The 214,771-nt window shown below is 32.3% G+C and overlaps 7 protein-coding genes across 9 annotated transcripts; all 7 read right to left on the bottom strand.

The window, feature by feature from the left end:
* Positions 1–30,408: 30,408 nt before the first annotated feature.
* LOC134724511 (uncharacterized) lies at positions 30,409–49,057 on the bottom strand. Its single transcript, XM_063587574.1, has 9 exons — positions 48,659–49,057; positions 44,957–45,352; positions 42,899–43,228; positions 39,210–39,488; positions 38,733–38,792; positions 35,797–35,875; positions 34,338–34,805; positions 33,492–33,671; positions 30,409–31,861 (listed from the first exon to the last, which is right to left on the bottom strand). Exons 1-9 carry the CDS (start codon positions 48,789–48,791, stop codon positions 31,447–31,449), a joined length of 2,340 nt encoding a protein of 779 aa, XP_063443644.1. The 5' UTR covers positions 48,792–49,057; the 3' UTR covers positions 30,409–31,446.
* A 1,618-nt stretch (positions 49,058–50,675) lies between these two features.
* Positions 50,676–113,044, bottom strand: LOC134724512 (uncharacterized). 2 transcript variants are annotated; one of them, XM_063587575.1, is made up of 11 exons: positions 112,907–113,044; positions 71,364–71,594; positions 65,780–65,922; positions 61,223–61,400; positions 60,245–60,370; positions 59,503–59,709; positions 55,239–55,364; positions 54,563–54,688; positions 53,532–53,606; positions 52,261–52,342; positions 50,676–51,712 (listed from the first exon to the last, which is right to left on the bottom strand). In XM_063587575.1, the coding sequence occupies exons 1-11, from the start codon at positions 112,968–112,970 to the stop codon at positions 51,058–51,060; spliced, it is 2,013 nt and encodes a 670-aa protein (XP_063443645.1). In that variant the 5' UTR covers positions 112,971–113,044; the 3' UTR covers positions 50,676–51,057. The 2 variants fall into 2 exon arrangements, with proteins under 2 accessions (XP_063443645.1, XP_063443647.1); XM_063587577.1 differs by lacking the exon at positions 112,907–113,044 and adding an exon at positions 72,644–72,810.
* LOC134724508 (uncharacterized) lies at positions 80,398–104,936 on the bottom strand. Of its 2 annotated transcripts, XM_063587560.1 has the most exons (7): positions 104,815–104,936; positions 104,074–104,274; positions 96,394–96,519; positions 96,025–96,093; positions 85,555–85,617; positions 81,597–81,672; positions 80,399–81,138 (listed from the first exon to the last, which is right to left on the bottom strand). In XM_063587560.1, exons 1-7 carry the CDS (start codon positions 104,870–104,872, stop codon positions 80,868–80,870), a joined length of 864 nt encoding a protein of 287 aa, XP_063443630.1. In that variant the 5' UTR covers positions 104,873–104,936; the 3' UTR covers positions 80,399–80,867. The 2 variants fall into 2 exon arrangements, with proteins under 2 accessions (XP_063443631.1, XP_063443630.1); XM_063587561.1 differs by lacking the exon at positions 96,025–96,093 and having other exon boundaries at positions 80,398–81,138.
* A 6,000-nt stretch (positions 113,045–119,044) lies between the features above and the next one.
* LOC134726114 (uncharacterized) lies at positions 119,045–141,054 on the bottom strand. Its single transcript, XM_063590512.1, has 10 exons — positions 140,922–141,054; positions 135,881–136,042; positions 134,004–134,082; positions 130,129–130,289; positions 128,227–128,403; positions 125,996–126,114; positions 124,973–125,144; positions 123,745–123,912; positions 119,964–120,039; positions 119,045–119,603 (listed from the first exon to the last, which is right to left on the bottom strand). Exons 3-10 carry the CDS (start codon positions 134,012–134,014, stop codon positions 119,045–119,047), a joined length of 1,443 nt encoding a protein of 480 aa, XP_063446582.1. The 5' UTR covers positions 134,015–134,082; positions 135,881–136,042; positions 140,922–141,054.
* Positions 141,055–151,204: 10,150 nt separating this feature from the next.
* On the bottom strand, positions 151,205–160,708 carry LOC134726772 (uncharacterized). Its single transcript, XM_063591186.1, has 5 exons — positions 160,565–160,708; positions 159,338–159,451; positions 157,682–157,714; positions 156,561–156,645; positions 151,205–152,274 (listed from the first exon to the last, which is right to left on the bottom strand). Exons 1-5 carry the CDS (start codon positions 160,668–160,670, stop codon positions 151,920–151,922), a joined length of 693 nt encoding a protein of 230 aa, XP_063447256.1. The 5' UTR covers positions 160,671–160,708; the 3' UTR covers positions 151,205–151,919.
* A 2,173-nt stretch (positions 160,709–162,881) lies between these two features.
* Positions 162,882–172,371, bottom strand: LOC134726113 (uncharacterized). Its single transcript, XM_063590511.1, has 5 exons — positions 172,201–172,371; positions 167,830–168,042; positions 165,146–165,276; positions 163,845–164,013; positions 162,882–163,033 (listed from the first exon to the last, which is right to left on the bottom strand). The coding sequence occupies exons 1-5, from the start codon at positions 172,268–172,270 to the stop codon at positions 162,882–162,884; spliced, it is 735 nt and encodes a 244-aa protein (XP_063446581.1). The 5' UTR covers positions 172,271–172,371.
* Positions 172,372–190,227: 17,856 nt separating this feature from the next.
* LOC134724507 (uncharacterized) lies at positions 190,228–212,739 on the bottom strand. Its single transcript, XM_063587559.1, has 5 exons — positions 212,603–212,739; positions 202,385–202,622; positions 199,828–199,964; positions 194,006–194,123; positions 190,228–190,491 (listed from the first exon to the last, which is right to left on the bottom strand). The coding sequence occupies exons 1-5, from the start codon at positions 212,640–212,642 to the stop codon at positions 190,350–190,352; spliced, it is 675 nt and encodes a 224-aa protein (XP_063443629.1). The 5' UTR covers positions 212,643–212,739; the 3' UTR covers positions 190,228–190,349.
* Positions 212,740–214,771: the final 2,032 nt, after the last annotated feature.

Below are 214,771 nucleotides of genomic sequence, written 5' to 3'. Positions count from 1 at the left end.
AATTATTAAAACATCAGGAAATAATGTATAAGACAGAAGATATTGTCTGAAAACAAAAGTAACAGACAATTTCGTCGTTTGTTTATGTTTTACATATTTGTTTTTCGTTCATTTTTTTTTTACATAAATAAGGCCGTTAGTTTTCTCGCTTGAATTGTTTTACATAGTCTTATCGGGGCCTTTTATAGCTGACTATATGCGGTTTGGGCTTTGCTCATTGTTGAAGGCCGTACGGTGACCTATAATTGTTAATGTTTGTGTCATTTTGGTCTTTTGTGGATAGTTGTCTCATTGGCAATCATACCACATCTTCGTTTTTGGAAAGTTTGCTATAGCTTGCTATTGCCTACTTTCCATAGCCATCGGCCTCAAACTTATGGTGACAGATTATCGCCATTTATCCGAGATAATTTAGTACTAGTACTAGTGTTTGAATTCTGATTCTTGGAAGGTTCTTTTAAATTTTGAGTAACTTCTCATTTGACTGAAAAGATTACAGCTTTAATAAAAAAAAAAATGAATGTTCACTGATGATTCAGATGAATTTAACTTCATTTTGAAAATGAGTATCTCAAACACTACTTCGTGGATCTGCCATACGCTGAAGAGAAAATCACAAGAAATCTACGCCGGATTGCGTCAGTTTCATTCATGAAAATTTCATGAATGAACATTTCCCGCTCTACTTTTACCTGTTTACTATGTACATACGTAAACGTGGTAAAAGCCCGAGAGTATCGAAAAAATCGGGAATGAGGTGCAAGCCGTCGGATAACTGACAAGTGATAATGATTTTTTATAACAAAACACAAGTGATAGAATATAAAATACTCGATAATTATATGTCTAATGTCTAATGTCTCAGTAATGGACGAGTACATGTAAATACGGCACTGGATTTCATAAATAATAATAATAATTTTAAAATGCATTGTTTTTGTCTAAACATCGACCGAAACTTCAAAGGTTTTGATGCCAAAAATCAGTTGAAAACTTTTTTTAAATACATTCCAATGTGGATATAAGGGCCTTCACTCGTTCAGCATGCTCAAGTGGATTAAACTGACAGCAGAAAAAACATTGACCAACGTCAATTCTTCTTCAGTCTTCTTCTAATAATTTACATCATACCACCACCTCTGATGTATTATCGCAAATTCGTATAATATAGCATACATATTTAAAGCAACCAGGTCAGCATCTACTTCTTGAATACCATAGCTCAGGGTATTATGACAAGTGCTGTAGAAATGATTAAGGTTCTTGAAATTATGATGATGTGTACCCTTTGGCTTAAATGGCTGCATTTCACCCCAAAATTTATATAGATTACAGACAAACATGTGCATAGCATGCCCTTTTTTAATAGAAATTCAATTGCTTTGTCATCCAAACACAGAGGCAATGATTACCATAATATATCAAACGAATGGCTTACAACAACAAAATTATGAATCTAGCGTATATATAAACCTTTTATTCATGTGGTCATACTGCTGTTGTTATGCTCCCACCGTATTGACTTTTATCCTTGTTCTTCTGTAAGTATGTACATTCTTCCCTTACTTATAAGTACCTCCGTATAGATCCCAAAATTCGTTTCTGTTTTCTTACTTTAGTTTGCCTGAACCAAATTGTATGAAACTGATACGCAATGCTTATAACCACAATTCACATGTCAAGTTTGAATTTTTGTTGCGTAACACTAAACTTGTACCATTCTCGCGTTTAATGCGACTTTACAAAAAGAAAAGTTGCTGGAAACTTAAGCTTCAGATAAATGTTCTCTAATTAGTATAGTTTGTCTTAACCAAATGTTATGAAACTTATACACAATTCTCATTACCACAAACACTGATCAAGTTTGAATTTGTGGATTTAGTTTTACTGCTCTAGGGTTGTGCTTTGTTACAAATGAAACCAGATGCTCTGCAAGGCACAGCTTTATACGACCGCAGAAGTCGAACCATGAACAGTTGGGACAAGTATGGACACAACATTCAAGCTTGATACAGCTCTGAATTTGGATTGCGATCAAATTGTTGACATCACATTTTTGTTTCTGACACAAAACAAATGTCAAGATCTTACAATTCTATTGCACAATACTGTATAATTAGAATGAATACACAGTGTTTATTAACCCATAATTCAGATCAAGTGAAAATTTTGGTAGTGTCACATTTACAGTTCATGAGTTTATAACGTTAATGCTAGCGAGGGCATCATTTGAGTCCCATGGACATGTTCCCTATTTTTGATAAAAGCCTTTAATATAAATTCACTTTCTTTACAGTTGTATTGATTTAAGTTACTGTAACTGTCTTATTTAGAAGTAAGGATGCAGTATTTTTTGCAAAGAACCAATGCTATCCAAAAGAGTTCAAAGAATGAAAATGTATTAATAACTATAGGCCACTCTAAAGGTCGTCAATAATGAGAAATGTTAACGTTCGTACCATATACATGTAGACAGCTTTAACAGGCCCCGATATGAAACATATGGAACAATTCAAACAAACAAAAACTTACATGTTAATTTACTAAAAACAAATATGAAGGACTTAAACCAATAGAAAAATACTAATTCACAGGCCCTTGAAGTTGACATGGCATGGGTACTTAAAGAAATTAACAGAGCTTTCTGCATGTATATTTCATTATTTTAGATCTACAGTCATGACAGTTTAAGGTTGCAATCATGAGAAAATATCCAAACTTTTTATGATAAACATGAAAAAGAGATTTTTGATAATTACTGACGAGACAATGGTTTAGTTTAATACATCAAAGCTGTGTTGGAATACATATTTGAAATAATACACGTCTATAACCTTTTTGGAATAATACACAGCTAAAGTTGCAAACTTTCCAGAGGTGCTATCCAGCACTTTGATTATAATTTCGGTCAATATTATACTTACCAACAAATACTATCTTTAAAGTACCTGGATTACTACACACGTCACATATATCACTGAATTTGCCCTTTTTGTTTTCACGCACGAAATCAGCTGCATAAAAAAAACCATTTTAAATGCAAGAATTATATTGAGTCACATTTTATTGATATCTACATAAAAATGCTTTTATATTTTTTTATTATTTTATTTATTATGTCTGTTTAGTTCACGCATCATTGTAAATATAACGGAATTTGATGAGAGGTTTAGCGCTATAAAACCAGGTTTAATCCACCATTTTCTACATTTGAAAATGCCTGTACCAAGTCAGGAATATGACAGTTCTTGTCCAATCGTTTTTTTTATGTGTTTTGTCATTTGATTTTGTCATGTAATCTTTCCGAATAGATTTTCCTCGGAGTCCAGTATTTTGTGATTTTACTCTTTTTGTTCGCAAGAGATCAACAAGTTATTTTGTTTTATTTATTAGAAACAAAAGTGGTTGTCTCAGCCTTATAATTTCTTATTATAACTAATAGGTTGATAAACATTAAACACATGTCTAAATAGATGTATGCGTTTTCAACAAACTATCAATGAGTCCTGTATAACTTTTTTTAATTGATAGGAATCAACGAAACAAGGTCCGCAATATAAATAAAGAGTAAATATATATAGGTACTCAGGTATCCCTTTCAGGTGAATTATTACTGTTTCGTATATTTTGTGACCTATATAATAACTCATAAAAAAAAATCCCTTATTTAAACCCCCATCTTTTGTATATATGCATTCGAATATCGCTGACTATATGTGTTAATAAAATTCATATAGACAATGATATAAACTTACTTCCATCATTCAAAGTAAATGTTACCGGATTCTTACTCCCGTCATAGAATATTGGTGAACAAAAGAAAATATCAGTACCACCAATTCTGAAGAAGCAATGCAAAATAAATATTTATAGTGTCGGTGATTTATTAAAAAAAATATTAATTGTTGAAAGTCAAAACCGCAGTTTGTACATGCACGAATAAGACAAACGGAGCAAGCAATCCTAGATCAGGGATGGGGTTGATTCCTTTAAAATGTAATCGATTAAATTACAATTACTTTGCTAATAAAATGTAATCGATTACGATATGATTACACCCTATTTCATATGTAATCGATTACATTAGATTACTTTTCTTTAAAGTAATCATGATAACTTATCATTACATTGTATATTGCAATATCAAAGGTTTTTTAAAACTTTTTATCCTCACAAAAAAGCTAATGTTGATGATTTTTTTAAAAGCCTTAATTTATTCATCTTATTTAATTGAATTAATAGACAAGTACAGTACTAGTGTAACATGTGTAATTTGATAAAATAGACAAGTGTCCTTTCTCTATGTAAATGATATAACTTATTTTTTTTCTACAAATTTTAACCAACTGCCTAATTAACAAAAAACTTTAACAAATAAGTGAAAATTAATTAATTAATAGTTATTATTGTCTGTTGGGACATAATTGACACATTCATTAATGTTTTTACAGGTGTCAATCACTACCTTTTTTTTTTTATCAAACAATAGGTAAGCTTGGGTATTGAAATTTTATTTTCTTTTAAAATAAAAATATCACTAAAGTTAAAAGTGGTTGATTGTTATCATTTTTTGAAAGTTTTTAATACTTCATCTAATTAATAATTAATAGAATTATTCGTCAGGTGAAAACACAAAACCTCTCTGTAACTTAGGAAAGTATATACATTTCTTTTTTAAGAAACAGTTTATTGCAATAAAAGATATTTTGTATTGATGAAACTTCTGACGTCACCTATTGTTTACTATGTATAGTGTTTGTAATATCAAGCCATATTTATACACTGTACATGTACTTGTTTATACTGATGAGCCGTAAGGCTCAAAGTTGATAAAGCATAAGAATTAGAAAGCACATATTATACATGAATCTTTGGAAAACAAAATTATTCAATTTGTCAATAAATGAAAACTGGTTTTAACTTCCATTTTGAATTAGGTGGGCTCATATATTTATGTCGACCATTAAATTCAAATTGGAACTAAATGTTTTCTACATTTGAATTTCATTAAATTTATATGAAAATATTTGGTACAGAGGTTTTCATCAAGGAAAAAAATGTTTTAAGGCATATTCTTGTTTCATAAAAGCTCAATCTCGCAAAGAAATATTGTAGAGGCAATTTCCTTTAGTAAACTGTTAACAAATAAAAACACTTGGTTTGAAAAATTTGTTATATAGATGATACAGATTATCACATAGTCATTAAACAAGGTCTCATCATTGTGTGAATAATTTGTGATTTTTCATTCAAGCTTTACATTTTCTTATTTTCATCTTGTCTATCAAAACTATTTTCATGTATATACAAGATTTGTAATTACCCTATGTCTGTCCTAGATCAATACAGAATCATATTTTTTTGGAACAGAACGTACTAAACAATAAATAATAACACATACTTATAATATGCGTCATTAAATGCTCATTTCAAAATTGATTAAAAGAAACAAAAGCTCTTCTTATGTAAATCAGCTGAAATATTTTGGTTTTTCTTTTGACAAAAAGACAAATTTATTCACGCGATATTTCAAGCTGTCGCCTGTGTTACGTAGTACAGTTGATTTCTTTTGATTGTAGCTGGACAATTTTATCAACTTTCCGTTTTTGCTTTTTAAGAAATCATTATTTTTTCAACCTACCTGAAGATAATAAATCTATCAGTTATTTGATAACACTCGAATTCAACTCCATTTGGGAAAGCTCCTGATTTTCCAGAAGCATCAACAGTCCAATTAAGGAATTGCATGCCCTCGTCAAGCACGTCAATGTCATAAAGGTCAAAAGTTTTACTTCTCCATGGACATGGAAACCTACACGGAAATTCTGTTTTTCCTAAAAAAAAGAGATAATATTTTTTTTCAGTGTTTGGAAATAAAACATAACAGTTATATAAGGTAACAATTTAATTTAGTTTATTTTACCCTAACAATGGAAATGTCGTATTATTTGCTAATCTATTTTTTTAATATAAGTTTTCTCTCAAGGGTTGTATGAAGTAATGGGTGGTTTTGTTGGTAAATTGTAGGGATCATCTAAATAGACAAAACATTATAATATGCAATCATTTGAACAGACTAAAGAAAGGCAGTAAAAAGTAAAGTAGCAGAAATACAGAACTCTAAAGGAAATTCTAAACCGAAAATCCCTTGTATAAAATTAAAAGCTCAAATACATTGAACGAAATGTTTATATTCCTGACTAGGTACAGGAATTTCCTTATGCTGAAAATGATAGATTAAACCTGGGTTTATAGTTTATAGCTTAACATCTCACTTGTATGACAGTCGCATAGACATTCATTATACTGCCTACAATGTGTGAGCAAAACTGACATGGTAGGGAAAATTAAAAATGGGATACTGCAGTCACAACTTTATTTGGCCTTTTTAACATTTTTTATTCGAGCGTCACTGATGAGTCTTCAGTAGACGAGACGGGCGCCTGGCGTAAATATTGAATTTCAACCCTGTTATCTATAATGAGTTTATTTGCAAAAAAGTCCTAATCATAATAAGATAAAACTATTTAAGTAACGAAAAAATTAGAATGAAGACACTCAATAGTCAAAGTTCACAAGCAAAAATCAAAGAGTGTATTAAAATATTTACCATATTACATTATAACATAATTGTGGGATGTGTAAGAACAGAACAACGCCAAAAGTATATAATAAAAAAAGATGGACTAAAGGTTACAGTTTAGAAATATCCATGGATTAATAACCTTGCTTCGTCAGCTTTCTCATCAGACACTGAGTGTCTGAGTAGCAGCTTTACACTTCAAAGTATCTATCAAAACATTGAAAGACAATTTTTGTTTTACCAAAACGGCATAAGGGATGCAAGGAAAATTTACACTGATGTATAATTAGTTATCAAATCAAAGGTACCAGATTTTTAATTTAGTACGACAGACGCGCGTTTCGCCTACATAAGACTCATCAGTGACGCTCATATCAAAATATTTATAAAGCCAAACAAGTCAGAAGTTGAAGACCATTGAGGATCCAAAAGTCCAAAAAGTTGTGCCAAATACGGCTAAGGTAATCTATGCCTAGGATAAGAAAATCCTTAGTTTTTCGGTCAATTCAAAGTTTTGTAGACAGGAAAGGAGTTGGTTCAGTAAGACCCCTTTTTGGCCCCAAAATGTAGCAGTTTTAGAAAATTGTGAAATTGTAATCTTTAAGCTATTTATTTAAAAGTAGAATGGTGCTGCTCAATAAATATAGGCAGTTTTTGACAATACAATGCACATATATCGGCTACTAGCACCATAAAGTCATGCTAAATTACCGAAATCTTCACAATTTTAGCATTTTAGTTAAATTTTAGACGGTTTTCGTCTTAAACGAAAGTGGCCGCATTCGTGTTCATTCATAATATTGAAATGTAAGTTGTATTTGATAATAATACAAAACATATATAAAGGTTGAGGATGAACACGGATGCGGCTACTGTCATTTTTGTCAAAAACCATCTGAAAAGTAACGTTTTTTGGCATATTTGATAGCTTTTTCATATTTTAAAAGTGCCAGTCTGCCTAAGAATCAGGCAGTTTTGAAAACATGACAAAAAAAACTCCACCCAATTTGACATTGATTTCAGTTCATAAAATGTAGTTATGCACAAAAATAGCATTTATTTCCATTATCTGTTCTGGTATTAGAAGATACAATTTGGTTGAAATGTACTAGAAATTAACTAATAAGGGGAGATAACTCTGTAATTTGCTATAATTTGCTATCATTCTAACCAATTTTCTAACCAAGATATTTGATATTACCAGACACACACAAACGAAAGACCAATTATTTTTAACTCTGGACGATGGTTAGTATTAAATAGCATGATTAGCTCGGTGGTTTTTTTCTGATCATGTTTTGATTTTCCCCTAAAATGCCTGATTCTTACAAAGACTGGCACTTAAGCAACAATCAGAGCGTTTTTAATGACACAGTTAAAATCTTTCACAAAAACTAATCAAATCAATTGAAATAGACATTTAAGTGTTTGAAAAGTGTCCAAAATCTTCCGTTAGATGAACTTGAAATATGAGGCCAAAATCGGCCCTAACCGGCCCTACTCCTTTATAAAATGACCACATTAATGATATTCATGTCAACACCGAAGTGTTGACTACTGGGCTGAAGATACCCTCGGGTATGAAACGTCCATCAGCAGTGGCATCGACCCAGTGGTGTAAATAGTTATTAAAGGTAAAAGGATTATAATTCAGTACGCCAGACGCGCGTTTCGTCTACATAAGACTCATGAGTGACGCTCATATCAAAATATTTATAAAGCCAAACAAGTAAGAAGTTGAAGAGCATTGAGGATCAAAAAGTCCAAAAAGTTGTGCCAAATACGGCTAAGGTAACTTAAACGTTAAAAATTGAATAAATTCTGAAAACTTTAAACATATAATTGAAAAATCGTTTCGTTTATAAAATATCTGGTCACATATTGGAACTTTAAAACAAGTAAGAAGTTGAAGAGCATTGAGGATGAAAAAGTCCAAAAAGTTGTGCCAAATACGGCTTAGGTAACGTAAACGTTAAAAATTGAATAAATTTTGAAAACTTTAAACATATAATTGAAAAATAGTTTCGTTTATAAAATATCTGGTCACATATTGGAACTTTAAAACAAGTAAGAAGTTGAAGAGCATTGAGGATCAAAGAGTCCAAAAAGTTGTGCCAAATACGGCTAGGGTAACATAAACGTTAAAAATTGAATAAATTCTGAAAACTTTAAACATATAATTGATAATGGATAAGGAAAATGGTAAAGTTGTTACCAAACCATGAAGTACTTGGACTTTGCCGCCAATGATCTTTGAAAGCAGCAAAACTAAATTAAGAAATTTCAGATAAAAAGCACTAAGCTCTATAAACCTACAAATATTGTGAGATGCATATATACCAAATGAATCGCATAAACGGTATCGATTTGACAGCATCGGCGTTGTACGCATTTATACGTTCTTTAAAGGTTGAATACCAGCTTCTCAGTTATGGGAAATTTTTAATTTCATAATTACAATCGCCTTGTTTGTCATAGATTCGTGTACTTACTAAATGACCGCTTTTGTCAAACTCGAGGTACATAACTAACATTGGACAGAGGAAGCCGTGTCTAGAGGATATACCAAATGAACCAATTTATTTGGTCATTTTTATAATTTTCCTGTTTACAAAACCTTTTTCTCGAAAAACTCAGTATTTTCTTATCCCAGACATTGCTAACCTCAATGCTCTTCAACTTTGTACATGTTTGGCTATTTAACTATTTTCATCTGAGCGTCACTGATAAGTTTTATGTATAGACGACACGGACGTTTAATCGAAAAAAATCTCCTTTCTTTTACCTGTTAAATGTGTTTCCTAAATTCAGACTAGCGTTTATTGAAACGGCTTACACTTCAAAAGATCCGCATCCTTATCATTTACTGGTCATGGTTTATTGGTTATGGATGGTACCAGGCTTATAATTTGATACGCTAGCCGTGCGTTTGGTCTTCTTAAATGTCATCTGTGACACACAGATAAAAATAATTAGAGAGCCAAACAATTATAAAGTTGAAGAACATTGAGGACCCAAAAATTCCAAAATGTTGTACCAAATTATGCCAAGGTAATCAATACCTGGGATAAGAAAATCCTCAGTTTTGAGAATAATTCATACTTTTGAAAACCATAGTTAATATATAAAGATATAACAGATATTTTACTTACCGAATACTGTGTAAAAACAGGCGACAATAAAGAGTAATAAAATATTTCTTTCCATTGCTATGCTATAGGATGGCCCGATAAATGCGAGTAAGACCTACAGTAATAGTAACTTTTTTGTTTTGTTTTATACACCTTTCTATCTTGACCCAGTTGTCATACCGGCTGTTGGTCATGTAGTACTTAAAACATTACAAATTTTATGTTGTAAAGAAAAAAGAAAAAAAAAAACATTTATCGGATGTAAATTTGTTCTGTCTATTTTTTAGAAAGGTCAACGAGTAATTGAGTACTCGAGTATCGCTCGCTAGTACCGATTATCGAATACGAAAACGATACTCAACTAATCGGTTCGCTGTAAGAACAATGTTGTCTCCTTTACATACAATTGATCTTCTTTAGAACCTTTTTCGGAAATTAAAAAGCCATCACTGATCAATAATACTAGTAACATTTAGGAATGGCAGTGGTAGATGCTAATTTGTCTTTGAAAATGCGTTAAATATACCAAGACTAACACTTTAAAATAAACATGTCTTGGGCTTTCCGTCACGCCGGTACCGTTAGAGCAAACATATAATTTCCCCAGTAATAGTTGACAAAAAAATGTTTCAAAATAAAGAGAACTCGCCACATCTTCTGGTGACCCTAAGTGAATAATCCTTACACCTTTGTTTTATATTAAAATGATTTGTGAACAATTTGCTTTGATAAATATTTGTTTTTGATACATTAATATAAAACTATAACTGTCTTTTGTTTCGGTAAAAATGTGGTTTAATTGTCGTTTGACGTTGTGATCAGTTGTGCAAAATTCAATACAACCGCACGTTCACCTCAACAATAAACTCATAATAGATACCAGGACTAAATTTAGTATACGCCAGACGCGCGTTTCGTCTTCAAAAGACTCATCAGTGACGCTCGAATTCAAAAAAGTTAAAAGGCGAAATAAAGTACGAAGTTGAAGAGCATTGAGGACCAAAATTCCTAACAGTTTGGCCAAATACAGCAAAGGTAATCTATGCCTGAGTAAGAAAAGCCTTGGTATTTCAAAAAATTTAAAAATTGCAAACAGTAAATTTAAACAAAAGACTGAAACTGTAAATTATACATGTTATAGCTTGTGACTTTTCGTCTTGATTACATGAATTTAATATGCAAGAACATTATTTTTTATATTGAATGGTAAATATTAAAAAATTTACATCAATGGCTGCACTTTACCAATGGTAAAGTACAGACAACGACAAGCGTTTGGAAACATTGCCGATCTATTCGAATATTAACTCGCTCTTGTGGATTCACTGCTCAACCTATCTAAGAACGTCAAATGTGTTAGTTTTATATCTTACATTTGTTTTATATTCTTTAATATGATTATATTTTTCTAATTATGAAAATGTCTGTACTACGCACAACGTCAGGGTTATGACAGTTGTTGTCCCTTCGTTTGATGTGTTTGATCTATCGAGTTTTCCAGTTTTTCGGTTTATAATGTTCCTTGGAGTTCAAATTGTTTTGTGATTTTACTTTTAACAAATCAAAGCCGCCACCATTTTGTCTATCAATATTGCAATGGCATAGGCTAATTCACAACAAAGATGTTTTTATATTCTACATAGCTAATGAAGCAGTTTTTGTTTGATCTATCCTTATTCCATTTCATCATTGTAAAGGCCCAGATATCTGTATTTGCTTTAAATTAACTGGCATTACGTAAAGGAATAAAAAGCCATCCTTCAGATTTATATTTTACTGAATGACGTTTTCAAACAGAAATATAGCCTGTTTCACAAATTTCAATGGTATTCGCTATTTTACGAAGCAGAGCACGACAATGTGTCAACCTAAACAATTCTGATACATGACTTGGACGAAATAAATGTTTCGTTTAGTCACTTACATCTGAACTAAACAAGATTTTTTTATAGATCTCCAAACACTGATGTTAAATCTGTAGAAGAGGATATATTTATGCATTCAAATATTTGTAAGACATTATAACCAAATGGCATTGAGATATATGCATAAGAAACATGTAGTTAAAGCGTGTTTATTTTTTTCATGATATAATTGGAAGTTTACATCAGTTTTTTGCAGTTTAACAATGGTTGACACAAATGTGTATTTTAACAAAAGTGCAAACATAGAATCAATTTACTTCGAATAAAATTATGTCGCTAGAAAGTAATGGTTTAATAATCAACCAATTAGAAAAAAAACAACATTTGTAACTTCCTTGTCAAAAACAGTAAAATTTGTACATAAGTTGTATGTAAAACAATTAACAAAAATCAATTAAAGAAATGTGTTGCAGTGATAACAGTAGAATCAAAATTCGATTAAATCAAGTTGAACAACATGAACAATAATTTACATACTGTCAACACTTTCTATCGTTTGTTGTCCACATAATTATAGAATAGCCTTTCAATACCGTCATTTTCATGACAATTGTCTGAATTGTATAAAGCTCAAGATTACCTAATTGCGTTACATAAGTGCGTCAATGTTTGTGATATCCTGTGTTCGTTGCCGTTGAGGAATCATGGTCGTTCTTGATCTGCGGACTGTATGTTTTGTCGACCATTATAATGTTTGTTTTTGTTTTTTTTGTGATGAGGGTCCTCGTGTGTGTGTGTGTGTGTGCTATATTTCTGTAAAGTAGTGTTTTCATTTAAACGATATATTCTAACATTGTCATAAAAGCGGGTTGCATGGCTAGCTATACAAGCAGATTCAACTCCCCATTTTTTCTTGCAATGTACCAAGTCAGGAATATCGCAGTTGCTATCAAATAAATTCGTTTCTATGTATGGTTCTCTGTATGGTGTCATTTATTTTTGTTAAACTTCAGTGTTGCTATTGTTCCTTTGATTTCCTCTCATCAGTGATGTTTACTTCAGCTTTAGTTTGTTACCTGGATTTGTTTTCTCTCAATCGGTATGACTTTTGAACAGGATATACTACTGATGAGTACTGTTGAATGTTCATGTCTTTGTTTTTTATTTTGCAATTGAATTGTCAGCATTAAAACAAACATCACAATTTTTACAACAGCTTAATGATTTATGAATTACATATGTAAAGTAGAGGCTCTAGAGAGCCTGTGTCGCTCACCTTGGTAACAAAGGGAGCAGACAGTTCATGACAAAATTGTGTTTAGGTGATTGTGATGTGTTTGTACATCTTACTTTACTGAAAATTCTTGCTGCTTACAATTATCTCTAAATATAATGAACTTGTCCGTGTATACGTAGTTTCAGTGGAAAATGTTAGTAAGAATTTACAAATTTTATGAAAATTATTAAAAATTGATTATAAAGGACAATAACTTCTTAGGGGGTCAATTGAACATTTTGGTCATTTTGACTTATTTTTGAGTCTTAAATTGCTGTACATTATTGCTGTTTACAGTTTATCTCTATCTATAATAATATTCAAGATAATAACCCAAAACAGCAAAATTTCCTTAAAATTACCAATTTAGGGGCAGCAACCCAACAATGGGTTGTCTGATTCATCTGAAAATTTCAGGGCAGATAGATCTTGACCTTATAAACAATTTTACCCCATGTCAGATTTGCTCTTAATGCTTTGGTTTTTGAGTTATAAGCCAAAAACTGCATTTTACCCCTATGTTCTATTTTTAGCCATGGCGGCCATCTTCGATTTTTGGCCGAGTCAAAAAACACAAACTTTAAACTAGATACATCAATGATGATTGTGGCCAAGTTTGGTTTAATTTTGCCCAGTAGTTTCAGAGGAGAAGATTTTTGTAAAAGTTAACGCCGGACGACAAACGACGACGGACGACGACGGACGACGGACGCCAAGTGATGAGACAAGCTCACTTGGCCCTTCGGGCCCGGTGAGATAAAAACAAGATAAATGTAGTATTTTAACATGTTTAAAAGGATAACAAAATGGATCCTGGGCAAACAGACTCAGAGGGCAAATATGTTTCTGGCAAACTTTATTCAATACCTTTAGGTAGTATGTAGTAATTGTAATATTTGCATATTTGGATTCGAGCGTCACTAATGAGTCTTGTAGACGAAACGCGCGTCTGGCGTATATACAAAATTTAGTCCTGGTATCTCTGATGAGTTTATTTACAACCATTGGGACGATGCCACTGCTGTTGGAGATTTATTTCCTCGAGGGTATCACAACCCCAGTAGTCAGCTCTTTTTGTGCTGACATGAATTATCATTGGTATGGTTATATTTATAAATTAACTGTTTACAAAGTTTTATTCTTTTTTAATACTAAGACTTTTCTACCTCAGGCATAGATTACCTTAGCTGTATTTGGCAAAACTTTTAGGAATTTTGGTCCTCAATGCTCTTCAACTTCGTACTTTATTTGGCCTTCTTAACTTTTATGGATTCGAGCGTCACTGATGAGTCTTTTGTAGACGAAACGCGTGTCTGGCGTATATACAAAATTTAGTCCTGGTATCGCTGATGAGTTTACTTATTAATATAAAAATAAAACAGCAATGAAATATGATTTTTAAGAATTTCTTTTTTTACAAACTTTTTATTTTGCTTTTGAAGGCTTTTGTGTAAACTTAAGTCAAGAGCATTTTATATCAAGATGTTCCTATCTATCAACTCAAAACCAGAATAAAGTTTTATTTGAAGTGAGTTCATTATTGACACTAGATGATCTCAACTCAACCGATGAAAAACATTCAATCTACATTGCAGTTTTAATATATCATTCTCAATTTATATATGAAAATGTGTGTAACAAATATTCTCACAAAGATGTAATGTTCAAGGTGTTTAAATTTACATATGAGTCGATGCCCTTTCTCTGTTTCCAGCTCATATCATTACGAACATTCATTCAGTGCGTTCTTAAAAGTAAAACATGTCCAATAATCAGGCCTATATTTTTTAAAAATCTATTTACACAGCGGATTCGAGTTCTTAAATGAAAATTAAAAAAAGATGTTACGCCTTCAGGCAAACAAAAGCAATGAAAAGTACTTTCCAGTGGAATTTGATTAGATTTAGGCTTGATAATTTAATGAAATTATATCTCTATCTTTATCGTACACAAATTTGGATACTTTCCAAACTATTGGCGTACAACAATCAATACAAATGTATGTTTACAAATATTAAACTATCATGACTATGACTATATTATACTGAATATAATTAAAAAGTTTATCAATGTTCATTTGTGTTTAAATGTAAGTTACTGGCGTTTGAGATATAATTTAACACTTACCTTAAAATAATTACAGTATGTAGCAAGCATATACGATCAACATTAATATTGTAATGTATACGCTAGTAAATAAAGTATGATAAAAAGGTGCACTTGAATGAAATCCAATTAGTTAATGAGAAACTTGCAAATGAAATAAAACAAACATTTTTATTTTGATAGATTTAATGTTATTCCAATAACTCTATGCCCATTTCTTGCCATATAACCCATACATCTATCTAATTCTGTAAGGTCTTCCGTAACGTTGCATCCATGTTTTTTTACTGTTATTTTCTGTTTGATATAATTTTCTAGCTCGTCCCTTGCATGCCTTTGGAAGATAAGCTTTATTTACGCACACAGCGCATGCTGTACAGTTCTGACAGCATTCACAGTCACGTGGTAAATTACAGTCTACTGAAGCATCAATAGGTGCTAAAACAAATTAGTAGGTATTAAGATATAAAAAAGATGGCAGAGATACAATAAAACAGATTAACTGTCATTTATCTAGGCAAATATTACCATCATGAAAAAGACAAAATCAATCTGTAAATGAAGAAAATAAAATTGAGAATTGAAATGGGGAATGTTGAAGAGACAAAAACCGACCTAAGAGCAGACAACAGTTTATAATACACAAGATGAAAAACGGAAGACTGAGGAACACGAATTTTACAATTTTTTTACATGCGCTCCTACAGGTTAACATACTACATGTACTATGCTCTATTAGTTATTACTGTCGTGTTGTTCATAACACTACAAATGTCCCAAAGTCTAAAAATGCCAATAAATGTATCAATTTGCATGAACAGTAACTTGTTATTCTCCAAAAGTATGACTAGTGTTTTATTTTTTTTTAATTTCTGAGTAATACATTTTATATTTAAATTGTTTGAAATTAACTTGACAAATTCTCTACATTCTGAATACGGTCTTAATATTTCTTAACAAATTCTCGACATTTCAATAATTTCTTGAAATATTTTTTTTTATTTTCTCAGTATGCATATGGCTTGATGTGTTCTGAACATTTTAAATCATATCTTAAATTTAATTGATAAGTCTGAGCTTTACAACTTCTGACCAACATACATGATATATCGTTACCTTTCTTATCCTAGGCAAAGATTACCTTAGGCGTATTTGGCATAACTTTTTTGAATTTTGGATCCTCAATGCTCTTTAAATTTGTACTTGTTTGGCTTTACAAAGATTTTGATATGAGCGTCACTGATGAGTCCTATGAAGACGAAAAGCGCGTCTGGTGTATTAAATTATAATCTGGGTAGATTTGATCACTATTATTTCCCTTTATCATATTTATATAATAAACTGTTATTTCAATTTACACTTATCAAAACAAAAACAAAAGTTGGGCATGTAAATATTTTCATACTTAACAATATCGGTATATAAATATTTTTGTACGACAATATAAACAAATACAAATGTGCGTATGATGATAAAAACCAATTTCTATTTGAGTTGATAAATAATTACGAAAGCTGAATTATAAATCTTAAAAATAATTGCTATAGGATTGAAACAAATCATATTGAAGACATACTTTATGTTCATGAGTGCCAATAGAACAACTATCCGTCCTTGTTACAATTTTTAGAAGTAAACCATTATAGGTCAAATAAGGTCTTTAACGCGGAGTTTTGACTCACACCGAAAAGCAAGCTATAAAAGGTTCGAAAAATGACTGTTATGAAACCAATTAAACGAAACAAAAACAACAGTCTAATCTATATAAAAACGAGAAACACTTATGAAATACATCACCAAACGACAAATACTGAACATCAGATTCCTGAGTTAGGACAGGTGCAAACACTTGCAGACATAATAAACCATGTTCATATAGTAAATAAAACAATATTGTACCAAAATGTGGATTTTTAAATTAAGCAATGTATCATTGTATCCTAATTCTTCTAAGTTTAGTAAAGCGATACTAGATATGAGTACAAAACAGCAAAAGAAGGTGTTTAACTGTCAGAAATATTTTAATATACAATTCAGGCGAATTTTATACTGTTGAGATAGTGTCAAAACACCCTAAGTCCGTCTAGAATGTGTCGAGTTGTATTTAGAAATCGGCAAGACAGTCAAGAATGTGTCTAGTCATATCCAGACATTTTTGAGAATGTCAGGAATGTGTCAAGACTGATCGAAACTAATTTAAGACGGTCTCGAATAGTTAGAGACTAATCAAGACTATTATCAGACGATAACGAAATTGTCGAGAGGTTTAAAGACAAAGTGTAACTGTCAGGAAATAGATCATGAAAAACCAAGAACTTCGTTTAGACTTATTCAGACTTTTTCAAGATGTTTTTTCTCTCTCAATATTTCAAACAAAGAGAGAATGTCGATTGAAAATTCATGCAAATTCATGAATATTTTTCAGACTATTTGACTTTTGTAGTGTAAGAAGTTGGAAGACAATGAACACTCGGTGAATATAATACACTTTCTTTTTTGTATGAATAAGCTGAATCACAAAAAAGACAAAGGAGTAGGTCCAGTAAGACCCCTTTTTGGCCCCAAAATATTGCAGATTTACAAAATTGTTATATTGTAAACTTTTAGTTATTTATTGGACAGTAGAATGCTTTTGCTACATAAATATGGGCTGTTTTTGACAAAACAATGCACATGTATTGAGTACTAGCACCATATAAAGTCATGCTAAATTACTGAAATCTTCACAATTCTAGAATTTTAGTTAAATTTTAGACAGTTTACGTGTAAAACGAAAGTGGTCGCATTCGTGTTCATCCTCAATATTGAAATGTAAGTTGTATTTTATAATAATACATAACATATATAAAGGTTGAGGATGAACACGAATGTGGCCACTTTCATTTTTGACAAAAACCAACTGAAAAGTGACATTTTCGGCATATTTGATAGATTTTTCATATTTGAGCTTAAATCGGATCGTTATTAATGACTAAATCAGTTTAAATCTTTCAAATAAACTGATCCATTCAAAAAAATAGACACTTAAGTGTTTAAAAAGTGGTCAAATCTTTCGTCAGATGAACCTGAAATTTGAGGCCAAATCGGTCCTTACCGGACCTACTTCTTTGGCATATAAGTGTTTGTATTGCGTTTATAGAAAATAAGAGAAAACATCCAGAGGGTATCATATTTCAATTTAGTTTCTTGAATGACTTAAAAATCCTATAATTGTTTTCTTTTTTCTGATTTTATTTTGTCGAATGTTTAGACAGTGTATGCAATATAACAGAAATGTAAAGAAAGTACAATGTACACGTAGAAACTTGTTTATAGTTAAAAAAAAAAGTGGCCAAATAAGAATATGCTTAACCACTAAATACAACTTTTGCAGACGACTTATTTGCAACTAATAATGTGAATAGAATAAAAATGTTTGGTACTTACGAAGTGTTCCAGATTCTGGAAAGAACGTTATAAAGAAACAATACAAGGTGACTTAATTACTATCACTAAACAATCTATCTGTCGATCAGGATCACATAGGGTTGTTTCAATTCTGTATTTTTTTTTTTTTTTATTGCATTTGTTTTTATATATTTTTTTTTAGTTTGGCTCTTTACTCTGCACATCATGTCTATTATTCTCTATTTTGTAAGCCCACCACTCAAAATAGTTCCTCTTAAATTGTCGTCCGTCTAAAGAAAACAGACCAGTTAAACCTATAAGGCTGCTAATTTTCAACTTACAAGAAGGTGACACTAGTGTGGTGTCTTCCAACAGTAATATGAATTCGTTTGCAGTGTGTAAAAATAAATATATATTTTTTTATATTGAACATGCAAAATGCAGACTGAAAAGAAACTTTATATCTGATATTAGAGAACTGTTGAAAGGTACCAAAGGGACAAAAGTCGAAAAAAAAAACTGACACATGTGACAACATTAAGGCTAACACACAATTCAACAGATAAATAATAGTACACAGCACCCAACATTGAAAGCTAAAGAGAGAGCAACACGAATCCTGTCATTGAATGATCTCAGATGCTCCGGAAGAGGAAGTAATCATTTGGCACCATCGTGTTGCACATGTGTAAACACACCCGTCGATAAGTTTAATTCAGAAATTATATTCTAGGGATTTTAGTTATGTAATTGGAACATATCCGTCGTTATCACAAAACAGATATTGAATAACGGTCAACCTACTCTTGATGGTGCCCATAAATTGACCCTGATATCAGCATTTATTGGTTACTGTGTCTCCTCTTTATTTTTGAAAGACGAGTAAAATTTTTCAACTCTTTGACCGATATTTCTAATATAAAACGATTGCTCCTTTTTATTGAATATTAACTTTTGTGTTTTCATTTCAACATCTACCAATTTTATAAATCTAATACGTACCAACAAAAACTATATTGACAGGTTTTGGATTACTACAAACTTCACATATATCGGTGAATTTACCCATTTTATTCTCAACCACGAGATCATCTAAATACAAAATAAAGACGTCAATGATGCATAAACACATTGACCTAGTACTTATATCTATATGAACACTAGTTAATTTATAACCATTTTAATGGGAGCGGCACTGATGAGCCTATGCAGACGAGCATATTAATTTCTTATCCTTGTACCTTAGAAAACGATAACAAGAAGTCTTTTTATTACATTTTACCCCCCTCCCCTTGAAACCAGAAAGACTGCCTTTATGGTTTGCTTTCTATTTAGATACGGAGACATTTCTAGAAGAAGATTCCTAAATGGATTACAAATACACCAGAAACAAATAATTATTTTAAAAAACAAAATGGTTGGAATTTACTTAATTTGTGTAAATGATCACGTGTCACTTGAGTGGCAGGAACTACTGACACTTCCGGATTTCATGACATCACATTCTGTTTTTTTTGTCAGTTCTTATTAAGTAGTTTTTTTTAGATTTTAGGTCATTCGTGTGTAAAGTCTGTCCTTTACTTTTTCGTTTTTCGTTTATTTCTTTTGGTAAAATTTCGAATGATGATCATAGTTGTTGTCTTCGTCTATTTTAATTCTTTGGCTCTTTTTTACTTTATTACTTAGTTACCAGTTATTTGTTTCTTGTGAATAATGAACTGTTCGTATAGTTTGCTGCATACACTTTCAATAATCGAAATCTACAATTTTTTTATAATGTTCATGAAAAAACAAAACTTCTATTGTTGTATACATATAAGTATAACATGTATAACTTTTGTGGAAACATACCGCCATCGTTCATACTGAATATAACCGGATCTTTACTCCCATCATAGAAAACTGACGTGCAAACAAACATATCAGTGCCAGCTTGCCTGGTGTAAATGAAATAAACTTTATGCAACATATTTAGTGATACAAAAATAAAAATTAATGCAGAAAATCAATGACTCCTTTTCCACATGGGGCATGAATGATGTAACCAATACACGCACTCAAAATCGAAACAAAATCAATCACATAAAACAAATAAAAATTAAATTACGAATGTTAGACGAAAGTTTTTAATTCATTATTTTCACTTTTCGAATTTTGTGTATCATCAGTGCCTTGAAAAAAATCGAATTTAATCGATTCTTTTCGATTGGAAAAGAGAGGACAACGAGTGCTACTCGTTAAAGTTAATAAAAACGGACTGCAACATTGTTAAAAAAAATACGACGAGCGCTCATAATATCCCCTTCATCTACTAAGACTGCTCTAGATATAAAACACAACACATGGACAGTGAGTTATCACAATCTAAAATAGTTTTTTATTTTTTATTTTGAAAGTCTTTTCAATAGTTAGCAACCCAATTTTGTTAATTTTGCTTTTGAACATCTTTTTGTTTATCTTCTAGCATCACTGAAGAGACATGTATTGTCGAAATGCGCATCTGGTGCAAGAAAATTGGTACCGTTAATTTTATTCTAGCAAGTCCAAAATCATAACGTGTCTATTTGTGTATTGAAAGACACGACAGAAATGCTGAATTTCCCTCCCCCCTCGTTTCTTGCGACAAATATGAACAATTCGGTCAGACGTTAAAGTACGATATGGCCTATGTATATTATACAGTTATTGTAATACATATCTGTAATATTCTTAACATTTTTTTTCAAACTACCTAAATATAAGAAATCTATCTGTTATTTGATAACATTCGATTACATTTCCGTTTGAGAAAGCACCTGATTTTCCAGAGGCATCAACAGTCCAATTCAGTAGTGGCATACGATTATTAATGGCATAGAGGGTGAACGTTTTATTTCTCCATGGACATGGAAATCTACAAGGAAATTCAGTATTTCCTAAAAAGTAAAAAAACATTATGTTTAACACTTACAACTTTTAACCTCAAGATTTGAAATTTCTTATTATTTACTCATGTATGGCAAGAGTATATATTAATTTCAGTTTTAATATTATGAATCAATTGTTTTAGATGATAGCGTGGCATTTTTAATATCAGATGATTATCAGCCCAAGCATCAATATGAAGAAAAATAAAAGTTTGATATATTGATCCTTTAAAGTGGTTCTCAAATAGATGTTCAAAATGTGAAAAGTTTGTGGAACATCAGATGTATCAAAACGGGTACTTATGATCTGACAAACAGGCAAAATATATTTCATTATTTAAATTTTATGCAATACTTTTATTCAAGCAAAATTAACGAAACACTGTAGTACAATGATCACCAGTCATCAAGCTTTCATTTGATACAAACATTGCATAAAACTGTACATACTAGTATTTTGGAAGTTACACGTCAGACTTGCTTTGTGCTAAATACAAAATGTATGTACTACTTTCTTGTATCTGCTTTTTACCGCTGCCTAATTAGCGGTTGAATATCTATAGTTTGTAGAATCGAAAATAAAAGATAACATACGGTATTTTTTTGATCCACGATATACTGACTTTGAGTATAAGGAATGTCTTGAAATGTTAGCTGAAAACATAAAAATGAAATTGTTGAATATTATTTTTGTTTATGTTTTGCGCATGTTATCTTTAAAACTTCTTGGGAATCGTCCGTGGTGTTTTTTCAAAGATCGGAAACAAAACCTGAGATATGATCAGATTAATTCAAAAAGAAAGCCTGTTTTTAATGTTTTAACTTCCACTAGGTCGAAACGTCTGCGGTGAACTGTTTATTCTCAAGGGTATCAATATTTTAAGAGTAACAAGTACATGCACTTCAGTATACAAGTATTTTAATACCAACATTTGCTGGTATACCAATATCAAAATTATTCTAAATTAAGGAAAATGTCTCCCTTATGCATACCTTTGGTTTATTGCGCGGGTTTATTTTTGTTCCTTTTTTGGTAACATCAGCTTTTCGGAGTTTGTACAAGTTTTGGACTTTAAATAGTTTGTCCTGAATAGATAATACTATAACTAGTTGTCAATATTTCATCTGGTACAGTAAAAGAGAGGCAAAAGATACAAGAGCGACAGTCAAACTCCTAGATTGAAAATAACTGACAACGTCATGATTAAAAAATTAAAAAGACTAACAGACAAATAATAGTACAGAAGACACAACATAGAAATTAAAAGACTTAACAACAGGAACCCTATCAAAATTTAGGGAATATCGCAGGTGCTCCGGAAGGTTAAGCAGATCCTGTTCCACATGTGACACCCGTCGTGTTGCTTATGTTATTATAAGATATTATGATAAATTCGGTAGGTTACATTCGTGAAAAGAGAAGGGTATTGTAGTTACGATATCAGGAATTTATTGTAAAATTGGAATTGTTGATTTTTTTAAATTTAATTCTATAACAGATGTCTGTATTACTTACCAAATGCTCCGACCAGAACGAACAAAATTAAAATCAATACAACTGCGTTGTTATCCATTGCATTGGTATTAAAAACTCTGAAAATAAGCTGTAGTAAATAACCAATCTCTCTTTTCTTATACAACTTATTTTCAAATAAAAATCATTTAAAAGATCCAAGGACGACTTGTGCAAAATAATCGTTTGTCACGAAACAGATGGTGAATAGGTAGGCGGAAGGTTCTGAAGTACTTTAAAAGGTAAATAACTTAGATTCATTAAATTTTATTGAATGACATATTTATTAGGGTTTTGGGATTATTCTAACAATCACTTAGTTGTATTAATTTTTCAACGATTGAACGAAAATAATTGTTTTGATAAATACATATTTTCTTTCAAAAAGTACAATAATGAAACCTTTTCGACCATAAGAAATAAGAATATAAATTAATAGATAATATCAGACAAGAATCACATGGAGGTTAAAGCAACACTAAAGGCCATTAAAAAGTATAGAATCTAAACTGACTCGATTTAAGACTGGACAACATCTGAATGTATAAAAATAGAAAATATTTGCAAACAGTATTTCATTCAAAAACAAAATGCATGCATGATTGCACTGACGAAATTCTTGGCCCTTAATAGGGATTTACAGTTTTGGGCTAGTATACAGGACACCGACAATATTTTATTTACTGCGGATTCATTTGTTTTCGTCTGCACCAAATATCGTGGAGTGAGAAAAATTTATATCGTTAATACTTGATTTCATGTTTTTTTTGTAATCGATTTACCAACCTATAGGGAATTTTTATTTCGTTGCAGACTTTAATTCGTAGTTCATTATAACCCATATCATCGACGAAAATTGGTATTCAACGAATAATGAATACAAAGTAATTATACGATTTAAGTTTTTTTACTTTGGTTCTTTTCATTAAAAAAACCTCTACAAAGACGTACATGAACTTAAATGAATGTACGGAACTTGTCATTGTTGAAGGCCGTACGGTGACCTATAACTGTTAATGTTTGTGTCATTTTGGTCTTTTGTGGATAGTGGATCGTTGTCTTATTGGCAATCATACCACATCTTCTTTTTTTTTTATTGTAATATATATGGCTGCTTGAAATTAAAGAGTTATGTAAATCTCAGACCCGCTTGGAACATTTTCCCGTAAATAATCGATCGCAATTATATGATATTAGAACATGATATACAATGCCGTCATATAATAATGCAATAACAGCAAGTTTGTATGTAAATCCTTGTTGTTCAGGCATTACCTAATTTAGAAAATGGTAGATTAAACCTTGTTTTATAGCTAGGTAATCCTCTCACTTTTAATGCAGTCGCATAACATTCTAAGAATAGAAAATAAATAACAACAGCACAATAACACAGTGACAGGGCCAATAAGTGCCATGTAACTTCAAATGAATACTACCAAAAATAGACTAAACAGTAAAAATTATAATTCATAAAGAAAAGGAAAAGAATACTTTAACACGTTATCAAGAGGATAGACAACGCCAGTACCTTGCATCTTTACTTCGTGTATCATTTGTGAAGTTAATACGGAATAATTATAATCAAGGTATTGTTATCTTCTGATTAACAGTTTTAGAAAAAGGATGAGATGTTCCTTGCCATAGCCCTGGTTCATCCTGTTCTGAGTAGCAGCTGTATTAGTTTTGAATTAGTTGGGAAAGTAATATTCCATAAACGATTGACTATCCAAGTCATTAAGTAATAAAATACACCTACATGTTACCATTATTACAACCGATTTACTAACCATGTCGTGTATCAAGGATATATACCAACTGGTCACCATTAATACAACTGATTGACTATCAAGTTCATTTATCCATAAAATTCACCTTCAAGTTACCATAAGTACAACCGATTCAATATCGTAAGATGTATGATCCTAAAGAGAGTATTTAACTATTTCGTGTAATTTCATTATTTACGCAACTACATCGGTTAACTTAAGACGAATAGCCAATAATAAGACTTTCGTTTATTCATTGTCTTTTTTTTTATACGGGCTTCACCAATACGAATAGCATTCTATTTTTGATTGATCTATAAAATTCAATGTCATACTGGTGAACGTCCAGATATCTTCGTTTTATCATGTTTATGTCGAATGTGTAGGCCATGGCATTAGGAAAAAAAAAGAAGAAAAGACCAATAACAGTTTGTAACCAATCTTAGAGTATTCAATATTAAATCCTCAACCAGACTTATAGCATGTATGAATTTGTTCACACAAAGTTCAATGACATTCAAGAATTCAAAGAGAAATCTAGACAATATGGATATATCAACCTTAACAATTCGATGTCGGACGAAAGACTTAGACGCTAAAAATAAATGCACGAATATCATGTGACTTTTAATCTAAACTGCATGATTCATATTTATGAAAAATATGTTTTTGCTACAATGATTAATTTTGATACAATCAAATATTTATAGACATTGTAACCAAAGTGAATTCAGACATGTACATGAGAAACATGTAAGATAAGCGAGTTATTTTTACAAAATGTAATAGGAATTTACGTCAGCTTATGGTTGAATCAGATGTTTATGTTAACAAAAGTGCAAACATAGAATCAATTTGCTTTGAATAAATTTATGTCTTTAGAAAGTGTTGGTTTAATAATTAACCAATAAAAACAAAAACATAATTTTGTAACTTCCTTGTTAAAAACATAAAAACTATGAATAAGTTTCATGTAAAACAATTACAAAAATCAATTTTAGAAATGTATTGTAATGTTAACAGAACAACTGAATAACGATCAAATCAAATTGAACAACATGGAAAATAATTTGCATACTGTTTTAATCTGATTGCGACCTACAGACAAAACTTTCTTATAGGTTGTAGTTAAATGATATATTATAGCATTCCAAAACCGTTATCATCATTATAATTATTAAGTTAAGTTTTGTGAAAAAAATTGTATGTTGGTCAAGATTACATTTTTGTTACATAAGTGTGTCACTGCTTGTGTCATCACGTGCTCTGTGTCGTAGATGAATGATTATCATTGATGTTCTGCGTTTTGCATGTTGTGTCTACTATTATATTATTTGTTTTTGTGTTTCTCTGTGATAAGGGTCCTGTATTTCTGTCACGTAGTGTTGTCATTTTAGCGATGCTTTTTTGTAACATTGTCATATAAGTGGGTGGTGGCTAACCACAAGACCAGGTTAGACACACATGTTTTTCTTCAAATGTCATGAACCAGCAGTTATTATCAAATTGATCGTTTGAATGTATATTGGCGTTTGTTTTTGTTACACTTAAATGTTCTTATTGTTCCTTTGTTTTCCTCTTATACATCAAATGTTTCCCTTGGTTTTAGTTTTTTTAACCAGGTTTCTTTGTTTGAATTGAGTTATGCCTTTTGAATAACAGTATACTACCGTTGTCCTTATGTATCTTTTTACTAATCAAATGTATTATTAAACATATGATTTGTTTGAAACATTTCACCAGTTTTTTTGTTTCTGTTTTTTTATAAGTTATGATTTCAATTTCAAAACTTCCGAAGCGTCTTCCTTAACAATTTTTGTTTCGTTTATTTTCAATTTTGAATCTATACTTTAAGACCATCGTGTTTTGTTTGTGAAGTTGATTTGGAATATGTATCAACAAGATATTGTTATATTCGGACTAGCATTCTGAGACGAAATGTTCTTTGCCATACACTTTGTTCATCAAATTTCTTCTCAGACTCTGGTGATAATTTACAAAGTCTGAGTAGCAGCTGTAAACTCTTGGATACCAAATTAGTTGGGAGCTATATATCCCATAGTCAATTCACTATCCAAGTCATTTATCAATGAAATTCACCTACATGTTACCATTATTACAACCGATTTACAAACCACATCGTTTATCAAGGTTAGGGATAGGGCTAACCCTAACCCTTACCCTGACCCTAAACCTAACCCTAAACCCTAACCCTAACCCTAACCCTAGCCCTAACCTTACCCTAACCTAACCCTTACCTTTACCCTACCCCTAACCCTTATCCTAACCCTATATACCAACTGGCCTACATTAATACACCCGATTGACTATCAAGTTCATCTATCCATGAAATTCACCTTCAAGTTACCATTGATACAGCTGATTCACTATCGTAAGATGTATGATCATATTGCAACCCATCTTCAAATTTAATCCTATTTCAAAATTTCATCGTAACCCTAACCCTAACCCTAATCATAACCCTAGACTTAACCTTAATTGTAATGCTGAGTGTTTCTGTTTTGACTATGACTGTTCGGATATATCAATTCAGTATCGTAAGGCAAACCCTATTGCAGCCCATTTTCAATTTTAAATCCTGTTTCTTAATGTCATGATAACCCTAACCATATCCCCAACCCTAACCTTAACTCCGATTGTCATGCTGAGTGTTTCTGTTTTGACTATGACTGTTCGAATGTGTCAATTAAGTATTATACATTTTGTAATTATTCAAAAATATATCTAAACTTCATTATAAAATAATTAACCTGTTAAAGGGAGACAATACTAGCATAACTTTTTCGAATCGGCACATAATACAAAGATTGTCACTCTTGCATACAAATGGCACATCAATATAATTAATTAACTGTGCATTCGTGCTCCACCTTCAATGATGATTCTAAATTATAAATATAACCAAATGTTTTTAATCTGTAGGTTGTGAAAACTATTGAAAGAGGGACCAAAGATACCAAAGAAATATTGAAAGCTAACCTACAGTTACAAATATTTCTTTAAAATTTCCTCAGAAAAATGCTCGAGCCACTTGACTTTCATAGCTCATAATTAACGTTTATACACAATATTTTGATAAAGAAGTTAAAGATTATTATCTTACCCAAATACAGATTTAATTAAGTCCTGAATATTTCGACATTTCTTCGGGTTTTTTTTTCAAATATTAATCTATTATGATGTGGAGTTTGTGAGGTTGAAATGCCAGTTCCAATTTTTTATGTTATTTTGTTCAATATATAATGATTGATTTATAATATATATAATTAATTCAGAATCAATTATCATTCTTTGTTTTAGGTCATCGGCTCACAAAAATGCTCATGTCGGCAACAGCTTAGATACATCACAAATGGAGCTATGTGGTCAGTTCATTTGTCCAGCCATAAATGGACAGGTCATAGGTAATACGTGCAACACACTACCGGAAGGACAAATAGTAAAATTAACGAGTGTAAATAACAAAAGAGAACTGTTTCATCTTGCTGAAGTTGAAGTGTATGGTTTTAGTGACATTGTTTATTGATCAATAAAAAAATAGAAATTGTAAATGTGCTATAAACAGACAATTTACGGTTAGGGATTAGGGTTAAGGTTAGGATAAGTATATATTAGGATAAGGGTTTGAGATTCAGGTGGGTGCGGTCCTAACCTTGCCAAAAGTTAACTTGTAGCAGACTTTTTGACTGCTTTCTAATTACTTTGAAATTTTTAAACAGACAAGCACTTTTAAAGCAGACTTCGTCGTTGGTCGACCAGACCTATGGTCTGCTTTTTTTGGACTGCTGAAGAGCTATCGACAGGTCTTCTCTAGACCAGACCTATATTCAGGTCTGCTTTTGACCAGTTCTGAGAACATGTCTGCCCTAGAACAGACCTGTGCATAGGTCTGATCGTGACCAGATCTGTGCATATGTCTGCTGCTATATACGAGTATATTGTTGAAAAATATTCCATATTAAGTTGTCTCGAAAATATTTTGTTACTAATTCACATCCATGTGTAATGTTGGCTGCACCAATTACCAATAAACAAGAACAAATTAGAATCCGATTTGTGTCAAACTATTCCTTAGTAAAACATGTAAACTTTACAAATGAATACTTTTCCCTTTAATTTAGTCTCTTATACATAATATTATTGATTTGTTTTACTTATAAATAACTAGCTTTCAGTGACAGTTACTACGAGCATCTAAAATCGTATGTCCGTGCTTATTTGACAGGTTGGTAACACTTGTAATGCATGTCCGTTATGCTGTGTTAACTTGTTTTGTGTTAGTTTAAACATATTTATTTATGGAAGAATGGGGACACAAGTTTTGCAACAAATATTAATCCCTTTTCACTTTGCGAGTGCGACCCTGTAGCGGCTTTAGTCTGCTAATTTTCGAAATCTACAAGGATGTATTTTACGTACAAGAGACATGGCTCTCTCTTAACACAGGTCAGCCATTTATCGTCCCCTTCCGACGGACTGTCATTGTTTCCTCAAGAGCATACTGGCAAATGGTGTCAAGGGAGAGCCGAAAATTCAATCCCTGAAATTTTCAACTCGGAACGGGAATCAAACCAGGAACCTTTGTGTTAATAGTCCGATGCTCTAACCACTACACCACGGCTCTTATTGATAAGAATGTTTTAGCCTGAAAAAAAAGTCTTTTGTATTTTGCGTTATATATGGTCTTACTATTTTTAGTATATACAAGTTTTGATAGGTATTTAGCACATTTTAAGTATGACGATAAAAGAGGGACGAAAGACACCAAAGGGACAGTCAAACTCGTAAATTTAAAACAAACTGACAACGCCATGGCTAAAAATGAAAAAGACAAACAGAAAAACAATAGTACACATGACACAACATAGAAAACTAAAGAATGAACAACACGAACCCCACCAAAAACTAGGGGTGATCTCAGGTGCTCCGGAAGGGTAAGCAGATCCTGCTCCACATGCGGCACCCGTCGTGTTGCTTATGTGATTACAAATCCGGTAAATAGTCTAATTCGGTAGGTCAAATTCATGAAAGGGAAGGGGATTGTAGTTACGACGTAAGGAACATATCCGATATCATTTGATAAATGTTCACTGCTGTACTATGAAAAACAAATATATTTTGAAAAAAAAAGTTGATTGTACTTCTTGAAACAAAATTATTATAACTAAATGTACATGTTTTGTACTTCAACGCCATTTTGTCCTAGGTAAAAGTTGTCTTTTTGAAAATAATACATCTTTTTTTATCTATATTATATCAAATATTTTGTTCAATAAAATTGAGAAAGCAAATCGGGAATGTGTCAAAGCGACAACAACCCGACCATAGAGCAGACAACAGCCGAAGACCACCAATGGGTCTTCAATGTAGCGAGAAACTCTCGCACCCATAGGCGTCCTTCAGCTGGGCCCTTAAAAAATATGTCTACTGGTACAGTGATGTTTATTAACTCGTTTTTTTTCATACGTTTTTATCGAGTTAATCCACTTTTAAAACTCTACCGTATTGTCTAATCATATGACTCAACTTATAACTGTACCGTATGCTCTAAGCATTGAACTCAAATCAAAACTGTACCGATTGCTCGAAGCATTGGACTCAAACCAAAACTGTACCGTATGCTCGAATCATTGGACTCAAACCAAAACTGTACCGTATGCTCGAATCATTGGACTCAAACCAAAACTGTACTGTATGCTCGAAGCATTCAACACAAATTAAAACTGTTCCATACTATTCTCTAATCATTGGGCTCTGTAAAATATGCTCGAAGCATTGGACTCAAGTTAAAATCTGGAAAGGAGAACTATCCTAAAACGTAACGGTTATATTATATTGTTAACAGAAAACATAAGATGTTTTAGTCATTTTATTCCTTGGTACATTTGTATCTTCATTACCCAAAATGCATACAACATTCATTTCCATATCCATCACACATTCTCACCAATAACAGTTACAACAATTGTATATAGCAACCTCTGTGTATAATGTCTTTGATCAATATGTAAATGATATACTAGTAAAGATATATTGTACAATGAAATGAAAACACTTGATTGATACCCTGATTCGTAAATATAATACTGTTTCTTGAATAGAAAAAATATATCACATAATTGTATAACCTCTCCGTGTACAAATATATCAACTGACCAAAAAAATCGGTCTAAATAATAAATCAGGCTTTGAATATTTCTATATTCCGTTCTTTTAGTAACGTATTTATGCTCTAGATATTTGATTTCCGCTATAATTCATGATTATGTTTTAGAGACAGTCTCAAAGTGTGTATTATAACTTTAACAGAAGTACTTTCAAATATGTTTTGGAATTTGGAAGAAAATATGTTGACGTCCATTTTTCGTTGACAGATTATTGTTAGCAGAATGGTAATCTGGTTGTTAAACAATGTATCATTAGAATTTTTATTTGTTAGATACTTATTTAAATTGCAATACTTTGTTATGATTTTTGAAAGTAAAAACATTATCTATGTGTACATTACAACACAACACTAAATATTTGGAGGTAAAGTATCCCGTCTGCTATTGACATGGCTAACAAGTATATGCTCGTCTATATGTTACCATCTTGTAAAATGATTTATATTCAGATTGAAAAGATTTTCGAGTTTTAAGAAAAGTCTACATTATAAACAACAAAAAGCAATGAAAAATTTGTAAGTTTCCTCCGAAACAGACGCATCGAGGTCCGTTGTTAAATTGTAGTATTAATTGCATGAATGCATCTGTGTATGTACGACTTTCAAAACAGAAGTTCAATGCCTATGCACACTTAATATAGTGAAACCGTGGTTTATTTCAACTAAAGACGCCTCTTCCAACACTCTTAAATATCACTAGGATAAAATACTCTTCAATATTTCTATCTATACGCTAGAAAAATCTTTTTCTTTCTGCTTATCCGTGATTAGATAACCGTCCATGTTTGGAGGTTTGATAGAAGGGAATTTCTTTGGCGACGACAGTATGGTCTCGGTTTGAGTCCCAGTCTCGTTCTGGTTTTCGGTTTTGTCATAAAGATTTGTGTAACTTGACTGAATGTTTTCTCTCTCAACATTTTTTGAATTGTCTTCAGAATGGAGTGCATCGTTTCTTGATGCTCTTTCTTCGGTCAATGTTTCATCACTGTCCATTAAATTGTCTTCTGTATCTGATATAAATGGCGGATCTGGCAGTTTATCATCATCGCCATATTGTTCCGCCTGTTTTGTGCCTTTTCCGAAGGTTTTGCAAGTAGTTGTTCTTGTGTCTGGTTGATCAATGTCGATCGTGAAGAGATTTCTGGAATACAATCAAATTATCTATGATATAAATATCAGCAATAACTTATGAAGTATTAGTATTTCAACTTAAAATTGATTGCTAACTTACTTCCTCCGCTTTCTTTTACGAATTTTAAAAACAATGTTTGTTCGGGAGCATATTGTGGTTCAGCTGTATGATTTGCAGAAAATGTTATTACAAACAACGAAAAATTAATATACAATTATTATTCAGGACTAAGCTCTTTTGAATTGAATCGCGTGTTCAAGTAATTTTACAGCTAAATGCTTGAGAAACGTTTACAACGTAGTTTTCACAGTTACGAGTCTTTGCAAATTGGAAAAATAATCACACATAATTTGATATTTATCGCCGGTAACAAACATTAAATGCATGTTGGACCTATATCACAAAGTACTTTAGAGCTGACAAAAAAAGCAAAAAAAGTATTTTTTGCAATAAAATCATATACTAAATCATTGAATAATCTACCTATAAATGTAGCAAATAATCTTTTTGATTCTTTAGTAAAACCAATTATGACCTATAATTCAGAAGTAACATATTTGGATACATATATTTCTTTTCATCGAGCCAAAAGCAGAGCCTTAACTTCAGGAAAAGAAATTAATCAACTTGATTTTATAAACAAAACCCCCATAGAAAATATGCATCTTAAATTTTGTAAATCTACTCTAGGGATAAGAAAAATGCATCCAATTTAGGAGCAAGAGTTGAATTAGGAAGATTGCCTATAGAATGTTTTATTAAAACACAAACCCTTTTATATTTAGCTAGACTATATAATAATAATATTAATCTATTGTTAAAGGAAACTTTATCTCTAGCACAGTCTCTAGATTTGACAGGAACTTAAAACTTAAAAAAGATTACAAACTAGAATATTATCTAAATACATCTAATTTTCAGATAAGGAGATTAATCACTAAATTTAGAATAAGTGATCACTCCCTCTTGATTGAAAAGGGGAGATATTTTAAAATCCCAAGAGAGGAACGTCTTTGTCATAAATGTAAAATACTAGAGGATGAGAAACATTTTTTACTATATTGTGAGTATAATAAAACTAAAATAATAACTTTAATAATTTAAATGAAGAAGAAAAAATGCATTACTTACTAAATCCATCATCGTCTTTACAAACAAATAAGTTAGGTTCCTTCTTGAAAAAGTCATTAGAACTGAGGGCAGGGGACTCTTAACAACTTGTTTGTTGTTATAAATTTTAATGCTGTTCATATTTTGTATGTTTAATATGTATGTATAAATATGTTTATTGTGTTTATTGTATTAATATATGTTGGTCACAAACTGTAAAGTTTATATGACAATAAAATATTTGATTTGATTTGATTTATATATAACATTATTTTGCTATACGGATACGCTCCATGATCCTGTATATAAGATCGACACGCTGAGAAAGATTTTGTTTTTATAAAATGGTAGTTCACTACCTTATCTTCCGAATGAAGACATGTCACCAATACGGATATATAATTCTGATTGCAAGATATATGTTCTCAATACTACTTGCTTGGCAGAGAAAAAGACTATTTTTTCAAACGTTTGGTTAGACTGGTCATTTAATCGAAACCACATAAGTTATAAGAGAATACTTGCTTACAATTTATTTTCTCCAATGAAGCTATGTGGTCTACTCCTGACTCCGGCATCAGCAAATTCTATATGATCTATATTTAGCTGACTTTTAGAACGTGCTGCAGGAATCGGTACATGTTGAGGACTGATATCACTTTGTCTCTTATTGACAGAGGCATATATTCTAGACAGGTCTGTCGATTTTCTGAAAATAAAAATAAAAATGATAAACAACCTTGAATTAGTTATTTATGCATGTATCTTTACAAATTTCAAGAACAGAATGTAAATGAAATCAACATTCCAAAACTAAATCGTATGAATTAGTTAACAGTGCAAAGTTGGCCATGCAGGGAAATCATACTCTAAGACCAATAACCTCAAGATTGCAAATAATCTTATACAGTCATGGGATTTCAAAATCTTCTATATTTTGCTTGAATACATATCTTTTCTATGCAATACGTAACATTCTTTTCGTTCACTTTTGCATCGTTTAAATATATTAATGCATTTCAACCAATCTTTCAAATCTGATTGTCACTTTGTGACCTTACAAAGAAGCGCATTTGTTCTACACAGTCATGCGACAAGACAATATATTGTCGTTAATGTAAGCATGCGTCGAACAAAATTGATAAAAACAAATGTTTCCTTTTAATGTGTGTGGCATAGAAAAAAAGTTAAATTGCTTTCGTGGTTTCAATTAATTTTTAAATCTTGTACATGTTGTAAGTTGAATTATTTCTTGGAATTTAAGATATATATTCTAGATAGAATGTACATGTACACAATGTATAAAAATTAGGAAATCTTAAATTTTCAATACAACGTTATTAAGTTGGAAATTATAAATCTGACAGTCACTCACGTTAATTTGTTTTGGTCTACCAGTTTTGCATTTGTGTACAATTTTGAATCATCAGTTGATTTCACTGTGTCGTCGTCAAGGTGATCATCGGAAGTTGGTACTGTTCCATTTCTCTGCTGACTTGATTTCTCGTCCAATTGCAAAACTACGTCATCGTAATGATTCTTTCTCGGATGTGCCTTAGGTCTGGTATCTATAGTATCGTTTTCATCAATAACTGTAGAATAATCTGGAGACAGGTCTATATTGTGATCAGTGTGGATAGAACTTCGATCAGATTCCGCCCAACTCTCACCGCTACCAACTTTTGAATCACTTCCTCTTCGTCTTAAGAACTGTGGACATGGGACTCTTGGGAACGACTGTGGGCATTTGATTTTTGGGAACGACCGTGGACATTTGATTCTAGAAAATACTTGCTGACATTTGAGTTTGGATAAAACTTGTTTTAAGTCTGACGATTCTTTGCTGAAACAAAATTATTAAAATAAATGATAATGTTATATTGCGTTAGACTTACTATAACCCGATATATATGTCCTAAGCATTATTTGGGACAACATTTTGAAATTAATAATGTTCTATGCTCTTGGACTTTGTAATTGATTTGCCGTAAAACTGTTTGATTTTGAGTCAAGAACCTAATATAAGAATAAGAGGATGTGCTTTACAACGAGGTAACTCTCCACAAGATACAAATTAACAACTGTGAATGTTCAGTCCCTTCAACAACGGTAAAAGGAAAAACCGCATAATCATCTTTTTAAGACACCGAAATGACAATTACAAAATAATTCAAACAAGAAAAATAACGGTCATATAAATCTTAAGTAGACGAAACGCCCATTTGAAATAATAAACTTTATATGAATGATATATTAAATAACTTTTAATAAATGAAATTGAATAAAAAAAAATGTTATTAATCGGTAAAAGAGCTTTCGAACTTCATTCACGGTCATCGACTTTAAAAATGTATATCAACGAATGATTGTGAACTTTAACTTTACTATTAGGAATTTTTGGTCCTCAATGGTCTTCAACTTTGTATCTCTATTTGGCCTTTTAAACATTTTTTTATTCGAGCGTCACTGATGAGTCTTTTTGAGACGAAACGCGCGTCCGGCGTAAATATAAAATTTTGATCCTATAAATTTTGGTATCTATAATGAGTTCATTTACCACGCAAATCATTTGGTTTAATTCTGTTTGTTATATCTAATTTTTTTTTTGTAACTAGAAATATAACAACTTGCCAATATTGTTTTTGGTCATTCTTTTCGTGAAAGTAGAGAATAGTGAATAATTATAACGTCCCAAATGAAGGTTTAAAACATCTCTTAATCATTTCAATAATACATGTTAACTGAAAAGAATTGTAAATAGCTTACCTTCTGAAAATTAACTCTCATGAAGACCTTCTAAACATTTGTTCTAATGACGACCTTTTTGTACTTACTTTTTAATGCGGTAGTAAATAAAGCTGAGAACAACCACGGTTATCACTACCAGTAAAGACAGTATAACCACAACTATCACTGGAAAAGATAACATAATAATTAACGAATGTTAGATAGCTATTTGTCCAGTGACGGGTATATATATATATCATGTATACATATCAAAGACAAAAACATGAAGATAAAACCGTAAGATGGTTGTGCAAGATGCGACAATATGAACAAAATTGTAGATGTGAATACCACTAGAAAATAAGGGTGTAGTTTGAACAGTGGCAAATATTATGCAAACATCGGAACTAGTTAACTAAGGTATCTTAAATAACAAAGCGTATGACAAATTCCCTACACAATGCATCTGATTAAATGTCATCTTACCACCTGACGTGGATGTAACTCTCCTCCACAGATAAACTTACACCAAGCATTATCAGTGGTTGAACAGACGGGAGATGAGATGTCTAGGGTAAACCATAGTTATATTACCTAGTCAACCCCTAATATTTAGAAGTATTGGAACTAATATAACAACTGTTGACTTTATTTTAATTGTATATAGATATAGGAAGATGTGATATGAGTGCCAATGAGACAATTCTCCATCCAAGCAACACTTTATAAAAGTAAACCATTATATGTCAAGGTACGGTCTTCAACACAGAGCATTGGCTCACACCGAATCTATAAAGGCCCCAAAAAGTACTAGTGTAAAACCATTCAAACGGGAAAACCAACGGTCTAAAATATACAAAAACGAGAAACACTTATGAACCACATAAACAGACGACTTAAGATTTCTGACTTAGGACAGGTGCAAACAATATGTTCGCCACTTTTATCTTTGGATAACAATCGTGGTACTTGATTTTCTTAGCGAGGGGATGGGGCAGATATTTTTTATGTATTCACTTCAATTTTACATCTTCTTGAGAACACTAGTGTCCTAGGGTCAGAACCTTATCAATAAGTTATTTCTATTGTACGCTATTTTATTCACCCTTTTAAAACACCCGTCAACTTAGTATAATTTCATGTATATTGCCCAATATCAGGGACCTCAATAGTGGTCACAATCAAGTTGAAAGTACTTTCCTTTTGAGAGGGAGTAAGCGTTGATGAGTAATCTCTGTTTTTAGCATTTACACAACGCTCATGAAACTCGAAAGTACGTCGAGAAATTTGTTCAGCGTTGTGGTTATTCAGAATTAAACACAGACGGATATCATGTGAATCAATGCCATGGCATGCGCAGATTATTCCTTAAAATAAACCAGAGGGATAATATTAAAATAAAAACTATGTTATATACAGCGGGTGCATAGTCCAGAGGAAATGAGAGTGGTCCCAAATTTTGAAAAAGGAGGAAAAAGGGGGGAGGGGGGTCATTCATGATAAAAAAAAAACTGACTGCGATATTTTACGAATTTAGATATTATTTTTGTGCAGTATGTATTTCTAAAGGTATTTGACATTGTTTGATTTCTCATTTGATTTATAGATATTTCAAGTATCTTATTTCTGTTATTTTCAATTAATCAGATAATTGTAAAAATGTGAATAGAAATCTAAAACCTAAGCCTCTGTCTACACCTTCATGGCTTAAAGTTACAAGTCTTTAAATCATCGTTCACGTGACTAAGTAAAATTGTAAAGAAAAAAAGATACATTATCGTATGTATTATATATAGAAAGAGCTCATATTTTGATCCTCAAATACAGTATCTTGATATAATCTTTATTCACATTAGGGTCTACTGAAATGAGTCTCTCTATAGAGCGAATAATATCACATATACATATACTTTAATAGGTGTATAAAAAGGTATGCATTTCATTCAAAGCAAATCATAATAAAATAAGGAGCATAAAATAATTGTCATGGCTTAGTGAAACGAAAACTCAAGTAGTCTTTTTTCAATACGACGATTGCGATCCATCCCTTCCCCTCCTATAAACAGTTGATATACACTCTAGTATATATAAAAACCTACGTGCAAACTGCAGTAGGACCGTAACAAATACAAAAGGACATTATCTTAGTTACTTCGAAACATTAATACCATGAGCTATTATAATATATATGAGAAAACATAGACATCAATTATTCAAACGTTTATTGAAGAATGTAACATAAACTAAAGGTGTCAATAAAAAAAAAGGCTGTGCTGGGTCACACAGTGGGTATTGTTAGGGCATAGCGTATATAAAATAAAGATATTTGGTATCATATGATTTCCAATTGGACAAATATTCAACGGAGTCAAAATAACGTTTATGTTGCCACGAATCTGCTATCAATAATTAGACAAAGACACAATGACAAAATTTAAAACAAGTTAGACAGGAAAGAAAACAATACATTTTGGCCTCGTTTTACATGTATTGTAAAATGAATAAGTTAACGAATATTATATCCATGATATATATATGACAGAGAGTAACCAACAACAAATAGTTATTTACAGGCTCCTGAATTTCAGGCACATGTTAAAATTGCTTCATTTAGCACAAAAGCTCAGTATGGTTGTTTTTGTTTGGGTGTAGGTTTAAGTTGTGTTGTAAGTTTGTTTCATTGTCAATGGTGTTAACTTGCATTTTGATTTTAGTACTATGTTTATAACCATTATAAAAAGACTATGGGGTTTTTTTTGGAAAAAAAAATTTTTGGAGAGAAAAAATAATTTGTTTTTGATTCTGATTAAAAAAAAATGTTTGTTTTTTCCCTCAGCTGCCACTATATGTAATGCTAAAATTAAAAGAAAAAAATATTTTTCGTCTTGTCGCGAAAAAAAAATAGATTGTTTTTCGCCGCAGGCGAAAAAACAAATTTGTCCAGAAAAAAAAAAAATAGCCGCCCCCCCCCCCCCCCCCCCCCCCCCGAAAATCAAATGGTTGCTGCCTAATAAGGTAAGTTTCAACATAGATAAGGTGTTACCTGTACTTCCACTTTTAGTGTTAGGATCTCCCCGTGACGGCATTTTATTCGGGTCTTCAACTGAAAAGAAATAATCGATTAGTTAATAGTTTTGGTGCAATTTCACACGTACATGCCAGTTTGTGCTACATGTATGTCTATTATATAAAACAACCGACGGATATTTGGAAATCGCTTGAATTGTAAGGAGGCCGAATCGCAATAAAAGAAGAAACAAAAGTGTCTGCTAAAATTGCTGGGTTTTCACCATATATGAACAGTACTGTAATAAAAGCTATAAAAGTATTAAACCGGAAAGTAAATCGCAGCCTGACAAAAAAACTCTCTAATCTGTTTGATTTCATTAAAAATATTATTGCAAAAACTAGAAGAAAACAATTGAGAAAAAAAGTGTTAAGAAACTATGAGGATTGAGAATTTCGTGTCGTTATATTTATTGGCATAACTATGGTACTAATCTTATTGGTTTGTACTTACCTATAGTTACGTTGACCATTTGCTCCTCACTATACATAGCCCCTTTAATATAGTGGTAGGCCTTGCATCTATAAATACCAGTTTTATTTGTTAACATTTCCCTGATGATGAACGTATCTCCAGATGACAAAACGGTCTCCAAATCTGGTTCTTTATACCAGTTATAAAAGGGTGCAGGGTTACCATCGGCGACACATGTTAAGTTGATCTGGTTCATTGGGTCTCTTATATGAGTCTCAACATCCGGGTCTTTTGATATCACAACGTTTCTAACTTTATCTGAAATCACATATAAGTAAAGAATCCATTTTTCTAATCTGATCTGAACTGCCGTGTTCTTGTACTTTTCATACAGCAACATCATATACAGGACTGGGAGACGTGTATTACCTAGATCACAAACAGTACTGGGAGACGTGTATTTCCTAGATCACAAACAGTACTGGGAGACGTGTATTTCCTAGATCATAAACAGTACTGGGAGACGTGTATTTTCTAGATCACAAACAGTACTGGGAGACGTGTATTTCCTAGATCACAAACAGAACTGGGAGACGTGTATTTCCTAGATCACAAACAGTACTGGGAGACGTGTATTTCCTAGATCACAAACAGAACTGGGAGACGTGTATTTCCTAGATCATAAACAGTACTGGGAGACGTGTATTTCCTAAATCATAAACAGGACTGGGAGACGTGTATTTCCTAGATCACAAACAGGATAGGGAGATGCTTTTTCCTAGATCATAAACAGTACTGGGAGACGTGTATTTCCTAGATCACAAACAGTACTGGTAGACGTGTATTTCCTAGATCATAAACAGTATTTGGAGACCAGTATTACCTTGATCAAAAACAGTACTGGGAGACGTGTATTTCCTAGATCATTAACAGTACTGGGAGACGTGTATTTCATAGATCATAAACAGTACTGGGAGACGTGTATTTCCTAGATCATAAACAGTACTGGGAGACGTGTATTTCCTAGATCATAAACAGGACTAAGAGACGCGTATTTCCCAGATCATTAACAGGACTGGGAAACGTGTATTTCCAAGATCATAAAAAGTACTGGGAGACGCGTATTTCCTAGATCATAAACAGTACTTGGAGACGTGTATTTCCCAGATCATAAACAGGACTAAGAGATATGTATTTCCCAGATCATAAACAATGCTGGGAGACGTGTATTTCCTAGATCATAAAAGTACTGGGAGACGAGTATTTCCTAGATCATAAACAGGACTGGGAGACGTGTATTTCCTAGATCATAAACAGTACTAGGAGACGCGTATTTCCTAGATCCTAAACAGTACTGGGAGACGTGTATTTCCTAGATCATAAACAGTACTGGGAGACATGTATTTCCTAGATCATAAACAGTACTCGGAGACGTGTATTTCCTAGATCATAAAAAGGACTAAGAGACGTGTATTTCCCAAATCATAAATAATACTGGCAGACGTGTATTTCCTAGATCATAAACAGTACTGGGAGACGAGTATTTCCTAGATCATAAACAGGACTGGGAGACGTGTATTTCCTAGATCATACACAGTACTGGGAGACGTGTATTTCCTAGATCATAAACGGTACTGGGAGGCGTGTATTCCCTAGATTATGAACAGTACTGTGAGACGTGTATTTCCTAGAACATAAACAGTACTGGGAGACGTGTATTTCCTAGATCATAAACAGGACTTGGAGACGTGTATTTCCTAGATTATAACTAGGACTAGGAGACGTGTATTTCCTAGATCATAAACAGGACTGGGAGACGTGTATTTCCTAGATCACAAACAGGATAGGGAGACGCTTTTTACTAGATCATAAACAGGACTAGGAGACGTGTATTTCCTAGATCATAAACAGTACTGGGAGACGTGTATTTCCTAGATCATAAACGGTACTGGGAGACGTGTATTTCCTAGATTATAAACAGTACTGGGAGACGTGTATTTCCTAGATCATAAACAGTACTGGAAACGTGTATTTCCTAGATCATAAACAGGACTGGGAGACCGTCGTGTATTTCCTAAATCATAAACCGGATAGGGAGACGTGTATTTCCTAGATCATCAACAGGACTGGGAGACGTGTATTTCCTAGATCATAAACAGGATAGGGAGACGTGTATTTCCTAGATCATAACCAGGATAGGGAGACGTGTATTTCCTAGATCATAAACAGGACTGGGAGACCGTCGTGTATTTCCTAGATCATAAACAGGATAGGGAGACGTGAATTTCCTAGATCATAAACAGGACTGGGAGACGTGTATTTCCTAGATCATAAACAGGACTTGGAGACGTGTATTTCCTAGATCATAAACAGGACTGGGAGACGTGTATTTCCTAGATCACAAACAGGATAGGGAGATGCTTTTTCCTAGATCATAAACAGGACTGGGAGACGTGTATTTCCTAGATCATAAACAGTACTGGGAGACGTGTATTTCCTAGATCATAAACGGTACTGGGAGACGTGTATTTCCTAGATTATAAACAGTACTGGGAGACGTGTATTTCCTAGATCATAAACAGTACTGGGAGACGTGTATTTCCTAGATCATAAACAGGACTCGGAGACCGTCGTGTATTTCCTAGATCATAAACAGCATAGGGAGACGTGTATTTCCTAGATTATAAACAGGAGTGGGAGACGTGTATTTCCTAGATCATAAACAGGATAGGGAGACGTGTATTTCCTAGATCATACACAGGAGTGGGAGACGTGTATTTCCTAGATCATAAACAGGATAGGGAGACGTGTATTTCCTAGATCATAACCAGGATAGGGAGACGTGTATTTCCTAGATCATAAACAGGATAGGGAGACGTGTATTTCCTAGATCATAAACAGGACAGGGAGACGTGTATTTCCTAGATCATAAACGGTACAGGGAGACGTGTATTTCCTAGATCATAAACGGTACTGGGAGACGTGTATTTCCTAGATTATAAACAGTACTGGGAGACGTGTATTTCCTAGATCATAAACAGGACAGGGAGACGTGTATTTCCCAGAGCAAATAGTACACAATTTCAACAAACAACTGTTACAGAAAACTACAACAGTATATCAAATATGTAAATTAAATCAAGAAAAAAGCTTGAAACAATAACGAACTATAAACAGACTGACAAAAAAGTGCTTTCGATGCTGATCACTTCTTTGTGATATCTCATCCGATGATGCGTTTGCCATAGATATGGCACAATTCATGTTTTGCCATGAGAAACCCAAATAAAAGATATAAAAATGTGAGATGCATAATTTTATTTTTTGTTTTAATAAAATCGGTAGAAGTTTGGAGGAATTCTGTTAGAAGTAGCAAACGTATCATGGGAATAGTTGTTTCCTATTGCTGTTCTTTCATTGGACTTTTACCTTATATTTGCATTTGTATTACTTGGGTCTCAAATTGAAAGATAAGAAATCTAAAATCTACTTAAATTTTGGTGAATGACCTGTTAAGAGCTTTAAAAAAAAAAAAGGTTATATGGGTCAAATATGTAACCTTGTAACGTAGAAAAAACTACCAAGGAGTCCGACCATTTGACAAAAATTTCAAAACCTCACCTAAGTTCATCATTAACACTTACGGGAACGTTTGAACAAGAATTTGAGGGAACTCAAGACTTACATAACAACGGTTAATTCACCCTTTGATTTAATCTAATACTCACAATGTATGTTTAATGGTGGCGTTTTTCTCATCATAGTCTCTATCTGGTATGACTCTTCTACACAGCTTATTGTTGCACCGTTATCATCCTCTATTAACTGTATAGTTAAGTTACTGGTACCATGGTAACTGCAACTGTCTTGTATCTCCGTGGATATAGTCACGGTGTCACTGTAAACAACGGGATTGTGTTCACCAGCGAGATGTTTTTTCCAGGTAAATTTTCCGGCTGGGTTACCTACATTACCCTCACAGATGAACGAAACATAGTCATCGTGGGCTATACCATTGGACGGATACATTGTCACACTGTCTGGCTTTGATGAAGGACCTACAAGTGTAGAAAGTAATGCAGTAGTCGTTTCAAACAACATTAGTAGTAAACAATGTAGTATATTATAGTACAATCTTATTATTACTGTAAACAAAAGCAACGACAAATAAAACAACCGAACGAAAATTCCAAAGAGATAAAAAAAAAAAAAAACCCGAAAGAACATAATGTATATATAAAAAAAGAAAAGAAAGACAAGGAATCTTTGCATGAGGGAGATATATAAATCCTTGATATGAAATTATTTCCATAACATTTTATAAGGGACATTTCATCAATCAAAGAGTATCCATATTTTCATGCAAGGACTAACAGTCCACCTGAAGAGATATCAAATAAGTGGTGCATGTAGTCGTAATGACATAAACCGTATCAAATTGTTCGTTTAAATTGTTTCACATTAAGTATACTTTGACCTTTCATACATGTAGCTTGTTATGCATTACGGATTTTGCTCATTGAGGAAGGCCGTACGGTGACCTATAATGGTTTCTCACCTATACGTCATTTGGTTTTGATGGACAGTTTGCAATCATCGCATTTCTTCTTTTTTCATGTACATATTTTTCACTAAATGTCAAGTGATGGACAACATTATTAAAATACCAAGAGAAGAAAGATTATGCAAAATCTGCAAACAAACTGAAGATGAAATTCATTTCTTTTTATATTGTAATAGAAACCGTAATAATAGAAAAGTTTATTTTGGTTTTTTGATAAATGAGAATATCCACTTTATAAATTTAAATGACATAGATAAAATAACATGTATACTCAACCCAATTTGATTGTCACATATTCAGGTAAATAAGCTAGGATCCTTTTTAAAACAGTTTTTTGAACTGAGGACAGGGGACTCTTAAAATATTTACTTTTATTGTGTATATTGATGATATTGTTGTTATTTTTTATTTTCATTTTATTATGTTGTTTCGCATACTATTAATATGTAGTTTTATGGCAATAAAAATTTGATTTGAATTGAATTGAATTAATAAACGGTTTGCGATTCGTAGACTTAAAGATGAAAACATTTGTCCAGTCACATTGTTGCTATAGTCTAAAAGGACAAAAATAAATACGTTGTTGGTTTTTTTTAATTTATTACATGATTGTATACTTTATACATAGTACGCAACCTTTCGAAGTGACGATCGAGTATCTGAAACAATTTAGAAATACGATCAGTGTAATTAACAGTTATCATATTAATCTGGTCGGCACGTAAAGTTAACCATCGAGAGACATAAACCACCGAGAGTCGGTTTTTAGACACTCTATATAGATTATTAACTGTACAAATATCTCATCACAAAAAATGATAAGGACATATGCAATATGTTTCTACCATACAAACAATATTTTGACACGTCAATTGAACTATCAAACGATCAAGAAAAAAATGATAGATGTTAAAGATTTTGACAATTTTAAGCATAATACAATTCCGGGGCGAAATGTGAAAGCGTGTAGTGGGAAAGTGACAAACTTGCTGATCTGACTAAAACGGAATACTAGTATGATGGTTGAATCATTATAAAATGTTTCTTATCCTTAAAATTTATAAACCGTCCTGAAATATTTGCCACAGAGCGTTAGACCAACAATCAATAACTAAATGTTTTGTAACATTTAACATTTAAAGAAAATATAATTATGTTGCGTTAATGAGGTCTCCAAGTATACATACTTCCTTTAGATATATACGTTTTAAAATATACCTACTTGTAATAGTTAACGTTGTGGGATCAGATGGCATGGTTTCTAATTGCCCATTGTTATCATAAAGTATATCACATCTATAGTCGGTGTCATCGTCACATTGTACTGGATTCGTGTAAGACATGATGGCGACGTTGAGAGAATCTGATGGGTTGGTAAGTGAAACACGACCAGTTAGATACTCTCCGTCAGTGCTTAAAGATGCCACTTTGTTGCGATGTGCTGGATAAAATGTTACTATATGGAAGTAACTGTCTGTTGTTTTATTTCTGGCTGTTAAATATATCAGATTGACAAAATCGTCGTTTTCTGTTGTAAACTGACATCTGAGTTCTACATCTGTATCACCGATAGCTGCCGTGATGTCAGAATTCATATTCACTTGTAAAGCATTTAATCCTGCAAACAATTCACATTTCAATGTTATCTCCCTCTTGTTTGAAAAGTCATATTTTGTTAGAACATTATTAGAACATTATTAGAAATTGTAGTTTATAATCAATATGTATGTACTATATATAATAAGGCAGATTGCTATAATGTATTTGATAATATAAGATGTGATACCAAGTTTTAATCCACCATTTTCTACATTTGAAAATGCCTGTACCAAGTCAGGAATATGACAGTTCTTGTCCATTCGTTTTTGATGCGTTTTGTTATTTGATTTTGCCATGTGATTATGGACTTTCCGAATATATTTTCCTCTAAGTTCAGTGTTTTTTTTATTTTACTTTTTACGTATAAGGTATAAGGGAAAGAGATCTTCACACCTCAAGCAGGATACATGTACCGATGATATTCAAATACCCGATTATCTTTAAATTAGAACCAAATTCAATCTTACAAAAATAATATTTTTATTCCAGGGCATTATCAACTTTGAACATGAGGTAAGTTTTTTCAAACAGGACTTTATGTTCAAACTAAGATTTAACGCCATGCTTTAAAGAACTCTTTTTATCAAGATAGACGCAGTGTTTTAATGTACTTTTTGTCCAAGATAGAAGCAACGCTTTATGGTACCCTTATCATCAAGATAGACGCAGTGTTTTAATGTACCCTTTGTCCAAGATAGAAGCAATGCTTTATAGTACTCTTATTGTCTAGGTTGAGTTAATTTTTTAAAAGTACTCGTGTTTTAAGATACTTTAAGTTGAAATACTCTAAAACACTAGTACTATATTTTTTTTGGTGGCTTTCGACTGTTTTGTTTTACCCTTTGGTAGGTTTGTTGTGTCTTTGACACACTCTTCATTGCCATTTAGGAGATAACTGTATTGTATTTTAATCTCCGACGGCATCAATTTGGGATTTGATGGTCGCAAATTAAGTTTACTGGCGACGCGTTAGCGGACTGACAGTAAACGGGTATTTGCGACCATCAAATCCCCAATTGATGCCGTCGGAGCTTAAAATACAATATTGTTATCTCCATTCTAATGAAACTTACAGAAAACAACGTTAAAACATGTAATTAAAATCGGTCATCTGCCGTCTGCGCTTGCGCGTACGTCCCATAGCATCAATTGTCAATTGATGCCATGTAAAAAAGTGACGTTATCCAATCAAAATAAACGTTACAAACGTTGTTGCATTAGAATCTCTATTTGATATTTTGATGTCTATCACATTTCTCTAGTTGTCAACAAGAGACGTAAGATATCAAAGTGATATTCAAACTCGCAAGTCAACGATAACCTGACAACATCAAAGATAGCCTCAGTACTGACAACATCAAAGATAGCCTCAGTACTGACAACATCAAAGATAGCCTCAGTACTGATGACAACATCAAAGATAGCCTCAGTACTGACAACATCAAAGATAGCCTCAGTACTGACAAGATCAAAGATAGCCTCAGTATTGACAACATCAAAGATAGCCTCAGTACTTTAAATAAAATCTTATTGTAAGTGATAGACACCTTGTTTCAAAAATAATTCTCTTGTCAATATCGCCACAGTGCTTTATAATCATTATTTAAGTTTATCAATGTGCACCACTTCATAATTGTGTCGTGCCTATCGATCTTTACTTGAAAAACAAATCAGGAAGAAACAACTTCGGACTTATTGATCTCATATTAAGGAAGTAAACACGAACATTTTCCGTTTTCTATAAGGATACGGATGTAGCGGAAATACAGTGAGAGTTTGAACTATGGGACATTGGCTGACGTCCTTGTTAGAGGATACATTCAAAATTCAATCCATAATTACAAATTAAAAAATTAAAATAGTTAGAGAGGGGGAAGTTGAAAATAAAAATAATTTATTGGATAAAATTGAAAATATTGTCGACCATCGTGACAAACATAAAACGTATATTTTTGGTTATGAATAAAGAGATGTTTATGTAAGTTAGACAGCAAACCATCAATATAAAAACCAAAAAAATGTGAGATCAAATAAATGCCGCCTACTTTCTCACTACGATTAATAATTATTGGTAAAAATGTCTATACCAAGTGACAGATAGCTCGCATTTCGCTTTTTGATTGTTTTTCTGTTTTTTTTGTTTGTTTGGTAAATTAAATCACACTTTCGTTGAAACCCTATAAGTGATAACTTCACGAGACTAAGTCCAATTTTATTATCGTTACTTTTTCAAGAAAACTGATTAAAGTCGAATTCAAAAAGTGTATTACAATCAATCTATATTATAGTTATACAATCACGAATGAAGCTGGGAATATAAATCTAAAATTACCGCGTTACGATATTACAAAGTTCCACTGACAAGGTTTTGGACTTGAGACGGTCAAATGAACATATACTGGGATAAAATACATGAAATTTTGTTTCAGATTTTAATCGTGCCCGTGTTAACCTCAGATGAATATAAAACAAATACACTGAACGAAACTAACTTGGCAACATAAGTATTTCATAAATAGCAAACACAATCACCGGCAGCAAAAAACAAATAACGAACACTAGTGGTGAATAAATGATAAAAAGTCGTATTGTCCATTTCTCTAATATCAGTGACTGTACATTAGAATTGCTAGCTTCTGGTAATTGCAGGATCTCGTACATGTATATCAGTTCTTTGTATCAATATTTTTTTTAATGTTAGTTGTTTTTGTGCTTCATATCGCTCTGTTGAGTTAAACATTTTGCAACTATTTTTTTTTCAGTTTGTTTGTTCTTATATGTTGTGCTTTGGGAGGATTAAGTGCTCAAAAAGCATGATTTTACGGACGCCATCACGAGTTGGTTGACCGTTATGGAATAACCGTTTCACAATGTGTTCCATTATTCGTCTGTTTGTCTTTTTCATTTTGGCCATGGCGTTGTCAGTTTGTTTTGACAGTCTCTATGGTATCTTTCGTCTTTCTTTTGAGCCCGCTAAATTCTTTATGTGGTTATCTCACGCCTACAAGCTGTCATTCAGGAGTTGCAGTTGTTTCATATTTGTTTATCGTAAATTGTATTGCTATACATTATGTTGTTAGTTTACATATTGAATTGCTTCATATTTGAATAATTTCAAAGTCTTGTATAGCTATATGGAATGTTTTCCCCTTCGTAAATGAAGACCGGACAATGACATGTAGATCCAGAATCCACGTCATTTGAACTCTGGTTGTCTCTATGGCGATCATATCGCATCTCCTTATTTCTATATGAAATGTCTGATTACAAATAAAAAAAAACCGGAGCAAAACGGAGCAAAAAAGAAGAAAAAAACAAACATTACCTTTGCAAATAATCCCAAATATCATAAATTTTCCAAACAACGAAACGGCCATTTTTTGTTGAAACTCCCGACAAGACTGTCGACTTATTGTTATGTAAATACAAAAGCTAACTGATACTTTAATAGACCACATTGGAAAATGAAACCTATACTTATTATACTAGTTTATTATTTAAACGTATATCTAACCGGTCTAGTGAGTGTGCATCTTTTAAACATTTTGTTTAAATACTTTATATTTATCCAAATCATCAAGGAGCGTGATACATCTGACCAAGGTTTTTTAAAAATGTCGGACATGCATAATATATGGCTAGAATTTTTTTTTAAAGATTTATTTACTAGGTAAATAAATCATAAATATTTTATTATATGAAGAATAAAAATATAATTATAAATAAAAAAATGGCTACCAAATAAAAAACAGATGGTACATTGACATACACTTAGTTGTTACAAAATTTAATGTATATGTAATAGGAAGTCCGGATATGAAATTCTCCTATCATTTTACATGTTTACACAATTATTTGGATTTGCCTTAGAATCAAGACAGAAGATGCATTAAAGTACTGCAGCGTAGCTAATATTACCATAAAATCCATGCAATTGTTTCTGATAAGTAAAACATATAACATGGGAACAGCCGAAAAACCGAGCAAGGAACCAGCACAAAAGTTACTTTATTTTCTTTTCATGTAGAAGGGTTGATCATTTTTCAACAAATAAATATTACGAACTCCTGTACTAAACATTAATTAACGACAAAAAAAAAAACCCATCAATTAGTGTTATAAGAATTTCAAAAATAGGATGATTTCTTCAGAATCTAACATTTTTTTCTTTTATGAAATCAAAAGGGTCAATAACTTAAAAAAGACTACAGTAAATTCAACTATTTTCGTGGGTACCAATTTTTGTGGATTGAGAACGTTTGCTTTTTTTTTGTAAATATTTGATAACATAGTGTTGCAAGAGTAAAAAAAAAGGAGAGCGAAAGATACAATAGGGACATTCTAACTCATAGATCAAAAACAAACTGACAACGCCATGATTAAAACAGAAAATTGCAAACAGACAAATTATAGCACAAAAAACATAACATAGAAAACTAAAGATTAAGCAACACGAACCCGCCAAAAACTGGAGGTAATCTCAGGTGCTCCTGAGGGGTAAGCAGATCCTGATCGACATATGGCGCATTCAACATTCAACATGTAGAATATTTGTAAAGTATAAATTGAGAATGTAAATAATGTGTCAAAGAGACAGCAACCCGACCAAAGAACAGAAAAGAGCCAAAGGTTATATATGGTGGTTTCGAAGGAAAGCACACCCCAACTTACGCAGAAACCAAATTTCAAAATTACCCATTCAAGACTTTCAAAGGCCAGATGATTCCGACTTCGGAACAAGGCATTCGGGTTAAACATGTTTCGGGAGATTTCAATCCTCCCACTAAAGGTGTCGGACCACCAAGTGAAAGTAGGCCTACACTAATGAAAAATAGTGCGTGTGATGTCATTGTTTACTTAAACTAACCAACAAATGGGCAGAAAACTTTCGGTAAAAGAGAAATATATATTGAGACCATTTGAGCCAAATTTACTTTTCTATGAGTTTGCATTCAATATTGAGGAATTAATGCACTCCATAGAATACTAATTTAAGATTTTCAGAAAACCAGGGTTTATTTTGAGTGGTACCTCTATTCGGGAGACCTCTTCTTTCTTATATGATTTTAAATGGCTGTTGAAAATTGGCACGAAGAAAGCTGATTCATGTACATTTCAGGATATCTGGTTTCTATGAAGTTAAACTTAGGTAAACTATTTAAATAAGAAAGCTGTGAAAATAGCAAAATTTGATTGAACTGATATGAAATTTTAATTGATGGTCTTATACCTTATAGCCCTAGTCAGCATTGAAAAACAAACACAGATTAATACGCACAGCAAATCCATTTAAAACGGAGTCCGATTTGTCAAGTTATACATCAAATTACATACACAAAAGAAACATCTACAAGTATATTTAGCTGAAGCTTCCAAAACCTTGCATTATAATCAACCAACTCTTGTTGTCAAATTAGTATTCTTAACAAAGTCACATGTAGTGTAATGTCTCTTAATAGTAAAAGTAGAAAAAAAACTCGACCTCATATTAAAAAAATACGATATACTGGCCCCAGCTTGTCTGGCAAAACAGCCGTTGGACGTCAGAGTGGGTCCCACGGCCCAGCTTGTCTGGAAAAAAAGCCGTTGGACGCCAGAGTAATCTCGGACTAAATTACCCCAACGCGTTCCAAAGATTCACATTTCAAATTTCATTTAAGCACCCTACGGCGTCTGTTTTATAAAGAGCCAGTCGAAATAATATTGAGAGGAATATTTGTCATTTCATTGCTCGTCTATGGTACTTTGCTTTGTTTCACATTTTTCGTAAATATCAGCTCCCAAAGAATCAGATTGGTCATACATGGGGTCAGTAAGGTGTTCACATGGTCCCGACTGGTCGTACGTTGGTTCACGAAGATTTTCACATGACCCAGATTGATCATACGTTGGTTCATGAACATGTTCACGTTGTTCATGTTGTTTTTGAGTATCTGTTGTGTCATAGTCACTTTCTGTCTGTTTTGCATGATCATAGATATCGACAGAATCAATCGATTTGTCTCCATTTGTCTTCCTTTCTGTACTTGTTTCATCGTAGACAGAACTGATCTCGGCACCAACTTGCATTAAATCGTAATGATTTAAATCGTCGCCATCTTTATTTGTCCGCTTCTCGGAAATAACCGAAATATCATACTGGTCGTTATCTTGTAAACCGGTATGGTCATAGACGGGACCAGTTACATCTGAATGATTTTGCTGATCTGTGTCACCCAAGTGATTGTACACATCTGTTTCATTTACTAGACATGCTCCATTGGCATCAGCGAGGGGTAAATCGGAATCTCTTTTAAGTGTAACTTCATCAGGTACTGTCGAATAGTATACTGCGGACATATTCTCCTCGTTTTCGTTTTCATTTGTTTTTCGCTTTCGTCTGCAAAATGACAAAAAAAAATGTTATAAGACAAACTGAAGTTGATAACCTGATGCATACTAGAAGAAACCTAACATATACTAAATGTAAATGTGTTGTATTTTATTGTTGTCATTATCAAACACTGTGCGGGACAAATTTGAAATTCCAGAATTGGCAAATCTGACTTTGTCGGTTTACACGATATCAAAAATATTTTTTGCCATAGTGATAGATTATCATAAAATTCCATAAAGACTGGTTCACAATTTCAATATGTTCATGAGAAGTAAAAGCAGTTGATAACATAAAACTCGTACCCTCTGGAAAAATGTGAAAAATTTCCTCAAAATATTTTCATAATAGCATAATTTATCATCATAAGTTATGTGCGTTTTTTTTGTAAACTTTCATGGAGTTACGTGAAGTTTCAAAACACATGAGGAGTAGATAACACAAATAAGGTACCCACTTTACCAGACCGCCATGACGTCAAGCCGCTCGCCCGCTCGCCTTACATTATGATTTCGCCAAACCCGGTCAATGTATAAAAGGCAGTAAAAACTCACCTTCTTTTAATACAGATCACTGTGATTATGATAGATACAATCAAAACTGCTACTGTTAATGGAACAGCAATGTAAAGTTCAACTAGAAAATAAAAATAATCAAATAAACAAGCACTTGTTAAATGTATAATGCCCGCAATATACTTGATATTCAAGTTATACAGTATGTAGCAAAATTATGCCAAAATTTAGTATGACGTCCGTTTTCACTGAACTAGTACACATTTTTATGTAGGGACCAGCTGAGGACCATCTCCGGTGCGGGAATTTCTCGCTGCATTGATGACCCATTGGTGGCCTTCGGCTGTTATATGGTCTACGGTCGGGTTGTTGTCTCTTTGACACATTCCCTATTCCCCATTTCCATTCTTAATTGTATTTTATCAAATGGATTATAAAAGCAAAAACGCTAAAAAGGTGAGGATCAGTAGTATAGGATTAGATTTACAAATACTAGTAAATGATTGTGTAAATGACAATAATAATTATAATATATCGTGCCTATTTCGACATTTTCAAGATACCATGTTCCGAGATGAAATAACAACACTAAAACGTCTATCACTATGAAATTAACAAATTTTAAAAGGATTGAAGAATTTTACTACTGTAACGGCTATTTCATCATAGTTGGGGGTCGCGGTTCTAAATCATTTTTTTTTTAATTTAATATAGGATTTCTCTTTATTTTTCTATAAAGGAACTTTATCTGATTCTTAATAGAAAAATGAAATAAAAAAATGGGGTCACCGTCTATTTAAGCTCACAATCTGCCTTCGAAAGAAGCATACATTTTCTTATTTATGTCCTTTTTTCTGTTCAACTAATAGGAGAAAAATCGGTAATAAAGAAATAAAAAGAACTAAATTACAGAAATCGTTAAAATTTTACAATTATTTAGATTATTAGAAAACAACAATAAAAAATATATGTCACCGATGAGTTAAAAAAGATATTTCAATTTTAATGCCACAAAATGTCATTTTTGCACCAAAGAGAGACAATTGGGAGCTTTTTTCAATACTATCTACATTTTAAAGTCAGCTGGGACCAACACGAATTGATTTTTTGGAATGATTTTTGTACCATAGGATAAAGTAAAAACTACTAAAGGTAAGAAAAAAATTATAATTAAAAATAAATGATTATTTTTTTTCTGAAAATCTTGATGAGCGACTCAGGCGCTTTATAACCTCTCGTTTCGTTTGGTAGATTTTTCAGTGCATTTTTATTATTTGTTAAAATTGTGTGTTAATATTAGGAACACGTACCTTTCGAATGGTTACTGGATGGATTATGCATGTCTACTGCTCTTGGTAGTCTGTTGCTGGACACTGTCACAAAACCTTAATTAATTATTTAAAAAATATTTGACAATTTTCAATGTGATGATTAAGGTGGATGTAAAAAGTATGAAATGATACTATTAAAATGTTAATACATTTTAAATTTTAATACAACAGGAAATAAAAATCTATATAAATGTATTGCTATTGAAGAGTTTCCGTAAAATTAGATTTGAACTGTCACACTATAAACAGGACAGTTATCTACAAGTATAGTGTTACAGACGAAATATCCACAACACTAATAATCACACACTCACACACCAACTCAAAATCAATAATAAAAAAATAAATAAAAAAAGATTGACTTTGAAAAAAATAATGTCTATAAGACCTTACTTTGACCAACATGTATAATGCTTTTCTTTTATTAATTGTTTACATGACTCTAACTATCAAGCGTGTGCTTCTTGCAGGTCTAGTTTACTACTAATACGCAAATTAGTTCTAAGACACAAGTGGAAAAGATATGACTAGACAATGGTATAAATGAAATGTTAGGCAGAGTTGAAAGACGAAGATATCAGTACTTATAGGTGACCGCACGACCATCAACAATGGAATCTCCGACACCGTATAGTCAGTTATTATAGGTCCGAAAAGAAAGAGAAAACTAATGGTCAATCTGGCTTATAACAATACAATATACGACAAAATCACATAGTACATGAATCAGCATCAACCACTGATTGTCAGGCACCTAATAATGTGACGGGGTTAGAAATGTTTGTAAATCTAGCGCTGAACTTTTAACCTCCGCTTGATTTTAAATCTACAGCGGTGGGCTTTGTATATCTTCTGTTGTTGACTTTGAAAGCAATGACTCGTAACTATCAGTATGAGACTAACTATAGAATGCAATAGTTTTGCCTTTCAAAATGAAATCGTATGCATAGATTCATTATATAAACGTCAATGATCTAATTGTAACAAAAAAAAACGTATTTGATATTTACCCGTTGTTATTTTAGCAGCATACTTTGTGTTAGAAGTTTCTTGCTGTGCATTCGAATAAGTTGTTGTTTTAGCAGCATATGTTGTGTAAGTAGTTTCTTGCTGTGCATCCGAATGAGTTGTTGTTTCTATATTATAATGTTTTTTATATAATGTTAATAAATATAATGGTCAGTATCAAACAAAAACATACGATCATGCATGGATAATAAATTGTTAGAAGTTTGACATAGAAAATAAGATCGGTTAAAGTCAAAGATATAATCTTTCAATCAGTTTAATTTAAGTCTGGAACTGGCATGTCAGTAACTTAATGTATGTATCATTGTAATTTTGCTGACTAGTTTCTTTTGTCGTTTATACTGACATCGGACCCGGACTTCTTTTTCAACTGAGTTTTACTGTGCGTTGAAGACATATCGGTGGCTTTTTTTCAGCTGTTACTTGGTCACATTTGGACGGGTTGTTAGTTGTCTCTAACATTTTCCCCATTTCCATTATTATTTGTATTTATTATCTCTGGTTCTGTTTTAATCTCTTTTACAACAAAGAATATTTTCAAAGACTGTTACTTCTCAAACCATTTCAATCATTATATCCAAATTTTGAATTAAATTGTTTTCGCCTTGTGAAGCACATGTACACAAGTGAAGCACGTTTATTGGTTTGTTTACATACCAGTTGTTGCTTTCTTGATACAAAAGGCTCTATATTTGTCTGTGCAGTTAAGAGCCAAATATGTAAAGTTCCCGTCTTTTTTAAACTCTATTGCCAAACATTTATGGTTAAATCTTGGCTTTTTCTCTGTAAAAACAAATGGAGAAAAAAATATGCAATCAAGGTTTTATCTATTACCAACGGTAAAAAAAGTATAATGAATAACTGTTTTTTAATGACCAATCAGAATTACATATGAATAAAGACATGTGTGCGGTTTGCAGTAAGAAGGCCCTAACACAATAATTTAACCAAAAACATATGAACCGTTGTGTCGATCTATGCAGTTAATCAAATCTTCTGATGTCAGCATAATAATTTTCCTTGGTTTCTTTTTCTAGAATCAACAGTTTTAAAACATGTGATGAAATTGACTCGACAACATAAATTTTATTGTTTTCTTCGTAGGGATACAACTCAGCTTTAATTGGGTCATTATTGTCTGATTTTTGTTAACAATTTCAAGTTTCATTTGCCATCACTAGGAACTGCACTCTCCATTTATAATCTAAGTACAAACAAGTCAAGAAAAGGTACACACTGTGTAATTCAATTCAATAGATTATACCACGAGCACTCAACTTGGCAATATATAGTACCTTCTCATTTATTTTATCGAATGAACTACCTATTTACAACTCGACAAATGTTGTAATCTATGTATCGGTTAGTCTATAAAAATGTATTATGAAATATAGCGTGAGGTGTCTCAATTTGGTTGTCTACTGCTTACACAGGGTATAAGGGAAGCGACCATTGAATTAATTACGAATTATCAGAATATAGTTATAGGTTGCTTATTCCCTTCAGGCATTATCATGGGTTTTCAATTCACGATGAAATGGAGCAAGCATTTTAAAAGAGAAGAACAATACAAGAAAGACATTCACAATTCAAAAATATCTTAACAATTCCAAGGCTATAAAAGCCGCTAACAGTTGTTATCCAATCGATTGATGTGTTTGAGCTTTTGATTTTGCCATTTGATTAGGGACTTTCCGTTTTGAATTTTTCTCAGAGTTCAGTATTTTTTGTGATTCTACATTTTAGATGTTTTACTAGGTCTGCACCCAACTGTGATTGACAATATTAGTTGCAAATGTTTTGGCATAGGTATGGGAGAAGTTGTATGGACGGGTATTTGAGTATGGAGGTATGATCGGCTGAATTAATGAACAATGAAATATGCTGTCCAAGTCGATAGCAACGATACCTCTGTTCGGAAATGTAAGTTTTCTAGAGGATCTATTCTACTTTTGATTATGGAGAGAATTTAATTTAAACTTAGGAAAGTAAATAGAACATCGTGCTTATGTAATTAAGACCAAATGGCTCTGTTTTTATGACAAAAGATTATTGATACATGTTTCATAGATAAAGGTGGATCGAAAGATACTAAAGGAACAGTCAAACCAATAGATCGAAAATAAACTGACAACGCCATTGCTAAAAAAGAAAAATACAAACGGACAAATAATAGTACACAAGCATGTGTAAAGACGATGACAATAACAATGCCTGCGTTTCATTGAGAAACCGAGAGTTGAACATATAAAGGCCGTGACAAAATAAATAGAAACACTGACAATCCGTATCGGTAAACTTATACGCCGCATATCTGATATAGTGTCGATTTCAGTCGTTCTTCATAACTACGCTGGAGCACTTATTTTGTAAAGAGAACTTTTTAAGAAAGGGCAACAACATTTTGTTGTATTTCTTTTAGCATGAACAAGCTATACCGGAATATTTAACGAAATCTTAAGCAACACTGCAGAAGCTACTAAAGGGCATCTCAAATTATCCCTATCGTATTCCATTCTCTCATAAATCTCTAATTAGTGAAAACATCCTTACCCCATAAACGTAGATAATGTTTGATTAGGTGTAGAATTTGATCTTTACATTTTATTCAAAATCTGAGACACCCTTTTGTGTTAGTGGCTCTTGGAACAACATATAATAAAGTCAACCCTCTTTGTGTATCAATGAAGAAGCTTATTTAGTTTGAAAGTAGAACTTTATTGTAAAATTTGGAAGACACAGCTAACATTATAATTGATTACATAAGTGTTGTATACTACTAACATTAAATTAATCTGAAAGAGTAATCTATAAGCTATTCATAATTTCCATTTTCATAAATTTCCAAGCATTATAAAGAAAGTTACAGCATTTTAATAGTGGGGCATTGGAGGTATAAAATCTTTGTATTGTGCTACCTTAATGGCATACGATACAGTTTGATCCTGTATTTACAAGTTCGTAAAAATTTGCAAATAGGCTATTTTTTACCTGATTAAATCAAATTTGTAATAAAAAATATATCTTCATGTGCCAATTTTGAGTAAAATGAGGTCGAAATTTTGTATATTTGCTCAAAATTCAGATTTGTGGCCGTAATTTTTTTTTTGGAAAGAAAGACATAACTGTTTTGTTATAAAAGATAAACACAGATTGTTTTTTGTTAAATAATTTATAATTTCTGTTTTTTATAAGTATTCTAAAAATTATGCATGTTTTATACAGAAATAACTCATATTTATCAAATGTTCATGAATTGAGGAAAATACGTAATTTTTTGCTGAATACTTATCAAAATTAAAAAAAAATCCTCTATTTACAGTTTTATAAAATTTAGGTCACATAATCTCCATGCAAAATAAAACAAATAGCTGTTTTGAAAAATAGGGGTCCATGAACTTGTTTTCAAACTAAATCAGTTTGGATGATAAAAATAAGTCGAAAAATACATCTTTTCCCGATATGTCACAGTTTGACGTCGCGAAAATAACATTTTACGTTAGCAACGTCATTACCTCCACTGTAATTGTATCGTTTGCCCTTAACTCCAAAATATACAGAAAAAACTGGCGCAAACATGTGGCGGGGTTAAACGTTATTTTAAAAAAAAATCAACCTTTTAACAATGGAGAAAAAACCCAAATACACAACAATACACACAGAAACAAAAATCAGTTTAAAAGACGTCCAAACAGATAGACAAGAAAATTAAAAAAAATGACAATTACAAATTAATTAACAAAGGACAACTAGCACTGACATGCCTGATCAAGACACCAATTAAGCTGATTGACAGTTTATGTCTTCATCATATAAATATAAAGTACACTCCTTACTTTAAGGGGTATAATATCATACCATCATAAAATATACGATAAGACAATATCCCGTATCATGCCAACAACTGGTTTTAGAATAAATGTATTTATTTCGGAGGCAACGACCCTATACGTGATGCAATGTTTAAGCCAAAATAAGTAACATTGAACGAGCTGACAATAGTATCGTAGCTATATCCCTTCATGGTAGTCTGTTGAAAGGTTTTGTTAGCTATCGACATTTTTGTGGTTTGTAAAGAATATAACCATAACAAATTGGATGTGAAATACTTGAACGTATGCGATGTTTGCATGTTGAACTATATTTACGAATGATGTCCTTGTACCGATGATGAAATTTAGTTGTTTTGACTGGTTTGTAATATAGAAAATCTGGTGTAATAATTTTTTAGTTATACCCAAAATTATCTTGCTAAAATCGTGTACGTTGTTCCATTCACGAGCGAATCTTTTGAGTTGAGATAAATAAACACCATAAGATGATGACAAGGGAACGTCATCATCTAAGATTTGATAATAACGATAGGAAATGAAAAAATGATCATATCATCTGTATTGATTAAAAACAGAACTTGTTTGAATGACAAAATCACCAACAAAGAGCAACATAAGCGTAACAGAATCGAGTTGTATGCCGTTTGCGCATTTTTTTCCCACAACATGCTATGTTATATTTGGTAATTGTAAAACAAAAAGTTATAAACCATCGGGCATACCAATAAAAACCTAAAAGCTATGTGTTTCTTTCAGAAATTTGATGGTTGTGAGATACAAATGATTCCTTTCTTTTTATATATATATTAATCCATGTTGTAAATGACCAATAAATATTGAGATAAGCTAATATTTTTCAATTCTTAGTCCCAAGAAATCATCATACATCATCTCCATACATAATTTGATAAAAATCGTTGACAAAACCTTCTAAATGAAAGTTGTTTTCCTAATAAAAATACATCCATAAATCTTGTTTGTTAAAAAATGCATAGAACTAGATACCTATAACATTGTGACTCTTTTATTCAAATTGAGCACATTTCATCACTTTTTATTATCAACTATTATTTCCTTGACTTTCTTACCTGTTTCCCAAACAATTCTTTCCTTTAAGAATGCATTGTGCCAATTGTTCTCTTCATCAACGTCTTCTTCTGAAATACATATGTGGCTTGATGGGGTGTACGTTGGTAGATAACTTTTTTCTTGTAGACACTTCAGTTGTGCATCGTACCAATTTAAAAGTATTTGATAACATCGTTTGGTTAACACATTTTTCGACCCACCTGAACCTAGAAATAAATTGATAATTTTATCGAAATGAATTTGTTCATTGCAAAAAAAAAAAACCAAACAATTGATGAAATCATTTTTAGTTATATAATCTTTTCGCTTTTCAATAAAATGTTAAACAACGTTTCCAATTGATTAATAGAAGTACACTGACGGTTCTGCTATGATATGGCATACTTTTTTCGTTTGGATATTAAAGTTTTTACGAATGTTGATTTTTATAAGTTCAAGTTGTTCATAAAAATCAGCTGTCGGTATCATTAAATTCATCCGGTATCATTAAATTCATCTTGAGATGCTTCAACATGATTTGTTGGCTTTATTTTAGATCTAACGATGTGAAATTATACTCTTATTTAAATGCTTGTTATAAAATCACAAAACATTTTTGCTGTTTAGATTGGAAATTGTCTGGGTTTTTTTTCAAATAAATTTGAAAGCATACAGTTTACATACATCATGATCAGTACAAAATGTTCACTTCCTTATACTATTGATTTAAACTATAGATTTTAATCAAAAGATTTAATATACCTGAAATATCAACCATCTGACACTTAAACTTCAATTTCTGGAAACAGTTGCCAGGCATTAGTGTTGATGGCGCTCGTCTGTTTGGGGCTGTATAAAAACATTTTTTTCCAAGATGTATATCTTCATCTAAAAGTTTACGAAACGTATCAGTTAAAATAGAATCACAATACAAAAAGTTTTAACAGCGTATCGTTTCAATTAAAATGTTTTAAAGGCAGATATCTATTGTTTTGCGAATAGAAAAAAAATTAATTTAGGCTTATGTAAAATACAGTTTGATTTTTTTTCAATAAATGTTTTCTGCTCATGCACCTTTCAAAGACCGTCTAATTTTATTTGACACCATGGCTTAACAGTTGTTAGCATTAGAGTAAATAACACACTATTTTTCAACATTCGTAATATTTAACATCACTAAACAAATTACGTTAATTAGTAATGAACCATATTTGATGGAATGCAGCCAACAACGATACTATCTTTCGGTACATTTTAAGAAACAATGAAACATTACTGTCTAAGCGACTTTACTCTTTCTCCAAAGCCAAGCAGCGTCAATCCTTCCTGTTGTGTGTGCAAGGCAATTTAATTGTTCATTCAGTTTTATTTCACGTTCTTCCATGCAGATACCCCTTTACGCCCTCATAGAAGATACAACGGGTCAAACAAAGTTTCGAAACTGTTGACTTCGATTTATCATAGTAAACGATACAATTAACGCTTATGTCAACAGTACGATTACATTTATTTTGAGAAGGGAACAAAATCAATGCAAACTGTATTTATTTTTGATTTGTCAGCAAAACTTTATTTCGATTTCACAAAAAAACAAACAAAACAGGATTCATAAAACATGTAAAACTTGAATTCAGATTGATTACGAAAAATCCTTATCTCTCTTTCTGTTAGTAGAGTGGTAAACAGTACTTTGATGAGTAACATTTTGTAAACGGTGTTACTTATAACCATTAACACTACCTTCGTTTTTATCCCCCTTGAATTCATATGCAGCCACAATCTTAATATCAGTCCCTCCACACCAATCGATTTCATCACCAGGGCAATCTTTTGAACATTCACTAGTAGACACTTCAACGACTTGTCCTAAACTCGTCCATTCGCCTAATGATTTTTTTGCACAGTAGCATTTAAAACCCTATAAAACATTTAATTTTATTTTTGTAAAGCAAGTTCAAGGATTTTACATTCAGAACTTAATAACTTTTCATCACTGCTTGATTTCGATTATCATAGTTATTTATAAGTCGATATCATATTATTTAAAATGCATTTATGCTGTACCTAGCTCCTTGATATGTCACTTCTGACTCGATTTACGATATTTAAAAATTGACACGCATAAAATAGATGGTCCAGTTTAGCTACTGTATCATTATCTGTAATAAACAAAGATATTATATGTAACGAGTACCTAAACTACACAAAAAAATATTTTATAAAATTGAGAATGGAAATGGGGAATGTGCCAAAGAGACAACAGCCCGACCACTTAAAAAACAACAATAGAAGGTCACCAACAGGTCTCCAATGTAGCGAGAAATTCCCGCACCCGGAGGCGGTTTCATCTCGGCGGCTAGTGAGTGTTCTACAACTAATCTCTCAGTACATTTAGCAAGTTCCTTAATTACTACAAAAGATCTTATCATAAACTATTGTAATAAATATACGAAAATAGTGAAATTAATTATATTTGGAGATAAAACAGTTTTTCTATTTAGTTAAATGGATGTTTCGTAAATCTGATTGAAATATATTTGCTACAACTCATTTAAAGCATTTTTTTTTCTAACGCGAAAGGTAAATATGCTAGATATATTTACTTGAGTTGAGATGAGATGATTAAAACTTTTAATTTTTGTAGATATTCCTATTGGCACTTATTGCGTCCCTTATATGATATACTTGTTTTGTACCTTAATGAATCACTGTGTATGACCAAATTCAGTACAGACCCGTCTCAATTGCATTATATTGATAAATTCAACCACACTTACCTTGATCTTGATGATATTTTTGGTTGAATAATCAAGATTTGTCTACGTATACTGCTGATAGTTATCAAAGGTACCAGGATTATAGTTTAGTACGCCAGACGCGCGTTTCGTCTACATAAGACTTATTAGTGATGCTTATATCAAATCTACTCAAAGGAACTTTTTTTAAATTAATCAAACTAAAAAGTCAAAGCTGTCCTCTCCTAGTTTGAGATATTTCGGTTTTATACGGGAAACTCCACATTAAAATTTACGACAAAAGGGACGATTTTTCTATTGTTAATGTTCCCTTCTTGATTGGTGATGTTCCTTTGTCACTATCTAAAGGTGTTTATATTTCACAACTCGTTCGCTATGCCAGTGTCTGTTTTGACGATTTTGATTTTAACGAACGCAATCTATGGTTAACTGGTAAATAATGAAGCCAGCGATTAAGTTACCACAAATTAGTTAAAACCTTTACTACATTCTTTCATAGATATGAAGATTTCATTTTGAAGCTTTGTTGAACTTGTAAAACGCTTATTTCAAACGGGATAACACATCGTCATTTTTACGAAAGTATAGAAATGATTCTAGTAAACTCCTTGAAAGAATCATATTCTTACAGCTTACACATTCAACACTTTATTTAGATCATTGAATATTGTTTTTATTGGTATAACAATTATTTGGGTATCAGAGAAATAAAAGCAAACGAAGTGTTAATTTAATATGTACATACACATTCATTGATCTACAATCTGTCGATTCCTATAACTTCGCATTGCATAAGGTCATGTTTTTCTATGACGTCTTTAAACTAAATCCATTAGATGTGTATTGAAAAGTAAAATCACAAAAATACTGAACTCAGAGGAAAATCAATTTGGAAAGTCCATAATCACATGGCAAAATCAAAAAACAAAACGCATCAAAAACGAATGGACAAGAACTGTCATATTCCTGACTTGGTACAGGCATTTTCAAATGTAGAAAATGGTGGATTAAACCTGGTTCTATAGCGCTAACCCTCTCACTTTAATAACAGTCTCATCAAATTGATTGATGATTTAGTGTTAGATGCATGTTTTTTAAAATAGTTTTTAGTGGATTTGAACTAGCAGTCAGAAGCTGCGAGTACTCTAAGATCTTTACTTAATGTCTTTTTGTTGTTTAGATATACAAGTACCTCGCCATGTTCACTGTGTGTAGTAGTTGTATTTGTATCCATCTGATGTGTTAAACCCTTTTCAACTGATTGTTATTGTTCGTTCTTATGTTGTACTGTTACACCACTTTCCAATGTTAGGGCAGGGTTGGGATCTTGCGAACACGATAAACCCCGATACAGACTGTATGTTTGTGCCTGTCCCAAGTCAGGAGCCTGTAATTCAGTGGTTGTCGCTTTTTTATGTGTTACATATTTGTTTTCGTTCATTTTTTGTACATTAATTAGGCTGTTAGTTTTTGTCATGTGAATTGTTTTACATTGTCATTTCGGGACCTTTTAATAGCTGACTATGCGGTATGGACTTTGCTTATTGCTAAAGGCCGTACGGTGATCTATGGTTGTTATTTTTGTGTCATTTAGTCTCTTGGAAGTACACCACTAATTATTTGTCCCATTGCTTTCTATGATAAATTCCTCCTTTTCAAGCAGGCACACCTCTTTTATTTTAAGTTCAAATGAAGTGGCAATCATTGCGTTTCAAAGCAACACTTTATGGTGTCTTGTACTGAAAAAATCATCATACCTTACATGGCATATAAGAAAGAACTGGTTCCCGGAACTTCAGATGTTCCAAAACAGGTACTAGTACCTCAGATCTGACAAACAGACAAAATGTACCCTCTTTTTAAAATTTGGTGCATTTTTTTTTAATATTCAAAATTAAAAGTCCAAAAGTGTTCTTCAATGATCACCAGTCCTTCAGCTTTCATTTGATACCAAAAATACCTAAATATTCTACATATTTTGAAAGTTACACTCATGCGTAGGAACTATTTTGTGTTAAATATGTACTACTTTCTGGTATGTGCTTTCTGGCCGGGCCTGAATAAGTGGTGTTATTTCTCTTGCAGATAGTAGGTAGAGATTTGTCTCATTAGCAATATTACCACTTCTTCTTTTTCTATATATTATATTAAATAGCGAAATTCATCTTTGCCTGAAAGATCCCTTTTTAATAAGTCCTTTTAATTTCTTTTAGAAAAACAATTAAGGTACGATGCAGATGGAGACCTACATATATATCGAGATCAGTTTAAAGAAAAACAGTCTTTATAAGAACAGTTCAGATGTGCTCAAAACTATTCTTGGGTAGCACCACGTCTGAAAGCGTTAGGAGAACTTTTTTCGCGGACCGTTGATACCTTAATAAATCTTGATATCGTGTGAAAAACTGTTGTAATGTTGAATAAAATCAAGGCTCAGATATACATTTATAATCACGAGTCTATTTCAGAAATTTTGTTACATGTATTTAAAACTAGAGATTGAAAAAGTACACAAAAAACTTATTTTTTTCTAAAAGCTACTTCTGAATGTACAAGATGAAGTTAAATGAAATTTTAAAATCCAAGAAATTAAATTTAAAACTTTAAGTTGAAAGATGTTCTTGTAAGGAACGAAACAAGCTAAAAATATTGACATGTTTTTGTGCTCCTGTATGAGGTATTTCAGTTATAAAATGTAGCGGGAAAGGTCTGACTCGGACTCTTACCTTACATTTGCATTGGTTTTATTTTGGTCTCAAATTGAAAGAAAATGAATCAAGAATGTGTTTAAATTTTGGAAATAGACCTTAAATGATTCATTAGAGTCTTTTATGAAAAGTAGAATTATTGTTATGGGACCAAATGATTATTGTCATGGGACCCACAAATTATATATATAGTATCGTTGGAAAAAAAACAAATCCGAACATCTGACACATTTCGCAAATCTCACCTATAAAGTACATCCTTTATTAACTATTTATTCGATTGTTATCAGGAAAAACATACATACATAAAACAGTTACTTTTGAAAAAAAGAGGGACAAGTAATACCAGAGGGACAGACAATTGATTGAAAATAAACTGACAACGGCATGGCTAAAATAAAAAGACAAACACATAAACACAATAATAGTACTAAAGACTCAACACAGAAAACTAAAGAATACGCAACACGCACCCACCAAAACCTAGGGATGAGATCAGGTGCTCCGTGTTGCTTATGTTATTACAAATCTAGTTAATAGTCTAATTCGGTGGGTCATATTCGTGAAAAGGGAAGGGTAATGTAGGTAGTCACGACATAAGGAACAACTCGTGATGGCGTCCGTAAAATAAACGAATGGATTATTTCAACTTTCCAGTTTGGAACTCTTTGTTTGATAGCTTCGATCCTTTTAGCAATCCTCTATCAAGAAAATCATGACAGAAAATACAAGCACAGGAATATTGTACCAATTTGGAAATATATACTAAATGTTGATTGACTTTCATTACAATATGATTCCTAGGTTTTGTAATGTAGGAGCAAAATATTTACCTGAAGTAAAATAACATATCCTCTCTGTCCGCCACCTGTACTTTTACAAAACCTTGAACATTTCAGTACATCATTATCTGTATCATTCAGATTTTGGTCCAGCTGCTGGATGGTTTTAGATGGTAACTTTACTTTATAACAACCTAAAACATTCCAATGGTATTTTAAACCAAAATTAAAAAACAACCTGTTTTCATTGAATGGAAGGTGTCTTTTTTTATTTTATTTTTTTTGTTATCAAAAGAAAAGCAATGTAAACATATTTGATATCATTTCAATAGTAAAGAGTGCATCCTTAAGTCGGTTAAGGGGAATCGCGGGTCTAAATCAATTTTTTTAAAATTTAATATAGGACTTGTCTATATTTTTCTAGAAATGAACTTTATCTGATACTAAATAGAAAAATGAAATACAAAAATGGGGTCACCGTTCATTAACGCTCACAATCTGCCTTCAAACGAAGCATTCATTTTTGTTAATGTCCTTTTTTCTGTTGAACTAATAGGAGAAATAGCGGTAATATCGAAATAAAAAAAGAACTAAATTACAGAAATCGCTTAAACTTTACCATTATTTAGTTTTTGTACAGCTTATTCGAAAACAACAATAAAAAATATAGGTCACGGATGAGTTAAAAAAGATACTTCAATTTTAATGCCCAAAAAAATGCATTTTGGCACCAAAGGGAGATAATTTGGAGCTATTCCAATGAATCTACATTTTAATAGTCACCTTGGGCCAACACGTATTGATTTTCTGGAATGATTTTTGTACCATTTGATAAAGTAACAACACTAAAGGTAATTGTTAAAGTTTGAAATGAAAAATAAGTGTTTTATTTTTTTCTGAAAATCTAATACCCGCGAGCCTCCTTAAGGATATTTATATACATTTTTTTTTATTCATCATCAGTTTCATTTATTTTACAGATACCTTATATCATCTTCTAATATAAAGGATTCGTTTTTGTTAACTATTTGTGACCCGAACTGCTGGTGTAGCACAATAGGATATAGTTTTATTTATTGTTTGGTAATCAAACATGTCTTAACAGAGTCCAGGTCAGGATTGAGTTTTGGGAAACGTTAAAGGATTCCATTTAGTTAAACGGTTTTTGAAATGAAAATGAAATTTATTTTTAAAATATATTTTCTGCTACATTGGGATGTCTTTAAATATCAGCTTTAAGCAATTGTCGACTTAAACACAAATGACATCTAACATGTACAAATAAATATTTATAATTTTATAAACTAGAAATATACAATACATCCGAATCTATCAAATTTAAATAATTTAACCCTGTTTCATTTTTTTGTGATTCTCCGTTTAGTTTGCTTCTAGATATAAAAAACACATACTAGTATTAAAAATTACTGAGTGAAAAACATGAGTTGGATTTTCAATGGTTTTTAGAAAACTTTTGAAAAAACACTAAGTCTTGCTTCTGAGGTCAAATTTTCTTTGAATTGGAAACGTCTCTTTATACTTTGGATGAAATTGAACTGACTTTGCTATTTCATGTATTTGTTGTATAAATCAAATAGGTGGCTTCAATACGAACGTTATAATTAGTAAAAGTAAAAACGCTGGATGACAATTTTGATAAAAAGTATTTTATATAACTAGTTCGGGCACAATAACGTCACTGTTATTGTGATAAATATCAATTTAACAACGTATTGCTAGGAATTATAATAATAATTTAGGTACAAGGATTAAGCACTATCATCATGATCATTATCATAGCTAGATTTATACATATGACTTGATTGGATTTTTTTACTATTTCTTGAAAGAAAAATGTCTATAATGACTTGTTAACCAATCAGCTCAATGTTTTGATAGTTTATTTAACTTCTGACATAATCATCTCTATTTGTGTATTTAATAGCTAGCCTAACTTTTGGCAATATTATATTTGGGTATGCCCGCGTCACACTGTCCCGATGTTTACGCCGATGGCAACACGATTATGGAAATTTTCAAAATCGGGACTGATCGGGCTATTCGTAGTGCCATCTTTAACCATCGTGGAACCATCGGCCACTTTTTAACTTCGGGGACAACTTCGGGAAGGGTTCTAAATTTTTTAACATGTTAAAAAATCCCCGAAGTTGCGTCCGATGTTGAGGGTTCGTATTGAGTTCGTATCACCATCCTCACCATCGTATTGCCACCGGGAATGCATCTTTGAACATCGTATTGCATTCGTGTTTCCATCGTTTCCATAGGACAATTTTGACATTACGATGTCTACACGAATGAATCACGGAGCTACCCGAAGGTCTTACGATGGCAGCACGACTTCGTAAAGACCTCTTAATCCCGTCGTGTTGCCATCGAATAAAAGTACGAAGGCGACAAAATGGAACTACGACGGCAATAAATCCAGCTAAATGTAAGTTAATTCTCGCGTTAAATACATTTAAAGTGCCATGCTCGATATGCACTGGTCAGTCTAATACGACAGTTAAGAAAGACGTTCACGAAACATGGAGCTCATATCATATGATTCTATGAGAACAAGAAAGGAGACAGGGTTGTTTCTATTATTTCAAATGGAACAAGAAGAGCAGCTATTACAGGCTCTGGATTTACTTTTACAAGTAAAATATTTTGTTTGTCAATTTTTCATAGCAAGTAACATAATGAAAATCATACACGCGCCTCGTACACCAACACTGCAGGTACACGTATATAGAGAGGGAAAACATCTTTTTCTTCATTATTCTGCTTTTTTATGTATCGTCTGAGTTGTTGTCACACGAATGTTTACTCCATAACCATTTTGTTTTCTATTTGTCATCTTTTGCCGCATTTGTTGCTTTCCCCACATCCTTCTTTTTGTCTATATTATTACGATATTCTCCTTGAAAGAGCTCTTTTTGAATGAAATGGATCAACGAACCCGGCCCATTTCTTCACCTTTAAGATAGATCAGTAAACACGGGCATAATTATGGGTGATTATTCAGACTAGTGTACACATTTTACAGTTCAAACAAGGCAATGCCGAGCGTGGCATCCTCTCGTATGTAACATATTGGGGACAAATATGGACACTATATTTGAATATGACACATGTAGAAAATGGTAAATTGAATATGCATATTTGATACATAAACTATTTATTTTAGAAATCAACAAAAACATTCAGCAGTAACTAGAATTACCTTTAATATTGTCTTTAGAACCAGCAGGTAAAAAATGAGCAACCTATTTTCTGTGTATTATGCTATTTCAAGGAGAATAAACAAGTCCATCTGCATGACCTTGCCCTTTGACCTTGCACGTAAAATATGTCAGATCAATACGGAGGAACAATATACCACATTTCGTAAAAATCTTTTGAAGAATATTGGTTTTAGAGTGTCCACAAGGGTGATATTGCCTTGTATTACAACTGTCACTGTGACCTTGACCTTTGAACTTTAAAGTCAATAGCGCTTAAGATATTAACACGAGTAACACCATATCAAGTTTTTAGCATTTTGGTTCTAGAGTGTCCATAACAATTTTAGACATCGTATGGTCATCGCGCCATCATCGTAATCCATCATGTAGCCTTCGTAATCTATCGTGTAGCCTTCGTAATCCATCGTGTAGCCTTCGTGATCCATCGTGTAGGCTTAGGCTGAGATATGAAGCTTAAATACCCGTTTTCGGTTAACCTTCGTATTTCACTCTTTTGCGATCGTATATAATTTCGGCACCATCGTATAGACTTCGTTATTCATCGTACTTCCTTCGGTCACTTTTTGGTAATTTAACGTGATCGGGACCAACTTCGTACGAACTTACAATTTTCGCATTCGGGTGTCAATCGTATAAAAAATCGGGACAGTGTGACGCGGGCATTATAATAACGACGAAATGAAAAATTAAATGAATCTTAGCTACTTTTTTTATTGATACAACAATGAAAACATGTTTCATATTTTGGCGTTAATATTGAGTCACTGATGAGGTCTTTGCGTCGGAACTAAACACATTTATTCTAAAAACAGTTGTTGGCATGACACGGGTTATGTTCTTCTCATATATGTTATGATGGTATGATACTAAACCCCTTACGGGAAGGATTGTGCCTGATGTTCATATGATGAAATCATAATCTTTCAGTCAGTTTAATTGAAGTCTGGAGCTGGCATGTCAGTTAACTGCTAGTAGTCTGTTGTTATTTATGTATTATTGTCATTTTGTTTATTTTCTTTGGTTACATCTTCTGACATCAGACTCGGACTTCTCTTGAACTGACTTTTAATGTGCGTATTGTTATGCTTTTACTTTTCTACACTGGTTAGAGGTATAGGGGGAGGGTTGAGATCTCACAAACATGTTTAACCCCGCCGCATTTTTGCGCCTGTCCCAAGTCAGGAGCCTCTGGCCTTTGTTAGTCTTGTATTATTTAAATTTTAGTTTCTTGTGTACAATTTGGAAATTAGTATGGCGTTCATTATCACTGAACTAGTATATATTTGTTTAGGGGCCAGCTGAAGGACGCCTCCAGGTGCGGGAATTTCTCGCTACATTGAAGACCTGTTGGTGACCTTCTGCTGTTGTGTTTTTTTATTTTGGTCGGGTTGTTGTCTCTTTGACACATTCCCCATTTCCATTCTCAATTTTATTCATCCAAAATCATGTTAAACAATTTGCTGTTTTGATATTTGAAAATAAATTGAAAATGTGTGTAAATGCTTTCTTCGATTTCTTTTAACGATTTGAGCCTTTTACTCAACCAACGCTTTTTGCAAAAAAAAATCCTTTTTCAATTGTAGACTGATTCTATACTGGACAAAATGGATTCCTGCCAAGCAAATCATGATATGAGAAAAGCGATAAAAAAGCTTTCTAGACAATTTTTGCTGAAATTACTCCGGCTTTATATTTTATGCTTATCAAAAATTAAAAGTTAAATAAAATGAAAAATAAATGAACTTAAAGGTTACGCATATAATGCAGAGTTATTTCATGAATCTGGTACATTGGTAAAAGATCGTTGTCAAATAAAAAGTATGTCCCTTTAAAAGGAGACAACTAAAAATAAATATATACCTACAGAGTCAGTTACGGGAATTGGTAAATAGATTATTGACGCAAAAATAAGACCACACTTAGCTAAGTTATTGGAACAAGCATAAAGATCGTTTTTTTCCCCATTTCACTGCATTGCACGATTTTTTTATCAATGTCTATTAAAGAGGGATAAATGGTTCTTTCAGAGAATATAGTATTTATACATCTCAGGGGTGTATTTCTTTGTTTTTAATAATCTAAAACATACAGCTACTGTTGCAGATGAGTATTATTTAGACAAAACGCGTTTTTGGTAGTTTTAAAATAAAAGCTTAATATCTTTATTGAGTTTTTTTTATTAGTGTTATCGAGTGGAGTCTTTTACCTTGCGACTAAATACGTTCAGCTTGTTTAACAAATTTATTTCAAATAACTCTTCCTTAGTGTATATATAGGAATTATGAAACGTTACAGGTAAACTCTGTTTCCTGTTTTAAAAATCGCAAGAAAAATATAAATTACGCATCCCGTAATTAATTCACTACAATGTTGGTAATCGTATTTACCTTTATATTCCATAACTGGTGAACGTACCACGTATGCGCCAATCCATACAATTTGCGTTGTGTCATCCACCATTGAGACGTTAATTTCATGTCCCTTTAAGTCTATTTTTCCACAATTTTTAGGTTGACACCTGTTAAAAAAATTTGTACCTGCTACTTGGTAGTCGGAAGAACACAGTGTTTTAGCATTCTCAAACTCAGCGGCGTCCGTTGAAAATGCAATACCGGTAGCTACAATTTTTAAATTAAAATATGAAGAATGTTGTCCACAATATCCTGAAATGACAGTTAAGTTCAAAATCATACTTTTTTTTCCTTTTTCATTAATTGAATATGCAAAGACGACATTTTAATGAATATAGGATATTGGGGTAAAAGCCCTGTTTTTTGACAGCTTTTAAAAAAGTGTTCTTATACACAATGCAGCACATGCATTTAATGTGTTTTATATTATTTATACGTATTTTCAACAACTTGATAATGGAAATTAACCTTACAAAGAATAAACTAAAGCACGTACTAATTGTTTGGCATGCAATTGTTTTCGTATATAGTTTAGAGATCAAATTAGGTTTTAATTTGTCATGTGCTTTAACCATGTCATTTTGTAAAAATTGACCAAGAAAAATACTCTAGTATGCCGTCGTTATATGTTTTAATGTGTAAATATTTACCTACCGGGTGTTTAAGAACCTTGCTGTTGTTTTCATTAACTTCCAAGCCACAGTAAAGTCTTTTGCGTACGAAACAAGACACTAGCGTTGTAAACGATAAATTAGTGTAATTTCTGATTTCGTATTACACTAACACATCATATATGTAAACAAGATGATGATTATGATCGTAAATAAAGACAACGGAAGTATACCGCTGTACAAAACTCTTAAATCCATGGACAAAAAACAAAATCGGAGTAACAAACTAAACCCGAGGGGAACGCTTTAAATATAAGAGGAGTACAACAACACAACAATGAAATGTAACACACACAGACAAAATCCAACGAAAATAACATATATAACATTAAAACCAAATACATGAATTTGGGATAGACAAGTGCCGTGACACGTCTTATCGCAATGTGAATTTACACTAAAAAACAAGAGAAAACAAACTACGCAACGTTAAAATGTAACACACATAGAAACGAACAATAATATAACAATGGCCATATTCCTGACTTGGTACAGGACATTTTTAAAGGAAAAAATGGTGGGTAACATATACCAAGCGTCGATTTCCGTCAAGAAAGAAATACTGTATAATTTATTTATACTTACATTTTATTTTAACTGAGTATAAAATAACAATAACTAATGTCTCCACACGAAGCATTGGGAATATCTCAGGCGTACATGTTCATATAAGAAAAAAAACGAGGAAGTTAACATGCGCTCACTTATAATAAATCACATCCTACTTCTGCGAAATAATTACAAGATGTGCAACATCACTCTGACAGGAAATAAGAAAGTATGTCATACATTATTTTTATAAATAACTTATTCAAATGAAAATTTAACACATATATATATATATATATATATATACATCATCAGTATATCAGTAATATTTTTTTGTACATTCGTGATTTATAAATATCTAATCTAAAAGTCCTATCATAGATTCTCATTACATTATAAGAAACCAATGTTGCAACTACTGCGGCAAGAATAGACCTTATATTGGGGTTTTCTATCATTGCTACATGTATGTCATATTTAAAGATCGTATTATCGATAAGTATAACGGTACTTATACATGTTATACATCGTTCGCTTTAAAATATTAATTTCATAAAATTTATTAAGTGCGATTTTCATTGTTTTGAGAACTTTAAATACGAATATTTTAATAAGGTTTGCTGAGAGAATGACTGATACGGTTACCTCACGCTATGACGGGTTCAAACTTCCCAAATTGTCCCCCTTTCAGCATTAAAAAGCACCTTCTTCCCTTCGAATTGTGTACATATATCCCAATTAAACGTTATGTTCGTGCATTATCAGATGATTCGGGTTTCTAAACAACGCTTTTGTAACAAATATCTGTCCAACAGATTTACGAGGAAAACAGACTGAAAACGTCACTGCATAAGTCATTTTAAGTAACACACGGATTTATGTAGCAGTATTTCTGTTTCAAATTGCATAATTTTATTCACTATGGAAAATTTCATTCCGTTCGTTACAATAACTAGTGTTTTGTCAATGACCTTAAAGATTTAAAACAAAGTAAAGTTTTTTTGTAAATTTCCCTACATATTTTATGATTTTAATTTACATCCTTCGCTCACGTAATATTCCGATCGTGGAAATGATCTAACTCTCAACAAAACAACGATTGAAAGTCGTCTGGTTTTTCAGACATTTATTTCTGTTTAGATAGGTAAATGATCAAAAAAATCTAGTCATATAGACGAAGTTCTAAGCCGCTTTGTATGATATCGGTTACTAGCGGTCAAAGATCATCGTTAAAATGAATGAAACGGAGAGCAGATTGTCCTATGTATTTGTTATTTGCTCCTTTAAATTTCAATCAAGATTGGAAAAAGCTTTTATAAATGAATATATACATGTTGAAGATGTGTACTTGCTTTTATGGAATTGTTTGAAATTTTATTTTTTAAGTACTTTTTACTTTTTCGCATGAAGTTAATTAAGTGTTGTTCTAATTTTTAACAGCCAGCACAGAGTCGATACCACTGCTGGTGGACTTCAGTCCCTGAGTGTATTATCTACTTAGTAGTCAGTATATTTTGTGACTGTTGTAAAAAAAAACCTCATTTTAATGCTTCCTCAACAAATGTACAATGCAATGTAATGTAAATTAATATGTTTTTCTGTTAACCTTTGTCAAACTTAGGTGATACCAGAAGAAAGTGATATACAAGTTAGTGACATGATTTATAAACAAAATCTGAAATAGGGTATTTATAGATTTATGAATTTGAAGCAACTAAGGTAAGGTTTCAACTCTATTATGTAAAGTTGACCGTAGACGTATCATATGTTGATAATAAAATTAACGGTACCAATTTGCTTGCACCAGATGCGCATTTCGACAATACATGTCTCTTCAGTGATGCTCGCGGCCAAAATATTTGAAATCCAAAGCTTATATAAAAGATGAAGAGCTATAATCCAAAAGGTCCAAAAAGTAAAGCCAAATCCATAAAAGGAATCAGAGCTTTGCATGAGGGAGATACATTCCTTAATTTATAATAATTTCTAGTATTTTATAACAGCAAATTTTAATAACACAAAAAATCCGTATGTTCATGCCAGTACCGAAGTACTGGCTACTGGGCTGGTGATACCCTCGTGTTTGTCATAAAGCTCGTCATCTTGTTTTGTTTAGTTTTGAGATTCATGCTTTGTTAAGTATCTGTTCTTGGCTTTGAACTAGCTGTCAGTAAATGTCAGTGCTTTCTATATATGACTATGAAACAGCGGTATACTACTGTTGCGTTTCATAATATAATACATAAAATACCTTAATTGTATTGACATGACATGACTCTAAAAAACATTGTTTGCGTTTTTATACATTAAAATGACGACCGTTATCAATGTTCAGGTGACAGATCTTTTATTGAAAATATAATTTATCAATTGAAAGGTCTGTGTTTCATTTCAGACAAACAACAAAATCATTTTGCAAATTATGATGTGTTATCGACAGTAAAGAAGGAGATTGTTATACAAAATGAACCTTTAAACATTTTCTTTGAACAGTCAATTCCGTTACAAAATATGAATGTAGTCTTAAATTTCTGTCGCCAAATGATTTGGATGATTATAGAGAATGCTTGTAAAGCCATAACAAGCAAAAGTAATACAAAAAATATCAAGAGAGAACATAATGAACGTCAAAACTCTCATTAACGTTTGTCATTCAACAGATCACATTATATTTTCATTCGTTTTGTTTTTATCATTCCTCCAAAAGTGACACTTTAAAAAAAAAACAATGAAAAAAACGAATTATCAACTTTAATTTTCAAATTTCCAACTTAATCTTGTAATTTCCAACTTAATCTTGTAATTTCCAACTTAATCTTGTAATTTCCAACTTAATCTTGTAATTTCCAACGTAATCTTGTAATTTCCAACTTTATCTTGTAATTTCCAACTGTAATCTTGAATGATCTAACATTAATTTTGGAATTATCACCTTTTATTTTCAAATTTCCAACTTAATTTTGGAATTTCCAACTTTAATCTTGGAATTTCCCAACTTTATCTTGGAATTATCAACAATAATCATGGAATTATCAACAATAATCATGGAATTATCAACAATAATCATGGAATTATCAACAATAATCATGGAATTATCAACAATAATCATGGAATTATCAACAATCTTGGAATTATCAACATTAATCTTGGAATTATAAACAATAGTCTTGGAATTATTAACACTTATCTTGGAATTATCAACATTAATCTTGGACTAAGCAACATTAATCTTGGAATTATCGACATTAAACATGAAAACTCGAACTTCAATCTTATTACTCTCATTTGTCCGACACTTATTTTGCGACTCCCATTAACCTGGCGAATCCCTACACTGAGAACATCGTGACTTTTAGTTCACTGGACTTCGCCTCGGTCAAGTAATGGCGAATTTAGTTTTGGAATAGAGAACATAACTCTGTCTACACGACCAATCTGATTTTTTTAATGTCTGTCGAGTTCATCGTTCCATCGCAATCTTGAAAAAAACCCGGACAAAACGGAACAATTTCGATGTCAGATACGGCATGAATTTTTCTTTCAATATTTGTATACAATAACACGAATTAAGAAATTGTGTTCAATTGTGTAGTTTACGTAAATTTTATTGTACGACGGAAGTGACCGAAGTTTGGACAACAATATTCGAGTCCACGATGTTTCATCGTCTGCATCATCTTTCCACAATCAATGACAAATCTCTAAAATAACAACAGGTACTTCATATATATAAGTCACAATATCATAAGACATTAGTAATGATAACGTTTAAAGTGTAAAAGTTTCGTCTAGCCATATGAGAGCACACAAACATATCACTGCAAGCAATACATTTTAGCCAGGGCAGAGCCAGAGAGGAACCCGGTGTTTTAAATCCGTAACTGCCACTGGTTGACCTTGAATACTTATATTCATCGTCACAGAATTTCCAATATCACGAAACAGTGATAATGACGTTGTTTATACTATTGAAAGTGATCACGGTTTAATATTCATAAGCCCTCAGGCAAAATCAGGTTAAATCCTAAACTTATTTACAAAAGTCTCACAGTATTTCCTAACGATGCCGAACTTTTCGTCCTCGAGGCCGACAGTATCACCAGCACAATAACAGTTAGGTAGTCAGCACTTTGGTGTTGACAGGAAGATCAATTACATGGTATTTTTTTTTATAATTTTCCTGTTACAAAACTTTGAATTTTTCAAAAAAAGAATTTTCTTCTTCTTCTTTGCTATAATGTCACAGTGCCCAAATTGCACCGATGTGCAATTAATTTTCAGATACCAACTTAAAAGCAATGCCTCGCCATGCACAGCCTTGTACATGTACAACTTCAGATGAAGATTTAGCACATAAAAAAAATGTTATGTCAGTTACAATTAAGCACATTTCATTTTTTGACCCTTCAAACTTTAATATGGACTCAATTGTAAACAGGTGTCAGGTGAGCCTGAAATTTTTTATTCAGCAGCATGCCATAACAACTACATAACTCCTTATTTCATATGATAGTCTCAGTCTGCAAAAATGTTGAAAATATGTATATGGACGTCTAAATTATTTTCTAGGTTCTCTTGCATTGTCATGCATGTGAAAGCGGTACCTTTTCGGTCACTAGTTATGTGTTGCGTCTAAAGATGAATTGTAACACATTTTAGTGACTAACCAGGTCAAACAAATACATTTAAGAAACATAAAGAAAAAGAAGATAAATTGGAGAAGCACCAACCATGCAAGACTATGTATGAATAGAAACTCAGATAAAAATAGCATGGACGATATGTTATTTGGTATCTTTCGTCCCTATTTTAGTTACACTAGTATGTCCTTATAAATAGTAAGGAAATCTATCAATAATTCGTCAGATAACGCATTCAGATGGTCTTTTTTAATAATAAAATGTGTTATAAAAAGTGTATGAAAGACACCAGAGGGACAGTCAAACTCATAAATCGAAAATAAACTGGCAACGCCATGGCATAAAATGAAAAAAAGACAAGCAGACAAACAATATCACATATGACACAACAAAGAAAATTAAAACTAAAGGTATAAATGCCATGGGAACAACACCTCATGCAAGTCACACTATGTAAACATAAACCATTGTAAGTCACACATGCCAAAGCGATCATCATCATTTACGTCATCGTCGTCATCATAGATCTTAACTAAATTACCATAATCAATATATCTCTCCTAGTGTTGACTAACACGATACCGTTGTTTAAGGGTATCATGCTTCTTCCGTGCACTATGGTTACTTTTTATATTTTTCGTGAAAACCGTAACATGTGTTTTATGTTATCAAATGCATTAAAACTATGAATTTATATTCTAATTGTACAAATAGAACCTTATCGACTTCACTGCAGTCGTTTAGGTTTAAAATATAATACTATCAAATATTATAAACGAGCATTATTGCAGAAATAACAAGCATGCAGTCAATTTAAATTCTTTTGTTGTGCATCAGGATTTTGCCATCTTATACAAATTCAATAAATTTTAACAGATTTTCTATCCAAAAATTATTTTAAAAAAATCTATAAAATTGAATAACCACTATACTATCAAAAATCATCGCTATGACATGTGCGGAGATCAATAAATCGATCAGACCGATTCACCTTTTATACATGTTAAATAAATAAATTCACGATTTTCTCGTATGACACTATGTCGAAGACCAAGACCTTTCGTCTTCGTTCGCAAAAAAGTTATATTGAAGCATTGATTGCGTTACACGAGGGGGTTATTGTTTACCCGAACGGTATCACTTGAAAGTACTGCTGTTTTCATTTATTTTAATGTGAAAAGTTCGTGTACTTTTATTTCTTTCGTTTATTGTTGTATTGATGTCCCTTGTGGTTTTTCAGGTTACCGAACTATAATTTTGTCTCGCGATTTCCTTCTGCAAATAACGCTTTCTTTCTTCTTTCAAATCAAAGCATTTTAGGTGAACAAATCTTTGTTTTTGTGCTTATATATAATTATCGCTTGAAAGTTGTTTTAGCTCTGATATCTAAACTAAAGTAAATTGTCTATTACTGATTGTAACACATATTGGAAAGAAACAAATGTAATTCGTATTTTGATGTTATATAATAAATATAAATGTCTAAAATGTGTTAAACAGACAATTTATAAACTATTGTACCTACGTTTATTTATTTTAAAGAGAGTACATAAACATGATAAATAAAAAAAAAGATTACTACGAACTAATATAAGTGAGGATAGTGGATGTGTTTTACAAATCAACATGCTATAACGTGTTTCGCTATTCTACCTCTCACATTCATCAGTGTTATGAAGAGAAGTTTTGCATAAAACATGTTATAGTCCTAAACAGTCAATAATATCAATAATATCTGATTTGAAAAAACAACAACATTGTAAATCAACAACGACACCTGGAAATTGAAATCATATCTATTGTAGTCATCTAGTTCATTAACTTTTCTTTTTGCACTTTGTACATAAAGTGAAGTCCATGTTCAATTCATTGTTAATTAAATTCTTGATTAACTATTTTGTCCAAGAAACAACGTGTAGCTTGCACTTAAACACGTTGAATAAAAAGTTGCTTCTAATGAACAATTTATCTTGATTTTGATAATGCAGTGGTGGTCCTTGTGTTGCAGTGTAATATTTAACTTTTGAAGTATTATTCATATGTTTTGATTGTGGACAAAATTATGTTATAGATAATGCATATTTTACGGTTTTTCTTGTCGTATAACAAACCGAGGGGTCTCAGGATTGATCAGATGAAAAACCGACTGTAGGGAGGTCTTTCTTTTAGCAATCCTGACACCCCGAGGTGTGTTCTACGACAACAAAAACATTAAAATATGCATTATCTGACTTATATACCGTCATAATTATTATCTTTTTATAAAGATTTCCATAATTTAGTATCCTATATTACCGACAATACTAAAGAGGGATATTCCTTTCTAATGCGTCCAGGTTTTAATACGCCCTACGGCCTATTTAGAATGTGAAATAAAACTCACTAATAAATCTAGATATAAACCTTTTAAAAAATATTATCCATACACAAAAAAAATATTACGGTAACTGCATGAAGTAAGACACAAATGTATTGTTACCCTCCGATAACTGTGTAAGACAAATACAAGACACATTGTCAGTAATTTATTGTACCAATTAGTTTATGGAAAAGGGGGAGGGGTATGTTTTTTTTCTATTTGTAATGTCACTTTTATCGCGGAAAAAAGGTTATTTTTTTAAACAATTTTAATTGAATCGAATGAAAAATTCAGAAAGATTGTCTTTTGAATAGCAATACAATTTATTAACAAATAATCAGGATATATACCCTCCGCATCCGACCCTTTTCTGAGTTACGTTAATGTTATTAAATAGAATATAAGATTAACTTATTAGTGAATCATTTGAAAGAGTAAAAGGTATACATAGATTTTAAAAAGTTAAGAACTGACACAAAGACGAATATAAATATATGTAAGTCACAGTATGATTTCCTATTCAGCGTTTTTCGTCCTGAACATGCATGAAATATTTGCCACTGGACGTTAAGCAAGAAACCAAAAATCAACCAATCTATTCAGTGTGACTCAATAAGATTTTCAAAATCTAACACACGAATATGTTAAATCTGGCTTTTTCTTTATGAAAGTCTATATTAAAATTCATCTCACATATATGACAAGGTTTCTTTATTGTAGCGATAAATTAACAAAACTTTACGCATTTTTTGTTTCTATAATTAAAATGAGTACAATAAAGATTTCTTGTACATCTATCATCGTTTGAACTTTGAAATATAAATTTCCGAATCGGCAACAAAAAACTATCAGACGAATAAAATTTTAAAGTAAATTATAGCTTGCATTTTTATCAAGAAAAATAATGACCTCACACAGGTCATTATTTTATGCATGTGAGCATATTTCATTGAAACATGGTATCGTCCAGATTGATTCTGGAAAAGAATGACTTGTCGTTCTGAAAGAAAATACCTTCATATATGTATATAAGTTAAGATTATTTAGAGCAACACCAGGGGTCGATTTGTATATCCATAAAAATATTGGACAGTTAAAGTTAGTATAATTGTTTTCTACATGTAAATCATTGTCCAATCACTGAAATAATAAACGGGTACAATACTAGAATGAAGCCACAACAATATTTTAAGTTCAATGTATCGTTAATTTCTTCAGTATATCCTCATGATTTCATGTTTTGATTTCTACAACGTATTTTTCATTTGTTTTTAATGTGGAGTTCATCATACGGGGTATTGTTTTCTTCTCTATCTGGAGTTAGATCCTGATAGACTTGGTTCTCCAATCCGATATCATGTTCATTCATTGGGGAATTATTTGTATGCATAACATCATATGTTGAATTAATGTCTTCTATGACTGGATTAAGATCCTGATAGACTTGTTGCTGTAATCCAATATCATTTTCATATAATGGCGAATTGTTTTGTTGAGTACTGTCCTGGATCTTCTTCAAAATCGACGATCGCCTGCAAACAATGTTACTAAATAATATTAAAAGTAAGCAACTGAAATATCAATATACAAATCGTAGTTTAGGGGGTTGATGCTTTATTTACTTACGTAAGTAACCAGTTTGATTGATATAATACGTCCGACTTTGTTCGTTTTTCCGAACTTTTATCTGAATATGTTTTTCGTACTCTTTGTTGGTACTTAGTATCTCAGAAACTCATTTGATATTGTTTGTACTTTACAAGTCAATATACTGTACATCTTGCTTAAATGCATCCTTTTTTATTTTTTGCCATGGCGTTGTCAGTTTGTTTTAGATTTATGAGTTTGACTGTTCCTTTGGTATCTTTTGTCCCTCTTTTTTTTAATCTACTGGCAATGATTAATGCATTTTTTACAGTGTTTGTACATGCTATTTAATTTTCAATGTAAGATAATATGCTTGTATATAGATTATTGAAATATGTCTCACTTGATGAACACAATGACGAGTGCAACAACAAATAATAATCCTGTAACTCCACCAACTGATCCAAATATGACAGCATCTGTAATAACACCTCGAAATAATTTGCATACCAATATTGTCTTATTCATAATACTAGAAACTAAATTATAAGTCAAGTAATTTAATTTATAATTGACAACACATAAAGAAGTATCAAGTGTGTCATTCCGTTTACCGAGAGAAATGATCGTGAAAGAATAAATAGCGGTGGTCAAGTATTGCGAGACGATCGTGAAAGTTCCGGTACAGGATCGTGAATGTAATTAAAATTTTACCTCAGGATCTTTGACAAAATGATGGAATTTTCAAAATGCGGATCAAATCCGAACAAAATATATGTCTGTCATAATGATTCAACTTCCCTAAACATTACTATGCATTAAGAGAAAGATAATATGCAGTACTTTATGAAACAAACACAAAACGCGCAATGCATGTTTATGGAATTAATTTTAAAAAAATAAGCTTTTGTACCTTTAATAGTCATATTTCAATTTATCTTGATATAGTTTCAATTAAATTATGGTGTGTTCGATAGAACAGTAACATGATAGTATGTTTTCTCATTACAACTATTTGTTTCAGGAAACCTTGAATTTTGTGGATTGTTCATCAAACTTGATCGTGAAAGATCAGGCAACCAATTATTTTGATCGTGAAAGATAAAATGTGACCAGACTTAATAGTCAGAAATCAATATTTGATTTACCACTTGCTATACCTTCAACTGGTTGTATCCTGAAACTATTGCGATAAGAACGAATATTAAAGCGATCTTTTTTTTTCTTTAATTTAAGCTTTACATCGGAGGTTAAAAAGATAACTAAAAAAAAGATTAAATCAGTGTGAAAATTCAGTTCTTAGATTTGGTCTAGTTGCAATTCAGGCAGACCACCACTGTTTAGCCAATAATGTGGGTATGCAACGTATAAAACAAAAAGTTAACCATCAACCAAAAGCTTTTAGCAAAACCGGCATCTTTCATGAACCATTTAAGATTGAACTATAACCAACATTTTGTGCAACAGTACTTTCTTAAGTTATATTTATCTCTATGTACAAAGTAGCAGATGTGGATCCATTTCAAATGAGATAACTACATATTACAAAAAGAAGAATACCAGAGCGCAAATGTTGAAATGTCTCGTCTAGTTTACTTATGATGGTATATTGGTTGAACGTCTGTAATATCAAGGGTTTTACTAGAAGTGTCAAATACGCTTAACATTGTCAATGCTTTATAAAAAGAGGCTTAGGTCAGATAAACCATGCCAAACATATCTCTAAAAAAACGTCCCTTACACCACAAATATAGTTATTTCGATGTTAACAGTACCCTAGAACTTACAAATGTAAAACTTATATTTGGCCACTTAATTCGGAAAATAAGGTCGAAAGTATATGAACCTTGACTGACAGCCAGACAAAGGCCGTACGGTGACCTACAATTGTTTATGTCTTTTGTGGATAGTTGTCTCATTGGCAATCATACCACATCTTCTTTTTTATGTATACATTCAATATATCAAAAGCAATTGACCTCATATAAGATACATATAAGATACATGCAGACAGACATGTACATCATACACCAAATACCGAGGCTCTACATCATACATGTATATACGCAAAAGGCAAAAAAAAAACCCGAACATATAACCAAATGATGCAAAACAATGAGGTCAATGTTATTTGAAACCTTGCAGAAGTCGAAAATGTACATCTCACAATCATAACTACACAAAGTTACCCTACAGCATAACGAATCCAAGATACGGACTTGACCAAAAAATTTAACCTTCACCCATGAAATGAGGCTCAGTCGAGGTACGGTGAATCCTGTCTGCGGACATGAAGATTATAGGATCCAATATACAAAATATGTTATCCTCTTACTCCTGAAAAGTGAGTAGTTCATTGTTATCAAAGGTACCAGGATAATAATTTGATACGTATTACAATAAAAAACACTTTATCCTGCAATCAGCCAACTATTATATTATTCACATGTTCACAAATGCACGAATAATTATTTGTGTGCAGTATTCGCCCTTGTATAAGTAAAATCTACTGTTACCCCACTTATTTCTTGAGCAAGGAATACTATAAATTGATTTTGCGTACAGTTCATTTTGGCTCTTCTTCGAGGTCCATATTTAAAAAAAATCAATATTAATTATCATATATTTGCAGAATAATTTGAACGTCTACGTAGCATCGTATCTTTCACGATCCTTTCACGATCCTCATAAAAAAGTATGTGATCTTTGACGATCCGAAATATGTATTTTGTGTAAATATTTCTTTTTTACCTAGTTTCTGATTATATCTATACAAAAAACCCTATGAGAACCATTTAATTCATTCAATTAGAAAACAGTTTTGCTAAGAAAAATAAATTATTTGATTTGAATTTATGAAAAAAATCATGTTTGTTTACTAAGGAAATGTCGAGGAGCAGTCTGACTTTTGTTGTTTTATATAAACTATGTATTTTGAAAACTGGATTTTCTCACGAACTGATCAAAATGTTAAACCATTTTTAAAAGTCAGTATTAATTTGTTGTAAATTTTTCCTTAATCAAATTATGTTATTTGATGACCTTCCATATGTCTTCTTGATAAGATTTCTTTCACGATCCGGTACCAGAGCTTTCACGATCTTCTCGTTATACTTGACTACCACTAGATATACTTTTACGATCCGGTACCAGCGCTTCCATGATCTTCTCGCAATACTTGATCACCGCTAGATATTCTTTCACGATCATTTCTCTCGATAAAAAAGTAAAATCCCGTTAATAATACAACGATGCGAGAACAAACGACATAATAAATAAAATTGTCAAAATATTGGTACAGTAGTCATCACTACATTACAATCTTAAAAAACAAACAATTTTACAAAAAAAGCATATAACACCGAATGGCACCCGTGAGTAGATTATATATTGCCTTAAAAAATAATTAAACCAATAAAACGCATATCGAAACTGATTTTCTGATGATATATGTGTCATCTCAGGAAATACTCTGAAAGTGTTCGATGTTTTCATTATAAGTTTATATGGATAAGAACAAGGAAAAAATAGTTGAAAGAAAATTTAATGAAACATCTTCACAAACCCTCCCAACCCCAAACCACTACTGCCAATTAAAAAAAGACAAGAGGGGTCAAAACTAAATGGCACTTTTTTAATGCAAGATAAAAAATTAAGACAGTAAATGAGTAATGAGTTATTTTAAAACATTTGACTGAAAATTCAAAATAGGTTTTGGCTAAAAAAGATGAGTTTCAAAAGCGCAAGTTTATGTTGTTTGGTATCATAAACCCGAACAATATCTTATTAATATGTAATAGAACCAAAACCACATGTCACATATTTCATAAACAAGTTGCGGATGAAAAAATTCCATTGAAAACAATACTTTCCTTTGTTTACTATCATTTAGCGCTTAGTTTTGATATGATGTGTTAACATGTTCTTTCAATCTTTAAAATTGTTTTAAATTTGAAAATATTCTTCTATAGAAGCACAATTAATGTAGAAATTTGCTACGAAGTGTATTGTATGCATGTAAAAACAGTGAGTATATTACTAAATTATAATACGTACTACGTAATGATTGCATTCATATTTCATGTCAAAGCACATTTTACGTATGATTGCTTGATCCTCAACGGGCGTTTTACACAACAACAAAATCAATCAAAAGACAATGTAAATGGGTCCGTCGCCTTTTGAAAATTATATATTTTCATTTAGACTTCTCTTCATTGTTTTTGTCGTTGTGCATACACTCAACGGACTCGTTGTAAAATTTTAACTAACAGCTAACTACCGTTTTACCTCTTTTATGTTTTCTGTATCAAAGCACTTTGATAACTGTACATACTGTATGCTTTTTACGTATGACATACCTGCCGGGTTACTTGGTGTCGTCTTTATGTCTTCCTGTTTTGAAAATCCTAGTACGCTAGATACTGTCACCAAAACATAGAAATAATATATAAAAAAAACAATGCAATGTAGGCGGAAGTATTTAGTTAAAAAAAAATTACCTTATTAGAATGGTAACATACAGTTTTAGAATATATAATGTTTGCCTTTGAAGAGTTTTCTAATGTTATAGGGGAATTTAACCAAACACAGGACTATACTAATCAATCAACGAGTATTTGTACCAGTAAGGGTACCACCTTAAAACCAAAAAAAAAAAAAAAAAAAAAAACTAAATCAAATAAAAAATCAAATACAACAAAATTCAACAAACAATGAAATGGATTTTTTCATAGGGGCAAATATTCATCATTTGATGGGATACCCAAGCATATCAATACATATCTTAACAAATCTAATTTGCTTTTAATTGTTCTGGATCAAATAAAAAGAATTTCGTTCAGTATTAAACAAGTTTAAAAAAAAACGCAAATATTAAACTGATTTGAAATTTGAAATTTCACCTTCTCAAGTCGACTGAAAAAAACATGGATTAGGATCAATGTTATGTTACCGGAACGGATTTCCGATTTGTTTCCATTATTAGTATTTATGTTATTCAGACACATTTCCTGTCAAACTTGTTCTGTTTTCAACACTTATATTTGCTGGTTATAGAGTAAGTTCTTTACATTTTTTTTTATCTTAAAACTATTGTTAGATAAAGTTTAAATAAGTATTTTTACTGATTATAAAGTATACGCTTTGAATTATTTCACACACAAATCACGTTGTTCAAATCACTGTATGAAAAGTGCGAATCGTCAAATGAGTTGATCACATGGGTCATGTCAGATTTTTTAATTTTCACTGTATGGAACGTGTGAATCGTAATAAAGTTTTTTTTATTTTCAAGATTTTACTAGTATAAAGTCGGCGTTATTCATCCAATATTTTTATGTTTGATATTGATTGTTTGTTATAAATGACTTATGATTGATACATGTATGTTTGCTTGTCATTTACATTGTGTTATTTTCTTTTTTGTAGTCTTTCACCCTCAGTAGAAGGAGGAATAAATAAACTCATCATAGATACCAGGACTAAATTTAGTATATACGCCAGACGCGTTTCGTCTACAAAAGACTCATTAGTGACTCTCGAATCCAAAAAAGTTAAAAAGGCCAAAAAAAGTACGAAGTTGAACATGTTGAAGATATGTCCAAATTTATAGTGTTCTTTGATTTTGGGTCATGTAACATCACAGTAAAAGATCTCATACAGCAACAGCAAAGATGAGTCAAGCTGAAGGACATGCGTTTTCAGACAAATTACAGTCATTTTGTGAAAGTAGAGATGATTACGATAAATCATTGGACAAAAACATTCAATTGGTTAAACAATTACTTTCAGACTTTGATGAATGCTTTGATCAAGTTTATGCTAGTAATAAGCCATCTCCACAAAGAAGTTCATCTGTTCAGGCTTCTTCTGATAGAAGTCTACCTGTGCAACAATCTTGTTGCATAGGTTCTCCTGTGCCACAACAACCATCTGTGAGTACAGATTCTGTAACATTAGCTAGTACAGCTACCCAACAAAGACAATCAAAAGAACTTGAAGCCAAACGTATTAGATTAAAGTGTTTAGAAACTGAGATTGAGATTCGGAAGCAAACAGCAGAGTTAGAGGCACTGTTAGAGTTGAAAAGTGCTCAAAGTGACTATCTGTTAAGTTTAGATGATCATGATCAGACTTTAGTTAAACAAATAGATTCTGATGAACGATTTTGTAGTGACACAAAGACAGATTCTAATAACAACAACCATGTAACTTTTTCATCTAGTACTCCATATGGCAAGGCTAGCCAAAAGTTCACAAGTGATAATTATGAACAACCAAGTCATATTGAACCAGTGTCAATGCTAAATGCACCTGCTTCAGCATTTAAACCAAAAACAATAGATGATTCAACCTTACAATCTGCCGCTGGACTAAGTCGTTTTTTGATTAAGAAAGATCTCATCTTAAATCGCCTATCGACACTTGACGATAATCCCATGCTATATGTTTCATGGAAAATAAGTTTTAAGGGCATCATGCTAGAATTAGACATTTCTTCTACAGAAGAATTCGATTTATTAGTACGTTGGCTGGGGCCTGAGTCATCAAAACAGGCGTCAACCATTCGTGCATGTAATGCGATAAATCCAGGTTTAGCAGTTGAGAAAATTTGGGAACGACTAGAACAAAGGTTCGGTTCGCCAGAAGTCATAGAGACATGCTTAAAAAGAAGAATTTCGTCATTCAAGGTCATCGACAAACAAGACCCAAAACGCTTATATGAGTAAGCAGACCTTGCTTCTGAAATAGCTTCAATAAAATGTCAACCTCAATATAACATTCTGTTTTCGTATTTTGACTCCTCATTTCCAAACTGCCATGGAATCTCCGTGAGAAATGGACAACAGATGCAACAAGATACAAGGAACGAGATCAATGTGTCTATCTATCCCCCGTTTACATTTTTCGAACAATTCTTACAGAGAATCGCCAAAATGAAGAATGACCCAAGTTTTCAACTCACTGGTACTCATGAGAAAACAAGTAGTGCAAGCGAACAAGATCGCACGTGTAGGAAATCGTACAGAAATGTGAACAATTCTACTCATAAAACAGAAACAATTGAGGAAAGAAAAAGAAACAATGAGTAACACAAGGCAAATTTGTGCCCGATACACAAGACAAATCATCTTCTTAATGATTGTACGGCATTCCGGAAGAAACCCTTATCGGAAAGACGAAACTTTATTCTAACAAACAGTATTTGTTTCAAATGTTGTGGTCCAACAAAGCATAGGGCTGCAAACTGTAAATGTGACAATATTAAATGTGCTATATGTAAGAGTCAATCACATCCCACAGCACTTCATGTGGAGGTCTCAGTCCAAGAAGGGGAGGGGACCAAAGACTCTGGTGATGATGTTAAGGTGACGTGTACACAGGTTTTAAGGGTATCCTGAAAATACAAGCAAATCTTGCGCCAAAATTATTCCGGTAAAAATTGTAAATCACAACATGCCTGAAAAACATCGTATTGTCTACGCAATGATTGATGATCAGAGTTCGCATACATTAGCAACATCTAATCTCTTTAACGCATTCCAGGATCATGGACCTGCTATTAATTATTCGTTGATTTCTTGTGCTGGTAAGGTTCAAGCAAGTGGTAGGGAAGGAACTGGATATTTTGATCAGTCTTTAAATGGAAGTTGTATGTTTAAATTGCCAAACATTATAGAATGTAATGACATTTCTTGCAACCGAGACGAGATTCCGTCTCCTGAAATTGCCTTTCAATATCCCCATCTCAAACCAATATCCCAATATATTCCTAAAGTGATGGAAGACATAGAAATAGAGCTATTAATTGGTCGAGACATATCTGCAGTGCATTATGTATTAGATCAGAGAACTGAGGGAGACCGGCTCCCATTTGCACAAAAGTTATCCTTAGGTTGGGTCATTGTTGGACAAGTCTGCCTTGGAAATGCACATATGCCTGAAATAACTGTATACAAAACATACATCAACAAAAGCGGTCGACCAACATTATTAGAACCTTGTCAAAGTAAAATTAAGGTTGAAACCGATTTATTCATAAAAATAGATAAGGATAACAAAATAGGACTTTCAGTGGACGATACACGTTTTCTAAGGGTTAATGGACTACGAGTTTGAAAAAGATACTGATGGGCATTGGACCGCACCTTTGCCATTTCGTAAGAATATTCAACCATTGCCAGATAATAAAGCTCTTGCGTTAAAACGCGCCAATTCTCTTAACATGAATTTGCGCCGTACTCCTACTAAGTTGGAACATGTGAAGTTGTTTATGGACAAAATATTTGAACGTGGTCATGCTGAAAAAGCACCAAGTCTATAACCGAATGATAAGCGATGGTATTTGCCCATGTTCGGGGTATACCATCCTCGAAATCCAGAATCTATCAGAGTTGTTTTTGATTCGTCCGCTCAATTTAGAGGTGTAGACCTCAATGATGTGTTAATGTCGGGTCCAGACTTGTCGAATAGTCTTCAAGGAGTTCTGCTTAGGTTTCGTCGTGAACGCGTTGCAGTAACCGCTGATGTTGAACAAATGTTTCATAACTTCCGTGTTAAGACCGATCATCGCAACTATCTTCGTTTCTTATATATGGCACCCAAATAGTGATTTAAGTAAACCTCTGGAGGAGTTTAGAATGACAGTTCATGTATTTGGCAACAACCCTTCACCAGCTGTTGCCACATATGGTTTGCGTAGATCTGTCAAATCGCATCTCTAGACGTTCAGAAATTTGTATCTAAGAACTTCTACGTCGATGATGGACTAATAATGATGGAGAGTTGTCTCATTGGCACTCACACCACATCTTCCTATATCTATATAATAAGTTGTTCAAGTGTGTGCGAAGTCGTTGATTTAGTGAAGAATACACAAAGTGAATTGATGAAAGGCGGCAGATTAAGACTACACAAAATCGCGTCGAACTCAACAGAAGTACTTAAACAATTTGCTAAAGATGATCTTGCGAAAGACTTGAAAAACATTGACATTGACGAAGAAAGTTTACCGTTGCAAAGAAGTCCAAGCATATCATGGGACATTAATTTAGATGCCTTTGTATTTAGTGTCGATACAGAACCGAAGCCATTCACGCGGCGTGGGATGCTCTCTACTATCAACAACTTATTCGACCCCATTGGTTTTACCGCACCAGTAACTCTAGAAGGAAAGTTATTGCTACGCTAGATTATGTCATGCTCTTCATCTACCGACTGGTATGATCCGCTAGAGGAAGATTTTCATAAACGCTGGAAATTATGGGTTGACTCGTTGAAGAACCTTTGTGATTTGTGTATTCCAAGACTGTATTGTATTTATTCAGTTGAGAATGCAAGTAGGTTAGAAGATCATGTTTTTGTGATGCATCAAAGGAAGCTGTAGCCGCCGTTGCGTATTTAAAGGTTTTCTCATGAGAAACTAGTGATATAGGATTCCTTATTGGAAAAAACGAAGGTTGCTCCGAAGCACGGACATACTATACCCCGTCTTGAACTATGTGCTGCTGTGCTTGGAATAGACATAGCAGATATTATTAAAGATCAATTAGACATAGACGATGAAGACTTTCATTTCTATACTGACAGCCAAATAGTACTTGGCTATATTTCAAACGATGAAAAAAGATTTTTTTGTGTATGTCGCAAACCGTGTAGGCCGAATCAGAGCTTTTAGTATGCCCAAACAATAGAATCATATCCCGACTAAAGAAAATCCAGCTGATCTTGCAACACGCCCGTTCTCTGCTAGTGATTTACCATCAAGCAAATGGATAAGAGGTCCGAGTTGCCTAACAACGAATTTAAAAACTACCGATGATCTGAATTTCCCGTTAGTGGATCCCGATATTGATAAGGAAGTAAGGACTGTTATTTCAACGGCTAAATCAACTCTACATGTATCTACATCTTGTCTGTTATGTAACAGTATTGATAAATTTTCTAAGTGGTCAAAATTAGTTTGTTTGGTTCGACTTCTGAAAGGTTGCATGTGTAGAAAAAGTGGCGACACATCAGCTGTTACAACAGAGAAAGCTGAACTTGTGGCTTTAAAACATGTGCAAAACGAAGGTTTTCACACGGAACTTGAGGCAATAGGATTTGGTCAGAATTTACCGAAGAATAGTTCGTTAATATCACTCAACCCAATCTTAGATAACAATGGTGTCTTGCGAGTTGGAGGTCGTATCAGACCTATGCTTACTAAGGGCGATAATACTGCAGACTTGCCACTAGACAAACATCCGTATATCATACCGAGAAACCACCATGTCACAATTCTTCTCATAAGACATTATCATGCGAAAGTTCAACATCAGGGCAGGACAATGACCGAAGGCGCAATTCGTTCTGCTGGTTTATGGATATAAGGCGTTAAGCGAAAAGTCAATAGTGTCATTCATAATTGTGTACTTTGCAGGAAATTACGTGTCAAGTTAGGTTGGACTCAAATGGCAGACCTGCCAGCTGACAGGTTACAAGTTGATGCACCGTTCACTTATATAGGTTCAGATGTTTTCGGTCCATGGCAAGTTATTGTCCGTCGAGCACGTGCAGCAAGTTCTTCAAACAAACGTTGGGTGCTGCGAAGGAGCTTAATATTGTATCAGAATTCGTTGAAGACACTCCGATGAAGCAGTTTTTATCAGACAATGAAATAGTTTGGATTGGTGGTGTGTGGGAGCGCATGATAGGCTCATGTAGACGTATTCTAGATTCATTGTTATTGCAAAATAAGTTCAAGGATTTAACACATGAAGTAGTTTCAACATTAATTTGCGAAGTCAGTGCCATTGTCAATTCGAGGCCATTGGTTCCAGTTTCTAGTGATCCTGAAAACCCGTCAGTTCTTTCGCCATCTCTTCTTTTAACTCAGAAGCCTGCGTCGTCAAGTGGATCTCTTGGACAAGTCGAATTCGGAACAAAGGTTGCGATGCGAAGCCAGTGGAACTTGTTCAGTATCTAGCCGATCAATTCTGGTCTCGTTGGAAAACAGAGTACATCGATAGCCTTCAGGCTCGTCCGGAATGGAAATCTGGAGGTGATAATTTCCTTGAAGGTGATGTCATTCTCATGCGGAAGACCGAGCTTTCTAGAAGTGGTGTTATTGACAAAGTATTTGAAAGTGATGATTCTAAAGTTAGAAAGGTCCAAGTGTCTATAGTCGATGATGGACAAAGGGAGTCGTATGTGAGACCAATACGCGAATTGGTTCGATTGATTGAAGCATCTTAAAACTCTTCAGTTCGACAATTGCAAGTGGTTTATATTATAGATAAATATTGAGATTTTTAAGAAATTTAGTATGATTTTTCTATGTTCATTCATTGTCATTTTTTTAATGTATGTGTATTGTGAGTAACAATGTATCACACATCTTTTCTCTAGTTTTTCAAGTTTAACATGCTATAGAAGTAATAATTTTTTATCATGTAATTAAAGATAAACGAGTTAATTTTTGAAAGCGATTTTCAGTTAGAAATATCGGAAGGAAAGTGTAATGTTACCGGAACGGATTTCCGATTTGTTTCCTTTATTAGTATTTTTTGTAATGTCAGACACATTTCCTGTCAAATTTGTTCTGCTTTCAACACTTATATTTGCTGGTTATAAGTGCCATAGAGTAAGTTCTTTACATTTATTTATCTTAAAACTATTGTTAGATAAAGTTTACATAAGTATTTTTACTGATTAAAAAGTATGCGCTTTGAATTATTTCACACACAAATCACGTTGTTCAAATCACTGTATGAAAAGTGCGAATCGTCAAATGAGTTGATTACATGGGTCATGTCAGATTTTTTAATTTTCACTGTATGGAACGTGTGAATCGTAATAAGTTTTTTTTTTCAAGATTTTATTAGTATAAAGTCGGCGTTATTCATCCAATATTTTTATGTTTGATATTGATTGTTTGTTATAAATGACTTATGATTGATACATGTATGTTTGCTTGTCATTTACATTGTGTTATTTTCTTTTTTGTAGTCTTTTACCCTCAGTAGAAGGAGGAATAAACATATCTAAATTTATAGTGTTCTTTGATTTTGGGTCATGTAACATCACAATCAACATTTGTTTAAATCCACTTGATTCAATTGTACTAATTAAAACTGTGCTACATTCATGCCATTTGTTAAACTACATGTGTACTCTGAGCTATTATGTATTGAAAGACGCTTGATATACTAGTCAACAAAAGAAATGATATAAGGCCATGCATTTTCCATATATAATACTATTGGACACACTGTACCGTGGTAAAAAAAAAATGGTCTAATTTGCTATTTCCCTATTTCAATCATGTAGGATAAAAGGCAAAAACTGGAGTTTTTTTGTTCAGGAATTGTTGTTATTTCAAAATCGGATTTCCACCCGAAAATTAAAAAAAAAGGTATGAGAACTTAAACTTAACCATGGTCTGCTTAGATTTTTTAATGTATTTGCAGATATTAAAATACTTATTCTCATTTCCGTGATTAGGTGCCGATCTATGTCGTCATTTACCACAAAAAAGATTTGAACCATGTGTTCAATTACTCGGGATGCACTGGACTCCAATCTTAACTGACTAGGACTGTCAGTTTTCCTACAAAAGGTCGTTGGTTATCTCCGGGCAATCAGGTTTCCTTCACCTATAAAAATGATCGCCACGAAAATGTGACGCTCAAACGTGGCGCTAAAACAGCAACAATAAATCAATCAATCAATCAATATTGCGTTCCTTTCTTACTGTCCAATTTGGTCAGATGCTTTTGAGCATTTGAATTTGCTTTGTAAATGAATGTTTGTAATTTAACAGATTTCTTATTTATTATATTTCAAAAGTTTCAAGATAGATTGGAGTTCAACCGCGATGCAACAAACAATGTTAAATAATTCTTATATGATTTGCATATCTATGAATACTTGAATTGGATTGGTCAATGAGAATTTTTCTCTAAGATTCTAAGTTTACACTTCGATAAACCATGTTTCCGAAACTACTTTTGTAATCTATTCATGCGCGATACACAAGCTTGCAGTGATCCCAGGATTTTCAGCAAATTGAGATTTGTTGTGACTATTCTAGTGCGTATATAACAAAAAAAGAAATATGTTTTAATGCACTAAAGCTTTGAAAATGTATAAAAATAAACTTTGAAAAAAACGCGAAATTTCATGAGGGATTAGGCGAATTTACGTAATGGCAAAAAACGACGTCATACGAATAGAAATTTTCAAGGGAAAGATTATTTCGTCACTTGAACATTTCAAATTCGGATAACATTTAATGAAAATGAAGTTTTTGAGGTAGGTGCTATTCAATTTAAGATTCCGTTGTATTTATCGGACATTTATGGTTTTTATGAGGTCAAGATGGCGGCATACTCCTTAGGTGCGACTTGCCGTTGTGCCTTTGTTGATAAATGTATATAGTATCCATAAAAAACAATGTTTATTAAATATCACAAATGTTTGGCTGAAGAGTTATAAGGCTCTTACTAACAAACTCAACATAAAAGTCCTTCGGACTTTTATTCAGGTTGTGAGTTAATCGCCCCGGTTTACACATCAATAACCTCTAGAATAATGTGTTTAATCCTATAGTAAATTCTGATGAAGATGCATGAAACATTTGCACTTTTAACATTTTTAAAACCTTTAAAATGTCGGTCAAAGTAAGCCATTAATTTCTATAATGGTTGTAGATAAAATCGTGTTTGGATTTATTTTCTAAGAACTTAACTATTTTTAAAACTAAAAATGTGTCTATGCATGTAGCTATTAGCAAATGATTAGATCTCATGCGAATAAATCTTACGATTAAAATCGAGTGAAAGTTAAACTTAAGCTTTTATGACTTCGGGGTGTTTTTACTCATTACACTCTTTTGGAATACAGTTTCGGGGTCTTAAGGAGGCTCGTGGGTACAAAAAAATAGCAAATATTTAAACATTATTTTTTTTCATAACAAATTTTATGCATTACATTATTAGTTGTAACATTATGATATGGTTAAAAAAATCAACCCTAAAAATCAAGGCGTTTTAGCCCCAAATGATTTTAAAATTTTTTTTGATATCATTGAAAAAGCTCCAAATTGTCTCCCTTTGGTGAAAAAAGGAGATTTTTTGGCATTAAAATTAAAATATCTTTTTAAACTCATCGGTGACCTATATTTTCTATTATTTTTTTCAAATAAGCTGAATATAAACTAAACAATTGTAAAATTTAAGCAATTTCTTATATTAGGTTCTTTGTCATTTCGATTTTACCTTTTTTTCTCCTATTAGTTTAACAGAAAAAAAGTACCTAAACAAAAATGCATGCTTTTTTCGATGGCAGATTGTGAGCTAAAATGAACGGTGACCCCACATTTTTATTTAATTTTTCTTTAAGGTATAGGATAAAGTTTAATAAGGGGAAAATATAGCAAAATCCTAGATTAGAAAAAAAAAAAGATTGATACCCAGGAGCCCCCTTAATGTGTTATTTTGTTTTAATGCAGCAAAACTCCTTTAGAATATTGCTATTACATGTTTTCCATATAATGACTGGTCGTTGAAATTTATTTTAAACGCACCATACATTTATTTCAGTATATTCTGTAACAACTCCCAATGACGAGGTTCATACAATATTTATTGAATCCATGCAGGTGAAATTAATTAATTGATACAACAAAGAACTATAGATATTTAAGTTTTTTCTTAAATTCCTGTCAATTAAATAATCAAAGACGGACCTGGTGTGAACTTAATCAGGACACATAAGCAAAATTGCTCTGGTTTCGAAATAATTGAAAAATATTGTCATTAAAATAACGAAAGTGACTGTATATCTACCCGTTGTTATTTCAGCAGTATCATTTGGGTAAGTAGTTCCTTGTTGTGCATTCAAATGAGTTGAAGGTTCTGTAATATAATGTTTGTTTTTTTATATAAAACGACGATATTTGATATTCAATATCCAACCAAACCTCTATGCACCAATAAATAAAATGTTTAAGGATTCGATAAGAACAGGGTTCGGTTCAAGTCTACTATGAATTATGTTTTAAATATCTCAGAACATATGCATAGGTAAAAGTATATTGTTAAAGTGTTATGACAAACATCATATTGATAATGAAATAACAATTTTGAAATCATTTAATTTGTCTTTGTTAATACCGTTGTACTAAACTGAAACAGGTTTATTATTTTTTTAATTACCTATTGTTGATTTCAAAACGCATAGTGCCTTATATTTGTCTGTGCAGTTAACAGCCAGCAATGTATAATTTTTATCCTCTCTCAACTCTACCGCTAAACATTTAGGGCTAAATCTAGGTCTATTTTCTGTAAAGACAATTGTAAAAAAATTATGGTGATACTATTTAATAAATAACAAATGTTTGAAGTAAAAACCAACAATTAACAAATAAATGGTGAAACTATAACAAATAGATACAACCTTCACTAGAATCATCCCGGTATTTTTTTTCTATTTTTAATGGCCATGCTTTCTATAGAGGCTTATATACCATTACCTTTGAACTGAAGTCAGTTGTCCCAATGGCAATCATATCACATCGAATATCATTGTTTACTCAGTGCATTTAGTGCCATTTAGCTTTCATTTGCTTTTTTACTGACCTCTAGTCACAAATCCAACGACGCAACCTTTCAAAATAAATTTGTCCTTAGGTATATTACTTTATTAGGTCGTTGGTGGTTCGACGGGTTTTATCTTGATATATACATATATGCAATAGATGGTTGAAAACTGAAATGTAAAAAACACGACCTCACAACCTTTATCTATTTGAAAATAGTTTTTAATTCCACGTCAAACCGATTACCTGGCATAATTCTTCTCTAAATACATCAGTATTTTACATTACTTGTGTTTTAAAATTATAGATTTAGGCTCAGAATTGTTTAGGCCTTTGAATATCCCATTTAGCAGTAAAGTATTATTGAAAATGTTCAGGACACCAGTGCATTGCAGTAATAATATGGCCAACCAGTTAATATATAAATAAAGAACTAGCGCTGGTGCAACACGGAGGTTAAATTTGAAGTCTTCAGTTATTAAAATGCTATAACACGTGTTTGTACATTTGGGTGCAGACTAAAAGAATTTAACGTATACACTCGTACACATTTTTTGTTTACACAAAGATCTGCGTTTTTAGTAAACTTGTGTTTATTTTATGAACTTAAAGCAGTTAAAATATTTTTAATGTCTATCCGCGTAAACACGTGTTTACTTTGTGTACGTTTTTGAGTAATTAAGGGGCGTTTACCTCAGATTTTACATATCTACCTGCACATGCACTTAGTAGAAGAGGGACGAAAGATACCAAAGGGACAGTCAAACTCATAAATCTAAAACAAACTGACAAAGCCATGACTAAAAATGAAAAAGACAAACAGAAAAACAATAGTACACATGACACAACATAGAAAACTAAAGAATAAACAACACGAACCCCACCAAAATCTAGGGGTGATCTCAGGTGCTGTGCGTTTATACTTCAGGGCAACCTTTTGTCAAATGTTTGAATAAACTGCACTTTATAATAAAGATAACTTTTAATTTTATACATTGGATATACAAAAAAAACTTCTCATGAAATGTTTATCGTGATTACAACGGAAGCAATCCAATTTCCATAACATTACAAGTCTGTTTTTTGTTTGTTAATGGTTTAACTATATGTTGCATATGATGATCACATTAATCATTGATAAATGTAATCGTTTCGGAAATTATTGGACCATCGAATACTGTAAAAGTAAATTTATAATAAACTGTATGTGTTGTCAATGATATTCATTACAGTAATGCTTCAAACAAAACACAGCGGTGTAATACTGTTGCTCTTATTCATTTATTGAGATATAATCCTTATTATACTTCACAGTTACACACACACGTGATAATTCTGTTGTATTATCTGAACTTAACTTTTCTGTTGTTTTAGTTTTAAAGAAAAGATTCGAAGAATTAAGTCATTAGGGATACACAAAACAACTTGCTTTAAAAACTAGAGGCTCTAAAGAGCCTGTGTCGCTCACCTTGTCTATGTGAATATTAAACAAAGGAAGCAGATTGAAAATTGACTACAAAGGTCAATAACTCCTACAGGGGTCAATTGACCATTTCGTTCATGTTGACTTATTTGTAGATCTTACTTTGCTGAACATTATTGCTGTTTACAGTTTACCTATATCTATAATAATATTCAATATAATAACCAAAAACAGCAAAATTTCCTTAAAATTACCAATTCAGGGGCCGCAACCCAAAAACAGGTTGTCCAATTCATCTGAAAATTTCAGGGCAGATAGATCTTGACCTGATTAACAATTTTACTTCATGTCAGATTTTCTCTAAATTATTTGGTTTTTGAGTTATAAGCCAAAAACTGCATTTTACCCCTATGTTCTATTTTTAGCCGTGGCGGCCATCTTGGTTTGATGGCCAGGTCACCGGACACAATTTTTAAACTAGATACCCCAATGATGATTGTGGCCAAGTTTCAAATAATTTGGCCCAGCAGTTTCAGGGGAGAAGATTTTTCTAAAAGATTACTAAGATTTACGAAAAATGGTTAAAAATTGAATATAAAGGGCAATAACTCCTAAAGTGGTCAACTGATCATTTTGGTCATGTTGACTTTTTTGTACATCTTACTTTGCTGAACATTATTGCTTTTTACAGTTTATCTCTATCTAAAATAATATTCAAGATAATAACCAAAAACAACAAAATTTCCTTAAAATTACCAATTCAGGGGCAGCAACCTAACAACGGAATGTCAGATTCATCTGAAAATTTCAAGGCAGATAGATCTAAACCTGATTAACAATATGACATCATGTCAGATTTGCCCTAAATGCTTTGGTTTTTGAGTTATAAGCCAAAAACTGCATTTTACCCCTATGTTCTATTTATAGCCATGGCGGCCATCTTGGTTAGTTGGCGGGGTCACCGGACACAATTTTTAAACAAGATACCCCAATGATGATTGTGGCCAAGTTTGGTTAAATTTGGCCTAGTAGTTTCAGAGGAGAAGATTTTTGTAAAAGTTAACGCCGGACGCAGGACGACGACGGACGACGACGACGACGACGGACGACGCCGGACGCCGGACGCCAAGTGATGAGAAAAGCTCACTTGGCCCTTCGGGCCAGGTGAGCTAAAAAGGAATACGTAAACCTTAGACCGCTGACTGGTCACCGAAAGATCGCTGCTGAATATTTATTTCCCTATGAATTGAAATACTTGATTGTGAAAGGAAGAAGTTAATGATAAAATAAAACTAACTTTATCAAAAATATGTAATAGTGTGTACATTCTTGGAAAAGTCAGTTGAAAGTATGTTTGACAGTTGTGAATATAATGTGTGTATACACAGCTACTATTTTAAAATACATTTTAAAGATTGACTATTTCATTTGTTACTTGGGATTGAACATAATTTTTTTCATAAATCTATTGCAAATCCCAGATTGTACAATACTTCGGTACTGGCATGAAACAACGGATTTTTTGTGTTATAATTTGAAGTGATCTTTAGCTGTATGCAACTGGGTTTTACCTCACATGGAAATTTCATCTATACAATATCTACGATGAGTACAGACACATTCAATAACGAGTTGATGATATAAAAGAAACGCAGATATAAAGATACATATAAAATAAATGCATTCAGATTATAATTTGCGATATATCAGCCCTCCTTATACCTCTAGCCAATTTAGAATAAACACGAAAACAGAAATACGCACAGTAAATTCACCTTAAATGAAAGCCTAGTCCGTGTTAGAATAGAAAACTAAAGTATTACAATGGACTACTAGCAGTTATTTTCATGACAGCTCAAGACCTGAATTAAACAGATTGAAAGATGTGAGTTCAGTTAATAAAGTCAGGGTAGCCGAACCATTCTGGATATAGTTAGGTTTTTTTTTAACAAAATTGTCCAATACAGTTAAGAATTTTCTTTTTATCCTACCGTTTTCAGCCCCTTCCCCTCCCAAACCAAAACAAATAAAAAAATAATAATTTCAAATCTGAGATAAATACTATTTCTTTCTCAATTCTACATATTCTATGCATAGATCACATATTGAAAGATAATGATTTCAATAAAAAAAATACTCGCTTGTATTGTAAGTTTTTGTTGTTTTATTTATCACATAAGGTCAAGGTCAATGTCTTTAAAAACTTCCATCATCGTTGTATTTTAACTTACAATGCTCGATACATCGGTAACAATAAAATTAAAACTACTTCCACATGCCCTTTATTATGTATGATGAATGCATATTATGACAATTACATTCTTGAGCACAAGATACACTGCACAGTTTTAAAATTCTTCTTAACCAATTTTGTGTCTTTATGTTATCATTTTGTGTGCTTAGTTGTCTGCTCTTTTTTTTTTTGTCTTTTTGACTTATTCCCCATTTCCATTCTCAATTTTAGTGTTGTGTTTTTGCATAAACGTACAAATAAAGGAGGAATGGAGGAGGGGATGGTTGTGTTGGGATGGGGAGGGTACGAGGAGCGACTTGAGTGATGATTGCAATTTGTCTTATTTGTTTTTTTCAAAGTTAAATTTTAAACCAGGCCAAACCTTTTCATTTTTTAATCGTTTACATTTTGGAAGCTAGGATTGGTTATTGTTTTAGCTGGTTGTTTAAGCAAGCAATGTTCCTTTTTTTTTATCTTGTCAAAATGTACTGTGGAGACAGTGTATATATTAAGGAAGAAATAGAGACACTAGTAGTTAGATTAGCTTACCTTGTGTATTCAATTGAAATAAACTAGTCAAACGTTTTTTTCGTTATAAAAGTCGCTTAACCTCAAACACCTTTTACTTGTTAGTTAGCATATTTTGTAGATAATCAACAATTGATCGGCATTAAATTTATGTAAGACTATTCTAATTAGATATATTTTCATCTGATTTTTGACGGACGATGTTGCTCTTTTACTTTATATAAATAACTGTAACAATTATTTGAAAACGCTTTTTGACGGCCGAATGGTAGGAAAAAAGAAGAAATAGGAGTCACAAATCCAATTGATACAATAATCTACCCAATTTTATTGAATCTGTTATGTTTGTTTAAAATAGGACAAACTTTTTACAAAAAGTCACCAGCATCGTATAAGGACCCACCAGCACAGAATCAGGATATCTCTTACTGAGAAAATGCACAATTTTAATAAATTCCGCAGGGTTTTCACAAAATAATTTTGTTGTGTGGATTTTGGTATGGAAAGCGGACTCCATGAACATATTATATATATTTTTTTCAGTTCGAGATTTTTAAATATGAGAACGTTTGTGTTACGCTTACTGAAACAGTTTAGAGATGTGACATTTCTTCACTGTTTGTCTATGAGCCTATTAGAAACAAAATCAAAACATCTGAACTGTTTCCTTTCATTTTGTATGGGAGAAAACGTCACAAATCATCAGTTTTGTCTTTGTTTACATATATATTTATTGATCACCAGCACTAGTCAGGACCAAATCACTAACGCAGAACGTTTCACGCATTAAAAAACTTACCCACCTTGAAGCGGAATGTGTTTATTTTGCATTTTTTTTTTAAAGTTTAAAGAAATGATTTTACTTTGTAGACTAGTTATCATTTGTGAAACAATTGATATTGTAAAATTGTACATTTTCTGTTCACAGACAACCAATATGTAGACTCTTGAAGCCCAAACATTGTTCTGCTTCAAATACACTACAGAAGCATCCGAAAACAAAACCAATCCAGAACGATATATTTTTGAAATTATTGCAAAACATTTGAAAAAATTTACTTGGAAACATCTGTCATTTATTTTAGTATAAACATTGAACGACGAAAATATGTGACGTATAAATTTTCTGACGTCAGACACGCGAAATTGTTTCTCTTAAAATTGTTACCCATATTTTGACTATTTTATTTACTATGTCTGTTTAGTTCACGCATCATTGTAAATATAACGGAATTTGATGAGACTGTCGTACAAAGTGAGAGGTTTAGCGCTATAAAACCAGATTTAATCCACCATATTTTACCTTTTAAAATGATTGATTTTCTCTGAGTTCAGTATTTTTGTGATTTTACTTTTTCGCCCTACCCGATTTACCCCATATAAAATATTATGATGTGGATCTTACGCAATTTGAATGGATTGATCAATAATTAGTTTACCTTCAAACTGTTTGCTTTTGCTATGCAAGTGTATTGATTAAAACAAATTTAAAGTAAATACTTTATATTAGCCTGTTCTATCCGGAGGTTATAAGTGTCATATCACCAATTAAAAGTCCCTATGTGTTCAACCAAATTTTGCATTTTCACAGCTTTCTGAATATTTTACCTTAAGTTTAATTTCATAGAAACCAGGTGTATCCTGAATCGTACATGTATTAGCTTTCTACATCTCAATTTTCAACAGATTTTTATAGTTATATAAGAAAGAAGAGGTCTTCCAAATAGAGGTACCACTAACAATAGCCCCTGGTTTTCTGGAAATCTTAAATTAGTATAGAATGGAGTGCATTAATCCTCAGTTTTGAATGCAAACTCATAAACAAGTAAATTTTAACTCCAAATGGTCTTAATATATTTCTCTTTCACAAAAGTTTCATTTCTGCCAATTTGTTGGTTAGTTTAAGTCAACAATGACATCAAATGCACTATTTTTGTCCCAGTAGGCCTACATTCACATACGTCCTGAATTGGAGGGAGTAATTGGTGGTGTGACACCTATAGTTAAGGTTTCCAAATCAGACGTTTTATTCCATTAAATAGGTCCTTGTTTTCGAAGAGAAATGCTGAAGAACATTTTACGCATGGCTACGCCATGTAAACGTATTGTTTATCTCATAAAAAGTCAGTCTCATTATGATCTACAATTCCAAACAAAAGAAGTAAGGGAATAAAGTCACAGCATGTCCATATGTCATTTTCGTGCACAAAATATTTTTAGACACTATAAAATCAAAGTCAAGTTACAGAAAAAATGGGTTCTGTCACACAATTGTGATGTTGAATATTTAAATAATAATAACTATCAAACATGTTCAAAGGGTCAACGAATACTAGGACGTAGTTTAGGTAAACATCAACAACAAATATTGTTCTCAATGACAAAATTACCATTGAACAGAGACATAAGCATAATAGGTAAAATCATTAAAAAAAGGAACTCCGAGAAAAATTTAATCGGAGAGTCTCTAATTAAACGGCAAAATCAAATGACAAAACACAACAACTGTCATATTCCTGAATTGGTACAGGCATTTTCAAAAGTAGAAAACGGTGAATTGAACCTGGTTTCATAGCGCTAAACCTCTCATTTGTATGTCAGTCTCATCAAATTTATATTTACAACGACGCGTGAACAAACAGACATGATAATAAATAAAACAGTTTCCATTCTCAATTTTATAACATAATCATTTACATTTTTTTTCCCACAACGTGCTATCGTATACATTGTATTTGGTTATAGTACAGCAAAAAGTTAAAAACCAGCAGCATATCAATATAAAACATAAAAAACTATGCGATTGTAATATATATGTTTCCATTTTTTGTCTTATATTATGTTATTACTTTTAACAAATATTAGTGATCAGTGAATATTTTTTAGATGTTTAGACCGAAAAATCATTATATCGCATCTGGATACAAAATTTGATAGAAATCAATGACAAGACCCACTGAATGAAAGTTTTCCTTAATTAAAAATACATTCATACATCTTCGGTAAAAACAAAGCAAGTGAATTAGAAACCTATTTCATTGTGCTCACATTTATTCAGATTGGGTGCTTTTCTTCACTTTTTAGTAGCATTTATTAATCCTAGACATTCTTACCTGTTTCCCAAACAATTCTTTCTTTTACGAAAGCATTGTGCCAATTGTTCATCTCGTCAACGTCTTTTTCTGCAAAACATATGTCGTTTGATGGTGTATACGTTGGAAGATAACTTTTTTCTTGTAAACACGTCTGTTGTGCATCGTACCAATTTAAACGTATGGAATAACATCGTTTGGTTAACACATTTTTCGAACCACCTTGACATAAAAATAATTTTGATAAGTTTAGTGAAATGTATTTGTTCATTGCCATAAACAAATGGCAAAAGCATTCTCAGTTATTTAATCTTTTCGCCATTCAATAAGATGTTAAACAACGCTAACAATTAATAGTAATACACTGACGGTTCTGCTAAAATATGGCATACTTTTTTCGTTTGGATATTTTTTTGTTTTACAAATTTATGTTGATTTTTATAAGTTCAAGTTGTTCATATAAATCAGCTGTCGGTATCATTAAATTCATCGCGAGAAGCTTCAACATGATGTGTTGGCTTTATCTTAGATCTAACGGTGTGAATAGTTATCAAAGGTACCAGGAATATAATTATACTTTTAATTAGATGTTTGTTATAAAAACACAACATAGTTTTGCTGTTTAGTTTGTAAGTTGTCTGAGTTTTCTTTTCAAGTGTTTTTGATAGCATACAGTTTACATACATCATGATCAGTACACAATGTTCATTTCCTTATACTATTGATTTAAACTATAGATTTTAATCAAAGGATTTAATATACCTGAAATATCAACCATCTGACACTTAAACTTCAATTTCTGGAGACAGTTCCCAGGCATTAGTGTTGATGGCGCTCGTCTGTTTGGGGCTGTATAAAAACATTTTTTTCCAAGGTGTATATCTTCATCTAAAAGTTTACGAAAAGTATCAGTTAAAATAGTATCACAATACAAAAAGTTTTAACAGCGTATAGTTTCAATTAAAATGTTTTAAAGGCAGATATCTATTGTTTTGCTAATAGAAAAAAAATAAAAATAATTTTAGGCTTATGTAAAATACAATTTGATTTTTTTTCAATAAATTTTTCTGCTCATGCACCATTCAAAGACCGTCTAATTTTATTTGACACCATGGCTTAACAGTTGTTAGCATTAGAGTAAATAACACACTATTTTTAAACATTCGTAATATTTAACATCACTAAACAAATTACGTTAATTAGTAATGAACCATATTTGATGGAATGCAACCAACAACGATACTATCTTTCGGTACATTTTAAGAAACAACGAAACATTACTGTCTATGTGACTTTACTTTTTCTCCAAAGCAAAGCAGCGTCAATCCTCCCTGTTGTGTGTGCAAGGCAATTTAATTGTTCATTCATCGTGGGATGGCAGTTTTATTTCGCGTTCTTCCATGCAGATACCCCTGTACGCCCTCATAGAAGATACAACGGGTCAAACAAAGTTTCGAAACTGTTGACTTCGATTTATCATAGTAAACGATACAATTAACGCTTATGTCAACAGTACGATTACATTTATTTTGAGAAGGGAACAGAATCAATGCAAACTGTATTTTTTTTTTTTTTTTTTTTATCAGCAAGACTTTATTTCGATTTTACAAAAAAAAAAAAAAAAACAGGATTCATAAAACATGTAAAACTTGATTTCAAATTGATTACGAAAAATCTTATCTCTCTTTCTGTTAGTAGAGTGGTAAACAGTACTTTGATGAATAACATTTTGTAAACGGGAGTACTTATAACAATTAACACTACCTTCTTTTTTATCCCCCTTGAATTCATATGCAGCAACAATCTTAATAGTAGTCCCTCCACAGCGATCGATTTCATCACCAGGGCAATCTTTTGAACATTCACTAGTAGACACTTCATCCACTTGTCCTAAACTCGTCCATTTGCCTAATGATCTTTTTGCACAGTAGCATTTAAAACCCTATAAAACATTTAATTTTATTTTTGTAAATCAAGTTCAAGGATTTTACATTCAGAACTAAATAACTTTTCATTACTGCTTGCTTTGATTTCAATTATCACATTTTTTTATACGTCGATATCATATTATTTAAAATACCTTTATGCTGTACCTAGTTCCTTGATATGTCGCTTCTTAATCGATTTACGATCTTTAAATATTGGTACGCTTAGTGACAGCATTATTTTCTGTAGGAAACAACGATAGTATATGTATCGGTTACCTAAAACTACACAAAACACATTCAAACATGGTTTCATCTCGGCGGCTAGTAAGTGTTCTAAAACTAATCTGTCAGTGCTTTTAGCAATTTCCTTAACTACTTCCAAAGAGGTTACCATAAACTTTTGTAATAAAATACATGAAAATAGTGGAATTAATTGTTTATGGAGTGAAAAAAGTTCTTTTGATAATTTCGATAAAAATACGTGCTTTTGACGGTCATTTTGATTCTGTTGACAGTTTTGACATTTTTACTGTTACACTTCACTTCCACGAAATCTTAACAAACACAAGTTTTCCTATTTCATTACATGGTTGTTATGGAAATCTGAATGAAATATATTTGCTGCAACTCATTCAAAGCATTCTTCTCTAACGCGAGAGGTAAATATGCTATATAAATTTACTGGAGGTGTGATGATATAATTTTAGCTGCTAATTTTCTTGAAAATAAAAATGTATGTTTCGTCACCAAAGTTTATCGGCAGGTTGTGAATATTCCTATGGGCACTAATTGTTTATATACCAGACTCTGTACTGTTATGAATCAATGTTTTTAAATAAACTCAGTACAGACCCGTCTAAATTGCATTTTATTGATAAATTAAACAAAACTTACCGAATCTTGATCATAATAATTATTGTTGAATAATCAAAAATTGTCTAAATATCCTGCTGAAATCTACCAAAAGGAACTTACTTTAAATTAAAGCTGTACTTTCCTAGTTTTAGGCACTTCGGTTTTACACGGAACACTCCACATTAAAATTAACGACAAAAGGAACAATTTTTCTATTGTTAATTTTCCCTAATTGGTTGGTGATATTCCTTTGGCAATATCTAATGGTGTTTATATTTCACAACTCGTTCGCTATGCCAATTTCTGCATTTACGTTTTAGATTTTGACTATGAATAACTTGTATATAATCAAGCCATAGATTAAGGTACTACAAATTACTTAAAACCTTTACTAAATTCTTCCATAGATAAAAAGATTTTATTTTGAAGTTTGGTTTGGTTTAAGGTTCCACTAAAGTCAAAATATAGGACACTTCATAAACATCTAAACTTTGCCTGTATTTTTCAACCTATAATGAATAAAGTCATAAACTATGAGAACATATGTTCATTTAAACATACTTTATATATACACATTGTGTAAATTGTAAATAAACTTGAAATTGTTATGTTGAGGCCAAACCGGTTCTTGGGGTGAACACTAAATTTTCAAAAAAATCTACAGGCCTGCAAGACGACTTAATTTGCTTAAAATTGGTATGGACGAAAACTGTTACATGTAATGCAAGGCAAGCGGAAGCTGATTTGTCACATACATATGTTTTAATGGCATATTTGTTCAATTTCTGTATTGTACCTTCGATATTCGTTCACTTAGATACATAAAATTAACTGAAACTTGAAAATCAATACATTTTACAAAAAATCAACATGCGCTTGCCCTGCATTCCATGTAATAGTATTCGTTCATACCAATTTTAAGCAAATTAAGTCGTCTTGCAGACCTCCAGATTTTTTTGAAAATTTATTGTTTACCCCCAAGAACCGGTTTGGCCACAACATAACAATTTCAAGTTTATTTACAATTTATACAGTGTGTATATGTAAAGTATGCTTAAATGAACATAATATGTTCTCATAGTTTATGACTTTATTCCTTATAGGTGGAAAAATACAGGCAAAGTTTAGATGTTTATGAAGTGTCCTATATTTTGACTTTAGTGGAACCTTAAACATATTTTAAACGAGATAACACATCGTCATTTTTACGAAAGTTTAGTAATATTCCTGGTAAACTTATCAATTCTTGAAATAAACTTATTCTTAAAGCCTACACATTCAACACTGTAATAAGATCATTGAATATTGATTTTATTGGTATAAACAATTATTTGGGTATCAGAAAATTAAAAGCATATTTAGTATTAATTTTATATATACATATACATTCATTGACCTATAATCTGTCGATTCCTATACCTTCGCATTGCATAAGATCGTGTTTTTATATAACGTTATTACACTCAATCCATTGGATGTGTATTGATTGATAATTTAGTGTTAGATGCATTATTTTTTCTAATAGTTTTTAGTGGCTCTGAACTAGCATTCAGAAACTGCGGGTACACTCAGATCTGTACTTAATGTCTTTCTGTTGTTGAGAAATACAAGTACCCGGTCATGTTCACCTCGTGTAATTGTATCTATATCTGTGTTAAACCCTTTTCAACTGATTTTTATAACTTTTCCTTATAATATACTGTTACATCAATGTCCAGGTAAGGGCAGGGTTGGGATCCCGCTAACACGATAAACCCCGCCACAGACTGTATGTTCGTGCCTGTCCAAAGTCAGGTACCTGCAATTCAGTGTTTCCTATCGTTATTATTTGTTTTTGTTCATTTTTTGGTACATGCAATAGGCCGTTAGTTTTTTCGTTTGAATTGTTTTACATTTTCATTTCGGGGCCTTTAAATTCCTGACTATGCGGTATGGGCTTTGCCCATTGTTAAAGACCGTACAGTGATCTATAGTTTTTATGTTTGTGTCATTTAGTCTTTTGTGGGTAGTAGATGAACAAAATGAAATTTTATAAACCAAGAAATCAAATTTAATTCTTTAAGTTGAAAAGCTTCTGTTAAGGAACAAAAAGCTAATAATATTGATTGGATACTGAGATTCTATTTGGAGTATTTGAGTTTTAAAATATGACGGGAAAGGTCTGAAAAGGTCTGACTAGAACTCTTATCTTACATTTGTATTGGTTTTATTTGGGTTTCCTAGGTTTTAAATTGTAGGAAAAAAATAATTACCTGAAGTAAAATAACATATCCTCTTTGTGCATAACCTTTACTTTTACAAAACCTTGAACATTTCAGTACATCATTATCTGTATCATTCTTATGTTGGTTCAGCTGGTGGACAGTTTCATTTTGTACTTTTACGTTATAACAACCTAAAACATGCCAATGATATTTCAAAACTAAAATTAGAAAACAACATGTAAAATGGCCTCGGAGTTGTTTTCGTTGAAAGGAAGATGTGAGTTTTTTTTTTATAAAAAAAAATATAAACAGAATTGATTTGATTTCAATAGTAAAGAGTGTTTCTTAAAGTCTATTTAGTGATATTAACATACAATTTCGCTTTTAAAAAAAAAATTATTAATGCCATTTGTTTTTCAAAGATACCTCAGATCATCTCATTATATAAAGCATTCGCTTTTGTTTACCTTTTCAGCTTTTGTAGCACTATAGGACTTAGTTTTATTTATTTTATGGTAAATCAAACCGGTCAGGATCGAAATTTGGGAAACACAGTACGATTCCATTTAGTAAAACGGTTTTTGAGCTGAAATTGAAATTTATATTTAAAATATATTTTTTTACATTTGGATATCTTTTAATATCAGCATAAATAATCATCGAAATCTACAAATTAATATTTAAGATTTTATAAACTAAAAATATACAATATACACTTTTCCGAATCTATCAAATTTAAATCATTTGACCCTGTTTCATCTTTCGTGATTCTCCGTTTAGTTTGCTTCAAGATATGAAAAAAACATATAAAAGATAACTGAAAGAAAAACATGAGTTGGAATTTCCATGTTTTATTTAGAAAAAAAAACTTTTGCTTAAACACTTGCTTCTTAGCTCACATTTCCATCGAATTGAAAACGTCCCTTATACAAATTTACATCGAATTGAAAACGTCCCTTATACTTTGGATGAAATTGAACTGACTTTGCTATTTCATTTATGTGTTGTATAAATTAAATTGTTGGTTCGATCGTTAATAAGAATGTTATGATTGTAGTTTTGAAAAGAAATCTGCTATACTATAAGTCAGGAATATGACAGTTCTTGGCCATTCGTTTTTGATGCGTTTCGTTATTTGATTTTGCCATGGATTATGGACTTTCCGAATTGATTTTCCTCTGAGTTCAGTATTTTTGTGATTTTACTTTCTATCTAAACCTTAAATATAGGGTCTTATTTAAATAGATAATAAGTAAAAAAAAAATGGATAACAATTTTAATAAAAGAGTGTTTGATATAACTTGGTCGGAAACAATAACTTCACTGTTATATATAGTGATGACTATCAATAGAACAACGTAATGCTAGAAATTTTGTTAATAATTTAAGGGCAAGGAGTAAGCACTATCAACATCATAGCTAGATTAATAAATATGACTGGTCTACAATTTGTTTACTATTTAAATGTCTGTAATGACTTATTAACAAAGCAGCTCAATGTTTTAATAGTTAATTCAACATCTGACATAATCATCTCCTCTCAAGTAATCAATAGCTAGCCTTACCTTTGGCAGTATTATATCTAGTAATAATAACTACGGAATGAAAAGTTGAATAAATCTTAAAATAGCTACTTTTTTATTTTGATACAACAACCAAAACATGTGTAATCTAAAGCTATGACATGGTTCATTATTGCTCTTAAATTTCTTTTAACGATTTGATCCTATTAGTAAAAACATTTTACAAAAATCTGTTATTGTCAATTGTAAACTGATTCTCTACTGGACAAAGTGAGTTTCTGTCATGCAAAGCTTGATATGTTGAAAGCGATAAAAAAAAAGCGTTTCAGACAATTTTTTGCTAAAATTACTACGTTTTTCATGCTTTTCAAAAATTAAAAATTATTAAACATGTTTAGGATGTACTTAGCTGAGTTTTTGGCAATTGTGTCAGATGGCCAGACTTCTTGGCTTCTTTTCAAACAATTCAATGTGAAATATGTTTGCCTTATTCCACCCATTTATCTTTCTATATAAGACTTATCATCTAATAAAAGGTCGTTTGTTAAAATTTAAGCAGATTCTTCATTTTATTTTGTTATTTAAAACCCAAATAATTCCAATACAAATATAACGTTAAAGTCCGAGTAAGCTTTTTCCTGCCATATTTCAAAATGAAATATCTGGAAGAGGAGCTCCTTGAACTATCAATATTTTTAGATTCTTTTCTTCCTTAACTAATGGTCTTCTGCCTTATTTCTCTTATTTTTTAGTGTAAATTCTTTTTACGATAAGACGTGTCACGGTACTTGTCTAACTCAAATACATGTAATTTGTTATTCTCGTTGGATTTGTAGTAGTTTTAAATTAAAAGCTTGGTATCTTTGTTGCTTTTTTATTGGGATTATTATGTTTAACGTTTTGCCGTGCGACTAAGTATACATTTTAAATGCATTTTTTGTTTTTTATGTCTATTATTTTTCAACTTCTCTGTAACCTTTGTACTTGCATGGTTTTATGAGAAATAAACTATCTATCTATGATGCAGATTGTTTAACAAATTTGTTTCAAATAATTCTTCTTTAGTGTATACGAAATATGAAACGTTACAGATACATTTTTGGGGAAACTGTATTTCCCATTTTTAAAAATCAAGTGTCCCGTAATTAAATCACTGCATTGTTGGTAATGATATTTACCTTTATATTCCATAACTGATGAATGGACTACGTATGCGTTAATCCATACAACTTGCGTTGTGTCATTAACCGTTGAGCGGTTGATTGTATGCCCCTTTAAGTCTATTTTTCCACAATTTTTGGGTTGACAGCTGTTAAATAAATCTTTACCGGCAACTTGGTAGTCTGAAGAGCACAGTGGTTTAGCATTTTCAAATGCAGCGACGTTCGTTGAAAATGCTAAAGCTACAATTCATAAATTAAATGATGAAGAATGTTGTGCACAATATCCTGAAAATATGGCAATACAGTTCAAAATTATATTTTTGTTTTTATTTAACTGAATATGCAAAGACGACATTTCAATCAATATAAGAAATTGGGGTGGAAGCCCTATTTTTCAACAGATATTTTTACTTACAAAGAAAGCACTGATTATATTTGTGAGCAAATACATGCAGAAAATTAAGCACCTTTTACATGTTTTATGTGTTTTAGATTATTTTTACGTATTTTCAATAATTTGATGGTGGAAATTAATCTTACATAGAAAACCAATTAAAGCACAAACTAAATGTTGGCATGAAATTGTTCTCGTATAGTTTCATGAGTTTGGAGGGACTACATTCCAAATTAGGTTTTCAGTTTGTTATGCTTTGGCCTGTCATTTTTTAGAAATCAACCAAGAAGAAGAATCTAGTATGTCGTCGTTACATGTTTTACGGTGTAAATATTTACATACCGGCTATTCAAGAACCTTGCTGTTGTTTTCATTAACTTCAAGCCACAGTAAAGTATTTTGTGTACGAAACAAGTGATTGGCGTTATAAATGATAAACCTTGTGCAATTTCTGATTTCATATTACACAAGCACATCATATATATGTAAACAAGATGCTAATTATGACCACGAAAATATTCTAGTATGCCGTCGTTATATGTTTTAATGTGTAAATATTTACCTTCCGACTGTTTAAGAACCTTGCTGTTGTTCTCATAAAGTTTCAGTCACAGTAAAGTCACGAAACAAGTGACTGGCGTTATAAATGATAAACCTGGTGTAATTTCTGATTTCGTATAACACAAACACATCGTATAAATACACAAGATGCTGATGACGATCGTAACATAAACAAAGTGTCGATTTAAGTCATGAAAAAAATACGGAATGATTTAATCATACTTACATTTTATTTTTACTGAGAATAAAATAACAATAACCAATGTCTCCGAACGAATCATTGAGGCCATCTCAGGCGGACATGTTCATATAAGAAATAAAACGAGGAAGTTAATATGCGTTCACTCATAATAAATCACACCATACTTCTGTGAAACAATTACAAGTTGTACGACATCACTCTGACAGGAAATAAGAAAGTATAAATAAATAAGTGTCTTGTTAAAGTAAAAATTTAAAACACACATATATATATACATGCATCATCAGTATATCAGTAGTATTTTTTTGTACATACGTGATTTATAACATATTTTATTTAAAAGTACTTACATATATTCTTATTACAGTATAAGAAACCATTGTGAGGTAACCGTTTCAGTCATTCTCTTTCCAAACCTTATTTAAATATTCGTATTTAAACATATTAAAGTACTTAAAACCGTGAAAATCGCACTTATTTTTTTTTATGAAATTTATATTTAAACGCGAACGATGTATAACATGCATAAGTACCGTAATACTTATCGATACTACGATCTATAAGTATAACATACATGTAACAATGATAGAAAAACCCAATATAAGGTATATTTTTGCGGCAGTAGTTGCAACATTGGTTTCTTATACTGTAATAAGAATTTATGTAAGGACTTTTAAATAAGATATGTTATAAAACACGTATGTACAAAACAATTATCCCGTTTGCAGAATTCAAAAGCACCACTATTACCTTCGAATTGCGTAAATATATCACAATTAATACTTTATGTTTGTTATGTATGATCAGACGTATCGGAATTTCTAAACAACGCTTTTGACACAAATATTCTGTCCTACATAATACGAGGAAAAACGACTAAGAACGTTACTTTACGTCATTTTAAGTTACACGGACACCAACACGGACTTATGAAGTAGTATTTTTGTTTCAAACTACATAATTATATTCACTATAGAAAATTTCATTACGTTTGTAAAAAATATAGATTTTATGATTTTCATTTACATCCTTCGTTCGGGTTATATTCCGAGTGGGGAAATTATCTGACTTTCCGCAGAACAGCTATTTAAAGTCCTATGTAATTCAGACATTTATTTCTGTTTAGATAGGTAAATGAACAAAAACATTTAGTCGTGTAGACGAAGATCTAAATCGCTTTGTATGATATCGATAACTAGCGGTCAAAGATCAGCGTTAGAATGATTGAAACAGAGAGCAGATTGTTCTATGTTTTTGTTATTTGCTCATTTAAATTTCAAACAAGATTCATAAAGCCATCATAAATGCTTCAATACATGTTGAAAATGTGCACTTGCTATTATGGAAGTGTTTGAGATTTTGTTTTTTAGGTACTTTTCCTCATGTAGTTAATAAAGTGTTGTTCTAATTTTTAATAGGCTGCTGGTGGACTTAGTGCCTTAGTGTATTATCCGATTAGTATTTAGTGTATCTTTTTAGTGACATGCTTTATAAAAAAAAATCTGAAATAGGGTGTTTATAAATTCATTAATTTTAAGCAACAACTAAGGTATGTTTTGAACTCAATCAAGTAAAGTTGACGATAGACGTTTCATATGTTGATGTCGTTTTTTTGCTCACAAAGCTCTTCAACTTGTTCTGTTTAGTTAGAGATGCATGATTTGTTATTTAGCTGTTATTGACTTTGAAATAACTGCCAGTAAAAATAGTACTTTCTATACTTCTGTTGCCTTTCATTATAAACAACCTAAAATACTTTAATTGCATGGACTTGACATGACCCTAAAATAATTGTTTTTATTATTCTTTTAAATTAAAATGATGACCGTTATTAATATTCAGATGACAGATCCTTTATTAAAAATAGTGCTACTGAAAATGAGAGATTGTCGTCTGCTATCAAAAGATAGGCGGCCTGATTTATCAATTGAAAGGTCTTTGTTTCATTTTAGGCAAACAAGAAAACCATTTTGCGAATTATGTTGCGGTATCAACGAAAAAGAAGGATATTGTTTCTTGGAATTATTAACAATAGTCTTAGTATTATCAACATTAATCTTGAAATTTATTCCAACCCTCATATTACCGACCCTCATTGACCTAGTGAATCTATAAACAGAGAACATCGTGACTTTTAGTTTTATGGACTCTCGGGTAAACAGTGTACCTCAGTTGTGTTTTACTTTACTTTTTGGTGGTGATTGCTTTCATTGTAAATATCGATGCTCATCTGCATTTTCAGCAATATAAAATAATAAATGCATGTACTGCATACATGTAGTACATAACACCAAATGAATATTTAAATTTAGACATTAGCATTCATTTATATTTGATTCCACAATTTATAGATAAATAGCAAATAATTACCATGATTACCTCTACTTTTACAAAATATTTTGATTTGTAAATGCACAGATTCAGGGACTTAATATTTATTTGCATATAATGTCCATGAATTGTTTAAAAAGCACAATCATGACAATTGGTTATTTATATTTGATTTCCAATAAATAAAGGCAACAATAGTATACCGCTGTTCAAAATGCATCAATTGATAAAGAAAAAAACAAATCCAGATAACAAACTAAAACTGAGGGAAACGTATCCCATATGTATATAAGATATGTAGAACATACCACAAATCAATATAGCATTATGAAATAACGATGCATATCGATATACAATGTCAATAATAAATTAAAAAGTAGTGTCACATAGTCTCGAAAAACTATGAACCATATTGTTGGCATATCCACATATACCCATTACTAAGAAGTGAAACCCCTCGTTAATATTAGACTACATGAAGCTATCAAGACATAACATACAAGCCTTTTTCTTTACCTTTACCCAAATAGTTATCAAAAGTACCAGGATTGTAATTTAGCACGCCAGACGCGCGTTTCGTCTACATAAGACTCATTAGCGACGTTCATATCAGAATATTTATATAATAGTTGAAGAGCATTGAGGATCCAGAATTCAAAAAAATCTGTGCCGAATACGGCTAAGTAAGGTAATCTATGCCTAGACTAAGAACATCCTTAGTTTTCGAAAAATTCAAAGTTTTGTAAACAGGATTTTTATAAAAAAGACCACATTTATTTATTGATTGTCATGTCAACACAGAAGTGTTAACTCCTGGGCTGGTGATACCCTCGGGGACGAAACGTGTACCAGTGGCATCGACCCAGTGGTGTAAAAAGATATCAAAAGTACCATGATTCTAATTCAGTACGTCTTACGTGCAAATTATTAGTAGATTAAGTATATATTGAGCAATACAAAAAATTATAAGCTAGTAAAATATCGAACTTGAATCTAAGATAGATAGGTGGAATTAATGTTATGTTAGTTCAAAACTCTAAAAGCAACACCATTGTAACAAAAGGTGTTGTATCTCGTTTGAAGTAAGGGTTTTAAAGATGCAGTTAGAGTTCAAAACCAAATATTTGTATCTATGAACAAATTGCAATAAAAATTTGATCTAATTGGTAGTCTGACTAACTATCATACCACGTACATATGAATAACATTCACTGAATCATAAGACGTCACTACATCCAAGGACAAGGCAAATGGTGATGGCGAATTAACACACAAGAAAGGGAACATCATCGTAAAAGATAGGGACATCAACAATGAGGAACTAAATATTAGCTCATCCAACAAATTTTCTTTTATTTGGCCTTTTTAACATTTTTTTTTCGAGCGTCACTGATGAAATTTGTGAAGGATAAACGCGCGTCTCGCGTAAATATACAATTGTAATCCTTGTATCTATGATGACTTTATTCCTATACAATTTATTCTGTTACACAAAAATATCGAAATCTAGAAATTTACAATGATCGCTTTTTTCATATAAAATTGAATCCAAATTCGAGGATTTTTTATATCTTTTTTAAATTTCAAATAAATCAATGATCAAAGAACTGTATAAAGTGTTATTAAAAAATCAATTACATGGAATGTGCAGTGATCTTTATGGATTTTGGCATTACACTATCATTTTTAAATATACCAGAACAATTCTGTTATTAAAGGTAAGCAATTAATGTCTAAAAGGAATACCAACAATTTTGGGAAGGGAAGGAGGGAGGTATGAAAGTTTACAAATATTGTTTTTTATAAGAAAATGCGGTATAAAGGCCTTGAAAACAACACTACGTCTAATTCATACTGTGTAAAAATAGACCATAATAGGTCACACATGCTAAAGAGATCATCATCTTCATCGTCATCATAGATCTTAACTAAATTACCATAATCAATATATCTCCCCTAGTGTTGACTTTCACGATCACGATGTGTAAATGTATCATGCTTCTTACGTGCATTAGGATATATTTTCCGTGAATACCGTAACATAAGTCTTGTGTTATCAAATGTGTGAAGACTATGAAAGTATATTCTTAATGAACAAATAGAACAAAGGGATATTTTAATAAATGATCGTGTTGTTTCATACTTTGGATAAAAATCAAATATGTTTACAGATCTATCTGATTTCAGCAGCTAATTATAATTGCAAGTTTTATACGACATTTATTTATTCTCTCCTATTACTGCCTCATTACTTCTGGTTTTTCTCTCTCATTAAAATGAGAGAGAAAACACATTTAAGGTTTAAGACAGGTTAAAGGTTTAACCATATCGAATGCACCGCAGTCGTTTTAATTTCAAATCCAACACCCGCAAATATCATAAATGAGCACTAATTGAGAGATAACAAACAAGCAGTCAATTCAAATTCTTTTGTTGTTCATTAGGAGTTTGCAATCTTATATTAATTCACCTTTTATACTAAATAAATAAAAGATTTTCCCGAATGACACTATGTTGAATGCCCAGACCTTTCTTCTTCTTTGTTCGCCAAAATCTATATCAACGCAGTGGTTGCCTTATACGAGGTGGTTATTGTTTACCCGAAAGGTACCACTTGAATATCCTCCTGTTTTCATTTATTGTAATGTGTAAGGTTCGTGTACTTTTATTTCTTTCGTTTATTGTTGTATTGATGTCACTTGTGATTTTTCAGGTTACCGAAATATAATTTTGTCTCGCGATTTCCCTCTACAAATAACGCTTTCTTATTTTATTTGAAATCAAAGCATTGTAGGTGAATACACCTTTGTTTTTGTACTTAATGTATAATTATTACTTGCAAGTAGTTTTAGCTCTGAGATCTAAACTAAAGTAAATTGTCTATAACTGATTGTAACACACATTGGTAAGAAACAAATGTAATTCGTATGTTGATGTTATATAATTAATATATAAAAACACGTATTTCAACTCCTCCTTTTCCAATCAATTTATTTCAAGAAAGGGTTTAACCTTCAGATTAATATAACACAATCACAAAAAGTTTAAAATGTATTTAACAGACATATAATAAACTCTGTTACTTACGTTTATTTATTTTCAAGAGAGTACATAAATTAAAAAAGAAGATCACTGCGAACTAATATAAGTTAGGATCGGGAAAATAGTGGATGTGTTTTACAGATCATCATGCTATTACGTGTCTCTCTATTCTGCCTCTCACATTCATGATCGTTGTGAAGCGACGTTTTGCATAATACATGTTATAGTCCTAAACAGTCAATAATATCAGATTTGAAAAAACCCTATTGTAAATCAACAACGACACCTGAAATCATATATATTGTAGTCATTTAGTTCATTAACTTTTCTTTTTGCACTTTGTACATATAGTGAAGTCCAGGTTCAATTCATTGTTAATCAAATTCTTGATTAGCTATTTTGTCTAAGGATCAACGTGCAGCTTGCACCTCAAGACGTGGTATAAAAAGCTGCTTCTAATGAACAATTAATCTTGATTTTGATAATGCAGTATTGTTCCTTATTTTGCAGCGTGGTATATAACGTTTGAAGTATTATTTATATTTTTTTGATTGTGGATGAAATTTATGTTGAGATAAGTAAGAGCAACGCCAGGGGTCGATTTTTATATCCATAAAAAATATTGCACCGTTAAAGTTAGTATAATTGTTTTCAACATGTAAGTCATAGTACAATTACTGAAATAATAAACGGGTACAATAATAGAATGAAGTAACAACAATATTATTAGTTCTAATGTATCGTAAATTTCTTCAGTATATCCTCAGGATTTCATGTGTTAATTGATTTTTATAACGTATTTTTAATGTGGAGTTCATCATACGGGGTATTGTTTTCTTCTCTGTCTGGAGTTAGATCCTGATAGACTTGGTTCTCCAATCCGATATCATTTTCTTTCAATGGTGAACTATTTTTATGCATAACATCATATGGTGAATTAATGTCTTCTCTGTCTGGAGTTAGATCCTGATAGACTTGGTTCTCCAATCCGATATCATTTTCATTCAATGGTGAACTATTTTTATGCATAACATCATATGGTGAATTAATGTCTTCTCTGTCTGGAGTTAGATCCTGATAGACTTGGTTCTCCAATCCGATATCATTTTCATTCAATGGCGAAGTATTTGTATGCATAACATCATATGGTGAATTATTGTCTTCTCTGTCTGGAGTTAGATCCTGATAGACTTGGTTCTCCAATCCGATATCATTTTCATTCATTGGCAAATTATTTGTATGCATTACATCATATGGTGAATTAATGTCTTCTCTGACTGGATTAAGATCCTGATAGACTTGTTGCTGTTGAGTACTGTCCTGGATCCTCTTAAAAAACGACGATCGCCTGCAACCAATGTTACGAAATAATTTTAAAAAGTAAGAAACTGAAATATCCATATTATATCGTAGTTTAGGAGTTGATGTTTTGTTAACTTACTTAAGTAGCCGAGTTGATGGATATGCTTCGTCCGACGCGCGTTTTTCTCTTTTTTCGAACTTTTATCTTAATATGGTTTTCGTACTCTTGTTGGTACATGTCCTTAGTACCTCAGACACTCATTTGATAATATTTGTACTTTACAAGTTAATTGCTGTATACCTTACTTGAGTGATGCGCTTTTAATTTTCACAATTTTTGTACATGCTATTTAATTTTCAATGTATGATAATATTCTTGTATATAGATTATTGAAATATGTCTTACTTGATGAACACAATGACGAGTGCAACAACAACAAACAATCCTGTAACTCCGCCAACTAATCCAAATATGACAGCATCTGTAATAACACCTCGAAATAATTTGCATACCAATATTGTTTTATTCATAATGAACCTAAATTATAAGTCAAGTAATTTATTTTAAAATAGATAACAAAAAAAGTATAAGTGTGTCAATTGGTTTACCGAGAGAAATGATCGTGAGAGAATATCTAACGGTGGTAAAGTATTGCGGACGATCGGGAAAGTTCTGGTAGCAGATCGTGAAAGTTCGGTTCCGGATCGTGAATGTAATTAATTGCAAATTTTAACCAAGAGTTTGTGATAAAATGACGGAATTTTCGAAACGCGGATCGAATCCGAAAAAAAATATGTCTGTCAAAATGATTCAATTTCCTCAACATAACTATATATTCAATATGATTAAGAAAATATGCAGTCTTTTATGAAAAAAATCCACAATACATGTCTATGGAGTTAATTTTTAAAAAATCAATTAATCATGATATATTTTAAATTAAATCTTTGGTGTGTCCGAAAGAACAGCAAAATCCAGGTATGTTATTCCATTAAAACCGTTCATTACGAAATTTTCATAAAACTTGATCAGACAACCAATTATTTTGATTGTTAAAGATAATGCGTGACCAGACTTAATAATCAGAAATCAATATTTCTTTTACCACTTGATATACCTGTAACTATTGTGAAAAGAACGAATGTTGATATTTTTTTCTTAAATTTAACAATTTCACATCGAAGGTTAAAAGATAACTTTTAAAAGTTTAAATCAGTGTAAAAAATTCAGTTCCCACATTTGGTACATTTGCGATTGAATTATAACCAACATTTTGTGCAACAGTACTTTCTTAAGTTATATGTATCTCTTTATACAACGTAGCAGATGTGGAATGATTTCAAATGAGAGAACAACATATTCATGATATTACAGACGAAAGAATACCAATTAAAGCGCAAAAGCTGAAATGTCTTGTAAAATTCACTTATGATAGTATATTGGTTGAACGTCTGTAATATCAATGGTTTTACTAGAAGTGTCAAATACGCTCTGATATTTTCATAATTTGTCCTTGTATACAAAAAATCTACTGTTAACCTACTTATATCTTGAGTAAGCGATAATATGGAATGTCCTTTTGCGTAACAGTTTATTTTGTCTCTTCTTCGAGGTCCATATTTAAACAAAAGTTTCAATATTAATAATCAAATATTTGAGGAATAATTTGAACGTCTACGTAGCATCATATCTTTCACGATCCTCGTAAAACGGTATGTGATCTTTGACGATCCGAAATATGTATTTTGTGCTAATATTTCATTTCAAAATGTTTTAGATTATGTTTGGACAATAAAAACTATGAGAACCATGTACTTCATTAAACAAATTTGCAGATAGAATAGTTTATTTGATTCGAATTTAAAAAAAATCAAGTTTGTATACAATTTTGATGCCATTGAAATGTGGAGGAGCCTTTTGTTGTTTTGTAAATTATATATATTACTAAAACTGGATTTTCTCACAAACTGATCAGAATGTTAAACCATTTTGATAGGCAGTATTAATTTGTCTGTGTAATTAATTATTTTATATTATTTAATGACCTTTAATATTCTTGATTTGATTTCTTTCACGATCCGGTACAAGAGCTTTCACAATCGTCCTGCAAATACTTGACCACCGCTAGATATTGTTTCACGATAATTTCTCTCGAAAAAAAGTAAAATCAGAAAAATACTGAACTTTGCATGAGGACATTCAGTCGGAAAGTCTCTAAACACATGGCAAAATCAAATGACAATCACATTAAACAGCTGTCATATTCCTGACTTGGTACAGGCATTTTCAAATGTAGAAAATGATGCATTCGACCTGGTTTTATAGCGCTAAACTTCTAACTTGTACAAAATTCTCATTAATTTCCGTTATATTTACAACGATGCGTGAACAAAAGGCATAATAAATAAAATAGTCAAAATATTGGTACAGCAGTCATCACTGTGTTACAATCTTAAAACAAACAATTTTATATAAAAAAAAATCACAAAACCGAATGAAGCCCGTGATTATATCACGTATTGCATTTAAAAAGAATAGAACCAATTTAACTCATATCGAAACTTATTTGCTGATAGTATATGTGTCAGTTCATTAAAAGCTCTTGATGTGTTTGTAAATTTTGTTTTCATTTTAAGTTTATATGGATTAGAACATGGAAAACTTAATTGAAAGAAAATTTAATGAAACATCTTCACAAACCCTCCCCACCCCCAAACCACCACTACCAAGAGAGGTCCAAACTTATAGTCACTTTTTAAATGCAAGATATAAAATCAAACAAGTTAATAAATAAAGAGTAAGTTTAAAACATTTGACTGAGTGCTACATTCATGCCATGAGTTATACTATGAGCTATATATATTGACAGAAGCTTGATATACTAGTCAACAAAAGAAACGATACAAGGCACTGCATTTCCAATATATAATACTATTAGATACACTGTACCGAGGTAAATAATTACTGGTCTAATATTTACAGAGTGCTATAGATATAGGAAGATGTGGTGTGAGTGCCAATGAGACAACTCTCCATCCAAATAACAATTTAAAAATTAAACCATTATAGGTTAAAGTACGGCCTTCAACACGGAGCCTTGGCTCACACCGAACAACAAGCTATAAAGGGCCCCAAAATTACTAGTGTAAAACCATTCAAACGGGAAAACCAACGGTCTAATCTATATAAACAAAACGAGAAACGAGAAACACGTATATATTACATAAACAAACGACAACTACTGTACATCAGATTCCTTTTTTGCTATGTTCTCATTTCAACCATGGATTAAAGACAGAAACTAGAATTTATGGTTGGAACTTTTGTTATTTACTAACTGGTATCTACACCCAACAATTTTAAAAAGTTGTATTAAAACTTAAACTTTAAACTTTAAAACGCCTGCTTAAAACTTTGAATGTCTTTGCAGATTGTAATATACTTAATTCTCATATCCAAAATTAGGTGCTGACTTTTGTCATCATTCACTGGAAAAAAAAAATGATTCGTGTGTTCAATAACTCGGGTTGCACTCGACTCCAATCTTAGTTGACTAGGATTGACAGTTTTCCTATAAAAGTTCGGTGGTTTTCTCCCCAACATTGAGGTTTCCTCCACCTATAAAAACTTATCTCCACGAAAGAGGTACACTTAAAAGTGGCGTTAAATCACCAACAATTAATCAATCAATCAAACAATATCGCGTTCTTTTCTAACTTTCCAATTTGGTCAGATTCTTTTAATCAATTGCATTTGCTTTGAAAATGAATGTTTTTAATTGGGTTATATAACATTTTTTTCATATTTACAAGTGATATATAATACTTTGTTTGTTTAAGTATTGGTATGGATCACACACTCGATAGAATATATCCCACAATGGTGAACTAGTGATATATTCTTGTTTGTTTTGGTATTGGTATGGATCACACACTCGATAGAATATATCCCACACTGGTGAACTAGTGATATATACTTGTTTGTTTTGGTGTTCATGCGATCGATAAAACAAATCCTACGTTGATTAATTGGTGATTTTTGCTTATTAACTTTGTTATGTAAATACGATTGATTGAATATTTCCTATGTTGATTAACTTTCACTGTAAAGGGTTGGTATGTTCACACGATCGATAGTAATACGTGTGAAAAGTTTTAAAAAAAAAAAAAAATTCAACAACACTTACTTGGCAAAACATCTATGACGGGTTCAATATTTTTCTCAACATTGACATAAAATATTTTTTCTGTCGCTAGTCCGTAGTCATCTGTACACACTGCAGTAACTGTATACTGAGGTTTGGCAGCATAGTCTATATCTTTCATTGAACCACCCTTCAGATAAAGATTAAAAGCTGAAATCATAGTAAAAGTATTATTGACGTTTCTAACGTGGCATGAAAAGCAGAATATGAAAGGCGTCATATATTAAAAATAATAACACAGATTATGAAATTCCTTTTAAACATAAAATGCCACTACCTATTATTGTGCTGTATTTAATCTCAAATGCTGTACATAGATAATATATATTCAATGACGAGATCTCGAATGTTGTACATAGCTAGACATTTAATAACGAGATCTCAAACGGTGTTCCTAGATAGATATTCAATAACGAGATATAAAATAATGTCCCTAGATAGATACTCAATGACGAGATCTCAAACGGTGTACATAGATACATATTCAAAGACGAGATCTCAAATGCTGTCCCTATATAGATATTCAATGACGAGATCTCGAATGTTGTACATAGCTAGACATCCAATAACGTGATATTAAACGGTGTACCTAGATAAATATTCAATAACGAGATCGCAAATGGTGTCCCTAGATAGATATTCAATGACGAGATCTAGAATGTTGTACATAGCTAGACATCCAATAACGTGATATTAAACGGTGTACCTAGATAAATATTCAATGACGAGATCTCGAATGATTTACCTAGCTAGACATTCAATAACGAGATCTTAAACGGTGTCCCTAGATAGATATTCAATAACGAGATCTCAAATGGTGTCCCTAGATAGATATTCAATGACGAGATCATTAATGGTGTCCCTAGATAGATATTCAATAACGAGATCTCAAACGGTGTACCTAGATAGATATTCAATGACGAGATCACAAACACTGTACCTAGATAGATATTTAAATCCTAACTGGCGCTTTCACGAATTCGTCCAGCAATTACTTTATTTATTAAATAAGTGAATCTTTAGTAATTTTCTGAGCACCCTTCTCTGTATTTCTGGTCATGTTATTCTTTTTTAAAACAATTCATTTTTGTTTTCTTCCACTATCATGATAACAATTATGATTTTCAGAAAATTGTTCTTGATCTTTATCTCCTTGTAGTATTAGGTACCACCTTAATAAACATTCTGTTTTTAAATTTAAACAACTCACGATCAGTTCCAGTTGGTTGTTTGATGATAAATATCCCATCATTCGGACTGACTGTTCCAAGGTTACACCTGTATGTCTGTTTATCTGTCACCGTTAGCGACATAATTTGGGTTTCGTCATTGTTATTTTCTTTTATGTTATGAGATATCATAGTATTCTTTATCTCTGGTGCCTATAATTGAAACGTTTCAAAGAATACTTATGACGTTTCGTTTGTAATAGTATAGTTTCTTTTTAGAAATGCTACATGCAATTTAGCATTATTTTGTAACAGCCATCGTATTTTGTTTTGTTTTCTTCTTCATTGTTAGGGCTAATGTCTCTATAAACATGATAAATCTAGCAATTTTATAAAAATACAAACACACATTTGACTGTACAGAACATTTCCAGTTAGGTGTACCCGACTTTTTTCGTTCTAAACAAAGATATTACAATTATTGGAGAACCCATAACTTTTGTAAGGGGGTTCTTTGATTGGCCTAAAGGGAGAGTCGCTCCAGTCTCGCTAAAGTGTTTCCCTTCATGTGTAAATAACCAAATTTTCCCAAGAAAGGGGAAGCCCGGGCACCTCAGCCCACCTGCTTTTGGCCCGCCTAGCCTATGACAAAAACATTGACAGTTTTTAGCGTAAAACACAAGATTGAAAGCTCAATATCGTATCATTGCAAAACGAGTATTTGATTGTACCGAGCTTCGTGGTCTAGTAGTTACATTTAAAAGATATGACCAGGTTCGGAATTCAACGCTTAAAAAGCAATGCAACGTTTCACGGTGCATGTTAATAACTTACATCATTTCCTATCTTGTGCTAAACACATAATTTTCAAATTCTGTATTAATTGAAAGGTTATTCATATGCATTGCTGAAAGTGACTGTTACATATATGTATTACAATTAAAAGACTTATCAACCTTTCCCGAGATCTACAATTTTAAACCAGAATATTTTATTTGTAAATAATTAATTTAACTTTTAATTATACCATAAAATCTTCCATTTTCTATAGCTAAGTTACCAACCGTATTTTTAACACCAATCATTACATATGTAGTGCCCTCATTCAAACACTGGTCCTTCACGCTGTATTCTAGTGTATACTCTCCAACTTTCCAGTCTGATGAGTCTGACTTAATCCGATCTAAACAAAGACATTAACGTTACATTGTCAGTGTAATGCGATTTGAGAATTCACTAATATAGGCATAGATGATCATTCATAGTCTTTCTTTTTTTTGCCTTTTTTTATTCCAGGGCATGTTTTTTTATAATAAATATCTTGAAATCTTATAAAAAAAAATGTTTATTCATAGTCTTTTTTTTCTTCCTTTTTTTATTCCAGGGCATGTTTTTTTGGTGGCCTCATGTGCAAATGCGCACGAAGAGGATTAAGTATGTTTTTTTTATAATAAATATCCTCAAATCCTTTTCCCGTATATTCACTGTTGTTCAACCGATAATCGTAACCTGAATTACGACGATCCCAATAGGTCGCAGATATAAATCTTTTCAGTCGTTTTTCTCAAATGTAGCTTGTGTTGTCTAGAGTTACTCAGATGCTTAGTATTTTGTGAAAACAACAGGCTATAAAAATTGTCTATTGTTTAAAACTGTTTTGTATGCTGTTTAAGACTGTATTGTACGTTAGCCCGCTGTCTATTGTTTAAGAGTGTTTTGTACTTTAACCAGCTGTCTATTGTTTAAGACTGTTTTGTACATTAGCCAGCTGTCTATTGTTTGAGACTGTTTTGTACGTTAGCCAGCTGTCTATTGTTTGAGACTGTATTGTACGTTAGCCAGCTGTCTATTGTTTAAGACTGTATTGTACGTTAGCCAGCTGTCTATTGTTTAAGAGTGTTTTGTACTTTAGCCAGCTGTCTATTGTTTAAGACTGTTTTGTACATTAGCCAGCTGTCTATTGTTTGAGACTGTATTGTACGTTAGCCAGCTGTCTATTGTTTGAGACTGTATTGTACGTTAGCCAGCTGTCTATTGTTTAAGACTGTTTTGTACATTAGCCAGCTGTCTATTGTTTGAGACTGTATTGTACGTAAGCCAGCTGTCTATTGTTTAAGACTGTATTGTACGTTAGCCAGCTGTCTATTGTTTAAGAGTGTTTTGTACTTTAGCCAGCTGTCTATTGTTTAAGACTGTTTTGTACATTAGCCAGCTGTCTATTGTTTGAGACTGTATTGTACGTTAGCCAGCTGTCTATTGTTTGAGACTGTATTGTACGTTAGCCAGCTGTCTATTGTTTAAGACTGTTTTGTACATTAGCCAGCTGTCTATTGTTTGAGACTGTATTGTACGTTAGCCAGCTGTCTATTGTTTAAGACTGTTTTGTACATTAGCCAGCTGTCTATTGTTTGAGACTGTATTGTACGTAAGCCAGCTGTCTATTGTTTGAGACTGTATTGTACGTTAGCCAGCTGTCTATTGTTTAAGACTGTTTTGTACATTAGCCAGCTGTCTATTGTTTGAGACTGTATTGTACGTAAGCCAGCTGTCTATTGTTTGAGACTGTATTGTACGTAAGCCAGTTGTCTTTTGTTTAAGACTGTTTTGTACGTTAGCCAGCTGTCTTTTGCTTCAGACTGTATTGTACGTTAGCCAGCTGTCTATTGTTTAAGACTGAATTGTACGTTAGCCAGCTGTCTTTTGTTAAGACTGTTTTGTACGTTAGCCAGCTGTCTAATGTTTAATACTGTATTGTACGTTAGCCGGCTGTCTATTGTTTAAGACTGTTTTGTACGTTAGCCAGCTGTCTATTGTTTAAGATTGTATTGTACGTTAGCCAGCTGTCTATTGTTTAAGACTGTATTGTACGTTAGTCAGCTGTCTAATGTTTAATACTGTATTGTACGTTAGTCAGCTGTCTATTAATGTTTAATACTGTATTGTACGTTAGCCGGCTGTCTATTGTTTAAGACTGTTTTGTACGTTAGCCAGCTGTCTATTGTTTAAGATTGTATTGTACGTTAGCCAGCTGTCTATTGTTTAAGACTGTATTGTACGTTAGTCAGCTGTCTAATGTTTAATACTGTATTGTATGCTGATCTAGATATACATTGTTTAAGACTGTATTGTATGTTGACCAGCTTTTTTTTAATGCGTATTTTATGTTGATAAATGTGTCCACAGTTTCAGACCATATCATGTGTGTCCATTCGTAAAATATAAAAGTAACCATTGGAATAATATACATTTTACTTCTGTAGTAATGGATGTGCATTAAATCGATTACACAACTTACGTCTTTGGTCACTTATAAATGTAGTGTCTGCCGCGTTTGTCATTTCAACTGTTAAAGCAGTATCATCTTTGTTGTCGTCTGTAAAACTCATCTGGTATAATGTTATCTGATATGATACAGTTTTTGTGTCCAAAAATGAAACCTTTGTACCTCCGTTCGTAAAATACGGTGCTGAATCTGAAATATGGGAGGATATGTAACAGTCTCATTTCGCTGATATTTACACAAAGTAATATGTCTTTTTCTATTGACATGTGGAAATTGTGTGGATATGTAATATGAACATGACAACGATGTTGCCATGACAGTCTTGCCAAAACGTACAATGTAGGCTAAGACATCGGACTCGGACTGCTTTTGAGCTGAATTTTAATGTGCGTATTGTTATGCGTTTACTTTTCCACATTGGCTAGAGGTATAGAGGGGAGTTGAGATCTCATAAACATGTTTAACTCGCCGCAATTTTGCGCCTGTCCCAAGTCCGGAGCCTCTGGCCTTTGTTAGTCTTGTATGATTTTTAATTTTAGTCTCTTGTGTATAATTCGGAGTGTTGTACGACGTCCATTATCACTGTACTAGTATAGATATTTTAGGGGCCAGCTGAAGGACACCTACGGGTGCGGGAATTCTCGCTACATTGAAACCCATTGGTTGTCTTTGGCATTTGTGTGCTCTATGGTCGGGTTGTTGTCGCTTTGACACATTCCCTATTTCCTTTATCAATTTTAAGTAATTCGTTCAACCTATCATGTATCAATGACAGCATTCTTCAATAAAGTTTTATCTAGTATTTTCTAATTGAATTTTTTTATTTTGCGTTCTTCGTTCTGCCTTTTGTTATTTAATCGATTGAAAGATCAAGAGATGAAGAAACATTGGTTACAGATCATGTTTAAATGATCTACATGTCCAGGAGATTTCGGGTGTCTTCCATCGCCGGGTCATATATAAACAGACTATAAGCAGAAAATTGGCGTATGCTGCTTCTCACCTATGCAGGCAGGCATTTATAACTAAAGTCAAATACCGCTTGGTTCGGTGTTAGAATAGTGTGTCTTTATAATATTACAATCATGTACCCGTCTTAATTTACGTGATAATTTTGCCCCTGAAGTACTATATCTACCATGTGGGGGGGGGGGGGGGGGGGGGTCTACCACGGTTAGTTAAAACATATTTATTTATAGTGGATTGGGAAACAAGTTTTGCAACTTATATTAATCCCTTTCCACCATGGTTCTTACGAGTTAACATATTTAAACAAACGAATCCGAAGGAGTTTGTTTAAATATGTTAATGAGTAAGACACATGGTATATAAAATTAGTAAAATAAACAAAATAATTAACAGTTTCAAGAGGCCCGTTTCAAAGACCTTGAACTAGCTTTGGAAGTTGATCACGTTACAGTTTTATCAAATGAAATGGAAGCTCGCGCAAGTCATTTTTGCGCTTCTTGTTTGGTCTTCCGTGTATTTCATGTAATAGAAGCCCAGAATTGACAGAAAATAAAGCCCCCGTGTATGCTCGTTTGCGCAGGTAATTTCATAATGTCATCAGAAAGTACACAAAAATGTCGGATTCCAGCAACAAGGGTTAAATAATTTAAAGTACTGGTGTATATATATATATATATATATTTATTCTTTTTTTTTGTCATTTAAAGTCATATAAAGTAAAGCAAAGTGCGACACGTGGATTATTTTTTTTATTATTTATAGTTTTCAAACAATTTATTGTTTAAGACTGTACATTCTTTAGTAATTTTTACCATAAAAGATTAATTTTTCAGCTAGCTTTGATGAAAACTGTCCTGTCAAAAAGCCTGAAGATTAAAAACTGGCGGGTCCTACACGATCTTGGGGGTGTTGTCGATATACCAAACAATAAATATATATACTCACTAACAGCGGTTACAAAATTGATGGCATATGATCTTCCATTTAAAAGAGACCCAGAATTAAAGGGCGTTGGACCAGATGCTGATCCGGCATCTACTCGGTAATTCTGATTTACAGCTCCTGCTCCATTGTCGTATGGTACCATGTCCGTTCCACTAGTATACCTTTAATAATAGAAACATCCTATGTGTGAAGTCAGCATGCAATATTCTTAATAGCTAAAATGATAACGTTTACTTGATTAATTTTTAAGGTTTAAGGAGCCCCTTTCTGACTTTTGACGTGATTTCAGATCAAAGATCTTTCACAATACATAAGTGTGCTACTTTTTCTCGCTGGATGTTTCTCCTTGGAAAATATTTATCATTATTTTTATGCCTCACCTACGATAGTAGAGGGGCATTATGTTTTCTGGTCTGTGCGTCCGTTTGTCCGTTCGTTCGTCCATCCGTCTGTTCGTTCGTCCGTCTGTTACACTTCAGGTTAAAGTTTTTGGTCAAGGTAGTTTTTGATGAAGTTGAAGTCCAATCAACTTGAAACTTAGTATACATGTTCCCTTCGATAAGATCATTCTAATTTTAATGCCAAATTAGAGAATTTATTCCAATTTCACGGTCCAGTAAACATAGAAAATGATAGTGCGAGTGGGGCATCCGTGTACTGTGGACACATTCTTGTTTCCGCATATTTCTTGACAAAATATTTCTTAAATATAAAAATATGAAGATGATATATGATTGCCAATGAGACAACTATTTATCCGATGTCTTTTCTATAAGCAATAAATGTCACAGTAAGGCCTTTTACAATGAACAAAACCAATATTGGGTAGTCAGAAACAACACTACTATATAAAAATAATATTTCTAGCTCCAAGCATAGACCACAGAATTGTTTAAGGCCTACCTCCCTATCATGAAGAGAAATTCACCATTCAATAATCTAGTGAGGCTTACAATCATATCAGATAATGAAGTTTACCATCCTATCAGATAATGGTGCTTACCATCCAATCAGATAATGAAGCTTACCATCCTATCAGATAATGAAGCTTACCATCCTATCAGATAATGAAGCTTACCATCCTATCAGATAATGATGCTAACCATCCTATCAGATAATGAAGCTTATCATCCTATCAGATAATGAAGCTTTAAATCCTATCAGATAACGAAGCTTACCATCATATCAGATAATGAAGCTTACCATCATATCAGATAATGAAGCTTACCATCCTATCAGATAATGAAGCTTACCATCTAATCAGATAATGAAGCGAACCATCCTATCAGATAATGAAGCTTACCATCCTATCAGATAATGAAGCTTACCATCCTATCAGATAATGAAGCTTACAATCCTATCAGATAATGAAGCTTACCATCCTATCAGATAATGATGCTAACCATCCTATCAGATAATGAAGCTTACAATCCTATTAGATAATGAAGCTTACCATCCTATCAGATAATGAAGCTTACCATCCAATCAGATAATGAAGCGAACCATCCTATCAGATAATGAAGCTTACCATCCTATCAGATAATGAAGCTTACCATCCTATCAGATAATGAAGCTAACCATCCTATCAGATAATGATGCTAACCATCCTATCAGATAATGAAGCTTACAATCCTATCAGATAACGAAGCTTACCATCATATCAGATAATGAAGCTTACCATCCTATTAGATAATGAAGCTTACCATCCTATCAGATAATGAAGCTTACCATCCAATCAGATAATGAAGCTTACCATCCTATCAGATAGTGAATTTTGTCATCCTATCAGATAGTGACGCTTGACATCCTATCAAAAAGTGACGCGTACCATCCTATCAGATAGTGACGCTTACCATCCTATCAGATAGTGACGCTTGACATCCTATCAGATAATGAAGCTTACCATCCTATCAGATAGTGACGCTTGACATCCTATCAGATAATGAAGCTTACCATCCTATCAAATAAGGAAGCTTACCATCCTATCAGATAATGAAGCTTAACATCCTAGTAGATAGTGACTCTTGACATCCTATTAGATAGTGAATAAAATTGAGAAAGGAAATGGTAAATGTGTCAAAGCGACAACCACCCGACCATAGAGCAGACAACAGCCGAATGCCACCAATGGGTCTTCAATATAGGAAAAATTATCGCACCCATAGGTGTCCTTCAGTTGGCCCCTAAAAATTATGCATACTAGCACAGTAATAATGGAAGTCATACTAAACTCCAAATTATACACAAGAAACTAAAATTAAAAAGCATACAAGACTAACAAAGGCCAAAAGCTCCTAACTTGGTACAGGCGCAAAAATGCGGCGGGGTTAACCATATTTTTAGATCTCCCCCTATCAGGTAAAGACGCTTGACATACTATCAGATAGTAAAGTTACCATCCTATTAGATAGTGAAGTTTACCATTCTATCAGATAGTGACGCTTGACATCCTATCAGACAATGACGCTTGACATCCTATCAGATAGTGACACTTGACATCCTATCAGACAATGGCACTTACCATCCTATCAGAAAGTGACACTTGACATCCTATCAGATAGTCATGCTTAAATTCCTATCAGATAGTGCAGTTTACCATCCTACCAGATAGTGACGATTGACATCCTATCAGACAATGACGCTTGACATCCTATTAGAGAATGACGCTTGACATCCTATCAGATAGTCACGCTTAAAATCCTATCAGATAGTGAAGTTTACCATCCTATCAGATAGTGACGCTTGACGTCCCTTTCAGACAATGACGCTTGACATCCTATCAAATAGTGACGCTCGACATCCTATCAGATAGTGACTCTTGACATCATATCAGACAATGACGCTTACCATCCTATAAGAAAGTGACGATTGACAACCTATCAGATAATGAAGGTTACCATCCTATCAGATAGTGACGCTTGACATCTTATCAGATAATGTCGTATACCATCCTATCAGATACTGACGCTTGACATCATATCAGACAATGACGCTCACCATCCTATCAGATAATGACGCTTGACGTCCTATCAGATAGTGACGCTTGACATCCTATCAGATATTGAAGTTTGTCATCCTATTAGATAGTGACGCTTGACATCCTATCAGACAATGACGCTTGCCATCGTATCAGATAATGTCGTTTACCATCCTATCAGATAATGAAGCTTACCATCCTATCAGATAATGAAGCTTACCATCCTATCAGATAGTGACGCTTGACATCCTATCAGATAATGTCGTTTACCATCCTATCAGATACTGACGCTTGACATCATATCAGACAATGACGCTCACCATCCTTTTAGATAATGACGCTTGACATCCTATCAGATAGTGACGCTTGACATCCTATCAGATATTGAAGTTTGTCATCCTATCAGATAGTGACGTTTGACATCCTATCAGATAGAGACGCTTGACATCATATCAGATAGTGACGCTTGACATACTATCAGATAGTGACACTTGACATCCTATCAGATAGTGACGCTTGACATCCTATCAGATATTGAAGTTTGTCATCCTATCAGATAGTGACGTCTGACATCCTATCATATAGAGACGCTTGACATCCTATCAGATAGTGACGCTTGACATCCTATCAGATAGTGACGCTTGACATCCTATCAGATAGTGACGCTTGACATCCTATCAGATAGAGACGCTTGACATCCTATCAGATAGTGACGCTTGACATCCTATCAGATAGTGAAGTTTACCGTTCCATCATTTAGTGAAGCTAAATTACCATCCTATATTATAGAAAAGCTTATTGTCCTATCATATATGAAAGCTTAACATCATATCGTAGAGTTAAGGTTCAAATCTTATCATAAAGTGAAGCTCATTATTTGTTCAATAGTGAATCTTACCATCCTAGCATGTCGTTCTCCAATATAGTTGGTTGATCTGCGGCATCTATTGGTAGAGAGTGAACTGTGAGTGCATCAGCTGAAAAAATAAAATTATCATATACATATTTTTATTTCATTTATATAATTATTGGATAAATGTATAGAATAACATATCCCACACATAGAATTCTACCAACAACAAAAAAAGATTGATTGATATATACAGTTTAATATTACTAAAGACAAAGATAAAACACGTAAGAATCGAAATAGTTACAAGAAAAGTTATACTCCCATCCCTCGTGTACGTATTTTCATATGTTTCTGTATTTGGATTTAAAAACAAAATGTTATCCCCATTAAGGTGTTTTAGCGTAAACTGTTTAAACTCAATTATTATATGATTGCTTCTAATATTCACTAGTTTGTATTTAAAGGCGTTATAACATTCACACTTTTTTCTTTATTAAAAATTTTGTTCGCACATAAAACATATTCTCCCCCTCATTTGTTTTATAAACGCTATTGTTATGTGTTTTGTCGTCTTTGAGATAAAAACAACAAACAACTAACTCATTCATACAAAATACAGGAAACTGTACAATAGCTGGCCCTCTTATGGTTGTAATTTGTGCTTTAAGGTGGTATGGGTGTCTTTCCTCATATTTTCTATCAAACTAGCACAATTTGATGCGGGAATACAGATATTTAATTTGAATTTTCATTTAAAAGAACCAATTTATAAGAATATAACTTATTTTTATTAATATTTTTGCACAGATTGATTAATTTTGGTTGTTTTAAAAAAATATTGAATTGGCATTTTAAAGACAACGCTTTTAATAATTTAAAAGTAGCTTTCATATCTGCGTCTTGAATTTTTTCGACTGTTGCAATCTTTCTCTTATGCAAAACATGTGTCGCCTGTCATTTCATATAGAAAACCTAAACCCCTACTTTCTTTTAAATAATTTTTATTATCGCTATTATCTGTATTTTTCCTTTGATGTTTTTTTGTGATAATTTTCATATCACTCGTGTAGAGTGAGAATGACAATTATCGCTAGTTTCTAAGGTCCTTAGCAACAGCGTATTAATCTAATTCATGCGCTAGAGTGTCGGCCAATCAGAAAAGATTAGCCGGAACTATAAAAAAAAAGTTATCGGATGACTGCGATGAAATGTCAAAGATGATTTCTCGTTTTAATATTTTACCGTGAATTTCGCCGTTAAATAATTTATTGGAAGTTCATAAAAGTAATCAAATCATGTTTTAAACAGATAAAAAATATCCTTTTTTACATAAGTTTACTCAGAGACGTATAATATATGTCTCTGGTTTACTTCAAATCATCGTAGGTCTGTCTGCATGTATATTTTTTCGTCTACTTTGAAAATACATCATATATTCAACTGTTGACTTCATTTTGATACGTTGAAACATCAAATTACAGCTTATCAACAGTGAGAAAGATCCTCGCAATATTTGAACACGCCGGGTAGTCAGATGAGACATCTTTTTTTCAATGAATGAACTACCTGATCGACTACATATTTATATCAAATAAGCCTACGCCAAAAAAATAGTACCACAAAAGAAAATGCATTATCATCGTATAAGATACTTTTTTTTTTACTGAAATTTGAATTAAATGATTTTCGAAAATACAAATAATAGCGATAAATAGATTATATAATTTTTTTTTTAAACTCGATGCATTTTCTCATCTCATCTCATCTCAGGGCTCCGCCCTTCGATGAGATGAGAATGAGAAAATGCATCTCGTTTAAAAAAACATAAATAATCTATAAATAATTTATTTTTAAAATATATATGAATACTTATTTAATTTTCATTCTTCATATAAACGAAGAACATTTTAATGTTCTCTCACCAGTACTGAAATTATATTGTGAAGAGTGAACCAGTATATATGTTGACCCGGCCTGACGCCATATTTGTAGGTATATTGTGCCCAGTCCAACTATTTCCACGTTGAATCCACTCAAAAGCCCACAGCAATCTAGAATGTAGGCTTTTGCTAAATATCCAGCTCCTATAAAGATAATCACAACAATTTATTAATACTGAGTTAACTAAATAAGTTATACATACCGGACTTTCCGTTACTAAAAAAAATATATTCCAAAGGGTTAAAGGGTATCACGACAAACAGTGTGCTATTGTCCTATTAAAAGTTGGTGGTGTTCAATTTTTCGAATTTTCTGTAAAATTTTTGCAAAGTTGTCGGTGCCATATAGTTTTACCCTCGTTCGAAATTCCGTGATTGCGTAATTCCGAAATTCCGAAATTCCGTAATTCCGTCATTCCGTCATTCAGCAATAAACCATTATACGGAGTTTTTTTTCTAAATGCCTTCAGATATTGGGCTAATTTTTGGTATGTTAGTTAACCATGATGAATTACAGATCACGTTTAAAGCCTCGTAATTCACACAGACATTAGATTATTATTAAAGTTGAGTATACACGTGTTTTCTATTATGTCGTGTTTATATTAGATAAACAGGTTTGTGTTATATGATATTTCGGATTGATCAATATTTATCGCATTGCGTAAATATATTGAGTATAATATTTGTTATGTAAATAGCACGGGATTTTTAAAGCGCGAATAGTTGTCTTGTTTGAGTAATTCAAGATATATTGTCATTCGAAGCTCGTATACCGTTTAGTAAGGCAGCTTCGTTTAGGTAAAGACCCCCTCCCCCTGTTTTCAAGCATAGATAGATAGATATTTGTATTATCAGTAGGACATTGTTTATTCCATGATTATTAAGATACATGTATATATGTATATATGATTTCTGATTTTGTTTTTCTATTTTGTAGGCTGTCGTGTACTACGCAGCGGTGTTGCCGATATCAAGACATCGGAACTCAATATTTTGATTTAATAAAATATAACAGTGAGCTGTACATGCTGGCGAGTTATTTCTATGAAAAAAGTGTTTGTTTTTATTTTATAAATACAAAAAAAATATATACGTTTTATGTGACGAATGAGAATATAATTCGAATTGAATTCCAAACGAATGCGAATCGAATTCGCAAATCGCGTTTACACACTCTTCTTTTTTAATTCGAATTGATTCGAATTGGCGAATTCGAATTATCTTTATTCGCATTAGAAATACGCTTTTGTGAATACGAATTTAAAAAAGTTAGATTTTTCAAATTTTTTTGGGACGGGCCATTCGTGTCGCTTTGATACATCTAATTTCTTTAGGTTTTCTTCTTCTTCTTTTTTGTCATTGTGGTTGGCTGTTCATATTTAAAAAAATCGGATGTTATCCTCTCTCCTTCGCTTTAAGTTAACTTTCACCAAATGTTATCAATTGAAAATGACGAATATTTTGTATACTAGTATCTACATAAAATTCTAAATATATATTAATTTCCGGCGCACAAGTTGGAGAATAGATGACACTGAAATTGTGCCTCACTGTATTGCAAACCCAGATGAAGTTATATTTCTAAAAAGTAAGAATTCGTAGTTGTTGATGCATGGGAGGACAAATCAGTATAAGGTGTAAAACTACGCATTGACGTTTTTAAAACAAATAATCAAAATCAAGGCCCTAATCTTACCATTTAAGAGAACAAAACACCCCATTAGTAGTTCATGCATAATCAGGACGAAAACAAACAGTTTTAACTTATCATAGAAAGGTTCTAAAAACACAGAAGCCGCCGGAAATTTGGACTGCCACTGAAAACGAGAGAAAGTTAGAAAGGGACAGAGATTTTGCTTTGCACCAAGTCACCTTTAGAGCTCTTATAGAGTTACTGCAAGAGTTTCAGAATTAACGTGTAGAGATCGTGACAGTCTGTCTACAAGGGATTTAACACCCCATTCCGACAGGAGGTGGCTTTAATAGTAATCCTACACTGACACACTAAGTCCGAGTGGGATAACTATTTTACATCCCAGCTGTTTTAGATTAGACGAAAAACCATTTACAATTCATAAAATCTAGTTTAGAACGCAACATAACCATTACAACTTAAACCACGGCTTCAGGTCAGGATACTCATGTGAAACCCAACTCATAACTACCATCAACGACTTCTTACAAGAACACGACAAGGGACATCAAATCGACGTAGGCATATTAGATTTTTCAAAAGCTTTCGACACAGTACCACACAACAAATTATTACATAAATTAGATCAGTATGAAATTAAAGGAAATACACACAAATGGCTTAAGAACTTCCTAGTTGCAAGATCAATGAGAACCATCGTGGAAGGCGAATTATCTGGCGAAACAACAGTCAACTCTGGGGTCCCCCAGGGCACAGTCTTAGGACCAATCCTATTCCTGTGCCACATCAATGACCTACCAGACAGTGTAACATCATCAGTAAGACTATTTGCTGACGACTGCCTACTATACAGAACAATTAAAAATAGCCAAGACCAACAAATGTTACACACAGATTTTGAACAACTAGAAATCTGGACCGACAAATTGGGAATGCGTTTCAACGCCAAAAAGTGCTATGTTCTATCCATAAACATAAAAGCAGACAAATTCTACACGCTTAATAAACACATCCTACAAGAAGTACAAGTGAACCCCTACTTAGGACTCCAAATCTCAAACGATCTAAAACGGAGCTTCCACATAAATAATATCAGGAAGAAAGCCAACGCCACCTTGGGCTTTCTTTGGAGGAACTTGAGGAACGTACCAGAAGCATGTAGGAAAGTAGCATAAATATCCCTTGTAAGATCAACAATGGAATATGGCGCAACGATCTGGAACCCATATATGAAAGGGGATATTGACAAACTAGAACGTATCCAAAGCAGAGGATTACGATTCATCAAGAAAAACTACAGGAGTCGAGAAACAGGGTCCATAACTAATATGAGACGCCAGCTTGAAATGGAGACGCTAGAGGAAAGAAGACACAGCCTTCGTCTTATCCGGATTTACAAGGTGGTTGAGGGTTTGGTGCCGGCTCTACCAGCCGAAAATTTTGTCATACCAGCAAGACCAAAACGTACAATAAAAGCCAAAACTTATTCAAACTGTGAAACTGACAATATCATCGAACGTCAAGTTATCAATAACACCAGAGGACTTAAAGTACCAAATAGCTACAAACCACAGTACAAACATTCATTTTTTGTGGAAACAACTATTCACTGGAACCAACTACCAGATAAAGTTGTGCATGCAGGTTCTGTAGAGGCATTTAAGACCGCTCTACAAGAACACCGCCCATACCAACGGCGCTCTTCTCCACCGTGTATAAAAGCCTAAACAGGATTCTACACGTTCCACTACAGATACAGATACAATATACTGTATATATACTACTATATGATGTATACCCTTTATGACCCCCAAACACGATGAGTAGATATCAAACAATGTCAACTCGCCCCACTTGCCAATCGGCCCACACTATATCGCCACTTTATAAAAAATCGCCCCACTCTTGTTTACCGACTCGCCCCACTTTTGAAAAAGTGTAAGATCAAATTGAACAATCAGTCTAAAAACTCACTAATTAACGAAAAAGTTTTAAACCCCACTGAATAAAGATCTGACAATTCGTCCCACTTATAAAATGATCTTGCTTCCTTTAAGTTTGTCAAATTGGTATTAATTTGTATGCAGTCGTCCTGGTGTAGTGGTACATGTCGATAGACAGCTTGATAGATATGCTGAAGGTCTTGCGTTCAAATCCCAGCATATACACTGGATTTTTTTCTGCGTGAATTTTGATAGATAGTCTTTTCCGTATAATTAATTATATGTTTTTTATAGTGGATTTGACATCAAAATGTTACAGAACAAAGGAAAGCATACATAACAAAGAAACTCCAACTGGGGTGATCTGGTAGGGATGATCCGGCTCAGATCACCCCTGTTAGAACAAATGAGCTGGGATGTAAGTGTATTTATACAGAAAAATCTAGAGGTCAAGTTTGTATTTTTGCCTCATCACTCCGGTGCTGGAAATAATTTGATTACTTTGTGTCGGTTATTGTATAGAAAGGTATATACAATGTACTATGAAAATTAGAGCGAGGGGCTTGTTTTTAAAACTAGATGTACCTGCCCCTGGTACATTGTATGTATGTACCCATAGGTAGTCTATTGGATAGTTTACATGCATGAAATATCTATCACTTGACATTAAGCAATCAATAATCAATCAATTCATAACAAAATAGATCAAATTGCTGTAGTGAAGGTTTCATGGTTCACTCTATTTTGGGGTACAAAGTACTATAATAGTTATTATGATTACAATTTTAGATGGCATTGCACCCTTATCAAGTTAAAAATAGCTATATGTGTTAGTTTTTATTTAATTGAAATAATCTTTTATTGTCAAAAACATTTTTAGATGCAAAGATTAAATAGTGGTGTGTTTAAAAATTAATTCAAAAACTAGTTACAAACTACTTATAACATGTATAAAAACGAAGATGATTAATTTAGAACACATCATTTTTTCAAAATAGCCATTGGCAATGTTTATTTCAATATCTTGATTACAATACAATGAAATCTTACCCTTGTGGTCATTCATGCGTATTTACTTAGTAAACAGAAAAAGTATGAACTAGTGAAAGTTAGAAGGCAAATTCAAGCAATTTGATTGGACGAGAAGTTGTAAGTATGTGCTAAGTGTTTTTTAATCGTCGTCTTCTTTATAAACCCGGAAGAAATGGTAGGGAATTTTAATGTTTGTGTTTAACATAAATGGAATAACTTCTTAACCAATTCTGTTGATTGTTTGTAAAGAATTAGTTTTATTGTCCACAGTTTTACATACCAAGATGGACAATATGATATATTTAAAATTAGAATTACGAACAGTTCATATACAATCAGAAAATGAAGCAGAACATCACAAAACAACTATATAATAATGAATCTCACTTACCAGTTGTGGTGTTATCCCAGTTCGTGTATGTCCCTCCTCCTAAATTCCTGCCACCAACTGTCTTTACACCACATGCCACAGCTGATTATTTAAAAAAGAAACTACTTCTAGATTGCTTTTTAGCGTAAATGCATCATTGCATATACTTAAACTAAATTCCCGGAAGCAACCATGACATATATAACAACATAATATGCGGCTAAATAAAGGCAACAGTAGTATATAGCTGTTCAAAACTCATAAATCCATTGACAAAAAACAAAATCGGGGTAACAAACTAAAACCGAGGGAAACGCATTAAATATAAGAGGAGAGCAACGACATATCACTAAAATGTAACACACACAGAAACGGATCGAGCATCAGACAAAATACCACGAGAATAACAAATATTACATCAAAACCAAATACATGAATTTGGGATAGACAAGTACTGTGACACGTCTTTTCTCTGTATTTAAATAGAATGTTAGTTGAAATTAAACGGACATTTTAGTGGGAATTTCTTGTTTTTCACCTGAAATAAACGATAAAGAGTAATTGCATATCAATTTTCTAATGAATAAGATCCATCAAATCCTCGAATGACTCCTCGTGTCGATATGGGAATATTGGTGAAAATGTGAGATTGATGTTGATAATGATAAGTGTACATAATAAAATCCTGATGGTTTGACTTAGTCATTTGTTATAGTCAAAAGGCTTCAATAAGCATAGATACCACTCTTGATGAACTAACAGTCCCGTCGGTCATTGTTGTTCCAGTATGAAGTCCTTTGGAACAATCATGATTTACTGAGGGCATTTGATAGAAATTAGATTAATACTTGTAACATTTTTTGTCAAAGAGTAGGTTTTCCTCAAAAACTTGAGTCTTTTAAAAAGAACCTCAGATAATATGAGAGCACTCCCCCTTTTCTGGAACAAATTTTGTTGATTATATTGATAATCACTGAAGCATGAAAGGAGCGGGCCACCCTCTAAGGCAGCCAGTTGGCTCCCACTTCTGGATCCGCCATTTTAACTTAGGGTCTATATTACAATTGAAACAGGACACGATGAGTTTGATATGGAAACTAAATGTCAAAATTTGATAATAAACTAATTTCCATAAATAGATAAGACAATTAAGTATGCATATAAAAATACGGATCTTACCACTGGTATATGTTGGGAAACAAATTAATACCAAATACACTGCAAACATTAGATGCGACATAAGCGACTTGATGATGTTGTTTCTTTGACACTTTATGTTGGTTTATTTTCTTTATTACATCAATAGCTCATATACGAAGATATGTTTATATATACTTTTCTAAAAGGTTACATTTTGAATTCTTATTATTTTAAGTATAACGTATGTCAATAAATTTGTATTCATTGAAGCGATATTTGTCGTGTATTGGCTTTATACGTTCATCACATGGGTAACAACGTTTTCTCCATTAGGACCGGATACATTCTTTATCTAATTTACGCGAAACGCATTACATTCTTTACAAATAACAAAATTAAAAGTTAATTTTTTTTTGTATATCTCTTTTTAATATTTAAAATGACGTCTAATCTTAATAACGTTTTAGAAGTGCATTTAACAGAACATTAGTATTCAAGTCACAAAAGTTTTTATAATCAAGGTACAATGAGACAATTTTAATGCATCGATCACCGTATGGTCTACAATAATGATAAAAATATATTAGTAGATTTGCCCTCGTATCTAATGGCGCAAGGAACTATGGCACTGGTATTAAAGAGATAATGGTAACTGCAATTACGATTATCCCAATATGGCGACGGTAGATATAGGTAAAATCTTTACACTCATTTTTCTTACATGTAGCATGCTTTTGTCAATAGTTACTCAGCTGCAAGGTTGATCTATACCATTTCATTATATTTGAATCGTAACGGTGCACTGGAATTGTCTAAGCGCTGTGAAAATAGCCGTTGAAAAATTCGAGATGATAATCGTAACTCTATGGTATTTTTCTTCTTTGATAATCGTAATTTTCTTAATCGGATAAAAGAGGGACGAAAGACACCAAAGGGACAGTCAAACTCGTAAATCTAAAACAAACTGACAACGCCATGGCTAAAAATGAAAAAGACAAACAGAAAAACAATAGTACACATGACACAACATAGAAAACTAAAGAATAAACAACACGAACCCCACCAAAAACTAGGGGTGATCTCAGGTGCTCCGGAAGGGTAAGCAGATCCTGCTCCACATGCGGCACCCGTCGTGTTGCTTATGTGATAACAAATCCGGTAAATAGTCTAATTCGGTAGGTCAAATTCATGAAAGGGAAGGGGATTGTAGTTACGACGTAAGGAACATATCCGATATCATTTGTGAAACGGTTATTCCATAACGGTCAACCAACTCGTGATGGCGTCCGTAAAATTTACGAAGGGATGATTTCAACTTCACCATTTGGAACTCTTGGTTTAATAGCTTCCTTGTGAGCAGTAACCCTCTATCAAGAAAATCATGATAGGAAATGCAAGCACGGGAATATCGTATCAATTGGGAGATATATACCCCGTATGCAGGTGCTGCTGGAATGTTGCTACTTAGAAATGGAAAGTTCACAATTGGAAAGCTGAAATCATCTCTTTTGTCGTAAAGTTTTGTCTTCAACCGACCCTCATTGTCAATTTCTAGATGTAAGTCAAGATAATAGTAACTGAAACATAATAAATGTGTCTTTCAGCATTTCAATGGTATTGTGTGTGTTAAAAATGTAAATGCCCAGTTTAACGATGACATTAACGTATAAAAAAATAAATGAAGAAACTTACAGGTTAATATCTAGGATAAATTTACCTTTATATCTCTATTTGATGAGAAAAAGGATAGATAAGCTATATCCCATATTCCAAAAAAGCAATCCTTTCAATTCATTGCTCAAAATGAAAGTCACGTATACCACATTTACATATGTCATATGTTGTTTTCCTCTTATATCACGTTTATACTAAAATTCTGTGCGAAATGAACAAGTTTCCGTCAATAACTTTATTTATCGCTATTTTGTGCATTTTTCTTTTGATCTTTTTTGTGATAATTTTCATATCATGCTTCTCGCTTGAGATGGAAAAATTATCGCTAGAAACTAAGGAGGCCACGTGGCGTTGCTAACGAAATAAACATTGAAATTGACAACGTCGTCATAAATAAAATAGCGATAAACAGATTCTCATTGGTCATCTCAACTCGATTGCTTTTCTCACTTTCGCTGTACCAGCTCAAGCGAGAAAATCAATCTCGTTGAGATAATCAACGATAATCTATAAAACTGCATTATCGGATTTAGTGTTCATATCTGATCCCCCATATCTCCCTTTTCCTTATAATTCAATAAATTCAGCCGTCCATATTTTTCCCTTGGATTCACTTTTTTCTATTTATACTGATGTAATATATGATTTTAAAAATTAAGTTCAAATGTTTTGATCAAATTATACCCATGTAGTTTAGGACGTTTCTTTAAACAGTGCTATGGTAAAGGATCTAGAATAGTTACCAGTTTATTGTTACTATTGTTTATTGTCACTTTTGTTTTGGTTTTTTTACTTTTGTTTATTGTTACTTTTGTTTATTGTTACTTTTGTTTTTTTTGTTTTTATTAGCCTTACTGGGTATGTTCTATAATTAAATCAGCAGTGGCTTCCCGGGGGCAGAAATAGCACATATAACCACCTGCAATAAATGAATTCAAACAATATTAACTATATTTACTTTTTACTTCAGGATAAATTAATTTGTGTTTACTGTCTTAATCAGAAATCTGATATAAGGTGACACATGCGTGTCGCCTGACAATTATTTAAGAATTGAATGCTTCTTTTTGTAAATTTATTGGGTGGTAAAAGCGTTGACCGAAGTACATTTTGTATGAAGCGCGGAAGCGCTTCATTCTAAAAATGTACGCACGGTCAACGCTTTTACAACCCTATAAAGTTTCAAAAAGAAGTATTCAATACTTATAATTACATTTTTTAGCTTAAATCATGAAAACACGATTTTTATCCAGTTTTATTTAATTCACCTGTGCACTTTTTTGTGGGACCTCGTGTCATCATGCATGATAAATGTTATTGTCTGATGCAATTGTCCACGGAATAACATGTTAGCCAATCAGAATAACGTATTATAATGAAACTTACATCTAATGTAATTATTGTCATGTATCATAATTTCCATCGCTCATTTACATATTTTGTGGCATACCTAGTGTTTGGAAATTTCTATAAATTAACAAAGTTCGTGTTTTCCCATTTCCAAATTTCTTGAAGTTTGTTCACCCTTCCAATTTTATGATATACTAGTATGTAGCTGTTTTCATAAGAACTATTAATTATATATGCATAACAAGAAATGTCATAAGATGTTGGTACGTTTCGTTAATAATTCATCGCCATACTTTCATAATATGCTATCAGATTTACGTTTTTAGTGTCAAAATCAATAAAACAGTTTCCAGTTACGATTATCTTTTTTATTTTTAAATACCATAATTACGATCATCTTTTTTCCGAGTTACGATTATCATCCCGAATTTTTCAACGACTATTTTCACAGCGCTTAGACAATTCCAGTGCACCGTTACGATTCAAATATGATGAAATGGTATAGATCAACCTTGCAGCTGAGTAACTATTGACAAATACATGCTACATTTAAGAAAAACGAGTGTAAAGATTTTACCTATATCTACCGTCGCCATATTGGGATAATCGTAATTGCAGTTACCATTATCTCTTGAATACCAGTGTATGGGGTCTGTCGTAAATAGTTATCAAAGGTACCAGGATTATAATTTAATACGCCAGACGCGCGTTTCGTACACACAAGACGTAAAAACCAACATAACTCATATGGTTAATTGTTATGGGGTTAGTGGGTTTTTTGGCTGGCAGAAAGTGAACAATGAATGGTGTTATGCTATTTAACTTCACCGAATCTAATTATATAAAACACACGTTGTATTTTTCCTATTTATTTATACCATTTAACTATTTCTTCTTAAATTTTAAATAAAATATATGTGTGATGTAAATATATTATATAATTTTGCATGTTTGGTATTTGGAACTCTTTTGGTGTCTTGAATATACATATGACATAAAAAGTGACATCTCATGACATCTCATCTCATAAGTTTGTTGATTGAGTTAAGTCTGCCAATTGATATTTTATCGTATGTTTTTCTATGTTGTGATGTTATGCTATTGTTTCAGAAAAAGGGAGAAGGTTTGGATCCATTAAAACGTTTACTCCCGCTGCAAATGTTTGCATCTGTCCTAAGTCAGGAATCTGATGTACAGTAGTTGTCGTTTGTTTATGTAATATATACGTGTTTCTCGTTTCTCGTTTTGTTTATATAGATTAGACCGTTGGTTTTCCCGTTTGAATGGTTTTACACTAGTAATTTTGGGGCCCTTTATAGCTTGTTGTTCGGTGTGAGCCAAGGCTCCGTGTTGAAGGCCGTACTTTAACCTATAATGGTTTACTTTTTAAATTGTTATTTGGATGGAGAGTTGTCTCATTGGCACTCACACCACATCTTCCTATATCTATAGCATTATAATATTAACCATAAAAATTTTGATGACATCGAAAGTAATATATTTAAAAATCGACTAATAAGTTAGGCTTCATATTCAAATATTACAAAACATAATATCAAATTTCTGATATCTTTATGACTATCATTTTCACGATTTTCTAAATCAATTTTACACAATATGTATTCCTTTAGGATGAATTAAAATCTTTATAACATTGAAATTAGAATAAGGTATAAATGCTGTTATCTTGAGTTGTATGCAAACAGTCGATTTCATTGTTACTATTTTGTGCGAAGTGGGACAAATTCCCAAGTTTGAAAAAGATTAAATAATGCGGTCCCCAAAAGCATGTTGACACTTATAAATCTATTAAAATCCAATCCTGGAAAATTTTGGAATTATTTGGATGTATGTCTATAGAATTCTAAAGTATTTTAAGCCTTTGAATCGGTAATAAATATGAAAATGTCTTAATTAAATATAATACTGACAATTTAAAGAATAGATGATAAATAATTTTTAAAAGTTGAATCAAAACTTTTTTTATCCTGAATATTTAAAGCAGAAAAAAAATTGCTGTCGTCCTTTTTTTTTTTACAAAAAGGATTTAGAATTGGGCGATAGAAGCTAATATAAAGTTTTTGTAGAGTTCGTGTCCCCTTCCAACAAATCGTCAGAATGAGGAGAGTGTTTTACTCCTCCATTTTGAAATGCAGCACCTTGATGGTCGCATAGTACAATGGTCATGTGAAGTCAGATCCACGACTGGAAAAAGCCAAGAATTAAAATTAAAATTTGAAAAATCTTCCTCAGAATATTAAAGATTAGAACAAAAACCCTAGTTGAATTCCGAATAGTGTGATATAGGTTTTTTAAGACTATTTCCTTTTAAGCTACAACGTTGCTTTGTCTAGGGAAAAACAGTCAATTAACATCCTGAATTCGGTTGAAAGATAACTCGTGTTTAACTTCCATATTGTTTCTATGAATATAGATATATAAAAAAACCGACGCAATTACATATAGGTTTTAATTATCTTCTCATTTTGGTGAAATGGTGACGTCAAGTGTGTAGTTCAAGTTGTCTATAGACTTTTTCCTGATTTTTTTTGCCAGATCTTCATAGGTTTTATATAGTTAAATATAGTTTTTACACACCGATACAGTACACACATATTTGGCGCCTTTCTTCTTTAATTTACCAGAAATATTTCTATCGTTCCTCTGTTGGAGAAGGGTAGACGTGTATTTAATGATATTCTAACCCTAATGTATATATAACGTCATATAGAAATTACAACTAAATACTATGTATATCATGTATGTGGAATCTTCAAACAAAAGTTTGTTTTTGTATTCGATGTTGGAATATGAAACATTTTAGTAATTTCAGAGGGGTAGTAATGAAATCAAAACAGAATACGTCATTTTTATTACTGTGTTTCTGTATTTGTTTTATTTTATGTAATTATTTTATGAGCCGTGTATCAATATTTATTAATTTTTTTTTCCAATGATGTTGTGCAGGGAGACAGAAATAAAAGTCATCATCTGTGTCCCTCTGTCCATCCACCGGCTTGTTCATATGTTTTGTTTATCTATTGTTTATATAGTTCTTATACATGTTCTTATTCTATAATCATTTTTTGTCATGGATGTAAATTCTCTGTTGTCGCTAGTTATGAGTGAAAATACAGGAGGCATTTCACACATGAGATTAAAGGATTGTATCTGAAGACGGAACTCATTTATAATAAAGGTGTAAGTATCTTCTAACTGATTTGTTCCTGAGAATTCAGTTTTGAAATTCAAACTGCTTCTTTCTGGTTTTACTGAGTCAGCGGTCAATACAGATGATATCAATGCCTCGATATCATTGTTGTCAATACATTGTAACAGACGCGTGTTGCGATCTTTTGCTTTGATGTTTTCATTTCAGTTGTATGCTCCTGTTTTGGTTACTTTATGAATTTTATGGTGTGCATGGTTTTAATGACCGCAAGCATTACTATACATTAGGACGACAGTAGTTCGAGAGGTTTTAAGTCTTGTTAATTGATAATGTTAATACCAATATAGGGTCAGACATTAATTTGAGGAACATGTTAAGTATGGTGAACCTCTCCTTCTCAAGACATGCAGCATTACCCCGACATGCAAGTTCACACTCAGTCAAAATGTCATATTTGGCCAAAGTTATTTTCAAAAAAAGGAAGCCCGAAGACTAATCGTGTACTAGATACACGTATCTTATTCATTTGTGTATTTTAAATGTAACAAGTACGACGTGTGATATAAGTTAGATTAATGGTAAGCTAATGAATTTGTCGTAGTTTAAGACACCAGGCTTAACGTTAAGTTGCAGACGCATGTATCTCAAGCCATCTTTTCCAGGGCTTTCACATCGAATTTATCTAAGGCTTAATGATAGTATTTAAAGGAAATTATTGTAATAATTATATTTTTTAAAGTACAAGATGTCTAACTGGGATTGTTAAACTCTCGTGGACGAAAAGTTCAAAAGTAGTAATTTGACTTATGGTTCTGAGTTTTAACAAAGATCGATTAGGTTTTCTAAAGAAAGATAATACAATTAATTATATTATTATTACTGCAATTAAATATTAATTAGTATTGTAATTTTTACTGCTATTAATATAAGTTAGATAAGTCATACAAATCTAATCTTGAATTTCATCCAAATTCTTTCATAATTTTCGGAACACGTTTTAAAAATTTAAATGTGACGTCACTTTGGGTGTTGCATTGACTATGGTTTACAGGGCTGTGATTTTGTAATGTATTCGTTTTTCTCCTATAGCTAGTCAGTTTAATTATGTATATCTTTTATATAGTCATTTTATAAAATTTACTGTTTGCAAAACTATGCATTATTCTTGATAATCATGATGTTTTTATCACAGGCGACTTACCCTGACCTAATAACTTTTTGGAACTTTTGGTCCTCGGCGATCTTCAATTTTGTAGTTGTTATGGCTTTCAAACTTTTTACATCTTAGCATAGTTTTGTGTGGACGTAGCGCGCGTCTGGCGTATACAAATATGTGTTAACCTGGTACCTTTTGATGGCTATTGTTCGTTTGTTTCTTTGTCCTATTTTTTCAAATTTATCTGTTTATTTGTTGTAACCCTGTCGTGTATTGTTGTCATTTCAATGTTATAATTAACACTGTCTTTTAAGCGGGAGATTTGACATGCCACAAAACCAGGATCAACCCACCATTTCTTCATAAAATGCCCTGTACCAAGACTGGACAATGGCCATTGTTACATTATAGTTCGTTTCTGTGTGCGTTACATTTCGGTGTTGTGTCTCTGTTGTGTTGTAGTTAACTTAGGCCGTGTTCACATTGACCTAAACTCGGTGTTATGTTAGTGTAACTCACACATAAACTAAACATAATTACGTTCCCATTGATAAAACTCAATGTTTACATGTAGTTTAAATCATGTTTTGCCTACATGCAGTCGATAGTCGATGTAGGCCTTGTGTATGTTCAGTGTACACAAAACTAGGCATTCCGAACTGTAATTTTTCCATTTATACGTAAAAAAAGAAACGATTTTTATATAAAATTGATACTTATAACACTTATTAATAAAGTTCTTTACAGAAAGATTTGTCTGAACTTGATATATTTATTTGCTATAAAACACTTTACGTAGCCTTATTAGCCCCTTATCAAGACTCATCCATCATCTTTGCCGAACACATAATTTATTAGAAAAGGTCTTCCCATCACAGGCACTTGTTTCTGTCAATATATGGTTTATTATCCATACCAGTACAAAATGTTTTTTTTTGTGTACTGGTATGGATAGTAAACCATATATTGACAGAAACAAGTGCCTGTGCTTCCCATATCGACTGGACGTATACACTTGACAGAAATATTTGCCACTGGTATTTTTTCAAACAACGATTCACTCATTAATGCATTACTGAAAAAGGGTGAGGTTACTTGTTTGTTGTGTAGAATCTCAGATCCGTTAAAATACAATTAGAAATAAAAAAAAATATATCACCCTCTTCTTTTGCCAAAGAAAAACTTGTAGAAAAAATATCATTTGAAACAAACAGAAAAGATAGAAATGTACTGATCCTTTAAATCGCAATTCTTTTTCTCTGTCTATAAGCAAGCTGATGCAGCCTTTTTTTTAATGCGTAGTCGAGACATCTTTAAACTACTGCATATCATCCAGAATTACTTTCTTAAAGGAGCAACCACTTTACTTTAAAAACAAAAGGGGGGGGGGGGGTCTGAGTCCGAATTTTTTCTCTCGCGCGAAAGTTAATATTTATTTCGATGATAGCAATTCAATATTTAACACTATAATGTATGGGGAAACTTTGGATTCAGAATATTTTTTCATTCTAATCATCTGTATGACCCAATTTTTTTTTAATGAAATTGTGGAAAAATCCATCCCCCCTTTTTTTTAAGTCAAATGGTCGTTCCCTTACTGCTAGAAAAGTTGTTTGAAAGTTTGAATTCGGTTTCTACGTAATGAACATTTAAATGACATATAGTTTACAAGTGTGAACAAATCTTATGTACAGGTAACTAAACAAGGTGTATAGATGTGGACAAATCTTATGTGAAACTAGTGTACAGTTCATTAAACCAAATGTAAACATGTTTACTGTACACGGCGTTTGGTGTGAACACGGCCTTATATTTGATACGTTTCCCTCAGTTTTAGTATGTAATCTGGATTTGTTTTTTCTCTATCGATTAGTGAATTTTGATCAGCGGTATACTACTATTGCCTCTATTTGCTAGTTATAAAAGGCCGTACTGTGACCTATGGTTGCATTAATGTACGTCATTTGGTCTTTGGGGGATAGTTAACTTATTCATGGTATTATCACGTCTTATTTTGTCATAGAAGTTTTGTATGCCGGTGGACCACATGAAACCAACCAATTATATTAGCAATCTAAATCGCCAAAAACTGATATGACAACCCTTTAATTAGTTATCAAAAGTACCAGGATTATAATTTAGTACGCCAGACGCGCGTTTCGTCTACATAAGACTCATCAGTGACGCTCATATCAAAATATTTATAAAGCCAAACAAGTAGAAAGTTGAAAAGCATTGAGGTCCAAAATTCCAAAAAGTTGTGCCAAATACGGCTAAGGTAATCTATGCCTGGGATAAGAAAATCCTTAGTTTTTCGAAAAATTCAAAGTTTTGTAACAATAAATTTATTAAAATGACCACATTATTGATATTCATGTCAACACCGAAACGTCCACCAGCAGTGGCATCGACCCAGTGATGTAAACATTCCTTAAGTTCCTTCAAGCCTTTTCTCGAGGTAAAATATTTAGCAAATAAATTGCTAAAGATAATTGTTTAAAGTTCCTTTCATAATTATTCATCTTAATCACCGAGTGCTAACTATGTTATATGCGTCTGATTCTGGGCGTGTTTCTATTTCTTGGCCTTGTGTCGTATCATATACTTCCACAGCACGCGAGGAGTCATAGAGATCCCCAATGTTTTCTTGATTCCTGTAATTTGTTATGCTGACGTCGTATAAAACATCAACATGACCAAAAACGTCATACACAGGGCCTGAACTGTTTGTGGTAAATTTCTCGTGCGTATCACCTAAGTGGTTATAAACACCCTCATCTGTGACGTTCACCAATGAATGTGTCTCTTCGGGAAAACTCGGAGCAGTTGGTTCTGAATAGTACCCAGGTCGTTTCTGTAAAGTCTTTGATATCTTTGATTTCCTGATAACAAAAGAAAATATATGATCGCTAACTTATTTTTAAAAAAAAATTGTATTGTTTAGTCTTTTGTTTTCTGGGTTGTGTTTTGTATAGAATGGTTCGCCTTGTCTTTTTAGTTGTTCTTTTTGCCATGGCGTTGTCATTTGTTTTTGACATATGAGTTTGAATAAATGTTCCTTTGATTTCTCTCCTCTAAAAACTCATAAACCGAGATAAAACAACAATGCCATGGCAGAAATTCACAAAGAACTAGATACATTTGTATAAAACTAATGACTAAAAATTATTGAGATTGGGGATGATATCAGGTACATTTAATATTAGAAAAAAATGAATCATCAAAATATAAAATTAAAAAACTTATTTTCTTTCTATCATTATAAGAGTAGGATACGATTTGACATTGTAAACGGAATGCCGCTGAATCTACATTTAGCGGCTGGTTATAATAACAATCCGTATAAAGCTCAGCAATTTTAAAACAGGGCACGTTCGTCAAAAAATATTATTAAAAGTGTGTGCAATAGAATTTTTGATTATCATGGTCGTTTCTGTTTATATAATGTAAATGTTGAATTACTAGAAAAACTTAGGTTCTTCTTCCCCCTTGTCTTTGAACTTTGTCTGGTGTAACATATACCAATAAAAATAGACTTGATATGCTAGCCAATTAAACAACTATCCACAACTATTCAGCATAGAATAAATGAAGCAGATCTAAGATGTTACAGGCAAATGTACCAACTTCAGAAAGGAGATAAAACCCATGCCGTATTGTTTGCTATAAAAGACCCCGACAGGAAAATGTGAACTATTTAAAAAAGAAAAAAAATACGACCTTATTTATAGAAAAGCATTTACCAAAACACAATGATAGACAATGAAAATAACAACCACTAAACTGTCGGTTGATAAATTGGGACAATCACATTAAAAAAGGGGCGAAATTAAATCTTGGAGCCATATGTGTGACCACTCAAACCTCACCAAATTTGACTCAGTGGTGTAGCAGGAGAACATAACGAAACTGTGAAAAGCAGTTTAATTGGTTCAACCAAAAGGGTCATTATCAGACACAAAACAACTAACAACTAGTCCATAGCCAATCACAATAAATATTAAACCAATTGTGTTCTCCAGACTAAATTATAAATATTCAAACTAGAGGCTCTAAAGAGCCTGTGTCGCTCACCTTGGTATATGTGCATATTAAACAAAGGACACAAATGGATTCATGACAAAATTGTATTTTGGTGATGGTGATGTGTTTGAAGTTCTTACTTTACTGAACGATTTTGCTTCTTACAATTATATCTATCATGAACTTTGCCCATTAGTAACAGAGAACTATATTTGGTAAAAATTTACATAAATTTACCAAATTAATGAAAATTGTTAAAAATTGACTATAAAGGGCAATAACTCCTAAGGGGTCAATTGACCATTTAGGTCATGTTGACTTATTTGTAGATCTTACTTTGCTGAACATTATTGCTGTTTACAGTTTATCGCTATCTATAATAGTATTCAAGATAACCAAAAACGGCAAAATTTCTTTAAAAATTACCAATTGGAGGGCAGCTACCAAACAACCAGTTGTCCAATTCATCTGAAAAATTCAGGGCAGATAGATATTGACTTGATTAACAATTTAACTTCTTGTCAGATTTGCTCTAGATGCTTTGGTTTCATAGTTATAAGCAAAAAACTGCATTTTACCCCTATGTTCTATTTTTAGCCGTGGTGGCCATCTTGGTTGAATGGCCAGGTCATCGGACACATTTTTCAAACTAGATACCCCAAAGATGATTGTGGCCTAGTAGTTTCAGTGGAGATTTTGTAAAAGATTACTTAGATTTATGAAAAATGGTTAAAGATTGACTATAAAGGGCAATAACTCCTAAAGGGGTCAACTGACCATTTTGGTCATGTTGACTTATTTGTAGATCTTACTTTGCTGAACATTATTGCTGTTTACAATTTATCTCTATCTATAATAATATTCAAGATTATAACCAAAAACAGCAAAATTTCTTCAAAATTACCAATTCAGGGGCAGCAACCCAACAACCGATTGACCGATTCATCTGAAAATTTCAGGGCAGATAGTTCTTGACCTGATAAACATTTTTATCCCATGTCAGATTTCCTCAAAATGCTTTGGTTTCTGAGTTATAAGCCAAAAACTGCATTTTACCCCTATGTTCTATTTTTAGCGGTAGCGGCCATCTTGGTTGGTTGACCAGGTCACGCCACACATTTTTTTAAACTAGATACCCCAAAGATGATTGTGGCCAAGTTTGGATTAATTTGGCCAAGTTTGGATTAATTTGGCCAAGTAGTTTCAGAGTAGAAGATTTTTGTAAAAGATTACTTTAATTTACGAAAAATGGTTAAAAATTGACTATAAAGGGCAATAACTCCTAAATGGGTCAACTGACCATTTTGGTCATGTTGACTTATTTGTAGATCTTATTTTGCTGAACATTATTGCTGTTTACAATTTATCTCTATCTATAATAATATTCAAGATAATAACCAAAAACAGCAAAATTTCCTCAAAATTACAAATTCAGGGGCAGCAACCCAACAACCGATTGACCGATTCATCTGAAAATTTTAGGGCAGATAGATCTTGACCTGATAAACATTTTTATCCCCATGTCAGATTTCCTCAAAATGCTTTGGTCTTTGAGTTATAAGCCAAAAACTGCATTTTACCCCTTTGTTCTATTTTTAGCCGTGGCGGCCATCTTGGTTGGTTGACCAGGTCACGCCACACATTTTTTAAACTTGATACCCCAAAGATGATTGTGGCCAAGTTTGGATAAATTTGGCCTAGTAGTTTCAGAGGAGAAGATTTTTGTAAAAGATTACTTTAATTAACGAAAAATGGTTAAAAATTGACTATAAAGGGCAATAACTCCTAAACGGGTCAACTGACCATTTTGGTAATGTTGACTTATTTGTAGATCTTACTTTGCTGAACATTATTGCTGTTTACAGTTTATCTCTAACTATGATAATATTCAAGATAATAACCAAAAACAGCAAAATTTCTTCAAAATTACAAATTCAGGGGCAGCAACTCAACAACCGATCGACCGATTCATCTGAAAATTTCAGGGCAGATAGATCTTGACCTGATAAACATTTTTACCCATGTCAGATTTGTTCTAAATGCTTTGGTTTTTGAGTTATAAGCCAAAAACTGCATTTTACCCCTATGTTCTATTTTTAGCCGTGGCGGCCATCTTGGTTGGTTGACCGGGTCACGCCACACATTTTTTAAACAAGATACCCCAATGATGATTGTGGCCAAGTTTGCTTTGATTTGGCCCAGTAGTTTCAGAGGAGAAGATTTTTGTAAAAGTTAACGACGACGGACGACGACGGACGCCAAGTGATGAGAAAAGCTCACTTGGCCCTTCGGGCCAGGTGAGCTCAAAAGCAAAATCGAATAATCTTGTGAATCTTTAATGAGTATTTGTATTAAGCAATGTGCAAAATCAATAGATTCGAAGAAAAAAATTTCAGTGGAAATCATTTCAATAGTATACAATGCGCAAGGATATATTTTTTCTCTTAGAAAAGAACGTTAAAAATAGTTTATTCTCATGGGTTGGATGTCCAAATGTCCGAAATTGGAGAATATTGAAGATTTCATTTACACTGTAGATACAATAACAGACATTAAATTAGCACTTTCAACTTAACACTAACATAACATGTAAAAAAGAAGATGTGGTATGATTGCCAAAAGGACAACTATCGTCAAGAGATCTATAAAACGAAGGAAGAAAAGTACAAGAGGGACAGTCAATCTCATAAAATGGAAACAAACTGACAACGCCATGGCTATAGAAATGAAAAGACAAACAGACAAGCAATAGTACAGAAGACACAACATAGAAAACCTAGTCTAACCTAAACAAAGCATAATCAACACGTACCCTATCAAAATCTGGCGGTGATCTCAGGTGCTCCTAAATGGTAAGCAGATCCTGCTCCACATGTGGATACGTCGTGTTGCTTTTTTAATTACAAATCCGGCAATTAGTCTAATTCGGTAGACCACATTCGTGAAAAGGGAAGGGTATATGTAAAAATGTAAAATAGCGATAAACAGATTATCATTGGTCATCTCAACTCGACTAACTTTCGTACTTTTACCGTCCAGGCTGAAGCGAAAAAACCAATCTCGTTTAGATGATCAACAATAATCTATAAATATAATATGATATGGTGATAAAATTTAAACCAGACATTCATCAATTGATACATACTGTCGTACTATGACTACTATAACGAATATTGACAATACAACTAAAAATCCTACAATTCCACCAATTGACCCGTACAAAATATCATCTGGAATACAAAAAAAGATTAATGCAATTAATCATTATTAATGATTAATGATACAAAATTGAAACATTATGCCCATTATAGAAGGATAATTCAAAATACGAAAAAAAACGATCAATTGTATAGGATAAATAAAAAGAAAGCTACTTTTTTTTACTTTTTTCACGTCATCTATTAAAACAAGTTCGTAAAATATTATTTAGCTGCGATGCTGCATACTTAAAATCCAAAGAGAAACAGGAAGTATATATAAGATTCCTAGAGATGAAAGATGGTAGCACTTCTGCTTCTTTTCAGTTGGAAAGATATTTCGCTACACAATGTAAAATTGAGAATGGAAATGGGGAATGTGTCAAAGAGACAACAACCCGACCATAGAAAAAACACAGTGTATATATTTGGGTGCGAATATGTTTTTGATAAATATTAGAAATTTTTAAATAAGCATATTTCAGAATATTACCACAGGTATCGGTGTCTCGCGAAAATGAACGGGTTTCATTTTTTTTACAATTTTAATGTTATAAAGAACTAATAATTTTTTATTACGAAATTAGTCAAGAATGTGGTATTTATAATCTCAATTATAATGATTATGTTTACATCGTTCTGTAGCAACCATAACACATTTTTCAGATTCAATATTTTTTTAAAGTCTCACTACTTGCAATACATAAATATACAGTACATACAGAGTATATACACAATATAAAACAGACAATACATAAATATAAATTACAAGTACCATTCTATTAAGAATTATGAGAAACACATTTTGCCTCTTGTTATGTACGGAAATGTGTCTTGAGCGTTTCAAAATAAAGTACTTTTGTATTATATTGTATATTTTAAAAATTACACAAGAAAGTAAGTGAGGTTCAAATAAATTGTATGGATTCACTAGTTTTCCATAAACATATTTTATTTGTATATATAGTGTGACGTAGTCGATTGAAATATAATAAAATTTCTATCTAAATTATTTTTTGGTGAAAAATAGCAATCATAATGATAGTAACTGTGTTTATTCAATACTTACATGTGAGTGTATTGCTAGTCTCGTCTTTAAGCACTACAAACATGTAATATTTTGACTGAATTTAAGGAAAATGATGATATAAAGTACGCTGTGTGAAATAAAGTGTCAGTAAGGTGTCTTTTAATTTCCCTTTCAATATAATATTGTTAATTGAGTATTGTTTATTCAGGAACAATGTAAATATAAGCAATGTGGAATATTCTACAATAATTGGTTGTGTGTCTTCTGTAGAGATAACAAATCCCGTTTATAAAATTCAAATAAAGGAAAATAAAGGAACAATATGAACTTTAAAGAGCACTAAAACAAACACGAACACATATAAAAACTTTTTGATAACAACTGCCATGTTCATGACTTGGTACTGGACAGTTCAAGAAAAAAAGGTTGGTTGAACTTGGTTTAATGGCATGCCAAATATCTCGCTTTACACATGTTATAACATTGTTAAAAAAAATACGACTAAAACACTACGTGACATGAATACAGCACAAACATACGCAAGACTATTTAGATCAGAGAAACACACAAACAAATACTATATTAGTCGATACAACATGCAAACCGCAGAACAACAACGAACATATCAAATCAACGACAAACAACAAAGGCTATCAAATTAATTATAGCAGTCGGGACTATGACACAGATAGTATTAAGAGGCAACTTCTAATCATTGGGACAAAAACGATACGACACAACACATTATTTGACAGAGAGGAGGGTATTTGTTTTACTGTTTTCTACTTTGTTCACAAATATAATACATCCAGTTATTTTGTAAACCCATTAAGAGTATAACCACAGAAAACGTAAGGTCATTAATTCCACTAGTAAATAAATAATGTTGAAATGAGATGAAACATACACATTTGTGAGGTTTCCTGAAATGGTAAAGAATTAGTAAATATTTTGACTCTTTACACTCGACTTCGTTGTGTAAAAAGTAAAATCACGAACATACTGAACATCCGAGGAAATTCAAAACGGTAAGTTCCTAATCCAATTCCAAAATCAATAGCTCAAAAACATTCAAACGAATGGATAACAACTGTCATGTTACTGATTAGGTACATGCATTTTCGTATGTAGAAAATGGTAGATTAAATCTGATTACATGACAGTCGTATACAATTTCATTATATTGACAACAATATATGAACACAACAAAAAGACTTAAATAGACGACATCGCTGTATGGGCTTTGCTCATTGTCGAAGGCCGCACGGTGACTTGTAGTTTGTGTTTCATTTTGGTCTTTCGTGGGGAGTTGTCTCATTTGCAATCATGCTACTAATTTTTTCAAATTATATGTAAAAATGTAAAAAAAAAAGGAAAGTTGCAGCAGTCAATGTTGTGTTATTATCTTAATTAATATAAAAAAAACATTGTTATTTTGCTTCGTGTGTAAAGGGGACACATTTTATTTTAGGAAAACAATCTAATCGATTATGAAATTGAGAATTGGAATGGGTAACGTGTCAAAGAGACAACAATCCTTTTAAGGATCAGAAGAGAAAATGTTTTTTTACTTAAATCTAAGTAAGTACTCTAAAAGTGCTTTCGTCTACAAAAGATACACAACTGAAGCTCGAATAAAAAGTGTTTAGGTGTGTGCATTTTCATTGTCTCACAAGGTTAACTAAATAATCTTACCACATATGGGTTGTAGTTTTTCACTACAATCGCCAGCTTTTAATCTATATTGTATCTTTTTCTTTCCCCACACCTCAACTCTTAAACAAAGTTCTGGATTGGTCAATTCGAGAACTGCAAAATATGATACTAGTATGTTTAATAGTGATATCAATTACTGAAGTCAAGTACCTAAACTTAAAACAAAAGTACCAATTTCTCTGCACCAGATGCGCATTTCGACAATATATGTTTCTTCAGTGATGCAAATTATATGTGGTCGTGTTCTATTTGATACTGCATTAGAAAGCTTTAGATTTTGAGCATTGATAAAATTCTGAGTTTCGTATTTTTAAAAGACATACAAAAATACATACATACGCAGATGATTTATTTACACTGTTAAACAGAATAAGAAAGTAAGAATGTTGTTTTTTTTTAAATAATTTTCAAATAAACCATTAAACCAAAAACAATGCATTTTGTCTGCAAATTTGCAGTCTAACTGTGTACTGCGATAGTATAATCCAAGATGGCGGTATACCATGAATCTACCTTAAGTTATATTCAAAGACATTTATATAATCTTAATTCAGTAACTCTATCAGTTTATTTTCACAAGTAGATCCACGCATAAATAGATTGAATGTTATTGCTATTTTTAGACATTATATTTATATATACATATAATTATGAATTTAAAAGTGGTAGGTGTTAGGATAGTAAATGTATAACTAGTTTGTAACAAAGACAGACATATACAATTTCAAAAATAAATCATTATATGATTTCGGTAATATAACAAACCAAAATCACAATTATTACATGTATAGATATTGCCTGCTGTAATGTCAGTTTTGATTTGTGTTTGTTTGGGGTTGGTTAATCTTAATTCGAACAGTCTTTTAACTTTCCGCCATCCACTAAATTCAAAAGCAAATAATGATGAGAAATGATTTCATCAATTTCAATAATATCATTGTTGTACGCAAGGATCAATTCTTTGATAAGTGACATCGCAATGGCAAAGATTCACATTAATGAATGTGACCTGGTGACGTCTTGTTACAGACAAAATATATACTTTGATAGTAACTCAAGCATTGTTCTTCAAAAAACTTTATAAGCAGTACATGTAAAGTTAACATGATTTTCATGCAAATAAAATCACATAAGAGTTTAAATATATTCTAATGTTCTAATGGTCACTGTCAATTAGTTGCAAAATGTCACAAAATTCATACTCACAATTTTCCCATGTAATAACCTCTGCTGAATAATTCCCATTCCAAACACTATCTTTTGTACAAGTATGTGTTCCTGAAAGAACTTTATCTTGATTTATACACGCCATCTGGGATTCGAACCAAGAATACTCAGAGTCAGGACACGATTCTACATTTGATAACATTGGACAATAAAATAAACTACGCAATTGGTTAAAACAAATAAGTCATAACAACAAACATGATACAAACCTTTACATGGAAAACTTTAAACTGAGCAACACTAACCCAAGCAAAACATGGGAGTTGACCCAAGTGTTTCATAAACGAGAGTAGTTCCTATGCAACTAGAATTATCCGTGATTTTACCCAAATCATTCAACTTAGTCGAATTCGGCAATAACATAACCGTTAAAATGAAAACAGGATATGGATATACAAAGTGCAATCATACAAAAATACTGAACTCCGAGGAATATTCAAAACGGAAAGTCCTTAATCAAAAAGCAAAATTAAAAGCTCTTACACATTAAACGAATGGATAACAACTGTCAAATTCCTGACTTAGAAAGGGCATTTATTTATTTAGAAAATGGTGGATTGAACCTGGTTTTATAGCTAGTTAAACTTCTCACTTGTATGACAGTCGCATCAAATTTCATTATATTGACAACGATGCTTGAACAAAACAAACAGAAATAATGTGTAAAAATGATAAAAATAGAGGTACAGCAGTCAATACTGTATTACGATCCTACTCATAATAAAATCACACGGATATGTAGCAATGAACCACAAACAAAATTGCATATCATGTATATTTCACATCTATTAGATAAACGTTTTTGTTCTAGGGAAACGTCTCGCTTTATATCTGTTCTTTTATGTATCCAAGGCAGATAAATGAAGCCGACTTTGGAACTCTGTAATTTGATTACGAATACAAAGTGCTGCCACCACATACTATTTTTGTAAAGGATAGTTTTACTATTGCAATATGTAATTATATGTTCTACGATGGATGATTTTTGTCACTATGCAAGCAATAATCACTTAAATTACTGTATTGCAAAATTTTAAACATAGGTTTGTCAGTTAAGCTGTCAGAAATTGAAAGCTTAACAAGTATATGCATATCAATGTGATATATATTTTTGTGACGTTCTGTGTGTAATCTATTTCAATGTTGACCATCTGTAATGATTAGATGCTTACACATATTTGTTTTAACAGAGATTGAAAGGTGTAAATACTCTTCTTGTTTTTGAAAAAAAAAACTTCATTGCAATATGCATTTCTCTCATCCTAATTCTTTTCCTAACCTGTTAGTATTGGGTACTAGATCAACCTGTGTTTTTTTAAGTTGTCTTAATTTCCTCATGGGTCAAAATTACATTAAAATGTTCCTGTCTACTTATGACTTGCTATTCCGTTGCCACAAAAACGGTGACCATATCTGATGACGTTAAAAAGAAAGAATACACTCTTTTTCAGATCATTCAGTTGTCTGCATTTTGTCTAAAACTCATCAGATTCTTTCACCATTTTTCGTCAAATACGGCGAATCTCCCATTTTCTATGAAAACTTGATGTCTCGAGTGTCAATATTTCTTATTACACTCGTTTTAATTGTAAAATTCAAATTGTATTGTATTAAAGAAATAAAACACCAAGAATTTAACAAAGTTACATTTTCTTTTTGTATGGTAAATATTATTCTTATTTAATCGTACATAACTAATTGTATAAAGTTCCCTTCTAAAATATTAGTTAGTAGAAAAGGAAATAGCATCATAATGTTTTCCAAAATATTTTTAATTTTTTTTGATAACTGAAAGACTATTTGCAGGCAATATTTGAAATTTAAATTAAGATAAGTTCCTTCTTTTTTAAAATTAGTCTAGACCTTAATCAACTTTCGATTTCGTAACAAACAAAATGTTTTCTTTTTATAAAAATAGTCAACCAGTCATTTATATGAGATATAAGTATATGATGAGAATAACTTTGAGGGTGTGGATTGGGTTCCTTCATTTTGTTTGTTTTTTTATATTGTAGGCTTTGTCTTGTACTAATATAAATGTTGCCTGTTATTCTCGCTTCTTTATATTTTAATCCCCCATGATTCTCTTTTTTCTTTATTCTTTATTCTTAAGCCCTTTGTTCTGCATGCACATTTCCCCCTACATCCCTTTACTCTCTATTCACACCCTCGCCTTTGTCGAATCTCCGTCAAATTTTCCCATCTCTAATTGAATAATTCGTTTATTTAAAAAATTCTAATAAAGTATATGCAGATGTTGTCATATTTCATAGGAAACCCCTGACCAATATCATGATTAAACTGACTCACCTGTTTCATTGATCGTGTTGATGTCTGTGCACACAGCCTTGTTCCTTTTATAGCAGAAATCATAAATGAGTTTTCCATTCCTAGTTGTACCACAAGTCTTTCCAATGTCATTTTTGAACTGGTCACTTGACACGTCAGCTAGATGAAAAAAAATAACGATACAAGTACTGAAGCAGTCAAATCTAACAACAAAACAAATCGCAAACATCGCAAAAATAGATACTTTACATAAGAGTTTCAAGGTAATGTTGGTATATGAATACTAAAAAATACATCTACATCTCCGACACTCTCCGCAATAGTGGACGTGCTGCTTCGCTAAGTCAACGCATCGCAGCAGAAACGACGTACATGTAACCACTGTTGGAGGATCAGGATAAAAGTCAGTAAAAGTTGTTCGCTATCTACTTCATTTTAACATGATCGCCTGTAAATTTATTCTCACATCAAAACTTCAATGTCGTAATGACAAGTTTTGATATTAAGTTCTTCATGTTCTTTACCACACCTTATTTGATTGATGCGAAATTGTGATCAAGTTGAATATTGTTAGATTTAACAAATATATCTAAGAAATGTCGAGTTAGATGAGACTTCATTTTAGTTTCTTGTACAGTTTAATGCAAATGCAATATGCTCATCAAGATAATGTAGGGAAACTGCATCTCTTGTGAATAATGCACGGTCAGGTCATTACGCTCTTTAAATTATTAAATATCATATTTTAATTCGTGATTAGTTATTATTTTGGTATAGTTTTACTGGTTACATGTACTTATACCTGAAAATTATCCATGTAACACGCCTTGACACGTTAGTTTATATGTACAGAAAGGAGATTGCAAACGTCATGAACGTGTCAAATGTAGAAAACCTGTTTAAAACATCTAAACATTCCCTTTCAACGGTTTACCCTCTTAACATCGATGGACTTTTATCCTAAACCTACCCGCTTGGATCATATATCCACTGAACAAAGTATAATTGCTTGTTCGGTTCCCTCCACAGAAGTCTTCTTTATTTCCAGGACATACATTTTTGCAATTTTTGACTGATATTCGTGAGTTTCTGTTGATCGTAGTATAATTCTTTTTTGGCACACACAGACAATCTACATTCTAAATAATTACATAAAAGAAGCAATGTATTTTGTCAGAAAAGTTTCTTAAGTGTTCACGACTGTAAGTTATAATGTACATATGCATTCATATCGATGATGGAAATTTTGAAATTCGCCAAACTGTAATCAATCGATTGCTGCTGTGAAATAGAAACTGCTGTGTTTTTTGACATATTTATCAAATATTAAGGAAAAAACGTGTTAAATTGCTAAGCACCTCAAGTTGTGCTAGGTATTAATTAACTTAACAGACAGGTAAAGTTAACCAGGCAAATCGTGTATTTCATGTACCTTTGTGTTTCAGAATTATTACATTTTTAGCTAAATAATGTAACATAATAATTTTATGTGAATAAATATATATTTATATTCTAAAAATATGGACAATATTGATTTGTTTTAAAGTTTACTTAGTTATTTTTGATTAATTTCACAAAATGTCATCAAAATCAAATTTTAAAACCACTTACTCATTAGTATGGGATGAAATTATTGTTTCGGAATACACTAAAATGTTGTTACAACCTTCTAATTATAATTGATGTGCTGATATCATTTTGAAACAAATTAAATAGTTCTATATTTCTGTTTATTGATACAGGTAATAAGATATCTTCTAGTACAATTTGATATCCCAACTTCTGGAAGCAGATATATAATACATGATTTGCACTGTATGTTAATTTCCGAATTCGGATTTTTATGGGGGTTTAATTATATGAATTTTCATTTGTATTGGTTTGTCATTGTCGGAATTCTGATATGTATATTCTGATTTTTAACAGCTTAATCAGACTTTTAATTTTTACTAATAGATGAAGTTCTATTTGATTTCTGGATCCAACTGAATTTCAATTTGATATGTAAATATAAATATATAAATATATATACACTCTGATTGGAATACGCTTTTCAGAAACATCTGATTACGTTTAAGATGAAGCATCCAGCTTACCATTAGAATAACCAAGTTTTAAGTTTATCGACATATCCATATTAATATATTTAAAGAACTGATAATTTTAAAGTACAAATTAGAAATTGGATAATTGTCCTGGCATAGTTTTCGACATTCATCTTTATATTTACAATTATTTATGCAGGTTGACCTACCAGTTTCGTAGACTTACGTTCATAAATATGAAGCTTCCTTGAGTAAGAGAAGAACAGCTATGAGAACATGAAAATACTGAGTTTTCAGACAACCTAAATTGTCCACGATTTATTTTGTTTACGGTAGCTGTTTGTATATAATAACAACCTGAAATTGAAATGAAACAACACATAACTATACATGTAGCCTGTGAAATATCAGATTGAAATACCATGCACCTTAAATATCTAATCTCATTTTATTTAGTGTCTTTTCGTTCAGATCAAATTGAAATATTAGACAAAAACAATCAAAACCAAGGAGTAAACACAGACTAAAAAAACCAAGGGGCATTTACATCAACAAAATATGTAATAATGATAAATAAGACAGAACACAAACTCCACTAAAAACCGGGAGTGAAATCAGGTGATCCGGAATGGAAAGCATTCCTGTACCGTATACAGCACCATTATTATTATAGCTATGTACATATATATGTATGTTTAATTAAAATAAACCTTAAGATTCAGGCTCTCTATCGGGTATTACTGAACCGTTACTTCTTGATGCCTTGTTGTTATTTTCGGTAGATATACTCTGTTGTTGTCTCATTGAATTTACCTTCCATAAATAATTACTAATTTAGTCTTTAGTTTATGATGTTGTGTTTTGTGAACAATTATTTTTGTGTTTGTCTATATATTATCTAGCCATGGGGTTGTCAGGTTTTTTTTCGATCTATGAGTTTGACTGTAGTCTCTCTAGTATCATTAGCCCCTCGTTTACATAAAGTTAGTAGTCATTATATACTACAAAGTATTTGTAGTTGTTGAAACACATGAAATATTCGCTCTTTCTTTTTCATTATATCGGATTTGATAGAAAAATCACTTATTATTATCGTTTTTACAAATAATAATTTATGTTTAATGATTTATATAGAATTGTAAACTGTAGACAGTTGTCTACTTGTGTCTGTGAAAACGAGTACTCTCAGATGTTTCATTTTGTTTTGTTGGGGATGTACATTTACCTGGCCACGTCCACTCGGTTTTTTAATGTTAGATGCACCATCTGATGAGTTAAGCCATTTTTATTTGATATGTATATTTTGTTCAAGACATACATGTACTGTTACACCAATGTCCCAGATCAGAGAGAGGGTTGACCCCTTCAAACTAGTTTAACCCGTCACATCGTGTATGGGCCTGTCCCAAGTCAAGAGCTTATAATACAGTGGTTGTCGCTTGTTGCTGGATTTTATATTTGATTTTCGTTCATATAATAGGCCGGGTTTTTTTTGCGTTTATATCATTTGATACAATAGTTTTGATATTTATAGCTGAATATGCTGAGTAGACTTTGTTCATTGTTAAAGGCCGTATGGTCACCTATATTTGTTGATATATGTCTCTTTTGAAGAGTTGTCTCATTGGCAGTCATACCAAATCTGTTATCATGTCACCCATGCCTAAGTAAAGCCTTAGCAGTTTATGTTTATACACAGATTTGTTTTTAATAAAGTGTACTGAGGAGTGTTTGGAATGACACTTAACCTCATAAGATAGAATCATGGAATGAACAAAAAAGTGTTCAGTGCCAAGCATTTAATTAATATGATATCCTGACTGTATGTATTTGGTTTTGCAATACAAACAGCAATATTCTAGAAAATATTATCTAAACATCCATCCTACACTGTATATATGAAGTACTTTATGATAATAATATATAATCTAAATTAACATAGATATAGAACTTAAATAAAAACAACAGTAGTATACCGCTTTTAGAAATTCCTAGATCGATTGAGAGAAAAATGGTGACAAACTGAGGGAAACGCATCAAATATAAGAGGAAAACTACGACACAACAGAAACACAACATTAAAATGTAACAAACACACCATAGAATTATAGGAATTGCCATTTTTCCTGACTTGGTACAGAACACTTTTAAGAAAAACATGGTGGGTTGAAACTTAGATAGAGACAGACTGTTAAAACTTTGAATTAAGCGCCTGCTGATAAGACAATGCATAGTCTTCAGATGAAAACAAACAATTTCCAAGGTGACGCACGTTGACCAATAAATGATATTTTCTACATTATTTATGGTCAATTGAATATCTATGTCTCATCGGCAATCATATACGGTTTGCTTTATTTTCTTATATCTATTGGCATAGTTCGAAAACATCGTAAAACATACCACTCTTCAAATAAACGCGCAGATGACAAACAAAATCACTAGCTAAATTTACCATGCTACGAATAAACAACACTCTATTGCAATACATTTTGCAAATATCTCTATACAAAAAATATATAGCGTTAACCATGGCTGACACCTGCTATTATTTACCTGTTATATTATTACGTATTATACTGAAATAAGATTTGTTTATTTCTTAAATATAACAATACAGCTATAGTTTGTGCAATGCAACTTTGATTTCCATTAAAGGATGGAAATACGTTTGAAATATGTAATACAATTTAAAATAGATATCAATAATTAATTTAAAGTTGCAGTATATATACAATGTAAGGTCAATGTCATAAAAACATTTACTTTTTTGTATTCGGAAAAAACTCGAGCCTCGCCCTTCCCCAGTTTCTTATTCCTTACAAAAAAAATGTGTATTGAATTCTGACATTGACCTCATATTGTCAACATGTACCTATCGATGTTTTGTGTTGACCATTATGATCATACCTTCGTAAACTACAACAGGTGACCTCTGCACAAAACCATTTATCCAGTACTCAATCTTGTTTGATGATATATTTGCTATTTTACCTATAGCATTAGAGGCATTGCAGGTACTCGGTTGACAGTGTTCGAAAATTGCAGAACCGCCAAATCCGTCTTTGCAAGATTCAAAAGATTCTAGCCATGTTGTCTTCTCGGAGTATGCAATCAATGAATCTAAAAAGAAATTAATATTCTGTGCTTTTTCGAAAGTATAAATTGGTGGACATTTTAAAGTACTGACTACTATTCTTTCTACAGTTAAAGATGAGCTTCAAAAATATTGTCATGAGATATATTCTACCAGTGGTGTGAACCAGATGTGGATTCTCAAAAAATCGAAAGATCTACTGCTTAATCTTCGATCACAATCTTTGCAATTTTGCAGCAACATACAAACTTTGGATTTTGATACTAATATTCCCCATGCTCAGTTGAGAGATCGACTTCACCATCTCATAAAACAGAGCTTTTTCTATATGAATGGGAATCGTAGATACAAATTCTTGTTTTGGGATTCAATAATTCATATTTTGTGAAGAATCACAATGAATCTTCCAGAAAATATACTGAAGATGATATTATCGAAATGCTGGACTTTTGATCGACAATTTATTTGTTGCGTTTGGAGGATTTATATTTCAACAGTCAGTCGGTATTGCAATATGACTAATTGTGCGTCCCTGCTGGTCGATTTGTTTTTGTACTCGTATGAAACAGAATTCTCGCAGAACCGTCTAAAAGACAAAAAGAAAAAGCACCTTGCGAAATTCTTTTATTTTACCTCCGATACTTGTTTGGACCTTTTGGATTATAGCTCTTCATCTTCTACTTTCCGCTATATAGATGACGTTCTTTCACTAAACAATTCAAAATTTGGTGACTATGTGGATCGCATCTATCCCATCGAATTGGAGATAAAGGATACTACAGATACAGTTAAGTCAGCTTCATATCTTGACTTACATCTAGAAATTGACAATGAGGGTCGGTTGAAGACAAAACTTTACGACAAAAGAGATGATTTCAGCTTTCCAATTGTGAACTTTCCATTTCTAAGAAGCAACATTCCAGCAGCACCTGCATACGGGGTATATATCTCCCAATTGATACGATATTCCCGTGCTTGCATTTCCTATCATGATTTTCTTGATAGAGGGTTACTGCTCACAAGGAAGCTATTAAACCAAGAGTTCCAAATGGTGAAGTTGAAATCATCCCTTCGTAAATTTTACGGACGCCATCACGAGTTGGTTGACCGTTATGGAATAACCGTTTCACAAATGATATCGGATATGTTCCTTACGTCGTAACTACAATCCCCTTCCCTTTCATGGATTTGACCTACCGAATTAGACTATTTACCGGATTTGTAATCACATAAGCAACACGACGGGTGCCGCATGTGGAGCAGGATCTGCTTACCCTTCCGGAGCACCTGAGATCACCCCAAGTTTTTGGTGGGGTTCGTGTTGTTTATTCTTTAGTTTTCTATGGTGTGTCATGTGTAATATTGTTTTTCTGTTTGTCTTTTTCATTTTTAGCCATGGCGTTGTCAGTTTGTTTTAGATTTACGAGTTTGACTGTCCCTTTGGTGTCTTTCGTCCCTCTTTTATATAAGCTTTGGATTTCAAATATTTTGGCAACGAGCACCACTGAAGAGACATGTATTGTCGAAATGCGCATCTGGTGCAAGAAAATTGGTACCGTTAATCTTATTACTACCACTGGGTCGATGCCTCTGCTGGTGGACTATTAGTCCCCGAGGGTATCACCAGCCCAGTAGCCAGTACTTCGGTACTGGCATGAAAATACGGATTTTTTGTGTTATTAAAATTTGCTGTTACAAAATGATAGAAATTATTATAAATGAAGGAATGTATCTCCCTCGTGCAAAGCTCTGATTCCTTTCACGGATTTGGCTATACTTTTTGGACCTTTTGGATTATAGCTCTTCATCTTTTACTAGTATATAAGCTTTGGATTTCAAATATTTTGGCAACGAGCATCACTGAAGAGACATGTATTGTCGAAATGCGCATCTGGTGCAAGAAAATTGGTACCGTTAATCTTATTATATCTTATATATACTAGTGAACTTGAAATTAAGGATACCACTGATACTAGGAGGACTGCTTTATACCTTGATCTTTCCCTCAATATTGACGCCGATGGACGACTTCACACGAAAATCTATGATAAACGGGACGATTTCATCTCTCCAATTATCAATTTCTCCTTTCTCAGCAGTAACATACACTCTGCCCCTTCGTATGGTGTTTACATATCACAATTGATACGTTATTCTCGTGTTTGTTCACACTATACGGTTGTTATATACAGGAATGTGCTCCTTACGTAGAAACTGCTCCAACAAATTTATGATGAGGACAGATTAAAATTGACACTTCATAAATTTTATTGACACCATCACGAATTGGTGGATCCATACGATGTGTCTTTGACCGAACTAGCTAAGGACATTTTTACCACATGGTAGATTGTGGTTTGTCATTACGTCGTCTAATCTTTTAATTACCAAACCTGTGTGTGCTACATTTTAACGTTGTGTTTCCGTTGTGTCGTTTGTTTTCTCTTATTTTTTAGTGTTAATTCGCATTACTATAAGACGTGTCACGGTACTTATCTATCCCAAATTATTGTCTTTGGTTTTGATGTTATTCTCTAGGATTCTGTTTAAAGCTTTGTCCGTTTCTGTGTGTGTTACATTTTAATGTCGTTGTTCTGATCTTATATTAATGCGTTTCCCTCAGTTTTAGTTTTGTATCCCGATTTTGTTTTTTTTTCCATGGATTTATGAGTTTTGAACAGTGGCAAATCCAGAAAAGCGCTTCGGACGCAATAAATTATCAAACGTGTTGTTTTTAATTTTTTAAACAACGTCAAAGTATGTATGTGTGTTCTTCTTAGACCCACTCGTCACACCTTGTAGTCAATATCCATTGTTATTCGTAACAATAGATCTATTCTACTTACACTTGATTCAGAAATAGAAACAATGAAGGATATCCATAGAACTGTAACTTTTAAACACACTTTCTACGTGAGAACTGTAATTCTGTTTAGGGACGTAACTAAGTGTGTTTAAGGTCATTTTTTTCTTAAAAAAAGGTTCTATGGCAGAAATATATCAGACTTTTAGAACAATTCCGCCACATTCAAAAGTTGTCATAAGCTAGTATACCCTTAAGGTAGATTATTTGTATACCAACATCTTGGTTTGTAAAATAGCAGTTCGAAAAAGGTTCATTTTCTTTTTTGCTTGAATCTGTAAATTTTGAGACAGATTGCTCAATTTTGAGACAGATTGCCCATTTTTAAGACAGATTGTCCATAAATGGGCTAGACTACTCATTCGCATAAAGCGAACAAGTGATGCGTTGTAATTTCTTTAACGAACTTGATCTATCAAACAACAACTATATAACAGGTTCCTGACTTGTTTTAAAAATTTTAATTCCATATACTGTTATCTGTTATTATCCCTTTACAATTTCTTATTATCTATCTTAAGCCAAATCAATTTACTGTTTTGTTGTTATTTGAACCATAGTGCCTCCTCACTACATGTAATTCACACTTCATCGGTGTAAATTTCAACAGATTTCGCACATAAAAATATATTATCAAGTTCTATTCTATATATAATGTTGATTAAATTCAATCAAAATGATTAAGTCAGAGACATTAACAAATTTAACACAACACTTTTGTCATACGTGCGAGTAAAATTCCGAGCCGTATACATGCATTCAAGATAAGGACCCATAAACAATCTGGGACAACAATTATAGCCTTAAAAGCATTATTTTAGAAGTCTCAATCAAAGTATGAACTGCATATAAACACATGTACAAAAAACACTTTATTTTGTTATTAAAATTGTGGTTAGATATATAGATAAATCTTTTTTTTCAAACATTTTTTATTCGTTTACGTGCCAAAGTAGTCATTAACTATGTTTCAATATTGTTTTACAAATATTTGATCATATTCCATCCAAAATAAAAGGCGTTTTAAAAAATCAAGGTGTTGCAATACTTTTTTCCATGTGTATATGTTATCAGAAGATGAAAATGTATAACCCAAGTATATATAGAAACCTTGTTGAAATTACACCCTATAAATATATTACAGATATACTGAAGTAATTTGATACAGGGGAATGTCTGTCTATACTTAATCATAAAAGAAGGTATAGTATACTGTCCCCCAAGTACCCCTAACCCCCTACCCAGATGCGTAAAGATTACAAATTATTACTTATTAGTTTACAAAATAATAAATTCAATAATAATTTATAATTTTACTTACCAGTTGATGCATCCCTTGTCCATGTTGTCATAATAAACAGTATCAAATGTAATAAATTAATATAATTCATTTTAAGTTTAAATAACACTCATATTAATCATATATATGCGATGAATCTATCGTTCGGAAACACACACTCACACAGTGTATCATGTATCTATGTATGTACATTATATATTTAACTTGTCACTACTCCTAAGTGTCTTATTTTTATCTTATCAGGAAATGTTTTAAAAATCACTTTATATTCGCATTCTAATTGGGAATATTTGGTAACAATACAAAGTTGTCGTGGGAAATTTAAAAACCTGCACATTATCTACGTGATGTATTATTTATAAAAACTTATACAGTGAGTGGCTAAATTTCTCAGAAATGAAACAAATGTTTTATTCAAATATGTTAAAACTATTCGTTGAAAATCATGTATGTATATATTACAGAATTTAATATATTTATATATCACAAAAAAACTAAAAAGAATACATTATTTGATGTATTTTTTTGTAAGTAATATTACAGGTTATCACAAATTAAACGTATATCAATTGATAAATTGTTGAAGTTTTTATCTCTTAGTCTGATCTCGCTTTGTTATTCTTAATCAAAATTAATGTGTTGCCTGATCTTTCACGATCACCTTTGATTACAAATAAAAAAAATCTTTTTCAATAATAATAGGTACTTTTTAAAGTAATAAAATTGAGAATGGAAGTGGGGAATGTGCCAAAGAGACAACAACCCGACCATAGAGCAGACAACAGCAGAAGTTCACCAACAGGTCTTCAAAGCAGCGAGAAATTCCCGCACCCAGAATGGTTGTCAAGTTGGTTACTTATTCCTTATTCCTTATTGGTTACTTATTCCCTATTCCCTATTCGTTACCTATTCGTTACTTATTCCCTATTCCCTATTCGTTACCTTTTCGTTACTTATTTCCTATTGCCTATTCGTTACCTATAGGCGAGTGACTTTAACAATAAAATTAAATTTTTAATGCACCTACCTAACACACGGCTAAATTTTATATAATTTTAAGCTACACATCTGTACTATCTGTTTTGCCCGGTCGTAAAAAAAATCGTACGGTGCAATTTCCGTCAAATCGAGATCAAAGGCCAAGGACGAATAAGTGCATATTTTTGAAGATTTCAGCCTGATTGCACGATATGACTTTTATATACGTAATTCACACATGCAAACAATTTAAACTTTTAGCAGAGCGATTAACTGTCATTATTCAAATACATTTTTTTATATTTAAAGCGTGTTTTTGACAGAGAGTACATGTTTCCTGAAATTCGAGTAAAAGTTAACAAAATGTGTGAAAACGCAATTTTTTCTTTCTCTGGTGCAACTGCTAATCACTTTAAACTAAGTAATACCCTGTAATGACTATCAAAGAAGTTTTTGACATCTTGTGCACAAATTATGTTTACTTATATGCTTAGAGTTGTTACATAGCTAATTGAGTTGCTTATTTCAGTTAATGCTAATAATGTGAAAATGTTAAATATTTATTTTAATATATAGTCAGTTAGCAAAACAAGGGAAAACGTCAAAATGTACACAATCGAGAAGCTCTAAGACATTAAGAACATGTCATTCAAGCAGATGTATCATCCAAGAATAGATCTTAATGAGGTCACAGGACTTCAAATATGTCAAATCTTTATGGGATGATTTAAATAAATATATAAGTAAGCTTTGAATGTGGTTGTTAAATTTGATAGCTGCTTTTTGTGCTTCTCAATTAAATATTGGTTTATTTAGTTCTAATTGAGATTGTGACATGGTGATGACCACTGCACCCTATTTTGACAAATTTACCTAATATATAGATATAGGAAGAGGTGGTATGAGTGACAATGAGACAACTCTCAATCCAAATAAGTTATAAAAGTAGACCAGTATAGGTCAAGGTGTGACCTTCAACCCGGAGCCTTGGCTAACGCATCGTTGTAAACATAATGAAACTTGATGCGACTTTCAAAAAAATTGAGAGGTTTAGCGCTATATTCCAGGTTGAATCCACCATTTTCTACATTTGATATATGAAAAAGCCTGTCCAAAGTCGGGAATATGACAGTGGTTGTCCATTCTTTTGATTTGTTTTATCATTTGATGAGAGACTTTCCGTTTTAAATTTCCCCCTGAGGTCAGTATTTTTGTGATCACTATACAGCTTATCCCCTTTTTTCTATCAAAGTGGTGGTTCCAGTCACTTGTGAAAAGACTGTTAATTTGTGATATAGATACAAAGGATAAGCATTGATTCTTGAAAAAGAAACCATGGGCACGCAGTATATTTTAGAGTTCTGAAAGGTTAACAGACCGCAACACTGCATTATGCATTAATTTCATGTGAAACAATGACATTTCCAATGAACTAACCAATGTCCAGTATACAAATCATTCGCGGTCTTTAAAACCTATCAAAACGGTTTAAAAGAATGAGTTACAGGTCTATCAATATTTATACGCCATCAAATGATTGTATCCTGTATAACCAGTCGGAAACCAGGTTGAAATAGAACAAAAGAATCGAAGCTCTTTATTAGAGAAGGCGATAAATGTTTACTGTATTGTTTACTATAGTGACAATTTTTTTTTAAAGTTAATCATGTTAATAGAAACAAACAAATTGCAATTTTCTTCGCAATTACGAGGTGTTTTATTATAAAACACCATTTGCATAAGTTTTCATTTTTTTTAATTTTTTTTAATTTTACATCCTTTATTGAAAACTTTCACATTTGTTGGTTTGATACAGAAAGTACCGGTACCTTATCCCGGCCTCGTTAAACGTTAGATTGTATACTTATAAAATTTGTTAGAAATTGTTAGTATTCAAAATTATAAAATTTATTATTGTGTATCAATTATTTCAATATTGATCAATAAAGGGAGAATTTTATTTAAGAGAGAAAGTGAGAAGAGAAAAGAAAATAATGAATAAATAAAATACAAATGCAAAACAAAAACAAACAAAAAATAAAATCTAGCGAAAAAAAATGAAAGTAACTATAAAAGGTCCTTGAAATTTGGAAATTGGCAATAGTATTTTTTTCCCCTAATATACAACATTAAATAAATTTGGCAAAGTTGGTTTTCCATTGTAAATAATTCATACAAACACAAAACAGGTATAAAGAATGTATATGCATTTTTGGCACAAAACAAAAAACAAAAGACAATAAACAACATATAACAGTACATTATATAAAAATATATATGTTGGTGTGAGAAGGCTAAAAAAAAACAACACAATAACACTACATAGGGTAATGTATGGAACGCCAACACTGTCTTGTTATGACCATTTTCATTATATGATGTGCATTTACCTTTATATGCTGTGCTTTTACCTTTATATGAAGTGCACTTGTCATTATATGATGTGCAAATACCTTTAAATGATGTGCAAATATCCTTATATGATGTGCAAATATCCTTATATGATGTGCAAACATCATTATGGTATGTGCAAACACACTTATATGATGTGCATATATACTCATATGATGTGCAAATATACTTATATGATGTGCAAATATACTTATATGATGTGCAAACATTTTTATATGAGGTGCAAACATTCTTATATGATGTGCAAACATTATTATATGATGTGCAAATGTACTTATATTATGTGCAAAGATCCTTATATGATGTGCAAATATACTTATATGATGTGCAAAGATCCGTATATGGTGTGTACATATCCTTATATGATGTGCAGTTTCCTTTATATTACGTGCAAACATCTTTATATGATGTGGTTGTGTCATTATATTATGTGCTTGTAATCTTATATTATGTGGTTAGGTTTTCTTCATTATATGATGTCGAAACGTCATTATATGATGTGCTTTCATCTTCGTTATGGTCAATGAACATGATTACGATTAGAATGATTACTGTGTACGTCATAACTGATTCCGATCTGCTTCTGTAAACTATTAACCCGGCTCAAATATGTGTCTATTGCTAGCGAAAGTGCAATTTATTAAAGTGAGAGGGTTAGCGCTATAGAACCAGGTTTAATCCACCATCTTCTACATTTGAAAATGCCTGTACCAAGTCAGGAATATGACAGTTCTTGTCCAATCGTTTTTGATGCGTTTTGTTATTTGATTTTGCCATGTATTATGGACTTTCCTAATTGATTTTCCTCTGAGTTCAGTATTTTTGTGATTTTACTTTTTATAGGGAAAATGAGACAAAGCAATTTAACAAAATCAACGTTTCAAACATTTCGGTTGAAGATTAAAATCAGTTAATACAGGAGCTAGTTGAAGAAATCTCCGGCTGTGGAGAAAATGATAACAAATAAGAGCCTTTTATAACTTGCTATTCGGTTTAAGCATAGGCTCCGTGTTGCAGGTCGTACTATGACCTATAATTGTTTCCTCTTACAAATTATGACTTGGATGGAGAGTTGTCTCAGTGGCTCTCATACCACATCTGCTTATTTCTATTCATTGCAAAAGACACCATTGAAATCACAGTCTGTTTCAAAAATATTTCATAACAATAGCTATAAAATTATCTACTGATGCATAATATGACGAGATGGTTTGTTTTATTAAATGTTATTGAATAATTTTAATCTGTAAATGGTAAGATGTTTAATGTAGTATTGAATATGTACAATAGTCTATGCTACTAGAGGAGTAGACCGATTTCATTGAGCCGCAACTCCTCTAAAACCATACCAAATCGGAAATATGTGTGATAGGACTTTTAATTCGTCTTTGAACCAATCTTTTTTCCACAGAAAACGCCAATTATGTGAGAAAATACCCAATTTCGAAGACTGCAAGCTTAGTCGACGTAGTGCCCACGAAATGCGAAATGGCTGTGTGGGGAATTATAAAAAATGAAAAAGTGGTATCTTTGCTATTGACACAACTCTCCACAACAGACCAAATTACACAGAAACTAATAACTATAGGTCACCATACGGTCTTCAACAATGAGCACATATTGGCATATACAGATTGTTTATTTTCAACTTATTTTAATTAAGGCGAAGTGTACGTAATTGCACGACCCTAGCGGAATACGGGATTAATAACGTTCGACGTTAGTTACGCAAGTTATTTCCCTTACTCCAAGAAAGGACACACGAAAGATAAACTACTTTGTGCGGTCCATCATCAATCCAACAAGCACTCCAGTGCTGTCTTAAAACCTAATCATGAAAAATTATCTGAATTAGTCCAGTTAGAAATCAAAGCATTCTTTTGTTTTGTGCAGCCTGACTTTAATACCAATTGACTGTTTTTGTTTTAGACGCTTGACACATGGAAGGCATTTCGTGTAAAACTTATGATATCAACAGATTGTAAAAACGCCTCACAACAGAATTATAAATAAATAAACATGTGTCAATTCTACTTCTATTGATATCAAATTAATTAAAATTGAAACCTGAATTGACCCAACAATATCGTTTTAAAAGCAGTAGTTTTGAACGAAAACACACAGTACTCAACATAAAGTTTTAGGTTACGAACAATAATTTGAAGAATGACATATGAAATTAATTATTAGATTAAAAAAAAAACGTTGACATGTTCGTATTTTGTGCAAATGAAAATTTTAGGACATGAAGTTATGTCCATTTAAAAAGTAAGACGATTCCGAGTGAATATAATTTGACCACTTGTGCAACACTTACAAGTCGGAAGAACAAAGACGAAAAAAATAAACATATTAGGCCCCAAAAAATATTCAGTAAACTAAAAAGTGATCACTCTAAACATTAATCTTAGAATAAGTAAAAACTATGTCATTCAACTCCCAGTAACTTTTTCTACATGTGCAGAAAATAAACAGGTGTCTTCTATTCCGTCTGCAATTTATGGTAAAATAAATCTAAATTTAGAACCAAATTGAAATTGAAAGTACACATATTTTTATTTTCCAACCGAGATGAATGGGGTGACGCCCGTCTTTTGCATTTTGATCATCTTTTTCGTCTCTTTTAAAAAAATAGAATAAAAAGCATTAACTTTGTCATTACTGTGTCCACCTTATTACTGAGTCATCACTCTTTGTTTCAACACTTGCCCACTCGCTGGCGTCTCCTTGTAACATCGGTACAGCGGATATAGGTACTTACCAAGGGGTCGTGATCGATTTTTCTTCTGACACGGTACGAAAATCTTTGTTTTGTTTACATTATATCAATGTGTACTTCAATCTAAACATATTTGTTGTTTTAAGAAATGATTTGGTCGTAGGTTGGTGATTAGAGAAGTCTCACTATTTGCCCAAATCAAGAAGCCTTACTAAAAACATGTGCAAATACTTGTCAAAGAAGTTGGCGCTCGTCTCATCCGATATCATTCTATATGCATTGCAACTCTTTTTCTGATAGAAGGCCACTGTTTGTGCGTAATAAGTATAGATGTTTCAATAATTAACATTGAAATATTTTGTACATATGTTATTTTTCGATATTTTATTCCGACAAGAAGCGTTGTGTATAGCTGACAACATGAATCCTTCTGTACGGTGCATAGTTAAATGAATGTACGGTATATAGTTTTTCATGCTTCGAAGTACCTACAAAGCTATATCCGCTGTACCGATGATACACGATAGTAATTATAATTAGGATTTCTTTGCTTGCTTGTGACAATGGTGTTCGACAAGGAGAAAACTGATCACCTTTCCTATTTTATTTACTTTTGATTGACTAAAATAATTTCTAAGTGACTAGACATATTACATGACTTAACAGAACTATACCAGAAAATCTGGAAAGAGAATTAGAAATATATCTTAAGTGTTTTGTTATATTGTTTGCAGATAACACGGTGTTGTTGGCTGAAACAGCACAGGACCTGCAGACTCAACTCAATGCTTTCCATGGTTATTGTAAGGCTTGGAATTTGAAAGGAAAGTTGTCAAAATTAAAGTCTTAGTGAGGTTTTTTTTGGACGAAAGCCAAAAAATCTCCGATTTTCTTACAATGATACTAACATTGAGATGATAAAACAATATAACTATTTGGGAATTGTTGTTACTAAAACGGTAAATTTCAATATGACAAAAAACATTTATCCGATAAGGCTTTAAGCCATGTACGAAAACTTGAAAACAGGAAGGATGTATAAGATTTCTGTAAAATGTCAACTTCAGCTTGTTCGTTTATAAAAAAAATATATAAACACGTGCGTTTGTCCTCCAGCTGGCTTAGTAATTTTGAAACCTCTCTCTCTTGTTTTGTATATACTGTAAATAGTTATTATTTTTATCTCTGTATACTGATGTCATACATTGACATTGCTATTATATAGATTTAGAGGACATAAGTATACCGGTATGGATGATTGATTGACTGTTATTTAGCGCCACTTTCAACACTTTCATGCTATTTCGTGGTGGTGAGTTTATATTGGTGGAGAAAGCAGAAGTGCCCGGAGAGACCCCCTGACCTTCGCTTGGAAAACATACAATTCTGGTCAATTAAGATTGGAATCGAGCTTACCTGCCACGTGCGGGATTTGAAATCGCACACCTAAGTGTTGACATGCTAGTGATACAGCAGTTCGACTACTTATAAAAAAGAGGAAGTGGTATGACTGCTAAAGAGACAACTCTCCACAAGAGGTCAAAATGACACAGAAATTAACAAGTATAGGTCACCGTACGGCCTACAACAATGATCAAAGCCCATACCGTATATTCAGCTATAAAAGGCCACGAAATGACAATGTAACCACTCGACCACCGAGCGCCCATCACTTTCACACGAAATGGATTAAAAGAGATATGGAATGAACCTGAACTCGGTGTATTACATTAACGTGCAGCTTTTTATCATGTTTTTGTGCATATATTTCACAGTTTCAACTATAGATGATTATGGGTGGATTTTTTAGGTCCAGCAGCAAATTGATATATGCATATTCGTACAAGAACATGTTAATGTGGTATGAATATTAACCCTGTTTTGTACTAGACCGACACCCTGAGCCGTTTTTTTTAATATGCTAGTGCAAAAGGTAGCTTCCGAAGGAAGACATGTATATCACCTTACCCGGACACATTTTTCTGATTCCGAGCCGACCAGCTTTTGCTCTTAATCCTTAATCCCGCGTGCTCATATAATTAGCTGGGAAGCAGCATGTAAATAAGAATTTTAAAGTCTTTGGTTTTGACCAGGCCGGGGTTCGAACCCACGACCTCTTTCACTCAAGGCGAACATGCTACGATGAAAGTACCACCACTAGACATGCAGTAACCCGCAATATAAAAGGTTTCGTGGGAAGCCGCTCATATACTAGTATTCACCTCTAGACTCAATTAAACAGGGCTGACTTACCGACCATTAATATTTTCATGTGAGGGTGGGGGCCAAGTTATTTTGTAAATGTTGGATTTTAAATTTCTTGAAAGAGATTTGATTTATTTCAGAAGGGAAGCGAAATAGTTTGTTTCTATTTAAAATGAGGAAAAGAAAACAATGATGAAACTTAAAAAAAAAATAAACCATGTTTTTTGTTGTTTTTTTTAATTTCGAAAAAGGAAATACACGTGCTCCTTCCCTCAAACTAGAGTCGGTGTCTAACACCTTTATTTAATAATATATAATGTACAGATCATCTGTTTCAGCTTTGGATACAAGGATCTGACACCCCCTACACGTCATTTTATTTTCTGTCCTTGTATATATTACATCAGCCAATGACATTTCAGCCTTAAAATTTTTGAAGGTGTGTATCAATCCAACAAAACCAGAGAATTGAGCGTTTTTAATCTGGTGTCTAAATGAACTTAAAACACTGCATTTATTTATTTTTTTACTGAGACCTGTTGTTCTCTTACATATAGAAAGTGGTGTTTTGAATTTTTCAAAGTGAAGATTTACGGCAGCGGCTTTTTATATTTTGCGTTTATCCTGGAAACATACCGTAATAGATTTAAAAAAAAAAAAGAAAGTGCAATGTGTCTGAATATACTCTATTCTAAAGGTACTTTTTTGGGTAGTTTTGGCTTTTCAGAGTTTTGTTGTTTTATTGGCTATTATCTTGATAACTAATAATAGAGAAACCTTTTCTTGCAAGGTATAGACAAGAACATATATAATCAAAGGACTGAAGTATGAAAATTGTTTGCGACTTCAGGGAACTAGTTTATTCTTATGTTGCACTGTTATACCACTGTCCCAGGTTAGGGGGAGGGTTAGGATCCCGCTAACATGTTTAACCCCGCCACATTATTTATGTATATGCCTGTCCCAAGTCAGGAGCCTGTAATTCAGTGTTTTGTCGTTTGCTTTTGTGTTACATATTTGTTTTTCGTTCATTTTTTTTTACATAAATAAGGCCGTTAGTTTTCTCGTTTGAATTGTTTTACATTTTCTTATCGGGGCCTTTTATAGCTGACTATGCTGTATGGGCTTTGCTCATTGTTGAAGGCCGTACGGTGACCTATAGTTGTGTAATGTTTATTGGTCGTTATGGTTATGAATCTTGGTGTATTAATGCACGGTTAACGCTAGAGAAAGAGTTAGGCAGATTTATACGTTTGGCGGGAGAGTCAGTGGTTGGGACCATCGGTATGGGGGTGTCTGAAAGGTTCTCTTGTGTTCGGTATCGGGAACATTTAAAGAACACCCCTATCAAGTAAATAGTATAGTCGCCCTGGGGTATATATGAGAGTGAGAAACGGCACTCGAGGCTGTCGGTTGGCTGTCGATGAGCCGTCACAAGTCAACAGAGGTACGTTGGTTATATTAAGCGCTAGTAAGAGCCGTAATATTCAAAGGACACTTTGTACCGGGTACAAAGTAAACGTACAAGTTGAACGGACAGGCTGTACCAGCCCGCACTGTCTAGTAGTGACAGGTTGTCCCACTCGGAGGACAAGTTGTTCCAGTCCGTACTGTCTGGTAGTGACAGGTTGTCCCACTCGGAGGACAAGTTGTACCAGACCGCTCTGTCTTGTATTGACAGACTGTCCCATTCGGAGGACAAGCTGTACTAGCTATACTGTCTCTAAGTGACACATCGTCCCATCTTGTGGACAGGCTGGTTTATTGTATTTACATATTTATATATATATAACTTAGTTGTCCGTTGTTACTTTATTTCGACAAAGAGTCAGTGTGTATATTTTAGTTCATTGTGCATAATTTAGATAGTTGTGGTTTTTAGCATTACCGTATTGTTTGTGGACAACTTGGATCCAAGTATTGACTGGAACGGACGTTTGAGATATAAACGCCTGGTTACACGTTACAGTTGTTAATTTTTGTGTCATTTTGGTCTTTTGTGGATAGTTTGGATCATACCGCATCTTCTTTTTTATATTAGTTTGGATTTGCCATTTGTGGTTTCATTAATATTTACCACACCTTCATTCAATAATAGCATCAGATGAAAAATTCTCTGCTAGAAGAAATTGTTGAAACTTAATTTTCAGGTTTTAACAATTCAGATGAGCGAAACGAGGCGTAAAGATTGATGCCTACGGTTGACAAAGAATTCGCCATAACATTATACCGCGGCAAATTTATAACTATATAAAATTGAATGCCACTTTTCCTATCCCCTAATTTTTTTTGTTACAAATGACCGGTTCCTTATATGAGCCATTACTCTATCAGAGTCCGATTTATTCCCAATTGTTTGTGTCTATCTTGATAATATATAAAGAGAAACTCGAACAGCTAACATGATCAGAAAGGCAATATTTACATAAATGAAAATACTTAACTTCGTGTATTATCTTTTTATAGAAAAATTGATAACGTTAGGTATACCGAAATTGACAAATATAATGCCTTCCCTCGTTAAAACGATCATATAGCATGACATAAAAGAATTATTTATTCAATTCAATAACCTTAACCGTATTGTAGACTCCAAATGTTTATTATTAAAGATTTGCGATTTAAACAAAACTTTGCAATTCATATATACTTTTGTTACAATTTTCCAACAATATCAGATGTGATTTTTTTGCATCTTAAAACGAGGTACTAACATGCCAAGGTTTATCTCAAGTCTCAACCATTTTCCAAAAGGTAGCAACAGATTTGATCCTAATTAGTAGTAACGGTACTCCGCAGAAGCAGATCGGAATCAGTTATGATGTAGACAGTAATCATTCTAATCGTAATCATGTTCATTGACCATAACGACGATGAAAGCACATCATATAATGACGTTTCGACATCATATAATGAAGTAAACCTAACCACATAATATAAGATTACAAGCACATAATATAATGACACAACCACATCATATAAAGGTGTTTGCACGTAATATAAGGGAAACTGCACATCATATAATGATATGTACACATCATATAAGTATATTTGCACAGCATATAAGTATATTTGCATTTTATATAAGGATCTTTCAACATAATATAAGTATATTTGCACATCATATAAGGATCTTTCAACATAATATAAGTATATTTTCACATCACATAAGAATGTTTGTACATCATATAAGTACATTTGCACATCATATAAGTATATTTGCACATCATATAAGTATATATGCGCATCATATAAGTATGTTTGCACATCATATAATGATGTTTGCACATCATATAATGATGTTTGCACATCATATAAGGATATTTGCACATCATATGATGACAAGTGCACATCATATAAAGGTAAATGCACATCATATAAAGGTTAATGCACATCATATAAAGGTAAATGCACAACATATAATGAAAAATGGGCATAATAAGACAGTGTTGGCGTTCCATAGTAATGCTAAGTTGCTTAGTTATAAATTATTTTCATGTTCTACCTCGCTTTGCTCGTCCGAACATAAATTATTTCTTATGCTATATTTAGAAACAACAAAGACTAATATGGCAGGAGATACACACCAAACAGTTTTAATATAACATTTCAAAATACATGTATGTCGTGCAATTGAATATTAAAGTCCATATACCATGCGCCATTGTTTATATAATCATCTCAACTGTTCTACTAATATCTACAAAAAGAAAATACAAAGAATTAGGATTTATACAAAGCATACTATTTCAATCTTAATGTAATAAAGTTGTCGAACAAGTTTGGTGTGTGAATTCTCGATGAAATGAAAAGGGCGCGTTAAACAGTATATAAAGTCCGAAAACAGAATTACTAAGTATTGCCCAACAGAAATAGAAAAAAAATCTCAAAACGAAAAGAAATATAATAATAATGGAAGCCAGGGGTCCCTGTAGTAGTTGGCAATGTGAAGAGGCTTTGTTTTAAAAAATATATTCTTTTCTAGTATTAAATTTTCTTTTATATAATTGTTCAGCCCTGCTTGGTTTTCACACAGTTTTGTTCTATAGATAAAGAATTTTGATAAAAGTATTATTAAGTTTTTTATTTTATTATTTTCTTTTTTTCCTAAATTTCCTAATAAAATTATATCCATGTTAAGTGGAATAATTATTTGTGTTTGGTTATAAATCCAGTCCAGGAGTAAAGAACAATACATTGTGGGTGTTTTTATAACTATTTAAATGATTTTATAAGTATCAAACTGTAAAACTTAATTAGAGAACTTGATAAAATTGCAACATTTAATCACTTTTTGATAAGAAAATATAGAAGATTTTGGGGTTAAAAGTATCATGAATTCTATAGATTTAAGAAAATAAAAATATTTTTACTACTTTTTATTAAAATAAATATTTTGGGAATGGAAATATTTCTTAACATAAGACATATCTAAACAAAAAAAAGAAAGAAATTCTAGTAAAATACAATTATTTCAAACTAAAAAAAGGATATTAGAGATTTTATAATCTAAATCCATATCATGTTGAATATTTTATTAGTAATATACACTTTATTAACTTTTTTGATTGAACAATAGTTTGTTAAATTTTACACTTGTAATAGACTGTTAAATGAAAATGGCTTGTATAAAATATTCAACAACATTCACATTTGAAGATTTAAAGTGTTTTTTTCAATCTGCTTATCTGTTTACTTTAATATGTTATATGTATTGTTTTCTGTGTTCTCCGTCTGCAAACAAAAATATTATTCAAAAAGTTCTTCTTTTTATGCTATGAAAAAAGTATGAGAATATACAAAGTTCTGAGAAATTCCATCAAATAAAATATGAGAAAATTACAGCACACAAAACTATAGAAATATTGATAAAAGCATTAGAGTCCAAAGACCTAGTGATGCAACAATTTCAAAGTTTAGAGAAGAGCATATTGGTTCAAGCAGTTGAATGAATTTTCAACATTTTCATACAAACACAAAACAGGTATAAAGAATGTATATGCATTTTTGGCACAAAACAAAAAACAAAAGACAATAAACAACATATAACAGTACATTATATAAAAATATATATGTTGGTGTGAGAAGGCTAAAAAAAAACAACACAATAACACTACATAGGGTAATGCTAAGTTGCTTAGTTATAAATTATTCTCATGTTCTACCTCGCTTTGCTCGTCCGAACATAAATTATTTCTTATGCTATATTTAGAAACAACAAAGACTAATATGGCAGGAGATACACACCAAACAGTTTTAATATAACATTTCAAAATACATGTATGTCGTGCAATTGAATATTAAAGTCCATATACCATGCGCCATTGTTTATATAATCATCTCAACTGTTCTACTAATATCTACAAAAAGAAAATACAAAGAATTAGGATTTATACAAAGCATACTATTTCAATCTTAATGTAATAAAGTTGTCGAACAAGTTTGGTGTGTGAATTCTCGATGAAATGAAAAGGGCGCGTTAAACAGTATATAAAGTCCGAAAACAGAATTACTAAGTATTGCCCAACAGAAATAGAAAAAAAATCTCAAAACGAAAAGAAATATAATAATAATGGAAGCCAGGGGTCCCTGTAGTAGTTGGCAATGTGAAGAGGCTTTGTTTTAAAAAATATATTCTTTTCTAGTATTAAATTTTCTTTTATATAATTGTTCAGCCCTGCTTGGTTTTCACACAGTTTTGTTCTATAGATAAAGAATTTTGATAAAAGTATTATTAAGTTTTTTATTTTATTATTTTCTGTTTTTCCTAAATTTCCTAATAAAATTATATCCATGTTAAGTGGAATAATCATTTGTGTTTGGTTATAAATCCAGTCCAGGAGTAAAGAACAATACATTGTGGGTGTTTTTATAACTATTTAAATGATTTTATAAGTATCAAACTGTAAAACTTAATTAGAGAACTTGATAAAATTGCAACATTTAATCACTTTTTGATAAGAAAATATAGAAGATTTTGGGGTTAAAAGTATCATGAATTCTATAGATTTAAGAAAATAAAAATATTTTTACTACTTTTTATTAAAATAAATATTTTGGGAATGGAAATATTTCTTAACATAAGACATATCTAAACAAAAAAAAGAAAGAAATTCTAGTAAAATACAATTATTTCAAACTAAAAAAAGGATATTAGAGATTTTATAATCTAAATCCATATCATGTTGAATATTTTATTAGTAATATACACTTTATTAACTTTTTTGATTGAACAATAGTTTGTTAAATTTTACACTTGTAATAGACTGTTAAATGAAAATGGCTTGTATAAAATATTCAACAACATTCACATTTGAAGATTTAAAGTGTTTTTTTCAATCTGCTTATCTGTTTACTTTAATATGTTATATGTATTGTTTTCTGTGTTCTCGTTTTGCGTAGAAAATTGCAATATTGTTTGTTTCTATTAACATGGTTAACTTTAAAAAAAAAATTGTCACTATAGTAAACAATACAGTAAACATTTATCGCCTTCTCTAATAAAGAGCTTCGATTCTTTTGTTCTATTTCAACCTGGTTTCCGACTGGTTATACAGGATACAATCATTTGATGGCGTATAAATATTGATAGACCTGTAACTCATTCTTTTAAACCGTTTTGATAGGTTTTAAAGACCGCGAATGATTTGTAAACTGGACATTGGTTAGTTCATTGGAAATGTCATTGTTTCACATGAAATTAATGCATAATGCAGTGTTGCGGTCTGTTAACCTTTTAGAACTCTAAAATATACTGCGTGCCCATGGTTTCTTTTTAAAGAATCAACGCTTATCCATTGTATCACTATCACAAATTAACAGTCTTTTCACAAGTGACTGGAACCACCACTTTGATAGAAAAAAGTGGATAAGCTGTATAGTGACACACATACTAGCTTCTAATCAACCACCTACCGACATTCAAAGTCATTATTAAGAAAGGTCAAGAATGTTTACCGTTTGTACAACAAAACTGATTATCGTTGCTTTTATGGATTTTAAAAGCAAATGGGTTAAGAAAATAGTAAAATCACAAAAATACTGACCTCAGGGGGAAATTTAAAACGGAAAGTCTCTCATCAAATGATAAAACAAATCAAAAGAATGGACAACCACTGTCATATTCCCGACTTTGGACAGGCTTTTACATATATCAAATGTAGAAAATGGCGGATTCAACCTGGTTTTATAGCGCTAAACCTCTCAATTTTTTTGATAGTCGCATCAAGTTTCATTATGTTTACAACGATGAGTTAGCCAAGGCTCCGGGTTGAAGGTCACACCTTGACCTATACTGGTCTACTTTTATAACTTATTTGGATTGAGAGTTGTCTCATTGTCACTCGTACCACCTCTTCCTATATCTATATAATAGGTACATTTGTCAAAATAGGGTGCAGCGGTCATCACCATGTCACAATCTCAATTAGAACTAAATAAACCAATTTTTAATTGAGAAGCACAAAAAGCAGCTATCAAATTTAACAACCACATTCAAAGCTTACTTATATATTTATTTAAATCATCCCATAACGATTTGACATATTTGAAGTCCTGGGACCTCATTAAGATCTATTCTTGGAGGATACATCTGCTTGAATGACATGTTCTTAATGTCTTAGAGCTTCTCGATTGTGTACATTTTGACGTTTTCCTTTGTTTTGCTAACTGACTATATATTAAAATAAATATTTAACATTTTCACATTATTAGCATTAACTGAAATTAGCAACCAAATTAGCTATGTAACAACTCTAAGCATATAAGTAAACATAATTTGTGCACAAGATTTAAATCATACACTCAATAACTCCTTCAGAAGCTCTGAACAAATCATATGATATGTATATGCCCTAGCGCGTTCTTTATGCCAGTGTCTGTAATGAAGGTTTTTGAATTGCGTAATCTATATATTACTGGTAAATTATAAGGTCACAGATTACATTACTACAAATTGATGAAAACCTTTCCTAAATTTTTCTATAGATACAAAAATTTGATTGACAAGTTTGGCTATAACTGTAAAAAAAAATGATTTCAGTCAGAATAGCATATACCGTATTTTACGGTGATGTTGTTTACCGAGTCCGAAAATCTATATATGATCGGGGTAAATCCTTAAAGTAAAGATATTCTAAAGTTTACCAATTACATCATTGAATAAAAATTATTGTTTTGATTGGTATAAATACTCTCAGATATCTACTTGGTGTCCTCTTTGTTATAAGGGATGAGAGATAGATAAATTCCAATGTCCGGTTTGTGCTTTTTGTCCTGCTATGTATCGATCTGATGAGTTAAACTGGTTTCTATAGTTTGTTCTTATATTGTTCTGTTACATCACTGTACCAGGTATGGAGAGAATTAAAGCTCTCTAACAAATTAACCTCGCCACATTCCCTATGTACCTGTCCAAATTCAGGAGTCAGTGGATGTCATTGGTTCGTGTGTGTAAAATTTGTTTCCAATAATTGTTATAAATTAGGTTATAATTTTTTTCACTTGATTTTTTTCACATTTTTCATGTCTTAGCCTTTTATAGCCTACTCTCCGGTATGGATTTGTCTCGTTGTTGAAGGCTTTTCTGTTGCCTTTAATTGTTTACATCGATTATATTTGAACTTGGTTGGCAATCACACCACATCTCCTTTTATTTTTATTTAAATTAGCCACCTAAAAATTATGTTTGCTGCTTCTAGGTTAGACCAGTGTTCAATTGTTGTTTCGGGCTTGGTAACATACATATAAAGACACAACTTTCTTCTAATCTTTAAAAAGGTGGGGAGAAAATAATAAGATACACAAAATTAACCACTATACCCCATGTTTTTCGATGATCTCCACTCGCAATAGTTACATCTTGAGTTTTTTTAAATTCGGCAAAAATTAAACTGTCTCGAGTGATGTAATATCATAACACACTTGCTGCAGTGGTGGAATATATATTTCCTGAATCAATTCCCTGTGTCAAAATTATTCTTTGTTTGAAATTGGAGATTTCGGGAAAATAATTTTTTTGTATTTTTATACGAATATACAGAAACACATTGCTGAGATTCTAATGCCTTTATTGCTGGCCAGTTTTTATCTGTGCATACGGGTTATTTCACCTTACGAAAATCGCAGTAATCGAAACTGCAAATGAAAACTGTAAAAAAATCCTGATTTACAAGATTGAAGTACCAAAACTTTTATACATGTGTATATCAATTAGTACACACCAAAACAGATCTCATAAACTGTATGCAAAAAACCTTGACCTTTTGTAATGCCAAAATATTAGTTGCATAGTATCGACAGAAAGGGTTCATTTTCAGTTTTATACCTGTATAGAAACGATTATTATACATATTTGTAGTTTTAATTGTCAAAAACATAATTGATGTTTCAGTACCCAGGACAAGTTGTTTGAAAACATATTTTCATGTTCATTATCTTCATTTTCTTTCTCGCAGCAGTGATTATTTTTGGTTGGTCCGATAAACACTCAGAATAAACTCTGGATTAGAATGCACGTCAGATCTTATCTTCTTTTAATTATTAACATACTGTAAATTGCTAAAAGATATATATTGTTTCGATCAGATTAACAGTCTTGAAATAGCTACAAGCTGTGGCTCATTCTATAAAATAATGGTATATCATGTAAATCGCATAAAATTCTTAATTTTGTGTATTTAACTTAAACAGTTGATGAACATTCATCAACTAAACTTTGTCAAGTAGAAAAAATCAAAAACATTTGTATTTCATTGTAATACATGTACCAATAACTAAAATATGGTGGATACAATTGATATATTGATTTTTTTAACAAGCAATTTTTGTCCTTTAGGTTTGATTATTATATTGAAGTTCATATTTCTATTCCCAAACCACTCAACAAAAAACTTATGTCATTATGATATTCATTAAACACGTTAATTGTATCCCATGTCATCATCTGCTTTGGACAGCTTTCAAACTGGTAGAAACAATCCCGATACCGATCAATCATACTGTAAATAAAAAAAATCAAGAATGATATTATTATGTTTTTGTTGTTTTATAAGGATTTATATATACAATAACTCATTTAACTTGTTGTTTAAATGTGACATGGTTGAACATTCAGAGGTTTTCTTCAATATCATATAAGGAATGACATAATTGTATTCTGTTTTTTTTCTGGTCAAAGGGAGACAACTTTTATATTTTTGTAACCATCTACCTATACAGTATTACAATAGGTTTAACCTACGGTTATTGCAATGATGTGTCGCTTGTAAAACCATTTTGTTAAAAAGATAGTAAATAATATCGGTTACTGTTGTGTTTACGATAGTTCGGAATATCTTATCGAAGAGTACCCCACAAAGATGTATGTAAGTGCACAATTTTTTTTGTTCCCTGGAAACATGGTTGACATATAATATTGAGATATGTTATATTCACACTACACAGTGTCACATGCAGTAATTGAACAGGAAGAGTATTAATATTATTTATATCAAAAAGTCCTTTGGGTCAGAAAGAAATGTCTGTTATATATTTTTTCCCCAAAATCGCCTTCACTATGACTGTTAGTCTGTTATTTGATGCGTTTCCCTCAGTTTTAGTTTGTAACCCGGATTTGTTTTTTCCTTATCGATTTATGATTTCGAAAAGCGGTATACTACTGTTGCTTTTACGAAAGACAATTAATTCATCGGCATGTTTACTTTGATCAAATATGATATGATAACAGTTAAAAATGTTTGACAATACAACTTGATATTTGTTTCCTGCAGTACGAATATTACTTTTATAATAAACGTCTATATTTAAAATCCAGTGAAAGGAATAAATTAACTTTTTGATGATATAAATTTGATAACTAAACTCTTAAAATATTTTCTACTATATTGTATTGTATTGTGTTGTATTGTATTTAATTGTATAAATGATTGTTTGTACTGCCTGACCCTTATGGGTGTTGTTTTTGTGCAATAAAGATTATTATTTACATTTGTGTACATGTATCTCTGCATGCAGCTGAACACTAATTTTTGGAACGAAAATATTAAAATCTCAAATGCTATATATACACAATTTATTGCGTGGTGTCTATGGTGGGTTTATTTATGTACTAGTATATAAAAAGAGTAAAATATGAAACAAATATCGAACTCTTCTGAAAATTAAAAACGGAATTTTATGCCTCTACAAAATGGCAAAAAAAAGCATATCAATGGATGAATTGAAAAAAAGCTGTCATATTCCTGACGTGTACAGACATTTTTTTGTGTAGAAATTGGATTATTTCAACTGGTTTTATAGCAAGTCAAACCTCTCATTTATATTAAAGTCACAGATGATTTCATTATAAAGACATCAATTGATGAACAAACCAAACAAATATAATAGAAAAAAAGGTCGAAATTAGAAAATGCATATATTTAGCATATATTCTTGAATTAAAATGACAGTTTTGAGATGTGTGTAACGAGGGAACTAGCCATACATTCACTCACGTGGTCGGGCTGATATGGGATAATCAGCCTGGGGGCGTTTTTGCATCGGTTGTGCAAGATAAAAGAATTACTGGTATTTATCATAATACTTAGCATTGATATGATAGCTTTTGCATATGTATAATGAGCGTAAGTACACGAGCCATAATTTACCACCCGGGCTGATAACCCATATCAGGTGCATCTCGTGCTCAAAACCTATTATAATAGTGCCTCTCGTGCAAGTTACTGCCGGTATTTCCGGTATCAGATGTTTACTTTTCCATTGTGAGGTCAAACATTTTCATGACAAAGTCAAAATAATATAGGAACTTTTGTGGGAATAGTTTAGTACTTGCTAACAAATGCCATAGACAATTATGAATCATTTTATGGTACAACAAACATGGAGATCATAAAAAAATTTCAATGTTTCAAATTGCCTCTATAAAAAAAAGTAATATAAATGAATATAGAGAAAGTGATGTTATTGTTAGGCAGTTATCTAACTTGTTTAACCCCGTCACATTACTTATGTGCCTGTTCCAAGTCAGGAACCTGTAATTCAGTGGTTGTCGTTTATACATGAGTTACATATTTGTTTGTCGTTCATTTTTTTAAATAAATAAGGCCGTTAGTTTTCTCGTTTGAATTGTTTACATAGTCTTATCGGAGCCGTATATAGCTGACTATGTGGTATGGGTTTTGCTCATTGTTGAAGGCCATAGGGTTACCTATAGTTGTTAATGTTTGTGTCATTTTGGTCTTTTGTGGATAGTTGTCTCATTGGCAATTATACCACATCTATTTTATATAGTGTATTTGTTGGATTCATAATTTATCTTTTCTATAAAGTTTTTGACTGTTTTAGTTATTTTATAGTTTGCCATACATAAAACAATTGTCTGAAGTATATGATGAAGAGATTAGTACGTCTCGGGCTGATATGGGGTCTGGATGATACCCGTGCCGATATGGAAAAGGCCATGTATTAATCTCTATATAATGTCCTTTTCCATATCAGTCTTGGTTGCCTCCCTTGAATAATAACTCAGGCTGATATATTCGGGTCTAAGGATGATACCCGAAGCGATGTAGAAAAGGATGTGTTACGGCATGCATTAATCAACACGTATTTATGTTGTTTTTTTTTCTACCCAGAATTGCCTTCATCATAACTGTTCCACCTAATCATTATCATTGATCCGCAAAAAGATACTCGGATACATTACGTAAGGTAGTTCAAGGGTATAGAAAAAAAATTACGAAATATTCTTATACTTTGCCAAAATGAAGATATACTGTAATATTATGCTTTTTTTTTTAAATGATAAAAAGTATGGTTCACCGCGCTATTTTTCAGGGTACGAGTCGTTCAAATTACCAAATTTTGCTTTAGATTGTTCATGAAAGAACACATTTTTGTGCAGAAAAAGAAGATCGGTTTTATGATATATTTTAAGAAGAAAAAAATGGTGTCACCGAACTTGTTTTCTTTCTACAACTTTAAAACAAGTATAAATCTAAATTTGCAGCTTTGGGCAAAGAACTAGATCAATTATATACTGTGATTGTACAATTCAGGATGGCGGCATACAAATGTATCCAGTGTATTACAAACTCTGTCTGACCGAAGAAATGTCAGACAAAAAATCATTCGGTCAGTCTGACATTTTTTTTTTTGTTTTTTCTGTACATGTAGTAGAAAATGTCAAAATTATTTTTCGGTCAGACAAACCGTAAAACAGTTTGGCACAGACTGGTATAACCCCTGAACTACCTCAACAAAATATAAAAAGGTTCATAGTAAAACACGATTAGATAAAGTGTACTTTCACATCTCAAATGCATGTTCTATTATAAAGAAGAGACCTCTATTGTGTAAGTTTGATTTTTTACAAAGATAAAATCTTTAGAGCAGGCCCAACACTCTTACAAATTCTATAACCATCGATATACACCTTGGTATAGCCTTGTTCGTGAACAAAAAAAAGAATATCTATAATCAGATAAAGGAATGGTATAATTTTTAAATTCCTACCTGGCAGGATGTCTTCCTGGATGTGCTTTCATAAAGCGATAGGCCCCATACATGCAGCTTGCAAACGTAACTAAAATGCCATTGTCGTGGTTGGCACATTCAACCATCGCTTCAAGATCTGTAAAGAACCAGATTCGCCAAAAAAACATAGATGCTAAGATTCAACATGAATGATATTAATATTATGTGGTATGGGAGTCGAAAATATAAATGATTTGTTCATACTTTACCAAAACGCAGTATTTATTATTTTTATTTATGTGGTCGCCTTTTTTCATGCATCACAATAGGAACTTCAGAAGAAAATACGTCATAATCTTTGATATAATTATGTTCAAAATAATAATGAAAATGATAGGTCACCACGCATTTCCTTCAGCTAAAGGTTGTAACAAAATGACAAAGGAGTAGGTCCGGTAAGACCCCTTTTCGGCCCCAAAATATAGCAGTTTTACAAAATTGTTCAAATGTAAACTTTTAGTTATTTATTGGACAGTAGAATGGTTCAGCTACATAAATATGGGCTGTTTTTGACAATACAATGCACATATATCGCCATAACTATCGGGTACTAACACCATTAAGTCATGCTAAATTACTGAAATCTTCAAAATTCTAGCATTTAAGTTAAATTTTAGACGGTTTTCGTGTAAAACGGAAGTGGCCGCATTCGTGTTCATCCTTAATATTGAAATGTAAGTTGTATTTTATGATAACTCATAACATATATAAAGGTTGAGGATAAACACGGATGCGGCCACTTTCATTTTTGACAAAAACCATCTGAAAAGTGACATTTTTTGGCATATATTTGGTAGTTTTTTTCATATTTGAGCTTGAATCGGAGCGTTTTTAATGACTAAATAAGTTAAAATCTTTAACATAAGCTAATTGACTCAAATGAAATAAGACACTTAAGTGTTTAAAAAGTGGTCAAAATCTTTCGTCAGATGAACCTGAAATTTGAGGCCAAAATCGGTCCTTACCGGACCTACTCCTTTTGTAAGGATTATACAGCAAAAAACACCATTTTATGAATATAAACTAAACAAAATCATAGAATTGTAAAATGAATCAGGAAAAGATAGCTCTCAGACAATGCGAGTATGGTCTTGAGGAAACGTTGATAGTCCGTCGGACGGGGACGATAAATGGCTGACCCGAGTTAAGAGAGAGCCATATCTTTTGCACGTTAAAGAGACCCTTGTAGATTTCGAAAAAGAGTAGGCTAATGCCGCTACAAGGCAGCACTTGCACCCGCAAAGTGGAAAGGGATTAATTTAAGTTGTAAAACATGTATCCCAATCCACTATAAATAAATATGTTTAAACTAATGCTTTGAGAATTTCAAAAAGTAAATATAAATTCTCCGTACGTTTTTTCCGTCTAAAATTAAAAAAAATAGGAAAATTCCTTGTTGATTCATGAGTTAGAGTTACCTCCCCTTAACATGCCCATTTAAAAAAAAAAAAAAAAAAAAAAAAAAGAATAATCTACACAAGTTTTGTAAAATTGTGTAGTGTAAGAGTCTTCATTTAACCACCTCATAGAACAATGTGATGCATCGGTTCGCCCTGCTCTCGATCTACGAGCAGCGGCGGGTTAATATATGTTGTCATGCTTACTGTTTTGTAAATATATGCTTTGAAACGTCGCACGCTACTGGTGTTACTTTAGTGAAATCACGGACAGGACACATGCATCTTGTTAATTTTTAAACAAAAACAATGATATTATAAAGTGATGTATATCATTTTAAAGCTTTTAAACTCTTCTTTCAGATTATTGCAATTTTGTATATGTAACAGACCATTTTCATTAATTAAAACTCAATAAAACCTTTATTTTGCAATATGATTTCCTTGTCCCGCGTTACACTTTTAGTTTTGTGAAATTCTGAATACCGTAAAAAAGCGTATGATCTTTTTTACCAAACGATATAAAAGTTTGTCTAGAACAGCAATTTATAAGTGGGCGATGACGGAATGTCGATTTTTCTCTCTAAAAAAAGACGGAAATATAAGAACAAGGGATCAAGATGATACAAATTATGTGTCCCATGCACGAAAGGTTGCCGTAATTTTTTTTAAATTGTCCCAAAAAAGGGAGTTCCAGAGCAATCCCCATGTCGAAAGTAAATAATTCTTATACTAGTATTTTGTACAAAGATCACACTTTCGCCTCATGCAATAAACAGGAATTTTTAAAACAAATTCTTTTTACTCGAGTTGATTAGCAATGTCCGACATTTTGTCCCCTTCGAACAATATTAAACGTAGGATAACGTTTTCTGTTTTTTCATGATGTTTATTTCATATGGTGCCATTTGCTACATAAAAAAACATTATAATATACAAAAGTACAAACATTTATCTCTATTTTGATATTAAATTCCCATAAATTAAATCTAATATACGAGAAATCAGATAAAACTAAAATGTCCGATACAATGTCCCCACATACGATTTCGACGTTATTTAATAAAATATGCTTCTAACGTTCCGTCTAGTTGTCATGCTTTTGCGGTCTTCACAGACGATTTGGAATACGGCTATTTTATTTTGTTGCTTAATAAGAAAACTTTAGAATTAATGTTTTATTTTGAAGCTCTACCGATTCACAAAGAAAGGGTGGGGAGAGAGATTTCCTCGCGGAACTGAAGTGTTTTCCGGACTATAATAGTCGAATCCGCTATAATTCACATTAATAGAAAAAAACAGCTATAATAATTGTTCCCGCTATATATAATTCCCTTGCATATATTTGTGCAGAACTGCCATGCTAGATATGCCGTAGTCCTTTTGCCTTGACATTCTGGAGTGCAAAAATGAATGCATTTGCAGTGCATAGTTTATCCATAAAAAAAAATCGATTGCCCTTATAATTAAAATGTATATAATCAAATGGTTTCAATTTAATTTACTTTTTGATTTTGATTTGTTAATAACACTAAAGCTTAACATCTTTTATCTAAGACAAAAATCAATCCTTTAAAATTTATTGGAAAAAAGCCATCTGAACAACATGCATTCAAACGTTTTTATTTTGTCTTACGTCTTTGAGTTTGTAACGTTTGGTGACACCAGTATCGTGCGACGTTTCTTTATGAACTGTGCTTGTATATATGTTAGATGGAAAAATAAAGTATGTGAACGTTCATGTATCCAGTCTCGTGTATTGATTTACCACAACTTTCCAGTATGCACCCTTTGTCATCTGAAACGGGCCTAAATTGTTTGGATTGTAAAATACAGTTATTGATCTCAGACGGACTATAGAGTTAACATAAATGAAACACACCAACAAAACAACCACATTGTATTATAATCGACAATTCAAATTACGACAAAACAGGATTTTCTATACACGTCAAATATAAAAGGGAAATTCTAAATGTGTCACTACCTTAACTAGCTTGTCACCATCTTACGGTGTTTATATATATCTCAACTTGTACGATTCGCTCGTGTATGTAACACTGTTTTAGATTTTAACGTAGGAAAATTCAAATTTATGTATTACTATAAAATTATTACACCAGGGTTTTTGATATATCACAAACAAGTCAAAACATTTACTAATTTTGTTTCATCGGTATAAGGTGTCAGACCACCAATTACTCCCTCCAATTTTGAACGTATGTAAAAGTAGTCCTACTTTGACACAATATAGTGATGTCATTATTTACTTAAACTAACCAACAAATTTGCAGAAATGAAACTTTTGGTGAAAGGGAAATATATTTAGACCATTTTGAGCCAAAATTCACTTGCCTATGAGTTTGCATTAAAAAATCAGGATTAATGCGCTACATAGTACACTAATTTAAAATTTCCAGAAAACTGGGAGTTGTTTTGGTAGTACCTGTCTTTTCAAATTCAGAAATTTGTTACAAGACTTTAAACATTAGTTGAAAATTAGCATGTAGAAAGGTGATACATGCACAATTCAGGATATACCTGGTTTCCTTGAAGTTAAACTTAAGGTAAAACATTTAGAAAGCTATGAAAATTGCAAAATTTGGTTGAACAGATAGGGATTTTTAATTGGTGGTCTGACACCTTTAAGGACATCATTCCTAAATATAGCTCAACATGCAGACTTCTTGTACGTTCAGGTATATCACATCTATTTTTTTATGGAAATATTCTTAATAAAGCACAAAAATGTCGGTATTCACCTCAGAAACTAACAAAACCTTTAAATAGACTTATTGAGAAGGGATATAGTTACGATACTGTTGTCAGGTCATTAAATAATAAAGATTGCATATTTTGGCGTTAATATTGATTCACTTATAGCGTCTTTGCATCGGAACTAAACACGTTTAAAAACCAGTTGTTGGTATGACACGGGTTATGTTCTTCTCATATATATGTTATAAAATATTATGGTATGATACTAAACCCCTAACGGAAAGGATTGTGCCTGATATGCAAATGATGAAATCATAATCTTTCAATCAGTTTCATTGAAGTCTGGAGCTGGCATGTCAGTTAACTGCTAGAAGTCTGTTGTTATTTGATTATGTATTATTGTCATTTTGTTTATTTTCTTTGGTTACATCTTCTGACATCAGACTCGGACTTCTCTTGAACTGAATTTTAATGTGCGTATTGCTATGCGTTTGCTTTTCTGGCTAGAGGTATAGGGGAAGGGTTAAGATCTCATAAACATGTTTAACCCCGCCGCATTTTGCGCCTGTCCCAAGTCAGGAGCCTCTGGCCTTTGTAAGTCCTGTATTATTTTAATTTTAGTTTCTTGTGTACAATTTGGAAATGAGTATGGCGTGCATTATCACTAAACTAGTTTATATTTGTTTAGGTGCCAGCTGAAGGACGCCTCCGGGTGCGGGAATGTCTCGCTACATTGAAGACCTGTTAGTGACCTTCTGCTGTTGTTATTTCTATGGTCGTTTTACATTGTCTTTTAGTGGCCTTTTATAGCTGACTATGCGATATGGGATTTGCTCATTGTTGAAGGCCTTACGGTGACATATAGCTGTTAATGTCTGTCTCATTTTGGTCACTTGTGGACAGTTGTTTCATTTAAGAAATAATTCATGGGGGCTTGAATATATCGTTATTTTACCACGGGTTGGCCCTTTATGACAAATATTTTACCCTGAGCGATAGCGAGGGGTAAAATATCGGCATAAAGGGACAACCCGTGGTAAAATCTAGATATATTCAAGCCCCCATGAATTATTTCGATTCTAATAGGACAAATACGGCAATTGTTTTGAATCGAAGCGCTCTAGGTGGAGGCCATTATTTGCCGTTCTCATAAATTAACGCACTTTTAGATTTGCGTAAAAGAACGGAGCAAACAGAAAAAGTGACATGCTGAAACTATTCACAAAACTTATTTAGATAGATTTGGATGAATTTTAATGATAATTATCTTATATGTCTTCTATGTATTAAAAATGGGCTTATACCACATTTTAGCATCGTTTGTTGACGTTTCCTTGTTGTGATGATTTTCGGTATCAGAAGCGTGTATTTTCCCGTAAAATGCTTAAATTATAACGTCATCATTCTATGACGTCGGGTACTTCATTCATAAAAAAACATATGACGTGGGAGTACGATCGGAACAGCCAATGCAATATATTCATATTTTACCACGGGTGTGTACTCAAAGCGTTTGAAGGACGTCATGTTAGAATGGCAATTATACCACATCTTCTTTTTTTATATAGTATTCATGTTTAACTCTGTCGATCTTTTTGCGCCTGTCTCTGGCCTTTGTTAGTCTTGTATATTTGGGTTTTTTAATAAATCTAGAAACAAAATCTTATTATTATTCTATTGACTTACCTTCCGCTATTTTGGAACAAACCGCCGAGGAAAGGATTTGATATGACTTTGCAACCTGAAATCGTGCTGCTGGGCAGTATTTTCCAATATATTGATAATTGGTAGCCTTCATACAAGCAGAAACGCCCATAAAATAACTGCAAGACAAATATGATTTTAAACATACTTGCATTTTTGTCTATCTGATGAGTTAAGCCTTTTTCAACTGATTTTGATAGTTTGTTCTTATGTTGTACTGTTATACCACTGTCCCGGGTTAGGGGGAGGTTTGGGATTTAAGTATGTCACTATGTGCCTGTCCCAAGCAAGTCAGGAGCCTGTAATTCAGTGGTTGTCGTTTGTTTATGTGTTACATATTTGTTTTTCGTTAATTTTTTACATAAATAAATGTTTTCTCGTTTGAATTGTTTTACATTGTCTTATCGGGGCCTTTTATAGCTGACTATGCGGTATGTGCTTTGCTCATTGTTAAAGGCCGTACGGTTACCTATAGTTGTTAATGTTTGTGTCATATTGGTCTTTTGTGGATAGTTGTCTCATTGGCAATAATACCACATCTTCATTTTTATATAGTATAAATACAAGTTTTGTTAGAGACGGGGAAAAACAGTTGAGCGCAGATATATAAGAACACGGATATTCGCTTTTATCTCACCTACTAGACACTTCTAGGAATATCATTGGTTAAAAGTTAACAAATCGAAACCGTGCAAATATAAAATTAGGTCATTGTGCATTGTGTGGTTTATTTCAAATGTTAGATTTATAGTAAAAAAATAAAGTTAGTAACTTAGTTTAGAGTTACGTTACTTTACCTAAATAACATGGTGTTAGTCTCAGCATACACATTGTAAACAAACGAATAGTATGTTCAAATCTTCAAGCTTTAAGACAAAAACATGTTTTAAAGACTCTAGTTTTCATATCGATCTATTAATTCAACAACTGAAAGAAAAAAAAAATTTTTTTTACAACTACCCTTAAATTCAGTCAGGTAAGAACAATTATCTTCCAAAGTGTGCCAGTAAATATATATGGTTTTAGTATATAAAAAAACATATATATATGTTGAGCTTGAGTTTGCTGGCGCTCATTGCCATATGGCATTTACTGACCATGTAAGCACACTGTAATACTAGATGTTTTTATAACATTTTAAAATTGATATTCACTCTAAATCTGGGCAAAGAAACATGATTGTGTGACTTGGGTTTGCTGTTTCTTTGACCAACACCTCAATATGTGTATTTTCATATAACTTTGTATTTTTTTTTATATTAAATTTGGTATATATGATGAATATATAATGTAATAGTACTTTGAGGATGCTCGTTTGTCATGTTTTATGAATTGTCAGATTTTCTGAATCCTCTGGTTTTATCCATTTGAATGCCTTAACAATTTTTGTCCATTGATCCCAATTTTTCTGTTTATAAATTAATCTTTTACTGGTAAAATCAATTATAAGCCGAATAAAGCCATCCATAAAAGTTTTATAAAATCCTTGTTATTTTTAAAAGTAAATTTGTCAATGATAAATCTATTAAAAATCAAGTGAGAACATTGTCCTGCCAAAATTTCAATGGCTAAATTAATACATGTGTATTTCGAAAACAAGCACATTGACCTATATATATTTTTTGGCTATTTTGGTTCTTTTATTTATCTTTTATCAAAAAAGCTTGTTATATTGAAATGAGTAGCGAACCTCCTTAATAGCATCATTATGTGTATTTTTCATTCTCACTCGACTCGATTCGATTGAAACCCACCTTCTTCTTTTTTGGACGATCAATGCATTTGATGATTTGAATGGGGACATATGGTTGGACCCCCTATTTTAAATGGCTTTATCGGCCCAGTGGGATGATCACTTCAAACGCCATTTACAAATGTGTGAAAGTCGTTGTGTGACTTATTATATATCAAATAACTAAAGCCTGCACGAAAAAAAATAGTGCCAAAAAAGAAAGAAAATGATTTAAATAATGTATTATTATTAGATAATTACAATAAACATTGGCTGCTCGTGATTCGAATCACCAAGTTGTATTTCTTTTAACGCCGGAGATGAACATTTTCATTGATGTTGCTCGCTAGCTATATATATTCAAGATCTTCCAAAAAGAGGCGTGTTTTGAGAAACAGCTGTATTTACAAAGTACAACCTATAATAGTCTATTTTCAATCGAATTTTAACTCCGGGTTCTATATTTTTTCGGCAGGTTTCTGTGGTAAGACATCCTGGAAATCAGTCAACTACGAGCAACCAAAGGAAGTAACATCAAAAATATAAACGGTACAATTTGGCGGGAAAGTTAAGGAATAAGGGCTTTCGAATGATGAAGTCATTTATAGAAAGCGTTAGATAGTAATCTTCCTTCAAAATTGTACCGATGAACATCTTGAATTTACTTATTTACATTTCTCTTGCTTTAACCGAGTACCAGGATGTCTAACCACAAAGAAGGTATAAATCTGTCGAAAAATAAAAATTCCGGAGACAAAAGTCGGATATACGAAAATGGTCTGTTCTCTAAAATGTGGAATTCCATACCTGCACATATCTGCTACAACTGCTTTTTCTATAGTAATTTTTCGAGCCTTGATAAGATCCGGGAATGTATTTTCTACTTTTTCTCCATTCGCATCCTGAGTGTCTATGTAGTTTTTCATTGAAGGTCGCTCCTTACATTCGAAAGCTTTATTCAAATATATATCACATTTTTCTGGATTCGGAAATGAGGGGATCCCATCATTAAAATATCTTGCCCTCATTGGGCTTCTTGCATACCCTACAATAAAAGCAAATCTATTATACTTTAACCAGAAATGGACATAAATGTATATTATGATTTCAAAATGAAAAAAAAGTCAAGTTAAGTAACTCATGCTCTACGTGTGTTTTAACATTATATACAGAAGTACATGGCCATTTTTGTTCTTCCCTGGACGGAATTCGAACTTATGCCACTGACACTACGATATCGTGGCACCTAATCGCCAGGTACTTTGTCCGGCGCACCGGGATTTTACAACCCACTTATTTGGGTCCCACTGAGAAAGAAATACTTTTTTTTCCCCAATTTTCAGCTCTAAAATTCCCAATTGTGTATAGACATCATTGTATTAAAGGTTTTGTGTATGTTGTAATGTGGTATTTTGGTTAAAAATCTCTTGAAATTGTTCACGCGTTATGCAGTTGTAACTTATTCCTCCTCAGAATGCAGAATTTTGCACTATATTTTTTTTCAATTTTCTAGGGGGCCAAGTTGCGCGCTGGTGGTGCGAACTTATATATTTTCCGCAAATCCTAACAGTCCACGAACTTTTCTTCCCGATTCCATTGGCCCTGGACCCTTCCTTAAACATTAGGACAATCACTGGCACGAGACCACTCAACCAGTCCTAGGCTCGGCATAATGATAGATATAGGAAGATGTGGTGTGAGTGCCAATGAGACAACTCTCCATCCAAATAACAATTTTAAAAGTAAACCATTATAGGTTAAAGTACGGCCTTCAACACGGAGCCTTCGCTCACACCGAACAACAAGCTATAAAGGGCCCCAAAATTACTAGTGTAAAACCATTCAAACGGGAAAACCAACGGTCTAATAATCTATATAAACAAAACGAGAAACACGTATATATTACATAAACAAACGACAACTGAACATCAGATTATATACTGACTGACTTAAAAAAAAAACACATCACTCGTTTTGTTTGGGGTTTCTTTTACCAAATCACGACTTATCCTCATATACACCACTAATAGTCATGCTTATCACAATTCTTCCCCTTTCGAAAAAAAAATCAACATCTAACTATCCTGTGGTTATTTATCTTATCTGATTATTTAAGTCGGACCCAATTTTGACCCATAAAATATGTTTTTTGTTTTTTCTCTCTCCGTAAAATAAATCTTTCAATCCATGGCCACACGTAAAATCAATTAAACCATGTTGCTTCTCCATAAAGACAAGACTGAGGAATAAAAAACTGAATATGTGCAAAAGAATTTTGCAAATGTGAAAACGTGAACGTGCTGTAACCAGACAATTTGACGATATAACTCATCTGACTGTCCCCCCGACAACGATACAGGCATACGGGATTTGTTGCTGATCATCAATGACCAGGTAGATCCAAATGTAGTGTCAATACAACGTCAATATTAGAATTCGATAACGCAACGTCATTTGCGAGACATTTTTACGGTTGCAATGTCAACTGTTAATCAAAATGCCGAATGCCATTGCACACATATTCAAGCCATAAATGTTTACCATAAACTGAAATGGCAAAAAATTGGCAAGTCTTAAAGTGTCACCTGCATGTAATTGCCAAAACACACTGTTATGGTTGGAACAAAGGCAAGATCAAGAGGTACAAACCATGCCAAACATAATTGGTTGACCTTTATTTTTTTTTGCGTTGGTTACAGGCAATCATCCGTTGGTAAAGGGAAAACCCAAGGTTTCAGTGTATACAACAGGATTTGAACACCAAAAATGACGTTATCAATTTAACTTTCAACCAGCAATTGTATCCTAACAATGAAATGTCATTATGAACGAAATTTCACTTCATAATTTTTTTCAACAAGAATTGCATATTTACTAACTACGTTTTTCAAAACACTACTGATTACGATTGTTTAAAAAATCATATACATATGAGGTTAAACACGTTATTGCGTCAATACCGTGTAATCAACCAGTCTGCACTAAACAGCTTTTCTATAAAATCATAACAGTTAAGTTATATAAAACTTATATCCATAGACTAGACAGGTAAATACTATTCCGATAAAAAAAAATACAAATTGTTTTATCATATTTTACTTTAAGGACAACATATAATTGACAAAACGTCAAAAGTATGCGTGTCAGATGTAACTGACTATACGCATAATCACTTTAGCAGGGGTGTTTGTGTTCTTTAAAGTAGTGTTATATCCAAGAAAATTCGAACGAATGATATGCTTTATTTCTCTAATTCTATAGACATTTATCCCTTTCTGAACCCATTGTGTAAAAAAATTAATCAACGTGTGGTTGCTGGTGATCTCAAAAGATCATTGGATGATTTTAAGGGTCATGACCTTTTTAGCTAACTGAATGAATCAAAATATGATAACAGGTGTTAATGAAATTGACAACTTCGTGCAATGTGAAAGGCACTCGAAGGGGATTTTAGGTTAACAAAAAAGAAAATGTCTTTTTAATCATTAGAGAAACAGATTCTTACATGGTTACTCGTGAATTATCGGATTTATCCAATCTCGATAGTTAAATTATAAATTTTAAAGTTCTCGCCGAGGCGGCTTGGACTTTAAAATTGATAATTTAACTATCTCGATTGGATAAATCCGATAATCCACTGGTATCAATGTAAGAATCTGTATATATAAAGTAGTACAATATTACTGGATATGTGTTTCCGATACTACTAACGCTATATGTTGGCAAAACAAATAGACTAGTGTTCATTATGGTCAGATTTTGGAAAATGTTAAGTTATCAAAATTTATAGGTTTTGAAAAATAAGATTATATGATATTTCGTTTGTGTAAATTCGGCTCACATAAGTGCATACATAGACCATATCAAAATCGATTTTTTGCATCACTCACACTACATATAAAATTGCAACTGCTTCTGGCAAATGTCTTGCCAGATGTCCAATGTCGGATTTCATTACAAATAAATTGTCAGTTGCGACCTTATTTATTGAAAATCTAGATTAGTTGCATGCTAAATAGTGCTTTTCCGTAATTATGCATTAACTTTACAAAACAGCTACATACTTTTCCGATAACTTGCGTAGTCAAAACGACTTCGTTTTCAAAGAAATGAAATGTCTTGCAAGTTTGTCCACTGGACGATTTTCGTACGTTCTCAACGTTGTCGATTCGGGGTACGCTATTTATGGTGGATCATCTGTATATATTTCTCAGATAGAATTTTCTTGATAGTCAGATACTATCAACAAGACCAGAAAGATTTTTAAAAAAAAACATGACTGGGTTTTTTCGTGTAGATGAGGTTTTTAAGTTGTGAAAAAGTTTTGTATCACAAGAGGATAACAAAAAATCATCTTTATCAAATTTTCAAATTTGGGAAGCGTTTACTGACTGCAATTTTTTTTATTTCTCTGCAATAAGATTCATGTGTAATAGAATTGAAAGTGAAAATAAAATTGGGCCTAAAGCGTGGCTATAAACCTCTCCACATCATACAAAGCTTGTAAACATATGAGATGAATTATAATTAACTTTTTTTTCTGACAATCGTTTTATTTCATAATCTAATTGTACCGCTATTAAAGAAACTACAGGAAATTTTATAAGCAAGACACCCGTTTAACTTGTAATTCCCGACAAACTTTTTGAAGCAAAATATATATCCTCCTCCTTTTCGGATCTAAATGAGAAAACACTGCACTTTATTACGTTTTATGTCAATTGATCTCTGGTAAAGTTGTCTCATTGGCACTCATTATACCGTATATATCTTCTCATTTCATATACTTATGCATTACCCAAATACGATATATTTTGTTGTTTGTTGCTTACGTTATTTTCATTGGGGAATATTCCATGCATATTAGAGATGACCAGGATATTGACGAACGAACCTATCTCGACGAACGAACGTATAAGGAGCGGTAATTGTATGTTTACAAACGTACATAAACCCAAAAGGTGTTGTTATGTAATGATTTATATGTTTGAATTGTATTCGGATGCAATCAAGATAATAGAGAGAAGTGCATTATATTTACCAACTGTAAATGGTTTTCATGATTTGTCGACTTATAAAAGTGTTACGTATGTAACGATATCATATACATGTAGTTTTTAAAATTGTTGGACGCATGATGAAACAAACATCACGCTCAAGAGTATTCGAGTGTACCGACAACTTTTACTATACTCGTACAGATATGAATGCATACTTTAGATTCTCTCAAACAATATGTAAATGTGAAGCTGTGGGATCGTTTCTTTATCTGTGTTTTTATTTGGGTATTAAAGTTTTAAATGTAATCTCATCGATCAGTTTATATATAAAAAATATGTCGGGTTTTTTTTTAGCCCGTTCGAATTTATTTTTTTTAATGAGGAGGGGAGTGGGGACAGTATGTTAAATGTTGTCTTGCACTTTTTGTGATCTCTGTCCTTTTCATTTTTCACCCTATTCGGTCCTGCCTTTTTATATAAGTTAATTCTGACTTTTTTATTACATAAATTGTCATCCACCTTTTTTTACACCACATTCATTTCCTGCCTTTTCAAATTTCATCCTAGCCATCCCCCCCTTTTCGCCCCTAAAATCATATGGTAGGTCTGTTATCATACCTTTCAACCTCTGACGGAGCAATCTTTTTAGTTTTTAACTGGTCATCAGATTTCATACAAGGCTTACTTGGTCCATCAAAAATGCAAATGACGACATTGGAACCTCACAACAAATTTATAAGATAAATGCAGATACTAATGTTTATAAACACAATACCAATAGCGTTTGTGTAGTAGAACAATACCCTGGATCGCTGTTACAAAATAAAATCAGCAAAAAATATTTCTAAATAAAATTCAGAATGGAAATGTGGAATTAATAATGTCAATAAGACAACAACCCGACCAAAAGCAGATAACAGGCGAAGGCTACCAAAGTTCTTCAACTCCGAGAGAAATCCCGCATTCGGATGTGGGCCTCAGCTGGCCCCTCAATAAAATTATGCACTAGTTCAGTGAAAATGGACGTCATACTAGACCACAACACATATAAACGAACTAAAATCAAACAATACATACACGACTAACAAAGGCCAGAGACTTGGGATAGGCGCAAACATTTGGCTAGGTTAAACATGTTTTGTGAGATCTCAATCCTACCTTATACCTCTAGGCAATGCAGTTTTGGTCCTCGTGGAATGAAATTTCGTTTAAAAATTTAAGTTATGATCCTGGACACCAATGGTAGAACTAACGGAAATACAATAAACGATTCCAAACTAGAAAGTGCTGTTGAGGCATGGTGTACAAATGTATGTCATTCGTAAATTGTAAACTTTGTTATCATTTTGGAGTTTCGACGAGAAAATAATGTATTTCTCTTCTTCCCAATAATAAGCCTTTCAAGTATATATGTCATAATTTTTGACGTTTGAAATGTGGAAGGATTTCGTTTAGTAATATACCCATTGATTTAGTGTAGAAAAATAGGTACAAAATAACTTGATTTACGGTAATTACATGTTAACTATAATGAAAATAAGAGCTTTGTCCTAAATTGTTGATTTTCACATAAAGCCATATAGCAATCGGACAAATGTCACAAAAACAAAATGTATTTGTCTCAAGAAACCAACATTTCAAAATGATGTTTTAATTTTATTGTCTGATTTTTTAATTTTTTTTTATGCCATAATGTGATACTCAGCCAGTTGAAATGTGTGCGTGGGTAGGGTGATCTGGACTAATTTTTCTAGGGCTAATCCCTTAGTACTCAAAGATTGGACCCTCACCCGTATTCGCCTCCTATGACGTGGTAAATTGGATAATAGTATTCGTATAAATTTGCAATTATAATAAATAAGCTTATTGAATGAGCGGAAAATATAATAACCATAAGAGATGCAACTGCACTTTGATTAGCAAAAGTATCAATACACTAGTAATGCACTTCAATATCTATTTTGATAGCAACCCCTTTTACGACATGCAAATTATTTTAAAAAAAATATTTTAGGAACTTATTTCTTTGATTTGATCAGGATTACTTGTAATCAGCATAATCTGGCTTGTCTGGGGGCATAAGCCAACGAAAATAGATAAATTTCGGAAAAGAAAAACAAGATTTAAAATTAAAAATAAATTATATCAATATGGTAAAATTTGATATCTTTGCTTTCACTATTTTATACCCCCCCAAAAACACTTTTGGGACCTCAATTTTTAAAACAGAGTCTTGAATATCGAGTGCACCTTTTACTATTGCAGCAAACATTAAGCTATTTATATGATTGGAGTAAGCTTATAAACAGGTTATATTTCTTTAAAGTACATGTTGAACCATGCAATTTCCTTCACTTGGACGATTTTATGTTGGATTAATTCATTAATATGTATAAAATACCTGCTCCCGCTTCGTACGATTCGTCAAGTTACGCTAATAGTACAACAAAACATTATAAGAAGGTACTTTCATCGTATGATTTGTAAGCAATTTATTTGTATGTCTAACGTAATTTCTAAATGAATGGTTTATTTAGAATTTTGCATGGAAAGATTTGAAAATGATTTGTTAACTAAAGTTGTAACATAAATTGGATTTTTTCCTTTGATGTTTTTATGAAATAATTTGCTTAAAAAGTGTGGTGAGGGAAAACCATGGTATATTATATGCAAATTAATATTGTACCATACTTTGCTAATTAAATATGCAACTCAACTAGAATTCAAAGGGAAAAAGGCGGAGCTTCAGCCATGGTATAACATATTCATGTTCATGTTATTCCATGGCTGAAGCTCCACCTTTTTTTTTTAAATGAATCCGCCTCTTAAATATTAAGAAACTGTTAAACGTACTAAAAGGTCAAGATCTTCATTTGTTTTCATTTCATTACGGAAAGCAATAAATTATGTTTACCCAAATCTTAAGAAACCTTTTTCAGACTATATAATATTGTTACGAATTCCCCCAATTTTGAACACAATTACTACATGTTTCTTCTTTAAGTTGTGAAAAAAACGAAATGTGAAACTATCATTTCCTTTGCGAAGATCCAATTAAATTTCGATTTAAAAAAAGGGGGTACCTATAGCAAAAGGAATAAATATCGGCTACAAATATCTGTGAAAAAACATGATTTTTTTTCTGCGATCAATTAGGGGAACGTACACTATCAACGCTCCCTGGATCCGCCCGCTACTGTTTAAATACAGTGTTTTATCATTTAATAAATAATCTAATAATCGAATTAAGAAAATAACGGAAGAAAGCAGTTTGTACGAAAACTAGAAATGTATAAATATGCATTTTTCAATGAGATGAAAATTCTGTAAAATATGATTAATTTGTATGATACTTGAAAAAAAACAAAACAATTCTTACCGTCATTAGAATAATTATTTAATCCTTGTCCGACGCTGGAATCCGATATTTTTGTTTACCTCAGTCTGATGACATTATGAAGTTACTTGCGCAAACAACCATACACGGGGCGCAACACTAAATAAAAATCGGGAAAATCTGACATTTTCTTTCCTTTTTGCAAATTCAGGGGACATACACAAAAGATGATACACGAGGCGCAAAAGTGACTTGCGCGAGCTTCCATTTCATTGGATAAAACTGTAACGTGATCAATTTCCAATATTAGTTGAAGGTCTTGAAGCTGTCAATCATTTTATTTATATTACAAATTTTATATACCATGTGTCTTACTCATTAACATATTTAAACAAACTCATCCTTCGGATTCGTTTGTTTAAATATGTTAACTCGTAAAAACCATGGTATATATAGTACTTAAAGCTTAAATAACTACCCAGTTACCACGATCCCAATATGGCGGAGGTAGAAATAAGTAAAATCGTTGTCTGCTATAAATTTCTCCGTGTAAATGTTTTGTTTTCAAGAATTACTCAGCCGCTTGGTTGATCTGTAATGGGTTTGGTGTGCGTCTTTCTTGTAAATATCATATATATGATCTCGTTATCGAAATACTAATCATCGAAAAACAATTAAAAAATCCAAAAAAAGGTAACTAAAGAATGAAAATATTGATATACTCGATCACCGACCGGTAGTGAAAGCCAAATTTGGATGTCCGTGTTGGCTTGCGGGATTTATAAATACGCAGTCACATCAGGTAATAATTACATAAATGTATGTTTCATTATAATACTTTATTTTGATTGGCTAACTGCATATCATTTGTTATTCCGTAAGCAATTTTATCAGTCAATAAAACTTTTCATTCATGATAACACGTGGTCCCACAATAAAGTGCACTGGTGAATAAAATACAAACATTATAAAATTCGTATTTTCGTGATCATAGCAAAAAAATGTGATTATAAGTATTGAATGCTTCTTTTTGTAACTTTATAGGGTTCCGCGCTTCATACAAAATGTACTTCGGTCAACGCTTTTACACCCCAATAAATTTACAAAAAGAAGCATTCAATTCTTAAATAATAGGGACGTAAAATCTGATGCCTCAAGTAGGATATGTAGAGTGTATATATTATAGGACAAGCAGTCCACACGCTAAAGATCTTCTGAAAAGAACGTATTATCATTTTACAGTGGTTGTCCAAATTGTCCGACATTCAATTCATCCCGGAAGGTCGCCTATTAGATCTACAGAACATATTTATTGATTACTTGTTGTCGTCCTAAACGAACATGAAATATTCGCCGCTGAACTTCAAACAACGAAAAAAAAAGCCAGAAAGTAGTTTTATATAGAGTATATAGGCCTGAGGGGGGGGGGGGGGGGGGGAAATCTCAGGTGACGCATACTTATTTACTCATTGTTGAAGGCCGTTGTTGGTCTCTTGTGAAGAGCTGTCTCATTGACAATCACACCACATCTTCTTTTTTTATAAGTTTTATAGCACATTCTCCATTCTCCTTCTAAATACGAATACCATCTCATAACTTAGAAACTTTGAATAAAAAAAAATTGGAAAAATCGAATGGGTCTTACGTCTTCGCTTACGTCATTCTTTTAAATGGCTGGATCAATGCCTGGATTAATGTACATTTGTGTCAGTAAGTCCACAAAAAGGAAAAGTAATACACACAAGCTTGTTGTTGCACATGGCATTTGTTTTCAAACACCTGCACACACGTTTTATGTAGTTAGGTTTGTCTGACGAAAGACTACAATGATAATTTTATTTGCAAAAATACACCCATATGGGTCAAGCAAACACAAATATAAACATAAAAAAAACATAGTTATAAATGGTAATTAATGTAACCTTTGATGGACATGGACCTCATTTTCGCAATTCTAAAGATTGCTTTATAAAGTCACCAATTTCTGTCAAAAGCTCAGATTTTAGCTTTAAAAGTGGTTGATAATTTGTAAAATCAGGATTTAAATTATTAATCTTTAAAAATAAGCAATCTCTTAAAGTTGAGTTAAGTTTGCAGTATAGTAAAAAATGGTATTCATCATCAATTTTATTACAAAGTTTACATTTACAACCTTTGATCTCTGGGTACATTTTTACCTTTGATCTCTGGGTACATTTTTACTACAATGTCATAATATATCGTTTCATCTGAATTTAGTTCAACAAGACAAAATCAAAGGAACTCGAGTTGAAATATTTTCTTCGACAGAATTTAGACACAAAAAACAATCAGATTTGCGGCCAATTTCTTTTTCCGCGAAATAAGGTATCACAATCAGAATGTGCATTGTTGGCTCATGTGACCCCCTATAATCCAATTTGAAAATAATTCGCGTCCCAGAAAAAAATTAAAATAGCCATGCCAGACGTCATTATTAATTATTTGGACTAGTAACCCCGTAAATGTAAGGTGTAAAGAAAAAAATATAAAAGCCTTTCAAACGTCATAAATATTTGGTTTATGACGTTTATATGTGTGTACACATGCATTCTTCTCCTAGAAAGTAGACAAGTGCACAAAACGTCACAGATAGTTAAAACAAACTTGACTTATATGACAAGAATCCAGAGAATTAGTAAATGCATTTCAATAAATCAGTCTACTTACCTTCATATATCAAAATTGATAATACCAATAACAACAACATTCTTAGATCCCCTTATATATAATGATAAAAAAAAAAGACGTTGATGGTGCGTAGTCAGTTTCTTTGTGTTGGTGACGTATTTTCATTATGACGTTGCAAATCTTGTGGTTTTTAGAAGAAGAAGAAAACGTCACGGAACGACTTTTAAAAATGTACCAGTTACTTTTAGGGAGTTGACAATAAAGATGGGGTTTGGGGGTATATTTGTCTGATTTAGACCATGGTTATTTATTTTTAATTGATCTTTGAGAGCAAAATATCTTTTTCAAGAAAAGACATACACTCCGGCCCCTTGCTTTTTTTTTAAAATGGTTGTTTCGTAGAGAAGGGGACCGTACAGCCATGAGGGTGGTATAAAATGGTTGTTTACGTGCAACGTTTTCGGTCTTTTTATTTCACGTGTTTTCGTGTTTTCGTGTTTTATTTCTCGTTTTCTCGTTTTTGGTTCGAGGTGTGTGCTTAATCGCATTTCCCCTTATTTATTTTCCGTGTTTCGTGTCGATGCTCCTAATTTCTCGTTCTTGCCTTTTTCCGCATTTGATTAAAAAGTAAATTGTAACTAACTTAAAGTCAGTGAGTTGTAGTACCTTTTGAAATTTGTGTAATGTAACAGAAGTTGATGTATATTGTTACCGGTCCATTCTACTTTCTATTGTATATGTATGCTATGCATGTAATAAATTAAAGTCCAGTCATAATAATATTTTTTTTCAAATCAGATGAAAGTAGCAGACGCTTAAAGGTGACCACAAGGTCTTGATGTCCATTAACAATGTCTACATGATCTCTAAGAACGGCTGAGTAATAACTGCTGGTACTTTTTTTTCTTAATATTTACGATTTTATTTCTCGTGCTTCATTTTTCCCGATTTTTATTTTTCGTGCTACGTTTTTGAGATTTTTATTTCACGTGTTTCCGTGTTCAGTACCCCCCCCCCCCCCCCCCTTTACCACTCTCAGCCATGTTCACAAAAAAGATGCCGCTGGGGTTCTCTTACTCTGCCCTTTACCTAATAATTTAGATTTTAAAATTGCAAATTTTCATGATATATTGCGTAGGAAAAAATGTAACCTTTTCCCATATTGTTTGGGTATCATGTGGTGTGTAATGGTCTGTTATGTAGAAGTGGTAAAAGAGAACAATTGGTCGATAACAACAGCCGGGAATGCCAAGAAAGATGGCAGACGAAGAAGTTATGATCAGTTATGGGAACTTTATTGACCGAATCATATATTTCTACTGAATAGTTTTGACTTGAGCGGGTTTCTTCTTTGATAGTCAGTGCACATACACCCTAGCTTTCCCCTTTATCATAAGATGCTTTTACAGTGTACATGCAGTACGTATGAGGTGTTCAACGTGGGTCTCAGTTGGTCACGGTCTAAGCGTGACGCGGCGGGGTTGTCGATTTTTTGTAAGCGTGACACGTGAAAGTCAGATTTATATTGTGCCGGGAAAACGGAAAATGAAGTTTAGCGGGACACGAGAAATAACACGAACGTGAGAATTGCTTACACGCATAGTGTAAGCGGAATGCGGGAATCTGACCGTGGCAAAACAGGATGAGACCCCCTTCAACAAAGTGTTGGCCCTAATTGTGGTTCCGCTGGTTAGTATATATATATGTTAGCGGCAATAAGTAAAATTAGGCAATAAGCTAACGCCTAGGCAGTAAGTCTATTGCCTAAGTGATGTTAGGCATTAGTCTTAAAGCTTAAATCCTTAAAAATGTGTGCAGGCATTAAGCTTAAAGTCTAAAATATAAATGCGAGTAAATAGAAGACATTTATTTATTTAAATAAAAATATATTTGTTACATATAATAACATTATAAGAAATGGGGCCTGTTTGTCGAAACTATCTTTAGATCGGTCCTACAAGTTATTCTTTGGACAGAAACAAGGATTAAGTTGGGACCGTCTACGACATTTCTCAGCATGCACATCAAAGCTACAATGTATCTGATGATTATTTTAGCTAGAATGTCCTATAACCGCTGTCCTAAGTATTGACAAAAAAATAGCAAATGAAAAATAGAAATTTAGTGTATCCAATTTAAACAACAACTATAATTCAAAAACCGATTCATTATTAGAAAATAATTATTAGTTTTAAATCTAAGGGTAAT

Source organism: Mytilus trossulus, chromosome 7 (assembly GCF_036588685.1).
Source record: "Mytilus trossulus isolate FHL-02 chromosome 7, PNRI_Mtr1.1.1.hap1, whole genome shotgun sequence".
Lineage (NCBI taxonomy): Eukaryota > Metazoa > Mollusca > Bivalvia > Mytilida > Mytilidae > Mytilus > Mytilus trossulus.
This window is presented reverse-complemented; position numbering and strand designations above follow the sequence as displayed.

What these genes read in the sequence shown, in the direction of transcription:
- LOC134726114 (XM_063590512.1), bottom strand. An exon ending in ACAACCAACTGGAACTGATC is followed by an intron (nt 123,913 to 124,972) that starts GTGAGTTGTTTA and finishes CTATGATTTCAG; the next exon opens with CTTTTAATCTTTATCTGAAG. An exon ending in CGTCATAGATGTTTTGCCAA is followed by an intron (nt 120,040 to 123,744) that starts GTAAGTGTTGTT and finishes GTGTTATTACAG; the next exon opens with ATGCTGTCATATTTGGATTA.
- LOC134724507 (XM_063587559.1), bottom strand. Translation starts at nt 212,642, where the DNA reads ATGTTGTTGTTATTGGTATTATCAATTTTGATATATGAAG. An exon ending in TTGTTCCAAAATAGCGGAAG is followed by an intron (nt 194,124 to 199,827) that starts GTAAGTCAATAG and finishes GGTTCTTTACAG; the next exon opens with ATCTTGAAGCGATGGTTGAA. An exon ending in CCAGGAAGACATCCTGCCAG is followed by an intron (nt 190,492 to 194,005) that starts GTAGGAATTTAA and finishes TTTTATTTACAG; the next exon opens with TATGATTGATCGGTATCGGG.
- LOC134726113 (XM_063590511.1), bottom strand. Translation starts at nt 172,270, where the DNA reads ATGAATTATATTAATTTATTACATTTGATACTGTTTATTATGACAACA. An exon ending in GACAAGGGATGCATCAACTG is followed by an intron (nt 168,043 to 172,200) that starts GTAAGTAAAATT and finishes ATTTCTTTTTAG; the next exon opens with ATTCATTGATTGCATACTCC. An exon ending in ACCTGTTGTAGTTTACGAAG is followed by an intron (nt 165,277 to 167,829) that starts GTATGATCATAA and finishes TTTCAATTTCAG; the next exon opens with GTTGTTATTATATACAAACA.
- LOC134724511 (XM_063587574.1), bottom strand. Translation starts at nt 48,791, where the DNA reads ATGTGGTCTATTAAAGTATCAGTTAGCTTTTGTATTTACATAACAATA. An exon ending in ATTTACTACCGCATTAAAAA is followed by an intron (nt 34,806 to 35,796) that starts GTAAGTACAAAA and finishes ATTTTGTTTCAG; the next exon opens with CAAAGAATCGTCAGACTTAA. An exon ending in TTCATTGGAGAAAATAAATT is followed by an intron (nt 31,862 to 33,491) that starts GTAAGCAAGTAT and finishes ATTGTATTCCAG; the next exon opens with AAATCTCTTCACGATCGACA.
- LOC134726772 (XM_063591186.1), bottom strand. Translation starts at nt 160,670, where the DNA reads ATGGCGTGTATAAATCAAGATAAAGTTCTTTCAGGAACACATACTTGT. An exon ending in GGTTATTACATGGGAAAATT is followed by an intron (nt 159,452 to 160,564) that starts GTGAGTATGAAT and finishes CATATTTTGCAG; the next exon opens with TTCTCGAATTGACCAATCCA. An exon ending in GACTAGCAATACACTCACAT is followed by an intron (nt 156,646 to 157,681) that starts GTAAGTATTGAA and finishes TTTGTATTCCAG; the next exon opens with ATGATATTTTGTACGGGTCA.
- LOC134724508 (XM_063587560.1), bottom strand. Translation starts at nt 104,872, where the DNA reads ATGCCTGGGAACTGTCTCCAGAAATTGAAGTTTAAGTGTCAGATGGTT. An exon ending in AAGAATTGTTTGGGAAACAG is followed by an intron (nt 96,520 to 104,073) that starts GTAAGAATGTCT and finishes TTGTCTTTACAG; the next exon opens with AAAATAGACCTAGATTTAGC. An exon ending in CGTTTTGAAATCAACAATAG is followed by an intron (nt 96,094 to 96,393) that starts GTAATTAAAAAA and finishes ATTATATTACAG; the next exon opens with AACCTTCAACTCATTTGAAT.
- LOC134724512 (XM_063587575.1), bottom strand. Translation starts at nt 112,970, where the DNA reads ATGGCCTCAATGATTCGTTCGGAGACATTGGTTATTGTTATTTTATTC. An exon ending in ACCAGTTATGGAATATAAAG is followed by an intron (nt 65,923 to 71,363) that starts GTAAATACGATT and finishes GGAATGTTTTAG; the next exon opens with GTTGTTATAAAGTAAAGTTA. An exon ending in AAGAATTGTTTGGGAAACAG is followed by an intron (nt 55,365 to 59,502) that starts GTAAGAAAGTCA and finishes TTGTTTTTACAG; the next exon opens with AGAAAAAGCCAAGATTTAAC.